Source organism: Aulonocara stuartgranti (assembly GCF_965226115.1).
Source record: "Aulonocara stuartgranti genome assembly, chromosome: 16".
NCBI lineage: Eukaryota > Metazoa > Chordata > Actinopteri > Cichliformes > Cichlidae > Aulonocara > Aulonocara stuartgranti.
The window spans coordinates 28,762,905-29,015,563 of NC_138952.1; the positions used below are offsets into that span (position 1 = coordinate 28,762,905).

Below are 252,659 nucleotides of genomic sequence, written 5' to 3' on the forward strand. Positions count from 1 at the left end.
TAGAGCCCTGAATGTGATGGCAGAGGCTGTATCAAGACTAATGTGATCTATTAGATGGTTTTTATATAGGTTAGAATTAAGATTATTTTTATTTTTCCAGTTAATGAGGACCATTTTCTGAAAAGTGCTTGAATTTCAGATGTGGTGCTTAAAAGTGCTTGAAAGTGTAACTGTATTTCATTCACCATAAATAACTATCTAATTGAATAGTTTTCTTATCAGATAGAGAAATAAAACGAGTCGCAAAATGTAGAGGCAAATTTCCCCGCCTGGGCTGCCTTGCGTTTCAACGTGTGACCCCGCCCCTTCCTCGGACAGTCGGGGATGAGTGCGCTAACATACCTGTAGGTCGCCGTTTTAATGAGTGTTTGATGGAAAACAACAATGGCGGAGTTTGCGCTCTCCAGTCGCATGATAGGTGAGTCCTAGTAAATAATTTTCCAGTACGTGTACGTTACACATGCTATTTTTAAAAAATTATGATTATTATTTTGCTATCTGTCAAACTTGCTGGAGAAATGATTGAAATGTACTGAGTGTGATGCAGTATGGCAGCGCTATTATGGAATATGCTGTGAACTTAGCTAACATTACTTAGCAGTAATATGAGTTAATTTACTCAAGTGAAAGCTTTAAACATTAGCCTGATACATAACTAGCTAACTTAAGGCTTTCTGGTTAGCCCTCTGGGGTCAACGGACCCAGAATCTCCATTTCAACTTGGGTCGAACGTGTGGACTTCAAACTATATACCAGTTTTTAAATTGTGTTGATAGGCCACGTAAAACTGGTGTTTTTTGTGTTTAATAAAACAGTGGCGTTTCCTCCGGGAAGAAACGGTAAAAATGGCGTTTTCTAAGGAAAGCGCTGGCAGACACGCTTTGCTTGTGAGTGAAAAACAACAGTTATTGGTGAAAAAAGAAAAAACACTCCTTCCCTATTGGTGGAAAAATGTACCATGTCAACCAATCAAAAAATGATATGGCAACATGTGGCATTTGGTTGTTTGAGAAGAGGGGGAAGTTTTAGGAGTGAGCGAAAGAGAGAGAAAGACAGTTTTGATATATGAGAGATTTGTGACGTTTACCGTGTTTGGAAAAAGCCATCAAAGACAGATTACAGTGTAAACGCTGAGTGACACACCTGCTGATTTATCCCTGTGCTGTTCTCATCTGTGTTAGAGTGGACACAAACTATTTTTTGGCGTTGCATAAATAATTTGTGTGCCTTCTTATTTGATGCAGAACACCTGATTGTTCTGCAAAGAGATTTAAATGGTTATATAAAAAAAGTCTGAGCCTTGGCTGCATTTTTAGGTAAATAGTACCATATAACTTTGTTGTTTACAGAACTTGTGCATATTTTTAAAAATGTACAATTTCTATTTGCATTTCAAGTTATGAAAATGATTCGTTAAACATGCTTGTGGTTTTTACAGTTAAAAATTTCACTTTCTACTTAAATATATCTAAATATTGTCTGAATTTAGATAAATTGTGCTGATACAGTTTGTCAAAATGAGAAATTAACAGATTGGCAAGATAAAGGTGAAATATAGAGGCCAAATCAAAAGTAAGGCAAGGCAAGGCAAGGCAAATTTATTTGTATAGCACAATTCAACAACAAGGTGATTCAAAGTGCTTTACAGAGACATTAGAAACAAAAACAAATAAAAAGCATGATTTAAAATTGATTAAAACAAGTCAAAAACGGCCAATTATACCCTGGACCCCAGATTTTTTGAGTATTTGAAATAATGGTAATATGAGTGATCCATATGGTCACAAAGAATAGCCACTTGTTTCTGTGCTACCAAAGTTCCCCGGCTTTCATTCAAAATGTGTTTATCGTCATCTGCACATTAAACTACTTAAACATTATAAATGTCTTCAAGCTCACACTGAGGCCTGTGGGGCACTATCAGCCACACATTTATGTGTTTTTGTATATGAATATTTCATACTTTAAGGCTGCCTGTTTATTTAAGGGAGATGAACAAAATACATTGGATTTGTACATAATAATATCACAGATGATAAATTAAATAGATTTTAAGTAGATGCTTGTGCATTCTTAAAGTCTTATATGTTGAATTGAACTATGTGATCTGTTCAAAGCCTCCCAGTCAGTGCTGTTCTCCATGCCTGTCTGACTGTACATGATGTTATTAGCACAAACACTTTAAAGGTGATCATTTAGGACTTCAGCAATAATACAGACAGCAATGTAGTTAGCAATAAAACCGTTTTATTGGGAATTAACTTAAAAAACAAACAAACAACAAACAAATGCCTGTCTCCTATTTTTTGTCACACAGGAAAGAAGCATCAATTTCTGATGAGAAGACATGTATTTCTTTATTTTTTTTTTGGGGGGGGGGGGGGGGGGTCAACAGGAGATGAATATCTCTAACAAGTTGATTTGTTCACATTTTCACATCTTAATTTTTAAGTGAAATGTGCATTTTGAGTTTGTACACTATGTATATAAGGTGACAGTTTCCTTTTGCAGTATTTTTGTGTGGTTTGTTTTTCTATTTCTTAACAAAAGGTGAACAAAGGTATTTAAGTTCACCTAGGATGATTTGTTTTAATTTTCACATGGTTTTACTGAGGTGATGTGAATAGAAACATGCATTCTTTTTGGGGGTCGGCAGTGGCAGCATGTGCTGGAAAAGCTTGAAAAGGGACACTGAAAGTGTTTAAAAAGTGCTTGAATTTGACCCTGAAAAAGGCGTATGAACCCTGACTTGCTCATCAGAGGTTATATGATGTTGGGGTTTTCTCAGTTTTTTGTGGGTTCTTCGCCTTAAACCATAAATCACCTTGAGGCAACTTTTGTTACATTGTACAACTTTCCTCTTTATCATTAACCCCATGTTACCATTTTACATAAAATGATCTTGTGCCTTTTCCCCCTAATGTCCCATGTTCTCTTTTCTGTCATTTCCTGTCAGCGAAAACTTGGACTTACTGCAAGCAGTGTAAAAACAACTAATGCAATATGATAATTCCAAATGTCACCTAAAAAGTGTAACATATTTCTTTCTAATAAACTTGTTTCACATACATGTGGGCTATTTCTTTAAGATTTTTGTGGCACTGATAAAGTAAATAAACTGATAAACAGCTCGCCTATTTTCCAAAGAATAACAAAGGTGCAGTCCCTCTGCTGTGAAACGTAAACAGTTAATGTGGACAGTAAATCATTCTTCATAATGGATCTGTTCTCTCACACAAAGAGCAGTAATAATGAGTCTGAGCCTGGCTTTGTGGCGTGCTCGGTGTGGTGAGGAGGAAGAGAAAAGAAATCAAGTCCTCGCCCTTAATTCATTTTACGGATGTGCCGCTGTATAGAGTGCAAAATGGACCAATACAAAATGAAGAATACACACTATTTGTTACAATTAGTGAGAAGCATGTAGCACAAAAACACAATTAACACAAATCGAAAGCTGCGTTCACTGCTGTTGTCAACGGGCTTTTCTTTGCCTACAAAGGCTAAACAAAGCATATTGATGAAAAAGAGATGGTTGTTAGATCTGACAGTCATTACGCGCATGAGTCGGAGACAGAAAGAGGCAGTGCAGGAGAAAATGAGGCAAATCGTCGGAGAAAGAAAGCAAATGGTTTATGCTCTTCATTATGATTTTCTGTTAACAGCTTCTGCTTCATTGAAGAGCGTCTGTGTGGTGACGGCCTTTTGTTTCACCAGCTGTTTTGGAGCGTAAAAACACCTTTTTACCTCACCTAAAGGGAAGTGAAAGGAGAGTGTCAGCAGCACAGAGAAATTACACAGAGTCAGATTCAAACATCGCATAAGTGGTATCGCTGAAAAACACACCTGCTGTCGCCCGACACCTATATTACAAGCAGTTGCATGTACCATAAAATCTCAAGTGAAAGCTGGAATTTAAAGTTAAACTGACATGAACAATTTTAAAATGAAAGTTTACAGTATAAACATTCATATTCCCACCTGGTTAATGCACTTTCCAGACTTTAATCGAGACACAGGCTGTTCTGTTATCTTGGTCACTTTAAGTTTAAGCAAATGACAATAAACCTTTTACTTCCTCATATAGTTGCCTGCTGCTCTGTGCAGAAGTCCTATGTACGTTACACACTTCACCTACAGCAGGCCTTGTAAGCATTAATAAAATATAACCTGCAGCACAGCTTTCCAGCAGAAACAAAAGAAGAAAAACTGCATGGAAATATCCACAAAGATACACCCTGAGATGTAAATACACGTGTGTGTTAACCAGCTGTCATTTCCAAGGCACTGACGCTCCAAATGAAATCATTATCTCATGATCAAAACATCGTCTGACAAAGGAAGAAAAACACAGGTTAATAAGAGCAGCCGTGCTGTGGGATCCGCCATGCTGACATTTAAAATGAGTGATGACAGAAAGTTAGTGGGTTGTCATGTTCAAGTACAGATGTGAAGCATCTCAATGGGCCCCTTGCAAAATGTTTTTATAGCATCATTGAAAACATGGGTTTTAGAAAGTGTATTTAAGCAGTGACTCTGTCCCCAGTGTTCACAAAAAAGGCACTAATTGCACTGCTATCTCTAGCAGCTTATTTACTTGTGAATTTGTAGCACTTAAGTCTTGATGGAAATTTTATTTGATTTTATCATCTTACAAGAGAAGAATACTGCATTTGTGCATGATTATTTTCCTTACTGACAGTATGCACTGTATGTATGCCTGATCTGTTACAGTGAGCGTTATGAGTGACTTGCTTTTGTTTTTTTCGATTTCCTTATCCTTCATCAGAAGTTCTTCAATTGAGATATGAAAAATAGTGAGAGTGTTTTTGTTGTTTCTTTTGTTTTTAGTGAATGAAAATTTCTAAGAATGATTTGGTGATTATGAAGGTGAGTTTCTGATTTCTTCCTCCAACACAGCAAAAAAAAAAACACTAGAGAAAAAGCCTCTCTGAGTCTCCAGCTGAGGGATAATCTTAATTGTTCCCCTGCCCAGGAGTGAGACTATTTCCTTCTCCTGCAGTGTTGAATTGTGGGATTGTGGAAGCTCAAGCATAAACCCTCCACAGTCCATATGCATTTTTTCCCTATAATTCAGTCACCCTTTTCTGTTATTTTCATTTTGTTGGGCATACTTGTCACTCACTTGCAGCAAACTCAATGTTTTGTTACTGAAAAAAAATCTGTATCCAAGGGTCATTAGTCAACCATAATCATTATGTTACTATCAGGCAGACTTTTTCTGTAGAATAGTCATCAAAAATGGGAATTGTGCAAGTTTTCCTTTTATATCACACAGCAGAAAACTTGAAGAATGGTGTGTGAGTTTGTGGCTTGACATTTCCCTCTTGTATCCAGCCTAGTATACGCCCCAACTGTGTCTTTGTTAATTTGAAAGTTCACACTATGATGGATAACACCAGGAACTCCATTTTTTCATTGTTGTTAGTTTTTACCTCTCTTTGTATTTACGTGTAATTCACATTTCAAATCTGCCGTGTCCGAGCCAACACAACAATCAAATGTTGTTGTGATGACTGAGATACAACAAATTCAGTTTTATCTACATAGCACCAAATCACAACAGTCACTCCAAGGCGCTTTATATTGTAAGTTAAACAAAGACCCATTTGAGCAAACACTTGGAAACAGTGGGAAAGAAAAACAGGAAGAAACCACTGGCTGAACAAGGCTCAAAGATGGCAGCCATGATCTGAATGATGGGATAAATGATTATGTGGCAGTGGTATAGAGCCCCAAATTATTAGCTGTGTGCTGTTGTACAGTATTTATGTCCAGACTTTTATTTCAGTCATTTATGTATTTGTCTGATGACTAGTCAAAGTGGTGGACCCAACACAGACACAAAACACTCACTGATAGTGGTTACAGGCTGAGCTCCTGATTGGAGGTGTTAATAGAAGGGATGTACCAATCTGATATACAGTCCGATCCTGGCCCAAATTACTGGATCGGATATTGGGATGAAATAATAAATGTAACCTGACCCATTAAATGTCAAAAAAGCGCTTCACAAAACTTGCAACATCACATGGTCTCACACATGTTGTTGTGTTTGAGACCTGTTGGCATGTCAGCGGTGTGGAGTTACTTCAGAAAAAAAAGAGCAAGACCGCAGAGTCTGACTTATGCAATGCAAATGTTTCATGATGGCAGCAGTGTTGGGAACTTTAACACCACTAACATAATTAAACACTTGCAGAAACACTAAGGAAAGGAATACATGGAATTTATCCAGGCCTCCAATGCTGAGAACAAAAAAGGTACTGTATCAACAAGCACTTTTGGAAACCATTCAGAAGCGTGAGAAACTCCCTCCAGAAAGCAACAAAGCAAAGCTGATAACAGAGAAAATTGTTGATTTTATAGTGCTTGATGACCATACCCTTTCTGCTGTGGAAAATGCTGGTTTTCAAGGCTTAATGGAGCATTTGGTGTTGCCAAACTGCCATTTCATCTCCAAGCAAGCTATCCCAGAGATGTACAAGCAGTTGTCTAATTTCCTCTCTGAATGTTTGGAAAGTATTCCCACGTTAAACTTAACAACTGATATTGGGATCTTGGACGTCTGTCCATCGTCATTTCTAAGTCTGACCACACAATTGACAGACTCAAGTTTTACTTTTACACTATAAAAAAGCAGTGTTGCAGACTAAACAGTTTCATGGTTAGCACTCAGGAGAGTCCATCTCTACAGCTATGGAGGAAATGTTGGAAAGAAAAAATTCGAAGAATTAAATCTACGTTATTTTGCAAGACAATGCCAGCAAAGGTAATGGATCAGCAAGGAGTTACAAGTTTGGGATGCTTTGAGCACACGTTGCAAGTCGTGGTGAATGAGGGACTGCTAGCACCAATGTAGTGGATGTGACGCTGTGGTAGTTGGAAGAAAAATAGTGGGTCACCCTCAACACAAGCATATTCACGTTTAGAGGACATTTGAATGGAGCTGAATATGCCACCAAGAGGAGAGTGTGTGTGTCAGAAACGGTGACGTCATTCTAGATTAGATAGACTTGTCGTTCAGTAGATACACCACCAGTGCATATTAGAAAATATGCTGCCTGTGTCATGAACCGAAGTTCCGTGCGCAAGCTGGACCCAGAAGCAGAACACACACACCAGGGTAGGAGGTAATAAAGAAAGCAAATTTATTATAACTAAAGGTGTCCCGTGAGGGTAGCCGAAAAAACAACGTATGGAACCAGAAGAAACCGAGGGACTGGGGAGGTGAACTGCGCAGGGAACGCCGAGAGCGGGGCTGTGAGAAGGGAGGTAGCCGGGCTGAGTGAACCAGAGGGGGGAGGGCTCCAAAAGGGTCGAGACGGCGAGGCTGATAGTGCTTCCGAATCTCAGGCGGACAGGTGGACAGGCAGGTGGCTCGCAAAAACGCCGAGTTGTGATCTGAGTACACAGGGTAAAACAGAGTCAGTTCCAATGGACAATTTGTCATAAGGGGTTTTTTCCCGCAGGTGTACGTTACCGCTGAGAGGCGACTACGGACTGGCGTGGAGCAGCAGGTAGGGCAGGATTAAATAGTCCACCTGGTGATCGCCTGGGATGGGATGCAGGTGTGGGGTTAGCAGCCACGCCCGTGGGCGTGGGCATCCCAACAGCACCCCGTACGCCGGGCCGCGGACCATGACAGCCTGGCTCAAAATAGTACAGCAAAGTATGTTGAGATCCATAAAATGGACATGGAATAAAGAGCAAGAATGAGGGCCCAAGTTTAATCACCCTACCTGATGATACATTTAATATTATCATTTGGCTATTCTTATAATTTCAGGGACTTCACAAGTGCAGAAACCTCAAAACAATCAAAAGCTACTTTAATGGTAGAGGTATGGAACATGGATGAGGTTTTGAGGAGAACTACTCATGAAAGAATAAAGTTACGTTGAAACCAAGCACACCATTGTTTTTCTTGTGACATTACCAATAAGTTTGATGTGTCACATGGCCCTCTTTCTATTGAAAAAACAAAAGTTGTATCCAAGATGGCCGACTTCTAAATGGCCACCATGGTCACCACCCATCTTGAGGAGTTTGCCCCCTCACATATACTAATGTGCCACAAACAGGACTTTAATATCACCAACCATTCCCATTTTATTACGGTGTATCCATATAAATGGCCCACCCTGTACATTAGATTCATCAGAGTGACATAATGTTTGGCATTCTTGGAGTCAGCAAAGAAGACTCCTCGGGTAGAATCTACAAGCCCAAGAGACTTGAAAGTGTTTTGGATAAAATCCCGAAGGAAAACACTGTAAATCCTGTGCCTCAGTGAGCCAACCATTCAGCGTTCAGACAATCCACTGCTGTACTGGAAAGTCAACCAACCTCGATTGCCCACTCTGGTTTCTACAGCAGCTAAATTTCTCTGTGCACCTACAACAAGTGTGGAGAGTGAGAGACTCTTCAGTACAGCCTCTATTGTTATTGATGAAAGGAGAAGCAGCCTGACAGCTGAGAAGGCTGAAATGCAGATCTTTCTAAAGAAAAACCTCCCTCTCATGTTAAAGTGGACACGTTACAAAAGGGTTATTAAAAGAATGAGCTTTTTTTTTCATTCGAGTTTGGGCAGCTAACGTTTTATCATAAAAAAGTGGTATCGTGCCATTCCTAGTTAATAGCATAGGGACTGGGCAGGTAGTGAGCTGAAGAGTGGACAGACGGAAATCGGCCGAAAGGGGAAGAGGAATCAAGAGGGTGTTCTCAAATAAACAGAAGCCTGAGACACATACCAGAGGAACCAGTACAAGGTTGAAATCACCAGAATGCTAAAGACAACTTAAACTAAACTGTCAAAGGCGCTTGCAAAGAAAAGCGTCTGGACTTCTTTAAGTTACTTGAAGACGTTTCACCTCCCATCCGAGAAGCTTCTTCAGTTCTGAGGTCAAATGGTGGAGAGTCCCAGATATAAACCTAGTGGGAGTAACCCCCCACAGAGGGACAAAAGGACCCCCTGATGATCCTCTAATCGCCTGAGCCAAGGTGTGAAACTGGGCGTGGGTCCCAATCAGCCAGAGTTTCGGGTGAGTTCATTGTGAAACCTGGCCCCACCTTATCATGCGAATTCCTGAGGTCAGATGGCCCAGGATGTGAGTGGGCGTTAAGGCGTCTGGGAAGGGATCTCAAAACTGGATTATAGATGGCAGAGAGTTGGTGTCGTAAACCACCGCCTCTGTTCAAAGATGGTCGCTCACAGTGGACATAGATGGCTTCTTTCACTCCTCTTTCAAACCATCTGTCCTCTCTGTCCAAAATGTGAACATTGGCATCCTCGAAAGAGTGTCCTTTATCCTTAAGATGCAGATGGACTGCTGAGTCTTGTCCTGTGGAGGTGGCTCTTCTGTGTTGTGCCATGCGCTTGTGAAGTGGCTGGTTGGTCTCTCCAATGTAGAGGTCTGGGCATTCCTCGCTGCACTGTACAGCATACACCACATTGTTAAGTCTGTGTTTTGGCGTTTTGTCTTTCGGGTGAACCAGTTTTTGTCTGATTTTTTCTCAATGGGCCCCTTGCAAAATGTTTTTATACCTTTCCACTTCCTCCATGTAAAGGTTGGCTACAATAGGTGACACCTATTGTAGCCAACCTTTACATGGAGGAAGTGGAAAGGAAGGCTCTTGGCTCTTGTATATGTAAGGCGGTCAATAATTTTGTCCAAACAGTCTCCACAGTTCTCCTGCTTAATATGAAGCTTTGTGTCTTCATTTAGAGTAGACTAGAGGATGGAAACCTGCAGTAAATCTGTAATTGACTACAGATTAAATAAAGTGTAACCTTTCATACACATGCATTTCAGGCTTTAGCACTCTTGGCTCAGCATTCATTTTTTGATGAGTTGATGTCATCCATTGACCAGTTGAAATTGTGAATGCTTTGCTTTACTTGTGATTACGAGCTGAGTGTCCAAACACCAGCACAGATGGCAGCAAACTAAAATGCATCTGTTCAAATGTATCTGCACATTCCGCCAGCCAACCAAATCATGTCGTGATTGGCAGCCATCAAAAATCTTCTGGTATAATTCTGGCTGGATGTTTGACCATTTTTCTTGTCAGAGTTCCTTTAAATTGCTTTGTTTCCTGTCATTTACCCAGCTTTTCAGTGTAGTCCACATATTTTCAACATGGTTAAAATCAGGGCTTTGGGAAAGCCTTTCAAGAAGCCTAAGGTTCTCAGTCATCCAGGTCATCATAGTCCAAGTCTAACATTTCACCTCTCATCTGAGAAGCTTCTTTAGTGGTAAGAGCAATTTGTGGAGAGTCCCAGATTTTAAGTCCTATGGAAGTGTCCCCAAGAGGGTCATGGACCCCCTATTGATCTTCTACCTAATCACACAAGCCAAGGTGTGAAAAGGGGTGTGGGTCACAATCAGCCAAGGTTTCGGGTGAACCCATTGTGAAGCCTAGCCCCACCCTATCATGTGATTTCTTGAGGTCAGATGGCCCAGGATGTGAGTGAGAGTTAAGGTGTCTGTGGATGGATTTCAAAACTGGATTATAGGTGGCAGACAGTTTGTGTCATAAACCACCGCCTCTGTTCAAAGATGGTCGCTCACAGCGGACATACCTTGCTTCTTTCACTCCTCTTACAAACCATCTGTCTTCTCTGTCCAAAATGTGAACATTGGCATCCTTGAAAGATTGACCTTTGTTCTTTAGGTACAGATGGACTGCTGAGTCTTGTCACATCGAGGTGGCTCTTCTGTGTTGTGCCATGCGTTTATGAAGTCCACTTCAAAAATGTCTTCAAGGAAACTTAAAGAAGTTCAGATGCTTTTCTTTCCAAGGTCCTTAGACCTTTCCAGAAGCCAAATGATAGCCTGCTTTATCCATTAAACATAGTTTTGATGTGTGTTTGGGATAACCGTCCTGTTCGAAAACTGAGCTGTGTCAAGTTTCAACCGTCTAGCTGTAGATTTGAGGGTAAGTTGAATCATTTGTAGGTAGTCCTCATTATTCAATCCACTTTGTGCAGTACTACTAGCAGCAAAACAGCCCCAGAGGTTTGATCCCATGATGATTGACAGCTGGCAAAATGGCCATAAAGCTCAATCTTTGACTCATGTGACCAAAATTTTTCTCCAGAAGGCATTTAGCTTGTCCATGTAAACAGTTGGAGCAGGTCCTTCTTTGTTGGTTGGCACCTTCTCATTTCATAAAAATGTAAAACACCTCACTGTGGACAATGATGCTGGTGTTCCAGTGGTTTTCAGGCTTGAGTCCTGGTGGTTCCTGGGTTGATCCTGAATAATTCTCTCATCTGAGGGTGACAACTGAGGTCTTCTCCCAGACCTTGGCAGTGTGGTGGCGACATATCTAAATAATTTGAACTGTTTAATCTGATGATCCTGGAATCTGCAGTTGTTTAGAAATGACCCAAAAAGCTCTGACCTCAACCCTATTGAGAATGTGTGTTCTACACTTAAAAGCCCGCTCTGTGCCAGGACATTTTACAAAATATTAGCACAAATGTATGTATACTTTTGACCCCTGTGTGGATTAGAAAAGATCCAAAATAAATTCAAACTTGTGCACCCAATTCTTGTTTTTTTAAGTCATTAAACATGTATGCAATACAATCATTCCACCAAAGAAATCACCCATGATGAGTATCTATCTATCTATCTATCTATCTATCTATCTATCTATCTATCTATCTATGTATATATATATATAGATATATGAGAGAGAGGGCTTTGGCATATTGCTGAATATGGTAATGCTAGTAAAGTGAATTGAGAGAGATGCAGGTTTAACTTGAGTGAGAGAAACACAGAGAGAGTGTGAGAGAGCGACTGAAGGAGGGACAACAGGACTTCCAGATTCAGGAATAAGAAGAGGAAAGAGAAAGCGGCACAATAAATAGAAGAGAACGCTTGAGAAAGAGAGAGAGAGACCGAGAGAGGGAGCATACCAAAATGGTATGCGGGGGAGAGACCCTGGGTAAAAAGGGAGAGAAAGGGAGAGAGCGAGAGCAGGAGATCCAAGTGAGAGAGCTGCAGAGAGAGAGGGAGGGAGAGACAGGCTGCATGTGAGAAGCAGCGTGAGCGAGTAGAAGCAGAATAGCATTCAGCTCCTGTTCACCACAGAAGACGACTCAACAACTTAATGGCACTCTCCTGGAAAGCTGAAAACACACAGAGCCTCTTCAGTCTGCTGATGGGAGAGAGAGAAGAAGTTTGCTTTCCTCCTCCTCCTTCTCTTCCTTCTGCTTCTTTTTTAGTTTTTTTTCCTTTTTGGAAAGTGACAAGATATGGAAATGTGCAGAATGAATGATCAAGGTCTGTGAAGGAAGGAGATCTGTGTTTATTCATGAAGGATTTGAAGAGTGACTGACATTTTCCACTGAGGGCTTATGCAAGTACAAGGAGGAAAAATGTAAGGAATATTTAATTCTCTGGAGGTCTGACATTATTCTTAGTTACAGTGAACAAGGAATACTTTCTTACTATGAGTCAAGAAATGCGAGTGAAGGAAGGAGACTGGAAAGTTAGTGACACATACTCACACATGTCAGATATCATCATGTTCATCATCCATGTCTGTCGGCTGCCGACGCACTCTCACAGGTGCAGGGATGAGTTGAGACGAGAGAGCGAGGACGCTTGAAGATTTCCACACACATTAGGAAACACGCACGTACAGCATAATGACATCTGTGCAGGAGTGTCAGCTAGGATAAACAAATTCTGAACATTCACACGTAAGTCAGGGTTTGTGTAAAACTGATAACACCAGTGTGTCATTATACTGTTTAAGAATGACCATTTCAAGGCTAGAGGATTTTTTTTATTTGTTTGTGTTCTCATACTCCTTAAAGATCATACATTAAAGACTGACTGAAAAGAAACAAAGTTACTGAATAACTGCTTCAACCAGGCCATGAAATTCTGATTTGTAACATTCCCGACTTCACATGGACCTGATATTTTTAACATGAACACAGCCTTGACTTCAAACTCCAAGGAGGAGAAACCTGCAACTGCCATCGCGCCAGCTTTGAGTGGATTCTATAATCAGAAGAGATTTTTTCTTTCCTAAATCACTGAAGACATGGGACCTAAAACAACTCTGTTCTGTTTGGGATATTTTGGGCAACGGAATACTTTTGTTTCTTTGTTTTCACAGAGCCAGATGACGGACTGTTGGCACAGTGAGGTTATTAACCAAGCGAGATATCATTTTTAAGCGTTTGGCATTGTCCTGTGAGATCAAACAGCTGCTCTTCTGGTTGCGCTGAATTCAGCAGAATGCTATTTTTGTTTCCCCGTTGTGGAGATGATTTTTTGATCCTCTGACAGTCAATCCGGGGACTTTTCTTCTTTTTTTTTTATTTGACATGATGGAGCAAAGAAGTGGTAAACCATATTGAATTACAGGTTAATTGCTCGAGTGATGAACGGTGTTGTATTTATAATATTCAGAGCAACGGGAATGGAAAACAAGTGAGCGATGAACAGACTTTCCTCTTTTCTCCGCCACTCTGACCCACTTTCCAGGCAGCGGTCCTGAGCATTTATCGAGCTGACACCATGAACCTGCATGGTGGCAATGTGTCAGAGTTGATCTCTAACACTGTCACAGCCGTTACCACTCTGGGGTCTAACCCCTGGCCTCCACGCGAGGAAGGTGGCCTCCAAAGCAGCAATGCCACAAACCTGGGCTGCCAGAGGAACAACGTGGTTCATAATGGCAATGACGCACAGCTGGGGAACTGGTCTCACCATAACGTGGTGGGAGTCTACGGGTCTCAGTGTCCTCCCTTGGAGCAGCTGATGCAGAAAAACTGGGCAGCCCTGCTGATTTTAGTGGTCATCGCTGTCACGGTCATGGGCAACATCCTGGTGATCTTGGCCGTCTCCCTGGAGAAGAAGCTGCAGAACGCCACAAACTATTTCTTGATGTCACTGGCAGTAGCTGACATGCTTCTCGGCATCTTGGTCATGCCGGTTTCCATGGTGACCATTCTCTATGGTAAGCATTGAGTGACACTCATAATGGGCTTCATTAAGTTGACATTTGGTGTGTTGCTGACTCGAGTCCAGCAGGCACAGTGCTTTGTTGTTGTTGATGTGGGCTTTTTTTCTCCTCAAAGAATGAATGGTTACATGACTAATGACTAAACAAACTCCACCTGCCTGCATGTGTAAAGCTTTGTTCAACTGCAAATCATTTCTGAGACATTGGTGAGAGCAGGAAGTGAAGAAATCACATTAAATCTGACGTTTTTCTTTGCATTTTGAAAAACGTATATTTGGTTTTTAGAGAACTGCTCTTGAAAATATGTCTTATGAGGCAATCCCAGTCTGTGCATGTTAGAATTCATGCATGGCTGTGGCTTGAGGACAGATGGAGAGCAGCAGTGATGGAGGTGTTTGGTGCTGTTGTTGTGAGTGAAGTGTTTACTCCAAGTGCTACTTCAGCACGACAAGAAAGGGGCACACAGAGGTGGTGCAGAGACCAAGTTACTGCAGTCCTTCAAATCACTGTTTCACAAAAATACAGTAGCATGCAAAAGTTTGGACGTCTTCAGATTTCTGTTACTGTGATGAACATAGCATGAAGTGATCTTTAAAAGGCATAAAGTTATAGATTAAAAACTTTCTTTTTTTTTTTAGAAAAAAAAAGGGAGAGTGACAGTAAATACGAAGAATGTGATTCAGAAGTTTGGGGGACTCTTTAATAGAAATGACCAACTATTACCAAGTTGTGTCAGATTTACTTGTTGTGCTTGGTCACACAGTAGTCATCAGGAAAGTATTGCAGTTTTCAAATCTAACAGATCCCCATTTTCCAAGAGAATGCTATAAGAACAAAACAAAGATGTAGCTGGTCTGAGCTTGGAAAGAAAATCCTGTGTCTGGACTTCTTTAAGTTGCTTGAAGATGCATTTTGGAAACAAGTATTGTAGACTAATATAGTTAAAAGAGAACTTACTGAAAGCCATGAGAAAAATGTGGGGGAAAAACAATGCAGAATTGTTAAATATAGGGCTGATCAGTCACACTTATATATCTGTTCCAACCAGTAACACTATGAGTGAGCAAGAATGAATTTCATTAAATATCAGTGAACAGTAAAATAAATAATAAATAAAACTAAAGATTAAATTAAAATATTTTCTATAATCCATAGGTGAAAGCTGAAGGTTTTACTATGGCCCTCATAGTCACCCTGATCAAAATTTTAGAAATCTGGGGCTTTATTTCAAGACAGCTGCACATGCAAAGCCACCAAGAAATTTAAAAGAACTACAAATCTTTTGCAGGAAGGAAGAAAAGGCAAAAATCCTCCCAAACAAGAACTGAACAAATCTTAGCTGCTACAAAGCTGCAATGATTACTGAAGAGTGAGCTTCTAAGTTCCCAAAGCTTTTCTTCAGACTCCTTTACTTATTTGTTACTTTAAAACTGTTCTGGAAACAGAAAGTTGTTTTCTTTAAATCAGGTATAACATGTTAATCACTGACAGGTGCAGTAGATAACACTTATTATCTCTTCACCATGGCACCTGTTAGTGGCTGAGATAAGTGAACATTGATGGTGAGGGGTGATGTGTTAGAAGCAGGAGAAATAGGCCACATTGTGACAGTTAGATGACTGGGTCAGAGCATCTTCGTTTTCCTTTATATCATATGGAAGGCTGGGTGCATGCACATCACTTATTTGGAGGACACCTGGCACCATTATGTACTATGGGACGAAAGAAAGCAGGTGGAGGCAGTGTGAGGCTTTGGGCAATGCTCTACTGGGAAACCTTGGGTACTTCCATCCGTGTGGATGTTATTTGACATCCACCACCATCCATTTGAGATCTCAAATCTAATTTAAGCATCTGTGGGGTGTGCTTGACAAATAATTCCGATCCTTGGAGGCCCCAACTCACGTTTTCAATGGAACAAGCAACATGGGGACCAACACAATATTAGGCAGGTGGTTATAATTTTGTGCCTGAACAATGTATATACTACCAGCAATCACATAAAGCCATAGTACTGTTAGGTCAGATTCAGTTCAATTTAATTCAGTTCAGCTTTATTAATATAGCACCAAATCACTGTGGCACAGCCAAATAAAGATGTCGAGATGTGAAATGACCAGAGTGAAACTCACAGTGGCTGCATGCCTGTTGTGTACTCCCAGCTCCTATTGTCTCATAACCCAAAATGAGGTTATTCAGAATTCAGAGACTGCCATTTAGCACAGCCTCTGGGTGTCTCTAGAAGTGCCTTTAAAGAAAAATGGAGACCACATAAAGGATGAGGGAGGGATGATTATCACAAAAAAAGAAGTCCAATGGCCCAATCAAGCTTTCATATTTGGGGTAAGTAGAGATGGCCTCTCTCTCCATTGTATGTAAGCTCTGCTGTCATTTCTGGTGTTTCATGTGCTGCTGATTAATGCCGCAGGAAGCTGAGAGTTTCCTCTACCCTCCTTCATTTTCTTTGTTGATTTGCCTCTCACTGTCCCACCATACCCAGATAACCTCTCCAAGACATACTGTCACGGTCTGGCTGGGGCAGACCGTATGTGTTGCAGAGGAGGACTCAAACGCAGACCAAAACGTAGTGTGGATAAACAAAACAAGCCGTTTATTGAGGCTAGCAATGAGGGTAAAAATAATCGGGCATCGGTGAAAACTAAACAATAACCTAAACTGGGTGAACTAATAACAAAACATGAAAAAGCTTAACCATAGTGAACTGACATGGGTACCTGGGGATGAGACATGGATGAGCAGACGACCTGACAAAGAATGGCTGAGAGCACACAGACTAAATGGACACAGGAGGATAATGAGGGAAGTGGCAACACATGGGGAACCAGCTGACACACATGAACATAACGACGTGACAATGGGAGAGTAAAACTGAACACGATGAACACAGACACACCAGACCTCTTCACAATAAGACAGGAAACAGTGAGATATAGACATGACAACCCGAACTTGACAACGTAAGACACAGACATGAAACGCATGAAGAGCAGGGGAGATTTAACATGGTTGGAAACACGAGGGGAAAATAATAACTAGAAACACTTAGGCATAATAATACAAACTTGATAACATAAGACACGCAGCATGAAACACGAAGGGTGAGGGGAAGCTTAAATACAGGGGAAGAAAACACAAGGAGTCTAATAACCAAATGAACTTAGATAACCTAATGAACAAAATAAACTCAAACTTAAAACGCTGGGTCAAAAGACCCAGGACCATGACACATACACACATACACCCACCTTCCACCGTCCTTCACTGTTGCCCATTTCCTGCTGATCCATTCTCATCTTCCTTGAGCTTCCCCGTGTCTCTGTAAATGTCACGAGCTGCTGCTCACATAAGAAGCTTTAAGCCCTAAGTAGCAAATTCATTTGCGTGAGAAGAAGTGCAGCAAATTAGTCAAAAGGAAGAGTGCTTCCAAAAGAACGACCTCCAGTGCCTATTACTCGCCTTCCCTGGTCTTTAATGAGAAGACAAAGGAACTCATTAGCCACACTGATGCAAAACAAACACACACAAAGCAATTATTTTCTCATGTTGTTACACCGTTGCAGTGATTGTGATTTGTTTACCGATTCACTGAGCAAACGCAGCTTTGTTTCAGGGTGAGAAGGCATAATGATGATATTACAAGTGATCTTATGAAATGTGATAGTGACCATGAGTGAGATTTTAAGAGGTTATTATTGATGTCAAAAAGAAGATTATAGGCGAAATCAAGTGGCGAGGTTATGGATGGTTATTAACGAGGTCACGGATGAGTTTGTGCTGCTGAACTTGTCAAGATTATATTTGTAATGGGGTCAGTAATGAAGCTAGGAGAGCCCACATTTTATGCATAATAATAAGTGAGATCACTGATAAAGCTGAACCAGTTGAGAGGCCCTTGGGCAAAAATTTATTGCGCAAGTGCCAAATTACCATTCCAGCCAAACCTCCTGTGCTGAGTCATAAACTTCTAACAGCTAAAACGGTGCAATTAATTAGAGAAAGTGTAGAAGTGAAAGAAGCCAGCTCAAGTTAAAAATGTGGGCTACTTAATTACTTTTGGCAAGTTAGACCTTTCATCAATTAGATGTGTTGCAGAAAACTCATCTAGCTAGCACCTGCTCCACCTGAATTTCACTCTACAATCTGAGAAGGTGCGGAGGTTTTCTATACATACACTGGGAAAGACATGAATTTCTCCTTGAATACTCTACATTTATTCTCCGAGATGTGCTAAAACTTGAGTAAGTGGAATACAAATGGAGATGGCGAACATTCACCGATAAAGTTGCAGCAAGTTACAGCTTACTACCTTTTGGCAGGTATTCAGGATCTTCCATGCAAACTATAGGTTACTGTGACAACCAGACACAAAGGGAAGGAAGTTTTTGATACAGCACTGTATACCTCGTTACAACCAATTTCTTGCTTGCAACTGCCAGCAACCATTCACAACCCCTAGCGTAGTGGTTGAGGACATTGTACTTTGCTCTAGTGGCCGGTAGTTACCAAGATATCACTGACCAGTGTCTAGGGCTGTGCAAATGTGGCTTTAGCAATCACTTCATATTGACTTCCACCAACGATTTGTAGCCAACTGGGGAATAAAGTTACCAGGGTTCACCAATTGGTCCCTAGGCCTGTGTGACAGTGGCCTAAGATGGTAAGCATGGTAAATAGTATACTGGCCAAGTCAGCTACTATGAGACAGAAAATGACAACAATTAGACACTTAAATACTTCAGAACGATGCATAATAGCAATAAAAAGTCAACATGACTACAGAGAGATACGTCAAAAGACACATAAACAAAAGTGATTACAGAGGTCACTGTATATGTGTTGACACTCATAGCATGGTGTCTCACAGAGATGCCAGCATAGCTGTTATTTGCCTTGATTTTGGGAGAATCGGATGTACCCAACATGAAAATGCTTTGTCTTTAAAAAAGGCCTCCGGAAGCTTTGTGGAGCAAAAATACGTTTCTTCACTTTTTACACTGTTTTGAAATTGCATTCCTTGAATGAGCCTTGCTGAAGCAGTCAGGTTTCTCTTCAAATATACGGTTATATTACTCAGACAGGAAGCATGGCCATATATCTTATTAGGGAGTATGTTAAACATGCCACGTGCATATCAGCTTACCAGCCAAATGCTAATACTTTGTGGCTTTGGCTGGTGTGCCTGTCTTGTCTGGTCATGTTGGCAAGTGGCCAGGTGATGATTTAGAGATCCAGTTTTGCTCTACAAATCTATTTGGCTAAAACAAACACCCCAAGTGTCTTGGGAAATTGAGGATTAACATAACATTGTGGCTGTGTGAAAACTGTGGACACAGAGCTTGTTTCTCATCCATTTTACATAAAACCACAGGGGGCAAATACAGTTCTTACTGTGCAGTGCTGGTTTGCTTCTTCCCTCTTCCATGCCTTGTTTTTGTCACATGGTCCCTGGAGATGAGCTGTCAAAATATACTTGACAGACTGAAGTGCTCTCACACCTTATAAAACCCTCCTGACACTCCTTTTTAATGCTTTAAAGAGCTTGAATAACTTGGGTTTCACTTGACTAGAATTTGCACCCATGATAGTTGAAGATGTACAGTCATACATCACCTAAAACAGAAAAATAACTGTTGTTTCCTTTTAACAGATGTCTCCACCAAGTTTTAGAGATTTCTTTGGAGACATTCAGGGACTATGTTTACTCTCCCTTCAGAGATTGACTGTGTTTTGTAATATAACTTTATTTCAAAGTGAAGGTGAAAGTGTGGTTTGTTAGACTACATTGGAACTCTTTTGCTGTTCTTCACTACAAAAAGAAGCATTGGAAAACTTGCCATTGGAAAATGTCAATATTTCAAAGTGACCAAGTGTTAAAAGTTTAGGAAGCACAGAACTGGCAGCATCCTCGAGAGAGAAACTTGACTAATTGGCAAGCCTGAACACTAGACAAGGAACTTATATAAATAGAAGTAGTTGTCATGTTATTCTTTGGCCATTGTGTTCGAAGGCCAGTGTGCTCAGTTAGCGGCAGTAAAGTGCAATTCCTCCGAGACCTAATGTGGGTTCGTTAGAAGTCACATTACTTTCTCATTTTGACATCACTTGGAGTTGCAAAAAGAGCATAACTAGAGTTGTTTGACCACGTATACTTTAAGTAGGGACATGATTGCAGTCTGTCGTTATGTCCAGACTGAGATCTCTTGACAGCTACTGGATAGATTATAAAGATCTAAATACTAATCAGCGTCAGTTTCTAGCTGTTATTCTACAAACTGCATTAATTTCTCCAGCATGCTGCCATATACTTGAATCTTCAGAGCTTATATCCATATTTCATTATGTTTTGAGACTGTGTGTGCCAGGAATTTGAAAACATGATACGGAAAAAATGAGCAGTTACTAAGAAACACATGACGAATGAATACGAAACAACCTGATAATTAATGAATTCATATTAAGTGGTTCCTGAGCAACACAAAATTGCAGGGAACTACAGATAATGATGAGTTACCATGGCCCAAATTTTGAAATACTTTAACAATGCATCATGAGGTAGCCTTACTTCTGTAAAACAAAGACAAAAAAGTCAGTTTTGTGTGGCACAAACCACAATCCCTCATTCATTAACTAACAGTTAAATTACTTGTTGTGACTTCCCCAGAAAGAACTCAGTGGCTGTTTGCCATATTCAAATAATGAAAGACTACTTAGTAACTACCCTGTAGAGAAGGGAAACAAGGCTTTCCTGAAGAAACTAGGCTTTATGGGAAAGTTCTCACAGGACTCACGAATTCATTCATTAAACAGCATTCAATGGCCGCTGTCATTACACAAATACCTAAATGTTGGTTTTCCATTGACATTCAATAAGGGTGTCTTCATGCATTTCCATAATCATTATTAAGTGCCACCGACATCATCTGCTGTGACATTCGTAAATAAAGGAAAAAGGACAGACGGCATCAGGAAGAAGATAGGGAAAAAGTTTCTAATACAGAAGGTGAATGGTTAGTAGGGAAATTAAATAATTACTTTTGGCTGAGTAAAACCAAAGCTTTGTCATTATCTGTAACATTGCCTCACATGTAAAGCATTATTATGAAACATGTATTTGGACTGCAGTAAATGGATTACATACTGTGGTCCTGCTGTTGTGGTCAAAACACAAGTTATACAACATCATTCAGAGGATTAGGATAGAGATATAACTGTGCAAGGCAGTTGCACATGGAGACAACATGAAGCATACCATCAGTCTGATATCATTAAGATTTGATTCGTGAACAGTTTATTGAAAGTAAAGATTATGGTTTACATCTGAAGTCATGTGTTTTTGGTGGTATGGCTCTGTTCTGGCACCTGAGCAAGCAGCAAGACCACAGATATGACATTCACTAAGTCAAATACAGCATGAACAGAGGAGCTGTGGTGAAGGTAGGTTCCAAAGTGGTTTGCAGATGTGCAGAAGAGTAGGCACCACAAATAGTGCATTCATTGAGTATCAGCTGATTCAGGTTGGCATTGAGATCAGCTGATCTCCTGGGATTGTGGCTGAGTGTCACTATATGGACTGCCAGAGGTAAGGATAGGCTTGATTTGTGAAATTATTAGTTGTATTGTATACTAAGCTAAAATCAAAATAATTATGAGCTTGCTAAGAGTTAAATTGGGCTGCAGCCCTGGATCAACCTCTCTTGCTGAACTTAAATCCATTCCTGATGGACTTTTAGAAAACTTAGTTTAACTTCTCCTGGTTCTAAATCCTGCAAAGGAGGAATTAGCCATACCATCTGGCATTCACTCTTGCCTTTGACCCAAATTCCAAAAAGAAGAGATTCAGTGTAATAAATAAAAACAGAATGCAATGATTTGCAAATCCCATTGATGCTAGTTTTATTTACTATAGAACAAAGAAAATTTATAAACAATAAAGAAAGAGGTAACATCTGGGGATTGAGGAGAGCAGCTGCCAAACTTCTGGGAGAGAAATATTGTCCTGTTCTTATCCGACAGGATTCTAGCTGCTCAGCAGTCCTGGGTCTTATTTATCTGTGAATACAATCTGCAGTTTGCTGCTGTCTTGCTGAAATGGGCAAGGCTTTTTCCTGAGGTAGGATCTATATGGGAGCACTTGTTGCTCTAAAACCTGAATAAACCTTTTATCAGATGTATAAGCTGCCAGTTCTATAGGCACTGATGATGCACTGCCATGCCATCAGAGATGCAGGCTGATAATAAGTTGGATATCCCTTCTCTTCTTTAGTCTGGAAGATGCACTCAGTGAAGTTTTCCACGTTCAATCGTCCGTCCACAGAACAGTTTTCCATTTTGCTTCAGTCCATTTTAAATGAGCTTTGGCCCAGACAGGAAAGCAGCATTTCTGGATTATGTTCCGGTATGGCTTCTTCTTCAGAACTGTAACCTGCATTTGTGGACAGCACAGTGAACTGAGCCCACGCAGGGATTTCAATGACAGAATCATACCTGTTTTTAATCAACTGCCTTCTGAGTGCCTAAAGATCACAGGCATCCAATACTGTTTCTTGGCTTTGTCAGTATTAGATGATATTACGTATATGATATTCGAAGTTTTAGGATTTTATGTTGAGCAACATTATTCTGAAACGCTACCTCTCTAAGATGCTCTTTTTTTTAATATCCAATCATGTTACTCACATGTCGCCAGTGAATGTATTATTTGCAAAATGTTACATTTTAACAATTCTTATTTTCCAGCCTTTTGTTACTGCATGTTGGTAATATTTTTTTATGAAATAGTGAAATGTCTCATTTTAGACATCCGATATGCTTTCTAGGTTCTATTGTGAATAAAATCTGGGTTTATGAGATTTTCAAATGATTGCTTTCTCTGTATTCTCTGTCTTCATTTTTAAATCACATTTCCCATATACTGTTTCCTACCTCATAATAAATCAGAATTTATGGAACAAACTGATCACCCCAGGGCAAGTACATATCATTCGTCAATCAGCCTGTGCTGACTGATATCAAAAGATGTTGTCTGTAGAAGCATGTGTGTTTAAATGATTTAGGTGTGTTTCTGTTCAGTGTGGACTAACAAAGCTGTCCACACACTCAAACAACTTCTCAAATGGAAGCAGTGTCTCTTCTTAGCATAAAAGGCCAGCCTTCTTTCCAATTCAGTTGGTTGGTAATCAGTGCTTGTTGGTGCTAAAACACTAGTCACTGGTCATTTGGTAAATAGAGACAATAGTGAAAAACAGGCTCTGTGGGAACAGAATTTTCCAGCTTCAAGTCAATGAATGCTTGCCAGGTACTCCAGTTTGCCAACTTCTGCTCCTGCTCCTGTCTCAGTCCAACCTCTGCTGTCTGGATAATTTAATATCATATAGATTTTTAAAAATTTTTTTTTACATTTTAGCTTCAAATGCTCATTTTCTCCCTCTCATCCCTCCCTCCCACTGGGCTTTTGGGCTTGTTGATGTCTTTCCTCTTGCTTTGCAGACTTTAACGCCGCTATTCATTCATCACTTGCAGTGTTTGTTTCCTGTGTTTCTGATTTAAAAAGTTTACCTCTTAGAAGGTCTCTGGTAGAAAGAAAAACAAGCACTTCTGTATCAAAGCCACTGGATTTTGCCCGCTTGTCTTGGATGGGCAGCTGTGTAGAATGAGATTTACTTAAAAGATTAGGCTGTGTTTCTCCTGTGGATTCCCCTGTGATTCTCTGCCAAACCAAGCACTGACTCCAGATCTTGTGCATGTTACATAATTCAATGACGGAAAAACTATAAAGCTAAAAAAGGGAATTCTTTTTTTATTTATTGTCTAGTTTTGGTAATAGAAGTCTGATGTAATATCAAATGTCACTAATATTTTTATTTATTTATTTTTTTGTTAATATGTATTAACCATTCCCACTCATGCTAACTATTAGGGGTGTTATTATATACTGATTCTGATACAGCTAAATATGCTGATTATGAAGGACAGGGAGGTAACAATACAAAAATAAAACCACGCTTAAGAATTGCAAGTAAACATATAAATAAATAAATAAATAAATAAATAAAAGGTTAGCTACAAAGCATGTGCAATGCAAGTGAGAATGGAGCGTGAAATTCTCCAGGTAGATTTGCTTTCATGGTAATGTGGGAAAGCTAGTAGAATGTTGAACAGGAAGCAGAGGCAAAGGCAAATCTTTGATCTTCTTTCCAATGCTCCCCTGTGTTCATGAACTTTGAGGAGCAAACTAAAGGAATGAGAGTGTGAATACAAGAAATGAGTTTCTTCTTTAGGATGTCTCGATTCACCCTTCAAGACAAGGTGAAAAGCTCATACATTAAGTTTAGAGTCAAGCTCATGCTTCTTTAGATTGGAAGGATGCAGTTGGAGACCCAGGAGTAGATCCCGAGTGGGATAAAGAGATAATATAATTCATCCAGCCTGGCATTTCCCAGGATCCCCAAGGAGGAGCTGCAAGATCTGGAACCTGGACTAGCTTTCTTTTCTGATAGCGACCCAATCTTTAGGTCTTAATTAAGTCCTGCTTTGAAGCCTCGAGCTGAGCATTGACAGAGAAATCATGGGGTACTTCACATTGAAACAGTACCAATGGTACTGTTGTGGTTCTTTTCTTTCTTTCTGACTCAAATGAATTCCAAAATGTAAAATAAGACTTGAAACGTGTGACTCAAATAATAAACTCATGAGCAAAGTGTTGTCTGCAATCCCAGTGAAATGAAGCTGGTGTCCATTTTCACAATGACTCTTATGGTCTAATGGCGCCCCCTGTGTGCCATTAGAAAGAATGCAGGTTTAAAGTACTTCAGATTCGTAGAAATCCGTAGGAATACAGCTAGAAAACAGCTAGCTTAAAAACAGGCCTAAGTAAAGAATGAGCCTTTGATGCATAATATTTTTGAAAAAAATGACATAGAACACAGAATTTTCCTTTTTTTCTCTGCTACTGTGGTTAATAACAGAAGATTAGATGTTTGGACAAGCACATTAATGAACATAATGCAGGTTTTTTTTCTTGGCTATAAACCAGTTTACAGACTTTTTAGTCCATGCAGATTTGAACCATTTGACTGGGCATTCACTCTTCTGCAATAAATTGTAGCTCCCCACATTATCCTTTGTTCCTGTGTTTAAAGAACACAAACCTTATAAAAATTCATAGTTTTCCCAGAACCTTGAACTTAACCCTGTCCAGCTCCTCTGGGATGTACTAAAACACAGACTGTGAGCCAGACCCAATTGGATGTTACATTTATTAGCTACCGGAAAGGGTGAAACTAGAATAGGGCATGTCTTTACAGCAGCATAGTGATAATATTGTGATTTGTAATGATTCCCATTCAGGGAACACTTATGGCTATTGTCTTTCTTGCCTATGTTTTCGGTCTTGACTGTGTGATATTATTTCAGCAGCCTCCATATTTTTGTTCGGTTCATTGTTTTATACTTCAGCAGAGTGAGTTCATGATTCATGCAGTAAACAGCCTTATCAAGCAACAGATGAGAATACAGCTGAAGTCATTACAGGCCGGGCTGTTTGTTCTTTCACCTCATCAGGTTTTGTACCATCTACTGAAATAACACTGCAAGAGCAGCTGGGTTCTACACCATCCCGGCCCCCACACATTCAGAATCAAATGGTCCCCAAGTGTAAAAATTGAGCACTGTTATATTCTAAAAATTCTAAATCATAATAGAGGCCTCTAAAGGATGCATTGTTTATTACGTTTATGTAATGTTCAAGTGACATAAAGAACAACATTGTAACTATGACACTTAAAATAAAATAAAAATCACATTGGTCCAGATTAATCTCTAAGGGAAGTGTTGTGTTGCCCTCATAATCCATCATTTTATGCCAACCAAAGATTACTTGATTAATTGCTTAGTTAATTCACCATCTTTGTTTTACTCACTTTTTAGGCACAAATGCCCTAAAAATATGCTTATCCCAGCCTCTCATTATAAATATTTTCTTTCGGTGCAACCAGCTCACACAACCCTGAAGAGATTTGTGTCTCCTCATGGGCTCAAACCTGGCACATGTGTAAATCACTACACTACACTGAAAGTCCAAATACAAATAAAGTTAACAGCTACAACCAACATGATCACATCAACACATTATCCATTATACATACAATTATAAAATACCCTTGCTATATAAAAAGAAATCTGCTATGCAGACGATACCCAGCTTTATTTATCCATGACGCTAGATGATGCAAATCAATTAGTTAAACTGCAAGAATGTTTTAAAGACATAAAGTCCTGGACTTCCTCTAATTTCCTGCTTCTAAATTCAGACAAAACTGAGGTTATTGCTCTCCGCCCTAAATATCTCATAAAGATGTTGTCTAGCGATAATCTAAACATGTACTGGACAAAAGAACAGAATGGAATACAGGTGTACAAGAACAATGAGCAAGCGATAGATAAAGTACAGTGGGGCAAAATAGTATTTAGTCAGCCACCGATTGTGCAAGTTCCCCCACCTAAAATGATGACAGAGGTCAGTAATTTGCACCAGAGGTACACTTCAACTGTGAGAGACAGAATGTGAAAAAAAAATCCATGAATTCACATGGTAGGATTTGTAAAGAATTTATTCGTAAATCAGGGTGGAAAATAAGTATTTGGTCACCTCAAACAAGGAAAATCTCTGGCTCTCACAGACCTGTAACGTCTCCTGTAAGAAGCTTTTCTGTCCCCCACTCGTTACCTGTATGAATGGCACCTGTTTGAACTCATCATCTGTATAAAAGACACCTGTCCACAGCCTCAAACAGTCAGACTCCAAACTCCGCCATGGCCAAGACCACAGAGCTTTCAAAGGACACCAGGAAAAGTATTGTAGACCTGCACCAGACTGGGAAGAGTGAATCTACAATAGGCAAGCAGCTTGGTGTGAAAAAAATCAACTGTGGGAGCAATCATCAGAAAATGGAAGACATACAAGACCACTGATAATCTCCCTCGATCTGGGGCTCCACGCAAGATCTCATCCCGTGGGGTCAAAATGATCATGAGAACGGTGAGCAAAGATCCCAGAACCACACGGGGGGACCTGGTGAATGACCTGCAGAGAGCTGGGACCAAAGTAACAAAGGTCACCATCAGTAACACACTACAACGGCAGGGAATCAAATCCCGCAGTGCCAGACGTGTTCCGCTGCTGAAGCCAGTGCATGTCCAGGCCCGTCTGAAGTTTGCCAGAGAGCACATGGATGATACAGCAGAGGATTGGGAGAATGTCATGTGGTCAGATGAAACCAAAGTAGAACTTTTTGGTATAAACTCAACTCGTCGTGTTTGGAGGAAGAAGAATACTGAGTTGCATCCCAAGAACACCATACCTACTGTGAAGCATGGGGGTGGAAACATCATGCTATGGGGCTGTTTTTCTGCCAAGGGGACAGGACGACTGATCCGTGTTAAGGACAGAATGAATGGGGCCATGTATCGTGAGATTTTGAGCCAAAACCTCCTTCCATCAGTGAGAACTTTGAAGATGAAACGAGGCTGGGTCTTCCAACATGACAATGATCCAAAACACACCGCCCGGGCAACAAAGGAGTGGCTCCGTAAGAAGCATTTGAAAGTCCTGGAGTGGCCTAGCCAGTCTCCAGACCTCAACCCCATAGAAAATCTGTGGCGGGAGTTGAAAGTCCGTGTTGCTCGGCGACAGCCCCAAAACATCACTGCTCTCGAGAAGATCTGCATGGAGGAATGGGCCAAAATACCAGCTACTGTGTGTGCAAACCTGGTAAAGACCTATAGTAAACGTTTGACCTCTGTTATTGCCAACAAAGGTTATGTTACACTGTATTGAGTTGTATTTTTGTTATTGACCAAATACTTATTTTCCACCCTGATTTACGAATAAATTCTTTACAAATCCTACCATGTGGATTCATGGATTTTTTTTTTCACATTCTGTCTCTCACAGTTGAAGTGTACCTCTGGTGCAAATTACTGACCTCTGTCATCATTTTAGGTGGGGGAACTTGCACAATCGGTGGCTGACTAAATACTTTTTTGCCCCACTGTAGCCATCCTGAGCCTGTTCGTATCCGACACTGGAGGAGAGGACTTTGGTGGTTTTAGTGCGCAGGAAGATGGTGGTGAATGACTGACTTTTCTTCTTGTTAAAGCCGTGTCACTGCACCTGAGTCTAAAAGGTAGTCCGAATCTATTTTCTGGTGTGCTGTAGGTTATTGTTATGTACTACATTTGTTACTCATTTATGAAGCACAGTACATGTTTCGTAATTGTAATTACCGCTACTTGTACATATACCTAAAAAGTTATGCAAATATGTACCCATAACTTGTTTTTCAAAATATTAATAAAAGTGATGTCTCCAAACAGCCATCTCTTTCCTGACAGTTCCCTTTGTGCATATTCTCTTACATATGATAAGTCAACATTGAAACACCTGCGGCTTTTGGTCAGGTGCGGCTAATGTATGTACAAAACAGGATTTTCCCCTGATTTTAGCTTGTGCGGCTAATATTCAGGTGCGCTTTGTAGTCCGGGAAATACGGTATATCTTTTCCATATGGGTAACCTTCTTTTACAAATTGCAGTCTTGTAGGTGGCGGTGCAGAAGTGAACCTTCAACATAAAGCCTTCATATAGAAAACTAATTCAAATGCCTTTTTAAAGGAATTTCTCAAAAGATATGAATGTATAGCACTACAGCATCTTCCAGCATCCCTTTATGTCAACTTCTTAAGTGCCGAGACCAAATAAAAACCACCTAAGAACAAAAGGCGGAAAAGGTTAAGCAGATCAAACATGGCTTAGGAAATTCTGTTTTATGGTGCTCTGGGGTTCTTTCCTTTTAGAGATAAGGACTTCTGACAGGCTGTGGACACAGTTTGAGCTTTAATATCCTGAGCTCACATTTTACACTGCAAAGTAGGGCGGGTGTAACAAGTCTTATACAACAGCTAAAAAGTCTTCAGACGCTGGTTTTGTGGTAGCATTGATTGATGAGGCTACGTAAAAATACTCTCTAATTCCTCTCTTGATAGAAGTGGGGATAAGGAAGGGATGTAAGCAGAATGTGACTGAAAGTCAGCTGAGATACAACGTCCCATGTGGAAAATATCCTCTGTTGCGCTCATCCATTTGTGCTCAACTGCTCGAGATGGAGGAGATTTTTCTTTTTGTGTCTCTGAGCCGTAGAGCGAAGCACAAAGCAGCCTGAACAAAAACAGAGCAGCAGGCAAGCGTTCAAATCATCCAACATCCTCCTTCTCCTGCTCGCTCGCATGACCAGATGGAACAAAGTGAAACAGATGCAAACAAAAGGGCAGACCCATTATAAGGTTCTGCTTCCCAGATGTGAAACCACAGGGCAAAAGGTAAAGATGTGAAAAACAAAAACAAAAATATGATCATGGGTGGAGGGTAGTGAATAGGTTAACAGATAAACAGAGATACTGTATAGCGAGATGAGAGGAGAGGGGGCATGAGATGAATGCAGCCTCTGAAGTCATTTAGGGCAAATACAATGGCTGATATCTTATATAACACACTTTATTTACATAGAAAACCCGGAGGCAAAATTCTGCCAAAAGAGATGAGATAACGCTTCATTGTCTGTTAACACGAGAATCTGCCGTGGATCATATGTTCCAACAGTCACCAGAATAATGATGGTAGAACATAAAAGAAGCTCTAAAAATACTGTATAAGAACATAAGCCGAGTGAGCAGAGCAGTCTGCAAGTGCCATAAACAAAGTCACGAAGAAAGAGAGACAGAGTATGTTTAGCAAAATTAGCTCAATTTCAAATTTTATTCTACATGAAAAATAATCTCTCCACCAAGCCAAATTTCTGAGATGCATTCAAATATATAGGCTAACAAACAAAAATGATTTTATTATTAATTAAAAATGTCAAAAAAGGTTTCAGGAAAAACAAACAAAAACACTCTAAACTTGTATAAAATGTTCAAATGCAAGAATAAAATGTCCATCCATCTCTAAAAATGTTGGGACAGAAGCAGCACAGGTTGGAAAAGTGAGTGATGCTAAAAAGAGAAAGCTAAAGTAACATTTAACTAGTTAATAAAACTAGTTAAATGTAACATTTAACTAGTAAAAATTACTAGTTAGTAAAACTAGCTAGTTAAATGTTACGGTTTGCCGCAAACCGTCAGGCGTCTCAGGAGGGCAAAGCGGTGCTCTACCTGCACTGTGTACAGTGCTGGCGGAGCGCTGCTGACTTCAACTGAGAAAATGGTCGAGTAGTGGAAGGAATACTTCGAGGACTTCCTTAATCCCACTGACATGTCTACCGAGAAGGAAGCAGAGTCTGAGGATGAGGGGGATGACCCGCCAATTTCCGGGAGCGAGGTCACTGAGGCTGTTAAATAACTCCTTGGTGGCAGAGCCCCTGGTGTGGATGAGGTCCGCCCCGAGTTCCTGAAGGCTCTGGACGTTGTAGGGCTGTGCTGGTTGACACGCCTCTACAATTTTGCATGGAGATCAGGGGCAGTACCCCTGGACTGGCAGACTGGGGTGGAGGTCCCCATTTTTAAAAAGGGGGACCGGAGGGTTTGTTCCAACTACAGGGGGATCACACTCAGTCTCCCTGGGAAAGTCTATGCCAGGGCGCTGGAAAGGAGAGTTCGTCCGCTAGCCGAACCTCGAATACAGGAGGAACAATTCCCTACTTTCATCTCCGTAATATTAACCGTCTTCGTCCCTCCCTCACACCACATAGTACCGCCATACTTGTCAATGCTCTTGTCACATCTCGTCTGGATTACTGTAATTCTCTTCTCTATGGTCTACCTCATAAATCCCTCCATGAATTGCAATTGGTTAAAAATACAGCTGCTCATATTATTTCCAGAACTAGAGCCACTGAACATATAACACCTGTTCTTAAAAAGCTCCACTGGCTCCCAATTCACCTCCGTGTCAATTTCAAGATCCTGCTTCTCACTTTCAAAGCGCTTCATAACCTTGCTCCTCCATATCTATCCGATCTTCTCCATACATACTCACCCCTTCGTACACTCCACTCTTCCTCAGCTTCCCTTATGTCAGTTCCACCTGCTCGCCTGACTACCATGGGACTCAGAGCCTTTAGTTGTTCTGCCCCAAGACTTTGGAATGCACTTCCACTTGCTCTATGGACCACACACTGTCTCACCACTTTTAAATCACTACTCAAAACTCATCTATTTAGAATTGCATTTTTACCTTGCTCAGTTTTTATATTTGCTTTTATACTTTTATGACTGTTTATGTCTAAATTTTATCTACCATGTTTGCTATATATGCATTTTTCTTATGTTTTTTATGATATTGTTTACGTGTTACTGTAAGGTGACCTTGAGGGTCTGAAAGGCACCTATAAATAAAATGTATTATTACTATTATTATTAATGTGGTTTTCGTCCTGGTCGCGGAACATTGGACCAGCTCTTTATCCTCTCGAGGATACTTGAGGGTGCATGGGAGTTTGCCCAACCAGTCTACATGTGTTTTGTGGACTTGGAGAAGGCATTGGACCGTGTCCCTCGTGGTGTCCTGTGGGAGGTGCTACAGGAGTATGGGGTGTCTGGCCCATCACTACGGGCCATTTGATCCCTATACAACCGTTGCAAGTGCTTGGTTCGCATTAATAAGTCGGACTTGTTCCTGGTGGGTGATGGGCTCCGCCAGGGCTGCCCTTTGTCACCGATTCTGTTCATAATTTTTATGGACAGGATTTCCAGGCGCAGCCAAGTGGCTTTCACTTCGGTGGCCTCAGAATCTCGTCTCTGCTTTTTGTGGATGATGTGGTTCTGTTGGCTTCATCAGGTGATGGCCTCCAGCTCGCACTGGAATGGTTCGCAGCCGAGTGTGAAGCAGCGGGAATGAGGACCAGCACCTCCAAATCTGAGGCCATGGTTCTCAGCCGGAAAAGGGTGGAGTGCCCACTCCGGGTCGGGGATGAGTTCCTGCCCCAAGTCGAGGAGTTCAAGTATCTCGGGGTCTTGTTCGCGAGTGATGGGAGAAGGGAGCCGGAGATCGACAGACGGATTGGTGCTGCACCAGTCCGTCGTGGTGAAGAGAGAGCTGAGTATAAAAGCGAAGCTCTCAATTTAATGGTCGATCTACATCCCTACCCTCACCCATGGCCACGAGCTGTGGATAGTGACGAAAGAACGAGATTGCGGATACAAGCAGCGGAAATGAGCTTCCTCCGAAGGGTGGCTGGCCTCTCCTTAAGAGATAGGGTGAGAAGTTCAGCCATCCAGGATGGGCTCTTCCACAGTGAAAGGAGCCAGCTGAGGTGGTTCGCGCATCTGACAAGGATGCCTCCTGGGCGCCTCCTGGGTAAGGTGTTCCGGGCATGTCCCACCGGGAGGAGGCCCCGGGGCAGACCCAGGACACGCTGGAGAGATTATATCTCTCGGCTGGACTGGGAACACCTTGGTGTTCCCCCGGATAAGCTAGAGGAGGTGGCTGGGGAAAGGGAGGTCTGGGCTTCTCTGCTTAGGCTGCTGCCCCCGCGACCCGGCCCCGGATAAAGAGGAAGAAGATGGATGGATGGATAGTTAGTTTTACTGATTTACAAAAAGCATCTTAGAAAGACAGAGGTTTTTCTGCAAAAAAACCCCAACACAAAAATGCAAAAGAAAAAAAAATTAGTGGAATAACGTTAGAATAATGTTACTCAATATAACATTTTGTGAAGACTTTGAATATCTCAGATTTAGTACATTGTCAAAATCTGGAGAAATCTTTGTGCGTGGGGATAAGACTGGGAATCACTGTTGAATACATTTGATTTTTAGGCTCTCAGGTGGCACTACATTAAAAATAGACATAATTCTGTCATTGAAATCAATGCATGGGCTCAGGAATACCAGAAATCACTATGAGCATAGTGCTATGCTAGCCACAAATGCAGGTTAAACCTCTATCAAATGAAGAAAACACCACATGTAAACATGATACAGAATAAGCTGTCATCTTTTAATTGCCACAGCTCATTTAAAGTGAACTGAGGCAAAGTGGAAAACTGTTCTGTGGTCAGATGAATTTAAATTTTAAAATGTTTTTAGGGAAAAAATGGACACCGCATTCTCTAAACGAAAAAGGCCATCAAGCTTGTTGTCAACGCTCAGTTCAAAACCTGCATCTCTTATTGTATGTGGGTACACCAGTGACTATGGAATTGGCAGCTTGCGCTTCTGAAAAGTCACCATCAGTGCTGAAAGGTACTGTATATACAGGTTTTAGAGCAACATGTGCTCAAATCTAGATGACACCTTTGTCAGGGAAGCCCTTGCATATTTCAGCAAGACAATGCTAAACTGCATACTGCATCTATTACAACAGTGTGGCTTCATAATAGAAGAGCCAGCCCTGATTGCAGTGCAGACTTTTTACCAACTGAAAACAATTGACATTATAAAATGAAATAAATGCCAAAGAAAAACCAGGACTACTGAGCAGTATTGTTAAAATGACAAATTTTCACATCCTAAACATTTCATACATTAGCTATGTTCTATTTAGAGATGGCACGATACCACTTTTTTATGTCCGATACCGATACCGATATCATAAATTTGGATATTTGCCGATATGAATCCGATATAGTGTTTTTTAATCAACAAAACAGTTTTTTTAAATATCTTGCTGCATTTTATATAAGTTCATACTCAAGTTTAAAACAACAACTACACTAAAGCTATTCTGTTATACCTGTATGCAAAAAAAAAAAAAATTTCATAGTTCAGCAATACTGATCAATCTAATAAACTTAAACCTACACCATCCTCCCTATTCTGGTATTTTAAAGAGTACTTAGCGTAAATATTAAGCAACCTAACTAATAGGGTTCCAACTCCCAGCAACAATAAAAATAAATAAATAAAAAATAGGGAACCACCCCTCACGCTCCACCTCATGATGCTTAATCGACGTAATCAACCTTAATTTGATGCAGTGTGAAAAAAAATGCACTGAACTCAATTATTTTTCAAGAAATATTAAATAGATTCAACATCTTTCTTCAACAGAACTGCAGACTGCACAGATGGTACCTTCCCAAAGGAAAAAGTACTATAGCTTACTAGGGTATATTAGACTTAATAGTTACTATATACAGTAATTGACTTCTATTCATTTTACATCAAATTAAAACTTTGGGTGTCAGATAATTATTTATTAAAAGCTAGACATTTTAAATGAGAATAAGAAAGAAAAGTATGTCTTTGTGCCCCCTTCTCCCTGTTCATGCCCTATCGGCCCCCCTGGCTAAACTTTGCTAGATGCGCCCCTGCACAGTTACCAGCCGTCAGCTACGTAGAAAAAGATCCTCGAGTAGAAAGTAATATTAAATACATTCTAACAACAGCTTATCAAGCTTAAACGTGCTGCTGTTGTTGATCCACTGGTTTCCTCTTTCTGGTGCAAAGTGGGCCAAAAACAAACAAGAGAGACGGACTCGCAACAGAAAAGCCGATCAGCTGATCATTGATCAGTTTCATGATTGAAGTAGCAGCAAGAAGAGGCAGTCGCTTGTTAAGCTTAATGCAGGAATGCTTTACAAACATTCAGAGATGGACTTACACACTTGCTTTACTTCTCTCGGGGATAACTTTGTCGGAGATGAAATGCCGGGTTGCTAGCGAAGCTCCAAATGCTATCCAGACCACCGACAGGTCCCGCATGCCACAGCCGCTCTATCACGTGATGCATACTGCTCCGACGTGCTAACGTTCTGAGGTGAGTTACGGCGTGTTGCAAGTTTTGTGAGGTGCTTTTGTGATATTTAATGGATCGGATTACATTTTTTATTTTTCTCCGATATCCGATCCAGTAATTTAGGTCAGTATCGGACCGATACCGATATGTAATATCGGATCGGTCCATATCTAGTTCTATTGTGAATAAATTATGAGTTTATGAGATGTGCAAATTGGGGTTGCACTGCAGGACTGACACAGAGAGACAGACAACTATTCCCAATCACACGAGAGCCAATTTGGAATCAATCGGGCCTAAGAAACAGGTCTTTGGGAGAAACTCTGAGTACCCAGGTAGAGGCGATGCAGGCACAGAGAGAACACGCAAACTCCGCAAAGAAAGGTCCCGGCTGGCCGGTGGATTCACTGGCCAGCCACAGTGATTAGCAATGTCACATTCTTCCTGTGAGGTGACAACATTAATTACCTCAAAAAAATGCTAATTTTGTCAATATTGCAGCATAAGTGAAAGTGTCTTGTGAACTGATTCCAGTGTCTATACTACCTTTTAATTTCAATGATAATCTCTATAACAACAGATATTCAAAAAAAGGCACGTCTTTTAAAGTCGTGAACCAAACCTTACATTATTGCAACTTATTGCAAAATAATCAAGAGAGAATCAAACACTCTTATTTAAGCTAGTCGATAGTTGTGGACGTTCACTTCTAAACACTTTTCTCCTGAGTCCTGAGAGCAGCATATAATTAATGTTGAGTAATTAGGGCTTATGATGACACACTGAGGCAGAATGTTGTAATTTGGACTGAGCACGTTCGTTTCTCAGGGGAGGAAAACTCACGTTTCTTTCCAAGTCCACTGAAGATGAAACTCATCAGCTGCCTTCTCACACGTGTAGCCATCTCAGTGCTGTTATGTCACATACCTGTTATAGCGTACATGTGCTCTATAACAGGTAAGTGACACAATCTATAACTCAGACACATATATGCATATGTTGACCTAAATTTCTGTCTTGTTGTTGATTCTGTCACGATCTGCGGAGGCAGACCGTGCGGTGGTGTGTGTGGTGGACCCAGGTGTGAACACACGAGAGTAGACTGGAGTAAACTTAACTGAAAGCGAGCCTTTATTGTGGCTGGTGACAAGGAGTGCAGACAAGGCAGAAACGCAGTGACAAACTAAACTATGACTAAACTGGGAAAGTAAAACTAGGAAAAACTATGAAGACACAGGAAACCATAACTATGAATACTAAGACTGGCTGTGACAACATGGAGGGTGGGAACACAGATGACGCGACACAGACTGCATGAAACACAGAGACTAAATACACATGAGGGATGATCAGGGGAAGTGGCCACACATGGGAGCACAGCTGACACACATGAACCTAACGACAGGACAGGAGAAGTGAAACTGAATACGCTGACAATGAATACAGACTTTCAAAGTAAAACGGGAAACATGGAGATTAGACATGACAAGAACTAAACATAACCACGCAGACATGACACATGAACCAGGGAGACTTAGTACAGGGGGAGATGACATAAACAACTAAGGAACAAAACTAAACTGCAATCTAGAAATTAACTAGGTGAACTAAGCTAGGTGCAAATGAATACAAAAGATACATGAAACTCAAATGCTGGGTCGCTTGACCCAGGACCATGACAGATTCTACTGAAATATGAAAACAACAGTGTTGCATCTGCCAAAGCTGCCCTCTTTATCCCTTCACCTTACTCTTCCTTTAAATAACTTCAAATTGTATTTTGAACGTATATATTGAAACTATATTTTTATACAAATATACTTTTACCAATTCTATATGTATTTTTGCACTCACTTACTGCTTTACATTGTATTGTGAAAAAGCTCAGTCTCCAACACAGACATAATTTCCTTCATTGACTTAAAAACATCTTTTCCGCTGTTATTGGTACTGAAGCTAAAGCCTCACTGTTCATTGTTAACAGTTTTTCATTAAGAAGTTAAGTATTATGTCATATGGTGCATGAGGGCTGAGTCTTCAGCTGATGTAATGTGTATTAAATAAAAGCATTCACTGCTCATATAATTTCTTTAGAAGTATTCATGCTCACATCCACTGGAAACTGTTACTGCTTTCATGATGTTGCATTAGACAATGTTGCATCTTGGAGCTTATGGATGTGTTAGCTGGTCTAAACTGTGGATGGAAAAATCCATTCAGATAACAGTAGTATTGATTCTTATTTTCTAAGATTCACTGCCTATTGAAAACCCCCCACATTTTTGTAACACCTGAATATAGGCCTTGAGAAAATTACTGCTATATTGACTGGGATCAGCTTTGCTTTAGAGCACAAAGCCTCACAATTCAAACACTGAAACCGTTTAAAATAACCAGCACCACAACAACATCAGGAATGGTCTCCTAAGAGTGTGTCCAACACAAAACTCTACTGTTTAGTCTGTTGAGGTAAATATGTGGAATGTGGGTGATCTTGACATAAAGAAAACTTTCATTGTGGCTTATGTTCACAATTAAACACAAACATGAGGAGCTACGGTATCTTCTGGACAACAGAGCAGCACAACACAAGTGTTCATAATATATATACGGGTGGCTGATTGGGGATAAGAAATGGAAACGTGAAAGTAATCATACATGGGTGAGGACAATCAGAGAAAAATGAAGGGAGACAGGAATTAAAAACAAGAAAACAAATCACATAAGGAAAACAACTATCAAAGTAAAGTAGGGAACAAACCAAAAAGGCAGATGATTAACAGGAAGAACATGATTAGAAGGAAGACCATAGTCTGGATTTGGTAACTTAATAATTAGCTTCACAAGGTTTGAAAAATTTGTACTCCGTTGACACAGATTAATGTCTGCATCCAACTTCAGAACATCTGACCACACTGAAGCAATTTACAAGTATTTAGCTAATATCTGCAAGCATTAAATATATCCAGCATACAAACACATTTCTTAATGGCAGCAGTGCATTTGGTCATAATTTGGTTGCATAATTTTGTAGCAAAATTGCCAAATGCTAAGCAAACTAGACAGAGGCTTTTCTATAGATGTGGATGTGTTTTACTAATCTAAGTGTGATGTTAGATGAAACTTGGAGTAATGCTATTATAATGCTATTATCAGCATGTTGGGGCCTGTTTGCTGGTCACATCAATGTGGGCAGAGACCCTGAGGCATAACCAGAACATACTAGAGGGATTATATCCCATCTGGCTTCAGTGTCCTGCGCAGTGGGGGCAGGGGGCTTATCCTGATGTCACCCTGAGTTTGGCCTAGTTGGATGGATGGACTTTAAATGCCATTCTTTGTTAGAGTAAGAAAATGAAAAGGATGAAACCTGGACACTCAGGGATCTGTGTCCTGAGGTTTCACAAGCCGTCATCCACGTGTGTGGAAATGAGATCACTTCTGAAAGATTTAATCAAGTTCAGCCTCATGAAACACTGCTTTTCAATGTAGCCATGTACCATGAGTTAACCATTGAGAGTTTGAAATTTATTTTCTGTTATTATCAGTTTAATGAAACAGGATGTTTGAATGGTAATTATCCCTTTTTTGATTTACCTCTGTTTTCATGTGGTAGTGTTTAACTGTGTACATGTCCACTCTGTCTGATCTCACCATGTGCTCATTGCAAAAGCTTTTCATGTGCAAAACAGAGTCTGTCCCAGCTAATTAAATGTCTGTTTAATTCTTTACTCTTTTGCTCTGAACAGTTCGACAGAAAAGACAATTAAGATGCTGACAAAGTTCCCTGCAGCAACAGAAACACACAAATGCAGATAAACTCAGACACACACAGGAAGGTGGTCGATGAGGATTAAATAAATCGCGGTGGGGGTCCCGTTGGTTTATTTACATGCTTTATCTTGTTTGCTCGCAAGCTAGTCACTAGCTAATTAACTGTGTGTTGACAGTAATAAAGCATGGCAAGGTGTGTTGTCAGAGCCCATTCATAAACGGAGATAATTTCCAACACGAGGGAAGTATTGAATGGGCCTACCTAGCAACTCCCCAAGGGGCCTAAACGTTTAGAGCAAAATGTCTTCAAACCAGTTTCACAAAAGAAGCTCTTCAAAGAAGTCATATTTAATGTTTGCATAAAATGATGCAAAAAAAAGGAAAAGAAATCATCAAGAATGTTTCAATTTAAACTCTTCACAAAAATATGTGGCAGTAGCCCTGCTATTTGAAATCTGCTAATATTTCATCCCTTCTAGTGGAATCTTAACTAATCGTTGACGTAAAGCAGAGGTTAAGTCAAGTCAAATTTTTATTTCTACAGCACAATTCTAAACAATGTCAGGTGCTGACCAAAGTGCTGTTCAGGTTGTACATAACAGACACCAAATAATATTACATACAATGCAAATAAAATAAATAAGACTGCATGTTAAAGACAGAGAAGTCTGCTCAATTTAACCTGAGAGCAAGCACACCACTGAGACATTTAAGAACAAGTAACACAATTTTAAACTGGATCCTGAAGTGGACTGGAAGCCAGTATAAGGAGGTCAATATGGGTGCAATGAGACCATGCTGTTTCTTTCCTGTCAAAAGGCGAGCTGCTGCACTTTGAACAGTTTGCAGTCAAAAAAGTAATGACTGATCAGAGCCAACATATACAGAGCTAATCTGTTTTTCAAGAGTCACACCAAGGTTCCTTGTAACTGGATGATAGTAAGAGACCAATGACTCTGTCATGCCAATCTAACAGGCAGTGTTGGGAAGGTTACTTTTAAAATGTATTCCATTACAGATTACAGAATACATGCCCCAAAATGTATTCTGTAACGTATTCCGTTACGTTACTCAATGACAGTAACGTATTCTGAATACTTTGGATTACTTAATATATTATCATGCTTTTTACAACAACGTGAATGTACTATTGCTGTGTGATTTATTACTATTACTGAAGGTCCGCGACTCCGAACTGTAGTAAAGGGACCTCTGGCTAATACGTCAGGTTCCGTGTTGGGCTCGTAGCCGAAAACTAGCTTTACTTTGTTGTCTATGTCAACTTTTCTTGCGAGAGACAGAGAGAGGCGTTGAAAGACTGCTCCAACGGAACTTATTGTTTTCGGAGGAAAACACGAACACGGTGTACAGTCGAGTCTTAACAGCTTACTTACAACTGGGCTCGTCAGGCACTCTTCTTGACTGCAGTGGTTATTATTATATTTACATGCTTCCAGCTCCCGTTTTTCCTCGATGACAACTCGTACCTTTCCACTCCCCTTTTTCTCCCTCCTTGCGCTCACAGACCTATAACGTGTATGGCAGTCCATTCTCCCTGCAACACGGACTACACTGCCCATGATGCTACATTCTTTAGAGCTATGCTTGTAGCATTCTGCCTGTTAGCTTAGCACAACAACAACAACAACGAAAAGGCGCTCTCTCGCCCAGGAAACACACAGTCGCAGAGAGAGAGAGAGAGAGAGCGTCGCCCTGTAACCATGGCAACCGTAACGCTGCCGCCTGGAACAACAGAACGTAGCTGTCAAACAAAACCCAAACAGTCCTGACCCGCGACAAAATGAAAGAGGAAAGTACCGCCGTGTAATCCATTTATTTCAACAAAGTAACTGTATTCTGAATACCACCTTTTTAAACGGTAACTGTAACGGAATACAGTTACTCATATTTTATATTTTAAATACGTAACGGAGGTACATGTATTCCGTTACTCCCCAACACTGCTAACAGGCTGGGTTGCCCAATAATTTCTGTCTTACTTTTGTTCAGACTGAAGTCGTTTATATCTACAATCATGACATCTCTAAGTATGTCTCTAAGACAAGTCACCAGTACCTGAATAGAAACATGGATGCTGCTTTGTCAGGGCAAATATATCTGTAGGTCATCCAAAAAAACAACAAAAATAAGAAATGGACCCTAATGGAATTCTACAAAAAGAACAAGGAACAGGACCCAAAAGAGAACCATGAGGTACCCCACAAGAAACAGATGACAAATACTACCCTAAATGGACAGAGAAATTCCCATCTGACAAATACAACTGGAACTATTTAAAAGCTGTACCTTTAATATCTACATTCAATTCAAGCTGTGACAGAGACAAGCTCTGATCTATATTGTCAAATGTTGCAGTCAGGTCCAAGACCACGAGGACAGCAGAATTACTGGCAACAAAACTTAAAAGCAAGCCATTAAAGACTCTTAGAAGGACAGTTTCTGTGCTATGAGGTTGCCACAGATGTCAACAACGAAACAAAAAAGGCACACATGCAAACAAACAAGAAGGACCACAGGCCTTTGTCAGAGGCCATCGTCAGCTTGCGATAACTGTCTGACTTTTTCTTTCAGGTTACCTGATATCAATCACTATCGACATTTTTGGTTTACAGGTACAAATGTTAATCTCACGCTCTTTCTTTTCTCACTCTCCAACTTACACATATTACACAAGTCTATATACTGTAAATGTATGTGAATCCGTTTTTTTAGAAAGAGAACAGAAGTTACATGGCCACTGCAGCTGTGTGACTCATGGACGCAGGGATGAGGGCTGTGCGCACACATCTCATGTCGATGCCGTTACCATGGGTGATTGTAAAGCCCATCGTGTTGCTAAGTGGAAATGCAGTTGTTAGTCGTCAGACACACATAGAAAGAACAAAAATATATTTTAAAAAAATCCTTGATTATAGCCCACACAAAAGACCTGTCCATATATAACTGCAGGTTTTTGAGCAGCACATCAAAAATGACATAATCATGTGTATACCGTGATAGATACATTTCAGATGTATGTTTAACGTTATATTTCTTTAAGTAACAAGAACATGACAAATTTTTAGTAAACCTGTTTTTGTTTTCTTAAAACTACTAGAATTTTTCAGTGTGCTTCACTTACTGACTGATTTTAAACAATATCTAAACATGGGGCCTTACAGTACTGCAGTAGTTTGGACTGTTTCACTGCAAGATGCTCCTGGATTCAAGTCCACGGTCCAGCTGTGTGGAGTTTGCTTCTTCTTGTGTCAGCATGGACATGAACTCAGATTCCTCAGTCCAAAAACGTGCATAGGGTAAATCGCCGATTCTAAATTGGCAGTAGGTGTGAATGTGAGCATGAATGGTTGTGTGTTTTTCTGTGATAGACTGGCATCTCTCCAGTCGGTATCATACTTTTTGGACTGGACTGGATAAGCACAAGAAGTTGCATGGATAGAATATGAACTTAAAATTTTACTGTAGTTGGAAACTTCAATAAAATTCATATGCCGCCAAATCACTACACGAGTTACCTCACGGCACTTTATATTGTAAGTCGACGATGTTAAAATAATACAGAAAAAACTCCAACAATCAAACAATGGAAATGGTGGTTGTGGGGCACTTTGCATATTTTGACCAGCCCAAAAAGAAAAAGTCAGCTTTAAGCTATTATATGGACCTAGAGCTTATCTTTGACAAGAGAATAAAATGCATCAATATATTTAAACTCTGTAATGATAATCTAAGCATATACATTAATTAATAACTGAAGGCTTTAAATGAATGTAGACATGTCCCTGCATGCTGCAGGTATTGTTGCTAGAAAGAGAGCGAGTACTGTTTCTGTCAACCTCAAATAAAAGTCACAGAATTTTAATGGCAAATTTGAAGATTTTTTTTAACAAAGGTAGGACTTTGGCTGTGTTTAGACAATTTTTTTTTTGTAGTGCTGGAGGGAGGGGGGAGGTAAAAAGGCAACATTTTCTATGTTCAGGCTTATTGAAAGATTGGTTTGATAATGGGCATTTAGTAGCCCACGTATGCTTTGGTTGCACTCAGAATAACGAGCATTGCTGTGGTCACTTCTGAGTCATCGAGTCCCCGGTTCTTTTGAACACCAGAGTAATAAAGATGTTTTTGAGCATCTTTAGACTTAAGCGACTTTGAAATTGTCTTTTGGCTCGTTTGTCTACACTCAACAAAGCCAGAGGAAACTGATGTGATTAGATGAGACAGCTCCTTGACAGACAAATGACTCGGCCTTTTATCAAGGCAGTATAATGTAATCAAAGGAGCAGATTATGTGCTGTCAGAACGTCTCAGAGACTAGAACAAAGGTGTGGAAGCAAAAGGGAAAAGAAGTCCAGTTCATCCGATGATTAGTGTGTGAATTAGCCGGTGAATCAACTTCCTTTCTCTCACACACCTGATTAACAGTCACAGAGTATTGCTGAGTTTAGGATCATTTAAAATTTTGTGCATGTTGTCTTAGAGGGGAACTCTTTAGTGCGACAAGATGAAACCACACATGCATGTCGGCTCTGGTCTATATAGACTGCAAGGCCATTCATTGAGTTACTCTCTTGATCCTAATTTGAAATATTTTCACTTAATTTCACAGATTTATTGTTTTTGCCTCAGGTTTCAGTGCGTGCTACCATAAAGTTCCACTCTGCTGTTGAACGTGTACATTAAGGTCATTGTGGGTGGAAAACGTTAATCACAGAAGCTCGCAGCTCTCATTGTAGAGTTGCTACCACGTCTTTGTTGTGACTGCACTGACAGATCACTGTTTACTGATTACAGTGATCAGAGCTGTTATTTGTGCAATTACATTAACACCGAGAGAGTGCACAGTGAACTTTGAACACGAGAAGCTTGAACTTCAAATACAGAGCAAAAGAAGGGACAAAATACTAAATTGCAAGTGTTTGACACAGGACTAATCACTGTATGTCTGCTGTATGTAGCTTCCAAACACATCCACTGGAAATTATGTTGAAAAAACACATATTCAAGGAGCTAGTTCATCAGTATAGGGACAGATCATTTGTCACTGCTCTTGTTTTGAAAACTGTAAACATGCTGTCTTTATCATAAAGCTGTGTTTCCTGAATACTCATGATTAACAGAAGGAAAGAGAAAAAACTAAATCAGATTTTCTTTTTAAATTTATTTTGTGAAACTATGCAGTGCAACGGCCTAGGAATCATGCTCCAGGTGAGGCTGCTGGATACTTTATGGTGTTTTGACAGAAATCTTTTGAACTGTACTTGGGGCAGACTGGAGCAGGAGATTGACGGATGAATTTTTACAATCTCTACGGCAGGGGTGTCAAACTTATGGCCCACTGCCCATGATACAATTATATCCAGACTATGAGATAATTTCATACATCAATAATTAATGGCCCATTGGTATGTTGGAGTCAAATCTTCAGTCCTTCCGAGAATCCATGCAGGCAGGGGTGGGACTTTATTTTGATGGGCACACTATGCAGCCAATCACATGCAAAAACAGACTGGATACCAAATTATAAAATTAGGAGCTGGCTAAAGTGATATCTGTTTTTATTTTCAGCCATTTTCCATTGTGGAGGACAAAAGGTTTCTAACTTGTCCAGGCCTTAAACCTGATGTATGTTCTCCCTAGTAAGTGCACAAAAATAAGGCTTTTATGAAAACACTAAATACTGAAATAACACTGATATAATAATAACAATTATTATTATTATTAACTTGTTTGATCTGCTGCTCACCACAAACAAGCGCAAGTACAAAATTTGGAAAAAAATTTCATTCGTTTTACAGCTTTACATACTAATAAAAACCTCCTTTATGGTCGTTCATACTACACAAAATAACTAAGCAAATGACAGAAAAGTTTCTGATTTTTACTTTCTACTATAGAAATTTCATTTTTTTTCTACTGCAGTCCTAATATAATTATTATAAATGTGTATATATATATATATATATATATATATATATATATATATATATATATATATATATATTATACTTATAATTTAGTCCAAAGAGTTGTACTGACGGATTTCTTTGTCACAACAGTTTTTCATTATGCTGTACAAAAACAGTTAAATATGTAACTTCTTTACACTGACAGGAGTTTCACTGGTCTGGAATGTAAAATGAGTTTGACACCCCTGCTCTACAGTGATGTTATGGTAAAGAGAGAGCTGAGCAGTAAGTAAGTTGATGCGGGTAGTGATTGATAAAATAAGTCTTGAAGAACAAAAATGAGCTTCCTGTGGTCAGCTTTAAAGATAAGATGAGTTCAGTCTTTCAGAAGGGCTTCAGTGTAGACACACAGTCATACACATTGTAAGGAGTCTCTTGAGGTAGGTTAAGCATCTGTCGAAGCTATGTCCTGCATGCATCCTAGGAGGGGTTTTTGTGTGTGTGATATATTTAACCAAGTGGAAGCGCACACAGGAGTTTAAATCTCTTGTCTGTAGGGCTGCTCAATTAATCGAATTTTAATCACGATTACGATCTGGGCTTTCAACGATTATTAAAAATGACTGAGCCGATTATTAGCCCCTCCCTCGTGCTTTACTCTCACGCTGCTCCGTGTGACAAATCGAGCGCACCTCTCTGCATTTGAACACACCTCACAACAATTAAGAGGACCCGAGGGAAGCTCGGAAAGCTAAGCAGAAGTTATTTGGAGAGGAGAGTGACTGCCGTTGGTTGAAAAGAGAGGTAAAAAAAATTTCAGTGGTGTGGAAACATTATGGGTTTGCGGAGTCAGACGTGGATCAAGTAGACATAGTGTGTAAACTTTGCTATGGTGTCATAGCTGCACCACAGAGCAACACTGCAAAGTTCACTAAACATAGATGTTTACATTTTTTATTTATTTTTTATATTGAAAACATTTGCACTGTTATCAGTATTTGGACACTATTTTATATTATTTTTTAAAGTCATTATTCAATACATTTTTATTGTTAACCCTTTAAATCCCTGTAGAACCGGAACCGTGTAAGCTAGCGCAATAATTTGTTTTGCATATGAAACCGGAGGAGTTGTACTTACATCTTATGCTATCAGCTTGTCCTCGGTCACGGTTTCCTTCCACATAAAGCTTTGCAAAAATTGCATAAAAAGCGCTTGCAGCAACAAAAACATAATATTCCAGAAACACGCTTTGCCGATCCGATCATCTGTTCATAACACTTCCCACATTGAAAAAGATGTCAACTCGAACTATCGCATGTCCGCCATTTTCTGTCCGAAACCGGAAGTGACATCATTTTCACGGAAAATGTAGTTTTTTACTTGTAGGCCTTAAAAGCCTATACTGGTGTTTTTATAAGTCATGTTTGACTTTTCTGAATAGTTTCTGGGATGCTTAGAACTCGAATTGCACTGCTGGAAATAGTTTATTTTGATGCACATGCTGTTTTCTTTGCAAATTTGCATCATAGGATTTGTTTTTCCTGCAGTATATAAAAATTGCTGTATCTCCAAAATAAAACTGTGAAGACACTCAAAATAAATTTCCTGTTGTTGTAAACTATTTTTTGCAACTTTTTTGTATTTAAAGTTTTGAGGGATAAGCCTCTTAAATTTCCCCAAGTAGAAATATATGTAAAAAAAAAGCAAAAGGATTTTCAATTTTTTTGTAGTTTATTGCACTTTTTTGCAATTAATGTAATTACTATGGACTTAATGCATACATATTATTAAAATATGGGCTATAACAGTTGTATTGATGTATAGCAACTTGAAATGCTCCCAAAAATGGCACTACAACATGTAAAAAAAATAATATAAGCTCTGGCGGACTTGGTTCTATGGTAGGTCTTAAAGGGTTAAATAAATATCGTCAAATAATCGAGATCTCAATTTCAGTGAAAATAATCGTGATTATCATTTTTGCCATAATCGAGCAGCCCTACTTGTCTGGCTTGGAAATGCCTCAGTATGAGTGACATTTTAATCAATTTAGTAATTTCGGGACAGTTTTGGTCCACTGAAAGGGTTGTTTTGTAACGCCATGGTGCTTCTTTTTTTCTACTTCTACTGAATGTCCAGTGTTGATGTCTGTAGGACCTCCATGTACGAGCTATTTATAATCCAAATGTGGTCGTTGTGGATGTCTTTTCAATGTCAAAAACAAGACTCATTTAAATGTTGTTGTTATACTGCTTCTATAGGCTCTGTAGTCCCGTGTTTTCAGAGGGTGGAGGGCATGTTTTCTATACAGAAACAGTTAAGTGTGAAGGAATGCAAAACATCTGCATGACGGAGCAGACTGTTGATGCTAAAACAAAAAGGAGCAGCTGCACCGTGGATTTGGAGCAGAAATGTCCCCAGCCTCTCTCAGGCAGATAGTCCAGTTCATACATGCACACTCGCACAAACTTCTTGTATTTTCTGTCGCAACTTCTCTCAATCCTGCTACAACACAACCACATTCACTTCCTCTTACAATCAGCTCTCAGTAAAACAGGTCACTTGTAAAAATGAACCATATATAATGCAAATTCCATTTTTTTTCCAAATGCTTTAGCCATTATTATTGTACATTTTAATATGAATTTCAACGTTTTTACTATTTCAACACATTTTAATAAATGACAGTTTTTATCCAGCTACAAACAATTTTTTTTCCTGTCCCGTTTGGCTCTTTTGCCATCAGAATTATTGTCTAAAGGCAAAGAAAGATGCCCAACGGATTTACTTTACCAAATTGACCATCCCAGCCTTGCCATAATGGTCCATTTGATTCACCTTTTATTGTTTATTTTATTTTCACTTACTGAATACGGGACAGACTTGACTGGGGGAAAGAAGGGGAGAAAGAAAGAGGGAAAGAGAAACAGCTGAGAAGAGGGACGGGGGAGAAGGGCAAAAGACAAAAACCAACAGAATAAGCAGAGGAAAAAAATGCATATATCAATCACCTGGATCACCTGCTGAGAAAGAAAAAAGAAAACAAGCAGAAAAAAACGAGAGTAATAGAATAAACAACATCACGATGATCTATGGGAATGTAACAGTAAATACTAAATATTAAACATTATTGTGCAGCACGTAAGATCGACAGCACACAGTGTGCTTTGAGGTAGGAGCCAAAAAGGGTGTAGTTTGTGTGTGTGATCACCCGTGTGTACACCTGTGAGCATGGACGCGTTTGTTTTTAAAAGGTTCCTTCATGTAATGATCTGCTAGAGGGTGTGGGGGGGCCACAGCCCCGTCCTCCAGGGCATGAAGCAGGTATGGAGGAGATCAAAACTCCAGACATCCAGAGGCCCCCAGAACACAAGAGACCAAGGAAGACCAACAGAGGGGCAGCCGCGCCACTGTCCCAGAAAGAGCTGAGGAGAGTCCCAGATGAGGGCTCACTCAGCAGCCGCGGAGCAGAAGCCAGGGGGGGTTGCAGTGACGCGCCCGTGAGCTCCGCCGGCAGCCAGCTGTGCCTGAGTGACCGAGCCCCAGGCCGAGAGGCCGAGGGCACCCCACCTCCGAAGTGGCCCGAGCGAGCCCCAGGCTCCAGGCCCCGATAAGCTGCCACCAAGGAGTGAGCCGGTGTGTACCTGGACGCCCATCCCCGGACACAAAGAACCACCAACGCACCGATCTCTGAGGGAGTCCGCCACCGGCAGGGGAAGTGTTGGTGGGGGGAGATAGGCCTCCAAACCTTGGAGGGCCTAAGATGTCCCCAGAGAGGTGGCGTCTGACACCCAACCTGACATATAGACACAGAAATACAGGCACGCACAGATACAAACATCCATTCCCACCCTCATGCTCTCATATGCACTTACTCCACACTCAACCAACGTGGAGACAGACATAAAGAGACGCTGTACGCAGCAGCAGGGAGGCCCCACATTCCAGACCCCAGTCGGACGGCCAACTCCTCCTCCTAGCCCCCCCACTCCAGCAGGCCGCAGTGAACGGGGATGAGAGAAGACTCCAAACCTCCCTCCACCCGCTCATTGTAGTGTTGATGCATGTGTGTTCTAAGGTGCATTTAAAACCCAGGAGGGCATGGAGCTACCTGCCAGAGAGCAGCAGGTAAGCGCATAGCCCCTCCTGTTAGCCCTCAATGTCTACGTGTATTTAAAATTGAGAGGTGGGCAACGACGCCAGGGGTGAGGTTGTACACCCTGATGGTCTTTTGGATTCCGTGTAGCGTGCCCACCCCCAAGATCCTATATGAATGTGTAATGAGAGTGTGAGTAATGTGAATGTCTAAGTTGTGAGATAAAATTGAGACACAGGCAGCCAGAAGGGGACAGAGGGGGGGGGGGGTAGCCTCCCCTGCACCCTGGTGACACACCTTTACTCCAAGGCCCTGCATGTGTGGGTGGTTGTGGTGGAGCGGGAAGAGGGAGGCAGCTGGAGATGGGGAGGGAAGGAAGGGAGGGGGCAAGTGACCCCTCCCTGGGGCCAGCTCCCCCGCTGACCCCAGTAGGCACCCCCATACTCCGCGACCCGCCAGGGAAAGGGGGCCCAGGCCCATCCAGACCTTCCGAAATATAGAAAAACAAATAAGTCAATAAAATGAGTCAACAACAACTAAAGCAGTTAAAACCAAAATGTTTGGGTCAAAGTGTGTTAAAAGCCAAACCGCAAAAATGTGTCTTCAGTAACAATTTAAAATGTTCAATTGTTTGTGCAGATCTAATATTAAGAGGAAGACTGTTCCAGAGTCTGGACCTGCCATAGAGAAGGCTTTGTCACCACGAGACTTAAGTTTAGTCCGTGGAATAGTTAAGGATAGTTTTGACATAGCTCTGACTTCCGTTTAGTGCCGGTTAGTAAACGAGCAGCTGCATTTTGGACCAACTGGAGATGATGAAGAGAGGCCTGGTCCAAACCAAAGTACAGAGAATTGCAGTAGTCGAGTCTGCGAGTAATGAACAGATGAATAACACGTTCAAAGACATTAGCTGGATGGTATGGCTTAACCTTGGCAAGCTATCTTAAATGAAAAAAGCTGGATTTGACTAATACGTTCACCTGCCTACACAGTTTGAAGGAACCATCAAGGTACACACTGAGGATTTAACATTTGACTTACAATCGGGAGATAAGGGGCCCGGAGGTGTCAGTGTGTTTATTAACGAAGTTCCCAAAAATGACAACTTCTGTTTTGTTTTCATTTAATTTAAAAAATATATAAAGACATCCACTATTTAACGTCAACAAGGTAGCGTAATAACAGCTGAAGTGAGTCGGTCCCTGCTATTAAAGATCTGCAAGTCATCTGCAAAACAGTGAAATGAAAGGTTGTACCGCGAGAAAATCGACACCGGTGGCAACATATACAGTGCAAATAAAACAGCAAGGTGGTCATTACCCAGGTTTTGTTCTTCTCATTCAGCTGACTGCTCAAGAAATGCGTTACTGTTGCCTCCACCCTCCATTGGTACTTCTCTAGCTTCTCATGTTCTTTCCTCCTCATGTTGTGTCATTCTGTATTGCTACGTCTATCATTACGGGTGCCCGGCTCTGCTTGTCTACCACCACTATGTTTGGCTGGTTAGCCTTCACCATTTTGTCTTTCTGTATCTGGAAGTCCCACAGGATCTTAGCTCAGTCATTCTTGACCATCCTAGGGTCCCATTTTGACCTCAGGATTTCCAGGCCATACTCGGCACAGATGTTTCTGTATAGAATGGTGACCACTTATTTATGGCGTTCCATGTATGCCCTGCACTGCCACTGCTGTTATGTGCTGGACTGTCTCAGGGGCATCTTTACACCTGGTGTGGTAGACCCCGAACTCTATGCATCTTGTGCTCAGAGCTTGTTCCTGTGCAGCCATGATTAACCATTTCACTCTTCAAAAGTAAGTTAAAAAAAATAAAATATTTGAACTCCTAAAATCTGTACCTTATCACCAATGGAGTCAAATCTGAGAACGGGGAATGAGAACTTCCAAAATAGTTTTGGGACAGGAGTTGAGGAAATATAGTGCATGCTAAAAAGGAAAACCTTTCTCTCAATGACTTAGAGATCATGAATCCATTCAGTCCTGATTCATTTCTTAAGCTTATGCCTACTAAGTTCTGTCACAGCTTTGGTGATCAGTGTGTAGGTGCTCTTATTTGATAAAGTGAAGCAGAAAGTTTGAAAGCTTAATATGTGATGGAGATGTAGTGCTGCCTCAGTTTCTTGTGATTTTCTTCAATTACCAGGAAAGTATGGGTGTGTCTTGCTGCCTTTCTAGATTTGTTCAGTCACCTCAAACACAATTGTTCTCAGTTTGTCCTTCATCTATTAAATCATGCCACTTTCTCATGAGACCTTGTGTTTAGTATTCAGGAACTGGTTTTATCTCAAGCTGTAAGTCAGAGAGAACCCTCCCGCTGACCTCTTCAGTCTCTCCTGACTTCATATTCACACTGACCTCCTGTCTGCATGCTGAAACACAGACAGCTGGTGTGATGCATTAATGTCAGCTCCTGCAACACAATTCAGTTCCTCAGATATCAAAAGGCAGTAAAAACGAGGGAAGTAGTTCAACCATTTTACGAAGGACAGTGTTCAATATGTGTGAAGGATAAATCTCTTTAACATACAGTGGAGTACAAAAGCCTGAGACCACTTATGAACAGACTTCTCTTTTACATTCATTTCAAATTAAAAACTTAAAATAATTAATTAATTAATTACAAATGATAATGTTCCATTCAATTTTATTTATGTAGCACCAAATAAAAACAACAGGTGCCTCAGGGAGCTTTATATTATAACCCTACAATAATACAGAGAAAAGCCTACAATTAGAAAACCCCCTATGAGTAAGGACTTGGCAACAGTGGGAAGGAAAACCTTCGTTTGAGCAGGAAGAAACCTTTGACAGATCCAGGCTCAGGAGGGGCAGCACTCTGCCATGATCAGTTGGGGGTGTGGAGGAAGAATATCAGTTTAATAACATGACTGAAAAAATACGTATACATTTCAAAATATCATTATAGGTGGTTTGACCACCTTTTGCTTTACTGACATGACACTGATACCACAAGTATGAAACCTGATAAAAATATCAAGATCCCCTTGTGCATCGGTCTAATGAAAGTTATGAAATAGTCACAAAATTTTATCTGATTTGCTGTGATGAACACATATTTTTCACTTTTAAAACTTTTTTTATGTTCCGGAAATGAAATTTATGGTGTCTATCAACATTTATTTTTTTATGAACTGCAACCATAACTGCCCAGAGCTGTTACCAAGATAGCTAACAAGTTACAAGACATGAAGGACTTTGATAACTTGCTTTTTTCTGTATTTTGTGTCTCTATATTTGCTGAATGTACAGCTCTTCAGCCCCTGAGGGAGCAGAAGGAGCACATCAAATACTATCCAGAACCAGGCAGAATGTAGGTTTTGATACACCCAATAAAACACCTAGCTGTCATCAGAATCCACCCACCATCCATCTTCTGCTCACAATGAGGGTTGCAGCAGGGCTGGAGCCTTTCCCAGCAGTCACAGGGCAAGAAACACTGCACACTTTAGACAGTTTGCCAGTCTGCTGCAGGGTAAAGTGAATACAGCAGTTCACACTATCCTTCTTTGATTTATGCTTGATATAAATAATGTAAATATCCCTATATAAAAATATTTTAACTTCTAACAGCTGATTAGTCTGAACAAATGTATGGGGATTTGATCCTTGGTTTAAGACAACTTATCTACAGTCAAACAGCTACCGTGGAACAAGTTCAGTATTACAGAATTAACTGAGATTTGCACCACTGCAGTTTGTTAAAGTCAACTTTGAAAAAGCTGTGCGAGATGTTCAGCCAGCACTTTCCCAAAATCAAGGGTGTTTTATTGCAGCAGCACTGCTTTGCTTTAAAGAAATTTGCATACTGGAATTCATTAGCATTCAGCTACAACACATCCCACGAGTGTCAATCGATGGTGCACTGTCACAGCTGCTGAGGTCGAGAGCAAGGAAATACATATTGTGCTTTGGGCACAAAGAGATTTTCCAGCAGCTTCACGCGAAAGAAAAGAAAATAGATAAAAAGTTGAGCTGACAAGCGAAAACGCCGGGTCACAGAAATGAAAACACCATCAACACCCATCACTGAGGAAAATGAAAGGAAAACACAATGAAGAAGTGACAAAAGCCTGACAGCCTCATCTGGATGTACTGTGGGATTCATATTGTAAAGGAGCAGCACAGCAGTGATTAGCCTGACCAGCTCTGGCTGTTTTTGATTGCCAGTGGCAACCTTTCACTTTCAACGATGACTCAAGGCACAATTTTGTTTGTTCTGGCTTTTTCTTCAATGTTATGGTCTATTTCCACACTCAGTCTGATTCTAATGCTGTAGTGACCCAAGTATGGGATGGTCCTAAATACCATTTGACCCATTTTCCAATATCTGTTTTTCACGGTGAGGAAACACTATGAACCTCTCTCTGAAAGTTCTGCAGAGGTACTATTAATTCAAGAAGTCCTTCATTTTCTAACTGAGACATAAAATGGTAAAAGCCAAGCTACTGTATATTTTCTATAATACATACACTCTCCTTGTATTCTATTATACTCTTGAACCTTAGTGAAAGGAGAGCGTGTGAAAGACGTAATGTGAAAAGGTTTAAATTAGTAACTTCCAGTGCAATCAGCACTTTCATTTTGAGAGCTTTCACATCTTGGAGTTTTGTTTATACTAGTGGGAATAATGATGCTGTCTATGGATTTAACAGAGCGTGATGAATATTTTTCAGCCAGTGATGAACACACAAAAAAAGAATACCACCACCACATTTTGCATGATATCATGATGTTTGCCTTGCTTTGTTCTCAGCTTCCCTTTTTTTTATCATACACTGAGTCACACAAAGTTTGAGCTGCTGGAACCCATAATCCTTGATTCTCACCTGCTGCACCATCTCAGGTTTGTTTATTAATGATTTTTCCCACTTTTTCTTGTTTTTTGTCTCCTTGTTTGACGATTTAGAGTTTGATAATACAGGTAGTTGTCTCCATGACTCCTGCTGCTTCCATGATTAACAATCCTCTCAGAGTCACCTGCAGATGAATATGTTGCTGATTCTAGCAGCTTATGGTATAGCTGCAGAAAAAAGTCAGCCAGCTGGAGTTTTCTATATTTTTGCATAAATATGACCTACTTGCATAACATCATGTTATTATCACAGAGCTTTTCAAAGTAGAAAAAGGAACCCAGTAATCCAAACGAAATGAAAATATTGAACCTGATCATCTTTTTAATGAGGGAAATTTTTATACATGATCTTATATATCTGATCACTTTGTTGTTATCGCCTTACGGAGCAGCAAATGCAAGCAGGGGCTCTCAGTAACTGACAGCCAGTTGTAGGTATTAGCTTGGGGAGGCTTCAGGCAATCCCTCCATCCAGAACTGGTGGTTTCCTCACATTTAAGGTTTATATTTAAGATGCTTCATTTGTCATTGTAGAAAGATACAACACAATTTCATCTGGTGACTCTATTAACCAAAAAACTTAAAAAGCTAAAGGACATAAACGAATACAAGCTATATATACAAACAACAAGAATATGTACAAACATTGTCTTGATTTTCTTTTTTGAGGTTTTAACTAGACTGTTCCAATAAATTGCCTTTATTTTGCTTTTTTTATACAGCAGCATTTTCACATTTGTATCCCTACCATGCAAACACAACTTAGAGGACTTGTGAACACGGTTCAGTGTGAAGTTAAGGCCTTTACATACCAGGGCCCTATTTCAGGAAGCCGGTTTAGAAAACTCAGAATGAAAAACGATACTCAGGGTTGAGTAACCCCGAACTGTCCAACTCGGAATATTCGGTTTCAGAAAGGCTGATAACAATTAGTTCAATCAACGCGGAGTTGCTTTAACCCCAAATTAAGCGCGCGCACGAGGATACATAAAGCCCTGATTAGTGGAGCACAGATTAAGCGAATCACCATGGAGACGGAGGGAAAGAAGGCGCGGTCAATGTATTTTACAGCGCTTGAGGCCGAAATTCTGATGGCAGTATATGCCGATAACATGCAAATTTTGCAGAAAAAAAGTAACACAGCCTCAGCTGCAAAAGAAAGGGAGCATGCATGGCAAAACATAGCCGACAGAGTCAATGCGTGAGTGTTAATTTAAACATTGATCTAGGGATTTCCACCCATTTAACACGTTATTTTATTATATTTTATTTTATTTTTTATTTTATACATTTTATTTTGTGATGTGATGTGAGCGCAGGTGCAACCCAACAGGCCCCAAATGTTCCTGGCAGCAAGTAAAAATGAAATATAAAAATATAGTCCAAACAGGTGAGGTGTAATTGTATTATGAGCCATAGTGCTCGGTCTGTTTGTCCGATGTAAATCAATTGCAGTTAGAGGCTACATTAATTTTCTTTCTGTAAGCACTTATTGAAATTATCTGAGCACATTACAAGTACATATTTGCTTACTCTGTATGCTCAAATGTGACCCGTTATGGCCACTAGAAAAAAAGCGGATGCCCGAAAAACAGGTGGGGGTCCTCCACCACCACCACTCACAGAGCCTGGCCACTTGGCTTCCACATTTGTGATAATGTTGGCAGCATCACATATGATCTTCACAGTGCAGAGAACACAAATTAGCATCCATTACTATGATGAAATAATTTGTTAGTTTGAAATGCTACAGGGAACTATGTACCTGTACATTAATGCTGTGGAAAGACTTCCTGTTCACATAGTCTCCTTCATTTACTGAAGGAGCAATGATTGGAATGTGAGTGCCATCTGTACAGCCAATCACGCCTGGGAACCGTGAGAATAAATGTAAAATTTAAGTAGTAGTTCAAGTATCACCACATCATGAATTAAGTTTCGTTCATCCTGATACCTGCAATTTTGTGGCATCCCTCTTTGATGAATCTTGTGGGTCTATGACCGGGGAACACCACAAACGAGTACAGGAGACGTTTCAGTGCAACTGTAACATTCCTGACTGCCCGACAGACGGTAGCCTTGGAAACGTGCTCAGCGTCACCAATATTATACAGAAAGCTCCCGTTTGCAAAAAAACCGAAGTGCAATACAAATAATATGTACAGAACTGAGAGGATGTCCGCGATGTGTCACATGAGCAATATTAGGCCTGAGGATGTTATTCAAATAAATTGTAGATTGTGCTGAAAAACGGTAACGTTCACACAGGAAATCATCAGGAAATGATAAAATGTCCGAACGCGCTCTAATCACTCTCCGGAGAGCTCTGCGGAGAATTTGGGCTTCAACATCTACTGGCTCTTCAAGGAAGGGACACGCCATGTCTGACACTTCCTACAGTCAGGTTTCCGACAAAGAGGCGGAGAACGTCAGGGTTAGTTGAAGTAAACCTGCTAGGGGGCAGGTTAGCTTCACGGAGTGTGTCGTCATAGTAACTCACTCAGAATTAATCTAAACTCGCTTTGTGAAACCGAAAACCCAGAGTTTTCGTTAACTCAGGGTATAGTTACTCAGAGTTTGCACTAAACCGGCTTTCTGAAACAGGGCCCAGACGCGTAAAATTGGTGTGAATGCATTTTGTGCATTAAAAATATTTCTCGACTCACCTGTTCTTAATGCAGCCGTTCACACTGCGTAATTTCACAGGATGACTTTGCAACATTTATTTTTCAGATTTAATCTTGTTTTAAAAAAAAATTATGCAGATAAACAGATCTGACCAATCACAGGGTCATTTAGTGACGATACTATCAAAACATTGTAAACATTCATTCATTCTAGACACAATACTGATTCTAGGCGATGCCCCTTGGTCACTCACCTCTCTGAAATAATTTCTCTGCTTCCTCAGATGTCCTAACTGTCGTAATCATCACCGACATCCTGAAATCTGCATGAAAGCAGTCATGACACAACTTCAACTACTGGATCAAACCATGAAACTCTCCCTGCTGCTGCCTTCTGTTGAGAATTGGATGAACTCAGAATCTCCATTTCTTTAACTTCTTCTTAAACATCAGCACTGACTCATCATTGCTCGATGTCAACTCCATTTTCTTTTTTGTAGTACATCTGGTGTGTATGTACGTACGTTAAAAAGGAAAGGAAAAAAAAGAAACATCGTGAATTTGATGACATTCTTTCGTAACGCTTTTATTTATCACAATACCTCTGATCCTGAGTTGATTTGAGCCCAGGCAGCTGATCTTTGTTGGCTGATCACTACTGGTGTTCAGTTTCCTTCATATGTCAAGTTAATATTTTCTAAGTCTAGTTAATATTTTTTAATCTCACATGCATTATCAGTGGGCAGGGATAGCTCAGTAGGTAGAGTGGTGGCCCCATGATCGGAAGGTCGGGGGTTCAACTCCACTGAACGGCTACCCTGAGGTACCTCTGAGCAAGGTACCGTCCCTACACACTGCTCCCCGGGCGCTGCATTGGTGGCTGCCCACTGCTTCACTGGGTGAATGGGTTAAATGCAGAGGAACTATTTCCCTATGGGGACTAACACATACACATTAACAACCAGTTTTTAGGTCCTCTGGAATCTCTCTTGCACTCTTTATGTTTTTTCTGAATATTATTTTTTCAATTTTCTTTCCATGACTCGCTTCTTGGAACATACTATGAAAGTTCAGATGTAGAGCCCTCCTCCTCCTCCTCCTCCTCTTCTTCTTCTTCTGGTTGCTCCGTGTAGGGACCTTCAGCTCCTCTTCATGTCTTTGTGACATAGATCCCTGTTGAATTGAAAAATCCCATATGGATAATAAATAGTAAAAATTTATAAAAGACTTGCATAAGATATGGCTACTTACTTCATACAGTGAATCATAGAAGGCTTATATGATTTACTCATGAAAGTGGCCACTTTCATATATTGTTTTAGTAAGTATCCAAAACATACAAGTTTCAAGGGCTCTTATATCTGTTTTCACTCTTGTATGCTTTTCATACAAGTTTCACACAAGACAGATACACACACAAGACAGATACAAACTTTATAAGATTTATATATATCTGGGATACTGTTACTTCCCCCTCACCGCCTAGACCCCTCAGGGGAACGTAACAAGTGTTGTTCTTGATATTTGTACATATTTGCCCCTTTTTGTTATGTAGTATTTACCTGGGGGCTCTTCTTCTACTTTTAGGACTTGAGTGACCAGAGGTGTGGACTCGAGTCACATGACTTGGACTCGAGTCAGACTCGAGTCATTAATTTTATGACTTTAGACTTGACTTGAAAAAATGTTCTAAGACTTGTGACTTGACTTGGACTTTTACACCAATGACTTGGGACTTGAATTGGACTTGAACCGGTTTACTTGAAAAGACTTGATATTTTACCCCAAATATAAAATTTAACATGCATATTATATAGAGATTGAAAATGTGACGTCATTCAGGGGTAGAACCGCAAAGGATTCTGGGAACTCGTGGCAAGCGGTACTAGCGCACGCAGGCTTTCAATTAAAATCAGTTACACAGCGATAAAAAGAAACACAAAAATGTCAAGAAGCTGTTGTATTATTAACTGCAATAGCCGGTCGCATGACAGCCACGGGAAGCCGACGGGTAAAGAGATCGGTTGTTATCGGATTACGTCGTTGAAGAGAAATTGTTCTAGCCATGTTTCCGAAGTAACAAAGACGCGACGGATGGCCTGGATCGCAGCCATTCAAAGATCAAATACAACGTCCCAGAACACTCCAGCTCACAGGTTAGTCTGCTCCAAGCATTTACACGAAGGTCAGTGTTTTTTAGTAGTTAATATGTCATTTTCATAACATAATTAGTGATATAGGTTACAAGCAAGTCTGGCGCTGAACAGAAGTTGTCGCGCTATGCTCCTTTATTTATTGTGTTTATTGTGCATAAATAGTGAATTGTCCTGACACAATATTGCGTTTCGCTTCTGTTATTATGGTACATTAACAAAAACATATACTTTTATTCACAGGATAAAACAGTTGTTTTGTATCACTAATTGCCCAGTACGATTACAGCATACAATATTGTTGTCACTGCTACATTTCTGTGATGGGTACCAGAAATTATTTCCACTACTAATTAATTACCGTTGAGCTCAAAGGTCCTATTAATAAACGGTTAAGGAATGTGTATTTATGACGACAATTTGTGAGACTGGTAAACTTATGATACGTACGATGGTCTTTCGTTCTACACGGTGCATTTCAAGGTCCTGCACCCATCCGTCGGTAAACTGTACCTGGGCTTGTTGCAGTGACCTGAAGTTACTAAACTTCATGAGTGTGTGCACTCACTCCAAGAACCGTATGATTATAAATATGCATATAAATATGCTACGATGAGATAGCTGACTTCATCTAACTAGCAAATGTTGTACAGGCTACGTTGGTGATGCAGTTTTTTTTAATATGTATGATATTTTTGTCATGCGATTTTAAAGCCAGTCCTACAACCGCATCCAAGAATAACATGCAGCTTATCTCAGAACTGTCGGTGAAAATTATTCTTGGAGCTAGGTTTAATTGAGCTGCATTTTAAAGAGGTGCAATTTCACAATTTGTGTATATTTTCTAAGTTCACTATTTTGTCATGTGTTGAGAAAAACACAGATTTAAAAACTACATGGTCTAATATTTACATTTAGCATATAACTGCAACATTATTTTTTCGTTGTTTTTTTTTTAAAGACTCGAAAGGACTTGAAATTCAAAGTTTCAGACTTGTGACTTTACTCGGACTTTTACACCAGTGACTTGAGACTCGACTCTGACTTGCCTGACATTACTTGAGACTTGACTTGAGACTTGAGGATAAAGACTTGAGACTTACTTGAGACTTGCAAAACAATGACTTGGTCCCACCTCTGTGAGTGACAATCTGATACAGGAGTAAAACCAGTAATAAGTCAGTAATGAAAATAAAATTTAAGACCTCAGTGGAAAAAATAGAAATCTCAGGTGGTTCACCGTCTTTTACTACAAGTGTAGCTAATTTTGTGCTTTATTTCTATTTATACAGTTGTGAGCATTTCCATCTCTCTGCTTCTGATCCTTTCGGTCTCATGCCTCACTCACTTCATTTTTGTTCAACATTGTCTCTTCCTTTTCGTGGCTCTTGTCATCATTATGTTATTTGAGTTTTGACTCCTTTTCTGTGCCTCCATGCAAACCTCCTGCCTCTTTCTCCGCATGCTTCACTAGTGTCTCTGCTCTCTGTTGTTCAGCTGCTGGCTTTCCTCACGTTTCATCTCCCGTGCTGTCATTCTGCTCTTCAAAACTAGCACAATCAACTTATTTTATCACCACAAACATGCTTTAGATGGAGCACTGGAATAATTACTGGCTGAGGCTTTCTCTCAGCTCCGCTGGGTGCTGTGGTTCTCTGGGGGAACAATTTCATTTGCAGCTGAGCATTTTCCACCCTGATTTCTGGAATAAAAAGCAGCATCTGAATATACAGCTCTTTAGACCTCAAGGCAGCGGGAGGGCTGAGTAGAAACCCCGAATTAATGGTTTATAGTCCCAATTTGGGAATTTAACATGATTACCATTATAATTCTCTTCACATTTTCCAGGAGAGTATACATTTCAACTGTTGATGTTAAACCCCTCCAGTGCCGAAGGAAATGATACTTAACCTTTAACCATTGTGTTGATGCTTCCCTAGGTTTGGCATTAAACATTTCAGTGTTGACAGCATGTTTGTCACTAATAAACAACACGTGAGAGTTCTTTTCTAGTTTGAGAAAGAATATATTGTTGGTTTTTAGACATTAAAAGCTGTTCTAGTGGAAGGACATGGTCACTTTACTTGGCATGGATGGCGAGTTGCAAATTCTTCAATGTTGCAAGACCTGTGTCTGAATTTGCCTGTGAAAATGTAACCTGTCAGGACATGAACTCAAAGCCTGTCACATTAATAGATTTTTATATATGTTCTAATTGTGATAATCAACTGTTGCATGGATCAAGAGTTCTGACAGCGGGGCAGTTCACTGCAGAAGGTCCAGGTCACAAGCCTAGACACCAATGGCAGCCATATGAACTTCCTCGTAGAGGTTTGAGTGTTTGGGTTTCTTTGTATTACTGTAGGGTCTTTACCTTACAGTATAAAAAGCCCTGAAGTGACTGATATAGAGCTATAAAAATACAATTGAAATAAACTGAATATGTCAACCACTGGTCATGAAAAATGGGTATTCCAAGACCATTTGCAACAGGTTTGGATGTCGCTAGCTGCTTTGAAGTTCTTTGCCAAAGCATCATTAAAACAGGCCTATTGACCGGTCAGTTACCACCTGCCAATCGGCAGCCAGAAAAGGTTGTCTGTGATAAGTTGAAGGGTGGTGGCAGCTGCTAACAGGAAATTGTTCACAAAGTAGTATGTAGTGCTCTGTGATTACTTTGGTTGGTCACAGGCAGTGTTGGGAAGGTTACTTTTAAAATGTATTCCATTACAGAATACATGCCCCAAAATGTATTCTGTAACGTATTCCGTTACGTTACTCAATGACAGTAACGTATTCTGAATACTTTGGATTACTTAATATATTTTCATGCTTTTTACAACAACGTGAATGTACTATTGCTGTGTGATTTATAACTATTACTGAAGGTCCGCGACTCCGAACTGTAGTAAAGGGACCTCTGACTAATACGGCGGGGTCCCTGTCGGCTCGTAGCCGAAAAATAGCTCTACTTTGTTGTGTGGGTCAACTTTTCTTGCGAGAGACAGAGAGAGGTGTTGAAAGGCTGCTCCACCGGAACTTATTGTTTCGGAGGAAAACACGAACACGGTGTACAGTCGAGTCTTAATAGCTTACTTACATCTGGGCTCATCAGGCACTCTTCTTGGCTGCAGTGGTTATTATTATATTTACATGCTTCCAGCTCCCGTTTTTCTTCGACGACAACTCGTACCTTTCCACTCCCCTTTTTCTCCCTCCTCGCGCTCACAGACACATAACGTGTATGGCAGTCCATTCTCCCTGCAGCACGGACTACACTGCTCATGATGCTACATTCTTTAGAGCTATGCTTGTAGCATTCTGCCTGTTAGCTTAGCACAACAACAACAACGAAAAGGCGCTCTCTCACCCAGGAAACACACAGTCACAGAGAGAGAGAGCGTCGCCCTGTAACCATGGCAACCGTAACGCTGCCGCCTGGAACAAAAGAACGTAGCTGTCAAACAAAACCCAAACAGTCCTGACCCGCGACAAAATGAAACAGGAAAGTACCGCCGTGTAATCCATTTATTTCAACAAAGTAACTGTATTCTGAATACCACCTTTTTAAACGGTAACTGTAACGGAATACAGTTACTCATATTTTGTATTTTAAATACGTAACGGCGGTACATGTATTCCGTTACTCCCCAACACTGGTCACAGGTTCCCTGTATGGAAGACGATGACTTGTCTGCAAACACATGCAGGCTGCAGAGAAACTGGAAACAGACTGTTCACCTTCAAAGTAAAAGTTTTTCCTTTTGAAATGTTTGCAGAAGTAAGATACAACTTCCACTCCCTGCTTTCAGTTTGTGTTGCACTTTTTCAGGTTTCACTGCTGCTCAGAGAGTTAATGACAACTGTTTGCAGTCAAGTCAGCATCTTCTAAACTACAGCAGACTGTAGCAGTCAGCTAGCAACCAAAGCAATCACAAAATGGACAGGGCAGTACCGTCTTTTGTGACCAGTTTCAACAAAACAACCAGCCAACTTCAGCAACCACTGACCAATTGCTTAAGGAATGCACTTTTTTACCCTAATGATGGGAGATTGCCAGGGGGTCACCAACCTGTTAGGCCTAAAACAGAGAACCAAACTGTTAGTCGATGTACAGGGCACAGGCACACTAAGCAGATGAAACACTCTGAAAGCAGATAAAAGAGGAGCAGCAGCATTAAAAGCAGCTATTAGATTAAAAATGAAGTCCCCATTAGCTTTTCTAGCATGTGTGTGAGTGACTCAGTCTAACTTGAGTTGCAGCAGTCACAGAAAAGTGAAGCTGTCTGTTTTGCTACCTTGTCTTACATGTTACAGTGGGGCAAAAAAGTATTTAGTCAGCCACCGATTGTGCAAGTTCCCCCACTTAAAATGATGACAGAGGTCAGTAATTTGCACCAGAGGTACACTTCAACTGTGAGAGACAGAATGTGAAAACAAAAATCCATGAATCCACATGGTAGGATTTGCAAAGAATTTATTCGTAAATCAGGGTGGAAAATAAGTATTTGGTCACCTCAAACAAGGAAAATCTCTGGCTCTCACAGACCTGTAACGTCTTCTGTAAGAAGCTTTTCTGTCCCCCACTCGTTACCTGTATGAATGGCACCTGTTTGAACTCATCATCTGTATAAAAGACACCTGTCCACAGCCTCAAACAGTCAGACTCCAAACTCCGCCATGGCCAAGACCAAAGAGCTTTCGAAGGACACCAGGAAAAGTATTGTAGACCTGCACCAGACTGGGAAGAGTGAATCTACAATAGGCAAGCAGCTTGGTGTGAAAAAATCAACTGTGGGAGCAATCATCAGAAAATGGAAGACATACAAGACCACTGATAATCTCCCTCCATCTGGGGCTCCACGCAAGATCTCATCCCGTGGGGTCAAAATGATCATGAGAACGGTGAGCAAAGATCGCAGAACCACACGGGGGGACCTGGTGAATGACCTGCAGAGAGCTGGGACCAAAGTAACAAAGGTCACCATCAGTAACACACTACAACGGCAGGGAATCAAATCCCGCAGTGCCAGACGTGTTCCGCTGCTGAAGCCAGTGCATGTCCAGGCCTGTCTGAAGTTTGCCAGAGAGCACATGGATGATACAGCAGAGGATTGGGAGAATGTCATGTGGTCAGATGAAACCAAAGTAGAACTTTTTGGTATAAACTCAACTCGTCGTGTTTGGAGGAAGAAGAATACTGAGTTGCATCCCAAGAACACCATACCTACTGTGAAGCATGGGGGTGGAAACATCATGCTATGGGGCTGTTTTTCTGCCAAGGGGACAGGACGACTGATCCGTGTTAAGGACAGAATGAATGGGGCCATGTATCGTGAGATTTTGAGCCAAAACCTCCTTCCATCAGTGAGAACTTTGAAGATGAAACGAGGCTGGGTCTTCCAACATGACAATGATCCAAAACACACCGCCCGGGCAACAAAGGAGTGGCTCCGTAAGAAGCATTTGAAAGTCCTGGAGTGGCCTAGCCAGTCTCCAGACCTCAACCCCATAGAAAATCTGTGGCGGGAGTTGAAAGTCCGTGTTGCTCGGCGACAGCCCCAAAACATCACTGCTCTCGAGAAGATCTGCATGGAGGAATGGGCCAAAATACCAGCTACTGTGTGTGCAAACCTGGTAAAGACCTATAGTAAACGTTTGACCTCTGTTCTTGCCAACAAAGGTTATGTTACAAAGTATTGAGTTGTATTTTTGTTATTGACCAAATACTTATTTTCCACCCTGATTTACGAATAAATTCTTTACAAATCCTACCATGTGGATTCATGGATTTTTTTTTTTCACATTCTGTCTCTCACAGTTGAAGTGTACCTCTGGTGCAAATTACTGACCTCTGTCATCATTTTAAGTGGGGGAACTTGCACAATCGGTGGCTGACTAAATACTTTTTTGCCCCACTGTATTTTGTTAAGTAACGTTAATTAGATGCGATATTGATGCTACAGCCAGTTTCTGGCCACTTATGGAAAACTCTAGTAGTCAAAAGGGAGATGTTCCACTATACTGAAATATGGTGGGGGAACATGGCAGTTTTCACAAACTGGTGCCCTGTCCTATATATTTTTAAAAGATTAGTCATACATTCATGAGAATTTAATCATTTGCGCATTTACAATAGCCTCAAAACTTTACTGACTGTATCTTTAACTCTTTACTAACATCATTAGGTTTAAGTCTTCAGGAAATTAATGTAGATCAGTGTGAAGTTTTCTAAAATCAAAGACTGTGTGTGTGTGTGTGTGTGTGTGTGTGTGTGTGTGTGTGTGTGTGTGTGTGTGAGAGAGAGAGAGAGAGAGAGAGAGAGAGAGAGAACATGAGTCAGTGTGAAGAATTCATGCTGAGTGTGTTTGTACGTGATCATCTGTCTTCATCTTTCCTGCACAAACTCTCCTCCTTCCTCTCCTCCTCTTTCTTTTCAGCAGATTTCTGTATCTGTCTTTTCTCTCTGCTCTTCTTTCATCAAATCAACCTTTCTGTTTGCAACTCTGCCCTTGTGGGAGCTCATTTTCCCGCTCTCCATTTCCTGTCGCTCTTCTTCTATCAATTATTTTCATATTGCTTCGCTTTTGAAAGCACACAAACCTGGCCAAGAACAAGGTCTTGACTGAGCCTTTGCACTGTTCTTCGCTGTTTGCTCTCGTTGTTGAGATGAAATCCCACCCTCTTAATGATGACAATGTTCTGTTTCTTCTCATCTGCGATCCTTTTCAAATCAAAACCCAGACAAGCTTGCACCCTGCCACTCCAAGCCTCTTCTTTGTCTTTACTTTAAAAATCTGCATCTGTTTGCAAATGTTGGCTCTGCATAGAGAAAGTCTGAAAGCGTGTTTGTCTCTTTTCTTCATCTGCACTGATCCAGTTTTATGAGTTACATCACAAATCTCTAAGCTTCAGTATCTGGCTCCATTGCGTTCTGAGTGCTTCGGATTCATTCATTTTCTACCCAGGGTTTAGATTCAAAACTTAGTAACTGAGTTAGAAATGCATATATACTGTATAAGTAGCCACATATTGCAAGGTTAGATAAAAGTGCTGCAGTTTTTTTCATGTAATTTGCATTTGAATTCCAAAAATCTGATCTGCCTGAACAGAATGATACCTTTCAAAGGAGAATGATGTGAGGACAGCCAGATCTGTCACGAAGACTTCTGAATACAATTTAACCCCATCTATAATGGAGTCAACTCAAAAAGACCCTTACAGACACAAAACTCTAACAGCAACAGTGTCAGGATGGACTATCCATTATCTGTCCATTCTGTATACCCATTTGATCATTTAATAGGAAACTGAAGAGGTAAAGAAGAGGGGTGGAATAATAACATGTAAATAATAAATGTGCATGTAACATAATGGTAATAAAATAATGTCCCTGTCTAGTGAGATAATAGTGCTCAAAATCAGGCCCATTTGAGACCATTTGACCCAAGGACACAACTAGTACAACCAGTACTTTCTCAAGTACTAGAACTTCTGAAGACTTCATCTGCAGTGCTTAACTGTGAACTGAGGCCTTTGCTGGTGACTTTTAAGGCGGTGCGTCCTCTAAAGCAGTAAAAAAAAGTCTGGGGGAAAATGTTGACCTAAAGTGGACTTACCATGTTTTTGCCCTATTTTCTGTTATATTATTACTGTTAATTCTATTAAGGTCTATAAAACATCACTGCCAGAAATGATCTTTTCTACCCTAATGCTGAACTGAACCGTGAATCAGAACATGGAAGAAAGAAAATAGCGATTCTAAATTTCACACGCAAAAAACTATTTCCATATTTATCTTTTTTTGATACCCCAGAGGCTCGAGTCCATACTAGATCATACTTGACCCAAACAAATATGATTGTAATCTCCTCAAGTAGCCAGGACCTGTGATAGTAAATGTAATGGTTCTTAAATAACGCTTTTCAAACCGACGTGAGAACTCGAGGCACTTTATACAGCATGTCACTTTCTTACAAGCACTTTTTTCCTCCTACATGTAAGTGCTTTCTATCTAACATTCTCGCTTCATCGAACACATCTGGAGCAACCAGGGAATCAACCATCAACCTTCTGATTAGTAGATGACCTGCTCTACCTGCTGAGCCCCATCCATTTGTGGTGCTGTATTGTGCAGACTTTTGTACCCTGACTACAATCTTAAAACTCAAATTGCCTTACAATATAACACACCATGGGGTCACTGCTGTGAGCTGGCGCTATATAAATAAAACTAAACTGAAATAAATAGAAATGTCTGGGGAGAAGCAAGCAAATGTCCCACATCCTGGTGCACATCAACCTGCAAGCTTCATATCTCACAGTTACAGTTACAGAGACACACATCAGTGCATCTTTAAACTTTTTCTAAAATAAAAGCATGTCTGCCAACAGTGGGATTAGTGCGTGCTATGGGGCGAGTTTCCACATAACGTCAGAATCACACTAGCAGACACAGAAGGGCATGTTTAAGTGGCAGAGGAAGCAATAAATTATTAAATATCGGCTTGATTATTTCATTTAGGACAGTGAAGGATCAAATGTTTAATAATTTATCTTCTGGTTTCCCATTTTCACTTTTAATATTCTTTCCTGGTGGATTTATTCCCATGAAGATTACACTGCTGCGAGCTATGAGTCAGACTCCATCATTTTTGTTTTGTCATTCAAGTCTAAAATTTAGTTCAGCTTTTGTGTGTGTATGAAAAAGGCATCTGTTAACCAGCAGTTGGCAGATGTTACTCGTAAAACTTCCTGTAACTCGAGCAGTGCACTTAAACAAAAACCTCATAACGAAACACACAAATAAACCCTCCAGAAACATCTGAGACCTGCAGTTAACACAGAGCTAAAAAAAAATGAAAAATAAAATCTTTCACTTATGTTTGTTGTTCTTCCTCAGGGCTCCGACCTGCTGAAGACCTCCAGCTTGACAGCTTAACTGTAGGTTATGTCACATTAAACCGTGCGCTGTGCTTAACGGTCTGAAGGATTCACGCAGCGCAGTCACCCAGATTTAACCTCCCTGAGAGACGACTGAAGTGATCCAATCTATTTACGTCTGTGTCCATCGGCAAATCAATACTTTGCGCTCGGTTCTCCTGCTGTTCAGCTCTCCAGACAAACCACATCAAAACCCCAAAGAAGATTTAAAAGCCTGACCCACTGTTCACCCTAATGGTTTCACAATGAAAACACCCCAACTCATCCCACTATACCTGCTGGCTCTCCAGCTCCACGGTCTCACCCTGTAACCACAGTAATGTGTCACAAAAGCTTTCATCAAAGTAAAACAAAGACTTGCTGATATTTCTGTCATAAATCTCATTACACTGTGGGTTTTTTGGTGGTCACAGCAGAGAAAGGCAGGAAATATGAGGAAAGATAAGGGGCAAGGTCCCACAATTAAACTGGAGACTCACTGCCGGATGCGTTTGAACCCATGTGGTATGTGCCCTAACTCTGAGCTGGAGGATCTTTTTTGAAAGATGCAGTTCTGTACATGCAAAAGTTTCAGGCCAACACCATCTCTTTATATTTCCAAGCAGACAGACTTTCTTCTATTTTTTTTTTTTACGTGCTCTTAAGTGATAGATATCCAGGGTTTCTGAACCTTTGTCTTTGGACATTGGCTGCTTTTTCACTTATTTTCCATTCAGTCCTTCTACCTGACCTTTTTTTGTCTGCACGTAACAGACAGGTGAACAAGGAACCATGTTTAAATTACATCTTTAGGCACTTTGTTACAAGCAGCATGTCAAAAAAGACATCACTTGTTCCAATTTCTGTAGTCTAATCAACAAAAGATTGCCAACGATAATGAATGTTTGACATTGATAACACTGTATTTTTGCACCAACAAGCCATTCTCAAAGAACTCTTAGCTGAAAACTTGACATATCTCAGCCTAGTCTTGTGTGTCCTTAAAAATTGCGATGATTTTCCAATTTCCCATGATCCCTACAGCCCTCCCCCCTCTTTTTCAGGATTGTCACAAAGTTATTGTGCTGCAAGCCTGAAGTTACAAACAAACAGTGAATCTGAGCAGTGGACGCTGCACATTGATATGGTACTATGGTTTTTAGAGAGCCAAGTAGGCTTTCCCCAAAACACACCCTGTTTTATCCCACTTTGTGACTCCAACAGGGGATCGTAATTTACAAGATGAACAACATGTTTTATTCTATAGGAAACTGGGGATGACAAAGCCCGAAGAACACAACGGTTCTTTGGTCTTTGAACTGTGCTGTGTCACCTGAACAGGCAGAAAATCCATTGTTTTCCCACTGATTGAACCATGGTACAGAGCTGACTGGGTCTAATTGGTGTCAGGCACTGAGAAATAATGTCACAGTCTCCTGCGGTCTGACACCTCTGAAGCTGTTGAGGCTTTACAAGCTGGGGAAACAGCAACATCAAACTACTGGTGGCTCTTTGAGAAAAAGAAGGGTGAGGTGACAATGCCGGAACATGTTGGGTATAACGCGACAGCAGCAGTTTCATGAGGACAGCTCTCTGTGCATCAGCAGGAGGGGGAGCAAACAGCTGCATCTTGGTGGGTCCTAAGAGATTTTTTTTTTAACTTATCCTCTTTTTTTAGGTACATGTGGGGAAGTCTCTCAGAGAGGGATAATTCAATGTGGTTCCAGGTCATTGCTATCAGAAGTTATGGAGCCAGTAATAATGTGATACTTTGTAGATCCCTGAGGGGGATTGTCTTTGTGTTGCTCTGTGGGAAAGTGAGAATGGAGGATAAGCCACAGCACAACATCCTTGTTTAAACATAAGATCCAGTGTTAATGCAGGTTTTTCTTCAGTGTATGCAACCCTTTAATTCAGCTCATCTTATGGACATATATGTGCACCTGACAAGAAAAACCGCTTGGTCATCAGAAAAACTATTAATTTGAATGAAACTTGCCCTTATTACCCACTGAGTGTATTTCAGCACAGCTGCCATTTAAAGTTTCATTATCTCATTCAGAAATTAAAAAACAGTTCACTAAATGTTCAATGAATCATCAAATTAAGTTATTAGGAAACACTGTTTGCTTATTCAGCCACACAAATGCTCTGCAATACGGGAAAGATTCACCTTGTGAAAACCGATGTGTTTATGTAAACTTTTTAAAATTCTTCCAGAAGTGTATTTGTGAGGTCAGGTACTGATGTTGGACGAGATGCCTGGCTCGCAGTCTTCATTCTAATACATCACAAAGTTGTTCTGTTGGGTTGAAGTTCTTCCACATCAAACTCACTCATCCATGTCTTTGATGTAACATTTGGATGCCGCTGCTCAGGCATGGAAACTCATTCTATGACGCACACTATGCACTGTTCTTGAGCTAATCTGAAGGCCACGTGAAGTTTGGAGGTCTGTAACGACTGGCTATGCAGAAAATTGACAATCTCTGTGCATTATGGCCCCAAGTATCTACTGGTATGGCTCTGTTATTGTACGTGGTCTACCACTTAATGGCTGAGTTGCTTATCACTTCCACTTTGTTAGAATACCACCAACAGCTGACTGTAGAAAGGCGAGGAAATTTCATGACTGGACTATTTACACAGGTGGCATCCTATTACGACACCACACAGGAATTGACTGAGCCCCTGAGAGTGACCCATTCTTTTGTATGAATTAAATAATTTGGGTGTTTGAGGGAATACTTTTGGCAACACAGTGTAGGTCTGTAGGTGCCCCGTCACCTCCTTAAAAGGTGGGCCAGTCTGAACTGTTGCGCCTGTGCATTTGCAGAGACATTTGTTTATATCATTTCCTTAACTGTGTATGGGAAAAATTGTATAAAAAATACAGGAGAGACAGATAAGATATATTTTTTAAAACTAGAACATATAATTGAACTGTAGGTCTAAGGTAAATAAGCAACTAACCAGCAAGTGCTATTAAGAAATATTTCACAACTTCTAACCATTCAATTGATATCCACTTAGTGTATGTTGGTTAATTAGTCAGTTAGACAGAAGATTTGTTTAGGCTTAAAGTGAGAAATGCAATGTTATTGGCCATCAGTAACCTAACACTGGGACAATAGGACAACTATTATCCAGTGGTTATTAGAATTTCATTGATCAAAATTCATGCAAAATCATTTTCATACAGTTGCCACGAGTAGGAAAATAAATAGACACTAAAACTGAATAAGACACAAGGCTGTAAAACCCCTGAGAGTTCTCCTCAAATCTAATACAGCATGAATTATACACATTCAATATTAGTACTGATAATATCAGTAACTTCAAGCATTTATGGTATTCAGAGGACAAAGTTGAAAGCTTTTGGGAAGCTGCTAACTTCTCATGTTGTCGTGTTGCCTCATTAGCTTGCTCTTTAAATCTAATTTGGAAATTGTTTTCATTTATTTAAAATCTCATCTGATAAAATGCAGAATCTGCCCACCTGAAACACAGGACAGCACAAGTGCAGGCCATAAAAGAGAGAAAAGAAAACGGTTTGTGATCAGTGCTGGAGTATAATGGGCCTGATTGAGAGAGAGAGAGAAGGAGAGCGCAAAAGAGATTCACAAATGTAAAACAAGGTCAGAGAGACAGAAAAGGACATATAGGCAGACAGAGGACAGAAATAACTGTTCAACATGACCATCAGACAGAGACGATGACATAAGCAGCGCGATTAAAATAAAAAATCTACGGGAAAAGAGGAAAGTAGTGAAGTGATGAAGTGATGATGACGGTGAGGAGAAGGCGGTAGAAGAGAGTCTGGCGGTGACCATGGCGACATCGAGCAACGTGGATGAGTCATCTCCTTCCAAATAATAAAAGCCTGGATCAGGTTGTCTCTCACCTGTCGCATGGTGGGAACAACAGAGAATGGAGGTGATGAGGAGGAGGGTGCGTAAACACTCCACCATGATCTGGAATATGATGGTGCTCACGATGATCTGGCTCTAATCCCCTCAGCTATGGATCTATTTTTGTCAACACCCTTGGGATGAGATCCTGGGGGAGGTGGTGACAACTTGGCCACAAAAAATCTCCCAGATACTGACAGGGACTTTTTGTCTACATATTCTATATGGGCTGATGTTAAATTCACATGGATGAGCTGATTTATTCAATCAAGGGCTGGTTTCTGTATGCGTACATTCATTCCGTTTTTCATGATTATGCAAAATTAAGGTCCCAATTGTCCTTAAAGATCTGCATCAAATCCTCAGTGCCATTGTTGAGATCTCTTAAAAAAGCAGACATGGTAGATGCATTTATTCTTGCTTTTCTTATGGTCTTTACAAAGAGTAGGAGGGGGCCTGGCTGCAGATGCATGGAGGATTACATTTTGTGAGGACTGAAACTCACCATAATGTCAGCAATTTAGCTGTGAAAATCAGTTTTAAGCAAGCACTTGGCAACAGTGGGAAAGAAAAACTCACATTTAACAGGAAGAAATCTCATGGTTCACAGAGGGGCAGCCATCTGCCGTGAGTGGTTGAGGTTTAGGCAGAGCAAGACAGGACAAAAGGCACACATGAGAAGAATCAGCAATGGTTAAATGCAATACTGGGGTGTAAACACAGAGTGAAAAAGAAGTGAATTAAGAGGAAACACTTATCATGGGAGGCCCCCAGGATCCTAGGGCTATGGCAACTTAACTAAGGGAGGATTCAGAGTAATTAGATTCAGCCTTATAAGCTTCGTCAAAACGGAAAGTTTCAAGCCTAATCTTAAAACTAGAGACGGTGTCGTTGTAGTTCCACAGAAGAGGGCCCTTTCACCCACATTCAGTTTATTAAAACTCCTATTGTGATAATATGGTTCTATGATGTCTTTAACATGAGAAGGAGAAGTTGAGGAGAAGGATATTGAATTCAGTTCTTCATTTAACAGGAACCAACAATGAGAAGGCATTATGGGAGAAATATGGTTGCTTGTTCTATTCTCTGTCAGCATTCTTACTGGAGTGCTCTGGATCGACAAAATCTTTTTAAACAACTTTTACAACCTGATGATAATGAAATAATCCAGGCTAGGAGTAAAAAAATGCAGTAGTTTTAGTTTTTCAGTGTAACTCTGAAAATATTTTTTCTAATTTTAGAGATATTGCACAATATCATATTAGGATATATTTTGGTCAAGAATGAGCCCAAGATTTGTCACAGTGTTACTGGAGAGCAAGTTTATGCCATCTAGAGTAAACATCTGGTTATACACTATGTTGTACGCAAGAAACCACGTTTATCCATAGCCAGCGTGTCAAATTCCTTTCAGTGTCACTTGCTTTGGTGCCTGGAATGCTATCAGCTAAAGTCACTGGAATCTTTAGCTTCGTAAATCTAAGATTGGTCTTGCCAATAACCAGAGTTTGTTTGTTTTTTTTATTTGAGAGATGTGTCTTTGAAGGTTCTCAGTCATCCAGGTCGTTGTAGTCAAAGGAGCTTGCAAAGAAAAGCGTCTGGACTTCTTTAAGTTGCTTGAAGACGTTTCACCTCTCTTCCAAGAAGCTTCTTCAGTTCTAAGGTCAAATGGTGGAGAGTCCCATTTGACCTTAGAACTGAAGAAGCTTCTCGGACCATTTGAGAGGTATGTTGCTCTGTGGGGAAAGGGGCTTGGTGGAGTACTGGGTGCTTGCTCATCATAGCCACACAGCTGGCCAGATTTCCCAGCTTCTGGGGTAATATACCAGGACTAGCTACCTTTGTTCCCGCAGGCTACTTGGGCCTGGCTATCTACAGGGTTGTTTAAGGGGGGTTTATGGTGTGGATTAAGTTATCCAAATAAATTAGTCTGATCTCCAAAGCAACCCAATAACATTTATTTTAAGTGCCATTAATGCTAAAAGAGGGCAAAGAGTGAATAAACATTTGACAAACTGAGCAGGAAAGTGCTGCTGCTAATGGTGCAAGAGTATTGATCTAAGCTAGCAGAAGCTAACCTAGCTAATCACTAAAGACACAAGAGTGAGTACCATTCAAAAATTGTTGAGATCTCTTCGAAAAGTGTTTATTGAATGGGACATTACCACATTTTCATCTACAGATGCCATTTATCGATTTATAGACATCTCCTGATGTATTGGGATTGGTGCAATGGAACTAGCGAGCTGCTTGGGGTGACACCCCCAAAGTGGCCAGTGATAAAGAATTATGATAACGTTTGCAATTTCAGTTTTTTAACCCTTTCAGTGACAAAGACTCAATAGTAATCTTCGCTGTTTTTTTTTTTTTTTACTTTCCGTGTCTGCCATGTAATAGAATTTCTCTCTTGGAAATGAGATTTTTAATCTCAATGAGATTTTTTACCTGGATAAATAAAGGATTAATAAAAAAATTAAAAAAAATAGGTACTGCTGAATTTGCTTTGTAAATAAAAAATTTTCTGCAGTCAAAATGTGAGGCTTTTATTTGTTTTTAGTTTTTCACTATTTCTCATTTCATTCCATTTTGATTTTATAGTTTTGATTTTCACTGCTCTGTTTCTGTGTTATGCAGTTTGAACTGCCCTGTGCAGAAACAACCTCTATAAATAAACTAACCTTGATCTATAGAACATAAAAAGCATATCTGCTTCCATTCGTGATAATATTCATAATATAATATAATTTACATCAGCAGCTGAGTAGTTTCAGGACCAATTTAGAGGGCTATATTTAGAAATGACTGCTGCAGGAGCAGCACGACAGCCATGAGGGAGACATGCTGTGGTTGTGTGTGTGTAATTTGAAGATACGTGCATGTGTGTAGAAACATATATTTCCAGCCTGTGCACCTGCAGTTTAGTCAGTGGTGGATGTATCTGGAGCACATTCTCAGTTTGAGGCGGGTCTAAAAGCCTTCGGCCTTGTTCCATCTGTATGACTCATTCCATTTATCACTCTGCAGTGACTGTGTGATCAGCTTTTTAGAGGCTAACAACACACAAGTCCATGAAAACCACCACTACAGCACAGCTAATGTTCTTTATCACAGACACAAGTTAAATTAAATCAAATATGCAGTCTAGAACAAAAACAAATATTGTCCCTGTGTATCATTACTATTCATATTAGAAAGACCAGCTGCAAAAACCTACGAAATTAGCCACTGGTTATCATGAAGCCACCTCCCTTCATGGGAAAATTTCCTGGAGATATAAAAGGAGAAGAGAGACTTCTCTGCTTTTATGTGAACTATGAAATACATTGCTAAGTTTTGAGGGACATAGACATACTTTCAGTACATGAGGTACAAACCAAGATGGCGCCGCGTATGGATGCCCTGGTGCTTCAGTGCGTTACTTTTGTCTTGTTTTTGTGCATTTCTTCTGTGTCTGGGCACTCCTCTGGATATTCTTACACCAGAGAAGAGCTCCTTAACTGCAGGACTACAACGCCTGTGGATTTATTTCCAATATTTGTCGCATCTGCGGCAGATTTACTGCTGACTCTGATCAGGAAAGTGAGACGTCGAAAGAGAGGTAAGCGAGCCGGCGTACTCGTGCGTTTGAGGAGACGCGGACTGCGAACTGCTCTTCCTGGGATCTTCCTTTCCAACGTACGCTCACTCTGGAATAAGATAGACGAACTGGCCCTGATGAGAAGCATGAACAGAGACTTTGCCTCCTCCTGTGTCTTATGTTTTACGGAGTCGTGGTTCAGTGAGGACATCCCGGACTGCGCGCTCAAGCTGGAGGGCTTCCATCTGCTGCGCGCGGACCAGCAGGCCTCTCTCTCCGGTAAAACCAAAGGTGGAGGTGTCTGCTTCTACATCAATAGTGGCTGGTGCACAGATGTAACAGTGATTGCTCAGCACTGCTCTCCCTCTCTGGAATATCTTTTTATTCACTGCAAACCGTTTTATTCTCCGCGGGAGTTTGCTTCATTCATCCTGGCCGCTGTTTACATCCCGCCAGACGCGGATGCGCAAGCAGCTCAGTGCGCACTCGCAGAGCAGATTCTCCACATGGAGCGGACATACCCGGACTCTCTCATCATTGCTCTTGGGGACTTTAACAAAGCCAATCTGAGCCATGAGCTTCCGAAATACAAGCAGTATATTAAATGCCCGACCAGAGAGGAGAGGACATTGGACCACTGCTACAGCACGATCAGCGGGGCCTATCGCGCGGTGCCGCGCGCTTCACTCGGACTTTCTGACCACGTCATGATCCACCTGATCCCCACGTACAGACAGAGGCTGAAGCTCTCCAAACCTGTCGTGAGGACCAAAAAACTGTGGAGCAACGAGGCTGTGGAGGAGCTTCGCACGTGTTTGGAGACCACAGACTGGGACACAATGAAGGCTGCTTCTAACAGCTTGGACGAGTTTACGGACACTGTCACCTCCTATATCCACTTCTGTGAGGACAGCATTGTGCCATCACGCACCAGGGTGAGTTATAACAATGACAAACCCTGGTTTACTCCTAAACTCAAAAAGCTGTGGCTGGAAAAGAGTAAGGCGTTCAGAAGCGGAGACAGGGACTGCTACAGAGAGGCCAAGTACAGGTTCACTAAAGAAGTGGACATTGCCAAACATCAGCACTCTGAGAAGATGCAGCAGCAGATCTCAGAGAATGACTCGGCCTCTGTGTGGAAAGGTTTTAGGAATATTACAAACTACAAGCCTAAAACCCCCCACTCCACTGATGACTTGCTCTTAGCCAACACCCTTAACGACTTCTACTGCCGTTTTGACGAGCCATCAGGCAGCCTTCATACCTCCAACGACCCCAACAATAGAGGCACTTTGGACACTCATTCCCCCACCTCTCCCCCCTCCATAGAGCCATCACCACCTTCAAACTGTTCACCTGCAACACCCGCCCCCTCACCCCACACAAAAGAGGATTTCACACCACCTCCTCCGACCACAACTCTTCATATTCATGAAGCAGATGTGAGGAAGCAGTTTAGGAGTCTGAATGCTCGGAAAGCTCCCGGCCCAGACGGTGTGTCTCCTGCCACCCTCAGACACTGTGCAAACGAGCTGGCCCCAGTGTTTTCTGGCATCTTCAACTCCTCACTGCAGGCATGTCATGTGCCTGCCTGCTTCAAGTCCTCTACCATAATCCCTGTCCCCAAGAAACCTAGGATCACTGGTCTAAATGACTACAGACCCGTGGCTCTGACATCTGTGGTCATGAAGTCATTTGAGCGCCTAGTTCTCTCCCATCTCAAGACCCTCACGGCCCCCCTCCTGGACCCCCTGCAGTTTGCATATAGAGCCAACAGGTCTGTAGACGACGCCATCAACATGGCCCTACACTTCATCCTGCAGCATCTGGACTCCCCAGGAACCTACGCCAGGATCCTGTTTGTGGACTTCAGCTCTGCCTTCAACACCATCCTTCCAGACCATCTCCGAGGCAAGCTTTCCCAGATGAATGTGCCTGATCCCATCTGCCGGTGGATCACTGACTTCCTGACGGACAGGAAGCAGCACGTGAGGCTGGGAAAGAATGTCTCGGACTCCCGGACCATCAGCACCGGCTCCCCTCAGGGCTGTGTTCTTTCTCCTCTGCTCTTCTCCCTGTACACCAACTGCTGCACCTCCACCCACCAGTCTGTCAAGCTAATCAAGTTTGCAGATGACACCACCGTTATTGGACTCATCTCGGACGGGGACGAGTCTGCCTACAGGAGGGAGGTTGAACGTCTGGTGTCCTGGTGCAGCCACAACAACCTGGTGCTGAATGCCCAGAAGACAGTGGAGATTATTGTGGACTTCAGGAAGCACACAGCCCCACTCCCCCCCATCATCCTGACTGACACCCCCATCACCTCTGTGGACTCATTCCGCTTCCTGGGTACCACCATCACCCAGGACCTGAAGTGGGAGCCCACCATCACCTCCGTCATCAAGAAAGCCCAGCAGAGGATGTACTTCCTGAGGCAGCTGAAGAAATTCAACCTGCCAACACGGACGATGATGCAGTTCTACACTGCAATCATCGAGTCCATCCTCACCTCCTCCATCACCGTGTGGTACGCTGGAGCCACTATCAGGGACAAACAGAGACTGCAGCGTGTTGTGCGCTCTGCTGAGAAGGTGATTGGCTGCAGACTCCCATCTCTGCAGGACCTGTACACCTCCAGGACACTTCGGCGTGCAGCTCGGATCTCAGCTGACCCTTCTCACCCTGGACACAGTCTGTTTGACCTGCTCCCCTCAGGCAGGAGGCTCCGGTCCATTCGCACCAGAACCTCTCGCCACAAGAACCGTTTCTTCCCCTCTGCTGTTGGACACATGAACAATAACCACATGACTGTCCCCGCCACTAACACATGACCCTACGCTGTGTCACTGCATCATTTCATGTTTGGCACTGATCACCACCTGCACTCATGTATATATCTTTCTACGTAGCACTCATAATTCTTATTCTCATGTATATATCTCATGTATATCTCATGCACATATCTTTCTTTCTACATAGCACTTTAATTCTTATTGTCTGCACTGAAGCACCGCAGCAATTTCCTAATGTTGTAAACCTCAACATCTGGCAATAAACCCATTCTGATTCTGATTCTGATTCTGATAGTGACTGTATTTGTCAGGTTCGACGGTGCCCCGACCGGCGACCTGTGTGTGTGTGTTTGTTCTCCCGCTCTGTTTTTGTCTCCGTTGTAGTTGTTACGCGGTTGCGTAGCAACGGGAGATGTCCGACCCGGAAGTTCCGCCACTCTGAGTGGTCCCACCTGCAACTGATTCCTCGCCAGCTGCTGCCAATCATCCACCATTGTGACAGAACTATTTAATGGTGTGGCTGAGTGACAGACAGCGCTGGAGTATTCCACCAAGCCGGGTAGTGACTCGAATTCAGCGAGTGTTAGACAAACGTTTGATAGCGGAGGGAGGCTAACCGCATCTGTTTGCCTTTTTTCCAGGCTACGAGTGAGACGGAGATACGAGAGGAGAGACGTCACTGTTCACGAAAGTCGTATGGACACACGAGGGGAGCACGGAAGGGACTTAGCACTATGGATTACTTTGGATTTGCTTCACTGTAAATAAAGACACTGTTCAATCTTAACGAGCGATCCGCGTCTGGGTTCTCTTACTCATCACCCCCGTAACAGAATACTCCAGCCACTTACATGGACCCAGCGGACGCCGCTCCGGTTCTGCGAGAACTCTCGATTCAAGGTGAGATGTTGGAACGCCATGAAAAAATGATGAAACATGTTGTTGAAGAACAAACTGTGTTACGGCAGCTGGTTGCTGAATTAAAAGGGATTTTGCTAACTCCCCCTGGGGCTGCAGCTGATGCTCCGTCGCCCGGGCCGTCTCTCAGCACAGCCGCGGCTTCTCCTCTGCCTCCTTCCCCTCCCACACTGCAGCGCGAGCACCCGCTGCCGGCCCCTGAGAAGTTTAGTGGGGATCTGGATAAGAGCCGCGGGTTCTTAACACAATGTTCGTTCATTTTTAGAGAACAGCCTCGGTCTTATTTCTCAGATGGAGCCAAGGTGGGGTTAATGGTGGAATCAATGACTGGACGCGCTTTACAATGGGCCCAGGCCGTGGTAAGCATGCAACCTGCTATCTCTTATGAAGATTTTTTGTGCAAATTTCGTTGTGTTTTTGACAAAGGCTCCAGCGCCGACAGCGCAGCACATCGCATGTTTTCCCTGAAACAAGGATGGAGGAGTGTAGCGGACTTCTCGATTGACTTCTGGATTTTGGCCGAGGAGACCGGCTGGCAAGAAAATGCACTACGAGGGGCTTTCATAAACGGCCTGAACGAAAATCTAAAACGTGAGTTGGCCTCAAGAGAACTGCCTAAGTCGCTCAGTGCTTTGGTGAATGTGTGCATTCAGTTGGATGAGCATAGGCGTGAGTTTGGACGGCGACCAGCGGGCGGCAGCAAAACCTCGGCAGGGCCCTCTCTCGAGTGGAGACGGGAGTGGGAGGAACAGCCGTTGGAGGAGGAGCAGCCCATGCAGATCGGTCGAGCCAGCTTTAGGTCTGTGGCCCGACGGAGAAGACCTCAGGGGGGTGAGTGTTTCACTTGCGGAAAGAGAGGACACTTTTCTGATAAATGCCCAGAGTCGGGAAAAGACGCTGCTCGTCAGTAGCCGTGGGCATACTGACGGGCGTTACCGCAAACATCTTGCCCCACCTCAGCTGTCCTGCCAAATTGATTTTCCAGTCCTGTATTCACCCATGTAGTGCTTTAATCGATTCGGGGGCCGAACAAAGTTTTATTGACGAAGCCCTGGCCCAGACGTTGGGCATACCTGTTGAACCCTTACCTGAGGTCCTCCAGGTGGCGGCGCTGAATGGTGCCCCCTTGGCCAGTATAACCCATCGCACTACTGATTTGACTCTTTCTCTTTCCGGAAACCATGTTGAACAAATCAGCCTGTTTCTGTTCAAGGCTCCTCACACTCCGCTAGTTTTGGGCTACCCCTGGCTCGAACGCCATAACCCGCAGATCGATTGGGAGAACAGCAGGATAACTGGGTGGAGTCCTAAGTGTCATGAACAGTGTTTACGTTCTGCTACAGTTAGCCAGACGTCCACTAGCCCATCTTCACCTGACGCTCCTCCCGATTTGACTGCAGTTCCAGCTGAATATCACGACCTAGCCCAGGTGTTCAGTAAAGAAAAGGCCCAGTCTCTTCCCCCCCATCGTCCGTACGATTGTGGGATAGACTTGCTACCCGGCGCTCCCTTGCCCACAAGCCGTCTATACAGTATTTCGAAATCAGAGCGAGAGGTAATGGAGGGCTACATCACCGACTCGCTGGCGGCCGGGATAATCCGGCAGTCCACCTCTCCTCTCGCGGCAGGTTTCTTCTTCGTTGAGAAGAAAGACAAAACGCTCCGCCCCTGCATTGACTTTTGAGGTCTTAACAAGATAACCATTAAGAAAAAATACCCGCTTCCTTTACTCACCTCTGCTTTTGAACTCCTTCAGGGGGCTGCCATCTTTTCTAAACTGGACCTCCGCAGTGCTTATCATCTGGTGAGAATCCGCCAGGGGGATGAGTGGAAGACGGCGTTCAACACGCATCGTGGGCACTTTGAATATTTGGTGATGCCTTTCGGGCTCACGAATGCTCCGGCGGTCTTCCAAGCCATGATAAATGATGTTTTACGGGACTTCATTAATCATTGTGTTTTCGTTTATCTAGACGACATCCTTGTGTTTTCTCGGAACCCAGCTGACCATGTCAAGCACGTGAGAATGGTGTTGCAGCGCGTGTTGGAGAACCGGCTGTTTGTAAAGGCAGAGAAGTGTGAGTTTCACGTGCAGACAGTCTCCTTTTTGGGGTTCATCATCGAGGAGGGACGGCTGCGGGCAGATCCGGCCAAAGTGAGGGCAGTGGTGGAATGGCCTGAACCCAAGAACCGTAAGCAGCTGCAGAAGTTTCTGGGATTTGCCAACTTCTATCGACGGTTTATCCGCAATTTCAGTCAGGTCGCCCTGCCTCTCACCAACCTAACCTCTCCTAAGCAGCCATTCCAGTGGTCTCCCGGCGCTGAACGGGCTTTTGTGAGACTCAAGCACCTCTTTTCCTCAGCTCCGGTGTTGGTACAGGCAGACATCAGTCAACCTTTTTTTGTGGAGGTGGATGCTTCAGACGCAGGTGTGGGGGCAATACTATCCCAACGAGTGAATGCAAAATTACACCCATGTGCCTTTTTCTCACGTCGCTTATCTCCTGCAGAGTGCAATTACGACGTTGGAGACCGGGAGCTCCTCGCCATTAAGTTGGCGCTTGAAGAGTGGCGACATTGGCTCGAAGGCAGCGAGCATCCGGTGGTTATCTGGACAGACCACAAGAACTTGACCTACCTCCAAGCGGCCAAAAGACTGAATGCCCGGCAGGCCAGGTGGGCTCTGTTTTTCACTCGGTTTAACTTGACCATCTCTTACAGACCTGGCTCCCGCAATCTTAAAGCAGATGCTTTATCGCGCCAATTTTCCCCGGATCTCGACCCAGACGAGAAGGAGAGACCCATTCTGCCATCCTCGTGCTTCGTGGGGGCTCTGACCTGGGACATAGAGCGGGTTATTAAGGCTGCCCAGCGGTCGGAACCTGATCCGGGCACTGGGCCCGATGGGAGGATGTTTGTTCCCGCGGCGGTCCGAAGTAAGGTCCTTCACTGGGTCCATACGGCCAAGTTTGCCTGCCACCCGGGTAAAAACCGCACTATCGCCTTTCTGCAACGTTTGTTTTGGTGGCCGACTCTAGGGAAGGACGCTCAGGAGTATGTGGCCGCTTGCCCCGTTTGTGCCCGAAACAAGGTCTCCTGTTCACCCCCTGCTGGCCTCCTTCGTCCGTTGCCTGTGCCCAGCCGCCCGTGGTCTCATATTGCACTGGACTTTGTTACCGGTCTTCCCCCCTCCTCGGGTCACACAGTCATCTTGACCGTGATCGATCGCTTCTCAAAGGCTGTTCATTTCATTGCTCTGCCGAAACTCCCTTCGGCCCTGGATACTGCCAAGATTCTCACGCAGCAGGTGTTCCGTCTCCATGGGGTTCCCCAAGATATCGTGTCCGATCGGGGTCCCCAATTCACGTCGCGAGTGTGGAAGGAGTTTTGTAAGGAACTGGGGGCCCAGGCCAGCTTGTCGTCCGGCTTCCACCCTCAAACCAACGGGCAAGCGGAACGGGCTAATCAAGAGCTCGAAGCGATGCTGCGTTGTGTGGTCTCTTCGAACCAGTCATCATGGAGCGATCAACTGGCGTGGGTCGAATATGCCCATAATGCTAGCACGTCGGCGGCTACTGGGGTTTCCCCGTTTGAGGCCTCCCTGGGGTATCAGCCCCCGCTTCTCTCTGTGTCGGAGGGGGAATTGTCGGTTCCTTCAGTCCAGCACCACCTGCGGCGCTGCCAGCGGGCATGGCGCGCCACCCGGACCGCCCTCTTGAGGACCGCTGAGCAGAACAAGAGACTTGCGGATCGCCGCCGTGCTCCGGCCCCTGCATACCAGGTCGGGCAACAGGTATGGCTGTCTGCGAAATATGTTCCTCTGAGGGTCGAGTCTAGGAAACTGGCTCCACGCTTTATCGGGCCCTTCCCCATCCTGGCCGTGTTGAATCCTGTGACTGTACGTTTGTCTCTTCCCCGTTCCATGAGAATTCACAATGTCTTTCATGTGTCCCAGGTGAGGCCTGTCCGGACCAGCCCTTTGTGCCCGCCCTCCGGGCCCCCGCCACCCGCCCGGATTATCGACGGCTCGCCGGCGTATTCCGTATCACGGATATTGGATGCCCGGCGCCGCGGTAGGGGCTTTCAGTTTTTGGTGGACTGGGAGGGGTACGGTCCGGAAGAGCGTTCTTGGGTGCCGCGGTCCGCGGTTCTCGATGCTGCCATGGTGAGAGACTTCCGCCACAGGCACCCTGATAAGTTTGCTGGGTCGCCGGGAGGCTCCCATTAGAGGGGGGGTACTGTCAGGTTCGACGGTGCCCCGACCGGCGACCTGTGTGTGTGTGTTTGTTCTCCCGCTCTGTTTTTGTCTCCGTTGTAGTTGTTACGCGGTTGCGTAGCAACGGGAGATGTCCGACCCGGAAGTTCCGCCACTCTGAGTGGTCCCACCTGCAACTGATTCCTCGCCAGCTGCTGCCAATCATCCACCATTGTGACAGAACTATTTAATGGTGTGGCTGAGTGACAGACAGCGCTGGAGTATTCCACCAAGCCGGGTAGTGACTCGAATTCAGCGAGTGTTAGACAAACGTTTGATAGCGGAGGGAGGCTAACCGCATCTGTTTGCCTTTTTTCCAGGCTACGAGTGAGACGGAGATACGAGAGGAGAGACGTCACTGTTCACGAAAGTCGTATGGACACACGAGGGGAGCACGGAAGGGACTTAGCACTATGGATTACTTTGGATTTGCTTCACTGTAAATAAAGACACTGTTCAATCTTAACGAGCGATCCGCGTCTGGGTTCTCTTACTCATCACCCCCGTAACAGTATTTTTCCAGTTAGTCCTCATGTTTCATCTTCTGTGGTGTCATGCCTCCTGCTTTTTCTTGTTCTTGCAGTTATGCACCATGGTTCCATACTTTCCGTGTAGATGCCCGAGCCACATCAGCAGGCTCCAATCTGTGTTAAAAAGCAGAAAATCCATTTCCTCACCCATGTCTCTGAGTCCTGTATGATACAGTAGGAAACAAATTTTAATGCCTCCTTTATCCTCGGTCTGATTCTTTCAAACAGTACATAAAGCTTGCAAAGACGAGAATGCAAACATACCGTTCACTTTGAGGCTCAGCTAATTCTTCAAAGCAGCATACTGGTAAAGCATTAACATTACTTCACTTGGGACAGCAAATTAAATATATCAACAAGAAGCACAAATACCACCTTTTAAGGTATCTTGTGGGCATATTTCTTGCTAAAAAAATACCCAAGCATGAGGTCATTTTACACATATTACAATACTATATTATTCTTAAGATTCCAATGCAGCAGTTGAGGTTTAAACTACCTACATTTCTAAACTGGATTGAGCCATGAAGAAGTAAAACAGTGAGGTCATGACCAGGTTAGGCTTTGTTCCACTAGCTTAAATGCAAGCTCTTGTGGGAATTTCAATGGTCTTTGTGAAAAAGGATAAGCATTCTATTGAGTGTTACTTTGTACTGCTGCTCAGACACATTTTATAACAAAATTAAACCTGGATTCTTGTTTGATAATAATCCAAGAAAAATAGTTTAATTTCATATCATGATCTCTTCTAATGTCAGTTCTCTGAGGACCTTTCAGAGTAAATAAAATAAGATTATTATTCAGTGACAATAATTTATGTTTGGAAGTGGGACTCTGTTCTGAGACCTTCCTGGCCTGCCACTCACAAGTGTGCAAAGTCAAAAGGCAGCGAGAGCAGCTGCAGATTTGTCTTATCAGTAACAATGACATGACTTTAATTAAGTGAGAAAGAACATGAATAGCATGATATGGAAGAAATGAGGGTGGAGGTGGCTTTGTGAAGGAGCATGAGCCTGCATACAGTGACAGCTCCCACTGTATGCAGGCTGAAGCAGGTTGTGAGATTTGTGAGATTTGCCAATAGGATGTTCATCTGAGTATCCGCAGAGCAATCAGCTGATGATTTTGAAAACAACTGATTTGCCAAGATTGCTGGCTAAGCTTCAGGCTACGGCCTGCCAGAAACAATGCTATGCAGAGATTTTTCAACATTTTCAGCAGCTCGCACAGTGTTTTTCTCCTCTGTGATTTTGTTAATTCCAAATTTTGTGCACCCAAACTCATTCATGGATTCACCTCATTGGTCAAGCGCTGACAGTTAAGATCAAGAGTGATTTTAAATGAAAGTTGCTTAAAAACATCAGTATTTGAAAAAGTACCATTTCTGAGTGATTTTGAAACACGTTTTTAAGTGGCATGTTCTCAATAAATGGTCTCTACTGAATTTTAATTTTAAGTCTGTGAATATCAGTCAGGTGTAAATAAAGCTTAACTTCGGGGAAAACCTGAAAAATGCAGTTTTAAATAATTGAAGAAAGATATTTATCAGTCAAGTAGCAGAAGATGTAATGTTGACACCACACAGCACTAAAATGCATCACTGTTGATACAATGCAGTGAAATTGCCTTTTGGAAGATATCATCCGGAACACTGAGACTAAAGCACCATTGTTCATCCAGGTAAAGCTATTTTCACAGATTCAACAAATATGTACTCTCTGCCCTTCTGCAGATTACGGTTGGCCCCTGCCCTCTGATCTTTGCCCCATCTGGATCTATCTGGACGTCCTGTTCTCCACAGCATCCATCATGCACCTTTGTGCCATTTCTCTGGATAGATACATTGCCATACGCAACCCAATCCACCACAGCCGCTTCAATTCTCACACCAAGGCCCGCATCAAGATCATGGCAGTGTGGACCATTTCAGTGGGTAAGTACACACATGCAGACCTAAACACCAACTATCTACGGTCTATATATCTGTCAGTAAATTGTGGGATACTGAAGTCTTCACAGGCCAAAAATGCTGCATTAGATTGAATTTGAGATGCCTTCAACACTAACAGAGAGAAAACACCAACTGGTAGCAGCATGCAGTATGTCAGTGAACAGAGCAACATGGATATGATGGGATGACAGTGTGGGACATTTTGAGTCTTGGCAGAAGAAGCTACGACAAGCAATGAGAATGGACAAGAAATGTTGGAAGTGCAGGTGGATCAAGAATGGATATTGCACTTCACATTGATTTAAAACAGGGAGAATACAACTTTGAAATCTAACCAAAAAATAAAATGGTTCAGAAAAGTGTTATGAATCAAATAATACCACAAAAAATCAAAGCACATTCTTCTGAAACACTGCTTGAAAAGCCTTTAATTTCCTCCAGTATTGATTATTCCCCGGTGAATAAAAAGCCTTCATGTCATAATGCTTACATTATGATTTTATGGCTCTCATTTTCAAGCAAGTCAACAAAACCCGGAGGTGTCCATAGTTTATTTTTTTAGGTTTCTTATAGAAAAACTTGTCTTGTACTGTAGGTATTAAGCATCAGACAGAGAAATGCAAAATCTGTAAAAAATGGCAGCACGGCATAAAATTCAAAACAAAAGACATGTCATGTGAAAAGATCTTGGATCACGTTTGTTTATGTGTACTTAAGACCTGAAAAGATGTTAAGCGGATCTTTAAGGTCGTGATGCTCAAATTTTCTCATTTACAGAGAGGCGACCCTTCTTACTCATGGTCCTAAGTATGTGATAGAGTTAAGACACCAGTTAACAATCCATAAGTAACTCAAAGAGCAAACCTTGTGGGACACAACAATTAGTGAAACACAGATTATTTAAAGATTGCCAATTTGTAAATTTAAGCTGCCAAACATCATCCTGGGTAATGCTAGCTTGCCAGGTACAATAAGGCCTCAGTCACACAGGCCTATGTGACCCCCTGACAGCCTCCAGTTGCTAGAGAAAAATGTGTATTCCCTGAAGAGGAGCTGCTGGGTGCTCCTGGCTCTTGCTAAGTTTAAAGAAAAGCAGAAAGCACCCAACATCCCTTTATGGTTGCTTTGGTTGCTGGCACATTGCAGTTTTCACTCTCAGTTTGCATGAAAGATGCACTTGCCAATCATTCTTTGAGCTGTAGTGAAACTTAAAAAAAAATCTGTGATGCAATAAAGAAAGAGAGACTGTTTACAAGTAAACATTTTGTCTGCAATTAACTCATTTGCAAAGGAACATCTTTTACTTTGAAGGCATATGGTTTCTGATTTACATCACACATTTCACAGTTTCAGTACAGCTCTTGGGTAGTTTGTTAGTGTTTGCAGGGAAACACAAAAACTACTGGCAACCACGGCAACCTGCTACAGACCAAATTGATTGCAAAGAGGTTGTCAATGCAACACTGTGTATTTCTTTGTAACCAGTTTCTCATTAGGGACTGACAGCAACTACTTGCATTGTAGAATTTACACTTTTCCTTTCCAACTGGTAGTTGGCCTCTTTATATGACTGGGGTCTAACCATGTATATAGCCATCTACTAGGTCATCAAGGTGTGGTCCTTACCAGTATCTACAGAGGATTCAGGCCCGGCTCCTGTCAGAGCGAGAGAGGGTTTTTGAAACCTCTGCTTTGTGCTTGATTTCAAAGGCAATTAATTGAACATTTAAGTTCACTTTGTATCTTATTCTGTTTTCATAGACTGTGGGCTAGCAGTCTTGTGTGGCTTGCCTAAAGCAGCATTCATACAAGGAGTCACTTTTATTGACTTCATTAAAGTATAGAAAAGGTGAAATGAGGATAATGTGCTTCTTGAGGCTAAGAGCCATTTCCCCCAAAGTTTCCCAGCCACACTGTCGAAACAGTAATGGGAATAAGTCAGTACACTGAGGTTTTAAAACAGTGGAACTACACCAAACCTAAATCACTCGCAGAAGCCTTGGTCTACATATTTTACATCTATTATTTCAGTTCAGGATTCTTTTACTTTATTGTTTATGCTGCTGAAATTAAAAGAAGTCTCTGTAAAAATGTAGCCATGTACATGTAAAATGTTGCCTCTCTTAATTCTAAGATGTTATGTGCAAGAGCATCATAAAAATGACCGTATATTTAGCAGGTCTTAAAACTACTTACATAAAAATGAACAGCAAAGCAAGAAGGTCTTTTTTTATTGACCAAAAATGAAGTCAAAATGCAGAAGCAATGTTTGAAAAACGAATTCCATCCTTACTACTTCCACAGGAAATAACAAGGTAAGTAGCAGCCATGTCCTGCTAATCAAATTACTGGATTAACTGATCATCAGCAAATATGAGCACATCTATAAAAATATAGTTTTCGCTGTTAAAACAATGTCAAAGAGGAAATACATCACCAACCTTAGAGAAGCAACTGTTGCTGCCCATAAGTCTAGAAAATATGTGATTTCTTTATCATGTGACTATACTATATATTAACAACACTGTCTTCACCAGATTTACATAAAAAATTAAATATTCACTCAAATATTTGCTAATTTTTCAATAATTTACTGTTGAACTCATCATGTAAACTAAACTTAGAGGACAATTTGGTGTTTGATTTGACACAAGGGTTGAGGCAGTACATCAGTGCTGTATTTTATTTGACATGTGCTCTTTGTAAATATCGGATCTCTAATAAAGGCCAGGATTCTTTTGCTATGATTTACTTGGATAAAACAGCAGAAATTAAAGTTCTCTGAGTTCATAAACAGTTAAACCGAAGTTACCTAAGAGAGAATATAGTGAAGAGGAATAAAAAGAGTACAATCCTATTCATCAAAAGCATTGCAGCCAGCTCCTCATAAGATGCAATTTTCCACAAGACGTTTATGGCTTCATATAATTTTTTGGAAAGGACGGGGAACAATCAAGTCTTGATAATTGGTTTCTGCTAGTCTGGCTGGTCTCCAGCTGTTCAGTTCAATGGACATAGATGAGCAGGAAATGTAATGATGGGACCGTAGTCAAAGACCTGCAACCATAGTGGTGGTTGGATGGGAGTGCATATTAGCTTTAATTATTTACTAAGAAAAACAAGAAACATAAAGATGAAATCAAAGATCTCAGCTTCACGTGATTGCATGTAACTGGCAGTGTGCAAAAATATCATCAGATGTTGGTGAAGTTTGCACTTTTTCTGCTTCAGTTTTTCTGTCCCTCACAGCAAAATCTCCAGTGTTAATTTAACACTGGAGAGTGTCTATATGGGTCCACACCTCTGAGTGTTAAATACAACACTGTTGAGTGTTAAATTAACACTTTTGACAGTGTTATATGTTTAAAAGTAACCTAGTCAGTTTTGAAGATTAACAATGGCTAACACTGAGCAGTGCTGATTTTCTAACACTGGAAAATAACTCAAAATGTTAGAAATATTCCAGGGTTAGAAAATCAGCACTGCTCAGTGCCAGTCCTACTGATTGCCAATACTTTGGGGGTGATCAGAACAAGAAGAACCAGAAGATCCCAAAGAGTTAGTGACGTTTTCACAGAGTTACTTACAGAAACCTTTTGCAACGTTTGCATCTCATTGACCTTGTTTACTAAATGAACTCAATTATAATAAATTCATTATGTTGGCTGCAGCCAAATTAATCCGTGAGTGAGTTTGGACCTTTAGGGAGGGTAAGAACTGCAACACCGAAACAAACCAGTGAAAAAAGTTTTCCCTGAAAGAAATTCTGATTGTGAATGTAATAATGATTAAGTCTAAAAATCAAGATTAGAAATCAGCATGGTGCTTAGTTAAAAGAAAATAATGTCCGACCTGTGTTACCCTCTTGTGCTTCTATGTTAGTTATGAAAATGGAAATTACTCACACATTATGTTCTTTAAATACAGGGACGATTTAGACAATATAATATTAATATTTCATCAACTGGAGAAACTGTCAGGTTAGCTCTGACCATTTTCTGACCTTGTAGCTGTGACAGATGCAGCAAAAATCACTGATAAGATCTTTTTTCCTCAAAATACTACTGTCAGTAAACACAACATCCACAAAGAAATGTGACATACAAACACATCAGTCCAATCTTCAACACACAGTTAAACAAAAAAAGGTAAGAGGAAAGATCTCGATGAGCTTTAATGAAGCATCTCAGCCTCAAATAAGCACAATACAAGCATCAGCGTGAAAGACATTAGACTTTCTAATGGTAGAGGTAAAGGTAAATGGCCTGCATTTGTATAGCGCTTTTCTAGTCCATAGGACCCCAAAGCGCTTCACACTACATTCAGTCATTCACCCATTCGCGATAGCAAGCTACATTGTAGCCACAGCTGCCCTGGGGCGCACTGACAGAGGCGAGGCTGCCGGACACAGGCGCCACCGGGCCCTCTGACCACCACCAGTAGGCAAACATGGGGTTAGTATCTTGCCCAAGGATATTTGGCATGCAGCCAGGATGCAGCCTGGGATCGAACCACCAACCTTCTGATTAGTGGCTGACCTGCTCTGCCACCTGAGCTACAGCCACATAAAGGGCACTGGAGGAAACCGCACTACGAATGCATTAATGGTTTTGGTTATTATCCCGCTTTTTATACAAAAAGCATGGTGTACTGCTTTTAAAGAATGACAAAAAGACCATTTTTAACTTCGTCTAATTTATTTCAGTGATCTCAGGGTCTAGTTGCATCTATACCACAGTCTGTATATAAAGAAAAAACTTTTCATCACAACAAGAACTTGAAATATATTACATATATTGCAGTCGTAGCCGGGAGATACAGATGTGTTATTAAGGTCCCACCTAATTAACAGTGTAAAAAGTGTTGTTTTTAGCACATGCTGTAACTCTGTGGAATTCCAGCTCCAAGTGTCAGGAAGAGTCAGTGAAAAAACTGCATTCTGTATAATATGTTTTAACCATTGCTTTAATGCCAGCAGCATTTATCCAGCCTCTCTTATGACGACTTTCCCCAGTGCTGTTTCTGTGAATCTTTCAAATAAAAACATAGTTACATAGTTTGAAGGATTATGAACGCTAGTTTGGTCCCAGGTCTGCAGTTTGTTACATCGCCTGGATCAGTAGAAGGGTTTCTAATCAACTTCAATCAGCAGCTTAAAAAGACTGGTGCATAGCCATTCAATAAAGGTCAGATCTAATGTAGGTGTGTTAATTAGTGCTTCGGTATCCTTGAACACTTTAACTGGCATGGTGTCTAAAAGACATTTGGCATTAAAAGACATAAAGACATTTCCTGTAGTTAACTCCTTAATAGTTAACTCCTTAACAGCCTAAATATGAATTAATCAGGTCTTTCAGATGATTTCAAAGATGCTGCTCTGGATGGTTAAACATGCAGCTTGGAGAGGCCACAAATTTGGACTCTGGAACTTCGGGGAAAAAAAGGTGAAGATATACAAAGTAAATGGTCACTTAAGCACTAACTCAACAGGCACAAGCCGATGATTGTGTCATGACCTAAACCTAAACACAAAGACAAATCAGTGGAGAGACGCAAAAAGAAAAGTGCATGCAAGCCAAAGCATCATAAAAGCATCCTATGGGATTCTATGATGAAAGACGTCAGTTTCTTGATGCTGTAGTGCGGATGAACTGAAGGGTACTGATGCTTCCAGGCCCAGGTGATAAAAGCACTCCTGCTAGCTAAAGGATAAAACAAAACTGTAACTGTGATCCTAAAAGCTACTGTTGAGTGTGATTTAAAATCTGACAAACTTCCTTTTTGTAACTTTTTGCTGCCTTTTATTCAAATACATTTGATTTGACATTTGTACATTTTCAAATAAGGCTTAGGTGTCCAGATATTTGTTTCAAGGCTAGCGAAGCGATCTAAAGGGAATCTGTACACCTTTATGCTCATCTATAAAAGAACCTTCCTTGCAGTTTGATTCATTGTTGGTCAAGTAGTTGCAATCAAATTCAAGAAGTGATTTATTTCGGTGGAAGAAACTAGCCACAGTTGTTTGTATAATAGCAAATCTAAAGGTCTTAAAGGCCTCACAACATTTACAGATAAAGAAAAAATGAGAAAGGAGTTCAAAGGAGTGAACGTCCTTCCTTTGATGGCTGAGGAGGCAATAAGAGCTGTAAGACGGGAAAAGGTGGATTACAACAATTTAATATTGTTACAGTGTGTTGTTGAGAAATACACAATTCAGCGCTGAAATTATAATAAATTGACAAAGTCTGTTGCTATGACAGGACCATCATAATGAGTCAAATTAAACAGTTCAAAGAAATGATTGTGAATGAATGAATTCAATAGCAGCCTTCACATTTGATGAAGGAGGTGGGGTGGAGAAAAGAATTAAAGAAGCAAAAACAACCATAAAAAACATTTATTTATTGGAAAACTGAAACAAGAGATAACTTCCCTCCAAATGCTTTGTCCATTAAACCAAATAACATTTTGTCCAGTCATTATATTGTCTCCAAACTTTATTGACCAAAAGCAAAGACACTGATTTATTTAGAGCTGTCAGCCTCCCCTAATGCCTCCGAACTCCCGAATGACCCTGAGTTCCGTGTTTGCATCCTGTTGGCTCCACTTCATTAACTCTGTCCTTCTGCACCGTGGCTGCTAATGACTGACTCATGCCACAGTAGCTGACTAATAATTTAGCCTTCCATCCTAGCCCAGCTCCACAGCACGAAAGCTAAGATTCACTCATCATTTACTGTATAGTCCAAATAAACTGACGCAGGTACGTAATTTCCATAAGATCCAGTTTCAGGTGGAGTTAAGTTTGACTGCTATAAGTGTGCTGTTATACATTTAATGGTAGTGATGTGCAATACCACTGATGTCCTTTTCTAATCTGATACCACACATGACTCTGCTTACAATCAGCCATTAGTGTGAGCTGATTGACTGAGCGCATGTGTGTGTTTTATTGCAATAAAAATAAAATAAATGTTCATATCTCCACTACTCAGAAATTGTAGATGCACCACCAGTTTTCACCTCGCTGCACATTAATTAAAATCAGCTGACTGAAGCTCAGTAGTTCGGTTTGAAAAGGAAAAGCTAAGTAGATGTTGACCGGTTAATTAGTGGATGGCCCACTCTTCTTCCTGTGCTGCATCTCTCCAGTAGTTATTTTGTGTATATTATTCATTTTTCTTAAGCCTACACATTGTCAGTGTAATTTAGTAGCACAATGTAACTCAGTAATAACAAATGCCAAATAATGCAAAAACACAAAACCAACCAAAGAAGAAGAAAAAAAGCCTAATTGCTAAAAAGAAATTCTGCTATTTAAAAAAAAAAAAAGTAAAACAAAGAAGCAGTGTACAAATGTTGCTAAGGAGGCACACCTGATTGTCCACTAATGAAGACTTTGTCCACATATTCACATTCTTTGTTGTGTGACTGTGTGTGTGCGACATCACTGTATGAACATGCATGCAGAAAAATACCATAAAATGACAATTTAAGTGAAACATTACAGCAGAAAAAACCTAAATAAAGGACTAAATCTACTTAAAATGGACAGATATATTTACAAAACAGATACAATTTACAAAACAGATACAGTGTGAACACAAGATGCAAAAAAGACCACAGACACACAAACAACTAAAAACAAATGTAACCAAAAAACTGAGGTGTGAACTCAACAGAAACGCATAGAGAATGACTTTAAAATCACCCTGAAAAATCAGAAAGGGGTTCAAAGAAAGAGCCACTACTAACGAGAAAGAGGTTAAACTGAAAGCTAAAAGGATAATACACACAGATGTAAAGTAACCACAAAAAGACATGACTGAGAGACTCGACACGACCAGGAAAAGGGGAAAAGAATGAAAACAAATATGTGCAAAATGACCAGAGAGATCAATCAAAATGAAAGAATGAGTGACAAATCAGCCACAAAGAGATTCACAACACATTTCAGTGTCTCGTGTCTATGAGGGGAGAGTGGGAGGGCTTTTTCACATCTGTGCCCAGGAGCTTTTTTCTGATTTTGATCATTTCACCTGTCCTGCTCAGTTTCATTTCCACACTGTTTCCCGAAAGCGTCTCTTGTGCTTGGTTTCTGACAGGAGACATGTTTTCTGTCCTCCAGCCTTGAGGGGCTACATGACTCACAGACATTAAAGTTTGTTTTGGTGATGCAACCTGCACTGGTTAACGTTCGGCTGAGAACTTTTCTTCATTACTCTCGGTTATTTCACGCATGCAGGAACAGTTCTGCCCGTGATTAGTTTTAGCTGGAGAACAAACTTGTCTTTCCAAACATCCTCATTTAAACTATCACCTCACATCTCTTCAGGCCGCTGGTTATTTCCATTAGTTGTATTTCCTGGCTAAAACAGTTTACCTCTTACTTAATATCTTAACATCCACCAGTGAGCATGATGGTGGTTAGCACTGTTGCATGGGTTAAATTTACTGGTCACCTGGGGTCTTTTTGTGTGGACTTTTCTCCTTTTCCCGTGTTGGTGCCCCCCAGGTGCACTGGCTAAAGCTTTAATTATACTTTTGTCCACATGCTAAGGTCTGCTTCGGTCCAACTAACATAAAGTTCATCATCAGACCATGAGCGCAAGAGTCCACGCCAACGTTTGAGTGCCTTCCTGTTTTTTGTGAATGCACAGACTCAAAACAAGACTTACAATATGCCATGCACCCCAGGCAGCAGACCTCAAAGTATAACAGGAATAACTACCCATTGTGTTGGTAGCACCAGAGTGTAATTTCACTAGCTGGGCCCACGTCCTCATTTTAGGTTTGACAGCGTTTTAGTAGGTAAAAGTGAATGCTTTGACATGAATTGAGCTGCGGTTTGGGGAAGGCATCGAAGGGGACTGGTGATGGTTCCTGGGCCTGGCAGATCCCCGTGTACTAAATAGAAGTGAAGAAGTTAAAGAATAGAGAACAAGGAGGGAGGGAGGGTGGGGGAACCTATTTAGATGACAACCCGAAGGAGCGTGTTTGGAGGCGTGGTCCTGCTCCTGAAATTCCAATACATTATCTCCAATAAATATAGTATATTCAAAGTTTATCTCAACAGTCCAACAGTCCAAAAGCAAGCCTGAAGGGTGTAGATGGGAGAGTTTGTGGCTCTACGTCTCTTTGTTTGCCCTGTGGTTGGAGGGCTCTCTCCTTCGCTCCTTGTTGACAAAGCAATTGAGAGTATTAATGGACACCCATCAGGTTACCTACAGGACTCTAAGAGGAATTATGCCAAAGCTGCATTTTCAGCACATGCTAATCAAGAATCATTACAGGAGCTAGAACACGTTCCTGGAAAGTCCATAGAACGTGGATGTTAACAGGTTAATGTCTCTAAATAGTTAATATAATCTGCTCCTGGGACTCTGGGAAGCATTAATCCCCTGCAGCAGAGGGAACTCTTGCTCTTTCTTGGGGCCATCCTCATGTGAGAGTTTCATCACAGTGTTTGATGGTCTTTGCAACTGCACTTTAAACTTTCAAAGTTGTTAAAAACTTTCCAGATGTGTTGGAGTTATTTCTTTTTTTTCTTATTTTGGTCTTCATTATTCTTCCACACTGTAAAATGTAAAACAAAGGGGAAAAAATATTGAAAAATTTGGCTGACTGGAAGGTTCGACATCAGTCTAAAAGCTAAAGGTATTTTTTTTAATTGCTGAGTGGTGACGTGCTGGTAAAGTGCACCGCTGCATATAATGGATAAAACAAGCAGTGTGCTCTTTAATAGCGCTCAGTTTCGATGTTCTTGGTTCCTTTTAAGAGACCAACCCAAGTCTACCTGACATTTTCGTTTTATTTTCTTCCTTCGTTACTCTCGTCTTTCTTTCAAAACTTTACTACATTGCATTGACATTGCACTGACTCTTTCTTCAACATGGTTTTTCTAATTAACATTTTAAACTGCACTGACACTGGGTTAAGAACTCAACTCCCTGATCTTCAATGAACTTTTCAGTTTGTTAACTAAAACGAAGCTGCTTGCTGATGAATCGGTCAGTATGTGAAAATGTCGAGATGCAGGGAAACAATCGGCCTTTGCATTAAGTTTGCTCTAAAAGCCACAGACACGTGACTAGTAGGCAGTATGCAAGACAAAATGTGAAATGCACTAAAAATATTTCTATAAATTGTTTAAACAAGTCGGTTTAATTACACAAGTGCAGCCAGCAATCCAACATATGTGAGGAAATGTGAGGAAAGAGATCACAGCATTTAAGTATTATTTGATAAATAGAAACTGTTCCCTGCAGTATATTTGAAAGCCTCCTGTAAGTGCTTAGAACTTTTATGTGTGTAATACACTATGCATGCAAAAACCTCAGGGCTAAAACCTACCAACTAAGCGGAGGATCCACAGAGTCAACATCACGATGAGTTGAATAATGCGATGTCAGTGGGGCAGGCAGCCAGTCCTGCCTTCAGGCACATTGGAGCACCCCGAACACGCCTCAGTGGCACACTACCCCGCCTCGGCGCCTCCTAGGGATTGAGTTTGTCTGAGAAAGGAGGAGAGCGGAGCCCGGTGGCTTCCTTGTCAGAGTGTTGTGGTTGTTGTTAACTCACACCTGCTCAAGCTACTGCAGTGAGCTGAGGTTATAGTCTGATCTGATTGGACCTAGCATCAGGACTTACAGATTCCTGCACAGAGGAGGATAGGAGGGTGTAGATGCTCACACTGACATGCATGAATGCATGCTGATGATGTGCGAGTGTGTGAGATAGTGAGAACATCTCTAGAGTTACATAACTGAAATGTTCATGTATTTCTTTACAGATGCGTTACGCTGCACTCACAAACCACACACACACAGGCCTCAAAAGCACCCTGAAAAGGATTTTAGAATGCGGCAAATGATAAACTAAAAATTATAAACATCCTTCAAGTGTTCTCTGAAAACATCATAAGAACTTGTAGATAAATGTTGCCATTGTTATAAAAATGAGGACCTGAATTTTTAAATTTTTTAGATGTGTTATTTTGACGCAGACCTCTGCATGTGGTGAAGTCGCTGTGCTGACTTAATCCTGAGAGCAGCCATTGAATTGGGCATGAACAGTTTTTTTGAAGAGTTAATGTTAAAACTGAATCACCATATAATCGTTCCTCCTTGATGTAAAAAACCTTAATAATAAATGCATCAGTATTATGTACAGAGGAGAGAGGAGGAGACAGTGTTGGGGAGTAACGGAATACATGTACCGGCATTACGTATTTAAAATACAAAATATGAGTAACTGTATTCCGTTACAGTTACCGTTTAAAAAGGTGGTATTTAGAATACAGTTACTTTGTTGAAATAAATGGATTACACTGCGGTACTTTCCTGTTTCATTTTGTCGCGGGTCAGGACTGTTTGGGTTTTGTTTGACAGCTATGTTCTGTTGTTCCAGGTGGCAGCGTTACGGTTGCCATGGTTACTGGGTGACGCTCTCTCTCTGCGTGTTTCCTGGGTGAGAGAGCGGCTTTTTGTTGTTGTTGTTGTTGTGCTAAGCTAACAGGCAGAATGCTACAAGCATAGCTCTAAAGAATGTAGCATCATGTGCAGTATCCGGTTGTTCAGTCTGACGTCACTAGCCGTGTCTGGGTCTAAACTCCGCTGCAGGTCCATATATCAAACGATCACTGTGGCATTACTGAGAGTTGAAAAACTGTCTAAAGTCTTTCATCTTTAATAAAATGATCAGCGTTCTGCTCTACCAGGTGTAACAATTGAGTTTAACATCCAGGCATCCATGAAAACGGAATTTATGACATTTAACGGAGTTAGAAGTTAGCAGGGAGTTAGCTCGCTAGCTTCTATCTAAATACAATATAGCATGTCCTGACTGCGGGGTTTTGGAAACAAATTAAAACGTACAGCTCTGCTATCACTTCCAGCATAAATGAAGACAGAAAACTAAACAGCAGTGACGTTTGTAGGGTTACTGAAGTTGGGCTAGCTGGTATATAATGATGTGCTACGTGACCGCTAGCGACATAGCTATGTTAGCATAATATAAACAAGCTAACTTTTTTTTCCACTCGATAAAAGTTAACGTGAGTGTTCTCGGTGGTCAGAAACAAATGTAATCGCATGGCAGGATGCTGTAAAAGGACCAAACTTCAGCCAGGAGAACAACTGAGATAATCCATCCACAATACGAGGTTAGTCATTCATATACTGCTGCATGGGCTGGGCTGTAGTTACATCTGAAGGATATAAAAAAAACAACAGCAATAGAATAATATTAAACACAAAGTGAACCCGTCTTCCTTCATTAAATAGGTTCTTTTAGATGTTAAGGAGGAATTGACTTAACCAGGCTGGCGGAGAATGAAGACAACCGGACACCTGCAGCAGATGGGGGAATCAGTGAACTTTTATTGAGGCAGAGACAACCTCTCAAAAACAGCTCACATCAAGAGATTCCCAATATTTTCTGTGAGGATGGGTATATATTCTCTAAAACTTACAGGAGGGGGTTGTGAGGAAAGTGCTGCATTAGCAGAAAAACAACTCCATAAAAGGAAAGCGGCCTTGGGTGTTCTTCGCTTGCAGATATCTTTCGCCTGCAGGATGAGGCGATCGCTTCTTATCGCTCTCAAGGCCAAAGTCGTGAGCACACATTTTTATTACACAGTTGCACAGTAACTTTAAAGCTGAACAATATTTAAAGCTGAATAATGTGTGATCAGATTATATTTTCTTCAAATCCCCCTTTTGACCCATCTTAAATGGGTCAACACACAAAAATAAGTAACATTCAAAGGAACACAGAGACGTGTCGAAGCCTGGCTCGAAAAACTCCTCGGGTCTTATCATTTGTCTTTATCTGTCATTGCAGATGAGGAGAAAAGAGTCCAGGCACCACCCTGCCCAGGGGTCGGCTGCAAGCAGTCTCGGTTCCCGATGAAAGCAGTAACAGCTGTCCTGCACACACGGATACAACGAGTTAGTGCAACCAGGGTAGTGACACAAAATTAACAGTTCCTGTAACTCAGCAACCAAAAAACATAAGTAATGATAAAAATGTGGAGAGTACAGAGTATACTATAATAATGAGAGATATAAACGTGAACATGTGAAATAATAAATCAACCATAAAATAAACTCAGAACGGTAACTGCTAAGGACATTCAAAAGTGAATATGGTAAAACGTGAGGAAGGGGTGTGGTAAAAAAAAAAAACAATTTATATCCAGTGGTGGGAGTGCACATTCGCTCAGGCTTAAGTCCGGAGACCCTGAGAACATCGCTTAACCCTCACAACCCGACCAGACACAGTTCAACCAGATATATCCTTCAAGAGGAAGTGGGTGAGGGAAACAATTAATAACAAGTCTAATACAAAACACCACAGAGAAACAACCATTCTAGAAGCATTTAAACAAGAGAAAGACGATAATGTTCGTCACCCTCACGATCAGAGTTTTCATCATCCGTTGGCGAGGAGGTGGGAAGTTGACTAGCCAATAAAGGCATCTGCCGGGCGAGATCCTTATCCTCAGGAGTGAAAGCTGTAACAATCAGTCTCTGGAAGAGGGATCGAATGCATGGAATACAACAGCAACCGCAGGTGACTAGGACAGCAACAAAAACTGAGATGGAAACTAGGATGGAAGCTACAAGGGCCTTATATTTGCCAAACATGTTAAGCCAAGAGTCCCACATGGCAGTATCAACGCCCGAGTGTTCCTTCATTTTAACAGTAAGAGCTGTGAGACCAGTAATAGCTTTAGTGAGGGAACCATCAGGAGCTGTGTTATTGGGGATATAGGTACAGCACTCCTGACCAAAAAGGCTGCAGACTCCGCCTTTTTCTGCGAGGAGAAAATCCGTTGCGACCCTGTTTTGGAAAGCCATTAAGGAAGTGGCAGATAACTGTGCATGCACAGCTTCAAAACCATCTCGAGTGTAATTAGCCAACAGTTGCACATTAAAGTGAATGTAGTTAATTCTGTCTACATTCGCATTTATTTCAACCATCCAAAGTATCGAGGCCCATCCTGCTTTAACCTGGTCTCGCAGTTTATATTCATCGGGGACCCCACGGGGTATACCTACAGCATCAATATAGGTTGGATTATGAGCTGAACCTGGGATTAGAGAACGTTTAGAGCGGCGTTCAGAGGAGGATGGGAGGCCAACTTCGTGTACTTCTATAGAGAGATCTACTGGAGTGACTGAAACAGGTAAAATAAGAGTTATGAGAGCGCAAAGACCTGACGCATCCCGAGGGAAACCATCATATAACTTGTTATTGCCACACCACCACCACAAATCAGCCCTAGCCGTAGGTCGGAAGTTTGGTTTCATAACCGTCATCTCAGTGCACCAAGAAGAGTTCAAGCTACCTAGTTTTACTGCATTGCCAGTCAGGTTAATACAAGTGAAATTGTTCACAGCTACATCTGAAGAAAAGAAAGGTGGTTTATTAGAGACCGAGCGTTGAGTTTTAGGAAAGTGGTTTTCCAGATATGAGCAATGACCTCGTTTTGTGTTGTTCATAAGATGCAGGAGGCATGCACTATTGACTGGCGCCGGTACAACTCTTAAAGTGGGGCGTGCTCCCATACAAACTATGCAGTCGGAAGCCGTCGTGTCAGCAGCTTGTTCAGCTAGTAGTAACCAGTTGTTTGTTGCTCCAGAAATACCGGTTAGAATTTGGAAGAGGTCATCTTTAGACATTTTATTTGTGTCTAGAATGCGTATTCTGCCGTTTCTCCCCCCGTTTGTATATGTCACCGGAGGGCCATTAAAGGTGGGATTATCATCTTTAACTACAGAGCTTGGAACTGCACCAACGCTAGGGCATATTTCCATTTGCCAATACAGGGCGGTGCGATCAGTCCAAGGGGCAAGTATAAATTGTTGACAGGAGGTCAAGGCCAGATCCTTTAGGGTAAAAATTAAGCCTGAAAGATCCGGTTTTTTTGCTATTCTGAGCATATTTTGGTTTCTCCAGTGCAAAGCCTGACCCTTAGAGTGCTTGGACCAATCGAGGTCCGTTTCTGACACTAAACTGGACCACTTCCACTGATGCCAACCTCCCAGGGTTATATACCACACTGAGGAGGAGAGATGTACTGCAAGGTTAAAAAGATCCCCCCCTTGGTCTTTGGTGACGGGAGTGACTGGGAAGCTAGCGAAATCTATTTCGACTACCCAACTTTTATTGTTGGGGACACAGAGAGTAATCATTCTAGTCGTACTTGGGGTGCAGGAGGTAACCGTGTGTCGTTTCTTTCTAAATGGATCGGGCGTGGGCAAAACTGGAGAGGAAGTGGTGGGCAAGACCCTAGGGGCTACATTTGTCAGATTGGGACTGTCAGAAGGGGGCGAAGCTTTTGAACTTGAAGGTATCAGAAGTGTCGGGGGCCCTTCACAGATCAGGATTATGCCAATGGGAATGAGACCCAGGGCCAGGAAGCAAACAAAGACGCAACATCTTTGCCTGCCTGTCATTTCAGGGGGGAAGGGCCAAGACATGTTTACTTAGCTTGGATGTCGTCTAATAGAGGATGATCGGGCACAGAAAGGTGGTCCAGTTCCCCCCACCTCGCCAAGGGCGTGTTCTAGGAGTTAAAGAGCAACAAAAAGTATCAGTGACACAACTTTAAATGAGCTTTCAGCGGTTAAAACTATTGCAATGTAAAATGTAAATCTTAAAAACTCAAGCCAATATAAAAGCAAAGTCATAAAAGATGTTAAAAATAAAAAATGTTTAGTTAAGTATGAAGAACACCCCCTTTTGTAACCAGCCGGCTTGTAGGTTGAGCTTTGGCTCCCTCAAGTGGTTGGTGATGCTGTTGCAGCTCCTTCTGACAGGTCCTTCTGCACCTCTCTCAAGGTTCTTCCTGGTTCGGTGGCAGCAGCGCACTGTGTGTAATGAAACCAGGTGTCACCTTTACCTTCGAGCCTGACAGCGTGGGAGGTCCGCTCTGTTATGCGGTAAGGGCCTGTCCAGCGAGGCTCAGCCCACTTTCTCTTTGTGACTTTCAGGAGGACGTAGTCCATTCCAGGTGTAGCCGCCTCTCTCAGCTCTTGCTGGTTTCTTTCAGCGACCTGTGAGGAATACTGGGCAACAAAACTGCGGAGCATGTTATAATATGTCCTCGGATCGAGGTCTGAATCAGCTTCATCCGACATTACCAGGCGAGAGGAGGGGCCAGGAAAAGGCCTGCCATGCTCCAACTCAAATGGAGTGTAACCAGAGGTTTGATTTACTGAGCATCTTATGGACATTAATGCAAGAGGCAATGCCTTAACCCAATCTAATTTGGTCTGTGCACAGATTTTAGCCAATTTAGTTTTTAGAGTTTGATTCATCCTTTCCACTTTCCCCTGGGACTGGGGGTGGTAAACTGAGCCAAACTTATGTTTCAAACCTAATGCGGCTTCAACCCTCTGCAGATCGTGGTTCCTGAAATGTGAACCATTGTCCGACCTTATGACCTCGGGAAACCCATGCTGTGGTATATAATGATTAATCAGACACTTCACCACAGTTCTACTGTTTTCACTTGCTGTCGGCCAGGCTTCTGGCCAACCTGAAAATGCATCCACAGCCACCAGCAGGTACCTGTAACTACCTACTCTGTCCACCATGTCTGTGTAATCAATGATTATTTCTTTCCCTGGGCAAAGTGGGATGGGGAAGTACCCTGCTATTGGCTTGAAGGCGGGCTTGATTCCAAATTGGTTGCACTCCTTACAGGTTTTAACCATGTATTTTGTCATGTCTTTTAGATAAGGGTGCCACCAGACGGCTAAATTTCTCATCATTTGTGCAGGTCCCACATGCCCTACTCCATGTGCCTCTTCCATTGCTGTCTGTCTGACCCCTGGCGGTAGAATGGGCCTTCCATCTGGGCCACGCCAGACATCTGTGTTTGTGGCCCCTCTTGTTACCCATAATGATTTTTCCTGGGGGCTGGCTTTGTCCTGTAACTCTCTGATTGTGGCTAGGCCTAGTTGTATGGGTGGTCTTTCTGGAGGGGGTGTGGCTTCTGGGTCCATTACCATAATCAGGGAGGGTAAGTAACCAGCTGTCTGCTTAGCTACTAAGTCGGCCTGTTTGTTACCTAATGCCACTAAATCCAATCCGGCACTGTGTCCTTTGCATTTTACCACTGCCACCTTAACAGGTAACAACAGTGCTTCCGCTAATTCCCTCATTTCTATCTCATGTTTAATAGGCTTTCCGCTGGCTGTCAAAAAACCAGCTCTTAGCCACTGCTTGAGCTCCACATGCACTGCTCCCACAGCATAAGCTGAATCACTGTATATATTCACTTTCTGTCCCTTTCCCATCCTTAAGGCTTCAATCACCGCTCTCAGTTCAGCTCTCTGTGCAGACTGTTGTCCTGTCAACTGCTCTGCCTTCACTGTTTTCCATCTCATGTCTGTCTGTTCCACTATTGCCCATGCAGCCTTCAACATTCCACTTTCAGTTCTGAAACAACATCCATCTGTGAACCAATCTTTTTCTGCATCCATTAGAGGTTCTGCCTGCAAATCTGGCCTGATTTTCTCCTGTACCTGCACAACCTCTTCACACATATGTGGTTCCCCAGATCCCATGTGATCAGCCATGTTTATGCCTTCATGTGAGTAGGTGATGTGTGGTGCTTCCAAAATGGTACTGAGGCGTCTCTGCCTGAGTGAAGTGAGTGTGAAGGCCTGTGAGGAGACGTAGGCCACCACACTGTGTGATGTCAAAATTTTTAGTGGGTGGTTCATCACTATGTGTGCTGTTTTCTGAATGATTTTTGCAAGTCCAGAAACGTGTTGTGTGCACGGTGGGTGGCGTTTTTCAGTGTTGTCAAGCATTACGCTTACATATGTCAACACTTTTCTCTCTCCCCCTTTTTTCTGGAACAGGATACCATTGATATGGGTTCCAGTTCCAGAAACATCAAGATGAAAAGGCAAAGCATAATCTGGCACAGCAAGGTCAGAGGCGACAGAAAGCTGTTGTTTTAACTTTATAAACGCCTGTTCTGTTTCTGTAGTCCATGAGAGGGGAGCGGAGAGGTTTCTCATGCCTTGTTCATTTACCAAAGCGCGCAAAGGGGAAGTAAGGCCAACATAGTCTGGGACATAGGTCCTGCTGTAACCAGTTAGGCCCAAAAATGACAACATGTCTTTTACAGTTAGAGGTTTTGGATGGTGCAAAATGGAGTTCCTGTGTTCTGGGGACAAGGAAATACCGGACTGTGAGACCATGCGGCCTAGAAAAGAAACCTGTTTTCTTGCAATCTGTAGTTTGGTTTTGCTCACTTTAAAACCTGTGTTGGCCAGGTGTTGAAGTACCACTCTGGTGGCCTCCAAACAGATGTCAGCCGTGGGAGCAGACAGTAAAAGGTCATCCACATATTGTATTAACATACAGTCAGATGGTAGTGGGCAGGTTTGTAAAAGTTCTTTCAAACACTGATTAAACAGTCCTGGGGAGAGGGCAAATCCCTGTGGTAAGCGAGTGTAACGCCATTGTCGGCCTCTAAATGTAAATGAGAAAATGTCACGCAGTGACTCACGAAGTGGGAGGCAGAAAAAGGCATTAGCCAAGTCAATGCAGGTGAACCAGGCATGAGATGGTGGGAGGTTGGTCAAGGCAACATAAGGATTAGGCACAGGCAAAGTAGGAGTGCCAAGTAAGGCATTAATCCTTCTCAAATCATGTGCCATTCTGAACTTCCCCGTGCCTTTTTTCTCAACGGGTAGGATGGGCGTGTTCCACTTAGAGCAGGAGGGCTCCAGGACACCGGCAGTGACCAAACCAGAAATTGTTTCTGCAATCCCAGCCTCAGCCTCCGGTTTGTGTGGGTACTGAGGCTGCCACAAAGGGGTAGCAGATGACAGTTGAAAAGAGACTGGCTCCACATCAACTAAACCTACATCTGTGGGTCCAAGGGACCACAAACAATCTGGAAGAGAGTCGAGTAAAGGCGCAGCATCACAGTGGTCTGTGTGTTCTCTGCCATGTGACCCGCTGACTACTCCATGTTGCAGTGTTGCGGAATTAAAGCAATCATTTAAAATTTGGTATGTCTTGGTAGATGGAGAAAACAAAACCTGTGGGAGTTTTGTAGGTGTCCAGTCAGTGGCCGCAAGGGAACGTTTAACCATTCCACCCAGCTCCTTAGCCTGGTGTCCAGGATGTAAGGCCAGTGACACATGGGGAGCTGCCTCATCAGACATCATGTACCACTGTAATTGATCTGTTGTAAAAGTAACCGCTGCTGCCACTCCCTCCGGTGCCGCAAAAATGCACGACATGTTCAGAGACCAAGCCCGCCCCTCACACTGCTCTTGGAACATGTGCTGGTACCAGGTGGTGTCATGCCTGTCATAAAACAGTGTAACATGAGGTGGGTCAGGGGGAGGGACATAAGGATGCAGGAGTGAGAGCCACGGCCGCCATTGCTGAAAAGCAGTCCAAACTCCTGGTTCAGCAGGTGTTTCAACTTCCAATAATGCCCAGTAGATGTCAGCAGAGTCCGCTAAACAGGAGGAGGGTTGCAGCAGAAACTGACCACCTCCCTCTGGCCCATCAGAACAGGGAAGCACAACCCCAGTAGGGAGAGTTACAGTTAGGCCTTGCGAAGAGCAGAGTATTGTGGCTCCTAATTTAATCAACAAGTCTCTTCCCAGTAAATTCACAGGCGCCTGTTTTGAACAAACATAGCTGTGTAACAAAGTCTGATCTCCAACCGTTGTGGGGAGGGGCACGGTGTAAGGCAGAGTTTTAGGTTCCCCAGATATGCCCACCACTGTAATCACTGTGTCAGTAAGTCTTTCACGAGCAACATCCTTAATGGTGGAGTACGTAGCTCCAGTGTCCACTAAAAAGCTGCTTCTTCTTTTATCTACAGTTATGGACAGCATAGGGTCCGCCGTTGTCCCTTCACTGTCCTGGGCAGTCTGTGGGGTGTCCTATAGCTGGGGACCACCCTCGTAGTACTCCCACCCCATCACAGGCATCTGTGGGGCCGGGGGCACTTCAACTAAAGCACCACGAGGTCCACCTCTGTGGCCAGGATGCTGATAGGGCCCACCACGGGCTCCCCTGCCTCTTCCAGCAGCCGGGTTCAAAGGGCACGCTTTAGCCCAGTGTCCAGGTTGTCCACACCGGAAACAAACATACATCTGGCCTCCCCTACCACCTCCCATCTGACCTCTTCCCCTGAAACCACCTCTGTTTCCTCCAAATGGGGAACCTCTCTGCCCATAAGGGGCCGGGGCGTGATAAGCACCATACTGGGGGGGCTGTGGATCAGCTGGCCACGGGTTCGGATACAAATCAGGGGCAACTGGACCAGGAGGGGGAGCCGCGGCGGCCACAAGCTGCTTTTTAGGCTTGTCACCTTTTCCACCCAGGTCGTTTTTCGCTTTCTGCAGCTGAACCTTCAACAGTTGCAACTGTAAATCTTCGACGCTCTCCGCTTTATCATCAGACTTAATCTGCACTTTGTTAAGATTAAAAATCAAATGTTTCTTCCAGATTGCAAAGTCACAGTCCTGCAAATCAGGATTATCCTCCATTTTCTGGCTTACTGACTCCGGAATGCCCCTCAGCACCGCCCTTCTAAACCACATGCTCTGTGAACAAGTCCTACTGGGGTGATGACCTGTATGGTTCACCCAGTCTTCAACAGCCTGATTTAGATAATGGGTGGGATTTTGCTTTTCCTCCCATTTAAATTTCTGTAAGGTGCCTTGATTTTTGGGTGGGAATTGTTTGCGCAGGGCCGGTCCAATAAACCTCAAGGCCTGCATTAGTGGCACCTCGTTCTCATGCGTGGTAGTACCCGCATTTTGTTCCAGATCCGCTGCCTGAGATCGGGATGTGCACCTAGTTATAATAGCTCTAAAATCTCCCAGTGCGAGGTCCTGTCCAGCTGTGTATTTATCCAAACCAGCTAACCAGGCATTCCCTCCCTCCATTATGTCAGGGAGTTTGTCCACTAGGGCCTGGACATCTCCGAATGAATAAGGTTGATACACTGGTCTACGTTGCGCTTTAGTCTGGACCAGGGGAAACATGCCTGGAGGCTGAGGCACAGGGCCCTTAGATCTAGTCTGATATCCTAAACTGTGAGGGGTAGAGGGGGGTGTATTGTTAAGGTCACTGAGTTCATCATCAGTATCCTCAGTTTCTCCCCCGCCTGGTGGGGTAGCAGTGTCAGCAAAAACGTGGGCTAAACTCATCTGTGTTTCCGGATCCTGACGGCCCACCAAAGACATGGTAACTGTGACATTTGGTGAAGTGCCAGGCTCAGTTTTTGCAGTAGCGGTCAGATCTCCTTTAACGGCGACAGGAGTGCTGGCAAAGGGGTTGGACCGGGAAAGAGGGGCTGACGCAACACGATTATTCACCTGGACCACTGACCTATGTTCATTTAAGCAGCTGCGTAATGCTGCTTCTAGATCAGTTAATTGTTGTTCAGTGGGTTCCTGTCTGTTCATTCGAACCGCAAATGGTGCGCTCGCAAATGGGTCAGTTAGGCCCTCAGATCCGGTTCCAGAACAATGGGACATGGAAGAGGGGGCTCTACTACTAGCTGAGGGTGTCGCCGACAGAGAGGAGCTTCCTGGGCAAAAATGCTTGGTATCTATGGGAGTTGGAGCTACGGGCGGTTCTTCTCCAATAGTCATTATTCCACCAGAGATATTAAGTACCGGATATATGCCTGCTGAGGGAGGAGTCTGGACTGAGGCAGAATAGGGAGGTGGCTGAGACCTATTTTTCTTCATGTGTGGTTTTGCAGTTTCCCATAAACACACCCAGTGATTAAATTTAGCTTTGCGGCCTGCGTGCTTATCTGCTTCCTTTCTGTGTCTCACCCCGCTTATCACACCTGCACCTGCTGCTGCTGAGTTGGCTTCTTCCTCTTTCTCTTTTGCCTGCATAGCCTTATTCTGCCAAATTATTCCCCAATTACCACTACTCCCCTCATTCTTTCCCTTTTCTTTCATTAACCTTTCAGCTGTTTTCCTCAATGACTCTTTCTGCTTTTTTGCTTCTTTAGGCTGGTGTGTGGAGTTGATGACTGTCTCAACACATGTTAATTGTTCTCCCAATGTGCTAAGAATAACACCGGGACCCCAACCATCATCATTAGTTTGTCGATCTAATTCTCCATCCATTTTACTGTCAATGGAGGAGTGTTCTTTTATTGATTTTAAAGGAGAATTTGGACCAGCTGGGTTTCTGCCTCTGTTAGGCACTAATCAGCTGGGGCGCTGCTTTAAAGGTGAGTCAGCACTGAAATATCCCTTCAGGTGTTACCAAGCTTCTACCAAACCGGAGTCTGGCGGGTAACCTTGCCTAGAGCTTCCTGATAGGGGTGCTAGTTGGTTGTCACCTTGTTCACACGTCTCATTCACACTTCATACATTACCTGCAGTCACTCATTACCCTCCTTATGTATGTAATAAATGTGTAAAAAAATTCTATGTGTGGTGTATTATTTTAACCAAAAGAGGAACCTAGTTCCTTTAATTGTGTAATCTGTGAACACGGAGAACCAAACTGTCCTGCCCAGTGTTCCACAGCAAGCATTCAGCGTGTATTTATGTGTGTCCAATATCAAACAGAACATCAGAACATTTAAAACACTAAAATCATCGGGGTTTTAAGAAGAGATCCGTTTTCTCCTATTGATCAAAGGGACCCCTCCTTTGGACTCCAACCAGTACTTCTCCTTTTTAAGTTTTAGAGGATCTTTTCTAATAAAGTCCTCTGGGCCTTCCTAACCCTTCTGTAGTTTAGAGAATATTACTAAAAAATATTCTCAAGGCCTTTAACCTTTTAATTTGTTTAGAAAGGCGTTACTAATAAACCCTTTCAAGGTCCCAGACCTGCTGAGGTATTTATCCGACACCGGAGAGCGACCCGTCGGCCGCAACCGTGGTCAGACCTCAGTTCACTCTTATCTTTATTCACTTATTCACTTATTTCTTATTCACTTGTCTGATTCTCAGCAAGCCTTAAGTAAGCCAGACAATTTTGGTTATGAATTACTAGGAGTTTGGACACTAAGTATTTTTATAATGTTCAATATAGCAGAAATAAAAGGTCTGCTTACCTTGTTTTTGTGTGCACACAGCTTTTGTCCAAACTCCGTTCACTCAGACCACGGCTGATGTCCTCCCCCCCGTTCCAGTTTGGCCTGGAGCGGATCCTGTTCCGTGACGCCAATTGAAGGATATAAAAAAAACAACAGCAATAGAATAATATTAAACACAAAGTGAACCCGTCTTCCTTCATTAAATAGGTTCTTTTAGATGTTAAGGAGGAATTGACTTAACCAGGCTGGCGGAGAATGAAGACAACCGGACACCTGCAGCAGATGGGGGAATCAGTGAACTTTTATTGAGGCAGAGACAACCTCTCAAAAACAGCTCACATCAAGAGATTCCCAATATTTTCTGTGAGGATGGGTATATATTCTCTAAAACTTACAGGAGGGGGTTGTGAGGAAAGTGCTGCATTAGCAGAAAAACAACTCCATAAAAGGAAAGCGGCCTTGGGTGTTCTTCGCTTGCAGATATCTTTCGCCTGCAGGATGAGGCGATCGCTTCTTATCGCTCTCAAGGCCAAAGTCGTGAGCACACATTTTTATTACACAGTTGCACAGTAACTTTAAAGCTGAACAATATTTAAAGCTGAATAATGTGTGATCAGATTATATTTTCTTCACATCCTAAGGTTTTAAAAACTGAGCTTAAATAAATGATTAGCGGTAATAAAAGCCGAGGGAGGTCAACAGGGATCACTGACTGTTTTAGGAGCTTTTTGAGATCAAATAGAAGAAAATACATAACATTAAACATGTTAACAACACAAAAGCCATATTAAACGCAGACTACTTTAGGCCCGGAAGTAGGATTCGTCGCGTCATCACTGAACAACCGGATAGTCCGTGCTGTAGGGAGAATGGACTGCCATACCCGTTATGTGTCTGTGAGCGCGAAAAGGGAGAAAAAGGCGAGTGGAAAAGTACGAGTTGTCATCGAGCAGAAACGGGAGCTGGAAGCATGTAAATATAATAATAACCACTGCAGCCAAGAAGAGTGCCTGACGAGCCCAGTTGTAAGTAAGCTATTAAGACTCGACTGTAGGCTGTGTTCGTGTTTTCCTCTGAAACAATAAGTTCCGTTGGAGCAGCCTTTCAACGCCTCTGTCTGTCTCTCGCAAGTAAAGTTGACCCACACAACAAAGTAAAGCTAGTTTTCGGCTACGAGCCGACAGGGACCCCGCCGTATTAGTCAGAGGTCCCTTTACTACAGTTCGGAGCCGCGGACCTTCAGTAATAGTAATAAATCACACAGCAATAGTACATTCACGTTGTTGTAAAAAGCATGATAACATATTAAGTAATCCAAAGTATTCCGTTACGTTACTCTCATCGAGTAACGTAACGGAATACGTTACAGAATACATTTTGGGGCATGTATTCTGTAATCTGTAATGGAATACATTTTAAAAGTAACCTTCCCAACACTGGGAGGAGAGAGGTACAACACTGAGCATCTACAGCCATCTGTAAAACACCTCGAAGCTCTGTCATAATTTGGGACTGACTTTCAGCCAGTGGTGTTGGACATCTTGTTAAAATTGATAGAATTACAAGTGCAGAGAAGTACTGCCAGATCCACCATGCAATACTGTCTGCAAAGTGTCTGATTGGAATCGGCTTCATTTTTCACCATGACAATAATCCTAAACGCGCTGCCAATCCAATAAAAGCATCACCTGGTTAGAAAAACACACAGTGGGACACTCAGTCATGGCCTAAATCAGGGGTGGTTTAAAACATTTGTACAGCGCTACATATATTTTGCTTGGGAAATTCCTTATATAAGGTAAAATTATTCAAGCTCTATTTTATGAGTGCATAGTTATCTATTTATACCAGAGAGTATCTTGAAGTGGAATCAGAACCTTTTAGAACAAAGTGCCTAGTGTTCTAATTTATGTTTGTCTAACATTTCATTTTCTGTCTGTGAATGGCTACCCAAGCAATATGGGCTATGTAGGTCAGCTGCTAAGCTTGCCAGGGAGAAGGGGAAGCTTCCCTTTATGTGTCACTTACATGGTTCACGAGCATAATATATTCACTCAGTCTGATTTCATTGTACTTTGTCAAAACACTGTATTTAACCAAGCCTGAAAGATTATTAGAATTTGAAATGAAAATACTTTCAGAATCTCAGCATCAGGGTTTGAACTCAAAATGCACCTGAAAACTGGATAGAAAGAGTATTGATATGATGTATAAGCAGGTTACCTTATGCAGATGAGCTACTGCATAACAATCAGCACATTGTTTGTAAGTAAGTAAAAAGTAAAATTTTATTTATATAGCACATTTCTAGATAAAAGATCACAAAGTGCTTTACAAGGTATAAAACAAAAACAGTCAAAAGTTAACAAAATGCAATTACAAAAAGATTTGTGCAATAACAAACAATTTAGGTGCCACAGTCTGTAACATGGCTATTATAATGAAAGTGGAGATTATATCAAAGAGGAGAAATGTATAGAAAAAAGTGTTAGGTGACAAAACAGAAATGAGAAGTGAGACAGGGATGTTGGAAACAGGCCAGATGTATCTCCTTGTAACAGCAGTTGATGTGTGAGACATTCGTAAAAGTGAGACTCCATCTGCTTGTGTGGGACAAACAACTTTAAAGACTCATGAATTTCTAGCATTGCCTGTTAAGCATGAACACCACAAATATTGATTCACTGGGGTGGAAACATATTTTGACACAAACCACATTTATTACAGACCATTTCCTGAGAGGCTTGTTTTCCCTTTTCCGCTCAGTGAAGTCAGAGAGAAGACATCTGCGTCACTCAGTACTGAAGTCTTCTTTTGTTTTTGCTGCTTTACCTCCTGCTGGGGCTCTTACCTGATATTATGTGAATAAATGATCACGAGGCAGAAAGCTTCAGAGTGAGCGGAAGAGACTGCATTTCAAGTAAACAACATACAGTTAAATGCAAAACATTTACATCACTTATAAACAGTTGCTAGTGTCCAAGTGCTCAGCAACTTGGCACAAACTAATTGCATATAGATGGTTAAGATCAGGCAGAGCATCAGAATAGGGGAACGGAGGGGATTTAGGTGACTCTGATTGTGGAATTCAGAGTTACTTAAGAATGTCATAAATTGTTTCAGAAACTGTTGAGCTACTGAAAGTTTCCTGCACAATTATCCGTAGGGTTTACACAGACTGGCCTAATAAAGAAAATATCCTGTGAGAGGCAGTTGTCTTGGCACAAACGCCCTATTGTTACCAGAGCTCAGAGGAGAATTTGGGCTGACAGGAAGGCAAAAGTAATTCAAATAACCACTTGTTGTTTGGAAGAGCATCTCTCAATGCACAACAGCAGAAGACCACACCGGGTCCTTCTCTTTTTATCTAAGAACAAAAAACTGAGCCTACAGTTTGCATAATTTCACCAAAACAGGACATATGCATCTTTGTTTAATCAGTGAGCTTTACTCATGTTAATTTTGTCAAATTTCAAAACCTGCTGCAAAAGAACTGGGACAAAGCAATCACTGAACTGTGGAGAACCTGAAAACCTTTCATCTGTTAAATAGAAAACAATAGAATTTTCAAATTTTCGTTTTTGTAACATTCATGAAAACATTACCCAAGAACTTAGACTTACACTAAGCTCAAATAAGTGACATTTATCTCATTCTCAGTTTGAAAGGGAAAAGCCTCAGTATACTTCCTCCATACCCTTCAACTTTTCCTTTAAGTGCAGTTTACTGTTGTCTTTGTCATATTGCAGCTTACTGTACCAATAGTAAAATTAATTTCATTAAAAAGAGATTATGATCCAGGGCGCTGCAGAAAGATCCAAAATAAACATTCACGTCTGGAGACATGAATGGCACAGTCCCGTGCATGAAGATAGAAAACAGGCCCATTCAAAGGTCAGAATTAAAATGGATTTAACAGAAGAATAACATGACTTGGATGCTGCCAGCTCTTTGTGAAAAATTGACTAATTAAAGCCAACAGCAAAGACCAGAGTCTTTGTCACCACGACATGTTTGCCAATTTTGTAGCCACTTGTCATCCTGGTGTCTTCCAGTACTGAATGTCAACATATTTACAGCAGGAAATAAGACTCTAATCCATCTAGAGCTGCTGCTGTGATGTGAACAAACCCTCATCTAACTAACAGAGTCTGCTGGCTACAACACAGAGCTGACGGCTGGCAGGAAGAAAAAAACCCTCATGTGGTTGTGGTTGCATTATTTTTCAGTCTCAAGATAATATCTATATTTGTATAGGTTTACAATCTACAGTGGGGCAAAAAAGTATTTAGTCAGCCACCGATTGTGCAAGTTCCCCCACTTAAAATGATGACAGAGGTCAGTAATTTGCACCAGAGGTACACTTCAACTGTGAGAGACAGAATGTGAAAAAAAAAATCCATGAATTCACCTGGTAGGATTTGTAAAGAATTTATTCATAAATTAGGGTGGAAAATAAGTATTTGGTCACCTCAAACAAGGAAAATCTCTGGCTCTCACAGACCTGTAACGTCTTCTGTAAGAAGCTTTTCTGTCCCCCACTCGTTACCTGTATGAATGGCACCTGTTTAAACTCATCATCTGTATAAAAGACACCTGTCCACAGCCTCAAACAGTCAGACTCCAAACTCCGCCATGGCCAAGACCAAAGAGCTTTCGAAGGACACCAGGAAAAGTATTGTAGACCTGCACCAGACTGGGAAGAGTGAATCTACAATAGGCGAGCAGCTTGGTGTGAAAAAATCAACTGTGGGAGCAATCATCAGAAAATGGAAGACATACAAGACCACTGATAATCTCCCTCCATCTGGGGCTCCACGCAAGATCTCATCCCGTGGGGTCAAAATGATCATGAGAACGGTGAGCAAAGATCGCAGAACCACACAGGGGGACCTGGTGAATGACCTGCAGAGAGCTGGGACCAAAGTAACAAAGGTCACCATCAGTAACACACTACAACGGCAGGGAATCAAATCCCGCAGTGCCAGACGTGTTCCGCTGCTGAAGCCAGTGCATGTCCAGGCCCGTCTGAAGTTTGCCAGAGAGCACATGGATGATACAGCAGAGGATTGGGAGAATGTCATGTGGTCAGATGAAACCAAAGTAGAACTTTTTGGTATAAACTCAACTCGTCGTGTTTGGAGGAAGAAGAATACTGAGTTGCATCCCAAGAACACCATACCTACTGTGAAGCATGGGGGTGGAAACATCATGCTATGGGGCTGTTTTTCTGCCAAGGGGACAGGACGACTGATCCGTGTTAAGGACAGAATGAATGGGGCCATGTATCGTGAGATTTTGAGCCAAAACCTCCTTCCATCAGTGAGAACTTTGAAGATGAAACGAGGCTGGGTCTTCCAACATGACAATGATCCAAAACACACCGCCCGGGCAACAAAGGAGTGGCTCCGTAAGAAGCATTTGAAAGTCCTGGAGTGGCCTAGCCAGTCTCCAGACCTCAACCCCATAGAAAATCTGTGGCGGGAGTTGAAAGTCCGTGTTGCTCGGCGACAGCCCCAAAACATCACTGCTCTCGAGAAGATCTGCATGGAGGAATGGGCCAAAATACCAGCTACTGTGTGTGCAAACCTGGTAAAGACCTATAGTAAACGTTTGACCTCTGTTATTGCCAACAAAGGTTATGTTACAAAGTATTGAGTTGTTTTTTTGTTATTGACCAAATACTTATTTTCCACCCTGATTTACGAATAAATTCTTTACAAATCCTACCATGTGGATTCATGGATTTTTTTTTTCACATTCTGTCTCTCACAGTTGAAGTGTACCTCTGGTGCAAATTACTGACCTCTGTCATCATTTTAAGTGGGGGAACTTGCACAATCGGTGGCTGGCTAAATACTTTTTTACCCCACTGTACTTTATCTACTCCTCTTTTATATGATTGAGAACCTGATCTTCTTCTTTGGCCCAGAAACAGCATTTATTGAACTAGTTGGTTCTGGGTTAACTTCAGGATCACAACTTTCTTGAAATTTCTCAAACTGAAGAAAATTTCGTAAGAAGTCCAAAATAACAAAGGAAAGAAATGTCATGTGCTTTTGATTTGAATGTGTGAGTGTATGTTCATGAGATGCCTACAGTAAAACTACACATTAAAGTACTTTTGACTCTATTGTGGATAGTGTGATCAAAATCTATTTTAACTGTGTATTTCAGACCAAAATTAAGGTCAAGTATAAAGATGGGTGAGGTCTGGCCCATGAGTACTCATGTGGTAATGACTACTGATACTACTCATGGCTTTGACTATCACCAGTGATGAATCACTGATTTCATATTCATCACTATATCCTCAGTGGCTCTGATAGAGCAGAGCACTGGATTTTCTCCATTTGAATCATCTCATAGCAGCACTTTAGCCAAAAACAGACACAAACAGCTCAAACGGACGACACATCTGCAAACCTCTATGGCAAACAAATCAAGACTCACAGATCAAAGAAACCAGCAGTGAAAAGGTTGTGTGAGTGTCTTTGAATTCAGCTCTCTGAAGGTTGATCATTTTCACAAGAGAAGAGAAACCCAATATCTTCCTTAGTAGCCCATTTGCCTCGAGGCTGAATGTGTGCTACAGTAGCCTTTCTTTCAGCTCCAGACAGAAAACTAACAAAAGTTTTTTCCATCTGTAGAACTGCAGCTCTATGGACTGCTTTGTAAACACACAAAAACAGTGGAAAATTCACCGAGTTCACTCAGATCACATTCTCTACATTCTCATGATATGAACATAGACTGCAGCTCCTGACCTGCATCTGCAGGATTGTATGCACTGCACTTAATTTGTTTTTCAATGCAAAAATTTCTACATCGTAGGATCAATAAAGTCTTATCTTATCTTATGATTCCCTACTTAGATGAACAAGCAGGTGTTTCAAAAACAGCTGCATGTTGACTGGAGTTAGAGCTTATCCTTGTAAATTTACCCAAGCATTGAGTGAAGATAAATATGCTATCATAATTCAAAATATATTATCCTACAACACAAGTTTGTGGAACATCTGGTATCAAATAATAGAGATAAAACGCATGCAAGTTATTAAATGGTTGTAAATCTGCTACATTTCTTCAGCTCTTTCAGTTCTGATTGTAGTATTCCTGTAGTTTCATCCGTGGTCCTTTTGACGTCTCATCAACAATAGATACTGCCATTCAAAGTTGCCGGCTTTAACCAGAGGTTAGCCAACAGTCAGTCAACAGGGATTCTCCCCTTCATTCCTTGGGGCGTATCTGCTTTCCACTATAAACACACCCCTTTCACTCAACTGCAGAGTGTAACCAAGAAATGCCGCATTCTTCAAAAAACCTTTGACTTGGATTGTCAGCTATAGATGATTTTCTCTGTATTATTGTACGGTGTCTTTGCCTAATAACATAAAGCATTGAGGCCACAGTTTTGATTTGATGCTATATAAATAAAACTGAAATGAATTTCACATTCTGCAATAGCTTTCATTGTGAACCTCTACACCCATTAAAATATATTTTTTTAAAAAACCCTTAAATCAAATGGATAAAACTTTACAGTTAGTTTGACCATTCAGACATTTACTCGCCTCTGTCAGTGTGCCCCAGGGTGGCTGTGGCTACAATGTAGCTTGCCATCACCAGTGTGTGAATGGGTGGATGACTGGTTGTGTAAAGCGCTTCGGGGTCCTTAGGGATTAGAAAAGTGCTATACAAATACAGGCCATTTACCATTTTACTCTGCAAATCACCAAAACTATTTCCAGTAAACAGTTCCTCATTCATAGATACAATTTAAAAGTAAATTAAATACAGAAAAATAATATTCTTGCACACAAGCCTCCTCATAGATCCCAAACCAGATGTGGAGTTTATTTCTGAGACTGGTAGAACTTCATTTTTTATTGAGCCTAAATTGTTGTTTACAATAAATGCAGTCTACTACTATGTGACTTCCATAAATATTAAGGTTTTCCTTCCTGTTATTTAGTGGTGGTTTTTAAATTGATATTACGCTCATCTATCAGCCGGTAATCGGTCAGGACTACATCAGGCATCCATCATTGTCCTGTCAGGGATGAGCCATTTTAAGCGGCTGCATCTGTTAATTCATATAATGATGTTCATATTATGTAAGCAGCTATTAATGGGAATAATTTTTTTTAAATTTTGTGCTATTTTGTCTTTTCTGTATTTGCAGTCTGTTCACGCTGCTTCCTAAATCCCTTTTCTTCGTTGGTAAATTGATGATTTTTCCTTTTTTGTGTGTATTTGCACCAAACAGATATTATACAATATAACAACACGTAAGAAAGTGCCCCAAGCAAGTTTCCTGTAAGCTTCTTTGTGTCTTTCTATTTCTACAGATCTCAGTTTCCTAATCCCCAGTGACAAATTTCTTATAAAATCTTTTTATCAGTTATGTAGGCCCATATAAATTCTAATGCACATCTAAGCAAAGTTGTTTCTTGGCAGGAAAAATAGTCCCCTGTTCCTTAATCTAACAGCTCATTCCACCTCCACACCTCGCAGTTAAAGCAGGTACAGAGAACTAAAAGCAATCACTGCTTTTATCAGATGAATGCAGTACAATAAAAAGCTTATAGTCATCGTTTTTTTGCTTTCAGAGTTCTAAGCACAAACCAGCTGTTTGAAGCATTTTCCAATCAGATTTCAGGCTGCACTGATTCTCCTAAATGTCTTGATTTATACTTCCAGACTGAAGCATTCTCCATCATCTCTCTCTTCTTCTTCATCTCCTTTGTGTCTCCCTCCCCTCTGTTTTCTCCCACTTGATCGTCTTTCATCTTCTTTTCCACCTCTGATATATTATTTCCTGACCGATTTGTTTCATGTCCTCAGTGTTGAGTTTGCCATCAGGGACAAGAGAAGGAGGCCAAAAAACACAAAAAACAACAACTAGCTTTTGATTTCTGTGATTCTGTGTGATGGATGCTTGAGGGACTTATCTGAAGAACAAAATTAATCCAGGGACTTGTATCACCGTCACCTCAACAAATAACGTTTGATCAGCTGGATATGAAGCAGACAGCAATTTAAAGTTACTAATGATATTTCCTTTCTCTTTGAATCCAGCTCTGTTTTTGAGTGTTTCTTTTTCTTTGACACCTTCAGTCCGTCAGCTGCCTAACCGCTCCACAGTAATGATGAAAAATACGTCTGTGCCTAATCACCTGCTTTTTAAAAACATACAAAGCCACATATCCACAGCAGACAGCCTCTACTCACCTACAAAACGTAATTTTGTAATGAGGAGCTTGATAGCACATCGACATTTAGCCCGAATGTTATCACCATGGAGTTTAATAACGGCACAGCAGATGCCATATCATGCTTGTCTGTGAGCCTCGAGTCTAAAAGCACTCTTCAGCTCTCAATCAAACATTGTGAGCGTGTCTGAGTTTGCATTTGTCACGGAGGGACAGGCCTGCTACGTAAGAGACTTGGGCCCAAAGTGTCAGGGCGGCTCTGGGTAAAATCCATCTTTAATGTTTCTCATTAGAAGGTTAATCAAGCAATAAGACATGCCAGAAATGACCAAAAGTTAAAGACTCTGACAAACTCAACCTAAACTACATAAAAATTATATGAAGAGATTAAATGGCAAAGAGATCAAAATCAACCACAATAAGACATGACGAGAGTCCAAAACTCCTTTTAAGAGAACAATATCATATTTTATATAGATAGTCTTCATTCTTTTTAAACGTACTTTAAGATGTTTGTAGAGAAGTAAAAGTGAGATAATGGAAGCAAGATTTACTTACTTACTTTACTTTCATTAACCAAACTTTTATGGGAGTAGGCAATGGATAATGGGTATTAATTTGTTAATACCTGGACATGAGTAACTTTATTTGATTATATAGAATAGAATAGAATAGAATAGAATAGAATTCAACTTTATTGTCATTGCACATGCACAGGTACAGGGCAACGAAATGCAGTTTGCATCCATCCAGAAGTGCTTTAGTGATATAGGTATATTACAATATATATTAGCAATAATATAGATATGTAAATATATTACAGAAATGGGTCTATTATGGTATGTTATAATGTACACGGTATGAAGTATGTTGTGAATATTCTATAACTATAGGTATGTACAGGCTATGAACAGGATATAAATATGAAAAACTATACAGAATATGAAATAAATAACTTTACAGAATCTGAGATATACTGTTATACAGAAATGGGAACTGTGCAAGTTGTAAACAGTTGTAGGATTAAAGATTATTGAATGTACAGAATGATTATTACAGAGCTATACAGTAGTGCAGTTAAGATAAGTGAGGGTGTAGATAATTTCTACAGAGGCTATATAAAGTGCTAGTGGTTGTGAGTGGTGGTTCAGTCCATGTTATTATTGTGTGTTTGAGGGTACAGTTGTCCATTGTGGGTGTGTGTATGTTCTGTCTATGAGTTTAACGTGGGTCAGATGTCAGGAGGCAGAGTTCAGGAGTCTGACAGCTGTGGGGAAGAAGCTGTTCCGGTACCTGGTGGTCTTAGTCCGGAGGCTCCTGTAGCGCCTCCCAGAGGGCAGGAGGGTGAAGAGTCCATGTGATGGGTGACTGGGGTCTTTGATGATTTTCCCAGCCCTTTTCAGACACCGCTTCCTGTAGATGTCTTTTATGGCAGGAAGTGGTGCTCCGGCGATGCGCTGGGCAGTTTTCACGACCCTCTGCAACGCCTTCCGGTCCGAGGCAGAGCAGTTCCCGTACCAGACTGTTATACAGTTGGTCAGGATGCTCTCTCACTATGGCAACGATAGAAGTTCTCCAGGATGTCTGAGGACAGGTGGTTCTTCCTCAGAGTCCTCAAGAAGAAGAGGCGCTGGTGAGCCTTCTTGACCAGCTTGGAGCAGTTGGTCGTCCAGGTGAGATCCTCGGAGATGTGGACTCCCAGGAACTTGAAGCTGCTCACACGCTCCACAGCCGTCCCCTTAATGTGGATGGGTGGATGTGGGTCAGCATTCCTCCTGTAGTCCACGATGAGCTCCTTGGTCTTCTCGGTGTTAAGCAGCAGGTTGTTTCTGTCACACCACTCAGCCAGACGATCCACCTCCTCCCTGTAGGCGGCCTCATCGTTGTCACTGATGATAATACTACACCACAGTATATTTCCAAATAACTGGTCAGCTTTTGTTTTTAGTGTTTTAGTGTTGTTTTAGTGACGTTGCAAGAATTTCAACATTACATTGTAACAAGTTCAAAAGTTCAAAACAAGGAATCAAAAGCATCATAGTAAAGTCCAGGTGGAAAGAGACAAAAAGGCTGCAAAAAGGCACAACGTCCTGTTGTATTATCATCATAATCACGCTCAGGTTATCACAACCTCTAAAGCTGCCTATTAGACTGCACACTCTTCAAAGATCTTCAAAGCTGTTCAGTCAAAAAACAAACAAACTTTAGTATCTGAAGCAGCTGTAAAAACAGATTTTTTTTTTCATTTCAGATTTTACACAAATAAAACATAAACACTCATGAAATATGTACAGCTCTTTGGACTGTCACCAAATCTTTTACAGTCCTTTGTGCTTTCTAGAGGACCAACAGAGCCAGCAACAGCTCAAAGTTACTACAACTGCTTTAATACAATTCCCAGATGATGTATCTTACTGATTTTGCTGTTGTCATTGTTGTGTTTTGTATGCAGAGCACCTTCTGAAACTGTACTACAGCATTTGCAGCTTTAAATACAATACCATCGATACTTTTAAAGTAGAAGGATGACAGTCCACCCACCCACGCTCCCTGAAGCAGGCAGCTGAGATGGGAGTAAATATCTCTTTTATGAGGGCTGCAAAGCTTCACAGTGAAGCACCGAAACCAGTTTTCTGTCAAACCAGCCAAACTTAATGAGAATTATCCATCTTTGACCCTCCTGCTCCTAATGTGCAGCAACAATTTCAGTCTACCTTCGCTGCGCCCGTCCATCTCCAACCATCTCGCCCTCCTCCTCTCCCCGCTCTATCTCTGTCTCTTTCTGTCACTTTCCTTCTATTTGTTATGAGCCGGTAATGAGAACATGGCGTGTGGGAGATTGCTCAGTTTATCTCCTTCTACCCAGTTCCTGCTAGTATCATCCAAAACCTTTTTTAGACATTTTCTTATTACATTTATCACAACGTGTGACTGCCAAAGCCCCTGCAGACAATTAAAAAGAACAAATAACCCAAAACAATAAAGGAAGTTCACCGTTAAACGTTTTAAAGCCGATGTATATCGGGTAATAAAATGGGCAAGTATGCAAGGTGAACTGCTACTGTCAGCCACAGAGGGAGAAGGAAACACTGTCAAACCTCAGATTCAGCCCACAGGAGTAAGGTGGAGGCAAACCTGCACTTTCCTCCCACACTGTGACAGACAGAAAAATGGAAAAAATTGTTTTAGCTGCAAACTTAATGGAAAATTTGACGCCTTTATTTGGGAACAGATACGGTCCAACTGTTGTGTCCGTGCGGTGAAATAGAGCAGACTGGTGAGCTCCACTCAAAAGAAATATTTAAGCTCAAAGATCTGACTTAAAGTAATTTGATTACATTTAAATGTAATCCATGTAATTTTGTTACATAATTGCAACGTGAAATGTTAAAGTTAATGGAATCTGGTCAAATAAGTGTGTTTGATTGGTATACATTCAGTCTATATTTTACTTAACAAACAATTATTTGACTACATAAACCTTTGATTTAATATATGTGAAATATATGTACACACTGTTTGTGTGTATACAGTACTTCTGCTAAATCAGTGGTTTCAAACTGTGGGGCAGGGTCCTGGAGTGAGACAAGGAGCCACCACAGGTGTAGTTCTATGACGTGAAGTTGGATGTCATTTTCTTAAGGAAAAAAAAGCTGAGCTTTAACCTCCTAGGACCTGGCGTCCACATATGTGGACATCACATTTTTGGATGTCTGGATGAAAATACTTAATTTTTCTCTACAAGGGCCTGATATCCACTTACCAGGACATTATACTGCCACTGTTCTATCAAGATTTAAAACCAATGTCCTCATATGTGGATCTCATTTGTCTCAGAAATAAAAATTAGGTAATAAAACAAAAAATCTGGTAATTCTTTGTTTTTACATTCATCAGGTCCCAATCAACCCAAATAGCAAAGAAAAAATTAAAATGCATGCCATGAAAGAGTTCGGGTCTTAGGAGGTTAAGTAACTTGGATCTTTGTTTTATTGTTAATGAGTGATAGAAACCGTGGGCTGTGGGACGTGAACTTTTTTCAGCGTCTCTATGCCAAAAAAGTTTTGCTTGTTTACACAGATAAAGCCTGCAAATCAGTGTGCTCCGATAATAGTTTTGATTTATGACTATAAAACTTAAACTCATGTGAAAATCCATCCACTGCTGCACAAAGCCAGGTTTCCTCTCACCAGCCGACCCTAATCTCCTCTGGTACAGACACAAACACTAATATCTACATGAATCATAGAGGTTGTTATCTAATTGTAATATTCTCCTCATGTCTCTGCTGTTGTCTTTCTCTGTAGGGATCTCAATGCCGATTCCTGTGCTGGGTCTCAGAGACCACTCCAAGGTCTTCAAAGATGGCAGCTGTCTGCTGACAGATAACAATTTCGTGCTGGTCGGCTCCTTTGTGGCCTTCTTTATCCCCCTCACCATCATGGTCGTCACCTATTTCCTGACCATCAACGCCCTGCAGAACGAAGCCACCCTCTGCTTGGACCAGCTGGTCCCACGGCCCAAATGGAGCACTACCTTCACCTTGAGCTTCTTTCCACAAACATCTTTGTCCTCCGAGAAACTCCTCAGGCGATCGATAAGCCGTGACGCCACAGGCAGAGGGAGCACTGGCGGGCTGGGTGGTGCCCGCGGGAGCATATCTGGCTCTCTCTTTGGGCGCCGCACCATGCAGTCGATCAGCAACGAGCAGAAGGCTTCAAAGGTCCTTGGGGTGGTGTTTTTTCTCTTTGTGGTTATGTGGTGCCCGTTTTTCATCACCAATGTGCTGGTGGTGGTGTGTGAACCTGACGTTTGTGACCCGGGAGTCATGGGAGGTCTGCTGAATGTTTTCGTCTGGGTAGGCTACTTGTCCTCTGCAGTCAACCCACTGGTCTACACGTTATTCAATAAGACGTACCGCGCCGCGTTTCTGCGATACGTTCGCTGCCAGTACCAGCCAGAGAAGAAACCTCTTCAGCTTATACTGGTGAACACCATCCCCCCACTGGCTTACAGCTCCACCCAGCTACCTTTGGGAGACATCGGGAAGTTAGGAAATGGAGTGGCGCATTGTAGCAGTGGAGCAAAAGAGTTCTCTTCTCCTGGGCAGGAGATGGAAAAATCCAGGCAGAACAAAAGCCAGGGAGACAAAGACGAGAGCTGTGTGTAAGAAACTGAAACAAAATCCTGGTTAAAGGCCAATCCAGTGCAAGCAATTTCAGTTTCCCCCCTCTGTGGTTACAGTGTAGGGTCTGAGATTTTAAGTGCCAAAGACAATGTGCCTCAAAGTCAGGGGTTCAGAAATACAGAGGTCACTGAAAAAGCAGAAGAAGCCTTTAAATGCTCAACATTTCCACAACAGTTTCCTCAGATTCACACAGCTTCATCAACAGATCAGGTGAACAAGGTCTGTGATTGCTCCTCAAAAATGTTGTAAACAAGCATGTGCATCACAGATCATCATCCCCATCTTCAGGCTCACTGCTCTTTCAGAATCTTTTGTACACTGCCGCAAAAGACAAAATTACTCTTGACAAACATATCAATTAATTTTTTTTCACCAAACAATCTTTGAACGTTATCTTCCAGTCTGAGAGCCAAATCAGAGAGATGAAAAGACGGTACCGTCCGTGTGGATGATGTGAAACACAGTTGGGCACATCCCAACAAAACAGTTCTATTTTGTTACAACACTTTGGACAACAAGGGTGAAAAAGTCAGACATTGTTCACATAACTACATTTTCCATGGATGCTCAGCTGCTCTAACCTCAGCTGCCCCTTCATTTTGCCAGCTCCCTGGCATCAGTCATGTGGTGTCTACCTTCTATCATACCTTTGGGTGGATCAGTGGGGATTAGACTGGATTTCCTGCCACCTTATCAGATGATAGTGTTGGGAGGAGGAAGAACCAGGACGAGCCTAAATACACCAGAACTCCAGACACTTGCAGAGGTCAGATGAAGCTGTCAAAAGGGGATGAAAAAAAAACTTCTGCTGCTTCTGTATTTTATGTTGAAAACAACAAAAGGAAGAACATGTCTGAGGCAGACATTCAGTAATTAGAGAGAATCCATAAATGAATCTATATTTGTATTTTGTGCACATTTGTGAATAAATGTATATGACTGTTGAGGTTAAATAGATTTTATATGCAAATGAGAGGATGATTACTGAAGCTGACATGGTGCAGGATGAGTACAGCAGAGTAGGAGACATTTGATTGGCAGGAAAAAGTGTATTTAAGTGCAGTTGTATCCACTGTAAAGGTCATAGTTTATATTATGTTCAAGCCAAACTATCCGTGCACACTGGCATTTTTATGATGACATTTCCACAAAAAAAAAATGCTTATATACTATCTAGTGTGTTTTGTTTTTTGTTTTTTACTGTTTTTGCTAATATGAGGAGAAGGATGTGAAAGGAGGAAAGTAGCTGGAACAGTGCATGAAGGTGAGCTTGCACCATGGATTTATTGCCAGGAAATATTTGGAGCGGCGTTTCAGACTCAGTCTCAGTGCCTGACACTTGCATGGGCTTGGTCTAAAATTGTAAAAAATCACTGTCTGCACTATGAATGCACACACCAACCTTGTCTCACCCTTAACTCATCACATAGTGATGTTTGGTCTGGACCACATGGATTCCGATTTTGACACCCTGGATATCCCTTTAATGTTGCTTTTGCAAAGTGCCACCTGGTACGGTTTACCCGGAGTCCATCAATGTATGGATCAGGCAATAATGAGCCTGAAGGTAAAAGTAATCCTGTGGTGTTTAGTCCATTTAAATCCAACTGAAAATGAAGATAAGATGGTGCACCCACTATTAGAATTAGAGTAGAAGAAGTTTCTGACCAAGCATCACTATGTAAGGAGTAAGGAATCAGTTTAAGGTGCCCTGTGGAGTTGTGTTTAAAACAAACACCAGTTATGTTCAGCAGTTCTTACCAAACCCACTCTGTTTATGAGCTTGTTTCAAAGAGGCCAGAATGACACAGTATTAGCAGAACCCAACTTTTCAGTTAGTGCAGGTCCCAATGAGCCTCAGCAGCAGTCACTGTGAGAGCTAAATAATTTCACCTACTGGTTAAAAACCTAGAATATGGGAACTCCCACTGATAGCACGACCATCAGTGTCGTATTACATAGTTATGTATTACTTTACCATGAGCCAAAATCTTTGCAGGGTACCTTTAAGTAAGTCACTGTCTTTTAATACTGCACCCAACATCCCACCAAAAGTCACTAACCAAGTGTAAGGAAAGTAAATAAATGGAATTCGCATGATAAGGTGGGGCCAGGTTTCACTATGAGCTCACCCGAAACCCTGACTGATTAGGACCCACACCCAGTTTCACACCTTGGCTCAGGCGATTAGAGGATCATCAGGGGGTCCTTTTGTCCCTCTGCGGGGGGATACTCCCACTAGGTTTAAATCTGGGACTCTCCACCATTTGACCTTAGAACTGAAGAAGCTTCTCGGATGTGAAGTGAAACGTCTTCAAGCAACTTAAAGAAGTCCAGACGCTTTTCTTTGCAAGCTCCATTGACTAAATAAATGGTGTTGCATATGTTATGCAGTTAAAACACACACCTACTCAACAATTTAAATTAGACTAGATGAAACAGATGGCATCGTCATGGCAAAGATTCAATGAATAATGAGAGCAAAAAGAATGCACCTTTTTAACACATTGCTGTTTCAGTGGTTTTATACACTGAGAGGATGTTGAAAAAACAGCTGTTTAACAAAAATTAAGTCCTTGGAGTTGAGAAGTCATCATCAAAGTAATGAATCAGTTGCAGTTTAACATGTCAGGTGTTTTGTGGACACCTATCTATGCCTCATATGAAAAGCATTATTTTAACCCCTTTGTGGAGCAGATCTTCTGCATCAGACAGCTTCTCTGGTTCTGCTCTGCATTGTGACTAAACAGCCAGTGATTTTTAAAGTGTTAGAAAACCATCAATACCTGCTCATATGAAAACAGCATCATTATACTCAGTGGTTGAAATTTAATTTTAAAGATTACTAAATCTCTATAAAGACAGAGGATATTGAATTTTTTTAGAAGCCCCTGCACAGATGTACAATTCACTTCGTTGTAATAAAATGAAATATGGTGTTGGATGATGTTTTTCTGTGGTACAAAGCCACAGTGAAACAATAAATTTGTTATTAGGCTAAACATGCTCAGCGTTGTGGGACCTGTATGAGACATTGATGTTATCAGCATTCATAAGCAACAACTTTTTTCCTTGTAGACAAATTGTTGAGACCAATCAAATAACAGGAGATGCTGCAGAACAGGGTTAACAAGAGTGCTGGAAAGCAAAGGCAACCCGAAGCAGAGGTGGGAGTAAAAGCTGAATGTATCTGAACTTATTAAAGTTTAATATTAATAGTTCCTCCAAATATTAGCTTGGCTTTTGTAAGTGGACTGTAATAGAAAGTTACAAAATGGTATTGGCTTGTAATTTTACAAGCTAATACGTTTTGTTTGTTGGTTGGTTCATTTAAATTTTCTTCTCTAAGTCATTCCATTCTGAAGAACTGGCAATATCATACTGATGTAGAATTCTTCACATCCACCAAGAAAGTTAAAGGGAGCTCAGAGAAAGAAAAAAAGGTTAAAGATGTGATAGCTGTTGCTCTACATATCACACAGAGTGACTGTCAGGTCTGCTGTTTGAAAGAGGGAAATGATTTTTCTACTAAAGGATGTAGCCGGGTTAGTTACTGTTTGCCTCACCTGTTTTTCCAACAGCAGATGTAAGAGAACCGATAAAAGATTTAGGATCAGAGCAGCGAGGCTGCTTGTAAACAACAGTAATGAAATAAGAGAAGTATGAGCTCTGGAACTGTCAGTTTTGGGCCCCGTGGGAGAGAATAGCTAAGTGGCTAATTAAGCCAACAATAATACAGAAACAATGAATTCCTGACTAAATTCAGTTTGTTTTAAACCCAGGTCTTAATTTAAATTGTTTTGTGGATTCTATCCCAATCATTGTGAAATTATGTTTTCTTTTTATTTGCTAAGGTTAGAGTGCAAAATCAACTGTAGGTACTCAGATGTTAATTATGGTTTAAAAAAGAAAGGTTGGGTAATAATTTCAATATTTTCTTTTCTTTTCTTTTGTTTTGGTGAAAACCTGTTTTAACAAGATTTAATGTAATTTTAATTTGGAAAGACTTGGTAGTATTTTACAAAATTATGTCCCTCCTACAGTATCTCTAACTAGGTTATGTTTAGCAGGTTTGGTTGATGATTTAGGCACAAGAAACGAAGCAGAGGTGTAGTAAGGCTAGAGCCACTGACTAAGTAACTTTTCTCTTTGTTCCATTTTAATTTCATGTGAAGGAATAATTTTGTATTCTGTTGTATTTCATTGTTTTATACATGCAACACGTATCGTCCATCTCTCTCTATACACAGAGTTGATGGCTAGGTGGAATATAACAGTCATTTATTTTATCAGGCCAAATAAAAAAAATGGATTTAATTTTGTGATAATAGTTATTAAAGTTTTCTCTGCGTACTTATTTGGTCAGATTGATCAGGCTGCTGTTGGACTATGTTGTGATCATTCACTTTGCAAAAATCCTCATAAAGTTTTAGGAATTTTGGACAAAAGTATCAAAAATAAAAGCCAGGATATATATAAAGAGAATTTTCCTAAAATGCCAAAGTTTTCAGAATCAACTGTCTTTGTATTTTTTGTAAGTGCAGCCATGGTGTGTAAAGGACTCTGTGGTTTGACCATATTGTTTGCCTGTTGTGTTACACATTGTGGTAGCACTCCTGGTTTTGACTTTTTTCAAATCTGGAGTCACTAAAGTAGCTGCTGTCTGTGTAATTCTGTTACTGTTGCAGTGATGTAAAGACCATCGACAAACTTATGCAGACAAACCTGGATCCAGATGTAACTCTGATTTTGAGACGTTTTTATGTTTTATAAACTAGTGTCAGTTTTGGAATTCGATGTTTGACGGTAACAATCACATTTCTTTAATATGTCAACTGTATGGATCTATTTTGTTTGTTTGCTCTTGTTTTTAATTCAAAGTAAAGAGAATAATTGGAGATAATGTCAGAGAGTCATTTTTTTTCTTTAAGACTTCAGTGGGTAAGATAAAGTGGGAACAAGTCCATCCATCTATCTGTTACCTATGCTTGACCCACCCGGGCTCAGTGGCCATTGACAGGAAGTAATACAAAAGTATTTCATATAAATACCACAGAAATAGTTAATAAAGATTATTTCTTTAAGCAGCAGGTGTCCTGAGGCCTGGTTCTGGTCTACAGCCTGGTGCCTCTGAACATTTGCTGCCTGTACTCTGAATCCAAAAACCCTCACAGCACATCTCCCCGACACAGCTCGCTGCGATATGATACAGCATCATATACCAACAGCCAAAGACGCTCCACATTTACATTCACAGAATAAACTGGGTCAGGAAAGAAATGGGGCTAAGGTAAAAAAAAATAAAAACCATGTTTACATGTGATGCTGGAACATGATTACTATAAAAACCCAGGAAAGGGAATACTCTGCAAACCTCCATGCTTCACTTCTTTTTTTAAACTAAAACTAGTATATTTGCGGGTTATTAATAATGTATGATGCATCAGCCATAAATCAGCCATTTTTCTTTCATCTCTCTTGTTTGTTTTTTATATATCTTGGATGGATCGACAGCTTGGTGAGAGAAAAACTTTAATGTCATTCAAACATTAAAAAAAACAAAAACAAAAACTTTTGGTTTTGTTTTTATGGTTCAAATTTGAAATAACTGACTTTACCAATACATGACCAAGTGAGAGGGGAGGGCCTTCTGCAGTGATGTGCATCCATACCAGCCTATTGTGGGTCTAACTGTGGGTGGTGACCGCAAGAACAAGACCAGCAGAAAAAAGCTTCCTGTTGGGGAAGGAACTCAGTTATTTGGTGGCTGTACGAGCAACAGAAATATATGAATAGCCATATTCATAATCAACAGCTGAGTAATTGATCAAAAAAATCATTTCATTGGCTGTAGCTCAGGTGGCAGAGCAGGTCAGCCACTAATCAGAAGGTCGGTGGTTCGATCCCAGGCTGCATGCCAAATATCCTTGGGCAAGATACTAACCCCATGTTTGCCTACTGGTGGTGGTCAGAGGGCCCGGTGGCGCCAGTGTCCGACAGCCTCGCCTCTGTCAGTGCGCCCCAGGTCAGCTGTGGCTACAACGTAGCTTGCCATTGCCAATGTGTGAATGTAGTGTAAAGCGCTTTGGGGTCCTTAGGGACTGAGTAAAGCACTATACAAATGCAGGCCATTTTTACCATTTCACAGGAAGTAGAACTAACTTTTTCGTTTTTTTTCCAATGTCAGTTTTTATTAGTAGCAGGGACAGCCTAGGGGGATCCGCATGAGTTAATAGCACAAAATATTGAATTTTCTCTTAATTATGGGTCTCCCATCTATCTTCAGAGGGCGACTGAACCGAAAAAAGTCAAAATTAGAAAACAGCTTCAGAAATTTCAGCTTCGTTGGAGAAGATAAATTAGATCAGTTAGAGATCTAACAAAACAAAGTCAGAAATAACAGCTGTAACCGTGGTTACCCCAATCTTACCACAAAAAAGTCAAGCTCTGGTTTTACATAAAACAATTCTCAAACTTTAGCAGTGACTTGATCCCTCTAGTTAACAGTAAACAGTATTCCCGCTGAGGCTAAGCTATCTGTCCAGGAAATCTTTTCATATTTGCTGAGTGTAAGCAGAGTCCTGCTGCTTGTGTACGGTAGCAGCCTTAGAGCGCTGCTCTTTGCTGTCCTTCTTCTGTTAACCAAGCAGCTGCGGCTATTTACAATGCTGCAGTGTGTTCAGTGTGACTCCCACAATTAAAGGCATGTAGGAAGCCACTTTTTGTGCAATGTAGGTCTTTGGGATTGTGTGGTCGCTAATAAAGCAGTATCTTCACGTCATAGTTTTCCTTATTTCTCTCTGTGGTGCCACCTCGTCTCCTGTGTCCTTTAAGCCTCAATTCCTAAAACCCTTGTAAAAGAAAGAAGATTGATGACAGAGGAGGCTTGATGAGGAGTTATAATCAGGCAGATACTAGCGACTCCTGGACCTACAAGAAGAGCTAGGGCACACTGCCAATTTACAAACCAGGCCTGAGCAAAAGTCTACAAATAATCCTTCCTTAGCATTAACAGGTTTTGTTAGTAATTTAAGTTGATCATCTGTGTGATTAAACTTTTTGGTCTTCACTATTTGTGTCTGATGGCATCTCAGATCATAAAATAAAGCAACAGGCTGTAACATAACAATGACCAGACAATGCAACCGTGTCACATATTTAAATGACTTCCTAACAAAATGAAGGCTGCAAAGCAAGGATGTTTCATTTTACCAAATACCCGTCATCTGCACTGCTGGAACATCGCTTCTTCTGAATAGATCCACTTGCCTTGACTTCATTATAATATAATTCAGCACCTAATTATAATGATCACAGTGTATGGATGTGAATTGTGTGGATTTGACTGTGAAGTGCAGACCCATCTACATACCTCGCGAGTTTACTGTTGTCATGGTAACGGCCGTGTATGTACCACCCGATGCTAATGCTAACTCGGCCATGGAGGAGCTGCACAAGACAATAAGCAACCAGCAGAACTCCCATCCAAACGCAGTGCACATTATAGCTGGGGACTTCAACCATGCTGATTTAAGGTCAGTATTCCCCAGATTTGAACAGCATATTAAATGTGCAACGAGGGGGAAAAACACATTGGATAAAGCCTACAGCAACATCCAAAAAGGCTACAGAGCAACCCCTCTACCACATCTAGGTTTGTCAGACCACATGTCCATGCTGCTGATCCCTGCATACACTCCCATTAGGAGAAGAGCCCCCCCAGTCACAAAAACTGTGAAAACCTGGCCAGAAGGTGCATCACATCAGCTGGAGCGTGTTCGAACATCAGGACCTTGAAGAGCACACAACATCAGTGCTCTCCTATATTAACTTCTGTGTCAACAGTGTCACTGTGGACAAACGTCTCCGGGTGTATTCCAACCAGAAACCCTGGATGACTAAAGAGGTCCAGGTCCTGCTGAAGCAACGTGACGCCACTTTTAGATCCGGTGATAGTATGCAGTACAGTGCAGCCAGATCTGAGTTGAAAAGAGGCATCAGAGAGGCCAAGGCAGCGTACAAGAGAAGGATCGAAGACCACTTCAGCACCAACAACTCACGACAGGTATGGTAGGGAGTTCAGCACTTAACTAACTACAAACCTTGCAATACCACGTTGACTGAGCTTGCGGAGGAGCTGAACCACTTCTTCGCACGCTTTGAGGTGAAGGGACCAGAGGCAGCAGCAGCAAAAACATCGGACAGCAGCAGCAGCCCAAGCCTCATAGTGCAGGAAAATGAGGTGAGGCGCACACTGAGGGCAGTGAACCCCAGGAAGGCCGCCGGACCAGATGGGGTAACCACAAAGGTCCTAAAAGAGTGTGCAAACCAGCTGGCTGGGGTCTTCACTAAGATCTTCAACACTTCACTGTCCCAGTCCTGCATCCCGCCGTGCCTAAAGTCAGCCACAATTGTCCCACTGCCAAAGCGTACTAACATTAGCAGCCTCAACGACTACCGACCAGTTGCTCTAACACCTGTTATAATGAAGTGCTTTGAGAAACTGGTCCGACGTCACATCATGTCCTGCTTGCCACCCACACTCGACCCGCTCCAGTTCGCATACAGAGCTAAGAGATCAACTGAAGATGCCATCGCTACAACGCTCCACACCACCATCTCTCACCTGGAAGTGCAGGGCCGTTACGCCAGGCTGCTCTTTGTTGACTTTAGCTCTGCTTTCAATACGATACTCCCGGACAGACTAATAGTTAAACTGCTGGAAATCGGACTTCCTTCTACCACCTGCCGCTGGATCAGAGACTTCCTCTCAGACCGTGTACAGAGAGTTAGAGTGGGGCCTCATCTTTCCTCAGCCCTCAGCCTCAACACCGGCTCTCCACAAGGCTGTGTACTGAGTCCCCTACTGTACACTCTGTACACACATGACTGTGTTAGTTCCCACCCAGACAACAAAGTCATCAAGTTTGCAGATGATACCACCGTGGTGGGGCTCATCTCTGGGGGAGATGAGACTGCGTACAGAGCTGAAGTTCAGAGGCTGTCAGATTGGTGTGTAGATAACAACCTGGACCTCAATACCACCAAGACAAAAGAACTGGTAGTTGACTTCAGAAGGAGGAAGTCCGAGCTGCAGCCTGTCAGCATCAACGGGGAGTGCGTGGAAAGGGTCTCCAGTTTCAAGTTTCTGGGTGTGCACATAGACACAGACCTCCAATGGAGCTCTAACACCTCTGCGGTCTTAAAGAAGGCCCAACAGCATCTCCACTTTCTGAGAATCCTCAGAAAAATGGACCTGAAGAAGGAGCTGCTGACCGTCTTCTACCGCTGCTCCATTGAAAGTGTGCTGACATATTGCATCGGTGTGTGGTTCTCCAGCTGCACCACTGCACACAGAAAGGCACTCCAGAGGGTCATCAACATGGCCCAAAAAATCATTGGACATCCTGTACAGCACTCGCTGTCTCAAGAGGGCATCCTACGGGACTGCACACACCCAGGACACCGGGTGTTTAAGCTGCTGCCGTCTGGCAGGAGGTTCAGGCTGCTGAGGTCCCGAACAAATAGACTCAAGGACAGCTTTTACAACAGGGCAATAGCCCTGATCAATGTAAATAGCTGACCTGACTGGCTACCTACCTGGACTTTTTTAGGGGGGAGGTAACAATGTTTAAAACAATAACAATAATAATATTTATATTTATAACAAGGTGCAATAATAACAGTGTGCAATACACATACACTTATTCTTCTTTTTTTATACTAAGTTAATATACTGTGTTGTGTTGTTTGTGTTGCGTTGTGATGTGTCATATCGTGTCGTGTTGTGTTATATGTAGTGCCGACGTAGGACAGTTTTCCAATTTCATTGTACTACTGTACCATGTATGACTGTGCAATGACAATAAAGAGTTATCTCTTATCTTATGTATAGATGTCTGTATGTACCCTATTTTCTGCGTAATGAGTGGGGCAATCTAAGATAAGATAAGATAAGATAGAACTTTATTAATCCCTCGGGTGGGTTCCTCTGGGAAATTCGATTTCCAAAAAAGCACAGCACCGACAGAAGTTACAGAGTTACAGAATATTATATATATATACACACACACACACACACATATATATAAATACAGAGACAATATAAATGTCACGGGCTGCGACGGCAGACCGTGGAGTTGTAGAGAAAGTAGGGCCCAAACGCGAGACTCAAGTGAAGGACAGTGGATTTATTTATGGCGAGTGGACAGAAACGACAACTATATACAATTCAAGCACTGTGACTCCTGTGGCGATTCCTCCAAGAATCCCACACAGTGCACGTGTCCATAGCAGTGAAAAGGTGACAACTCCAAAAACCCGATTCCACTCTGTGATTTCCCCTCGTGACGACATTCCTGACTCCCGACTCCTGGTGACACAAAAACACACACAGCTCAGCAGGCAGCCTTTAGTAGCGAAGCCGATCACAACACACTAATCTACGGAGGTACTTAACAGGTTCGACTTAGTATAATCCCGCACCGACTGGGGCTCCGCCACCTTCTTAAATAAGGCGCCCCTCATGAAGCCATCAGCTGCAGCTGGTGAGGACTAATGGGCGGCAGGTGCGGCAGTCCCCAGTGCGGGAACACTTCCGGGTCGCAGTCCCCTCAGCAACCCCAAAACATCCGGGAGCACCCAGGGAGAAAGGACAAAAAGGGAGAGAAAACCACCATAACATATGGAAAAACATATACAAGAAATACATGAGCTCTGGGTCATCAGACCCAGACCATGACAATAAATAAAATATACGAAGGGGATAAATAGAATAAATAGGAATAAAAAATAAAAATACAAGTGAATTTCACATTTCAAGTATTGAGTCTATTGCACTGTTGACTATTTACAAAAGTATTGCACAAAAGGTATTGTACAGTGAGGTGAAGAGGCACTACAGCTTAGTTGTTCCCCCCTCCTTTGTCCTCCTGTTTCCCCTCCCTCTCCCCTCCAGAGAGGAGTTAAACAGTCTGATGTTGTGTGGGACAAAGGAGTTTTTAAGTCTGTTAGTTCTTGTCTTTGGGAGAAGCAACCTGTCACTGAACAGACTCTTCTGATTGTTTATGGCCGTGTGCAGAGGATGCCTGGCATTGTTCATAATGTCCATCAGTTTCTTTAGTGTCCTTTTCTCTGCCACTGTCACCAGAGTGTCCAGCTTCATGCCGACCACAGAGCTAGCCTTCCTGATCAGTTTCTCCAGTCTGGATGAGTCCCTCTTTGCTGTGCTGCTCCCCCAGCACACCACAGCATAGAAAAGTATTCCAGCAACCACTGACTGGTAAAACATCCTCAGGAGCTTCCTGCAGATGTTAAAAGACCTCAGCCTCCTGAGGAAGTACAGTCGGCTTTGGCCTTTTTTATACAGGTACTCTGTGTTGCATGACCAGTCCAGTTTATTGTCCACCCACAGCCCGAGGTACTTGTACTTGTTGACCACCTCCACCTCCTCCCCCTCTATCTGAACCGGCAGTGGACCTTCTCTGGACCTCCCGAAGTCCACAACCAGTTCCTTAGTCTTTGAGGTGTTGAGTTGCAGGTGGTTTGTGTGACTCCATGCGACAAAGTTCCTCACCAGACTTCTGTACTCCTCTTCCTGATCATCCCAGATACACCCCATGATGGCCGTGTCATCTGCAAACTTCTGAATGTGGCATAATTCAGAGTTGTAGCAGAAGTCAGAGGTGTACAGGGTGAAGAGAAGAGGGGACAGCACAGTTCCCTGTGGTGCTCCTGTGCTGCTGACCACTGTGTCAGACGTGATGTCCTTCAACCTGACGTACTGTGGTCTGTCGGTGAGGTAGTCGGAGATCCAAGCGACCAGGCAGGGGTCCACCTCCATCCTGTTCAGTTTTTCCTGAAGCATACAGGGCCGGATGGTATTAAAGGCACTGGAAAAGTCAAGAAACAGTATCCTGACCGTGCCTTTTCCCCCATCCAGGTGTGAGTGGGCTCTGTGTAGGAGGTACAGGATGGCATCCTCCACTCCGACACCCGCCTTGTATGCAAACTGTAGTGGGTCCTGGGCATGTTGTACCTGTGGTCGGAGGAGGTTGAGGAAGAGCCGCTCTAGAGTCTTCATAAGATGTGACGTCAGTGCCACCGGTCGGAAGTCATTCAGCTCATTGGGCCGGTTCTTTTTGGGGACCGGGACGATGCAGGATGTCTTCCATAGGGCGGGCACTCTCCCCAGTCGCAGACTGAGGTTGAAGACTCGTTGTAGCGGCTCCCCAAGTTCAGCAGCACACGCCTTTAGCATCCTCGGACACACCTTGTCTGGGCCTGCTGCCTTTCTGGGGCGAAGCTTCCTCAGTTGTCTGAACGAAACTTTGCATCATGCATACCGCACTTATTCACAGCCATATCTTTTTGAAAAAGACCTGTCTATTTCATCTTTTCCCTCCAAATGGGACATTATGTTCTACATTTGTGCTTGTTTCACGTGTCATGTTCATCGTACATAATCGTACGTAATCGCTTTGTCTCCAAATTTTGGATCTGGGACGAAACTTAGTCTGACTCACCACTAAATACAACATTAAGAATGGGAAAGAGTGCTGAAAGGCTGGCAGAACCTCAAATAAAAATATTTATAGTCAAAACACCACCCTGCGTCAGATTGACAACCTGTCCAGGTTTCCGCCAGGATCCCACCCAGTGGTAGCTGGGACAGGCTCCCCCTGCGACCCTGATAAGGATATATGGAAGAGAATGAATGGACAGACAAATACTTACCAAAATAATCTTCTCAAGGGATTGGTTTAAAAGGAGCATCATATCAGATTTTTACAGTTTGTACTCAACCAGACATTTCCCATCATAAGCCAAATACATGGAAAGAAGATTTGGAAACTGAGATCCCATTAGAGGATTGGAGCCAGCAGATCTGGAGTTCAAACTACTGTATACCCTCCTCAGTTTAACAGACTTTTGTTGGTTAATCTGAACATATATAACTCCTGTAAACTGTTTTAATAAAAAAATACCAGAGGCTACAAAAACACTTTCACTGAGTCTGGCAGAACCATAAAAATATTTGAGTAAGAGCTCAGAGAGATGCTCACACGAAAAAATTAACAAAAAACAAAATAAAAAAAGAACTTGTCTTCTAAATTTCAAAACACACAGGTTTCTCTTCTTGTGAATTCTTTTTTTAAAGTATGTTAGTTGCCATGGTTTGAGCTAGAGCAGAGACGTGAAAGTCATTTTACATCATCGTCCAGCCCACTTTGAACTTAAGTGGCTCGGACCAGAACACTGAAACTGCTCTAAATTCTCTAAACCAGTGGTCCCCAACCTTTTTTGCAGCACAGATGCAGATAAATACAACAAAATAAAACCAGTACCGGTATCAAAAAAAGAAAATGTATTCATAATACACAGGAAAAGACCCAGGGAAACGAGTTAACGATAAAAAAGATTTTTTTTTAAATTATAAAAACCCTGAAAAAAACATAAATTTCACACTCGAGCCTTAACTCTCGTGGCCCGCTACCAAACGACTGACAGACTGGTACCGGTCTGTGGCCCAGGGGTTGGGAACCGCTCCTCTAAACTCTTTTAATAGTAGATAGTGGACAAACAGGGACTGTTTTTACGTTTATTTTTTGTCTAATTGCTTTGGTGTTTAAACGAATGTGTGTGAATGTATGGGCGACCGTGGCTAAGGGGGTTGGGAAGCGTATCTGTAACCGGAAGGTCACCGGTTTGATCCCTGGGCTCTCTGTCCTGGTCGTTGTGTCCTTGGGCAAGACACTTTACCCTACCGCCTAGTGTTGGCCAGAGGGGCCGATGGCGCGATATGGCAGCCTCGCTTCTGCCAGTCTGCCCCAGGGCAGCTGTGGCTACAACCGTAGCTGCCTCCACCAGTGTGTGAATGTGAGAGTGAATGAATAGTGGCATTGTAAAGCGCTTTGGGTGCCTTGAAAAGCGCTATATAAATCCAATCCATTATTATGTATGAATGGCCGTCCAGTGGGCCGGACTGGAGTCTTTGCTGGACACATTCTGGCCCCTGGGACATATGTTTGACAATCCTGAGCTATAAAAACATTTTTTAATGTTTTTTTTTGTTGAAGAAATAAAATATTGTTGAGCACTAGGTTACACAATGATTAATTGTCAGTTTTGTTGATTATTTGTTATTTGCATTAACTGTTTGTTTTTGCAGTATCTCCTTTACTTTAATGAACATTGCTTCAGTGCTTTCTGTGCAGAAGGATGTGATACAGGAAGCACTGAAGCACCTTTCCGTAGTGTTTAGAGGATTTGAATGTCTTATTATGGCTGCCAGATATTTCAAGGTAACTTCACTCAGTTAAAGACTTTCTTAACAAAATGGACTTTTCAACCGTGGTTTCCTCCTCCTCTGTGTATGTGTGTGTCTCATTGTCTATCTGACTACAGCAGTGGTGTCAGATCTTGGGCTTAGCCTGCCAACTGCACCACATTTCAATAACAACACTCTCTGCAAACACACAGTTCTGCCCCAACCATGCCGCTGTAATCTACACTCCACAAAAGCTCACTGCTGCAATGTTTCTAGCATTTTAGTATTTCTGTGCAGCTTTGGGTAACTCTGCTCATTCCTTACCCACCAGTAGACGTCTTCTCCAACTCCTGTGCAGCTTTGTTGGCGCTGCTTCTGATCCTCAGTCCTCTGCAACCTGTCAGCTAAACCTGCATACCTCTGTCAAGCCAGCATACTCAACAGCCTCTAAACTCTGCTTGTCTCTCTCAGAGACAAGCAGGTTTCCTCGCCAGCTGTACAGACTTTGTTCAACTTTTCATCTGCCTCTGAGTGTTTCTCTGTGCTTGGGATCACTGCTGTGTAACACCCTGTCCAAATAAAGTATTGCAGCCATATTATTATTTTGTCCTCTTCTTGCATGTCTGATTCTACAGATCCCATTTATATAGGTTATATATATATATATATATATATATATATATATATATATATATATATATATATATATATATATATATATATATATATATAGTTTTAAAAGGGGTTTTGTCTGATGGCATTACAGCTCAGAAATAAAAGCACATGTTTACACATAAATGTGCCTTTTGTAATTGTAGTCAGTGCTTTTTGAGCCAATAGGAGTTTCTTGGTTGCTGATTACTGTCCAAACACATGAAGAATCAATTCTATATTTGTTGTTTTCTGGATTTCATATAAATTTTTAAATGGTACAAACAGCTGCAACTATAATTAAGACAGCTGCAGTCATTATTCAAATTAAAGGATCATTTCCAATTTAGCATTTTACTGCCAGGCAAATCAGAGATCACAGAGGGAGCTCCACCACTCCTTCAATTTCAATGCTTTTACTAAAATAAGCTACTCTTCCATTTGATTCAGTACTAATGATTCAATTTCAGAGTGAAATAAATGTGGAGCACTACTGGAGCGCAAGGTGGAACTTCTGATTTGCAAACGGAGAGAGAGAGAGTGTCTCATATTGTATTAATCTGATTCGCCCACAGCAAGTACGGTTCAACCATCCAATTTGTCTTTGTGAAGAATTTATCTCTGCCCCATCTGTCTTCTGCTGTTTAAAATAGTACAAGCCAGGAGCAGTTCAAACACACATGCAGGCAAAGTACGTCTAATTTTAAAAAGTGTTTCTATCCGAGCATGAATGACACAATCTGCTCTTTGTAATGCTTTCCTTTTTTCTCCCCAGTTTGCAACATCAATCAAAATGAATCACATGAAAAATGGAATTAAAACTTTCAGTTTCTAACAAACAGTCCCAGATGTCCTGAGTCGAGAGACAGGATACAACCTGTACAGGTCACCAGTCTGACACAAGGCGAGACAAAAAATACAATTTAGACTCAACACTTAAGCCATGACCATGTCTTTAGACTGTGGGAGGAAACGTAAGCACCTGGAGGAATCCCACCCGGGAACAAAGACAAACCATAAACCCCATACAGAAAAACAGGAGGTTTGAAAGTGGAAACTTTGTGTTGTTTCATTAAAACAATTCAAGTATCGTGAAAACAATAACTGTGTTTGTTTGAATTTTAACTTTTCACTTTAGGTTGTTGCAAAGGTCCACAGTAGTAATCATTTACTGAAAGATGATCTCTATAATTGACCCAGATTCTCAGTTCAGAGGATACATTATTACATTATGTAAAGTATGGTTACATTAGTAATGCCTCAAGATGTGTGTAATTGTGCTACATTGTCACTTAGTTTGTAGAAAATGCACAAACACACTTTTTTATTTTTGTTCTGATTTTGGTTTGTTTTTTGTTTTTTGATATATCAAACATGGACAATATGGACTAACGTCTTCTGCTATTTCATACAAAGAATATTCAATGGGGGAAAAAAAATCTCACTTTGACGGGCCCAAAGACTAAAATGTTTTCAAATTGTACTTCTTATGCATCCAATTGTGCACTTTTCGAATATCATATTAAAATTTATCAATTTTGAAATATTGGTGATATTAGAAACAGCCATGAGATCATACTGAATGTTTTAACTTGTGTGACCTTAAATTCATTATTTATTGTTGTCTGCTTCACATCAGCTGTATTGTAGGGTTTTGTTTTGTTTTTTTAATCATTTTAAATAATTAACAGACAAACGCAAAAGCCTGAAATTAGAGGCGCAACCACTGATTTAAGTCAGGATTTTTGGGCTGAAATTTTCTTTGGCTGTAGGTGATGGTGGAAGCACCACAGAAGTCACTCCATGAAGTGAAGCTTTTAGTTTATTACATCTCCTTGTTTGCTGTTTGATTATTTAAAAATCTTCAGATTCATCTTCGTGCCATGTGTAAATAATCAGTCAATTATAATTTTATTTATGAAATTGTATGTATTGATTGTTTGAACCTTCAATCCCTGTCGTGGGCATCTCACTAAAATAATGAACCTCATCTGCGAGGTCAAACTCTGAATAGAAATAAGAAAATAAAGTGATATCCCATTAAGTCCGTATCATTGATTTTTTTAAATCCACAAAAGTCAACATGAATTATACGAAATAATTACAACGGCAATTTTTTTTTAATATGCTACCCACAATCTCCACCCCAACACCCACTCACGAGGCCATGCTTCCCTGAAGTCTCAGATAATGATGTTGTGTATCAGTGCTGAGGAGATTGTAAAGGGTGTGATATCATAATCCTCTGGGAGGGTCACAATCTATCACCCTTCTGTTTGTGCAAGTAGTAGTCGTGAAATGTCAGTCAGCATGACTGCTCTGATTGGTGCACCTGCTGTTCTGCACACACATCATTACCCTTTAAATACATACTTATAGCCTCTTTTTAGGCTTGTTCCAGTTGAGCCATAAATTATTCAAACACTCCCTGGCTTACAAAAACACTGAGATGAGGCAGAGTCAGCCACAGAGAAGAATTTTTAAGAGCATAAGTAATACCTTACTTCCTGGGCAAACTTTGAAGCCTACAAATATTAACTACAGTAATGACTGCTAATCGAGATGAAGAAGTACTAGTTGGTGTCCAAAGTGCAGAAATCTAAATGTCCTTCTAGGCGTTTCCTCTGAGGTTCACCATTGGAGAGGTTGTTATTGGTTGTAGAAGTTTAGTTTTTAAGTGGTTTTAGTAAGCACAGGGTAATTAAAGGATTCCTCGCAAATCCCTCCGGAGATAGGCGTAGGCAGAAGAGGGGATTAATTACAAATCAGAGCAGGGAGGAAGAGAGATGAGGCATGGATGAAACTAGAGAGGTTTTGGAAAAAGGCAAACTTCACCCATAAAAAAACAAACAGAAGAGGAGGAAAGGAGACAGAACAAAATCAAAGTAGTAGGAGGTGAGAAAAAGAAGCAAAGATGATTAAGAGAGCACAGGAAAAAAGTCAAACAAAGACAGAAAGAAAGAGATGTGGGAAAGAACAACACTGTGTTAATATTAGACAAATTTTGGAGTGAGGGTTGCTTTGCCTCTTTCCATTTTTACCAAATCGATCTTCTCGTTTTTCCCCCGTTCATGCTCGTGTCCTTCCATCCCTCCTCACTCCCACATGATGAACAGACTGTGACAGAGATGAGACACAAACAAGCTGTTTTTTGCTTTTTCTGTTTGTTTTTTTTTCTGTTAACATTTCTGTAAATATTCTTTCCCTGCAGGAGACTGATGAAAATGATTTCTCAACATTTGCTTTTTAGTCTCTTAACAAAATCTTAGTTAATAAAAAAAAATAATAGTAACAATAAAGATATTTTCAGTCCCAGTCAGACAGGATTACATATCAGATAAAATATTCACTGTGGTGCCTGTTAAATAATAGCATATGGTCTGTAATAGACATTCTGCGTGACAAATAAAGAGGAAGTATGAATGAAAGAAAGAAGTACTTCAGAACTTTTAGGTTTTCTTCAGTTATACGATGATAAGTCTGAATGTCCATTGATACGTTTTAAGCAGGTGCTTCCAATTGCTTAATAACAACAACAATATATAAAATTTGTAACACATTCATATATATGTAAAACTGGAAGCAAAAGAGAATAGTCAGGGGAGAGCTCAACAGGAAGTCACATGCCAACTCCACACAGACAGGCCTAGCGAAGGTTCAATCTCAGATAGAGCTAATCACTACCGCCATGCCACACATTTGTACACAATATCTTAACAATCAGAAGACTCTTAGGTAAGATTCCCTTTGTTCATCAACTCAATGTGAACTTCATTGTGAGTATCCAAGCAGTCCAGTGAATAGATGTCAGTGCACCCAGCAGAACAGAGCAAAAAGGGAACTGTTAAAAGTTCATAAGGTCTTTTTGCTTAATCCAACAAATTACAAAACAAATTTTCCTGGTTATTGTAAAATAGTTCACTGAAACTTTCAATCAAGGAGGTTATGCGAATGTAAGTGAAGTCCAAAGAGAATAGTCAGTCCCTTTGAGTCTACTCCCAGACTGTCAAAAATCAGGTTGGTAGAAGATCATACCATACATCCATACATCTGTGTACTTCCCTCTTAGTTCTACATTCACAAGGATTTATTCGGTCCAAGTGGCAATGAAAATCTGTGTTTGGGAACTAATATTAGCATGTGTTTCATCTCACTCACAACATTTGACAGCAATGGGGCTGTGTAACGCTTGGCATAAATCTCTTCAGTCCACACTGAAATTGGCCTTCATTCCTCCGTCTATCATCCAAGCCACCCACCAAGCGGTCTTCACTGAGCTGTTGAAGACCGTTATCCATGAGGAAATATGATTAGAATATGACAAGACTACACAGAACAAACAACACTATACCTTCAATAATTTTATTTTCCCCTTCCACCTGTAGCATATGAGGACAATCAGTCTTTGCAGATGCTGCACACAAGTTCCAAAGACAAGTGTGACATGTTTTTAAAAAGATGTCACACTTGAAAAGAACTGGACTTGGATTGGCAAAAAGTTGGAACCAGGAGGGGTTTGATACATTTCATAACAAACTTCTGATTGATGACTCAAGGAGTGACAGACGTCTTGTTTTATCTGAAAATCGTAGTTTTCAGCAAAAACATGTCAAATGAAACTGTAAAACACAAAATATGCATTAGGAAGGCCTGATTCTTTCAACGTTTAGAGGCCCTCCCATTAAAATCCATAGTTTTGCTGTCACTCTTCCAACGCTGGCACAGTGGCACTTTGTGTCCACTGATTACCCCTCTCCTTATGCTCTGTGACAGGCCTCTATTACATCCTGAAACCACACAGTTGGTAATCAAATGTGTATAATTACAGTCTTTCGATTTACTTTTTTTTTCCTCCCCTCACACTATTTTACATCTTGTTTTCTTTATTTCAGGCAACTTCGTCTTAGCTCTTTTCTCAGAGCCTGCTAAACAAATCAAACAGCACTTTAACAGCTTTTGCACCAATGACATTAGTTTGAACCACTTATTGCTCTTTTGTTTCCATTTCAATCCCAGGTGTCAAATAAAATTCATGAATTTGACTTCACTGAACACACACAAGTCAGTATTGTACCTAGGATTATAACTTTATCTAGCTTTTTTTTTAGATTAAATATTGACTTTGAGGATCTTTCGCGTACTTTCAAAGATTCCCCCGAGGCCGCGATTTCAGAGTAAACAATATAACAAGAGCAGCAGATATCAAAATAAACCAGAGGGAATGTTGGCAGGAGAAGATACCACAAAATTGATCCCAAACATTTCACTCATTTACCGCCTCCTGATCCTTCCATCACTGCCATTTCCCCAAGGAGATCTAACAGGGATTATAGTTTATCTCTGCCTCAGCCTTCAGGCCCTACAGGTTTATTGATCATCATCATCTGCATGTGTGGTTTCCTTCAATTCTTCACAGTGTTTAGATGCTGCAGCCACTTTCCTCTGCAGTTTTCTTATTCAATTTAAAGTATTTTTCCTGAGTGGTTGTTCATCATCTGGCTGACAGATTGAGCTCCTTCATTGCTCACAAAGGAAGGCAGATTGATCCCTGACTGTCATTAATTCATTCACTGATGGTCGTACTTTGAACTGAAAAGGAAACAAAAAGAGAAGTTAGGTATGAGTGAACAAAATATTTCCAGTTCAGTCAGATTTCAAGTCAAAGTTGAATAAAATGTTTTAAAAAAACAAAAAACTTTGGTGTCAAAATTATAATCAAAATGTTAAAGGCTCAAAATTAGTAAAAAAAATTAATACAAAAGTAAAAAATTAAAGGTTTGGTCAGACTTGTAAGATCAAAAGTGACAAGGTCAACATTTTCAGGTAAATGGAAAAAAGGCTGTGTGTGTCTAATAAAATATGTAAAATATGTAAGTCAGAATGTAGCCTATAGTGTAGTAAATAGAAGACTCAGAAATCTGTATAATACTTAAAAAATCCTTGGACACATGGACAAGTTAATGAAGATGACTGGATACAAAAAGAGCTTGTTAGAGAGTTTTTGAATGTATGTAGAGTTTTGTTTGTGAGCAATCACTTAAATCAAATAGTTGAACTTAATATTTCTCAATATAAAATTGCAATGAATTTTGCAATTTGGTCATCCACAGTAAATAACTTTAAAGAATTCATAGAGTCCTAAGAAATCTCTGTATGTAAAGGGCAAAAGGGTGATAACCAACACTGAACAGCTGTGATTGCTGAACACTCCAGCACCAATGCATTAAATACATTCTGTAGTTAGAAATGCAACATGGCTCAGGAACACTAGTTCATCTTTGAATTCCCAGTGCAGTCACTGAAGTCACTGAAGTGGGCATGAAACAATAAATATATGATGGCTAATTTACACCATGGAGCCTTTAAAAAATCTAAAAATGTCACAGATTTAACATTATTGTAAAGCTGGCTATTTTTTTTTTAGGCCATATGTAGCAACCACCTTTTGAATACAGTATGTGACATCAGTGTCTTGGTTTAACCCCCAGTTATATCATAGTTAAGACTTTCTTTTCCATCCATCCATCTTCTTCCGCTTTATCCGGGGCCGGGTCGGGGCAGCAGCCTAAGCAGAGAAGCCCAGACCTCCCTCTCCCCAGCCACCTCCTCCATCTTATCCGGGGGAACACCAAGGCGTTCCCAGGCCAGCCGAGAGATATAATCTCTCCAGCGTGTCCTGGGTCTGCCCCGGGGCCTCCTCCCGGTGGGACACCTCACCCAGGAGGCACCCAGGAGGCATCCTTGTCAGATACCCAAACCACCTCAGCTGGTTCCTTTTGATGTCTGAGCCCCTCCCGGATGGCTGAACTTCTCACCTTATCTCTAAGGGAGAGGCCAGCCACCCTTCGGAGGGAGCTCGTTTCCGCTGCTTGTATCCGTGATCTCGCTCTTTCGGTCACTGCCCACAGCTCGTGGCCATGGGTGAGGATAGGGACGTAGATCGACCGGTAAATTGAGAGCTTCGCTTTTATGCTCAGCTCTCTCTTCATCATGACGGACCGGTGCAGCCGCCACATCACTGCGGCCGCAGCACCAATCCGTCTGTCGATCTGCCGAGAAACTTGAACTCCTCCACTTCAAATTCAAATTCAAATTTTATTTGTCACGTACACAGTCATACACAGTACGATATGTAGTGAAATGCTTGGGGCAGGAACTCATCCCCGACCCGGAGTATGCACTCCAACCTTTTCCGGCTGATAACCATGGCCTCAGATTCGGAGGTGCTGATCCTCATTCCCACTGCTTCACACAGCCAAGTGTGGAACCGTTCCAGTGCAAGCTGGAGGCCATCACCCGATGAAGCCAACAGAACCACATCATCTGCGAAAAGCAGAGATGAGGTTCTGAGGCCACCGAAGTGAAAGCCCTCCGCCACTTGGCTGCGCCTAGAAATCCTGTCCATAAAAATTATGAACAGAACCTGTGACAAAGGGCAGCCCTGGCCGAGCCCATCACCCACCGGGAACAAGTCCAACTTATTGCCGGCAATGCGAACCAAGCTCTTGCAACGGTTGTATAGGGATTGAATGGCCCGTAGCAATGGGCCAGACACCCCATACTCCTGTAGCACCTCCCACAGGACACCCCAAGGTCGAATGCCTTCTCCAAGTCCACAAAACACATGTAGACTGGTTGGGCAAACTCCCATGCGCCCTCAAGTATCCTGGAGAGGATAAAGAGCTGGTCCAGTGTTCCGTGACCAGGACAAAAACCACATTGTTCCTCCTGTATCCGAGGTTCAACTAGTGGACAAATTTTCCTTTCCTTTCCAGCACCCTGGCATAGACTTTTCCGTGAATCGTTACCTTATCGTGGTGGAGGGGTTTGTTGTCCGGGGGCTTTTGCCCCCTGGTAAATTGGTCCGGGGTGAGGGACCAGACAAAGAGCGATTCAGAAGACCCTTATGAGGAAAACATTGAGGGAACAGTTTACTATGCCCGGGATAGGGTTACCGGGGCCCTGCACCAAGCGTCTGGTGGCTGGGCCTTAGCCCATGGGGCCCGGCCGGGAACGGCCGGGCACAGCCCGAAAAGGGGACATGCTGAAGTCAAAGTAAACTTTATTGTCATCTCCGCTACATACAGTCCAGTATATAGAGAGACGAGACGACGAGGCTCCAGTTACAGCAGTGCAAGAAAACAAACAATAAATATAAGAAGAGTAAGAAAATAAATATACACTTTAGGACCAGGGATAAAGGGATCAATAACAATTTAAAATTTATAATTTACAGTTTGATGATTTAAAGTCTCACACACAAGCCGTCGAAAGGGGAGGGGGGCCGGCTGCTTCCAAATAGAGCACATTTCATTCATAATGATGTAAATCCAAGTCCATTATGTATTCATGATTTGAATCCTGGGTTGTGTGAAATCCCAGAAATAAACCCTAGACAAAGTGAATCTTTGAACTATGGTGTAGGTCTATTAGGTTATGTTGTGGTGATCCTCGGGTTGGGGGATTTGTGTTCATACTGGAGTGCAAAATTAAAACCAATGTAAGATGGACAAGAAAAGTTCAAAGCCATCAGGTCCTCAGTTTAGAAAAAATAGAAAAGAAGAGGAAGAGAAACGAGCAAAAGATACAGGTAAGCAGATGGCAGGTCATCCTGAAACAATCAGAGTCAGAATCAGAATACTTTATTCCCTAAGGAAATTATGTGCGTTACAGTTGCTCCAAGAAGAAATGGTAAAAGTAGTAACAGTAACAGACTAAACTCCAAACAATACATTATGTTACAGATTTTAATATTAATTATCCGTTTGCATACAATGCATACTCTCTCTCCATACAGTGGGGCAAAAAAGTATTTAGTCAGCCACCGATTGTGCAAGTTCCCCCACTTAAAATGATGACAGAGGTCAGTAATTTGCACCAGAGGTACACTTCAACTGTGAGAGACAGAATGTGAAAAAAAATCCATGAATCCACATGGTAGGATTTGTAAAGAATTTATTCGTAAATCAGGGTGGAAAATAAGTATTTGGTCAATACCAAAAATACAACTCAATACTGTGTAACATAACCTTTGTTGGCAATAACAGAGGTCAAACGTTTACTATAGGTCTTTACCAGGTTTGCACACACAGTAGCTGGTATTTTGGCCCATTCCTCCATGCAGATCTTCTCGAGAGCAGTGATGTTTTGGGGCTGTCGCCGAGCAACACGGACTTTCAACTCCCGCCACAGATCTTCTATGGGGTTGAGGTCTGGAGACTGGCTAGGCCACTCCAGGACTTTCAAATGCTTCTTACGGAGCCACTCCTTTGTTGCCCGGGCGGTGTGTTTTGGATCATTGTCATGTTGGAAGACCCAGCCTCGTTTCATCTTCAAAGTTCTCACTGATGGAAGGAGGTTTTGGCTCAAAATCTCACGATACATGGCCCCATTCATTCTGTCCTTAACACGGATCAGTCGTCCTGTCCCCTTGGCAGAAAAACAGCCCCATAGCATGATGTTTCCACCCCCATGCTTCACAGTAGGTATGGTGTTCTTGGGATGCAACTCAGTATTCTTCTTCCTCCAAACACGACGAGTTGAGTTTATACCAAAAAGTTCTACTTTGGTTTCATCTGACCACATGACATTCTCCCAATCCTCTGCTGTATCATCCATGTGCTCTCTGGCAAACTTCAGACGGGCCTGGACATGCACTGGCTTCAGCAGCGGAACACGTCTGGCACTGCGGGATTTGATTCCCTGCCGTTGTAGTGTGTTACTGATGGTGACCTTTGTTACTGTGGTCCCAGCTCTCTGCAGGTCATTCACCAGGTCCCCCCGTGTGGTTCTGGGAGCTTTGCTCACCGTTCTCATGATCATTTTGACCCCACGGGATGAGATCTTTCGTGGAGCCCCAGATCGAGGGAGATTATCAGTGGTCTTGTATGTCTTCCATTTTCTGATGATTGCTCCCACAGTTGATTTTTTCACACCAAGCTGCTTGCCTATTGTAGATTCACTCTTCCCAGTCTGGTGCAGGTCTACAATACTTTTCCTGGTGTCCTTTGAAAGCTCTGTGGTCTTGGCCATGGCGGAGTTTGGAGTCTGACTGTTTGAGGCTGTGGACAGGTGTCTTTTATACAGATGATGAGTTCAAACAGGTGCCATTCATACAGGTAACGAGTGGGGGACAGAAAAGCGTCTCACAGAAGACGTTACAGGTCTGTGAGAGCCAGAGATTTTCCATGTTTGAGGTGACCAAATACTTATTTTCCACCCTAATTTACGAATAAATTCTTTACAAATCCTACCATGTGAATTCATGGATTTTTTTTCACATTCTGTCTCTCACAGTTGAAGTGTACCTCTGGTGCAAATTACTGACCTCTGTCATCATTTTAAGTGGGGGAACTTGCACAATCGGTGGCTGACTAAATACTTTTTTGCCCCACTGTATGTGTGTGTGTGTGTGTGTGTGTGTGTGTGTGTGTGTGTGTGTGTGTGTGTGTGTGTTTCTCTGGCGAAATTCAGTATGGTTCCGACAACATTTTTATGTTAGTGCGCCAAAACAGGCTAGGACCACTGCTTTAATGTGCCAATTTGTGTTTACCTGCAGAGATGCTGATGGATGGTAGGATTCCCTTTCATGCTTTGGGAAGAAATGTCAGTATTTTTGTGCTGTGATGTGCAGATAGCAACCTGTTGCAAGTTTTAAACTATATGCAGCATATTGTAAACTGTTTGGGTGTGATTCTGAAAAGAAATACTTAACCCCAAGATCACTGGGGGTTCCATAAAGTAGTGCTGATCGCATCTTGTGAACACCCGCTCTGCCAGCTGATTGCATCGCTTAGTCTACAAACCTGAAAATTACCGCTAACAAATGGATTTTCCAGTTGTAGTGCAGCTAGCCAAACAATGGGGAACCATTGGAAACGGCAAAAGTAAAGAGTAAATCTTTGGTTTTATAGCATTAAACTCATTATTATAGCCAGGGGCAGCAAAAAAGTCACCCCCTTGGCTTTTCAGTTTTAGAGTCTTTGTTTTCCATTTTGTTATTGGTCCTGTTTATTAGCAGTGATGTCACAATGTGCACTGGTACAAGATATCACAACACATGCTCTTAGAATTTTAACCATAAGCACTTATTTCTTAAATTCAGCTTCACAATGTTAAATCTATGACAGGTTTTAGAGTAGGGCTCCATTGTGTAATATATAAGTAATATTTTCCACATGTGGTATTTCATGTACACTTTAAGATGCATGTTGTACAATCATTCCAGCCTTGAAAAACATTCATTCAAAGAAATGATTAAAAGCTAATAATTACCATGACATTCATGCACACATGCTGAGTGTATCCAAACCTCTGGCCACAATGTACTATTAAGTAACATTAGATGCTATCCAGGTTAGAGGCTCTTATTTCAGCAAGACCATGCTAAAACAAATTCAACATATATTCCAACAGAACAGCTCTGCAGTTAGGGCTCAGGTGCTCAACTGACCAGCCTGCAGATTAGTTCTGTTACCTACTGAAAACATGCAGCATATTATGACACAAAAATTTAACAAAATGTAACAAATTTTATAACTGCATTGTTAATTTAGACATTTTTGTAGACATTTGGCATTGCACAAGTCGAAACTAATCATCGCATGTAAAACTCTCCTACTTGTAGGTGCCAGTTTTTTCCTTGTCTGAATGTTTCTTAGTGCAGACTAATATTTAGCATTTTGTGTTCATCCTGTCTTATCTTGCAAACAGTCTGCTGTACTGATTAATGAGTTATATCAGTCAGCTCATTAATCACAATAATCTGCTCATGGCTACTGCAGCCACGCAGTGCACACTGCTCCCTTCTTCCATGGCCACACATCAATTGATGGTTCAGGCATCACCACTGTTTTCCCACAAGTTCTTCAGCTAAAGTGGTTCTCAGCAAACTAAAAAAGGTTTTGAGCTTCAATCTGTTTTTGGAGGCTATGACACCTGTTTTTCTGATCATTCCTGTCCTGCTTTTAAACGACCTGTTAAATAAAAATCATTAGCATCTGAGGTACACGTGGAGCCTCCAGACTATTGTTAGAAATTCCATTATTTCAACACACACTCATTTAAAATTTTTAATATCAGAATCAAAATTGAAACATGGTGTACCATGAACAGTGATGGAAGGAGCCCAAGGACATTTTAAAGTGTTGATTATCACATTTTTATATCAGAACATCTCTTCATTTGAACACGCTTCCCCGGAGAGACCTCCTCTTCACACAGCCCAACTTTTTATTATCCGAGGAGAGAGAACGCCGAGCAGGACGAGGTGGGAGGAGAAGGAGGAGGAGAAGGACAGACTGACATGTGCTTTAATAAAACAACTCATAAACACGAGAAGAAAAAAGAAAGAACTTGCTTCGCTAAACTGAATCTCTCACGCCCACATCCACAAACCCACAGGCAAACACAAACTCTGTATGTGTGTGTATGTGTGTCTGTGTCCCTAAAAATAAGGACATTTTAGTCATTTTCTTTTAGCTGACTTTGATTTCAGCTCTACCCAGCAGTGCAAGAACATTTCTGTTTCTTTATTGCCACAGCTGGTAAAGATTTTTGATCCACAATGTATAGGCTTTAGACTTTATGGATGTAATTATAACGTCATTTATGTTTAAGCTTTACAACATTAAACATTCAGAGACTGATTTAGTCCCTGAATCAACATAATAGCTCACCTGCTCAAGTATCTTCTATGACAGTTTTCATTTCAGTAGCAGAAAACAAATTAGTACTAATTTGACCAAACCTGACTTTCATGTATCAGGTACGTGTGTGCATAAGTAGAAAAACCAATGAGGCATAACATTATGACTGCCTGCCTAATATTGTGCTGGTCCCCCTTTTGCTGTCAAAACAGTCCTGACCCTCCAAGCCATGGACTGCCCTATACCCCTCTTGTCTATGAGAACAACTGCAAATTTCAGTCACGCTTGAAGGTGTTGGGGATTCTTTCTTGGTCAGCACTCTTTCATGGACCCACTCAGTCCATGTAAAACTCGCTTCACTGTGGGCAGTGACACTGATTCCAGTTTCCAGTACATGACAGGATAGGGCCTTGGTGGTTCCTGGGTTGTTCTTGAACATCCTAACCAGGTTCTTCTAATCTGACAGTGACAGTCTGGGTCTTCTTTCAGGTCTCAGTAAAGCAATGACACATCCAATTAACTTGTACTTATGTACAGTTGATCAAACTGATGATCTTGGAATCTGCAGTTGTTGTGAAATGGCTCCAAGAGACCTTCCCAACTTGTGTAAATCTTCAATTCTCCTTAGATCTTGACTGAATTCCTTGAACTTTTCCACTGTTCTGAGTATTGGTCAGTGTGTCAAAATAACCTGCTGACAAAGAGACACTACCAGTTGTAGTCAGGCATCGTCATTAACAACAAGGTAATAAGCCATACCACTGTCATATTACGCATTCAAAAGCATTTTGAAGCATTTGACTTTAAAAGGTTTAAGTGAGTGTATGTATATATTTGGTTTGATTACCACTCCTGTGGTAATAGGAGTGGAAAAAACCCAAATTCAAAGATGAGGAGGTGCGGTCAGTACTTCTGTCTTTGTTTTGCATGCTTTTCTCCCCCTTTTACCCACATAGCTAACACATAATGCAGATTCAGTGTCAAAGCCTGCCAATTTCTGGACTCCTTAGTCCAGACTGTTTTGATCAGTGCTAGTCTCACTTTGGTGGACTGACATAGTTCATCTTCAGCCACTAATACTAAAGGAACAGTTGGTGTGTCACTGCAAGTACATTTACACGTGAAAACAGCCACTGATAAAATCTGGTTATTTTAATATTGTTACTTTTAAAGTTCCTATTGATGACAAATTGTTGACCAAACAACCAAGCTGCCTCCTTCACCATCATCGGCCTCTGTTTAGTAAAAAATGCAGCTCCTGATTTAAATGGCCTTCAGTCTCTTTAGATTCCTGCTGGGTTTTCACTTCACTGTCCGGAGGCATACTGAGTCTCTTTCTTTCTTGCCTGCCGAGCCCCTGCTGTGACTTACCACCGATTACATTAATCCAACCATCATTACTCCCTATTTACCCACAATTCATAGCATTACTGCATCCCCGTGCCTTTTCAGCACTGTCCACGTGAATACCGCCCTGCAGAATCCAACAGGCCCCCATGCTGACTGACAAAGCGTAACAATGTCTCACGCTCACAGACACAATGTGCTGTAATTTTCGATATACAAAGAATGAAAGAAAAGTTCAATCAGATGACAAACAACTCAAAAAGCAGGAAAACCATTAAGCAAAATCTTAATACTGAAATAATATAAACTTTGTATATGTAAATGCTGATGTCATACTCTCATAGAAGAGAGAGAGAGGTTGCCATGGTGACTCTTTGTTCAGTATCTCAGTGTGCTGCTTGGAGATGCAGAGATAATTGGATCATAAATAAAAGGGAATCAAAACAATGAATCAGGTGAGAATTTAGAGCAGACACGCATACAAACAGGTCAAAAAGTGGTGGAAAAATGAGGGCTGGGTGCTCGTATAAATGATTTGGTTTAACGAACATACTTGTGTGCTGTAGTGAGCCACTTTCAATTTAAATGGTGGCACGCTGGTGACACCACCTTTAGACTGAGATTTATTCTACACCCTGATAAATAAGAAAATGTTTTTTTATAGCATGTACATTGTATAAAGTTTCTATTAACCCTAACTATGATCTTTTCTTTGTTATTTCTTTCAATTTCTTCCCTGAACCTTTACCAACTGACCCAGTGGCCATAGATACTGTAATTACTTTTGAAGTGACTTACTCCAACATTTTAGAAATGTTTACATGGACATTTCCAATGCTAGGAACTGTAGCTATCACTATATCATGGCTTCATCGCTTTATTGTTGTCCTATAAAAGGTTACAATATATCATCATATCTATAGAAAATACAAATAAGACAAATAAGTTTCACCATTACAAATGCTTCTTATAAAATGTACAAAACAGTAGTACAGTTTTACAAATAGCCAATAGTGTACGGTTAGTAGTACAGGAAAACAGTGTTGTTGTCTAATTTGTGTTGTACAGTTATTTCATTTTTAACCTTAATTTATATTTTATTCCTTCCTAGTTAAATTTACCCTTTTTAATTTTTCATATTTATTTCCTATCTTATTCATAGCCTTTTCCTTTTTTGTTTTCTTTAGGTCACGAGCAGTTGTCCAAGCATTTCACTACATATCGTACTGTGTATGACTGTGTACGTGACAAATAAAATTTGAATTTGTTGTTGAATTTGAATTTGTTGTTGTTTTCACCTGTTTCAAACCAAGACTACCGTAATTGTCGGGCTATAAGCCGCTACTTTTTGCACAAGCTTTGAACCCTGCGGCTTGTAGTCAGGTGCGGCTTTTCTATGGATTGTCCATGATTTTTGTCATATCGTAAGACGATTCCCAGATAGCAAGGAAACATTGAAACAATGTTGAGTCAATATCAGGCGATGTCATTGAATCAACGTTGAAGTGTGACGTTGACCTAACGTCACTCTTGCACCCTTTTTTAACATTGAAACAACGTCAGGTTTTGATGTTGAATCAATGTTGAAACCTGACATTGCTTCAACGTTATATTTTCTAATACTGTTGACATTGAAACAATGTCAGATTCTGATATTGAAACACTGTTGAGCTATGGTGTTGATTTTCCACCTCTTTCGCACAGTTGCTTTTTATTAAAACAGTTAAATCATGACTGGAAATCTACCTTTCTTTATAGGTATTTTAACCAATACTAAACTACTGCATGTTTCCATCAATACTTAAACCACCTAAACCCATAATTGTACTTATTCCTCAAATTGGAAACCCTTTATAAAAACAAACACAAAACAAATGTCTCACAATGTATCATGTCAATATTAATATCCTAAAATAAGAAAGCATTGCATGTGATGTAACAGAGAAAAAAAAGGTCAATAGGCATGTTTCGTTTGCTAAATACTTTATTAAAAGACAGTTTCCTATTTACATTTATATGTTTCACAGAAGTTTGTAATTTTTTACTCTGGGATGGGGATGCATGATGTGTGTCCTGCACCACCCAAACGATCTGGGGCGTATCGGAGCCATTTCTGCACTGCTTGTGCAAAGACTAACTCAGACATAGAGTTTGCCCCTAACTGCTGCAGGCCATCTAGGACAAAAATATACACACACACACACACAAACAAAAAAAGTGAATTAGAGCACATGAATAAGCTCTTGTTAACTGTCTTCAGCGGGGAGAAAGTATGTAAACTCCTAGGCTGATAAACATGAAAGTCAAGAGGCGTAAATCTGCAAACTGCCGCATTTGATTCCCAAAGAGCTATGAGCGGAAAAAGTGATAAGTCTTAGCATGGTGTGCCATGTATCCTTTAAAACAAAATAAACATGGGGTCCTCGGGCTGTACAAACTACAGCCCGAGGACTAAACAAGCCAAAGACCAAAGACTCCATCTCCAGATTAACCGGACATGAAAGTCTTGTTATTAAGAAAGACAAAGTAATATAGCAAAAAAACAGTAAAACTTACCAAATATGTATTTGCAGAGCGCTGTAGCTTTAAATGCTCTTTTTTGCTTTGTCTGGTCCTTGGTTTTTTTCCCTGCCCAAGTACCGAGGCCAGCTCGTTTGTAATGGCATTTACACATTTAAATCCCATCTGACAGCTATTACACTTTATAGTTACAAAGTGTACATAACCTTTATATACTTACCATTGCCTTATTTGCCTCTTGTGATTGAAGAGCTGCCTCTGCATTGTTTAGCTCCTCAATGTTGTGCAAGGGCAAATCCAGAGGCAGTACCCCAGCATCTACCGATTCATTGCAGCCGGTATTGCGGATGGCTCTGACCTCCTCACGGAGTTCGTTAACAGCTCTCGTCAGGTCTGACAGAAAAAGATAATTTTTTTTAAGTATTTAAGAATACAGACAACTTGTCAAAAGTTTCCTTGTGTCACACACAGATATGTACAAAGACACTAGACAGTATTTTATTACCTGGTATTTTCACTCGAGGGGCCTGGGGAAACCGTTTTTTGGTGGGCTGTTCATCCTCTGAGTCACTATATGTGTACAGGGGATTTGGTCTAAAGAAAAAAAGTTGAAAATGGTCATAAGTAATTACAAATGTGCTTTTGGAATATTATTTCCTAAAGTTACAGTTTGATTTATAACAACACACACAGGAAACGGAGATGTGCAAGAAGGTACAGTATACAAGGAATTTTTGAAGTGCACAAGTGTACACGGCTTTGCATTTATAAAAAAGTTTACAAGCTTCCACTTTTTGGACTATATTATGTGGTGATATTGCAGTATGCAAGAACCACAGATATGTATAAAAGACAAGATCATAAATTCTTAGCAATCAAAGATATGTTTATGAAATAAAAAAAGTTTTACTTGTGCTTTCTTTTATGACTGGTCTGAGTTTCAGCTTCGGACTGAAGGTCAGACGTATCACAGTGTTCACTTAGATATTTCTGAAGACTGCGTTCTGCTTCGTGAAATGTGTCTGGAAGTACAAACACAATGTATGGCCAGACATAAATTAGGACACGAAAAACTTGTTATTGTTACATTTATACAACACCAATCCAGATGATACCCACCATGGTTTATTAGAAGTCGGACTGGTGCATAGGTGAGCCATGTTGCACCAGGATGAACTCTCCTCTTTACTGCGGCGTGGATCCTGAATGTGTCTCATGGAGGATATGGAGGCCATGACAATTTCTCCCCATTTATCCATGAACTAGGGACTATTTCTGTACCACCAGTGTTAAACTGCACAATGCACCAGTCTTTCATTTTTATCTTTTTTTTAATTTGGAGTCCTTTTTTGCCCTGTCTAGGATAAACAGGAAACAGATAATTACAATATATTTCATAGTCACTACAAAACTTGATCTATTGATTGAACTAAATAATAAATAATAGCTTAAAATGTATATAGGCAACAATTACAAGCAAACCCGATAAAACATACTCTTTTTTTTTTTTTTTTTTTTTACATACAACTGCGTGTGTATATGTAAGCATTTAAACACTGAAGATAATAAAATTAACTGTATTTTGTCTAAGTCTGCCATTGTAGGAATTCATGGCACCGAGACAAAAACTTGGCGCACAGTGTGGCGTCAAAATAGGCGCACACCTTTGACGCTGCGTTTTCTCTGTCTTCCTCGTCCACACGTAAATACTAAAACGGAGTTTTCGAAAATATCCGCCCTGGCAGGCGTCTTTAATAATCTCAGTTTTCAGTCAACAAAAACGCAGTTTACCTGTGGACAAAAGGTGCAAACGCAAGGTAGGTGAGCGTGCAACGTAAAGTTAGGTGAGCGTGCAACGTAAAGTTTGAATTGAGTGCAAATCGAAGCGGGTGCTCCAATCATTAAAAGTAACAAAGTCATTGAACACATTTATACAGTTACCTTTACGTTTATCAATCATATTTACAATTTTTTGTAGTACTATGCTAAAAAGCAACTACAGAGCGAAAGTCTGGGTCAAGCGTCGAGGCGACGGCAAGAACAAAGGAACCCTCGAAGCGTTAAAGCTAGCTTTGTAAGGGAATATAACGGAAAAGTATGAAACAAAAATGTTTTCTTTGTTGATAGACTTTGTTCGCAGTGCAATTTATTTGTTGCTGGATTGTAGATTAAAGCTTTGTAGTCCGGGAAATACGGTACTTGGATCATCTGTCATGGTGGAAAAACAAAGATATAAAGAGAAAGTATGGATTTGGGGGAATTCTGATCCATATTCTACCTCAGCAGCTTTATTTAAATCTCTGAATGTGGTGAAGAACAAGAAATTGTTCATCCTTAAAGGTTAGTGCTACATAGCTAGCGCAAACTAATTACAAACATGTAAATCTTAAATTTTTCTGACTTGGACTTTGACAGTGTAGAGCCAGAAAAGTTCCTGTAGTATTAGTTTGTCACATTAATGTCTCACCATAACAGTGAAGCTGAGTATTTTTCCAGTGTCAGGTAAATAATTCCTACAATTTAAATGAGCCACTGTTGACAGCCTGGGTTGCATTAGTATCGAATAAATGCTGATTAATGCGTCCAAGTTAAACTCGAAGACGTTGAAAAGATGGATGCAGGGCAAAAAACTCCACCAGGTGTCCCAGTATTCTGACCACAAGTGAAAACTATCAATAGACTGTTTAGTCAAATGTACTTATAAACAAGAAACATGTACACATAATATGAACCTACATGTAACCTAGGTGCAATGCTGTGGTTTGTTTTGATTTCAGCTGTTACACATAATATTTATAATAGGACAATTCACAGAAACGCAGGAATGCACATGTTACCATTCATTTTGAGGTTAACTACTACACATAATATATATAACTATTAAGGATTTGAGTATTATAAAAATAATTCCCCAAAACTAATATGCCTAAATAATGATTCTTTGACTTCATAAACATATAGCAGCAATTATGAGTAAAATGCAACTGAAATATAGGATCCAAAGGTTTACCACTCCAGTAAATTTAATCTGAGTACATTACGTTATACTTAACGTTTCAAATTGTACTTGTGTATAAAAAAAAAACATTACGTGAAAAATATAAATAGAATCATATTAATTCGGCCATGCATATTTTTTGAGTGTAAATGTTGATAATCCTGGTACCCTAAGCAGTTTGATTAATTACCACATCTAGGAGGAGACAGGAAACACAAGTATGCTACAATCATTATAATAAGATGAAAAACAAAACATGGTGATTAGTAATTAGTTATTGAAGTTATTAAATTAAGTACCGTTGAAAGTGGTCTTATTTTTAGACCCAGTCTCTTTTTCTATATAAAATATCTGCGATATTGTGTAAGATAAAAAAAACGCCGCAGTAATACGTTTTTTTATATCAACAAAGAAGTCACAAATTTCATTTTCTTTTTAATTGTTTATGTCTCCAAATGAAGCTTTGTGTCTTACAGTAATTCCTTTATAATAGTTTTTGAACTATTCCAAAGAACCTGGATATGTCTTCAGGGCTGGACACAACTGTAATATATTTAACATGTTGTTCCTGAACGCAGCTCATTGCTTTAAGGAAAGTCGGATTGGTCCTGATGATCTCACCCTGGTGCACTATGGGATATGTCTCAGGGAAAGCTAGGCACTGCCCAAGATTTTGCTGTAATGACTGCCAGTGTTAATAAAAGTTCAAGCTTGGTGCATTTGTGCATACCAGCACTAGTTTACAACACAAAATAAGACAACCACCACCCAACATATAAAGATTTATCACACCAGTTGTTTTTCTGTTGGTGTACTCACACCAGGCCTGTACCCTACGACTGTCACCCTCAGCCCTGCTATGCAATGCTCACACCGCCTTCAACAATTTGGGAGCACTTTCTAAGCTCCTTTCTCAAGTGAGTGGAGCCACATTGGCTGATGAAATGTTTCAAGGCATTCGTGGATGCTGTACTGTTTTGTGACCACATTTTTACCATGAAGATAATCAAGCTAACATGGCTGGAAAAAAAAATCACACGAGGACAAAAACAGACCACAGAGACAACAGTACCAATGTAATGCTGACATAACAGGACATGAGCTCATGATGCTGAGTGACGATTCCTAAAAAGGTCTTTTCTGTATGCTGGCTGGAGGACGTGGCTCTGAGGGATCAATTTAAATTGCAGGACCAGCAAGTTTGCTGAAAATCCCCACTTTAGTAATTACTGGAGAGAAGGTGAAAAATAACATGCACTCCAGACTGGATTATAACCACTGACATAAAAAGGTCATGTTAAAATACCCTCTAGAGAAATAAATCTCATGCAAATTGGGGTTAAGACTAAAACAAAAAGACAAAAGAGAGGGAAAGTAGGTGCTGTTATGAGAACTGAGATGTTCCCATTAACTACAGCTGACCCAATGACCTGCTGACCCAGCTGCTGTCATCAGCAATCAGTATTCTACTACAGAGGGACGCTCACTGCTGTGCCAGACTGTGTGCTATGACTGTGGTTAGTCATTTCTTGCTGCCTTTTTTACCTGTGTTCCCATCTGATTCTGCCTTCCTGTCCTGGCCTGTGTCATTAATCAGTTGCTCATTTGCACATTACTGAACACTCAAACCAAAAGGAGGCTCAGTAATGAGCCAGAGCAAAATTGTTGTTGTGCCTTCCACCTTTCTTCGTAACAGTTTTATCTGTTATTATATTTAGCATCAAAGTATTTTACTTTAGAGTTATCTGAAGCTAAGACATTGGTAACATTTTTTTTCTCAGTCTCCCTCTACTCTCTTCTTTTCGTATCACCCCCAGTTGGTTGCAGCAACTCCTCTCTGAGCCTGGTTTCTTCCTGTTAAAAGTGAGTTTTTCCTTCCCACTGTCGCCAAATATTTGCTCATATGGGGTCATCTGATTATTCAGGTTTTCTCTGCATTATTGTAAGGTCTTTAAATTACAACAAAGTCCTTAATGCAACTTCTGTGTGTTTGTTACACTCGCTTGGATTTACTCCTTGCCAGTCTGCATCTGTTGTGTCCTGCATTCAGGACAGCATTAAGAACTTCTCAGTTTGGCAAAGATCCTCTCCTCTGGTTGGAAATGATAAGTAAGGTGATGAGTGTTATGTTTTTCCCTACCCTTTTCTACTACAAAGTCAGCATTTTGCCCTTGAGCTGAACTATTTTAAAGAGTACCAGCATTTCATGAAAATTACAGAATCATTAAATAATGGAAATACTGTCGATTTGTATCATTACATTTTTTCCACAAGGGTATTTGGGGGTGATAGGAGGAATTTCATTAAATCCTTTGTAAAGCCGGTTAAAGATGACTTTCAAAGTTTTGTTGTTGAACGGGTCACTGGCAGCAAGATTCAAGATTCAAGATTCAAGATTGTTTATTTGTCACGTGCATAGTTATACAAGTACAACACGCAGTGAAATGTGACCTGATATGCTCCTCAACTGTGCATAAAGAGAGAGAACATTATATTCAGTGAGTCAATATATACAAAGAGGACATTATGAGCAGTAATATTATATACATTATATAAATTAAATTAAATAAAACTAAAAGATTTTGGAGTGTCTGACAAAGCAATAAATAAGTAAACAACTAAAAAGGTGCATAGTCTGTGCGGAGAGGTCAGGAAGGCGTCTGGACGTGGCCGCGGCATCTTAACATCTACCTATGTATCTAGAGTTAAAGAAGAGAAAAGACACAGAGGTAGGCACAGTGAACATGAAGTGAACATTGATTTGGCTGTTGCATTCACAAAACAAGAAACCAAAAATCCAAAAAAGTAAAGAAAAGCAAAGAAAAAATGGGGAAAACAAAGTGTGAGAAGCATGAGGAACATGAGGGGAGAACACAGAGGGCAAATGAATGACAGATACAAGCGAGAGGCGCTGTAACTGGACTCTGACAGAGGGGAGCCTAATTTTTCAGACTGACAGGTAACAGGAACTGTGTATTCCATCACACTTGAGCAGTGCAGTGATGCTGGAAGGCAGAGCAGCTGAGGTGAAGATGTGGAGAGATGAACAGCTGCAAAGGATGGTGACAGCAACAACCAACAGTGGACCAAACATTAAAAGGGCCACTTGAGAATCTGACAGTGAGGTAGGGGGCCACACTAATAAGCTTGTAAAAAGGGAAAATTAACACTGTGTGGGCATGGACCCTTTTAACCATCATTTGCTGTATGCTTCCTCACGTGACATATTCATTCAGACTTCATGTACTCTTAATGTGGCCTGTAGCACCACACCAGGGAGTAAAATAATTATATCCCTCCTCAGAACCAGCGCCTGCACCGCTTTATTTCAGCTTATGGTGACTTGCCTTTACTTTCCTCAAGTATTGAAGATAATTGGCATTTTCTAATTAATTATTTTTGATAAGTATAAAAGTATTTGGTACAAATGATTAGTTCCAACTACATTTAAGCTAATTAAACTCATTGTTTTTGGCATCAGATACGAGCTTCCTGCCTTGTTACTGGTGGCCACCAGTGCTACCCCTCAGCCTCCCTAGTAGAAGCACCTATGGTTTAAGTTTGAACATCCAAAGTGATTTTCTTCTTCAGTTATCATTCACAAGATTTTCAGAAAAACTTGTCCTCTGACATTGACCTCATGGTCACTGAGATTTGACCTCATCTGAGATTTCTAATAGCACCTATAATAATAATAATGGATTGCATTTATGTAGCGCTCGTCGAGACCCTCAAAGTGCTTTACAATTTCACTATTCATTCACACACTGGTGGAGGCAAGCTACAGTTGTAGCCACAGCTGCCCTGGGGCAGACTGACAAAAGCAAGGCTGCCATATCACACCATCGGCCCCTCTGGCCAACACCAGTAGGTGAAGTGTCTTGCCCAAGGACACAACGACCAAGACAGACAGAGCTGGGGATTGAACCAGCAACGTTATGGTTCCAAGATGAGCTTCCCAACTCCCTGAACCACGGTATCAGTTTAAAAACCTTACAATACCTTGTTCTTGAGTTATTGTGTTCAAGACGTTGGGTATCTGTGCTGCCTGCCTGCATGGTGTGGTGACGACAGTAGCTTATTTAAGGGATAAAAACAATTAATTTCTTAATAGGCATTTATTGTAAAAAATTACAGCTAGTGTCACTAATGTATCCAAAGTATACAGTGGGGCAAAAAAGTATTTAGTCAGCCACCGATTGTGCAAGTTCCCCCACTTAAAATGATGACAGAGGTCAGTAATTTGCACCAGAGGTACACTTCAACTGTGAGAGACAGAATGTGAAAAAAAAATCCATGAATTCACATGGTAGGATTTGTAAAGAATTTATTCCTAAATCAGGGTGGAAAATAAGTATTTGGTCACCTCAAACAAGGAAAATCTCTGGCTCTCACAGACCTGTAACGTCTTCTGTAAGAAGCTTTTCTGTCCCCCACTCGTTACCTGTATGAATGGCACCTGTTTGAACTCATCATCTGTATAAAAGACACCTGTCCACAGCCTCAAACAGTCAGACTCCAAACTCCGCCATGGCCAAGACCACAGAGCTTTCAAAGGACACCAGGAAAAGTATTGTAGACCTGCACCAGACTGGGAAGAGTGAATCTACAATAGGCAAGCAGCTTGGTGTGAAAAAATCAACTGTGGGAGCAATCATCAGAAAATGGAAGACATACAAGACCACTGATAATCTCCCTCGATCTGGGGCTCCACGCAAGATCTCATCCCATGGGGTCAAAATGATCATGAGAACGGTGAGCAAAGATCGCAGAACCACACGGGGGGACCTGGTGAATGACCTGCAGAGAGCTAGGACCAAAGTAACAAAGGTCACCATCAGTAACACACTACAACGGCAGGGAATCAAATCCCGCAGTGCCAGACGTGTTCCGCTGCTGAAGCCAGTGCATATCCAGGGCCGTCTGAAGTTTGCCAGAGAGCACATGGATGATACAGCAGAGGATTGGGAGAATGTCATGTGGTCAGATGAAACCAAAGTAGAACTTTTTGGTATAAACTCAACTCGTCGTGTTTGGAGGACGAAGAATACTGAGTTGCATCCCAAGAACACCATACCTACTGTGAAGCATGGGGGTGGAAACATCATGCTATGGGGCTGTTTTTCTGCCAAGGGGACAGGACGACTGATCCGTGTTAAGGACAGAATGAATGGGGCCATGTATCGTGAGATTTTGAGCCAAAACCTCCTTCCATCAGTGAGAACTTTGAAGATGAAACGAGGCTGGGTCTTCCAACATGACAATGATCCAAAACACACCGCCCGGGCAACAAAGGAGTGGCTCCGTAAGAAGCATTTGAAAGTCCTGGAGTGGCCTAGCCAGTCTCCAGACCTCAACCCCATAGAAAATCTGTGGCGGGAGTTGAAAGTCCGTGTTGCTCGGCGACAGCCCCAAAACATCACTGCTCTCGAGAAGATCTGCATGGAGGAATGGGCCAAAATACCAGCTACTGTGTGTGCAAACCTGGTAAAGACCTATAGTAAACGTTTGACCTCTGTTATTGCCAACAAAGGTTATGTTACAAAGTATTGAGTTGTATTTTTGTTGTTGACCAAATATTTATTTTCCACCCTGATTTACGAATAAATTATTTACAAATCCTACCATGTGGATTCATGGATTTTTTTTTTCACATTCTGTCTCTCACAGTTGAAGTGTACCTCTGGTGCAAATTACTGACCTCTGTCATCATTTTAAGTGGGGGAACTTGAACAATCGGTGGCTGACTAAATACTTTTTTGCCCCACTGTAACTGATCAGATCATCAAAAAATCACTACATCCAGGTTTCCAGTAGGTTAAATGTCATGGTCCTGCGACCATGACTCAGTGACTTTATGTTTATGTTCTTTATTGTTAATTACTTTCATTATTATTCATGGCTGTTTTGGGATGGTTTGTGTTTGGGATTTTAGACACTGGGTTCTGGGTTTGTGCTCCCTCTGTTGGTCCCTGGTGTTAGTGTTCCCCTGTCTCGTCAGGTTAATCAGGTCCAGCTGTTTCCCCCACCTGTGTGTGATTTCCCAGTGTCTCTTTGTGTATTTATAGTGTGTGATTTCCTCTGCTCCTCGTCGCGTCGTCTGTGTTCATACCTGGTGTAATCCCCTGCGTGCTCTCCCTACTGTTCTCCCTTCATGCTCAGGTTTGCTATTTCTTTGTGTAGTTTCTCCCAGTTAGTTCATCCTTAGTTCTGTTTTACCATCCCCACTTTATATTTGATATTATCAATAAATCACCCTCACACCTGAATAAGTGCTGCGTTTTGAGTCCTCCTTCCACTCTCCCCACGGCCGCTGCCCCGGACCGTGACAGTACGACACGACCACAAGATGGACCCAGCAGCGCTTAATCCGTCCAGGGAGCTACGAGAGACTCTCATCGATGCCACACAGGAGCTCATCGACCTGTGGCTGGAAAACCCGGGTGGCACGTCCCAGCGCGCTATAGAGAGGCGGCTACAGCGTCTGGTGACCGGTCTCCCATGGCTTCTGGGCTCGCTTTGTTCGTGGGAGCAGGAGTTTCTTCTTTTGGACCTTGGACTTCACCACCCGTCTGCATTTACTTTCGAGCAGCCCGAGGCGGTGAGTGAGCGGGATGCATTGGCTTCCCCAGATTCCGGGACTTTGTTTTCTGGGGCTATTCAGAGCGGGATGGGAGACTGTACGGGTCGCTTACCTACCTTCGTGGTAACAGATCCTTCGCAAGTGGGCGTGTACAAACCCTCTGGAAAACCGACAGACTCTGTCTCTGCTGCTCCCTCCGAGCCAGGACTGTATCGCCATTCTCCAGCTCAGTTCTGTGTCCAGCCACAAGCTTTCAGGTCTGCAGCTCAACCGTTAGCCTCCCTACGGACACAATTACCTGTTCTGCCGCCGCTCCAGTTAGCCACTCAGCCACCACCACCGCTAGCATCGCTACAACCCATAGTTCAGTTAATGGCTGAGTCACAACATTCACACTATTTTTCCACCACTGTTTCTAAGCAGGGAGATGAACTGTTTTACAACGGACCTGTTCCTCAAAAGCTGGCAACAATAGAGACTATTGCTCACTCCGGGGCTTCCCCAGAGGCTGGGTTACTGCCCTCGGCTTACTCTGGACCCCTGGAGGCCAAGAGGCCAGCTGTGAACTGCACCGGGCTGTCACTGCCTGAGCAGGGTCAGTGCTCTGCGCAGCTGCAGCCCTCCGTATGTGTGCCAGAGGCCCACGTGCCTACTGGTTTTGTTTCAAATGTGCCAGAGGCCCACGTGCCTACTGGTTTTGTTTCATGTGTGCCAGAGGCCCACGTGCCTACTGGTTTTGTTTCATGTGTGCCGGGGGCCCCGGTGCCCACTGGTTCTGTGGCTGTTTTCGCTGGGGGGCCCGAGGAGCCCGTCCAGCCTCCTGTTTCGCCTGCTGGGGGGCCCGAGGAGCCCGTCCAGCCTCCTGCTTCGCCTGCTGGGGGGCCCGAGGAGCCCGTCCGGCCTCCTGCCACACTGACTGCCACGTCGGCTGGGGGGCCCGAGGAGCCCGTCCGGCCTCCTGCTTCTTCGGCTGGGGGGCCCGAGGAGCCCGTCCAGCCTCATGCCACACCGGCTGCCACATCAGCTGGGGGGCCCGAGGATCCCGTCCGGCCACCTGTGGCTGCTTCTCCACCTGTGGCTGCAGCGCTACCACCTGCTACTGCCACGCCTCAGCCTGAAGCTTCATCCTCGCCTGGCCCGGCTCCATCCACGCCTGGCCCGGCTCCATCCACGCCTGGCTCGGCTCCATCCACGCCTGGCCCGGCTCCATCCACGCCTGGTCCAGCTTCATCCTCACCTGGCCCAGCTTCAGCTACAGCTTCACCTGGCCCAGCTTCGGCTACAGCGTCAGCTTCGCCTGGCCCGGCTTCAGCTACAGCTTCATCCTCGCCCAGTCCGGCTTCAGCCTCGTCTGGTCCAGCCTTCGTGTCTGCATCCTCGTCTGGTCCAGCTTCAGTCTCGCCCGGTCCTGGTCCGGCTTCGTCCCTGCCTGGTCCGGCTTCATCCTCGTCTGGTCCAGCCTTCGTGCCCGCATCCTCGTCTGGTCCAGCCTTCATGCCCGCATCCTCGGCCACAGCATCCTCATCTTCACCCGCAGCGCCTGGTCCAGCCTCCGCTTCAGCGTCCTCATCAGCTTCGCCTGGTCCAGCCTCAGCTTCAGCGTCCTCATCAGCCTCGCCTGGTCCAGCCTCCGTGTCTGCATCCTCGTCTGGTCCAGCCTCCGTGTCTGCATCATCATCTCCGCCTGCTGCGGTCCCGGCTTCCGTGCCCTCAGCCTCGCCTGGCTCAGCCTCGTTTGGGTCTGGAGCTAAACGGCCGTTTTCTGGACCGCTGGCTAGGCTACTGGCCGGGCGCCGTCACCTGAGCGGCCGCCGTTGCCTTCCGCACGGCCGGCCCCCGGACCCTCTTCGCCTGAGCGGCCGCCGTTGCCTTCCGCACGGCCGGCCCCCGGACCCTCTTCGCCTGAGTGGCCGCCGTTGCTTTCCGCACGGCCGGCCTCCTGAACCTTTTGTGCGCCTCCACGGCCTTCTTCGTGGCCGGCCTCCTGAACTGTCCCATCCCGGCCTCCTGTGTTATCGGGCCCCTGGCCGGCCACCTGAACTGTGTTTTGGACTCTGCTCCCCTGTGAGGTTTTTTTTGTGAACATTTGTTTGGGACTCTGGGGCCTCCGTCTTTGGTCTTGGCCCGGTCCCTCCGTCCTGGGCCCCCTGCCGCCCGCCCGGATCTGGTGGTGTGTTTCTGTGGCTGTCGGGGGCCAGCCCTTGAGGGGGGGGTACTGTCATGGTCCTGCGACCATGACTCAGTGACTTTATGTTTATGTTCTTTATTGTTATTACTTTCATTATTATTCATGGCTGTTTTGGGATGGTTTGTGTTTGGGATTTTAGACACTGGGTTCTGGGTTTGTGCTCCCTCTGTTGGTCCCTGGTGTTAGTGTTCCCCTGTCTCGTCAGGTTAATCAGGTCCAGCTGTTTCCCCCACCTGTGTGTGATTTCCCAGTGTCTCTTTGTGTATTTATAGTGTGTGATTTCCTCTGCTCCTCGTCGCGTCGTCTGTGTTCATACCTGGTGTAATCCCCTGCGTGCTCTCCCTGCTGTTCTCCCTTCATGCTCAGGTTTGCTATTTCTTCGTGTAGTTTCTCCCAGTTAGTTCATCCTTAGTTCTGTTTTACCATCCCCACTTTATATTTGATATTATCAATAAATCACCCTCACACCTGAATAAGTGCTGCGTTTTGAGTCCTCCTTCCACTCTCCCCACGGCCGCTGCCCCGGACCGTGACATTAAAAATGGGTTAGACATACCAGCAGCTGACATGAGGAAGACTGGACCAAATTTGACATTTATCGAAATGACATCTAAAAATAAGTATTAGTGTGTGATCGTGTCTGATATTGCATTTTTATGTGCAAACTCAAAAAGAGTCTGAAAATCTGTAGTACAGTTATGAACATGATGCCATACTGCTAGCCCTAATGAAAATATTAAAACCACATTTGTCAACATCATGGTCAACATGAATAAAAGTCATTTATACTGTAGGAATCAACGACTGCGCAAAATGTGTCAGTCGATCAGCAGGACTTCATTCCCATCTGGACCAAAGAGGTGGATGAAAAAATAAAAAATTTTAAAAGCTGCATTTAAAAAAAAAAAAAGAAGAAGAAGCTGTGATGAAGCGAGGGAAAAGATGATTTTCCTGGTTACTGAGGCCTTGTGGAGATGCTACAAAACTTCTAGAGAAGCAAAATTGTGTTTCAGTCAGATCCTCTTAACTCATACAATTCTTCATGATGATCAGGATCACATAAATCAAGCTTGGCTTACTTTCTGGGTGCCCAGATTTCCATAATAATAGATGCAGTGTGAGGAGAGACATCAGATTCTACGTTTGTGGGGAAAATGTGAAAGTGTGGAAATCTTCAGCAGCAACAGATTTAGATGCAGATAAGATTAATGCATAAAGAGTCTGAATAGAAAATCAAAGCCAAAAGAGCATGAAGAGGGCACCAGGAGATAAGGCAGTAAAAAAGTAAATAATACAAAGACATGGCATCTTTATCAAGATCAAAAGTCCATGTAGTGTGTTTGCGTACAAATTGATGCTGCATCATCCACTGGCTGATTCACTGACATCGCAGAGTATTTCCACTTTGTACTACTTTATATTTCTACTCCACTAAATTTCAGAGGGATGTGCTCAAGAAAGAAAGAAAGAAAGAAAGAAACACTTTTTAATCAGAATACATCATTGAGTCAGTTAAACCTCTGGGATATTGGTCTGGTCAATTAAGTAGCAGAGGGGATTATTGATAAGTTTTTAAAAATAGGTGCACTAGAGTGACAGCAGTGAGACAACCCCCAAAACATCAATAGTTTTGCAGATGGAGGTTCCCTCATCATCTTTTCTGACAGCTGGCAGCATGAGCCGATACCAGGACCCTAAAAACGTTCCACAGGTACTTGAATTCCTCCAGGGTGGAACTTCAAAATCTGCCATTGCCAAAAGGTTTGCTGTGTCTTGCAGCACAGAATCAATAGCATGAAGGAGATTCCAGAAGACAGACTGTTACTCTAGGAAAGCTGGACAAACTGGAACTGATCAAGGAAGCTTTATGTCAGGAAAAAGGGCTGCATACAGGTAAAATACTAATGAAGGTGTCAGTTTTTGCTGAGTTGCTGAAAAAATAGTTTGTTTGTATGAACAGAATAAAACATTTCTGGCAGGATGTCAGGATCTGTGCGACTTCATAGTACTACACTAACACAATAACACACTCTGCAACCTTGAGCATGATCATCTTCTACGTGTTTTCTTCCAGAGCTTCCTCATCCAAGAAGCTTCCTCATTTCTAAAACCAAATAGTGGAGAGTCCCAGGCATTTAACTCCTAGTGGGAGTTGCCCCATAAGAGGGTTGTTGACCCACTATTGGTCATGTGCCGCATCACATGAGCCAATGTGTAAAAAAAAAAAAAAAGGTGTCACCAGAGATTTCAGGTGAAACAATTGTGAGACCTTACCTCACATTTTCATGTGACCTGTTTAAGAATGTTAATGCTGTAATGCTAACATGATAGCAGCGGTAACATGTTAGGTAATGATCAAACCAGACAGAATGATGTAGTTGTGTCTTAAAACACAATGCAAATGAATACATACCACCTCAATGGAGATATTAACAATATCAATGTTTTAACACTTAGGCCACAGATGTGTAGGGATTATGACAGCAACAGGCTGCCAAAAAATCTATGATATACAGGGAGTGCAGAATTATTAGGCAAATGAGTATTTTGTCCACATCATCCTCTTCATGCATGTTGTCTTACTACTACCTACTACCTTACTACTACCAATTAAGCATATTAGGTGATGTGCATCTCTGTAATGAGAAGGGGTGTGGTCTAATGACATCAACACCCTATATCAGGTGTGCATAATTATTAGGCAATGTCCTTTCCTTTGGCAAAATGGGTCAAAAGAAGGACTTGACAGGCTCAGAAAAGTCAAAAATAGTGAGATATCTTGCAGAGGGATGCAGCAGTCTCAAAATTGCAAAGCTTCTGAAGCGTGATCATCGAACAATCAAGCGTTTCATTCAAAATAGTCAACAGGGTCGCAAGAAGCGTGTGGAAAAACCAAGGCGCAAAATAACTGCCCATGAACTGAGAAAAGTCAAGCGTGCAGCTGCCAAGATGCCACTTGCCACCAGTTTGGCCATATTTCAGAGCTGCAACATCACTGGAGTGCCCAAAAGCACAAGGTGTGCAATACTCAGAGACATGGCCAAGGTAAGAAAGGCTGAAAGACGACCACCACTGAACAAGACACACAAGCTGAAACGTCAAGACTGGGCCAAGAAATATCTCAAGACTGGTTTTTCTAAGGTTTTATGGACTGATGAAATGAGAGTGAGTCTTGATGGGCCAGATGGATGGGCCCGTGGCTGGATCGGTAAAGGGCAGAGAGCTCCAGTCCGACTCAGACGCCAGCAAGGTGGAGGTGGAGTACTGGTTTGGGCTGGTATCATCAAAGATGAGCTTGTGGGGCCTTTTCGGGTTGAGGATGGAGTCAAGCTCAACTCCCAGTCCTACTGCCAGTTTCTGGAAGACACCTTCTTCAAGCAGTGGTACAGGAAGAAGTCTGCATCCTTCAAGAAAAACATGGTTTTCATGCAGGACAATGCTCCATCACACGCGTCCAAGTACTCCACAGCGTGGCTGGCAAGAAAGGGTATAAAAGAAGAAAAACTAATGACATGGCCACCTTGTTCACCTGATCTGAACCCCATTGAGAACCTGTGGTCCATCATCAAATGTGAGATTTACAAGGAGGGAAAACAGTACACCTCTCTGAACAGTGGCTGGGAGGCTGTGGTTGCTGCTGCACACAATGTTGATGGTGAACAGATCAAAACACTGACAGAATCCATGGATGGCAGGCTTTTGAGTGTCCTTGCAAAGAAAGGTGGCTATATTGGTCGCTGATTTGTTTTTGTTTTGTTTTTGAATGTCAGAAATGTATATTTGTGAATGTGGAGATGTTATATTGGTTTCACTGGTAAAAATAAATAATTGAAATGGGTATATATTTGTTTTTTGTTAAGTTGCCTAATAATTGTGCACAGTAATAGTCACCTGCACACACAGATATCCCCCTAAAATAGCTAAAACTAAAAACAAACTAAAAACTACTTCCACAAACATTCAGCTTTGATATTAATGAGTTTTTTGGGTTCATTGAGAACATGGTTGTTGTTCAATAATAAAATTATTCCTCAAAAATACAACTTGCCTAATAATTCTGCACTCCCTGTAAAAGCAGAACTGCATGGCTGTTTCTTCGAATCCAAGATCACTTAAGTTTGTATAACAGTTTTCATTGAGAAATAAACTCAATCTGCCCATATTTCACTTTATTACTAACTGCTGTTGTGCATCTGGTTTAGTAACATTACTCATTTAAGTCAGAAGAATCGCACACTGTAGCGCTCGTGAGAAAGCCATTAATCTTTCAGGAGATAAATACAGCGTCCCATTCCACTGTGAAAAAAGCCGACTGGGCTAGTAACCATAATGTGTTACGCAATGTTAAGAAAGAGATTGGTGAACAAAAACCATCTACAGTCCAGTGAGAACTGCATGTAAAGCAGCAACAAAACAGCTATAACAAACTAGGAAAACATGCAGGCAGTTTTCTGGCATTTTTTTAACTATTTCTAGTGAAAAACTACTAAAATTAATTGACAAATTTAATCAAAAAACAAAAATATCAACACTACAGCTACAGTATGTTGCCAATTAAGCATCTCTGTTTGGAGCTTTACAACACTGTGCTGAGATTTACATGAGGTCACCATGTAATTCAAGATTAAGTTGTAATTACTCCTGAGCGATAGTTTCTTTTGTAATATCTTGTAATGTCAGATGTAAAACACTATTATCTTGCATGAGACCTCAGGGCCTTTTGGGGGGAAGGCTACTCTTAATCTGTTATGTAATGAGCGCTATTTGGTTAGAAATATCATCAAACTCAAACATTTTGAATACCTGACTTGTTAATGGAACTCCACAATTAATTTTTCTATAATTTGCAGACAAATAGGTCACAGACATGTAAACATTGCTGTTAGGAGTAAAACAAACAGAAAGAGATGACATCATCACAAACACATTTCTAAATCAATGGTTCTTGTTGCTTATGTAGGTTTAGGTTTAGGGTTTCATATAAAATCTAATTCTTTTTCTAAATGAAAAAGTTGTAAAAGGTAAAAGTGTCACGGTCCTGGGTTGGTGATCCAGTGTTTTGATTTTTGTATTATCATTATTGATCTTTGGTTTCATCTTGGTTTGTGGCTACTTGGGTTTTGGTTTCTGTTTTGTATTTCTAGCACTCCAGTTCCTCTGGGTTTGTGATTTTGCATTTTTAGGTTTAGTTCTGTCCTCGTGTTTATTCGCTTGTTCCTCAGTCAGTCGTGTCTCATGTCTCTCTCGTGTCACTCCTGTCCCTGTACTCCGCGTTCCCTCTGTTCCCTATCAAATCCGTGTCTCTGTACCTGTCGTGTGCTTCCTGTTTTATTTTGATGGTCCCTGTTCTGTGTTCAGTCTCTGTCCCCACGTTTTCTCTGTGCCTGTCCTGGTCCCATGTCTCTTGTCTAGTCAGTCCTATTACCATGTCAGTTATGTCGTAGTGTTAAGCTCATGTCTCTGAGTCAGTGTCTGCGCCTACTTGTCGTATTTCCTGTTTTATTTTGATAGTCTGTCTCCTACGTCAGTGTAGTTTTGCCTTCCCTCATCTGATTATTTCTTATTTGTCCCAGCTGTGTTTCTTCCCATTCCCAATCCTCTCGTGATCCCACCTGTGTATTTTAGTCCTCAGTCTTCCCCTACTTGTGGTCATGTCATTAACCTTCACATTCCCTCCCGTAATGTGTTAATATCCCTTCGTGTTCAGAGGATTTCCTAGCTCATGATTCCTACTTTCTAGTTTTCATGTTTGACATTTTGGTTTGCTTTTGTGAAGTTCATTTTTATGTAGAGTTTTTCCCAGCAATAAAGCTGTGCCCTAAGTTTAACTTTCTGCATTTGAGTCCTTCATCCTGCCTGCCACACAGCACTCGCCATGACAAAAAGACTGGAATCCACAGCCGTCTTGCAGCAATGACAGATGAAGTTGTTGCTTAATGTTGTGAGATCTGAGTACATGTTATATCATGTGGTATGTGCAGCAGGTCTTTGATACAAGCCAATTAGGCTGTATCTCTTTCCTCCATCCGCAGAAAGACATCTGCCTCACTTTAAGGTGACACTTCACAGTCCTGCATTTGACAGCACTTTGATCTCAGGGTGAAACTTTATAAGTTGCACACTGCACGACGTTTTCACCTCCACACAAAACATGATTATGTTCCTTTACCATGTGAGCTTCACATAATATTAGGCTTAATTTTTATCAAAGGCACACCACTGTTCTTTCAGGGTTATTGCTCACTCATTGTGAGCATCTGAACAAGAGTTCTGTCAATCTTCTTTCTGCCCTTGAACTTTTCCTTACACGGACAAAACAAAGAAAAACATATCATATAAGGCTACAGCCACACATGCAGAGTAGTTTAGTATCACCGAAAACTAACTTTTTAGAAAATTTCTGACAGGATTAAGATTATAAGAAACATTGTTTTTACGTACAGATAAGGAAACCAGAGATTTTGTTCTGCAATGGCAAAGGTGTGCACTTTCATGTCTTTGTTTGCATCATGTTACTGTTAATTGGCCAGTATTTCTTTACAATGTGGGTTACATTGTCACCTGTTGCTCTGGCATGCTCATGACATCATGATAGTTTCATATAAAAACACCTGTGCAAGTGTGGACATTACTGAAAACATTGAAGGTTTCACAACACAATATTATAAATAAATTATATTGGTATAACACCTTTCACTTCTAGGAAAAGAAATTGAAAGTAAGACCTAAAGAGCAAAAGGTTATGAACACAAAAAGTGCGAAAGTGATGGTCCATCCTCCCCTCCTACCACAGAAATAAGATAAATTTTTATGTACTTTTGTGTAGCATTGGCATCTTCACTCCAAAAAATGTTATGAATTCAAAATTATTTCTTGCATTTATTAAAAGTAATGCAGTAAGCTACTTAAATACACATCTGAGAAAGTAATGCAGTATATTGCAGGATCATTACCTTACCTTACAATATATAGCATCTCAAGGTAACTGAATGAACATAAAATCAATAATAAAAAACACATTTGAAAAAAGTCCAAAGCTACTTCAACACGTTCAGGTGATTCTACTATAGAAATATGTACAGGTAGAAATGAAGGTTACAATGCTACAACCCTGAGTATCACTGCCTTTGTTACTTATTGAAGGCTTTGGCTGCTCGGCTGGGGTCAAAATGCACTGGATTATTTTATTGTTTTTATTGGTGCTGTCAGCATTAATCTTGTTAAAATGATGTTAACGCCATAACCACATTAACGCGGCAAATCTCCATTAGCGAGATACTGCGGATCGCCCCTTGCATGGCGCGGTTAGCTCGTTAAAGCGTTGACGCTAACAAGATTAATGCTGACAGCACTAGTTTTTATATAAAAACACTGAGTTTGTATTTTACCAAGAACAGCCCTCTGGGTTCTTGGCTAGCCTTATGTTAGCATGCTGTCTGTGCAGATGCTTGCAAAGACTCAAAGTTGTGTTTTTCTCATGGAAGCAGTTTGCAGTTTACCACTGAGAAAGTAACGTCCATATTATCACTCCTGAAAAGCTCTAGATCAGGGGTGTCAAACTCAAATACACAGTGGGCCAAAATTCAAAACTAAAACAAAGTCGCGGGCTAACATTAATATTTATTGAAATATATTTATTACTCCAGATATAAGAATGAATCTTTTCTTATGGACTCAAACACGTTTTGCTGAAAAACTGAATATGGAACAAGCAAAGCTTAATACTAAACAATATATATATTAGCTGTATAATACCAGTAGGCCAGCTCTAATAGTAATTTGGTATGGCTTCGCGGGCCAAATGTAATTAGGCTGCGGGCCAAATTTGGCCTGCGGGCCAGAGTTTGACACCTATGCTCTAGATCAACATTTTCTCCTCCAGCACATGAATCAGATGACTGTAAGGTACAGGAAGAACAAAGTGTGTTTGTTTTATGTTTTCCTTTCCCTTCTGTCTGCCCAGCAGGTTGAATTTAGTGCAATAGCACTGTGGCGGGGCGGGGCCTGCGGTGCCGTGCAGGGAAGTCGGACGCACCTGCACGGCACCGCAGGCCACGCCCCGCCACAAACACATGTAAATGTAATGTGATTACAGTGACTTACTACTTTGGAATGTGTTATATCCAACACTGCCTATGTACAATAACTATACAATAAAACAGTACATTTAATCTCATCTCCTAAGTATAGTTAGAAGTTACAAGTCTTTATAGCTCATGTGAGTAAAACATTTGGTAAATATCTATAAATGTTTTTCTCCAGCGTTAGTGTGCCCTGATAACATCATAAGTCCAGCAGAAAAGGAGCTGAAAACAACATTTAGGCTCAGTTAAAACAGCAACCAAATCCATTTTACACCTACTCCAAGTGTCACGGTGTAACATCAAAATCTCTGTTTTTTGATGGTAGCATTTGTTTCTACTGCCAACGGTAGGCATCAGTATTGTTACTACAACTACAACATTTACATTTTTATGATGCAACATAATTGAAACAAGCATTCATATCCAGGATGTTTTCTCTGTTTTCTGATAATTCACAGGAGAACACTTCAGAAACTGAATTTTTGTTCAGTTTTAGTAGATAATATTACCATGGCCAGTAGGTGGTCTAAATACATTATTTCAAATTATTGGTCCAATTTTTATGTTCATTTGAATACAAGGCTTATTTTCTAGTTGTAATTCCTTGTGTGACAAAATGGTTTTCTGATTTATTTTTCTAAACCATCACAGGGGGAAACAACATTGCTATTTATATGGTCTGTAAAATATTTTGGACATACAACATTTTGGTCAGCGCTGTTTTAATGGCACACCCCTGAAAGCACTCACTCTTTGCATATAGGCAGTGTGGTTGGTCGGTTGGCATATAAACAAAATCAAATGGCCAATATAAATCAATGTAAAGCTAAATCAGCACAAAGCAGCACAAGCTCAAATAAAAATGGAACTTGATTGAAGATGCTAAGATAGACTAGCAAAGAGTCTCTCTGGAAAGCTGATGTACTTGTGGTCCTGGGTCAGTGACCCAGTGTTTTCTGTATTATTATTATTATTGTTATTGTTGTTATTATTATTATTGTTGTTGTTGTTGTTGTTGTTGTTGTTGTTGTTGTTGTTGTTGTTGTTGTTGTTGTTGTTATTATTATTATTATTATTATTATTATTATTATTATTATTATTATTACTGCTATTTTGTGATTGTTTGTCTCCCATTCCCTGATTACTCCAGTGTGGATTTAAGCACTGTCCGTGCTCTGTGTCGTGTTGTCCTGTGTTCCCCTCGCTTCTCTTGCTTGTGTCTCCTACTTTCTAGCTTCCAGTATACAGTTTACTTTCTCGTTGTCGTGTTGAGGTTTTGGTTCATTTTTTAAAGTTTATTTCTGATGACAAGTTTTTCCAGCAATGAAGCTGCCGTTTTAAATTCATCTCTCTGCGTTCTGCGAGTCTTTGGGTGCAATCTCCTGCCTGCCACATCGCACACATCATGACAGCTGATGAGAGTGGAAACAGATGAGTTTAGGGTCTTTACCCTATAATATAAACTTGCCTGAAACTATTGTTGTTGTAATTGTTGTGTAAGTGAATTTGGTGTGGTAGAGAGAGAGAAAACAGAAAATGTATATCTTTTCTTTTTTATTTTATAGAATATTATAAATATTATTAATATAATATAAGTGTAGCTTTTTTACTTCTTTTATAATATTAAAAGGCAAATGTGCCGCCTTCCTGGTTGATAGTACAGTGCTGTCACACTCCATTTTCCTCCAATGTTATTTTTCACGGTGCTCTACCTGGGCTCTGGATGCCAGAGGGTCTGACTTTAATATGGCACAGACACCAAACTTCTCTTCCAGTGACAAATTAACATGAGGGGAAAAAGCATTATAATCCTTGAGCTGCAAGATAAAGAAACAAACAGCGAGTTTAATGGCCTGTGCAGCTGTTACAGACTCATATTGTTTTTTGACAAACACAGAAAATGATGATAAGCAAATTACTTTGGCATTACAAAGTCTGCACCTTGTTATGAAGATATGGAATTATGGAATTTCCACATGTGGAGATCACACTGTCAGACCTTAATTAACAATGTCACCTCACCTCCATCAACAAGCACTGAAGCATGATTGAAGGTTAAAAGTTTCTAAATGGTAAGACTGACTGTTCAACCTGGTTTAACAAACACGGGTTTTAGGATTACAGTTGTTCAAAATTAGAATAAGCTAGGGAGCTAGTAAAGGTCTAAACATTCAATTTCAATTTATTTTATTTATATAGCGCCAAATAACAACAACAGTCGCCTCAAGGCGCTTTATATTGTACAGCAGATTGTACAATAATAGATACAGAGAAAAACCCAACAATCATATGACCCCCTATGAGCAAGCACTTTGGCGACAGTGGGAAGGAAAAACTCCCTTTTAACAGGAAGAAACCTCCAGCAGAACCAGGCTCAGGGAGGGGCGGCCATCTGCTGTGACCGGTTGGGGTGAGAGAAGGATTCAGGGTCAACTGGTCCAGCCTTGTCCAGCTCAAAGTTCAGAGAGGTTTATCTCGAGATCTGCCCACTTCATGTCACCAGAGATGTGTTTGCCCATAGTTCTGTTGAGGAATATCTTTCTGTAGTAGGTATCTCTGCAAATCACTTCCTGTGTCAATGTAGCTTTAAACGTTTACGTATTTTGTCATAGTCACTCCTGTTAAATGGTACTGCTACAGAAATCTGAAATAAATCAATTTACTTAAATAACTTGTGTTTGTGGGATTTCAATTTGATTTGAAAATAACCATACACAGTGGCTCTGCCACACAGATTTCTCTTAGCTGGTAACAAAAGCACCACTTAATCTGGAGACGTAAGCTTCTCTCATCAGTTAATCATGAGCACCACATATATTATGTGGATAAATAACATACGCTTGACTCCAAGAATTGAGTTGGACCACCATAATGAAGACACATCAAAAGTATGGCTTCAATACTGCCTATGAAAATGTTTTAGCTCCAGTATGGCACAGAGAAAAGCTTCAAAAGATCTCTAAAAGGTAGAAAAAAGTCAAACTTATTTGCACACACAGCGTTTCTTGAATTTAACTTGCAGCTTATTGTCTAAAGATGCTAATTCAGATTTCAAGAATTTGCCGAGCCAGATCTTCTTAATAAATCCAGCTGGGGCTGAGGTTGAGAGAGAATGCAAGATGGAAAGATGGCACTGGGGCATGATTAATCATGAAGATTGCATTATTGCCTGGCAGCTAAGTGTTAATTCTTAACAGTAAGCTGCTGCTACACTGATTCATCTCTGTCCATGTTACAGGTTCAAAGGTTTCCTCCATGAGGCTGTTTCACTAAACTGAAAGCCCACAGAGGAAAATTTGATTAGTCTTGTATATTCAAATTAATTAATGACTTTGGTTATTTAAAGAGGTATTTGTACTTGTAAAGTGATTTCAGAGCAGACTTTGCTATATTATCTTTTTTAAGAATGTGGCTAAATTGAATTAAATGATATACTTTTAGAAAGCATCTACATCACATCACAAACAGCCAGTGGATGAAACACGTTTAGGAGTTCAAAGAAAGACGTGTTAGTTGGGTGGGTGGAGGTAAAAGTGATTCGTGTTCCTAAACAGAAAGTGTTTGCTGCGATTTTCAAGCACAGTGTATCATCCAGAGCTGTGGGAATGTGACTGAATGCATGCTGCAGACTGTTTTCACATCTGTGTCCATTTCCACAGTTGATGAATGTGTTTGCCAATTCACTCCTGCAGTGACCCACAAAAAAAACTTGGAAAGGCGATATAAAATCATCTTCTTAACCCTAATACACAAGAAATACGACAAGCTGACACATGGTTGTTGCAGGAAATGCGAGGAAACAATGTGTGCTACATTTGAAATAGACAGTTTGCTTTTCTTCACAATACTCTTTCCACATTATGATTTTTGGTGCTTGCTTTCCAGAGAAAAGCTGACAGACTAGCAATGCTTCTTTTCAGCACTATTTTGTATTCAGACACACCTTTACACCTGGAAGCAGTATTGTACACATAAAAGCTTTGACGTGAAGAGAAAAGGGTTCACGATTGCTGTAAAAACTACTAAAAGAACAATATGTCCACACTACTATTTCTGTGAAGGTTGTCAGTCATCCAGGTCATTGTCGTCTAAGGAGCTCAAAAGAAAAGCGTCTGGACTTCTTTAAGTTTTCTTGAAGACATTTCACCTCTCATCCAAGGAGCTTCTTCAATTCTAAGAGCAATTGGTGGAAAGTCCCAGATTTTAAGCCCTATGAAAGTGTCCCCAAAAGGGTCATGGACCCCCTACTGATCCTCTACCTAATCACACAAGCCAAGGTGTGAAAACGGGGGTGTGGGTCAGCCAAGGTTTCAGGTGAACCCACTGTGAAACCTAGCCCCACCCTATCATGTGATTTACTGAAGTCAGATGACCCAGGATGTGAGTGGGAGTTAAGGAGTCTGGGAATGAATCTCAAAACTGGATTATAGATGGCATACAGTTGGTGTCGTAAGACACACAGTGGGCATAGATGGCTTCTTACACATCTCTCAAACCACACCTCTTTCAAACCATCTGTCTTCTCTGTCCAAAATGGGAACATTGGCATTCGAAAGAGTGACCTATACAGATGAACACCTGAATCGTGTGCCGAGCTTAAAATCTAGGACTCTCCATCAATTGCTCTTCGAACTGAAGAAACTTCTCGATGAGAGGTGAAACATCTTCAAGAAACCTGAAGAAGACCATACGCTTTTTTTTCCAAGCTCCTTAGACGTCTAAATTAGTAATGTCAATGTCACCTTGATTGCTACATTTCAAGAAGGAAAATGAATTTACAAGCAGTTACTTCTTAGTTGAGAGATGGGTAATCAGTGAACATTACCCTTCAGCACTGAAGTGTTTGAGTTTAGTTTTAATCATCTAGAGCGGTATTTGTAGTTTTGACTGGACGTACTGTACGGCTGTCAACTGTCACCAGGGGTGCAGCTGGAAAAATAAAGCAAAATCTGCTTCACACCCCATAAGAATACATCTAAGCAACACATGAATTACATAGAATACATTCTTGCAATAATACATGTTTCTGTGCCTTAATGATGATGCAGTTTTACTGGCAATCTGGGGTTATAAATGGCTGAACCTTAGATTCAGACTGATGACTTCTAAAAGTACCAAAGTTCCTATAGAAGCAGGTCCTGTTTTCACCAACCAAACTGAAAGACACCTTGGAATATATATGTGCATTTCAGTGATCAACACAGAATATCCAGTCATATCGTATATTGAATTACTGAGTTGATAGCCATCCTTATGTGATTGCTTATCCTGATTGCCAGTGTCAGGGTAAGTGAAGTCAGATATCAGAAAAATATCCCGGACATGTTGAGCTTGATGGTGACACATGGAAAACAAAAGATTGCTTCTAGCTAAACTGTTACAGGAATGTCACCTGAACTGAAACTAAACATTTTTAGTGACAGTAGTTTGGAGTACAATGCAGCATTTTAGGACAGATGACACTGACTGGATGTTTGGATGATTTTTGTTTTTTGTGCATGTTTATTTACATTTTAATATATCAACTATGCCAATTTACGTCTAAGATGAGCCGATTTACTATGTGCTGACAACTATGAATGAATTACTCAGTGACATTGGGAGAAAAAAAAAAGAAAAACATCTTTGTGATTACTATGACCTTTCATTAGGTCTGTGAACACTGGTGTGGATGCTGATTGGGCTGAACTTTTTGGCTGCTTCTTCCTTTAGAGTACATTTTTAAAAGAGGTTAAATGTTATATCATTTGAATATTTATTAAAATAAAACCATTTGAAGAGCTTCATAAAGTGAAAAATTGCTCTGTAATGGAACTGTTAACAATTCATTAACCCTGGCTACACACAGCTTTTTACCAGACATTAGAACAGAGATAATGAGGAAAACTCATATTTGTTGTGGTTAAAAGCTTTGAATAAAGTCTTTGCCTTCAGACTAAAAACATCTACATTTATATCTGCCATATAAATGTAGGGTGCAGCGAGTACATCATTTCCATCTATAACTAGTGATCAACTCGTACATGTAGAAAATAATATAGTTAATCTGCAAAGTGCTCTAACTCGTCCAAACACTTGATTCATTTGAAAGGTTTTCGAGTTTTATTCCAAAAAATAATTTCAACATGGTACTGCAAGGTTGTGTAAAGGCAGTGAGAGAGCTGGTCTACAGGGAGTCCACAGGTCCACAGGGATCATCGAATTCCTGTGACTGAGCAGGTGAGTGCTGAATGGTTCAGGGAAAAATTGGGTTTTAGCATGGTCCATAATGCGTGAGACTAAGCAGCCAGGGTAGAGGGGCTACACTGGGAGTCCAGGGCTGGAGGCTGTGGTTGGTGCTTGGGGGAGTAACTGTGAGGAATGAGGACAGGAAAATGTTAGAACGGCACAGCAGACTAGACTGAACAAAGAAATTCTAGGTATGAAACTGAGTATTTAGACTATACAACACATAGGTGGGCTGATGATCTGATGGTGAGTGAAGATCAAAACTGGAGCTTTACACAGTACTTTATATTACTGGAATCTTGAAACATTAATTCTAGTAGAGTTAGCATCAGCAGCCAGTTCACAGTCAGACATGGAGATGATCTGACATTCAATAAAGGTCAAGGGAAGCAGACATGGCCCACAATGAGGACTGCTGTGTAGTTTGCAGATGCTTATGTTGGGGGCATTTTTCTCTGCTTCTGTCTTGATTTTGATGCCTGGTGCCTTTTCAAGGGGATTGTAGGGTCAGGGTCACACAAACTTCAATGTATATTAAAAGACGTATGAGCACAGTTTGGCTTAAATGATTTGATTTGGTTTGGAGTCAGTGGGTTGCTCATAGCATGCATTTTTGAAGTTAACACTATCACAGTACTTAATTTTTTTGCTGTGTAGGCTGATAGTCCCATTTACTAAATGCATAACATGAACAGTTTCGGAGTGATCTCATGGATTTGTTTTAAACACCCGGATATACAGAGAACTTATTTTCACTGAAGTTGGAAAAGATTGGAGACTGCTGCCCAACAAAGATTCCTGCAGTCATGTGCATTGAACTTGCTGACTTCAAAGCAACTTGGTGTATCGAGACAGCAATAAAACACTGATAAGGCAGTGTAAGTGTGCTATCAGTTTGCCATTAAATATGGTGATTACATTCAAACTGTATGTTAATGCAGCGATTAACTGTAATAAATTGGTGACAATCTTGCTTTTATATAACCAGAATGCAATCAAACCAGCTGAGCAGAGACAAGACTTGTGCAGATACCCTGGGTATCACGTCGTAGGATAGGGCTCTGGTAAATTCCCTGCTATACTAACAATCATTTGTTGGTGAGGTTTATTAGATGACTCAGAACCCAAAAAACAAACGCAAGCCATTATTTTTAATTATTACATTAATATAGCACAAGTTTCAGTAACCTTAGCATAAAAATAGTTGGTAGAATTTTTTTTCTAGGAGCATCTTTTACTTTCTTACTTTGAATACATTTCAGAGCCTGTATTTTTTCACTTTTACTTGAGTAAAGAAGTTGAATCTGTACTTTTACTGGAGTATTTTTAACACTAGTATCTGTAATTCTACTGAAGTACAGAATGTCTGTACTTTTGCCACCTCTGCTAATAAGCCTGGGGCAAACAGTCACAGGGAAAGGAAAATAAAGACAGGAAGTAAAAGTCAGTGAGAGACACACAGGAAAGCAACTACCAAAATAAAACAGGAAGTAGAACCAAGGGCGACAAAGTTTAAAAGGTAAGACAGAGAGAACGAAACACTGAGGGATGCTAGCAAATAAAAACAATACATACACAGGAAGAAAAGACTACAAGAAACAACACAGCAGGAGAACACAGGAACGTGGCAACTATGTGTCTGCTGTTTGGTAGAAGTCAAAGGCTTCTTGAGGCTTTTCCTTTGAAAACAATTATGAAACAGTCCAATAAGAGTGATGACAGGGAACAAAACCTGCTAGTAAAATCACTTGTTTTAAGTGTTGCTCATTCAGAAATGAGCACTTGATGAGCAGTGAAGCTGCTGAGCTTTTGCTCCCACTGGGCTGACTCATTCTAGATGTCAGCTGTCTGTATTTGAGTTGTGTTTGAGCAGGCACTCAGAATAATATGTCAGACGACCTTTAAACGGTCACATTGATTAGATGACAGTGACAATTTAGACAAAGCTAACCATATTTTCATGGCTTGTCCTTTGCCAGGCAAGTCAATTAAAGAAGCCAGCAGAGCTGCTGAACCCACATACATCTCCCTGTTGTGTCATGGTATGTTATATTATTCACGTTTTTTTCTGTTGTCTTCAACCAAATAGTTGTTGTTTTTTTTATCATGTCTGCATCTTGTGTTTGTTAAAAGGTCAGCTAGCTTGGCAAAGAAGATGAACACGCAGAAGTTCAGTGGCTCTTGACAGCTGTGAATTCTGGAGATGAAGAAACACAGATGTTTGCTATCAGCAAAGAAACACGTTTCATGTCATTGCTGTGTGGACGATGCAATGCAGGAAGTTGCACTCTTTTTTTTTTTTTTGATTTATTGATTTATTGATTAACATTCAAATTCAAATCTCAGTGAAAACAGTGAAAAAAAACAAAAAAAAAACCAAACAAGCAGTGAAAAAAAAAAAAAAATCTACCATAAAGAAAGAAAGCATGAGACAAGGCTAATCAAAAGGTATTGGCTGAAGCATTTGCTTATTACGCCAACCCTTTTCACAAAATATCTTTTTGTATGCAGCTCCTGTACACAGGGCTTGAAGAAAATAATAAAAAAAAGCAAAAACCAAACAAACAAACAAACAAAAAAAAAAAACAAAGAAAAAAAACTTTCCACCTTAGATAAGTAACTACATCAAAGCAAAAGAATCAAGAGGTTGTTTTTTTTTTCTCCTTTTTGCTCTTTTCATTCTTGATTTCTATATTTTTCTATTACTCTATTTTTAAACATGTTTTTAAACAAGGAAAATGAACTACACCTTTTTAAATCACTGTCATAACTATTCCACAGGTTAACTCCTCTAACAGAAACACATCTCTGCTTTATATTTGTCCTTATCTTGTTTTTTTTAAAGAAATCTGTTCCCCTTAAGTCATATTGACTCTCTCTGACTTTGAACAGCTTCTGAGTACTGGGGCAAAGCAAGTTATTTTGTGCTTTATACATTATCTGTGCCATTTTATATTCAACTAAATCATAAAATTTCAGGGTATTCAGATTAATAAACAAAATGTTAGTTGGTTCTATATAGTTTGATTGGTTTATAATTCTTATAGCTCTTTTTTGTAACTTGAAAATATGAAGAGTGTTCGTTTTATATGCATTACCCCATATCTCCAGACAGTAAGTCATATATGGAAGCAACAGAGTACAATAAAGTGTGTATAATGATTTTTTATTCAGGACATGCTTTGTTTTATAGAGAATAGCAATGGTTTTTGACATTTTTGTTTTCACATGGTTTATATATGAGACTTCCAACTCAGCTTATCATCAATTATCACTCCAAGAAATTTATTTTCGTACACTCTTTCAATTTCAATTCCATTAACCCTGATTTTAGATACATTTTTCATTTGTCTAGTGCCAAAAATAATCAATTTTGTTTTCTTTATATTTAATGATAACTTATTTACATCAAACCATTTTTTTAATATATTTAACTCCTTTTCCGCTGTAGTCAGAAGCTGTTCTAAGTTTTTACCTGAGCAGTACAGAGTGGTATCATCAGCAAACAATACACATTTTAACAGTTTGGAAACACTACATATGTCATTTATATATAATATAAATAATTTAGGGCCCAGCACAGAGCCCTGAGGAACACCACAAGTTACCTTCAACTGCTTAGATTTTACATTATTGAATTCGACATATTGATATCTTTCATCCAGGTAACTTTTCATCCACTTGTATGCTATCCCTCTTATGCCATATCTCTCTAGTTTATTCATTAATATAGAATGATCAATTGTATCAAACGCCTTTTTTAAGTCTATAAAAACACCAACAGTATATTCCTTATTATCTATTGCATTAGATATCCCTTCAACAAGTTCCATCACTGCCATTGAAGTTGACCTTTTCACTCTAAAGCCGTATTGGTTATCACTTAGGAGATTATGCTTCTCAATATATTTATCAAGTCTATTAACAAATAACTTTTCTAAAATTTTTGAGAACTGTGGGAGTAGTGATATTGGCCTATAATTGGTAAACTGACATCTCTCTCCGTTTTTATGGATTGGAATAACTTTTGCTATTTTCATTTGTAAGGGAAACACACCAGTTTGAAAGGACAGATTACAAATGTATGCAAAAGGTTGCACTATATATTCTATAATACTTTTAACTAATATCATGTCAATACCAAAACAGTCAGTGGACTTTTTATTTTTAAATGTCTTCACAATGTTAATTATTTCTCTATGAGTTACAGCACCAATAAACATGGAGGACACATTCTGAGTAATATGTTTATTTAGGTCGTTATTATTTCTTGACTCTGGAATTTCTTTTGCTAAATTAAAGCCAACATTTACAAAGAAATCATTAAATTCATTTGCAATGTCTTTAGTTTTATCAAGCACAATATCTTTATCTTTTTTAAAATAATCTGGATAATTCTTATTTTTTGAGCCCTTTTTGATTATACTGTTTAATATCCTCCATGTTTCTTGTGTGTTACTTCTACTTTGCTCCAATAATTTGTGGTAATATTCTTTCTTACTTGTTCTTATAATATTTACTAATCTATTTTTATATAACTTGTACTTTATTTCAGCATCTTTTGTCCTCTGTTTTATGAATCTCTTATATAGATTATTTTTCTTTTTACATGCATCTTCTATCCCCTTTGTGATCCATGGCTTATTTGATCTGTGATGCTTTCTAGTGATTTTCATTAAAGGACAGTGTTTTTCATATAGTGAAATTACAGTTGATAAGAATGCATCATACGCACTATTTGAATCTTCATTTGCAAAAACCTCATTCCAACTGTGTTCCTTTAAGTCCACCTGGAGGGCAGCAATGGCTCTTGTTGTTCTATGTCGTATCATATCAAATATTTGATTCTTTTGTTTAGTTTTAATCCCAAAATAATTTTGAAAAATTGCAAAAACAGGAAGATGATCGCTTATATCAGTTATAAGAAGTCCACCTACTATTTCATGGTCAATTTTATTTGTGAATATATTATCTATCAATGTAGCTGTATCAATTGTTATTCTACTTGGTTTTATAATTACAGGGAAAAGGGAGTTACTATACATTGTATTTATGAAATCTGTTGTTTTCTGATGTCCATTTCTGATGTCCACTCTTAACACCAATATAAAAAAATCTATATGAATTAAACTATTATATATGAATTGACTATGTGTGATTTCATATACAATCACGATATATGAAATAACTTACTCGAATAATTATACTCGAATAAAATGCAATATTTGTCTGTGGAAGTTAAAATTAACTCAAAAGCTACACAATTTGCATTTGGGCACTGGCTCATAGGAAAGCCATAGGCCTGTGCATGATGCCAACATAATACTTTCAAGGATTCACTCTTTATAACAATCCCCATCAACACTGTTTTTCACCAGGATTTGATCTGATTTTGAGCATACACAAAGTGCACGCAACAGCAGGTGTGAACTGGCTGTTAGGAAAGAAGGATTTACAAAACATCTTGATAAGACCATCCACAGCTTCACAAGAAAAGCAAAAGCATCAGATAATCAGCATACACCTGACAGTGCACTTTTCCATACATTTAGAGGTACATTATAGTGGCAGAGCCTGCAAAAGTGAGCTTAAATAGATTTCATATCTGCTAATCTTAAATAAATAACCAGTGTGGAGGTATAAAAATCAGTTATTTCTAATCAGCTTTTAATTTGTTCAGGTTCAGAGATTCAACACAGCACGCTGCAGCAAAGCCTGTACCCTTACTTCCCACAGTCTTGTTTGGTATAATATGTACTCTTTACCCCGTGCAAGGATATTACCCATACACAGTCAGTCATCTGGGTTGAGCTTTCACTTGGCCCAGCTGTCTTAGTTAATTATAGGTCAATCTCCAACCTTTCTAGCTCAAAAATTTAGGCTAGGGGCCAGGACTCTCCTCTTCGGGTTCTTGGGGGATGTTGCTAACCGATAACAGGCACCACACCCGCAGTAGATGTGCTCGGTGTGAGGTCTTGCAGCAAGCTATCAAATACGGTGCCAGGTGTTTCATCAGATTCGAGGTGTTACCTCCTTTGCACAGTATCAGCTTGAAGCACTTGTTGCAGGCTGCTGAGTTTGCATCTTTTGCTGTGAAGTACAGCCAGACTTTCGACCGCTTCACCTTGAGCATTTTTAATCTGTAGCTCTGCTCTAAAAGAACGTACGTACCTGGGCCCGCCTACTATCCTTGGAAAGGTAAAATGATTGGCTAGAATCCAAAGTTATTCTTTATGTTATTCATTATGGCACCGGATACCGGTACCCATCCCTATTCCTTATATGGGTTGTCTGATTGTTGGGGTTTTCTTTGTATTATCATTTGGCTGCATATAAAGATGTAGCAAAACTGATTTGTTGATGTAAGATATCTCCATAGATAATATTGTTAGTTAAAGAAATTTCATTAAATAGTCATGTTACATTCTTGTTTCATGTGATTTATAGTGTTTACTGTAAAAATCTTCTATTCACTGACTTTCACCAAGACATTAAAGAACTCCGCCCTATAAACTACACCAGCTCTGGACATAAACACTGCCTTTAGGACACACACTTAATGTTCTTCACACCTGAAGCACCAAGGTCATAGTGTGCATTTATTTATTAGCCTCACCTGTTTTTTATTCCATATACCGGATTTCAAAAACTAGTGTTTTCTTCCATTATGTCTAAAACTTGCTTATGCCCAGTTTGTCAAATTTTTAGGATTACTAAAAATTTGATCTTCTTTAAACCACTTGCAGCATGTTCTCTGCACTCAAACAAAGACAAAATAAACAGTTTAGTTTTTGAGTATCTGTAAATGTATTTAGATTGGAAGAACAAATAAACACTCCATCTGTCATGGTCCTCGTTTCTCTCCGGCTGGCTCACTCTGGGGTACAGGTTCTGCTATTGTTCTGACTCTGTTTCTCTTCCTTGCTGTCTCCTGCCTCCCTGGGCAGAGTTCATTGTTGGGCACTCGCTTTTGGCCACACACCTGCTCGGATCAACGCCACCTGTTGCTGATTACTCCTGTCTCCTTGGCCAATACTTCAGGCTGTATAGCTCAGAGCATTTCAACTTCTCAAGATGGGTGGTGACCATGGTGGCCATTTAGAAGTCGGCCATCTTGGATACAACTTTTGTTTTTTCAATAGGAAGAGGGCCATGTGACATATCAAACTTATTGGTAATGTCAAAAGAAAAACAATGGTGTGCTTGGTTTCAATGTAACTTTATTCTTTCATGAGTTATTTACAAGTTCCTGACCACTTATAAAATGTGTTCAATGTGCAGCAAGAAGGTCCTGGGTTCAAATCCACAATCTGGCTAGTTTACAGTGGATTCTCTCTGGGTAGTCTGGTTTGCTCCCACAATTAAAAGTCATGCAGTCATTAGAGTTAGGTTAGGTTAATTGGTGATTCTAAATTACCTGTGAATGCGAGTGCAAATGGTTGTTTGTCTCTATCTGATACACTGGTGAGTTGTCCAGCGTGTACCCTGCCTATCACTTCAGGGTTATGCCCCAGCCCCCCTGCAACCCAGATAAAGATAGGAGGATGGTAGTCCGTTTTTTCAGTGTACTGGGAGATTTGGGCTGTGGGGGCGGTGGTGCTACAACTCATATAAAAGATATGCAATACTTTGATTTTTGTTTCTATTGAAATTTTATATTGTATTTGGGGGGGGGGGGGGGGGCTGCAGAGTAAAACACATATACAGTGCTGTGACTAAGTACTAACATGGTCATAAATCCAAAAAAATAAATAATGTAGAATTATGTTTTCTTGAAATTGTAACACAGTTCAACTGTGTTAATTGTACATGTCTGTTCTGTGACATGTGACGTCAGCAGACAATGCTCCTGCTGCATCCAGCAAAAAAGTACATTATCATGGTTTTAACTGTGTTGTGCAGAAGGTTTCGGATTAGTTACATGGATGATGATGGTGATCGCAGTGGATGGTATGGTTTCCCACTGCTAGAAGTGTGTGTGTGTGTGTGTGTGTGTGTGTGTGTGTGTGTGTGTGTGTGTGTGTGTGTGTGTATTAATATTAAAACTTGTTTGTATATTTATTTATACTGTATCTTCGCAGTAGCGATTGACCGCAAAGTAAAGCTACCGGAAATGCACAACCCCACATCCGGTCTCAAACCAGGAAGTTAGCATTGTCTCGTGCACATAGTCAATTGAACTCTGTTACATAGCGATAGAAAGAAACACAAAAAATGGCAAGAAGCTGTTGGATTATTAACTGCAATAGCCGGTGTTGTGCCAAAAAGTGATTGTCTGCCAAAAACTGATTGCTCGTATTTAAATTGCTATAAGTAACTTGTTGGGCTATAATATGTGAAACATATGTCAAATGCATCCCTCATGGATGACATAAAGTCATCTCTCCATCTCTCTCTCCTGCTCTTCTGTCTCCTCTGTCACAGACTTCTCCACTTTTGATGATAAATCAGCCTGGTGCAACATGTAAGGATTGGCACAATTTGTTAAGATTTTGAGGAGTTTGAGAAACTAACCTTAAGCATAAAATAAAATTTACTATCAGTAACTTCATAGCACCCGCCCAGCAGTATATAAACTCTGTCATGCTAGCTAGTACGCAGTACCAGTTATTCTAAGCGACTGTAAAAAGTCAGCACAACGAAAACAAACTACAACTAAACTTGGTTTATATCTGACACAGAGAGACAGCAGGTCATAACTTCTTACCTGAAGCTTAGTTCCTCTGCCACTATGACCGGCGGCTGCCTCGGGTCTCTCCTCCTCTTGCCTCCCCTTTCCCTTATCCACTTGCTGGCCTCCACCACTTGCTGATGTTGCTAAATATGTGGAAGCTATGCCATAGCTACCGCCAAACAATTCAGTTATTTTTACACATTTGGCAGCACCTGCCTGAAGGGCTTGTTTCTTTTTGGCCCTAATTTTTTCTGCACCTCCTTTCCTTTTTTTGTTCTCCATTTTCTTTAGTTCGTCTATAAGATTGCTAAACAAGGGTGCATCCGACCTCCTCGGCTGTAATAGGTCCAGCCCAGAGTCGATCATGACCAATTGGCCAATCCAACACCTTTCATTATATATACCCTTCCAAAAAAAATAAATAAATAAAAAAATCGATCGGCCCATAAAAACAAAAAATCGCCAGTGGCCCACCAGGCAAATGCCCGGTATGCCCGATGGCCAGTCCAGCTATGGCAGCAGATGAAGATAAAAATTATTTTTATAAATATTAATTATTAGAATGATAAAAACTATTTCATAATTACACTTGCAGATAGATTTGTTGGGGCTATAGAGCCTCAAAGCTGACTCCCACTATGACTGGCTCAGCTTTGAGCTTCTGGCTGACCCATGTTTGGGCTCCAGGCATTTAGCCTGCCTCTTCCCTCTTTTTATTGGCTGAGCAGTCCAGTGCCCAGTGGTAACCTACCAGGCTGGACGTTTAGGATTTGTAGTTTAAAAGACATTTAGGACAGATCTCCTTTAAAGTCCTCCCACAACCCTGATCTGGATCAGCCCAGTGGTCACATGGATGGATGCCTTAAAGTCAAACTGGAATGCCTCTCAGTCACCTGTTTTTGGTCTAAAACAATAATTAAAGTGCAGATTTTTTCAAAAGAAGAAAAATATATTTTCCTCACAGCAGACAGAGGTGTTGGTGTTGATGGCCTTTGTAACTAAGCACTGAAACACAAACAGAACAGACAAGCCAAGCAAGCTGTCAGAAGGAACAGAAGCAAGGAGGGGCCTGTGCTATTCTGTTTACCTTAAGAGCGCCCTGCTCCCAGCACCTCAGACGACGTCTGTCTCAGAAACAGCCAGTGTTTGTTTACCAGAGTGTTCTGCTGTGAATGATTTAGGCAGGTGGAGTAGATGTAAATCAGCATATGAGATGAGCTCATCATATGATTGTACATCACTGAGCTATGTGATTGAACACTACGCCTGAAGAACACGCACAGGCAGCTCGAGATCCAGCAACGTTTTCTGGCACTAAGTACAGACAGCCAGGCCTAGAAATTAACCAACGCCTCCAAGAAGACATAATAATTTCCTGAATGTACTGTCATATTTAACCAAAATGTAAACTTTGAGGTGACTCAGGCAGTTCAACATGGCAAAGGTTTTTCCTTCCAGGGAAAGAGCAACATCCTGTGAGCAAAGAAATCCCAGGATTAAGGATTGAGATGTACTGGAGAGTCCTAATGGAGTATGTCTCCTTTTTGAACTTCCTAGTTTGGTGAAGTTTCTTCCAGGAATTGTATTAAAGGTACCGGCATTCATTTTTGGGGGTTATTTAATGAAAAAAAGTTGTACTCATAATATACATTACATCTTCCAACAATTTTGATTGATTTTTGATTGATTTGTTACATACATACATACATACATAAGCTTTAATTAACCCATCCTGCCATCTTGAATCTAGTGGTCGACACAGACATACAGTAGTACGTCTTATTAGTTACTTTCAATTTGATGATTACAAACAGTTCAAACTATAAATGATCATTTAAAATTTGCACATGGATACTATCATTATCTCTTTCTCATTGTGTCTTTCACCTCCTCCTCCACTTCTCTGTCTCCTCCATTACCTTTTCCTCATCCTCATCTCCATCCTCATCTCTCACAGAAATGTGGATAAACATGTTTATTTATTTCTGATATTGTCACAGTTACTGATTGACATGCAGCCCTCCCAGCCAGCTCACAACGAACCAACTAAACAAAAACAGCTGGTTACAAGCTAACATTATACCAGCTAATGAGTGTTTGCTCCAGATAACTCTCTCTTACTCTTTTACACACACACACGCACGCACGCACGCGCGCGCGCACACACACACACACACACACACACACACACTATGTAAGTGCAAAACAATCATAGCAATTAACCATTGTATCAACAGTATCATTCCAGCTTTTGATCAGCACCATGGACAGCAACCTTGACGAGAGGCTGGGGGAGCAGATGCATTTATATAAGCTTATGCTGTAAACTCACAACACCTTCTCCAACTTGGCCACCACAAGCTCAAAACATCCTTTATATAACATAAGGACGAATGTGATGTCTGCAAGCGTGAAACAAAAGAGAGAAGCCCATTAACCACAGGTCCTCACAGACTGACTGGATGGTTCATCGTATAACAAGCACCCTCATTTATAAAATTCCCTTCCAGACATGTCTCTATCTTGTACACATGCACACAAACACACACACACAAATTACAACACAAGCGCATTTTCAACATATAAGGGGTAACAATGTTTCAGTCCTTTACAAAAACTACTCAAATTCATCTTTCCAGCCTCGGACTCAATTATAAAACAATTGTCCAGTAATAGTATTGTTTACATGGAGTCAATGTTGTGTGTCATTGTGCAAAACAAAACAAAACAAGTACGCCCAACTGGTCGCAGCAGATGGCCCCGCCCCTCCCTGAGCCTGGTTCTGCCGGAGGTTTCTTCCTGTTAAAAGGGAGTTTTTCCTTCCCACTGTCGCCAAAGTGCTGCTCATAGGGGGTCATATGATTGTTGGGTTTTTCTCTGTATGTAATATTGTAGGGTCTATCTTACGATATAAAGCGCCTTGAGGTGACTGTTGTTGTGATTTGGTGCTATATAAATAAAACTGAATTGCATTGCTTTCTTTCTTGCTGTAGCACGACTGATAGTCCTTGCTTTGTAAGAGACGGTCTGACTGTACATGGAGCTTTGCTGACGAGTGCTGCGAGCATCAGCTCAGAGTTTCTGTGTTTATTTATATCCTCACACGTTTATACAGAGCTGTGAGCTTGAATTCATATTGCATGACAATACACGGTAAAGGGACAGAAATCAATCTGTTTGAAAGCTGGAGAGTGTGACGCTGAAGAGGGAGACCATGCAGGTGTCACCATGATAACTTATCCTCCACAGATCTCCTGATCTATGAAGTGACAGGCTGCTTTTTGGGGGGAGGAAAAGCAAACCTGAACTCACTGTGTATGTGTGTGCGTGCGTGCGTGCGTGTGCGTGTGTGTGTGTGTGTGTGTACAACATTGCAGTGTGGGGTGTGAACAAGACCCCGGTACATCAGATCCAGATACATTTTACTGTGACGAGTCATTATTCTGACATTTGGCCACAGGGGACTTTCAGTGAGAGTGTCAGGCTGTTCGTCGCTGGTTTGACGGTAAAGGCTCTCTGCCTCGACCGGCAGCCATCAGAGAGCAAATAGATGCTGCATGACGAAACTCTACATCCCTACAGGACAAAAAGGAGAGCCAAATCATCTATCTCTACTTTCAAGATTAGGCTTAAAACTTTCCTTTTTGCTAAAGGATATAGTTAGGGCTGGACCAGGTGACCCTGAATCCTCCCTTAGTTATGCTGCAATAGACATAGGCTGCCGGGGGATTCCCATGATGCATTGAGTTTTTCCTTTCCAGTCACCTTTCCCACTCACTATGTATTAACAGACCTCTCTGCATTGAATCATATCTGTTATTAACCTCTGTCTTTCTTCCACAGCATGTCTTTTATCCTGTCTTCCTTCTCTCACCCCAACCGGTCGCAGCAGATGGCCGCCCCTCCCTGAGCCTGGTTCTACTGGAGGTTTCTTCCTGTTAAAAGGGAGTTTTCCTTCCCACTGTTGCCAAAGTGCTTGCTCATAGGGGGTCATATGATTGTTGGGTTTTTCTCTGTATCTATGAAGCGCCTTGAGGCGACTTATGTTGTGATTTGGTGCTATATAAATAAAATTGAATTGAATTGAATCTCATGTGGCTTCCAAGAGGTGGCTATATTAAACACAGTCAAGTAAATTAAGTCCTTAATGTCTAGTGTGTTACATTTGATACGTGAGTTTTTGTGAGTTATTGTAAGTTTTTGAGACTTTATATCAGTGTGATTTTTTTCCTGAAGAAAAACATAAATATCTTGTACAAAACATTTTGAGCAATAAACTGCAAAAACAAACAAACAACCAAACAAACATAAACAAACATTAAAGTCCTACATTAATAGTAACACCTAATGACTTGGATTTTTCCTCTCACAGTTTGATATCATTAGGAAAAATATTATTAGACTATTTCATCACAAAATGTATATATTTATTACAATAAGTGAATTAGAAGAGGAAAGAAATGGCAATGGGAAACGGTGAATATTCAAGGAAAAGAACAAAAATGACCGATCCTGTGCACATATTAAATCATAAGCAACAGACACCTGTAGTTTAGACTTCCAAGAGCTCAGTCACACTAGAGTAAAAATAAGATGGCAACGGGTGGGCCGAACATACAGCACCCTCAACCTCTGGGAGATCACTGAGGTCACAGGGCGATTGTGTAGATCACCCTGTGGGAGGTGAGCTGCCTCAGTCTGACTCAGACTTATTGCAGTTAAACAGATTGGTGAAAGCACCACTTTTTGCTCAAGGGACTTCTATGTGATGTCATGTCCTGTGTTGGCTCATTTTTAGCCAAAAAATATGAAAGATCATTTTAATAAGGAATATGGTCATGATCATTCTGATTATATATATGCTCTTTAGCTTTATTGTTTTTTAATATAATTTTTAGTATAGACACTCATCCTTTGTTAATCTCCAAGAAGTTACTCTCACATAAACATCAGCACTGTCACTGTGAGCATCAAGCTGTCTTGCCCCCAAATTTTAAAGTTGAAAGCTTTACTTTCTTTTTGTTGTCTCCAGGGCTGAACATATCTCCATGGGCTTGTTTGGGGTTCTTCTTGAGGAGTGGCTCTTATCGTGGGTCCCCTGGTCATTTCTGACACTGCTGCTGCTGCTGTACTGCAGCAGCTTGTCATTCTATTTCTTGGATTGCCTCACTGTTTTTTAAATTTGGCAGTAGTTCTTTCACACTTTTATGGTAGAAAACATGGACATTTAGGACAATGTTCTGAAAGACTGCACACCAGTTATCACCACATGTTGAGTAGTAGTTTTTTGTGTGCTGCATCATAACCACAATGACTGCTGTGTCACCTGAATAAACATAAGAAAGGAGGAGAGGAATTAGAGCTGCTAGACTTCCTTGATGGACAGGAGGAACATGATATCATTCTTAGCTTTAATTGAGTCATTTTGTTATTCTAATCTGTGTTACCACCAGTGTTGGTCAAGTTACTTGAAAAAGTAATCAGTAACTAATTACTGATTACTTCCCCAAAAAAGTAATCCCATTACTTTACTGATTACTTATTTTTAAAAGTAATTAATTACTTAGTTACTTAGTTACTTTTTAAAAACACGATTTACAACCTGAATAGGTGATAAAGCGATAGATCTTTCAGCCCAATTCTACTTTTTCTACATAATTCATCATACAAAATGTAATCAAATGGAAAAGTCTCTTTTTAAAACTTGTTTTATTAGTTTTAATCTTTTAACTTTATGCATCAAGCAAAAATTTAATTATATGCACCATTCTCTGACTGGAAGAAATTAGTTTAACATTTAAACCTATTTTCTGCACATTCCAGCACATAACATAAAATATTTTTTGTGTTTACACTCACTCTTTCAAATAGATGCAAGTAAAACACAGCAGAACATAAATAAAGTCAAAGACTCAGCGGTCCTGTTGCTCTATTTTCACCTGTAAAGCAGGAGTGGCGTAGGCGGAGGTTTACCCTGGTGCAGGTGTGCTGCAGCGGTCAGTTGAAGAATCCACGAGTTTCTCTGTGAGTTTCCCATTACGTCATAGCGCACTCGGTGCTTGCTCGGAAGTTTAGGGGGTTTTTTTCACTGTAAAAAGAAGTTTTCTTCCCACGCAGTGAACAGCAGACGCGAATGTTTTTGTCACTTTTTATGGAATCAAACATAAAGTAAGGTCAGTACTTCCACGCTTTAAACGCTGCACGCTCATACTCTCTCCGGCACTCGATATATTATCCATTGTTGATCTGCACACAGCTGTTGTCACGAACGTTGCGCTCACTTACGTCACTGTCATGAGACATTCTCGCAAAAAAATCACAGTGTTAGTAACGCAGTAACGCAGCGTTCCTACGGGAAAGTAACTGTAATCTAATTACCGTTTTTGCAATAGTAATCCCTTACTTTACTCGTTACTTGAAAAAGTAATCGGATTACAGTAATGCGTTACTCTCTGGTTACCACTGCATTGACTCCTTAAGACACAAACAAGTGAAAGTGGAAGAATAACCCACCCCACCCAGTCTTAGATTCAGTAGATCAGAGAAGCTTGGAGCACCACTAAGACTTGCTGGTCTAAAAATCCTTAACTGTAAATACACAGGAGCTGCTTAATGTTATTTCACAGTCATCACATCTGAACGCTGTCTTGCAAATTTTACTCACCAATACTGACCCTCAATGACCAGCTGACATCACAGTTTTTTAATAATCTTATATTTTTACAATCACGTTGAAACTAAGCTACAATTTAACATTGCAGACGCAGGAAGCTAAATTTTAAAACCTCTGTTTGAAGCAGAAAGACTTAAACATACAGCTGAAACATATATGCAGTGTTGGGGAGTAACGGAATACATGTACTGCCATTACGTATTTAAAATACAAAATATGAGTAACTGTATTCCGTTACAGTTACCGTTTAAAAAGGTGGTATTCAGAATACAGTTACTTTGTTGAAATAAATGGATTACACGGCGGTACTTTCCTGTTTCATATTGTCGCGGGTCAGGACTGTTTAGGTTTTGTTTGACAGCTACGTTCTGTTGTTCCAGGTGGCAGCGTTACGGTTGCCATGGTTACAGGGTGACTCTCTCTCTCTCTGCGTGTTTCTTGGGTGAGAGAGCGCTGTCACTACCCGATCCGTACCGGAAACCCGATCGGTACCCCGCATGCGCGAAAGATGTCTACTTCCGGTCGAAGCATTTTACGATAGTTACATGTCAGAGTATCTGTTAAGATGTTAAGAATAACAAGTATCTCTTAAAATGTTTCCGATAATGAAACATTTAATATAATGTAGAGAAAAACAAAAAAATAAAAAGATAGTGACAGATCAGAACTCCCGATCCTTACTGCGCATGTGCAAAGTCGGACCGTACAAATCGGGTCTACCCAATCCGTACCGCGCATGTGCAGGGGTTTTCTTCTTCTTCTGTTCGTTTAATGGCAGTTTACTCCCCAGTATAAGAGGATACTGCCACCTGCTGACTGAGCGAATGAACCCTATTGTAAACTGAATTAGCGTCATTACAAACGTGTGTTAAATTTGATTTAGTGATAGTCGAGTGTGTTTATGCTTGTCTGTGCGGGAAGATTGATTGGAATAGTGATGATGATGTGCGCTATCACTGTCAATTGTCAGTAAACACTTAATCTGGCTGATGAATCTACACGTGAGATATTACAAAGTCTGTATTATTAACTCTGTAATTAGGCGCCATTCTTCATATTTTACAGCGCTGTTGTTCAATCGGGGGACGCTCTCTGTTGAGGAGAAAAGCTTGAATTTGTTTGTAAACTGATTATCCATTGTTTAAATGTCCCGGTAGTCGAAAAGGAGGCAGAGCTGCTGAGGGAGAAAAAGGCGAGTGGAAAAGTACGAGCTGTCATCGAGCAAAAACGGGAGCAGAAAGCATGTAAATATAATAATAACCACCAGTGTTGGGTAAGTTACTTTAAAATAGTAACTTAGTTACATTACTAGTTACTTCTATCAAAAGTAACTCAGTTACTTCAAGTTACTCGTTACTTTCAGAGTAACTAGTTACTAGGGAAATTAACTTTGGTTTTACTCAGAATTCTCTTGTTAATGTGTTTCTTCCATAACTTTGCCAGTCTTCTAGCTTGCTTACTTGCCACAAGTGCACTGTGCCACCTACCAATAGAAAGGATATGATAACGTGCATATTTCCACAAGAGAAATCCCACGCCTGGACCGTCATTGACTGCTGCCATGATTCTAGCCTACGTCACAGCGTCATGTGCGCCTTTTACATCCGACTCAAAAACTGCAGTCGTGGTGCTTTCGATTGTACTCAGAACTCGGAAATTCTGTCTTCTGAATAGGAAGATGTAGGTAACACCAGACTGCAGATGAGCTGCATACAGGGCTGGACTGGGACAGAAAATTGGCCCGGGCATTTTGACTAGAGACCGGCCCACCATTATAGGAAAAATAATAAAGCCTTTGAATGAAAACAAACGCTGTTGTGACAGTGATGTACACTGTTTTGATGGTATATACTGTATACTCCAAAATCATGTCCAAAACTCGAAAACGGAAAGATTGCGTTAAGTTACAAAGCGCAGAAGGTGGGAACACTCACCGCTGTTGTGTCATAAAAAATCTAATGATCAATTTTGACGTTTAAAGCGTTTAAATCGATCAGTTGTTTACATCACTCAACATAAGCAGAACTGCATTACTGCAGCAGAAGACACATCGTCCACATTCAGAAGCACATCTCTGTATAGTGACTGGTCTTATGATTTAAACAGGCAAATGTTCAGCATTCAAACTACAGGTGAAGAATAGTCAAACCAGATGTTTCCCCCGTTATGTCGAGATCAGCTAGTCAGGTACACACCTACACAGCATGTTAACAAACCGTGAAAAAAGCCACACAAAAAATGAATGATTGCTGGTAACAGTTTCTATGCATTAGTATTTACGAAGGGTATGTTGTGACTTACCTTCAAAATTACAGCGGTCCCTCGCTATAACACGGTTCACCTTTCCCCTCGCTGTTTCCCGGATTTTTTAGTGCAAGTTTGCATGCTTTTTTTTTACGTCACATTGTGTCCTGCGTCCTGATTGCTGCAGACGATCTCCTCCGTGACGTGACAGTACAGAATCGCTGCATCGATCGCTAGCAGTGTGACTCTGAAGTGCAGTGCTGTATGTCCACGATGTCCACCAAACGTTTTGCACCGTCAAAAAATAAATTTGGCTACTTGATTTCACCGATCGCTGGTTATTTTTAGAACATAACACCCGCGATAAACGAGGGACAGCTGAGAAATATAACATTTGAATCCCTTTTCTCTTTTGCTCTGAGGCGCGGGGGAAAAATATTGACAAGTTGATGAACATCATTTACAGATATATTGGATAAATGCCCAAGACATCTATAGAAATGTAAATCGCCACTTGATTCATTTGCTTAACTTGTTTTGGACCATAAACCAGGTGCGAATAGGACACCGGAAACAAAGCTCCCCACAGGAGTTTCCGCACCGGAAGTAGCATATGCTAACGTGCACATAGTCAATCGAAAGCCTGCATGCGCTAGTACCTCTTGCCACAAGTTCCCAGAATCCTTTGCGGTTTTACCCCTGAATGACGTCACATTTTTGGTGGGCCGGTCTCTAGTCAAAATGCCCGGGCCGATTTTTTGTCCCAGTCCAGCCCTGTCTGCTGCCACAAGCATATACTATGTTAGTTTTGCTATTATGTGGTATAAGAGATGCCATTAAAACAATGATTACAGGCAGAGGTAAATGTAGAGCAGGCTGTTCTGCAATACTCGTTAAATTAACACACATGAGTTTACAGAGCATTTAGAAAAAATTCCTGGATGTTATCACAGATTTTAAAATCAGCCGGAGAAGCGCAATCTCCTCTTGATTTGCTACCAGCTACCAGATATTTACATTCATGAGTGACCTTTGTTCTGAGGGAAGTCGCAGAGTTACAGCTAGAAAAATGTCTGTGAATAAATGTCAAATGGAAAATAAAATAAAAAATTCTACCTACATAGAAAGTCTTTCTCAGTTTTACAAACTCACATATCGACCAAGATTAAGTAAGTTTAAGTTGGAAAAAGAAGTAAAAGGTCACCAAAGGGCAGAATGTGCACAGAAAGTAAGCTTGATGTCGCCTAATAAGGACTCCAGGGAATGCTGGGAGAGTGAGTTTTGTTGTGGAGGCTTGCTGACATGGGAGGAGCAGCACCTCTGTGGATCCTCTTGATTTCTGTACATAGAGAGTAATTTTTGTTTAGTGATTCCATGTCGATATCTTTTTACCTTCATGATGCTGTCTATGTAGGCTTGTTGTTTGACGATTCAGTCACTCACACCTACTGTCAATTTGGATTCCCGATTTAACCTAGCCCCACTGTGTGTTTGTGGACTGTGGTAGGAAGCCAGAGTTTCCAGAGAAGAAAGGCCCTGGCCAGATGGTGGACTTAAACCCAGGACCTTCTTGCTGTGAGGCAACAGTGTCACCAGGTTGTCATTTAAAAAAAAAAAATTAATAATAATAATAATAATAATAATAATAATAATAATAATAATAATAATAATAATTAAATAAATATGGATTACATACATCCAATTTGGATTTCTCAGCATGGGCACTGAACGGCTGAAAGGCCCTACAACACAGAAATGAAAGAAAGTAGTCTAAGCTTTGGCTAACTCCAAAACCTCATCTCACGATCGCAAACACAAAGCTTTTGTGATGGGGTTATACAGCAGCATCAGTGAGTTCTGGGACTACACCCATGTGTACGTGCTCCTTTGCCCCATGCTTCCTGTGTTCTCTACTCAGTACTTCCACCTGAGGTAAGGCAGGAGGCTGACAAATCTGGAAGTGTCACGGTCCTGGGTCAGTGACCCAGTGTTTTGAGTTTCTTGTGCCTCTGAGTTTTCTGTATTATGTTCTTAGTTCTCGTTGTTGTCCTAGCTTGTTCTTTAGTGTAGTGTCTTAGTTTGGTGTTCTTGTATTCTGTTTAGTTCTCTGAGTATTGAGTAGCTGCCCTCTGTGTTTCTTAGTTGCTGTCTCCCCTAGTCTAGTTTGTATCTGTGCTAATTCCTGTTTTACCTTGAAGGTCCGTGTCTTATTTGAATGTGTCCTGCTTTGCTTGTCTCGTCAGTCCTGATTTCTCCCAGCTGTGCCCTCCTCCTGTCTCATTCCCCTCGTTACTCCCCAGTGTATTTAAACCCTGTGTTTCTCTGAGTCAGTGTCGCGTCGTCCCTCATGCTGTGTGGATCTCCCTGTGAGTTTTAGTTCATTATTTCCCAGTTTAGCTTAGTTTACTTTGTATGCTCGTTTTTCTGTGACCAGCAAATAAAGCTGTGGTTTTGAGTTCATCCCCTGAGTCTGAGTCCTCATCTCCTGCCTGCCACACAGCGTTTCATGACAGTAAGAGAATTAGGCTTTTCTTTGCAGCAGTTTGACAAGAACTAGTCACTTTTTATTGCTGCAATGTGAACGTGGTTATCTGCTTGAGCCCTGTGACTCATTCATTTTCTGTTTATTTTTTCAAATACAAATAAAGAACATGTAGAAAGCCTTGGGCCAGATGAGAACTACAATCACAAAGGCCAGCATTGTATTAGTCCCAGAGAGAATTCGAGTGGAATAGGTTGTTGTAAGATGAGTGTATAATTTCTAATTGAAATTCAAATGTAATATTAATTACATTTGAAGACTTTAACTGAACAAACACACACATCCACACATGTGCAATAACACTAAGTGCAATAATCCTTTCTGGCATCGTTGTATTTTTACTCAGTTGTATATAGCATTCGTATTCTATTTTTATCTTATTGTATATTTTTATTCTATTTTATTCTACTGTATATAGTATATTATTTTATTCTATTCTGTACAGCTGTGTACTGTATTTATTCTTATTGTATTCTAATTTTTGCGTCATAACTTTTGCACTGTCCACTTCCTGCTGTGACAAAACAAATTTCCCACGTGTGGGACTAATAAAGGTTATCTTATCTTATCTTATTTAAAAACAAGTGTGGACAACAGTTCATCTCTTTCTTACCCACTGAGTGTTCAGCTTTTGAGTCCCTCTCGGGATCTGTAACAGCCTCCCGAACACTTCCAGGCAGCAAAGCTTTTGACCCAATAAACAACGTCTGATCCTGACATCCGAAACATCAGCAGCCAATCTGCTGAGAGGAACAGGAAGCTGAAACATGAAATCAAAGATGGGCAGAGTGCCGTAGGTTATTACAGTCCAATATCTCATGTCAGAGACGCACACCCCGAGAATAGACACAGCACTATTACATTTGTGATGCGTCTCATTGAGAGGAGATAGAGAAGGGAGGGAAGATAAGAGCCTCAGATGGGGAAACAGAGCAAAGAGTCCAGATACAGCAAGGAAGACACGCCATCAGGAAGCTAAATGATTTGTACACACACATACAAGTCAGCTCCACAAGAAGACACAGTCCATTCCCCCTCCCCTTCATCTTAGGTCCACCACATTATACAAACACTCGACTCCAGGTAAATGTTTTGCCTGTTTGAGTTTTATTAGTGACTTTAAGTAAGCAGCATTGTGAGATGGATTATGTCCTACATTTACATTCAGTGTGTGTGTTTATTCTTCTTTCACAGATGACTGTTTGCATTTCCCACACGTTCTTATTAAATGACTCAAAATTTGAAATAAAATCCCACAGAAGAAAAATAGACTTTATTAATCCCACACTGGGGAAATTAACATCAGGACAAGGGTCAGGAAGGAAAAACAAATTAGTAGAAAGAAAATACCATACAAGAATGATTTGTATAAATCTTGTGTCTTGATTTTGACCCAGGTGTCGTCCACATATCTGTACCAGTGGCTGGGTACTCTTCCTTTGAAAGAGCCAAGAGCCTTCCTTTCCACTTCCTCCATGTAAAGGTTGGCTACAATAGGTGACACGGGGGAGCCCATGGCACAGCCATGTTTTTGTCTGTAAAAGCCTTCGTTGTACTTGAAATATGTAGTGGTGAGGCAGAGGTCTAACAGACATCCCAGTGTATTTCAGACCCAGCAACACAGCTGGGTCTGAAAGAAAACAGACAGAAACTGGTTCACCCGAAAGACAAAACGCCAAAACACAGACTTAACAATGTGGTGTATGCTGTACAGTGCAGCGAGGAATGCCCAGACCTCTACATTGGAGAGACCAAACAGCCACTTCACAAGCGCATGGCACAACACAGAAGAGCCACCTCCACAGGACAAGACTCAGCAGTCCATCTGCATCTTAAGGATAAAGGACACTCTTTCGAGGATGCCAATGTTCACATTTTGGACAGAGAGGACAGATGGTTTGAAAGAGGAGTGAAAGAAGCCATCTATGTCCACTGTGAGCGACCATCTTTGAACAGAGGCGGTGGTTTACGACACCAACTCTCTGCCATCTATAATCCAGTTTTGAGATCCCTTCCCAGACGCCTTAACGCCCACTCACATCCTGGGCCATCTGACCTCAGGAATTCGCATGATAAGGTGGGGCCAGGTTTCACAATGAACTCACCCGAAACTCTGGCTGATTGGGACCCACACCCAGTTTCACACCTTGGCTCAGGCGATTAGAGGATCATCAGGGGGTCCTTTTGTCCCTCTGTGGGGGGTTACTCCCACTAGGTTTATATCTGGGACTCTCCACCATTTGACCTTAGAACTGAAGAAGCTTCTCGGATGAGAGGTGAAACGTCTTCAAGCAACTTAAAGAAGTCCAGACGTTATATTGTCATGTTTTGGCTGTGTAGCAGGCAGGAACTGGACCCAAACGCAAACTCACAGGGACAGAACTTGAACTCAAAAGCACAGATTTATTGCTGGAAAACAGATCACAGACAATACAAAACTAAACTGGGAAAAGCTAATTATAATGTACACCAGGAGACACAGGGAGAATCACACACAGCAGGAGGGAGAGCGCAACACTGACACAGAGAAACACAGGGCTTAAATACACTGGGAAATAACGAGGGGAATGAGACACAGAAGGGGAGCACAGCTGGGAGAAATCAGACGTAAGACAGAAGTGAAGCGAAACTCAATACATTCACGTAGGACACAGACCTTCAAAGTAAAACAGGAAATGTAACAGACGCAGACTTGACTAGGAGAGACAGAGCAACTAAGAAACACAGAACAATAACAGGGAGACACAGAGGGCGGCTAACTAAATACTCAGAAAACTAAAGAGAATACAATAAAGCCAAACTAAGACACTAAGCTAAAGAATAAACTGGGGCAACAAAGAGAACTAAGATCATAATACAAAAACTCAGAGACACAAGAAACTCAAAACACTGGGTCACCGACCCAGGACCGTGACATATATACAGTAAAATACACTACACACAACTCCAAGACCGTAATTTACATAAAGGTCATCCGTCCACGTAACTCGGTGTCACAGGAGCTCTGCAGCTGTTTTAAACTGTTATAGCAAAAAGTTGCCAGTCCATCGAGAGGCTAACACAGACACAGACAGACATTACCTTCACTGTGACTGAGACCTGTCACTGAGCATTTACTGAGGTCAGCAGCAGAGCCATTTTCTTATAGAGTGCTATAGGAAGCACTTCTTTTTGCAATTACTGAAATCACCCTCTGCTGGCTATTAGAAAGTGTGCCTGTTTGAGGCTGATAAAATATAGATTCATCATTATCTCATGTGTTAGTGTAGCTTAGATATAAAAAGGAGGACATTCAGAGTGACTTAAATTGTGAAGTGTGTGTGTTCGTCTGCCTGTGATGAGTGAATGGTTTGTGTACTGTGTACTGTACCACTGCACATGGTTGAAATGTCAATAAAGCCACTTGACTCGACTTGAAATTGGCTACAAAACGTCCTGTACCAAAAGCACACTACACATTGGCTCCTGGAGTTTTCATCAAACACTCACATACTCACTAAGCAGCTGTGAAACTGCGAAGAGTGTGACTGAAAGCAGAAATGGAGATTGTTTCCTTTCAAAGTGAAAGCTGCACCTCACAGCTTCAACCAAACAACATGTTTTAAAAGGAGTTCTTTTTAAAAGCCTCTGAAAGCAAACGCACTGTTTCTTTTAATCTCACTCTTTACAACTTCTCAACTCCTTATCAGGTAGTTTGCAAGTGTTTAAAGACATGTAGGTGTCTTCCATATAAACTACAGGGGGCTACAGCAGTGATCAGTTTCTCATAGTGATAGTAAGCAGCCTTCAGCAATCCTTTGTAAATCAGTCAGGCATTACTAATTCTTTCCTAGTGGCCATGACTGCCAGAAAGTTATCAGTCTTCTCTAGATCTGCAAATTGTTTGGACAAATGGATCAGAGTTTGTGCAGATCACAAATAAGCCTGATTCAAGCCTCATTTTGCATAAGAAGTGATCATAACTGAGATCTAAGCTTCTATGTGCCGGTTCATATCAGCAGAGTGTTACCCTCACGGATCATCTTCACATCGCCCTCACTGAGCTCAAGACGCATTCAGCTGCTGTAAGAGTTTGTGCTTCTAAATCTAGAAAGGCAAATACCTTATCAGAGTCTGAGAGCAGCTCTGACTTACAAAACACACAAATCCACGTATGTATCAGATTTTTATGACATTTTTATTCCAAGCAGGTCTTTGACAAATCCTCTATGTCATCTTTATTCCCCGGCGTCTGCGTTGTACAAAAGGACTTTCTGTCTTTCCTGTCGACTTGGTGAGCAGAGCTGCTTCAGGGTGTAATAACTTCTGAATGAAGGGCTGCTGGGTGCCGGTGAGCTAATTTTAACTCTCCCCAAAATGGCAAGAATTTAAAATGGTCCAAAATGAGCAGGGGCTGCACTGGGGCTGGAGCGGGGAAGCGACTGCGACCACAAAACTCACAAAGCTCACAGCCGTTTGAGTGATGGGCACTGATATAGAAAGACTATTTCTGGAAGCCATGGGCTGAGTCATGCCTTAGAAAGATTATTTTTCTGTCCTTCCATTTTTTTCTCCTCCTAAAAGTCACCAATGGGAATAACACAGGACCTGTGGGATATGTTGTTTCTCTATTCTGATCTTTACCCGGTCCCTTCACTCCAGCCCTGAGATTTGTTCAGCTAAAGGTTTCTTTGTGTTTTACCCCATTATAGGGGACTTTTGGGGGGTTCTCTCCACCTTACAAATAAAATAAAATAACATGACTGTTGTAAGTTATATCAATAAATTGAAATGATCTGAGTTGTATTGAAACTGACCATAGGAAAATGGTAGAAAAAGGTTTACGTGTATGTGAATTTGAGATTCAATAACAGGGTTTCAACTGGTCAAACCAAAAGAAAAACAATTAAATAGAAGCTAAATAATAAAACAGATTTGTGAACAACACAAGGTCAGGAAAAAAATTAACCAAGTTCTAATAAAAATTACACCCCTATTCTGCCTTTAGCTTTTTTTATGAAGCCTTTTCTCATCACCTTTTCCAATGAAAAATGGCAATTAGGGCAATTAATTCCAGAGATTTGGAACTATAACTCCAAAGACCTGATCTCCATGTGTTTTAAAATGAGTGGCACCAGTACTGATCTCTGCTCTGAAGACCTAAGTGACCAGCTTTAAAAGTTAAAGCAAGAATTTTAAAACTGACTTCTGGGGATTTTAAAACTGGAGAGATGTGACATCTTTACTGGAAAAAGTTAGGAGATGTGCAGCTGCATGTTGGAGACTTTGCCCAATTTAAAGAGGTTACCATCTTCAAATAGGTGCTAATTCCACCTTGGAGATAACACAACTTAACTTAGTAATATTCCTGATATTTAAAAAAAAATTAAGATCAAGTCAGCTTCCTGTAAGACAGAGAAGTTACATTAGCATGATTTAACATAAGAAGTTAGCATTGTTTAATCCCTGGGATGGCCCCATCCTCAGCAATGTCTCTTAAATTACCATTTAACAAGTTAAACAGGTATTTACATCATCAGATTTGTGTTTGAGTCTCAGTACAGAGTACAGAGATATCAGCAGCCTGCAACTGATATTCTGATAACCACAAACTGTTGAATTAATTACAAGTATTTTCACCAAACTCACCTATCTGAACTGGATTTCAAAATGTATCCTGTGCGTGTGTATGTGTGTGTGTGTGTGTGTGTGTGTGTGTGTGTGTGTGTGTGTGTGTGTGTGTGTGTGTGTGTGTGTGTCTCTCACTGTATACAGCTAGTGTTTCCCATGCCACATGTAGGTAAGAACATCTGTCTGTCCATTTGTCAGTCTGTTTTCCATTCCCACCTGCCCCCTCAATGGTGACTGGGATCAAAGTAACCAGAGATACATGCTATGATCTGCTAAATATCCACTGCAGATATGGATTTTTTTTTGTTACTAGCAGTATCAACACTTATGACTTATCATTCACTCATAGGTACCCCTCCCAATGCTCTTCCCTTCTACTGTGGAAACAATTCCCAGTTTGGACTTGATAGCCAGACAGCCTCTCTACTTTCAAGGTTGAACTTAAAACTTTCCTTTTTGTGACATGTATAGTTAGGGCTTTTTCAAGTGACCCTGAAAGATTTCATAGTTATGTTGCTATAGGCATGTCTTTCAATCTCCCTTAGTCTGTGGTTTGTCCTGTCTTCCTATTCTCTATTTTCCTTTTTTTTCCCAGTCACCCTCAAACAGTCTGGCTGTCCCTCCCTGAGCTTGGTTCTGCTGGAGGTTTCTTCCTTTTAAAAGGGAGTTTTTCCTGCCACAAAGTGGTTGCCCACAGGGAGTCGTTTGATTGTTGGAGTTTTCTGAAGAACACTGTCAGGTCTTTAACTATAAATTGCCTCGAGGTGACTGTTTGTGTGACTGGTGCTGTATAAATAAACCTGAATTGGGGAAGTTTGGGATTATTATTTACTTTGTGATTTTCTAATGGTTATTAATTCATTAATCTATTCCAAAAACATTTTTTAAAATTTCAATCAGAAGGTGCAGGCTTGATCTTTATTGTTGCTGTACATAATGTATGTGTTTTCTGTTGAAGTAGCCTATGTCATGTTGTGATAACCACAGGCATGTGATTACTGTGGTAGCAGTGTGCAGCATAAAATAGTATAAACATGAAATATAATATAATCATGTATATGCAACATCTGTCATGATGGGAAAATATTCCTCTTCTTCTGCCCTTTTTCGCTGTGGTGTGCCCCAGGGCTCGGTATTGGGTCCTGTGTTGTTTTCTCTGTACATGTTGCCCTTGGGCTCCATTTTTGAAAAACATAATGTCTCTTTTCACTGCTATGCTGATGATATTCAAATCTACCTCCACTTGACTGGGGATCATCTTCACTACATCCTCTGTTTGATTGTCTGAGGGATGTCAAAGACTGGTTATCACGTAAATGAAAAGAAGACAGAAATTATTGTTTTTGATAGAAATATGCCTCTGGGACAACTGACTGGCACATTCGGGCCTGTTGCTAACCACCTCACTGATGCTGCTAGGAATCTTGGAGTTTTCATAGATAGTTCCTTCAAACTAGATAAACAGGTCTCTACTGTGGTAAAAACCAGCTTTCACCAACTACGCCTAATTTCTAAGGCTAAACCTTATATACCACACAAAGATCTGGAGAAACTCATTCATGCTTTCATCACTTCAAGACTGGATTATTGTAATTCTCTCTACTTGGGCCTACAATCTTCTCTTCTTCAGCGTTTGCAGCTGGTCCAAAATGCCGCTGCACGTCTCTTGACCGGCACTAGAAAGTATGATTCTATCACCCCTGTTCTGGCAAATTTACACTGGCTTCCTATTAAATACTGTGGGAGTATTTAGGGGGTGTTTTTTCTGCTATTTTAGTATCGGCATTATTAGTACATCAGAATCATATGACCAGCGTTGCATTGAACATTTATTGAAGCTTTTGACATTACATTAACATTTGTATTACAGTGATTGCTATAACCTCAGGTTAATCTTCTATTTACAGGTGCCAGAATAATCATATGATCTTTCATTGCAGGTGTAAACATGATCATCTCATACATGTTGCAGTTTGTTGCTCATTATAGAGTTGTGCTCAAGTTAATAAGGGTTAAAAGCTACAGTCAGCGCGAATGTCTGGCTGATCTATGGAGGGGAAAGGCTTCGAGCATGGAAGGCCGCACGCGCTTACACAACACTGATATCATGTTATTTTTTGTGATTTTACATTTAGTTATATCTTTTTGTTATGTTTTAAGTAGTCGCAGTTGATTAAACAACATTCATTTAATATTACATACTTGATTCAGAGCATTACACACTGATCGCCTTAACAAATTTGGAAATCCTTGTAGCTGCAATGTTGTGTCTCCACAGGGGACGGTTGGCTCCAGGAGAGAGGCGGGAGTCAGTGCCTGTCCTCAGGAAGGAGAGAATGTTCCTTTGCTGTGTCAAATAACCGTCAATATTGATTGTATTGTACCTGTCTTACGCATGAGGGGGCGTTCTAATACCCTGAATTCATAAAATTATTGTGATGTGGTTTTTGAGGTGAGATCTGATGCTGTCTGCGTACGGTGTCCATCTCCCACGCGTGTGATCATTAAAATCATCGTTTGACTCAACCCGGCCGGACCAGTGTTGTTATTTTGGTTTTTCCTCTTGTATCCATCCCCAATATTTGAATCCGTAACAATACCGAATTGATTTTAAAATTTTATTGTTTACTTATAAAATCCTAAATAATATGGCACCTGACTACCTAGCTGATCTCCTCTGTCTGTATAGCCCTAAGAGAGCACTACGATCATCGGGCCAACTGCTCTTAGTGCAACCTAGGTCTCTGCTGAAGACCAGAGGAGGCCGTGCCTTTGCCGTTGCTGCACCCAGGTTATGGAATACTCTTCCTCTTCATATTCAGTCTTTTAAATCACGTCTAAAAACGTATTTGTTTAACCTGGCATTCAAGGCGAATTAGGGTAATTTACATCTGGCTTTGCATTTAGATTATGTAATTATTTTATTTTTATTTATATCTGTAATTTATATTTTATATTGTGATTTTTATCTGTATCATGATTTTACTGGAAAGCACTTTGGTGTACTTCGGTCTTTAAAAATGTGCTATATAAATACATTTTGATTGATTTTTGATTTTGATAATCGTGTTTCCACAGGACTCTGTGTAGTCCATGACTCAGTAGCTTGTAGAACCACCTTTAGCAGCAATAACTTGATGTATTTATTTTCTGTGTGGCTGTGTGAGTCACTCACAGTGTTGGGGAGTAACGGAATACATGTACTGCCGTTCCGTTACAGTTACCGTTTAAAAAGGTGGTATTTAGAAAACAGTTACTTTGTTGAAATAAATGGATTACACGGCGGTACTTTCCTGTTTTATACTGTGGCGGGTCAGGACTGTTTGGGTTGTTTGACAGCTACGTTCTGTTGTTCCAGGTGGCAGCGTTACGGTTGCCATGGTTACAGGGTGACGCTCTTTCTCTGCGGGTTTCCTGGGTGAGAGAGCGCCTTTTTGTTGTTGTTGTTGTTGTTGTTGTGCTAAGCTAATAGGCAGAATGCAGAATGTAGCATCATGGGCAGTGTAGTCCGTGCTGCTGGGAGAATGGACTGCCGTACCCGTTATGTGTCTGTGAGCGCGAGGAGGGAGAAAACGGCCAGTGGAAAACTAGGAGTTATCATTGAGCAGAAACAGGAGCTGGAAGCATGTAAATATAATAATAACCACTGCAGCCAAGAAGAGTGCCTGACGAGCCCAGTTGTAAATAAGCTATTAAGACTCGACTGTACGCTGTGTTCGTGTTTTCCTCCAAAACAATAAGTTCCATTGAAGCAGCCTTTCAACGCCTCTCTCTGTTTCTCGCTAGCAAAGTTGACCCAGACAACGAAGTAAAGCTATTTTTCGGCTACGAACTCTGAGCCCGACATATTAGCCAGAGGTCCCTTTAATATGGTTCGGAGCCGCGGACCTTCAGTAACAGTCATAAATCACAGCAATACTCTCATTGAGTAACGTAACGGAATACGTTACAGAATACATTTTGGGGCATGTAATCTGTAATCTGTAATGGAATACATTTTAAAAGTAACCTTCCCAACACTGGTCACTCATATAGGAATTTTAGTCCACTTCTCTTTACAATGTTGCTTCAGTTCAATGATGGTTGCAGATGCTGCCGTGCTTTGGATCATTGTGCGGTTGCATGGCTTTAGCTGTCAGACAGACGGCTTCACATTTAGCTCTAGAATACTGTGATCAGCTCATTGGCAGCAAGGTGTCGAGTTCCTGTGGCTGTAAAGCAAACCCAAATCATCACGCCTCCACCACCATGTTTGATGGTGTACAGTATTTGTCCTGATATGCCGTGTTTTGTTTTCTTTAATCATGGTGTTGTGTATTGTGGTCCAACATCTCCACTTTGGTCTCATCTGTCCAACACACATTGTTCCAGAAGTCTTGTGGTTTGTTCAGATGTAACTTTCCAAAGCTAGGTTGTGCTGCCGTGTTCTTATCAAGGACGATTTCTCCTGGTCGCTCTTCCAAACTTGTATAATTTTCTTGTTCTGTCATGAACTAACATTTAACATGCTAACGAAGGCCTGTAGTGTCTCACATGTAGCTCTTGAGTTTTTTGCAATTTCACTGATCAGTTTTCATGGTCTGAGTGTGGGGTGAGTTTCCTGGCATGTCAAGAGCAGCCAAGTGCATTTGATTAGCAATGCCTGGCTGCTATTAACTCTCCTAATTCCTGTTGAGGCAGTAAGGGTATGCTTCATTTTTCACAGGACTGCATAGTCCTTTGTTTTCCAGCTTGTATTCTTTGCTCATTTGTATAACTGCCATGCTTTCTTTGCTTGCATTTGTCTTTTCCTTCCTAGCGTGTGTGTATTCCTCATGTTTGTTTTGCTAGTTGGTGTTCTTTGTTATTTATTGTTTGTTTGTTTTTAGGTTTCCTCATGTGTATTTGTTCATTCAAAGTTATCTCCTTGTGTGCGAGCTCTTGTACTGTTTTTGGACTTTGCTCTATCCTCAGCACCTTCCTGTCTTGTTTGCCAAAACCGCTCCCGGGCGATGAAAGTTTCAGTGCTTGAATATTACTTTACCTTCAGGTGTGTTTCGTTTCTTCCTTAGGCCCCATTTTTGTTTCACTAATGATAACTCAGGAACAATGCATAGAAGGTAATTAAAACCATATTAAGCAAACATTTGAATATTAATGAGGTAAATTAAGAGTATTATGATCACATGAGTTTTGGCCATGGAGATCGCACAGAGACATAAGGCAGTCCTTCTTGTTAACTTTGGTTTGAAAGTCAGCATAGTCCTGAAAGAAGGACATGTGCACACCCATGTGTATGTGTGTGTATGTGTGCACATGTGTGTGTGTGAGAGACAGCTCTATCAGCAGGCAGCCTCATTTATCTATATTTATGAAGGCAGGGTCCGGTCACCCCTTTCTTCTCTCTTACACTGAAGCTGAGAGAAAAACAGTGCAATGACTCATCACACACTCCTCCACCTGCAGAGATCCAGAGAGGATGAACAAGCTTCCCTGATGACCAGTGAAGGACAGCATGTAATGGCTTTTTCATTGAAGAAAACGGCTTGCTGTTGTTGAGGATGACAGCTTATCACGAATCACATTACGATCAAATACTTGAACCTTTATTGGCCAGAGACACACTGAATTATGATATTGAACAGCCTCCTTTTGTTGCTTTCAGTGAGCGTCCAGGTTGGAAAGCAGCTACTCGTCTCACAGGCCAGAGTGCAGAAATATTTTGTGTGGCCTCAGGGTATATCTAATGACTTTATCGATCCTTTGAGTTTTATGTTCCTGTGCTGTGGACAGAATCATTAGGGTCTTTTCGGATTGGTTATCTGTCCCACGCTTGTGGATGTGCTATGTTTTAAAAGTCTTGAGGGAATTTGTTCAGATTTGGCAAAGACATTCATTGGATGACAAAGATGATTTGAGGACAGCTGTTAAAGTTGTTAAAGTTGTTAAAGGTCAAGGTCACTGTGGCGTTATCACGTTTTAAGACAAATAAATAGACACGCTAAAAATGCATTTCACACAAAAGTTAATTGGATGAAATATTACTGTGATATCGTTTTGGCATTGTGGTTTTTTTTAGGTCATTGTATGTTTTGCAACTTGATCTGTATAGTTTCCAATAAGATCGACTATTGTAGATAAATGTAGTGAAGTTAGAAGAAGAAGATTTTTTTTTAAAATCTTGGTAGATTAAACAAAAATGTATTTAATGAGATTTTTCCAATGCCTGACTAAAGCTGGCAAGGAAACAAAAAAATTGTCTGCAGTTTGTGGAAAATTGTTTATTTATAGAAGTGTAAATGCAAAACTAAATGGAAACTTCAGAACCTCCAGTCCATCTGGTCTTCTAGCAGAGCCCTGGGAGTTTGAGGGTTTGTCAAAGTATTTTAGCTGTTTCTAGGTCTGCCTGTCAAATGCGGTCTTCTGCTCCATGTCAGCCACCACTATGTCTGGTTGATTAACCAGCAGCTGATTGTCTGTCTGGAACTTCCACAGGATTTAGCCCTGCTATTCTTAACCATCTTTTGTGGGATTCCCCATCAGGACTTGGAGACTTCGAGTCCATACGTGCCGAAGATATTTCTGTACATTAGTCCAACCATTTGGTTGTGACTTTCACTGTACAATGTCCCATCTTATATTCTGCTACTATGTGCCGGATAGTCTCCGGTGTAGCTTTTCATAGTCTGCAATTTGGGTCCTGTCGGCTGTGGCAGACTCGTTCCTCTATGGCTCTGGTGCTTGAGGCCTGTTCTTATGTTGTCATGATCAGAGCCTGTACTGTCCTCTAAGCCACCCTTTTTTAGCCACTTGTAGGATTTCTTTATGTCAGCCACTTTCTCTAGCTGTCAATGGAAGATCCTATGTAGGGACTTGGTTGCCCATTAGAGGTTCCTCCACCTGTTCCTCATCACAGTCTGTCTTCAGCAGCCTTTGGTATTCTTAAAGCAGCTCATCTCAGGGGCCGTCTTTCTGATGTATTTGCAGATGCTCTGATTTTCATCCTCTCTCTCTCTGTGTGTGTGTGTGTGTGTGTGTGTGTGTGTGTGTGTGTGTGTGTGTGTGTGTGTGTGTGTGTGTGTGTGTGTGTGTGTGTGTGTGTGTGTGTGTGTGTTCCTGTCTAGCTATCTTTGTGAGGACGAAAATTTGCATTCTACTATACTTGTGAGAACCAACAGTCACTTGTGAGGACACACACACACCGGTCCTCACAAATCTTAAGGGCTTTTTGAGGCTCAAAATGTGGTTTTAATGTCAGGGTTACAATTAGGTTACGGTTAGGGTTAGGCATTCATTTTTAATGGTTAGGTTAAGGGGCTAGGGAAAGCATTATGACAATGAAGGACCTCACTAAGATAGCTGTGTGTGTGTGTGTGTGTGTGTGTGTGTGTGTGTGTGTGTGTGTGTGTGTGTGTGTGTGTGTGTGTGTGTGTGTGTGTGTTGCTTCTACTTCCCCACACCACTCTTGTGCGCCATTCTCCAAAATGTCCTTTTCTTCTAAAAATAAAGAAAAATCAAAGCACTGATGCATTCAAACTCCTACAGGTCCATGATCTAAAATTATGTTTTTAGGTATACAGCACATTACTGGAGCCTGGATTATTATAAATTATTCAATACAGCCTTTTTAAATTAAAGGAGTTTAGAAAGTCTGGATGCAATAACCCAGGGGAACCAAGAGCCTCCTTATGTGACAGCCACTGACCTCTCCACACACTTTGAGGTAGACAGTAGAGATGGACCGATCCGATATTACGTATCGGTATCGGTCCGATACTGACCTAAATTACTGGATCGCATATCGGAGAAAAATTAAAAATGTAATCCGATCCATTAAATATCACGAAAGCACCTCACAAAACTTGCAACACGCCGTAACTCACCTCAGAACGTTAGCACGTCGGAGCAGTATGCATCACGTGATAGAGCGGCTGTGGCATGCGGGACCTGTCGGTGGTCTGGATAGCATGTGGAGCTTCGCTAGCAACCCGGCATTTCATCTCCGACAAAGTTATCCCCGAGAGAAGTAAAGCAAGTGTGTAAGTCCATCTCTGAATGTTTGTAAAGCATTCCTGCGTTAAGCTTAACGAGCGACTGCCTCTCGCTCTCCGGCTGCTACTTCAATCATGAAACTGCTTAATGATCAGCTGATCGGCTTTTCTGTCGCGAGTCAGTGTCTCTTGTTTGTTTTTGGCCCACTTTGCACCAGAAAGAGGAAACCAGCGGCTGAACAACAGCAGCACGTTTAAGCTTGATCAGCTGTTGTTAGAATGTATTTAATATTACTTTCTACTCGAGGATCTTTTTCTACGTAGTTGACGCTGGTAACTGTGCAGGGGCGCATCTAGCAACGTTTAGCCAGGGGGGCCGATAGGGCATTAACAGGGAAAAGGGGGCACAAAGACATACTTTTCTTTCTTATTCTCATTTAAAATGTCTCGCTTTTAATTATTTAATATTTATCTGAATCTTACACCTAAAGTTTTAATCTGATGTAAAATGTATAGAAGTCCATTACTGCATATAGTAACTGTTAAGTCTAATATACCCTAGTAAGCTATAGTACTTTTTCCTTTGGGAAGGTACCATCTGTGCAGTCTGCAATTTTGTTGAAGAAAGATGTTGAATCTATTTAATATTTCTTGAAAAATAATTGATTTCTGTGCATTTTTTTTCACACTGCATCAAATTAAGGTTGATTACGTCGATTAAGCATCATGAGGTGGAGCGTGAGGGGTGGTTCCCTATTTTTTATTTATTTATTTTTGTTGTTGCTGGGAGTTGGAACCCTATTAGTTAGGTTGCTTAATATTTATGCTAAGTACTCTTTAAAATACCAGAATAGGGAGGATGGTGTAGGTTTAAGTTTATTAGATTGATCAGTATTGCTGAACTATGAAATATTCTCTTTTGCATACAGGTATAACAGAATAGCTTTAGTGTAGTTGTTGTTTTAAACTTGAGTATGAACTTATACAAAATGCAGCAAGATATTTAAAAAAACTGTTTTGTTGATTAAAAAACACTATATCGGATTCATATCGGTATCGGCAGATATCCAAATTTATGATATCGGTATCGGTATCGGACATAAAAAAGTGGTATCGTGCCATCTCTAGTGGACAGTAGACAGTCTATCCAGGATCTACTCTAAAATGAACAAAATCAGCCAAAAATACACTTACTGCCACTTCATATAACCGAAAAAGCAGGTATATTTAAATTTTAATGCATTTTTGTCTCCAAATTCTGCATGTCTACATTTTTTTAGACATTTCTTTTTTTAATTAGTGAGTGATGGTTTACCTGTAATTGCATTTCATACATAACGTAGGCATCTTCATTACTGATCTTCTTCATCTCACTGTCTTTCACCGTCTTTAATAAATTCAAACCAATGTGACACTATTAAATATGATTTAATGAGGCACCGTCTGATGAGGCGATGTTAAACAGATGGTTTTACAATCCCATCAGCGAGGAAACATCTGGCGCAGTGTCTGCTTTCTCATCCCACCGATCACTGTCTGAATGTTGGCAGAGAGCTGATGAGAAGATGAAACAGAGTCACGCGAGCCATGGCATCTGCGTGAGCAGAGATGCTAGCATGAGATGGAGTCATCATGGTAGCTGGTCAACCGTCGGCCAAAATCCTGCACGTCTGAAATGCAACAACAAAAATCCACCTGTGTATTAATTCTAAATAGAAAAGTAGAACTAGTGCCTTCTATTTATCAGTCACGCTCCGATGGATGCAACAGAGAGCAATTTGGAGTATTTTGCCCAAGGATATTTGGCACACAGCCTGGAGCAGCCAAGGATCAAACCACCAACCTTCTGATTAGTAGGTGACATGCTCTACCTCCTGAGCTACAACCTCCTCCAAAGCGGGGAAAACTGTAGCTCATACTCTGCGAGTTTAAATCATTATACAATTAGATCCAATAGAAGTTCAGACTTTCAGTTTGTTTGCCACTTTTTTCAGCTGTTCCTCTCTTCTGTACTTTTTACTTTTTTCCTGGGTTTGATCTGTCCTAACACTTCTTTGTCACAACAGGGTTGTTTAGATGTTTTCTACCAGTCTGCTCTTCTTGTTCTTGAATCTTGTAACCCAATTCATTCATGAAGATGTCTTTTGAACGTAGACTATAGACTGTAGATATGTTTAGCTTGGTTTTATTACAAGTTTTTCTCACAACCATGGAAATAATGTAATCATACACTTTGTTGTTTTGTGTGGTCTGTCATGGATTGATGTGTGGCAGGCAGGATGAGGACCCAATCGCAAAACTCACAGACTCAGGGGATGAACTCAAAAAGCAGCTTTATTGCTGACAAAAGATGACCGGAAATACAAAACTAAACTGGGAAAAACTAACATAAAGCTCACCAAGGAACACAGGGGAATCACACATAACATGAGGGAGAACGCGACCCAGAACTGAGGGAGACGCAGACATAAATACACAGAGGGTTAACGAGGGAAGTAGGAGCACATGGGGAACACAGGTGACACTGATAATCATAACGAGACATGGCAGGAGTGAACACAACACTGACGGGAGACGGGCGAAGTAAAACAGGAAGTACAGAGGTTCAGACAGGAGGAGAGAGAGCGCAGGGAGAACACAGACATAACGGGCTGGGGAAAAACAAAGAATAAACACAAAGAGAGACGAGGGCTCATGAATACCCACACTGTAAAAAAGAAAAAGTTGAGAAAACTTTAAATTTCAAGGCAACATGATGCAAGAGATTTTTGAGTTTTCTCAACTTCTGCCAACTGTAGTTGACTTAACTAATATTTTCATGTTCTGCCAACTTGGATCTACTTGTTCACCTAATTAGGATAATCCTGTAAGTCTAACAAAGAAATTCTGGTTTTAATGCCATGTATTTCTGCCTTCACCAAACAAAGATATTCCTGTTGAATTAACATACAATTATTCCCTCCAAGGCCATGTATTCCTAAATTCACCAAACACAGATATTCTTGTTGAATAATCATACAATTCTTACTCCAGTGAGTTGAAAATTTACCAATATTAATAAAGAAAAATGTATGCTGTTATCGTACTTGAAAAAACACTCAAACAGATATAGAATAAAACAAAGCACAACTGAATGTTATGTAAAAACGTATTTATTTTTTTCAACAGTGCTTTCAGTATATTTCAGAAGGTCATGGGCAGTGGGGTGAATTTCTGTAAAAAAGCAAACAAACAGAAAAAAACGTGTTGCCAGTTTCTTTAGGGTGCTTTGAGCACCCCAGCAGAGACATTAAAATTCCAGAGTCCAGAAAAAAAGAAAAGTGTCCAGCAGCTTAGTCATTCACGTTCACACCCTGACTGTCCTGTAAAAGCTTAACTTAACTATTGCACACTAAATAGGGTAGTGCAACAAACAATTGCCTATGTACCCAGACATTGACATTTTACATGGGCTTACGATGATGAACTACAGAAGTCAAAAGTCATTAGAAATGTTACCATCAATGAACAGCGAACTATCAGGTAAAATACCAGTTCCATGCTTCAGGTGGAGTGAAAAACACTATAACAAATCTTTTAAAATCCTACAAGACAAAATTTCACCATAGATTCTCAATAATACAGATTCATCTGACTAATATTTACATTTCAAATAATCACTTATTCACTTCACCTTCATATTGACCGACCAGGTCAAAATGAACCATTCTGTTTTGACTGTTCCTTCTTTTCTCCCTTCTTCCTTTCCTCCCTCTTTCCTTCACTTATTCCTAATTAATTTTAACAGTTCAAACACTAAATATGCAACTCTTTGTAACAGGTGAACGATTATATAGAGGGAAAGGGGTTGAACTACTGGTTTTTTTTTTTTTGGTTTTTTTTTTACATGACTCTACAATGCACTTGAACATGTTTAAGAACAAGTTAAACTCATGTCTGGCTTCCCCATTAACAGACACAGCAAAAGCTTTGTTTTTAGAGACCTTATGCGCTGTGAGCATCGAGAGCCACCGAGTTCAAAAAAGATGCCCTGAATTGCTTCAAAGGTAAACTCATCTGCTTTGGATAATCAATGTTGAGGGCATACAGAAGGCCAAAGAGGTATGCCAAGGCAGTAGAGAGGTCTGGAATGTTATGTAGCACGATGTCCCCTTCCAACACAACAGCCTGTTCTCAAACAGAAGTATTGGCATCATCATCTTGCAGGATGGTCAGGATGGCAACTGATGCACCGTTCAACACTGGTTCCAAAATGTCAGTGTCCTGAAGAGAAGAAAAGTAAAATATGAATTATTGAGAGCTAAGAAAAATTAAAGACAAAGTACATTTCTAAAGATCTTAACTTTAACCTCTATACCATGATGCTCATTTGACTCATGGAGGTTTTAAAAAGAAAAAGCTTATTTTCCTTTAATTAACGGCACAATATCTTTCACCAACCAACCTTGTGCTTGTGATGAGTTTTGTACAAAAATATTTTCTGCTGTTGAACTCCCACTAAAAATGCCCAGGTGCTCCTCAGCAGAAAAAAAAGCAGCGAGAGTTATGACAACTGCAATCCTCACCATAAAATTATCTGGACTGCACTGAGGAAGTGGACATTTCCATTTTGGATTAAATCATCTTTTAAAAACATCTCATAGCAATTAGTTTTGCTTGCATTACTTTTTTGTACTTACTAAGCACTTCAGGAAAACCTGTGTTGCATCCTCTCCGAGGAAAATGGGCAGGCCTCTCAGTGCTGCTGTCTTTCGGTGGGACACAATGTCAGATATCTAAAGAGTATTCAGTGGAAAACAAGCATTTAAATTAGCATAGTAACCAGGTGTACCTACACACAATGCAAAATCAGAACTCTTATAGTAATGAAAATAAAATACAGATCAGGCCCAGCAACATGTAAAACTTAAAAAAACAAAACACCATTTTAACGATTTTACTTTCTTTTTACAAATTAAATAAAATACCGCCAAATAAAAACAAAGTAATGACTGATGACATTCATTTCCATTGATGTGTTTTGGCTGAAGCCAACATTTTTTTCTGTTATGACCAAGGTATACTCTCTTCTAAAAATGTCAGGTAAAGGAGCACTTACCTGTTCATCAAGTTTATCCAAGATGTCTTCCATGTCCTCACCAAGAGCTCCCTTCTTAGACCGGTATAGTTTCAGCAGGCCAGGCACAAATTTGTCGAGGGATGCATTGAACGTCCCCAGGAGGTCTTTGCTTGTGATCCGATGAAATTCTTCAGATATCTAAACAAGACAATAACCAAAATATTGCCATTTATTCAGCACAGAAAATTTCTGGGTAGCTGCCTTGTACAGTCTGCACCATGTTGTATGCCTGACTGTGTTATCAACCGCAAAATCTACTTCAAAAATCTCTCATGAATACACATTTTTCACAGGAATAGAAACACCCTCCACAAAAAACAGTATCAATATGCAAATACATATTATGTTCACACTGAAATGTGGAATTTTTGTGGATTTTTACTATTGAGTGTGACCTTGAGAGGTGTGATCGTAATGCTCCAGGTGTTTTAAATACACATACACAGTCTGTGTGAATGCATGGCCAATGTGCACCTTGTCCGTGATGAAGGCGGAAATGTTTCAAAAGAGTCTCTTGATTGGAGCTTGTGAATTTGCAAAATCGGCATTGCATGAAACCCACCCCTGAAACACAAGAGACATAGTCAATTTTGCCAAAAGCACTTTTGCAATGGGATAAAACATCCATATCTAACACACAGAAGGAATCCATAGATGCAGGAGCTGAATACATCAACAAGCCAAAACCAGAGACATCATGAAAAAAATATGTAAGGAATCATATTAACTTACATATAACCACTTGTCTACTATATCAAGTATATGATTGATAACGTACATGACATGTAACATAAATGCAAGCTTGAATTCAAACATTTGTTTTGTTACTATGTTAAAAAAAAATGCAATAACTCTAGAAAAAATAATACTATCTGTAACACAATATACATCAACAACACACAATCATTCCTTAAATATTGTCTCCTTCCCCATTATGTAAAAAGCTCTGAAAATGTAGCAATCTTATAATATAGAGCATGAAGTACAACTTTAATTTGCGTGTGACAATTAACTTACAGTACATTAGGCAATCTTACACCAGCTGACAAACTGTCAAGTCAGCTTTAAACATTACTTTAAAGTAACAGTGCTGCACCGGATAAACGGTGACTATTGAAAAAGTGAAAAAACAATATTAGACAATATGCAAGTTACTTATATCACTGTCATATAATTGGCGCACATATCCTACACCGACCCATGAACGCGTCTCCATGACAACGCGTGCTTGGCCCAGTTTGTTGTCAAGGTTAACATAACGTTTTCATGCAAAGATAACATTGAAACTGGTTACAAAACGGGTAATAAGCTAATAAGTTTTACCATGGCAGAAGTGCTGTAAAAAGCCAGTGTGAGATACCGTCATTTAGTGATGTCTGTCTAAATATCAGAGTGTTTAACATTAAACATTACTTTTTGCGCTGGGCCACTACTCTGAGCTAAAACCTTCAGAGGCTGCTTGTAGCCCGATTACGACACAGCGGCGCCACGAAGGCTGCCCAAATTCATAGTGGACTCCTCTAAATGTGTCCGAGAAATACGTCCTCCTTACAATAAGCATCGCTTAAAATGTTTGCAATATTGAAACATTTCAATATAATGTAGAAAAAAAACGAGAAAAAAAAAAGTACGGATCGGACTCCCCGATCCTTATTGCGCATGTGCAAATTCTACCTGTGGAATTAGTTTTAATATTACTCTTTCTGGGTCACAAAATAAACTTTTAAGATATTTTCAGGCGTTAATGTAGCTGTGTAAATTGCTAATATCTGTTCAGTTTATTAAGACAACATATGCTTGCAAAAGCGCTCCGACGTTTTCGGAGACGTCTGTTACCCACCAGCTCGATAGCTAGCCGGGGGGAAATCAATTAAGTCACTTAGATAACTTAAAAATGCTATTGTTGGCCTTTTTCAGTGTTTTACTAGTTCCATCCTCCCGGGTCCTCAGGAGGATGCAGCCTAGGCGCTTGTAGAAAATCTTAATAACACATGTAGTTAGCTTACCTGCTAGGGTAAATGGTCGGAGCTCCAGCACCTGTCCAAAAGAATTATACACTCCAACTGCAGAAGTGAAAATCCTCAATGGTCGAAAAATTGCAATTTACATCCAAATCTAGCCACGATGGTTCAAATTTTCTTAGGAGGTTTTTAGTCTAGAACACATGGTAAACCACTATCACACAGCTCAGGTCTGCTCAGGCTCAGTTGAAAGTTCGTTTGGTTTAGTTCAAACTTGTTCAGACCACATGTGCCAGTCATCTACGGGGTTTCCCACTGGTTCCCAACTTGACTCAGAAACTCTGCTCAAAAGTTGATAATCTTTGTTATGCTGTCTAGAAAATCTTAGTTAGGACAACAATGAAAGAAATTTGTTGGGTAGACAAGCTTTTTTAGGTTGTAAATGGAAAGTTTTATTTCTAAGTCAGTTTAATTTAAAAACTTTAGTGAAATCAACAATTGCTAGTTATCGTTTTTACAGTGCAGAGGGGCACACAGGGGGTAAGAGTCATGAAGGGAAAACACTTGGGGAACAACACACCAGGGCAACTCAGGAAACATGGCCTAAATAAGGAACAAAATACAAAAATACATGAGAACTAAGAATACTGGGCCAACATGGCCCAGGACCATGACATCACCCCCCCCCCCCCCCCCCCCTCAAGGGCTGGCCCCCGACAGCCCAAACCCGAGAACTGAAAGACAAGAAAAAAAAGGAACAACCCACCCAGGGCGGGAGGCGGGGGACCAGGATGGAGGGAACGAAACCAAACAAAAGACAAGGAGCACGAGAACAAAACTGAGTCCACAAATACACAAAACAGGGCAAAACAGGGAAGCAAATGTCCAAAGAGGTCAGAAGGTCAACCCGGGAGGTGACAGCGCAACAGTTCAGTTCGGCTGTTCCGGGGGCCGGCCACGTGTAAAGTGGCAGTGGCAGCAGAGCAGGTCCGGAGGCCGGCCGCGTGGAAGACAGCGGCGGCGAAGGAGACGACGGAGCAGTTCAGGGGGCGTGGAAGACAGCGGCGGCGGCGGCAAAGGAGACGACGGAGCAGTTCAGGGGGCCGGCCGCGCGGAAGGCAGCGGCGGCTCTCCAGTGTCAGGCGTACTGGCCGAGGCCCGGTGGGCACAGGACCAGTCGAGGCAGGACCAGACGGACCAGACGAGGCGGGACCAGGCGGTGGCGTGGCAGCCACAGGCGAAGCGGGGGCCGTACCAGGCGAAGCGGGGGCCGGACCAGGCGAAGCGGGGACCGGACCAGGCGAAGCGGAAGCAGATGCTGGAGCTGGACCAGGCGAAGACGAGGCTGAAGCAGATGCTGGAGCTGGACCAGGCGAAGCTGAGGCGGAGGCCGGACCAGGCGAGGATGCAAACTCTGATGAAGCTGGACCAGGCGAAGACGGGGCCGGACCAGGCGAAGACGGGGCCGGACCAGGCGAAGACGAAGACCCGGCGGCGGCCGGACCAGGCGGAGCTGCAGAGGCTGGACCAGGCGACGGCGAGGCGGCCGCAGGTGGCAGCTGGACGGGCTCCTCGGGCCCTCCAGCCGACGTGGCGTGGGGCTGAACGGGCCCCTCGGACCCCCCAGCGGAGACAGGAGGCTGAACGGGCCCCTCGGACCTTCCAGCGGAGACAGGAGGCTGAACGGGCCCCTCGGACCCTCCAGCGGAGACGAGGAGGTGCTGGCCGGGCTGACCAGAGCCACCAGCGGAGACGAGGAAAGGCTGGAGAGCTTCTCCTGAACCCCCAGCGGAAACGGATGCAGAACCAGCAGGTGCGGGGACCTCTGGCTCAGCGGACGCTAACTGTGGCGGCACAGGGCACGCAGTCGGCTTAGGATGCAACGGCTGGGGCTGTGCAGGGCAAACAGTCTGTCCAAAGTGTGTCAGCACCACGCAGTCCCCAGCTGGCGGAGAAAGCTCACCAAAGCTTCCAGCTGAGGTGGGCAGTGTCTGAATGGGTTGCTGAGCAATGAACTGAGCTGATGACTGTGCTATCGATTGAAGTGCAAGTTGTAGTTGTGGTTGTAGTGATGGTGGGACAGCAGGTAGTTGAACCGGTGACTGAACAGGTGACTGACTCTTGGCTGCTCTCCTCCGAGGAACAGGAACGGGTGCTGGGCCTGGCCGAACACCAGTCATCCCCACCCGAGAAACAGATACGGTGCAGGGACGAGATGGGCTCTGGCTGCCTTTACCCTGGGGGCCGGTGTAGGTGCAGGAGCTAGCTGGACCTCTGCTGCTCCCACCCGAGGGACTGAGACGGGTGCAGGAGTCGGCAGGGTCACAGTGGACCTCGCCCAGGGAACCGGAACTGGCACAGGCATAGGCTGGGCGTCCATCAACCCCACCCGAGGGGCAGGTACGGGTGCCGGGATGAACGGCGCCTCTGCCAGGCTAGGGACAGAAGCAGGGACCAGCGGGACCTCAGCCACCCTCACCCGAGGAACTGATACGGGAGCAAGGGAAAGCCAGGCCCGCGCTGCCCTGGTTACAGGAACTGGAGGCGGAGAGCGGAGTTCGGGAGCAGTAACAGACACTGGGAAAATCAAGTTAGTGGAGCCAAACACAGTTTTAGCAAACAGAGACTTATGGTGGGCTGGTTCTAGCAACTCTGCTGTACTTAAGTTGTCCATGTCATGATTAGCAGCCTTAGAAAGAGTGAGTTTAGGAGCAGTCACAGGTACTGGAGAACTCACACAAGCAGCATCTGGATAACCTGGATGTGAAACAACACTACACACAGTTGTACAGAATGTAGTCCGAGACGTAGCACACACAGAGTCCATGGAACTTGGCCGAAAAGCATGGCGCACAGAGTCAAACTGACATGACCAGGGAACAGAAAAGTTAACCTGTGCAACCAGCTCTGCAGTGCTCAAACTAAAATCCTTTGCCAGTCTATGTATAGCAGATGAAACCTTGCGGCTCTTAACCTTAGCAGGCATTGAATACACAGTTTCAAGGAGTCCACGAGGAAAAACAGAAGCAGTCTCCTGCTTAGCAGGCACGAGAGAAGGTGAGGTTACACAGGTAGCGTCCGAGTTAGCACTTTCAAGTTGTGGCACAGAAAAAACCACAGCCTGAGAAACTGAAGGAACAACACTGGGAGTCACAGATACAAGAGCTGGTTTAAAGAGTAAACTGTTCATAGCAGAGGAATGGCTAATAGTCTCTGTGTCACCTGGCTCAGGCAGAACGCTAGGCGTAGACTTTAAGTTGGCTGGCTCAGCAACACAGGTCTCATTCTCAGTAACTCTTTGAGGAGCTGCGAAAGCAATGGCTGGTTGAGGAGTTGGCTGAGAAATACCAGGAATGTCTAAAGACAAAATAGGCTGGAACATGAAACAGTCACTAGGAGGAGCATTAGCTATAGAACACACGGTTTCAGGGGGTATGTGTTTCTCAGCATGCACTGTTACATCTAGAGCTGATGATACTGGTGGTGTGTGGCTGAGCTCAGACTGGGAAACCTCAGAATCCAAAGGCTGAGTAAAACAGTTCTGCGGGGCTACAGTGCTAGTAGCAGTATGTACAGTGGGGCAAAAAAGTATTTAGTCAGCCACCGATTGTGCAAGTTCCCCCACTTAAAATGATGACAGAGGACAGTAATTTGCACCAGAGGTACACTTCAACTGTGAGAGACAGAATGTGAAAAAAAAATCCATGAATTCACATGGTAGGATTTGTAAAGAATTTATTCGTAAATCAGGGTGGAAAATAAGTATTTGGTCACCTCAAACAAGGAAAATCTCTGGCTCTCACAGACCTGTAACGTCTTCTGTAAGAAGCTTTTCTGTCCCCCACTCGTTACCTGTATGAATGGCACCTGTTTGAACTCATCATCTGTATAAAAGACACCTGTCCACAGCCTCAAACAGTCAGACTCCAAACTCCACCATGGCCAAGACCACAGAGCTTTCAAAGGACACCAGGAAAAGTATTGTAGACCTGCACCAGACTGGGAAGAGTGAATCTACAATAGGCAAGCAGCTTGGTGTGAAAAAAATCAACTGTGGGAGCAATCATCAGAAAATGGAAGACATACAAGACCACTGATAATCTCCCTCGATCTGGGGCTCCACGCAAGATCTCATCCCGTGGGGTCAAAATGATCATGAGAACGGTGAGCAAAGATCCCAGAACCACACGGGGGGACCTGGTGAATGACCTGCAGAGAGCTGGGACCAAAGTAACAAAGGTCACCATCAGTAACACACTACAACGGCAGGGAATCAAATCCCGCAGTGCCAGACGTGTTCCGCTGCTGAAGCCAGTGCATGTCCAGGCCCGTCTGAAGTTTGCCAGAGAGCACATGGATGATACAGCAGAGGATTGGGAGAATGTCATGTGGTCAGATGAAACCAAAGTAGAACTTTTTGGTATAAACTCAACTCGTCGTGTTTGGAGGAAGAAGAATACTGAGTTGCATCCCAAGAACACCATACCTACTGTGAAGCATGGGGGTGGAAACATCATGCTATGGGGCTGTTTTTCTGCCAAGGGGACAGGACGACTGATCCGTGTTAAGGACAGAATGAATGGGGCCATGTATCGTGAGATTTTGAGCCAAAACCTCCTTCCATCAGTGAGAACTTTGAAGATGAAACGAGGCTGGGTCTTCCAACATGACAATGATCCAAAACACACCGCCCGGGCAACAAAGGAGTGGCTCCGTAAGAAGCATTTGAAAGTCCTGGAGTGGCCTAGCCAGTCTCCAGACCTCAACCCCATAGAAAATCTGTGGCGGGAGTTGAAAGTCCGTGTTGCTCGGCGACAGCCCCAAAACATCACTGCTCTCGAGAAGATCTGCATGGAGGAATGGGCCAAAATACCAGCTACTGTGTGTGCAAACCTGGTAAAGACCTATAGTAAACGTTTGACCTCTGTTATTGCCAACAAAGGTTATGTTACAAAGTATTGAGTTGTATTTTTGTTATTGACCAAATACTTATTTTCCACCCTGATTTACGAATAAATTCTTTACAAATCCTACCATGTGGATTCATGGATTTTTTTTTTCACATTCTGTCTCTCACAGTTGAAGTGTACCTCTGGTGCAAATTACTGACCTCTGTCATCATTTTAAGTGGGGGAACTTGCACAATCGGTGGCTGTCTAAATACTATTTTGCCCCACTGTAGATGAGTCTGGTGTGAAGCAACAGTCCTAGGTTCAGCTATCTCTGCAGGTAGGGTTGCCAACCGTCCCTTAAAATACGGAATCGTCCCGTATTTAGAAACAAAAGCACACGTCCCGTATTGAGCTAATAAGGGACGCACTTTGTCCCGTAATACAGTGAGAATCAAAAGTAGTCTATAAATGTTTATGGAATTAACACTTTGTTTGAAAACATAATTCCCAGCCCCTCTCCTGCTTTGTGACCAATGAGCTGACAGCACACTTATGACAATTCGAGTATGACAATTCAGATTACCGCTCATCTCATTGGTCGAGGAAAGGTCGCTTGCGGAGAAAATACCGGAAGACAACAGATGACCACAACAAGAAGCATGGCCAACAGGGAAATAAACGCCGACACTGCGGTGCAAGTCTCGGATGTCAGTACACCTAATGCTGGGCAGACACTGTGCGATTTTTTTTCAGTCACGTTATTCAGCTCCTGCTCAAACTGCACGATTGACTCGCAGGGGTTAGAAGTTGGTAGGTCACGATGCAGGGTCTCACACTATACCGCCCGATGCTCTGATGCGACCTGAGTGCTCACACTGTGTCTCCATAAAATGAAGGTTATAACAGAAATTCTGTCGCTCTCTCTCTCTCTCAGTCTTTCACTCACACACGCACACCACCACCATCAACTTTGCTAAATTGCTAATGAAAAACATTGTTCAGGCAGCTGTGATTGAGCAGCAATGTAAATCCAACTATTTTCACGGTTGTTGTGGTCGTGATAATTTTGTGATGCCACATCGAAAAGGCTCGGATGAGCTTTCCAAAGTTTTCCAAGTTGTGCCTCCATCGCTTGTGTCCAGATCACACGCTGCACAGCCGTGCTGCAACGTCTTTTTCACGGACGTTTACGTGTTTGCGCGTGAGCAGTGTGAGCGCCTGCGGTGACACCCTCACGAGCGATTGATGATCGGGAGCTGGTCGTGAGGTGTTAATCACTTCTCGTTACCCCACGTATACTACACGATGAAGGCCAAAATCGGTCCGATCACTCAAAAATCGGCTCAAAATGGGCCTAAAATCGCACAGTGTGAGCCCAGCATTAGAGCAGCAATGTTTGTTCCCCTCAGAGAAAGGGAAGAATGGGAAAAGGAAAACACCTGGCTGGAAAAAGTTAATATGGGCATGTGCAGTGAATATCAGCGCTATGTGGCCAGAAGTGTGATAATATAATTTATTTTGTGTAATAAACAACTGCAAGGATAGATGATTACAACAAATTGATGACTAATACATAAAAGTAATACATAGATGAATAATGATGATGAGTTATGATGCGTAATCATGGGAACAAGCGGGTTTTCAAACAGGAGCAGCTGATTAGCATTAGAAAAGCTGAAATAATACCTCAACTGAAGCCAATTGTACTAAATGCACTAAATGTGCACTGTTACAAGAATATTTTTCTTTCTATTGTTTTCTATTATTTTAAGTTAAGCAGGACAGAGTTCTTTTAAAGAAAGATTTACTTATATTCTCAAAAGTTAAGCATGACAGGCTTCTGTTTAAGAAAGAGACCTGTTTTATTGTGTTAATGTTGTAATTTTGAGCTAAAAATAAATGGCTAAATGATCATTTGTTTCACATGTGTTCATATCACAAAGAATAGAATATGCATCTACTTAAATCAACTTCAAGTCAAATGGTTAAAAAAATAATTTCACACACAAAAAAAGAGCTAGAAAATTCACCACACTGGGAAGGGTGAAGACAACTGGGTCGCCCGGCCCTGGCCACGAGGTGTCCCTTATTTATTTTTCAGGGAGTTGGCAACCCTATCTGCAGGTGACACATTCATATCAGCTAAATCAAAGCAAATACTGTGAGCATTACCAGAATCAGAGGGCTCAAAAACACAAAGGCTACTAGCGAGAGCAACCGGTGAATGATCTGACACTGAGGTGCCTCGCTGTACAGTGTCTCTGGAGTCCAAACATAAGGTGACGGAATTATCCGAGTCAGGTAACACAATGGCGGGCAAAACAGAGTTACTCACAGTAGTGCATAGGTCATGAAGTCCGGGATCAGAAAACTTGGGCTGCGAGTGTGACGCACAGTCACTCTCTCCCACAGGTGCAGCCCGCTCAGCAGTACTGGCGCGACGGCGCGACGGGTGTTTCGGTGTTGCTAAGCTGGGCTATGCTTTCACTCTGTTTCTAAATGCACTAGTTTGTTTATTTGGCCACTCCTGGAATTTTTACTCTCTCTCCCTCATGTGTGGTGTTGGGGGGGGTTTCCAGCCTAATGCCGTCTCCCTCCCTTTCACAAGCATCTCTTTAGGACACATATTTAAAATAACAGTGAAAAAACTCAAATAACTTTGAGCCTCTAAAGATCAGGGACTATGGATAAAAATGACTCTAATTCCTAAACAATCAACACAATACTTTTATTAAAGCCCTTGAATTAAAGCTGAAAGTCTGAACATCAATCACAACTTGACTATTTAATTTATCCACCAAATCACCAGTGGTGGTGTAGACAGGCAAAACTAGGGGGGGGAAGTGTCTTTGATCAACAAATTACTGACTTATCTGTAATAAAAACACACCAGACATATGTATAATATGTACAGGAACACTGTGACACATATGGAAGATGAATTTAAAAAATACCTGCACAAATCATTACTCGGGTATGTATGAATGACATCACAAAGCCCTTTAAATGTCACAGGTCTTAAACAGCTGATCAAACACACTGTACAAGATCAATGATGTCTTGGCTGGAGAACTTCCAGCCTTACTTCATACTTTTGATAATCACTGCTGACACCTTTGTGGTTAAATGTATTTAATGTATTTTCCGCATTATAAGGCGCACTTAAAAACGTTTAATTTTCTCAAAAATCGACAGTGCGCCTTATAATGTATGAATTCTGGTTGTGCTTACTGACCTCGAAACGATTTTATGTGGTACGCGGCGCTCAAAAATCTGTCAAACAATGTTTTAGTATGACTTTGTTAAGATACAAAGCCGCACAGCTTGATGGATTGTCGGAGCATTATGGCTACTGTAGTCAGGAGCCTCACGGAGTAATCTGGGTCCAAAACACTGTCAATTTCAGGTCCCAAAGTTAAACAAACACTGCAGCATCACTGAGAGTTAAAAACTGTCTAAATTCTTTCATCCTTAATAAAATAATCAGTGTTGCTGCTTTACCAGGTGTAACAATTAAGTTAAAACATCCAATCATCCATTAAAATAGAACTTATTAAATTTAACAGAGTTAAAAGTTAGCAGGAAGTTAGCTCGCTAGTTTCCACCTATAGCATGTTCTGACTGAGAGATTTCTGAAAAAATTAAAATGTGCAGCTCTGCTATCACTTTCAACATGAATGAAGACAGAAAACTAAACAGCAGTGACGTTTGTAGGGTTACTGAAGTTGGGCTAGCTGGTATATAATGATGTGCTACATGATCACTAGCGACACAGCTACGTTAGCATAACATAAACACAGTGGAAGGATGCTAACTTTTTACCATTTGATAAAAGTTAACGTGAGGGTTCCCGATGGTTAGGGACAAATGCAATCGCATGGCAGGATGCTATAAACCACATGTGTCAAAGTCAAGGCCCGCGGGCCACATCCGGCCCGGCGTACATTTATATCCGGCCCCGAGATCATTTTATATAGATGTACTAATATTGTTATGCATGGCCCGGCGATATGAGGCGCTAATAATCAGTGTTGGGACTAACGCGTTAATAAGTAACGCGTTACAGTAACTACGTTATTATTGTGGTAACGAGCACGGTAACTAGTTATTATGCCAAAACCAGGAACGCGTTACTCGTTACTGGGATTTAGATAGGGTCGTTACTCGTTACTTCATGTGGTGGCTATCGCGGAGCTTCCACAGATTCAGTAACATTAGCAAGTGGTGGAAGCCAGCAGGTGGATGAAGGAAAAGGGACACAGAAGGAAAAGAGACCCGAGGCGGCCGCCGGTCCAAGTGTGAACTGAACTTCAGGTAAGAAGTTATGACCTGCAGTCTCTCTGGGTCAGATATGAACCAAGTTTAGGTGGAGTTTATTTTCGTTATTCTGACTTTTTCCGTACTGCGTGCTAGCTAGCATGACGGAGTTTCTATACAGCTGGGTGGTGCTATGAAGTTAATGATGTTGAACTTTATTTTGTTCATAAGTTATTAGAGTTTGGTATTCAGAGAAAATATTATGCGTTTCTTATTGAGGTGAAAAGGAACAGTTTGTCCCGTAATTCAGCTACAATGGAAAAGGCACAAAGCTGGAGTTATTCTGTGTTTACGCTGCACAGCTGCCTCTTCTTCTCTCATTCTCTCCCCCTCCCTCTCCTGTTTCTACTTCAATCATTAAACTGATCAATGATCAGCTGATCGGCTTTTCTCTCTTGTTTGTTTATCGCTCACTTTGCGCCGAAAGAGGAAACCAGCGGATGTCGCGCTAAACAACAGCAGCACGTTTAAGCTTGATCAGCTATTGTTAGAATTTATTTAATATTAATTTCTAGTATCAGCTGATGTTTGCTGGAGCCACAGCTGCAAAAAAGCTGCTGGTCAGGATGTCAGTTTGGATATGTGGTGAGAGGGAAACATGAAGATGAAACCAGGAGATGTCCTTACTGGATCATCAGAGCTGAACAGGTGATGGAGAAACAGGTTTACCTTTTAGGTGACATGAATGAGTTGAAGGGAAGTTATGAACTGTTTCTGAGAGACAAATAACCCCAGGATCCTTTTTTAGGTAGCTGACAGCTGGTAACTGTGCAGGTGCGGATCTAGCAAAGTGTTGCCAGGGGGGCATGTAGGGCATTAACAGGGAAAGGGGGGCACAAAGAAATACTTTTCTTTCTTATTCTCATTTAAAATGTCTCGCTTTTAAAAAATAATTATCTGAATCTTACAACAAACGATTGATAGATTGATGCATATATACCATCAAAACAGTGCACATCACTGTCACAACAGCGTTTGTTTTCATTCAAAGGCTTTATGATTTTTCCTATAATGGTGGGCCAGTCTCTAGTCAAAATGCCCGGGGCGATTTTCTGTCCCAGTCCAGCTCTGTATGCAGCTCATCTGCAGTCTGGTGTTACCTACATCTTCCTATTCAGAAGGCAGAATTTCCGAGTTCTGAGTACAATCGAAAGCACCACGACTGCAGTTTTTGTGTTGGATGTAAAAGACGCACATGACACTGTGACGTAGGCTAGAATCATGGCAGCAGTCAATGACGGTCCAGGTGTGGGATTTCTCTCGTGGAAATATGCACATTATCTTTTCCTTTCTATTGGTAGGTGGCACAGTGCACTTGTGGCAAGTAAGCAAGCTAGAAGACTGGCAAAGTTATGGAAGAAACACATTAACAAGAGAATTCTGAGTAAAACCAAAGTTACTTTCCCTAGTAACTAGTTACTTTGAAAGTAACGAGTAACTTGAAGTAACTGAGTTACTTTTGAGAGAAGTAACTAGTAATGTAACTAAGTTACTATTTTAAAGTAACTTACCCAACACTGCTAATAATATACAAACTACAGATCCCATAATGCAGTGCTGCAGCCTCCTTACTGAACGCTAGGCAAACTTGGAACAGTCCCGCGTCAATCAAGTCAAACTTCTGTTATTAGGAAGCTAGCTGCTCACAATGGTGGAGAGAAAAGTTGATTCTGAAAAAAGAGCCTTTCAGCGCCAGTGGGTGACTGAATATATGTTTACAGACATTGCTGGTAAACCATGTGTCTTATTAGTGGAGCTTATGTGGCTGTAATTAAGGAATTTAATCTACCAGACAAAACGTCAGGATCAGAGGTGGGTCGAGCACCCAAAAATTGTACTCAAGTAAGAGTAGCATTATTTTAAAATATTATTACTCAAGTAAAAGTGAAAAGTAGTCTTCAAAAAAGTTACTCGAGTAAGAGTAAAAAAGTACTTGGTGAAAAGACTACTCAAGTAGCGAGTAACTGTTTGAAATGTCCAATTTATTTTATAAATAAATGCTATCAGACAAACAAAAATAAATAAATATACAAATTTGAGTATTTTCAAAAGGAATATATGTAAAAAGATCAACAAAATAAGGCACAACAATTCTAATTTCAAGAATTTTACAACATTTTTTACAACAGCTGTAACTGTTTAGCAGTGAACAGGAGTCCTGCATGACTGAGAAGTCCTTCACAAGCTCCAGATGCAGGAAGAGCTATTGATTGTGATGGACAGCTTCTTGATATGAGGAACGCCATGCAATAGATCCACACCTCCAGTGAATGGACATGAAAGGTACCTCTCCAGCTCCCTTGCTTCTGGCTTTCCTGACCCCATGGATCCATCATCTTAGTTGGTTAGGCCGCTGTTTGTGCTGGCCTCATCCAGCTCTGTGTCTAGGTGATGTCTGATAAAGTGGAGACCTGTGGAAAGATGTAAGGTTTTCAAAAGAATTAGGTCTGGTCATTATAGTGCTGTATACACTGCAAAGCTGCGGATGTTTGGCAAGAAGATTTGATCACACTGGAGATATTTTTTACTAACTCTTGTAGAAAAACAAAATCTTGTCATTCATATCCCGCACAAACAGTTTGCAATGAATTCCAGATTAAGTTTAAAATAAGAATGCGTGCAAGGCTAAGCAGTGCTAGCCAATAGATCCTCCTGTTTGGCTGTTACTCTGTGAAAAGACAAGAAAGACGGTGATGGAAGCGTGACTGGAGCTGTGATGTAGCCTATATAATATTTATATTGTACGAACGTGATAATTCTGTATATTGTAATAACGTGATATTATATTGTTCAAACGTGAAAGGTATATTGTTAGAACAATATACTTTTCACTTTTCTATTTATCTTTTGCCTGGGTGGCAGCTCTATGCTTCCGTACTACGCTTCCATATCCAAGGCTTTTCAATGTGGCCTCACAAAATTATCATGACTACAACAACCATGAAAAGAGTTGGATGGACATTGTTGCTCAATCACAGCTGCCTGGTCAATGTTTTCCATTAGTAATTTGGCAAAGTTGACGGTGGTGGTGTGTGTGTGTCTGTAAGACAGAGAGAGGGAGAGCGAGAGACAGATTTTGTATGATAAGCTTCATGTTATGAATGCACAGTTTGAGCACTCAGGTCGCATCAGAGCATCAGGCCGTGTGAGACCCTGCATCGTGACCTATGAGCTTCTAACCCCTGAGATTCAATTGTACAGTTTGAGCAGGAGCTGAATAACATGACTGAAAAAAATCGCACAGTGTTTGCCCAGCTTAATGCAGACTGTTTAAACTAAACAAGCTGCTGTTTCACATAACAAACCCTGTCACCCGCAGTATTGCCTTGTGTTTTAACAGTTAAAGCAGTAGAGACGAGCTGTTTGCATGTGCGTGGAACTCTAGCGTCATTAACCATGCTAGCTGTTAGCTTATAGCTCACGCTAGCTAACCAGCGAGCAGTTAAAAGATCGTCCTCAGATCATCTCATTATATTAGCCCCGAAGCATTGCTTGGAGTTAAATTACATCTACCTGATGTGGATGTAGCCGGATGGGCTACTCGCCCTTCTTTTTCTCTCTTTCTCGCTCGCTCTACCACCCTCGTTCTCTTTCCGCTGCACTCGCTCCTTGTATCCTTGTATGGTTAATTAGGAACCCACCTGCATATTGATTACAGGGTGGTGTTTACCTGTATAAAGGGAAGCCGGTTTTTTTGTTGGATCATTCCTCCCGAGCTTCTGGTGCGATACAGCAGTAAATGCTGGCCTATTGGTTAATTTACCGATACGATCGGATTGTGTGACTGCTACAGGTAGGCCTCCTTTCGACCTCTGATTTGTCTCAAAAGTCGGTAACTAGTAGATTAGATTAGATTAGATAGAACTTTATTAATCCCTCGGGTGGGTTCCTCTGGGAAATTCGATTTCCAAAAAAGCACAGCACCGACAGAAGTTACAGAGTTACAGAATATTATATATATATATATATATATATATATATATATATATATGTATATATATATATATATATATACACACACACACACACACACACACACACACACACACACACACACATATATATAAATACAGAGACAATATAAATAAAATATACGAAGGGGATAAATAGAATAAATAGGAATAAAAAATAAAAATACAAGTGAATTGCACATTTCAAGTATTGAGTCTATTGCACTGTTGACTATTTACAAAAGTATTGCACAAAGGGTATTGCACAGTGAGGTGAAGAGGCACTACAGCTTAGTTGTTCCCCCCTCCTTTGTCCTCCTGTTTCCCCTCCCTCTCCCCTCCAGAGAGGAGTTAAACAGTCTGATGGCGTGTGGGACAAAGGAGTTTTTAAGTCTGTTAGTTCTTGTCTTTGGGAGAAGCAACCTGTCACTGAACAGACTCTTCTGGTTGTTAATGGCCGTGTGCAGAGGATGCCTGGCATTGTCCATTGTCCATAGTAGTCATAATTCTCCGGCCCGCTACAGCGCGGCTGTTTCTCTTTTCTTTACTCCAGCTGTGGTGGAGAGACGCGTGAGTTGCGTTCACCGTACAGTACAGCGCCTCCAGTCTTGGAGTAAGCCGCTTATATTATAGCTGCTAGTATTTGTAAATTAGAGACGATTAAGGTTATCTTTGCCTTTTTTGTTTGTAGGGTTTGATTGCTGCCGCACCTTCTCAGGGACCAACTGCCTGATTTTAAGCAAAGAGTCGAGACACCTGCCTAGCTGCTGTCTTGTCTTGCCCTGTTTTATCTTGTGTTCCGATCTGTTGGCCGTCCAGTTTTGTTCCTGCTGCTGGCCTCGCCTCGCCCCTGGGGGCTTTGGGTCTCACGCTAAGCCCCTTTTTGGACTATCGTTTTACTCCAGCTTTCGCGGCTGGTCGAGGCGATCTTCAGCTGCATATAGAGATTGAAAATGTGACGTCATTCAGGGGTAAAACCGCAAAGAATTCTGGGAACTCGTGGCAAGAGGTACTAGTGCACGCAGGCTTTCAATTGAAATCAGTTATACAGCGATAAAAAGAAACCCAAAAAATGGCAAGAAGCTGTTGTATTATTAACTGCAATAGCCGGTCGCATGACAGCCACGGGAAGCCGACGGGTAAAGAGATCGGTTGTTATCGGATTACGTCGTTGAAGAGAAATTGTTCGAGCCATGTTTCCGAAGTAACAAAGAGGTGACGGGTGGCCTGGATTGCAGCCATTCAAAGACAAAATATAACATCCCAGAACACTCCAGCTCACAGGTTAGTCTGCTCCAAGCATTTCCACAAAGGTCAGTCTGCTGTTGTAGTTAATGCGTCATTTTTCTTAACATAATTGGTGATATAGGTTACAAGCAAGTCTGGCGCTGAAAAGAAATTGTCGCGCTATACTCCTTTGTTTATTGTGCATAAATAGTAAATTGTCCTGACACAATATTGTGTTTCGCTTCTTTTATAACCATGGTACATTGACAAAAACATATACTTTTATTCACAGGATAAAACAGGTTTTTTGTATCACTAATTGCCCAGTACGATTACAACATACAATATTATTGTCACTGCTACATTTCTGTGATGAACCAGAAATTATTTCCACTACTAATTAATTACCGTTGAGCTCAAAGGTCCTATTAATAAACGGTTAACGAATGTGTATTCATGAAGACGACTTGTGAGACTGGTAAACTTATGATACATATGATGGTCTTTCGTTCTACACGGTGCCTTTCAAGGTCCTGTACCCATCCGTCGGTAAACTGGGGCTTGTTGCAGTGACCTGAAGTTACTAAACTTCACGAGTGTATGCCCTCACTCCAAGAACCGTAAAATTATAAATATGAGCGTGGTGAAGTTGGGCAGCACGCTAACGTATTTTGTCTCTCTGTGTGCTCGTAAGGGTCTGACCCTTTCACTGGTTTGATTTTTTTCCTCGTATCTTTTCTTTGACTTTTCATCAAGTCTGTCTTTGTACGGACCGGCATTGTTCTCCTTCGTTTTGTACATACCTTTTTGGGGGGCAAAGAAAAATGTAACTCGTTACTACCCACCTCTGGTCAGCATAAGCTGAAAAACCTAAATGCAGAGCAGAAACTACAGAAAGTAGAAGAGCTAAGGAAGAATCTAACATTTCAGCAGACTTTTTTTCACCAGAGCAAAATCACAACGTGAAGCTGTTGTGAAAGCAAGTTTTACTGTAGCAGAGGAGCCAAATCAGCCACTCTGAAGAGCTGCATGATGAAGCTGTGCGACGTCTTGTGTCCAGACAAAACGCAGATTTTGGCAAATGTGAGCCTGAGGAGAAATACGATTGCTGATCGGGTTTGTGAGATGGCCACTGATTTAAGAACACAGTTGTGTGAAAGAAGCAAAAACTTTATTGCATACTCTCTTGCTGCTGAAAGTATAGACATGATGGACATTGCACAGCTGGCCATCTTCATCCGTGGAGAGGAAATATTGAACATTAAATCGATGCACGGGACAACGATAGGAAAAGACATTTTTTAAAAACGTATGTCAAAGTGTAACTGACATAAAAACTGCCCTGGGACAAACTTGTTGGACTTACAACAGATGGAGCGCCAGTGTTATGCGGTGAAAAAAGCAGACTAGTCAGCAGGATGCGAGTAAAGATGCAGGAGGAGAACTGTAGGGGAGAGCGGGGTAAGTTGTCACACTTTTCACACTGACTAACTTTTACTGAGCACCATACATCACAACGTAATAAATGTTTCACCAAATGAAAGAAGGAAGTCTCGGGCACATATGATGTATTCATTACATTTTCATATCTTATCTCATTACGGAGTTGTAGACTGTTGAATGGAGAATGTGCACTTGTGACAATTTGCCCCATCGGCAGGTAAGTTGTCACACTAGATTATCTTAAAATAAGAACACAAATACTTAATTGTGATTATTGATTTTAATTGTTAAATTCAAACCAAAACTGGAAATTTGAACAATTATGCCAAGAGAATTTGGAAAAAAACAATTATTTCAATTCAATACACATTTTAATCAAAACATTAAGTAGAAAGAAAACTTTAGTTTGAACTTTAAACTCAAATGTTCTCTGGCTTGCACATAAATCCATCATCCATGAATGGAATGCTGCAAATAACTTGCTTTACTTAACATGTTTATCCTCTGAACAAAACAGATGCCCTATTTCTGATTAATCAGACTCAACTTCAGAGTCACAATTCTGGCACACATAAATTGCCTGGCCTGAGGTGCAAGCATCATGGGCCCATTTGTTGCATTTTACGCATTTTACCCAGGTCTCTTTTGGACGACTGTTTGAAAATGGCTCCACACAGACAAGGCAGAAGCACTCTTCATCATCTGATGATGACTCTTGAATTATTTTTCTTCTTTTAGCTGCGTTGTTCTTCATAGGTCCAGATGTTTTCCCCCCTTGCGTCCCTCTCTTTTGAAACAGCTTTTTGCTAGATTCAGCCTTATTCTTTTCTTTTTCTAGTTGCTGCTTCACTGGTGTGTCGGTTAGAATTGCTGATTTGCGTCGTTTTCTTCCTTTGCCAGATGGTTTTCGGCGGCCAGCTTTTGGATATGGCTGGATGTCCTCTGGAGTTGGTAGTCCACTGTCAGTAATTGCCAGCACTGCAATTACTGACAGTGGACTACCAAGTTATTACAAATACAAATGAATTACAATATCACAATTTTTTGGAGCATTTATTTGTACTGGGGCAAGTTGTCACATGTGACGACTTGCCCCAAAGTTAATGAGACAACTTGCCCCAAACTGACATTTATGCTAATTTTGGCTAAATGTCAGGGTTAGCTCAACATAGCACATCAGCTGAAGTATCAAAAGACACGTTAATGTCTCCTCTATTTTGTGTAAAATAATAATTTGTAACATCTATACCTAACAAAGTTGTACTGAAGAAAATTTAAAGTGATTTATTTTTCCTTTTAGGTCAAAAAAATAAAAAAGATGTGCTCACCTCAGATTAGAGCAGTCTTGACCACATGTGAACAGGAGGTTGACTATAGAAGAAGAAGTCACACAAAGTGGCTATTTCATTTTTGAGATAGAGCCTCTAGTGTTGGAGTTATGAACAGTGTGACAACTTACCCGTGTGACAACTTACCCCGCTCTCCCCTACCGGTGAGTTAACAGCATATCAGTGCATCATACACCAGGAAAGGCTGTGTGGTAAACAGTGTTGGTCAAGTTACTTGAAAAAAGTAATCAGTAACTAATTACTGATTACTTCCCCAAAAAGGCAATCCTGTTACTTTACTGATTACTTATTTTCAAAAGTAATTAATTACATAGTTACTTAGTTACTTTTTAAAAACACGATTTACAACCTGAATAGGTGATAAAGCGATAGATCTTTCAGCCCAATTCTATTTTTTCTGCATAATCCATCATACAAAATGTAATCAAATGGAAAAGTATCTTTTTAAAACTTGTTTTATTAGTTTTAATCTTTTGACTTTATGCATGAAGCAAAAATTAAATTATATGCAACATTCACTGACTGGAAGAAATTTATTTAACATTTAAACCTATTTTCTGCACATTCCAGCATATAAAATATATATATATATTTTGTGTTTACACTCAATCTTTCAAATAGATGCAAGTAAAACACAGCAGAAAATAAATAACATCAAAGACTCAGCGGTCCTGTTGCTCTATTTTCACCTGTAAAGCAGGAGTTGGGTAGGCAGAGGTTTACCCTGGTGCAGGTGTGCCGCAGCGGTCAGTTGAAGAATCCGCGAGTTTCTCTGTGAGTTTCCCATTACGTCATAGCGCACTCGGTGCTTGCTTGGAAGTTTAGGGGTTTTTTTCACTGTAAAAAGAAGTTTTCTTCCCACGCACGATGGACGCTAATGTTTTTGTCACTTTTTATGGAATCAAACTCAAAGTAAGGTCAGTACTTCCACGCTTTAAACGCTGCACGCTCATACTCTCTCCCACAATCGATATATGATCCATTGTTGATCTGCACACAGCTGTTGTTACAAACGGCGCACTCGCTTACGTCACTGTCATGAGACATTCTCGCAAAAAATCAGGTTTTAGTAACGCAGTAACGCAGCGTTCCTACGGGAAAGTAACGGTAATCTAATTACTGTTTTTGCAATAGTAATCCCTTACTTTACTCGTTACCTGAAAAAAGTAATCAGATTACAGTAACGCGTTACAGCCCATCTCTGGTGGTAAAGTCCTAAAAATGGAGCATGTAATGATCACCGTAACGCAAACGAAATTTTATCTGAGCTAAAAGTTAAATCACCGTCAATTTCAGTCTTTTATGTGGGAAATAGATTCAGAGTTTGCCAACATTCCTTATCATACAGAGGTCCGTTGGCTGAGTTGGGATAAAAATTCTCAATAGAGTTTTTGAGCTCAGCAAGGAAATCTGTCAGTTCATGGACATGGCATGTATGAAGGCATTTCATGTGTAGCTGTCACAAATGCACCAGTACAACCTGCCTCACTTTCCCTGTTGCCAAGTAATGCTGAACCAAGTCAGCGGACTTTGCTGAAACTTAATATTATATCCACTCAGTCGAGCAGGGATGGCATCAAACATGTGCAAAAACTATGGTCATTTCTGAATTTGGTGTAATTAATAGAAATTTCTAAGAAATATTTTGGCATGTTAAACATTTACTTGCTCATTAGGCACCCTGCCTACAAGCTTTTGAAAAGCTGTTTTGCTCTGCGGCAGTGGTTTTCTTGCAAATTATAAACTGCTCATTTCTCACAGGCATCTCTCCAGCATCATTAAAAACTGCAGGCCACTCCTGAAAAAGAGAAATCTGGATGCCCCACTAATAGCATCCTTGACAGATTTTAATCAGGTCTCTGCTCATGTTATTGTAAATTCTGGACTTACTTACCAAGGTAACACATTAATGCTTCCTACAACCCAAAATCACTTCAAAAGGACCACGTGGTTATCATTTATTTTTACCTCATGCTAACATGCTTTCACCTTGTCTCATCTTGACTGTTGTAATCATGGCACAGCCAGAAGGTCGTATCCAGCTCTTGCTCATCCAAAAATCAACTATCAGACTGTAAACAAATTTAAAATGATCTTTTGAGGTTATTTAATAGGAAAATGACTAATAAATATATATACAATTTTCATATATGATATATATATATATATACATTTTCTAACAAACAGATGCGTTTTCATAAGTTTATAACTAATTTATAAAAATATATAGGAACGGGTTTGCAATTTTTGAGAGCCTTCCCCATATTTTAATACAGTGGCCGTGAAGGACATCTCCCTTCAGATTAATAGCAATTTAAACACATGGCTAGAGGCCAGCAACAGATGGTCACAACAAAGATGGAAGAGAAGCTGTAGGCATTCATGTGCACTGGCAGACCGTTCTCACTCCCGAGGCGTAACATCCCGACGTTTTGTCACGTCCCGCGGCGTTCCTGAGGAACGCGAAAGGTGACCTTCCGCGTTCTTATGGTACGCGCCGGGTTATGGCAGAAATCCAGTGGAATGACGGTCCCGCGGTAATAGACGTTCCAGCCCTGTATTCCAGCCCTAAACCTAACCTTCTCCCTAACCCTAACCATAACCTTGTTCCTAAGCTTAACCACCACTTTAATGACGTTAAATAGTGTTTTCCCAAGCGATTTGAAGGAGAAGAGTAAACATGTGTAGATTGAGTCCAAACGGTTGTCATAGGTCCTCAGTTTTCCGATGTCGTCATGTAGGAACGTGTTGGGTGCCCGAAAACGTAATATGTTGACGATTTGTCACCTAGCGTAAAATGTTACGCTTTGGGATGAGAACGTGTTGGCACTGGAGGGGCATTTAAATGAATGCCCGAACCTTCAACCTCAAGATATGTAGGTCTCCTTGAACTAAGAAGCAAAAACATGAAGAAAAGTGACAACGCCACTGACATCTTCATAAAACTCTTCCTCCACTCCTCAAGCCTAATGTCCTGGATTAAAGTCATAGCTCTAACAGAAAAAATTGCTTAAATATGTTCATTTATTTCCAATGTTGTCACAATTATGTCTCATCAGTAGATTATACATGTGACCCTCCCACCTCCGGACAGCTGACAAGAGCCAAGCAAACAACAACAAAAGGAGGTTATAAGCTAACATTAGCCTAAAAATCCCAATTTCCCTCTGATAACAGTTTGTTTGCATTCTTGCATCATATGAGAGTTTATTAACTAAGCATCAGAGTTCAGCTATGTCACATCCACTTCAAAGACAATTTCACTAACGCTAACAGCGGCTAACATAGGCCAACAGCAGCTAACCGAGGCTAACAGCAGCAAAAATAGCAGAGCTACCAAAAGTTCACCATATCCACAATCCGATCCTGTCTGGTCAGTATTGGATGTAATGACCCAGCTCACATTGCTCAAAAGGATCAAGGCTCTTTGTCTCTAGTCACTCGAGCTCGGCAAGTTCAGGAGCTCCTGGATCTCTGTAGCTTTTTCAGTTCAGAGATACTTGGGGGCTCAGGATACTCAGGGAGCTCAAGAAAAACAGTCAGCTAGAAAGCTGGCACAGTAAGCATGGGGGCTCAGGCAAGCCAGTCTCTTAGAGGGTATTAATACTAGGTGCAGGAACAGTCTGGGCCCTAGTGACCTTCCTCCTCAGAGTGGGGAAGAATTTAAGAATTTAGACCCAGCCCTGGCTGACCCAGGCAGAGGAATAGACGTGGACCTGGCATCAGTTGTCCTCAGCAGTAGAGATAAAGGGGTGCTGGGACAGGCTTCAGGCAGCTCAGACTAGGCTTGTGTGCAGGGTTGCTGGGCTGCTGCACTAAGGAGGAACAGCACTGCCAAGGATGCTTCATCCTGAAGAAGGTGAAACAGAGGAAGTGGGCTCAGGCAGGCAGGGGCACATGCCTCAGTAGGTGGCTCACTGACTTCATGCTTAACCAGCCCACACTGACATGTGAGGACAAGCTCCCAGTGTAGAACATTAAAGCCAAAATGGGTGCTGCTTAACATCCTGCAGTATTTCATAAGACTGGCTTTATCTTTGATGATATTTTGGTAAATTTATGCAAGGTCACAACTTTTAAATCCATCCAGACATTACATGAATTTTTTACAAAAGTCTGGGTGATGGGAGAGTCAGACCACTGCGTAAAGTCATCTTTAGCCCATCCCAAAGAAATCTTGATTATTATTATTATTATAAATCTTTATTATTATTATTATTATTATTACAATTATCCCCAATATAAAGATTCTTTAAGAGTTATTCCTCCAAATCAAAGGTCATGTGCTGTACAGATGATATTATATTATGATATTAATCAGAAGTCACTTGCATTGAAATATATAGTTATATATATGTGTGTGTGTGCGTGTGTGTATATATATATATATATATATATATATATATATAGAGAGAGAGAGAGAGAGAGAGAGAGAGAGAGAGAGGCACCAGATCTGATTATTTATCTCCTTGCTGTTTAAAAAAAAAAAGCCTGTTTCCAATTAAAACTGGGTTGCATAGCTGTGCTAATGTGCAACTTTTATGTTGTAAATGTGCCTCGGGCTCCCAGAAGGTTGATTCTGTTCATCTGGACGTAGCGTTTTCAGTAGTTTCTTTAGTCTGTGAGGTCTTCAGTGAGACTGAAGAAGTCACTTGGATGAGTGACAAAACATATCTTCCACTGAAAATGCTACGTCCAGATGAACAGAATCAACCTTTTGAGATTTACATACCTTGATGATTGAGCATGAATCAAGACGTGCCTCGGGTTGTTTGAGGTTTTTTGTGTATCAGCTTGTATTTTCTGACTGTGTGTCAGTATTCAGGGCTTTCGTCATCAGTGAGGCTGTGTACTGTGAACTAAAATGAACTGTGTCCTTTGTCTGCAGCAAATGTTCTGATGTAAAACAGTTTTCACTTTAACATCTCAACTGATTCCAGCTGAAAATGATGAGCCTCGCTTGAATTTGATAGTTTTATTAGGTCACAAAAACTCAGATAAACAGTTTTCTTTCCATCTGTGCTTCATCCTCCTCTCGTCATCTTGCTCACTTCCTTCTCTCTCCCTGCTATCTCCACGCTGGGTGCAGACAGTGATGGAGTTCCAGCAGTGTGAATACAGGTGGCTTGGCTCCCTGGCTGCTTGCTCTCAGCTGGCGTGCTCTGATAAGGTTCAGAGTTTACAGAAGTTGTGCTGCTGCTGCTGCCAGTTCATTTACTTAACTTGTGATAAGGCCAGTCAGCTGCAGCGAGCTGGGTGGGATGGAGGTGGCAGGCAGTTGTTGGTCAATTTAGTCCATTCATAAAAAAAAACACGCTGTCGTTCTGTGATGAAAATGAGTATATTTCACCAAGTTTCCAGACTAAGCCAAAAAGAGAAATCGACAGTGGAGTGTGTGTGTGTGTGTGTGTGTGTGTGTGTGTGTGTGTGTGTGTGTGACTTAGAAGAAGTACATTTCAAATTCACTGGAAAAATAATACACATGTATCAACACAAATAAACATATAATCAGAGCAAAATCAAGCAAATTGCTTTGGATTCCACTTTATAGTAGGAAGTTATAATAAAACATTACAAAATGTTGCCCACAGTCACAGCCGCTCTGTAATGCAATGCACGATAATCATCTGCATCATGAAATCTGTGTGTTCAAAATAGAAAAATTAACAGCTTAAAAAAAGGCGAAGGCAAAAATGGTTTTTTTCCTGCATTGTAGTGTGATTGACTTTTCATTATCCAATTAAATCATTCATTGAAATCAAGGTTATGTTTGTGTCTACTCTTATTCAACTGTCCAGTGTCCACAAGTAAATTGTGTTCCTATCTAAGTATATGAAATTTAAACCTTATTGTAAAATAATGATCAATTTTCTTTAAAATGTAGGTTTTTTTTACCAAGAGGAAACCTCAAAAAGTGGCCAGCTATCACTTCCCTCATGTCTAGCCCTACATAGATATCCCATAATGCCAGTTATTTATTAACGGGCGTCTTAAAGCAGTGAGGGTTCACCTGAGCAGTCAGCCTTCTTTCTCCATTCTCTCTCATTTCTAATTAAAAGACCCTTTTCTTCATCATTTATGGCTTATGCATGCTGAATGAGTGACACTTTTATTATGACTTTCCTCTCCTGATATAAGGGTCTCCCCATCACTGAGCCCTACAGGAGTCTTTAAGTTTTTTTTTTTAATTTTGAATTTAACAATAGAGTACAAAGGTGATGCAAAGTTTTTCTGGTATTTTGGAAGTGGAATACTGTGTATTTTGCACACAGCGATCAGTATCAGGCAATAATAAATAACTCTGCTGCCCAGAGTGACAAACCAGTCAACCAAAGTCTTATCATGCTTTACAGCATTCACTGAAATAAGACTTTAAGTAAACATGTGGTGCAAAACAATTTCTGTTTCAGATTTTAGCAGTGACGTCAGTGGCAGATTGACCATCAAAATACTAGCTAATGTTGGAAACAGTGACAGACTAGAAGTGGATTTGTGGCTGAAATAAGAGGTTGGACCGTTATGAACCCTATATGTCTCAGATACACTTATGTGACAACTGGGGCAGAAAGCAATCATCTACCGGTAATAGATAATATGTAAAGAGAAAAAAACCCACTTGAACTAATGGTACTGAAAGTGATATCTTTGGATGAAAATAACAGGTTTCCCACCCAGCAAGAGGTCTTTGAAAACATGTGTTTGGATTTGACTGAAAATTGAAAGTTGAGAAGATGGATTTCTCAGATTGCTGTAGAGGTGTCAGGTTTATACACATAAATGCACTCAAATTCGACAGCTTCTGAATAAAAGAGATAGGCCAGATCGGCACACTTTTTGTTTTTGTGCTTCTACACAAATACTGATAACTGTAAACCTGTGGGGGGGTTTTTCAGGCTGTTTTGTTTACCAGAACACTAAAAAGTCAAGATTAATATCACTGTGTAGTTTATGTCAACCATTTTTACTGTAACAGTTAAGAGACCCATTATTTATGCTGTAAAGCTGTCAAACCAATGAATTTCCTAAATAAAATACCTTAACAAAATTTTTACAAATTTGCTAAAATTGGAACAGTTAGTTGAAAACAACTCATATAGGTCTGCAAACAGTAGTGCAAGTGTATAAACCATGAAAATACCATTAAATAATAATTATGATAACTTAGCTTACGTAGCTGCGTCCTCCATTGGTCCAACAGGCAATCACACACTAATATAACAGCATGTGAGTTCTAGGATTCTGACATGGGAATAGATAAACATTGTTTCAGCACCACTGACTAGCCTCCACATTTCGCTATCCCACTATAACAATTTCAATTCAGTTTTATTTATCACAACAACAGTCACCTCGAGGCGCTTTATATTGTAAGGTAGACCCTACAATAATGCATACGGAGGAAAACTCAGCAATCACATGACCCCCTATGAGCAAGCACTTTGGCAACAGTGGGAAGGAAAAACTCCCTTTTAACAGGAAGAAACCTCCGGCAGAACCAGGCTCAAGGAGGGGCGGGGCCATCTGCTCCGACCGGTTGGGGTGAGAGAAGGAGGACAGGATAGAAGATGACATAAAGTTATGAAATATAGTCTGTGATAATCACTGAAGTTCTTTTGTAAAATGAAAAAAATATGTAAAATTCACTTTTTCCAATAGATTTGGTCAACAAACACACATTTCCCTGATCAAAGACAAAGCTAAAACCTTCATTGATAAATATATATATATATATATGTCCAGCATGAAGGAAGCAGACGTGGGGTTTTTTATAGTTTTTTAAATCTTTCACAGCATTATTTTACAATCTAGTTGTATAATAAGGTTTATTGTTTTTATTCTTTAATTTACAAACTTTCATCAGGCTCTGTTTTAGTTTACACACGGTACATGCATGCAAGATTAAGGACACATTAAAAATCAACCCGGACTCTAAAGGGTTCCTTCCTGCTGCTCTTCCCTCACTTCTGCTGCAACAAAGTGAGCAATGACCAGCCAGAGGCGTCAGGATTCACGTGTGAGCAGCAGCACGGTCGCTTCTGCTGAGAGAGTGGGAGTCCCTGATGTGATCCGTGCTGACACTTCAAATATCAGTGGTGGAGAAGCCTTTTATTTTAGGCCATGGCATAATGTGTAAAAATAACCCATTGTAAGAATTAAGATTTTCACAAATTTCGTCAGTAAAATGCATCATGTCGGTGCCGGTTTTATAGTATTTTAATACACTTAGGCCTGTAGGTTTGGGGACAGTGACAGTGGTTTTTTTCTGTACACAACCACAGTAGATTTTAAATAGAACAACTGGGATGTGATTGAAGTCACAGCCACTGTAGGAGGGAAGAAACAGTTGGTTTTGGTGAAAAAATAATTAATAAAACTAGTTTAAGCATAGATAGCCAAGCTATCATCTGTAGATCATATGACCCACATTCATTCTTGAAGATCTAGCTATAGACCTGTTAATAGAGGAAGTGTGGTTTTGTATAAGGAAGTCAGGTGTCAGAGAAGTATGTGAAGCTGGTGCAGCACATGTTGAGAAGTGGCGGGATTGTCCACCCTGAATGACTATGAGGTTTGCAGATGATGGTGAGCTCTGTAGTGAGAGTAGGAAGCAGGTGGGAAAGAGCCTGGAGAGGTGGAGGTATGCTCTGGAGAGAAGAGTAATGAAAGTCAATGAATAGCAAATTCGTCCCGCAGTCACTCTATGGAAAACAGTGGTTGGAGATTTTTACTGCAGCCATGTGCAGTGAAGTTCTTGTTGCTTTTCACGTGGTTTGTTCAAAACAAACAAACAAACAACCTTTATTTGTCACGTACACAATTATACAAAGTATAACATGTAGTGAAACGCTTGTGTCCGAGCTGCAGACATAGCCGCACAATTCCAGGGCTTGTTTTTTTTTTGTTTTTTTTAGCATGGGGGTCGAGCCAGGACCCTTACTGGATACCAGGTGGGAATCGAACTTGTGATTCCTGCTCCAAAGGTGTGTAGTCTTACCACTACATGGAGCGAGTCTGCAGCCAGTTGCACTCAGCTGCTGTCTTCAAAGTGTCTTGTCTTGTTACAGCAAAATGAGTGTTAAAACAGCAATAAGACACCTGATCAGTCTGCTATCACGCTGTGATTTAGCTTACATAGGATACATGCATGCAAGATCAAGGATAGATTAAAAATCAACATGGACTCCAAAGGGTTGGTGGCTGTTTTCAATTAATGGGGTCAAATTGCTTATTGACTGTAAAAAAAAATCCTCGAAAGTCATAAATCTGTTGCACTCTTCATACACAGAAATTCAAAACAATTACAGGAACACTTTTTAATCAGAGTACGGAATCAAGTCAAGTAAACTTGTGGGATATTGATATTGGGTTAAGTAGCAGAGGGGTTGTTAATGAAAATGTTGATGAAACTATAGCAACAGGTGCACTAAAGGGACAACAATGGCACAATCCCTAAAACAGGAATGGTTTAACAGGTTGTACAGGTAGTCCAGTTCTTCCAGGAGTTGTCTATGTACACAGAAAATCACATTATATAATAAATAAATTAAATTAACATGTGCTACTTACATCCAAAGTCTAGACACTGATGTACAATACTGATGTTGTTGCCACAGGATGGTTAGTTGACAGGAAAATGGCATAAGCACTTAGAAACATTGCTTTTTTATAGGAATATGACCCATTGGCAAACAGTTAAGTCGTCCCCCATAGCAAACAGACAAATTACAACATGTTGGCAACTTGTCTATGTTAACAGAATAGTCCGCAAGTACCAGTCTGTGTGAGAGTGACTGCAGCAATTGTTTGAAGACACATCTCCATCTCCACCAGGAGATGTATGAAGAATTAGAAAAAAAAAATCCTTCATGTTTTTCTGTGTTCTATACTCAGCTACTTTGATACATGTGTGATGGTTACACCTATGATTAGGTCTCGCAAGTGTTTGCTTTATTTTCATACCAAGATGCTTTACACAGAGTTTGTAATTATACAGCAAAAATAAATTCATAAATGATACATGGTAAAGTCAGACATTCCTTAATCATTCTGACCGAGCACTTAAAGCTTCTCCCCCTCAGACAAGATCTGGGCTACACCGTGTTTAACTTCTCCATTGAAATATCCATGTCAGCACAGTACAAACTCACACCAAACTCAAGAACTCAGGTATTAGAAACATTTCATTCTGATGATTATATTCTCATTCATCTGATTAGATTTTGATTAGATCTATTTTTGTTTCTGAGCAGATTTAAGCATGATTCATTATTAGCATAATCACATACAGATAAAATGCTGTAGCACTTTGTATCACTTTAAATAAAAAAGCTGGATATTAAGTCCTTTGATCCTCTCTCAGATGTAATGAAAGATAAGCTGGGGGACTTCCCACCCCTCTCAACACTTTCAATCTGTTACTGAAAGCAAAAAACTGAAACGAAATGCCATAATTGTGTCTTCCCTGTCACAAGGAAGTTACTGCCCCAGTTTTTTTCTCATGTGAATGAGCTTTTCCTCATAACCCACCTTTTCTACCGTTTGGTCTCACTGATTATGTTGCAATTCATATATGTAATGTGTTTCAAACCTACAATATTACTCTTAGAGACTTTGGTAATCCTTGCGTTTAGTTTGTTAAAAGTTGCTGTACATCTGCAGGCCACTTTGGAACCCACCTCAAGCCACAGATGCCTGCTCCATGTTCTGCTGGGGTCTGTTCTCCATACCAAAGACAAATATAAATTATGCACAGAGTTTAAAAAAAACCAACCTTCTCCTGGTTGAACTGAATGACTTAGCAATAACCCACACACATACACAAAAAAGGAAAAACAACACCAGATTAAAAGTGTTGGTTTGGTTTTGAGATGAACAAAGCTAGACTTAGATCGTAGAGAGCATTTGTTTTACTTTGACCACCCGCCGTAAGTTTATTAAACACTGCACAAGTGATTTTAGTAAGGTACTGCTACATTTTCCCATTACAGCTAAAATTACTCATGACACAGATTCAGTGCAGTTTGCCCCGGCTCCAGCACAGACGCTGTGCCTGCCACCCACAAACACACATTTAGAAAATTAAAAATGTGTCATCGAGTTTCATATTTTAGTTCCATATTGCATACAGTGCATCCATGACAAATCAGAGCCCAGCTTACCCCTCCTTTCCCTCTTAATTAGTTTTAGAAATAAAAAAAGGTCCATTTATCACAAGATTTTTGGCCTCAGCAGACTTTTCATCTCTGGAGAAACATGGCAGGGAGAGATATAATGAAATGTCTTGTGTACAATCAAAATCATCTCTTCTACCCACAGGGTGGAGATTTGAGCCCGGTGCTACAGCCAAGGAAATCATAGAAAAAGAGGCTGGAGCAAAGACTTCACAACACAAAGCGCAAACACACTGACCTACACCACCAAACCATCGCACACACCAACCTGTAAATGCTCTTTTGCACAATATTATTACTAGATATATTATATATTATTTATTTATTTATTTTTTTGCACTAACTTGTCTTGTAGCACCTTGGTTCCTGGAGGAACGTTGTTTCGCCTCACTGTGTATTTTTAAACTGTATATGGTTGAAGTGACAATAAAGTTGAACTTGAACTTGAACTTGACTTCAAAGCTCAGTGTGAGTGTGTGTTGTGTTGGCAAGGTTTAATTTGAGTGAAGATGTGAACTCAGCAGGGAGTCCTCTGATGACTTAACCCAGCTTTTCATCTCTTCTACAGTGACACGGCCTTCCAGCGCTCAAAGGCCATATCCACATTCAGCTTTAAAGCAGTGACTTCATCTCACCGTCCATATTAAAACAGTGCTGCCCTTGTGGATTTCAGCAGCAAAGAACTGCTAGAGCTTGTTGCCTGAACTGGAAGAGGGCACGTGTGGCTGTGTGCAGATTGACTGATTGGTAGATCTGCTGCTTGTGAACGTCAAGCACCTGCATTTTAGCAGCTGTCTGACCAACTGTATAGTAAATGACTTCACACTGCACATTATGAATCAGTGTGTCATTCTTTAAGAAGTGATTTTATATTTTTTGCTTGTTTTGGCATCTTTCACAGATTAACTGGTGTGTTCCTGTAGAGGTTTTATTTAGATTCGTTACCAGCCAGAACACACAGACACATACATGCACACAGGAAAATGAACTCACAATGTGACAGTACAAACTCTTGCTTGTAGTTATTGCGGTTATTCTTGTTGTATCGACTGATTGGAAGATATTACTACCCTTGTTTTTTAAATATGTGTTCATAAAAATATAACAGAGGTTGTCCAAATTTGCTGATTGAAGATCTGGTGTCAGTAGTCCAAAACCTTTGACGCTAGTTTATATGAATTTCAAAGGAACAATAGTCATGTAAGAAAGAATGTTTTCACCAAACTCTATGCAGTCCTGCGAAAAACTAACTACACCTTATGATTCAGTATCTTGCAGATCCTCGTTGAGCAGTAGTACCCTGAAATAATTGCTGGCCCACTCTTCTTTACATCATTGCTTCAGTTCTTTTACAAACATTTCTTTCTGCACAGGTCACACTACAGCATTTCAATTCTCAATTGAGTTGAGGTCTGAACTTTGATTAATATATTGTAAAACCTTGATTCTTTCCCTTTTCAACTGTGATGTATGTCTACGATCTGTGCTGCACGACCTAATTTGGGTCAAATAAATGACTGCAAGGTCACCAGGGCCTGTGGCTTCAAAACAAGCCCAAATCATCACCCTTCCACCACCATGCATTGCAGTTGGTATGAGGTGCTTGTGCTGATATACTGCGTTTGGTTTTCATCAAACACGGTGCTGTGCACCATAGCTAAACAGCACTACTTTGGCCACATTTGTCCTAAGTCTTTCTAGAAGTCTGATTTATTCAGATGCTGCTGTGCAAAGCTAAAAGCTGTCAAAATTTCAGAGGTGAACACGCTCACTGATAATGAATTAATGAAGAGCATTTGATTATTAGCACCTGGCTGTTACTTAGTTGCTATGGATACAATAAGCATGAACTTACATAACTATCATTAAATAAATAGATTTGTTGATCTTAAACATGGGCGGCACAAAACACAGGATGGTTTGAAGTCCCATTATAAAGCCTCAAGCTGAGTGTTTCGACTTGTGATTGGCAAGCCATTAGCCAATGAGCCGGCATAGTTTACTGGGATAAGAGAACAAGGAAGCTGAGGGTCGTAGACTTCTATAAAACTGGAAGGCTTTCTGCAACCCACTGCTGGTCATTAGGAAGAATGCAAGTTTAAGGCTTTTCCATGTTGGCTTCAGTTTTCAGACCCATAAACTTCATCCATCTTCTATACCATCTATGATTTAAACTTGTATCATCTGGCATGTTATTGTAAACCTATTCAACAGTTGATTGGTCAAGCTTTGACTATAGGACACTCTTTCTTTTTTAGTTCCATTTTGGGTCTTGACCAACTCAGTGTGAGTGTGTGAAATATCTAACTCCTTATCCGTTTCGTGTCCTTCTACAATCTCAACTGGTCTCTGTCCTCTGACCTGACTGATGTTTGATTTTCTCAACTTCAGAGCAGGGTAGCTGAAAGACGACAAAGTGCCCACATTAAACGTCTTTTCTTTTTAAATGCATTTGGAAAACTTCTACCTTGTTAAAAAACTAAAACAGGGTAATCTTCAAATGTTAACCATGTGTGAATGTTCCTCCAGTTTTTTGTTTTTTTTACTTGACCAGAGTTTGAATCATCATGTGTTGTTTTCCATCAACATAGTCAAAAGCATTTTAACCTGCTGTCAAGAAACACCCACTCAGGTAATCAACCTGCCATTACAGCCAGCGTGGGTGACTCTGACAGAACCTGCAATCAGAGAGCGCTCGCTCAGTCGTTACAGGCCCAACACAAATGGAAATATGCTTACAAAATTATTATTATTTAAACACCAAAATGATCCTGCTACATACCGAGCAGAATTGTTAGAAAATAGCATCAAACAAAGACCATAGTTTAAAACACCATTCAGATGGGACTGAGATTACACAGGTAAACATTAGAAAACATATTCCCTGTTGTTTGTGATAGTTTAACTCATTCTGAGAACATTTTTAACCTCAGCAAAATTACAGAAAAGGGTACGTAACATTAAAACAAAAAAAAAACAAACAAGTAAAAAAGTCTTTTTTTCCTACTGACAGTAATCTGTATATTCATGAATAGAGGCTGTACAGCGTGGGTAATTCGATAAATTTAGAGTGAATATTAGTTGTTTTCTGTAACTGTGACTTACTTGGTGTCATTTGTCCTCTGTTTTCCAGAGCAGTGCAGAATCTTTTTTATTTTTTCTGGCAAAGTCTAATCCTCTGGTATCCTTTGTAACCAGTGGTTTGCACCTTGTTGTAAACCCTCTGCATTTCCACTCATGAAGGTGTCTCTTGACAATGAGCCACCTGCAGTTGCGACAGCTGTTGACTGGGCTGTTTGTCGTGGAAGGTTTTATCTTAACCCAGGAAAGAATTCTGCAATCGTCCAATTCATTGGTCTTCCAGACCTTTTGATGTTGCTAAACTCACCAGTGCATTCATCCTATCCAACACTGATTTGGCCACTCTT

The 252,659-nt window shown here is 41.2% G+C and overlaps 1 protein-coding gene and 2 long non-coding RNA genes across 4 annotated transcripts; 2 read left to right on the top strand and 1 right to left on the bottom strand.

Moving 5' to 3' along the window:
- Positions 1–11,916: 11,916 nt before the first annotated feature.
- Positions 11,917–124,653, top strand: htr2aa (5-hydroxytryptamine (serotonin) receptor 2A-a). 2 transcript variants are annotated; one of them, XM_082508529.1, is made up of 3 exons: positions 11,917–14,010; positions 84,879–85,079; positions 121,694–124,653. In XM_082508529.1, exons 1-3 carry the CDS (start codon positions 13,569–13,571, stop codon positions 122,554–122,556), a joined length of 1,506 nt encoding a protein of 501 aa, XP_082364655.1. In that variant the 5' UTR covers positions 11,917–13,568; the 3' UTR covers positions 122,557–124,653. The 2 variants fall into 2 exon arrangements, with proteins under 2 accessions (XP_082364655.1, XP_082364656.1); XM_082508530.1 differs by lacking the exon at positions 84,879–85,079.
- On the top strand, positions 33,596–56,384 carry LOC309691046. Its single transcript, XR_014271863.1, has 3 exons — positions 33,596–34,788; positions 53,360–53,449; positions 56,370–56,384. It is a non-coding gene; the product is annotated as an uncharacterized lncRNA (long non-coding RNA).
- A 92,285-nt stretch (positions 124,654–216,938) lies between the features above and the next one.
- LOC309690359 lies at positions 216,939–221,395 on the bottom strand. Its single transcript, XR_014271720.1, has 5 exons — positions 220,928–221,395; positions 219,396–219,485; positions 218,901–219,059; positions 218,482–218,577; positions 216,939–218,065 (listed from the first exon to the last, which is right to left on the bottom strand). It is a non-coding gene; the product is annotated as an uncharacterized lncRNA (long non-coding RNA).
- Between the last annotated feature and the right edge of the window lie 31,264 nt (positions 221,396–252,659).

What these genes read in the sequence shown, in the direction of transcription:
- htr2aa (XM_082508529.1), top strand. Translation starts at nt 13,569, where the DNA reads ATGAACCTGCATGGTGGCAATGTGTCAGAGTTGATCTCTAACACTGTC. An exon ending in CATGGTGACCATTCTCTATG is followed by an intron (nt 14,011 to 84,878) that starts GTAAGCATTGAG and finishes GCCCTTCTGCAG; the next exon opens with ATTACGGTTGGCCCCTGCCC. An exon ending in AGTGTGGACCATTTCAGTGG is followed by an intron (nt 85,080 to 121,693) that starts GTAAGTACACAC and finishes CTTTCTCTGTAG; the next exon opens with GGATCTCAATGCCGATTCCT.